This window comes from Lonchura striata, chromosome 6, assembly GCF_046129695.1.
Source record: "Lonchura striata isolate bLonStr1 chromosome 6, bLonStr1.mat, whole genome shotgun sequence".
Classification (NCBI taxonomy): Eukaryota; Metazoa; Chordata; class Aves; order Passeriformes; family Estrildidae; genus Lonchura; species Lonchura striata.
The window spans coordinates 40724725-40972507 of record NC_134608.1 but is presented as its reverse complement, the minus strand read 5'-3'; the positions used below and the strand labels follow the sequence as shown (position 1 = coordinate 40972507).

Genomic DNA, 247783 nt, shown 5'->3' with positions numbered 1-247783 from the left:
TTATTTTTACTCTTGATTTGCTGAATGTACCCAAGTGTGCCAGTATTTATTCAAACAAAACAATTTGGATCTGTGAACACAGGCTTATGAAGCTTTCCTATCAATTTGTGGTTCTCTCACTGAAGTCCAGTGGCTGGTCATCTGTGAGAGATAACAGAAATTGTGCAAATGACTACCACTAAGAGACAGGCAATGAGTTTAAAGGCAATTTGTTTTCGCTACTTTTTAGGGAATCTGCAGAAGAGTGGTACAACCTATATTCCACACAAAGAAAGTTTAAAAAGTGACAATCTGAATTAAGGGAGAGGGTTGTACTTTAAGATTTTTTTCATTTTTAAGTGTTTTTAAGCTCAGGATTTATTAGGAGCAGTATTTTGATAAGGCTGACTGCTTAAAAAAGCATTCCCTCAAACTTTTTTAAGTAGCTGGTTTTTTTAAACTTTTAAATCTAATTATCTACTTCTGGATTCCAGAGCAAAAATAATAGTATTCAAATTCAGTAGTCCCAGAGAAGATGCAGTGACAGTGCCACAGAAGGAATGATTTTGAATACAGGTGAGCAGAAGTTAGCTTTGTAATGTTTATAATCTAGAGGTATTTTCTTAATGCAGGTGTTTTGATTTGTTGAGTTTTTTTTTTTTTCTTTAATCTCATTTCAGGCTTCTTCAATTTTCAGTCCTTCAGAACTGGGTTATTACTAGTTAGTGTATTTCTGTACATGTTTATTCGTGCCTATGGCAGGCCAGGTACTTCACAGAAGAGCCAGTCTCTGCTCTGACAGGTGTACAGCCCCAGACACTGGCCCACAGAAGAATTTCAGTGTTACTGATGCCTTAGTCAGGGATCAAACAGTTGTTGAGTCAATCTTCTGGCCACAGTCCCTCCATGGTGACACCACTGGTGGTTTTGAAATCCAACCCATCCCTATGTCTCTGAGACTAATACTCTGACAAATCAATGATCATCATTCTACTACAATTCAATGGAAAATCTTTGTCTGTTCTTCTTCTTGATCTAAATCAAATCATGTCCTCTCTCGCTAATAGTCTAATTCTACTGTTAGTTTGGTTTTTTCTTTTCCCAGAAGCTGCAGCTGTTACAGATTACAGTATGATAGCATGAGTTACCACTATGTCTTAGGAGTGCGTTTTGCTGTGCCCTGTCTTGTGATTCATATGCTGAGGAGCAAAGAATTGGTGTATAAACGTTGTTAAGGGACGCTAACTTGTCTAACTAACTAAATGGAGGGAGGAGCCAGTCTTTTCCTACTACTATGCTAGAAGCTAACCTAGAAAAATGTTTTCTCTGAAAACAAAAGAAACTAGGCTTTAGTGGTAAAACTCTTGAAGAAGAGAGGAAGCTCCAGGTAGAAGAAGCATCAGAGACTTTCTGGTGGCAGAACTAGAAAAGGTAAAAAGGACAAAGAAGTGGCCTAAGTGGATGGTTTCTTCTGGTTGTCTGGAGGCATCAGAAAACAAGGAGAAGGACATCTAAGAAGCCGTGAGTCAATGCTGCAAAGCCATTACAGACAGTGGGGCACCTGGCATAGGCGTGCATTACTGCACAGTCAGTAAGTCCGTGGTGTTTGGAGGGCCACATCTGCTCAGCCTCCCTGGCCAAGGGACAAGCCAAAGTGCAGAAATGTCCTGTGAGGACTGGAACGAAAGCTCCCATGGTCACCCACAGCTAGGAGTTCCAGAGGTCAGTTTCCAATGAAGATCCGTCTATTCTTTTTGAGCCTACTACTTTTGTGTTATTAAAAAATCATTAACAGCTTTTCTCCCTCACCTTTTCTGTGACACGCTTACCTAAGGCATGACTTCCTGACTAAACTGAGGCCTGAGCAGAGTCAGCTTAGCTTTTAGCCTACTGACTTCCTTGGGAGGGTGGAATACTTGCTTAAAAGCAATTTTAAGATTTTTTTTAGAATAAGACTGTACAGCATCCGTAATCTGCTTTTTTGCTGCCTTCTCAGCCTAGATTGAGGTTACCTCTAGAAAAGAAAGGTCAGGATGTGATTCCAGTAACTGAGGTGTTAACACTAGGGAAACCAGTCTACACCTCACACACAGAGAGCCATCTTCTGGCCCACTCACTTTTGCCCTCTTTCTTGGGGACCTGCAAATAGTGAGTTCTGTGTCTTGTGTGACACAGGACCTGTCTGCCTGTGGGCAGTTTTCTGTGCAAGCGGGTGGTATGATGGCAGGGTGTGTATGTCCCTAAGAATGATTGGATGCACACATTTGCACAACAAAAAGTACATGATGTACCCTACCTCAGTCACTGAACTAGTTCTATTAACTATTAAACTGCCATAATGAGAATTGGGTCTAAAATCTATTTAATCTGTGTGTTCTCTTAAATACAGTAGTGCCTTACAGTCTTTTTCAGTGATCTGAAAGAGGTGAATTGAATGATCTTTCAAACCCTATTTATTTAATTTCTGACTGTCATCATAGGGAAAATTTAATTATTTGCAGCAGCTTATTCAGCACGTGAGGTTGCAAGAGGATACTTGTCACTGTGGGTTTACATGGGCCTTCCTCTGAATATCTATAGCAACACCCCCTACACCTGCTTACAATAACCAGCCTTAGCTGGAGCATCACTAAATGTGTTAGAAAATGGAGTGGCTGCAACCCAAGTGGCAGCATTTCCTCAGGTGCAGATCAGATCAGTGCAGCACAGCTTCTGGTACCCTGACAAAGAACCCTCTGTCCCTTTTCATAAATAGGATATTTTGTGCCTTTAGATGCCTAGAGTGTTTTTTTATGAAACACTTTCTCCTAAAATGTTTCAAAGACATTTTGACCAGACTAACAAACAATTTGGTGTATTTTAGTGTAGGCAAAGCTTGCTTTCTTCAGTTGGAGGACCTGCAATAAACAAAAATAAGGAAAAAAACCCAAATGGGTGGAAGTTCCTTTAGAAACTCTTCAGAAGACAAGTCAAGACAAACCACTTCTTTTTGCCTATAGTTTCAACCTTCTTCAGCGCTAGGCAGAGGCGTAGAACCTGCCCATCCCATTACCTGTGTGAATCCAAGGATGGGGCTTTTATTTGCTTTCCATTTTTTATTTATTGGCTTAGCCCTGAGCTCTTTTTTTTTATCTTTTTGACTGTCTGCATGGCAGTTGTAGTTCTTTCAGTCTGGATAGCATGTCCTAGCATATCAGGTTACTGTGATTTCTTTGTTCAGCACACAACCCTTCAAGTGGGTGAAAAAGAAGAACAAGACCTTCTAGTATTGTCAGCATGACTCTAGGAAGTTTGAGAGGGGAATACAGAGTGTGAATGAATTCACAATATTCATTTAAAAGTTGGTATTACTAGAACGAACAGCAAGGTCACAGTAGATAAAATGGAAATCAATTCATCCCTGTGACTCTTTCACTTCAAAGTGTCACCAGCAACCCTTGATTACCATCTCAGAGCCTTGCTTGCACACTACTCACGAGATCTCCAGCAAAATGGATCCTTGCTTGGTTTTTGGGGGGAAAACCCATGAGCTTTACTTTTTTTTGTTTATATTTATCCTCCATTACCTGCAGCAAAGCGACTTCTTCCCAGGGCTTCAATAACCAGCTTTAGCTCCCAGGCACCCACATTTCTCTGTGCCCCACTTCATCCACATCATGCAGCTCGGCCACCTCTCTGAGTACTGCTGCCAGGTTGGAGCAAATGGAGGAGACAGTGAAGGTCGAAGGAAGATGGGGCTCTGGAAAGAAACCAGGCAGTGGCATCTGTCAGCTTGTAAGTGCTTCCCCTGTTCCTTACTGTCTCCTCCAGCCTCTTAGAGCTGCTGTGTGGGAGGAAAGAGCAGCACCAGCAGCTGGAGGAAAGTGGGAGGAGTGGGAGGAAGAAGAGGGAAGAGCACCTGGGGGCTGAGAGCCAGCCTCGCTGTCTGCTCCCTTTCGCAGCCCCCTCCAGCTGTGTTTCTGTTCCTCACCTAGAGGTAACGTCAGAGGGGCTGAGGAGCAGGTAGTGGTGTGAGCAGTGGCTGCAGGGCAGTGCCCACCACCTCCCTCCCCCTTGCCGTGCCTCTGTCTTTCTCCATGCCAGAAAAAGTGCTGTCGCTGATACTGAAGCACTCCAGCACTGTCACGCCTTCTTCGCTCTACCTCCAAGTTAATGAATGGGCACCTGAAGCAAAGATGAGAAGTGGCCAAGGACAAAATTAGTATTGCCTCCTCTCTGGACATATTTGGACTCGGATGGATAGTCTATCCTACTAGGAGCAGGTAAGATCCCAGTACACCTCTCCTATCCCATCCCACGGACTGTCCCAGCATCTTCCTGGGGGCAGTCACTGTGATGTGAGGGTTTTGCAACTCTTTGCCAGTCTGGGCACATCAGGTTTGCTGAGTTGTAGTCATGTTACTTGTTCTTCTCCTCTTCCACCACAGTCTTAGTCTCCACTGACAGAATTACTTTTGCAGGGCCCAGTTTTTGCTCTGCCTTTCTCTGTGTGCCAGCTTTAGCCCTGTGACTCCCTGGTAGCGCAGTTTTGTGCCTACACACCTGAAGCGCTGGAGCCTCCTAGGTACACCCACAGCCCCCTCCCTGCCTTCCAAAGGGTCCTCGTATCGAGCCCCTCACTGCCAGGCTTTGCCAGTGCGACAAGTGCTGGTGATGGAAACTGTGGAACGCGCCGGGGGCGACTCTGATTCCCCCAATACACCCAGCTTCGGGCTGAACTAACAGCCTGGTCGGGAGTTTTTCATGCTGGAAGGGGAAGGGGATGTCCGTGCCGCAGATATGCCGCTCTGTCCCCGTCCGAGGAGGGGGGATGCGGCCTCTGCCGCCGCTAGGGCCGCAAGCCGCTCCCGCCGCAGCTCGGCGGCCCCGGCGCGGCGGGGGGAGCGGGGGCGGCGGCGGCGCCTCGCCCCGCGCGGCCGGCAGGTGGCAGCCGCAGCCCGGCGTGAGGCGGCCGGGCCGGGCGGGGCCGCGCCGCCGCCGCCGCGGGACCGGGGCTCCCGTCGGGGCTCCCCCGCCGCGTTCTGCCCCCGCACTGAGCCGGCCCCAGCCCGCTGGGATCGCCCCCGCGGACACCCGGCTGCTCCCCGGCCCACAGCGCAGCCGAGAGGGCGCTGCCCTCGGAGAGCGGCGCCGCCCCGCTCCCCTTCGTGTCCGGGCTGCACCCGCGAGGTTCCCGCCTCGGCCCGGGCTCGCCCCTTGTGGGGCGGGTGGGAGGCAGGCGGCTGATGTGCTCTGCGTTTTTGGGGAGGGGAGTCCCGGTGGTAGCTCCGTGGGAGCGCCGGGTTTTGCGGAGGTGTTCCTGAGCCCCCCCGCTTGGGGCCGCCCGCACTTGGCCCCGCAGGCCGGCTGGAACCCCCGGGTCCGGGGCAGCCCCGGCTGCGGGGAAACCTCCGCCCCGCCTCCGCCCGGCGCACAGCCCCGGGGGAGGCCCGGCTTCCCCGCGGGCACCGCAGCGCCCCGGCGGCTGGGGGAGCCTCCCCTCCCGCCCACACGGTCTGCAGCCCGGGGGATGCGGTGCCGGGGCTGGAAAGGAGGAGGCGGCGCGGTGCTGCCGGCGATCCCCTCCGGGGCAGGTGGAGTCCAGCACTGCACTTCTGAGGGCTTTGCCCGCTTCGGCTCTAGATTCTGCGGGGGGAGGTTTTGCCCATGGAAGGTTTCTCCATGGGCGATCCTCCCAGCCCCCGGAATGCTCCTTTGTGCAGCCTCACGCCGATCCGCCCTTCGGGCTGCGGTATGTGATTCCCTCGCCTTTCACTGTGGGTTGTTGTTTTGGCCAAAACTTCAGTCACAGCTGGGTTAATCTTTATTTCACGAAGCTCACGATCGTTGCTTTCTTTCACGCAGATGACCCTCCCCAGGTTTTTTTACCAGCTCAGTACCTCACCTCTGCGTGCCCTCCAGCTTCTCACAGCAGTACTGTCTCCCCAGAGCCCAGGGGACAGCCCATTGGCAGGGAGTTCCCTGCTCACCTTTTCTGCCTCTGGAGCGGGCAGAGACATTATCCAGCACCGCATCTGCCCTCAAATGTCTGTAATTCAAAGCACCTCAGGCTCTGTCAGTTTCAAACCTTTCGGACTGGATGCATTCTCAGAGAATGACACCACTTTCTTCCAACCTGTTTTAAATACAGACAAAAACCAAACAGGAGAGTCATGCTTCGAGCTGGACATTACATGGAACCTGGCAGGAAAACATCGGGTCTTTCACCTGATGGTCACCAATCCTACTGGGACAGGTAACAGCTGCCTTTTGGAGACCTAGAGAGGCACAGCTGGAGAAGTGGTGCAAGTGTCCCCACCCCAAGTTGCACCACCGTTTGTTAGTCCTTGCTCTGCCCCCTGGCAGGTGATGAGAGATGAACTGGGAACTTGCCCACGCAGGGTGTGGCACAGGCACTAAAGGCTGAAGTGCAGAAGCCACAGCCATGGTGGGGACTTGTCCTGCCTGTGTCTATGATGTTCTTTAATATCTCAGGACACATAGGGGATTGCAATCTACAGGATTCTCAGACTGCCCCCCATTTTCCAGCTTGAAATGCTCTTTAAAATGTATTAGGAAAAGAAAAATCCAAACACTATTAAATGCAAAGAAATCATGAAAAACAACAAGGAACAAAAGCTCTCAATCCTAGCTGAGCACTGCACAGACAGGAACCTGCTCTGACGTACATGAGCACCCCATAGGGATTAACTCTCTCCTGCCCAACAAAGCCAGCCTTCCAGCTTCTACTTTGCAGCACATTTTGTGTGCTATAAATGTATTTAATCTAGCCAGATAGGGAGATTAAAATGTACAGGCTTAGTACATTTTACAGTACTATTTGCAGTTGTCCCCACCCAAAAAAAAACCCTCACAATCCTGGTCCAGGAGTTTTCTGCCTATATGACAGATAAAAAAAAAAAAATTCCCTGTGAAGCGGAAACAAGAATCAGGCAGCAGAAGTCTAAAGGAAAATGACAAGGAGAAGCTCTTAGAGTCATTTCCCCCTTCACTTTCTTGTAGTCAATATGCAGAAAGGCATATATTGCATGTTTACTATCAGCCAGTTAATGTTTTCTTACCCTCACTCCTTAACTGAAGTTCCTAAAGCCCTTTGCAGCCGCTGCTTCACTCAGTCTCAGGTACCCCCAGGAGACAGCCGGTGTCACTAACCTGCCTATAAAAAGAGGGGCAGTGAGCCACAATTGTCTGTGTAAAGTCACCTAACAGACAATCCCTGGAACACAAATTAGGAGGTGGGATTCTCAGTTCTGACTTTAACCTTCAAGGTAGGTTTCCTCCTTTTCCCAAACCTGCAGTGCCAAACCACTGCAGTATCAAACATGCAACAGTATCCTCCATCTTCTTGTCGTCTCTGGTACCACATCAGAGTGGAGAGACATGTAGGCTGCAAGCCTCCAGATCCTCACCTGTCTTTTGGGGAGACTGCCATTTAGGAAGCTGAACCAGAGGATTAATGCTTTTGGTTATTTGTGTTATCCTTACTTTCTATAGTGGAGCATCATTGCTGAGGAGGGAATTACACAGAAATCACTTGCTTTAGGTGCTGCATCTGTCCCAAGTTTAAGCACCATGAGAAAGTCTGATGTTTTTTCCAAGGTACCACATACTTTTATTCCAATGCTTTTTCCTCTGAATCTGTGGGCAATTCAAAATCTCACCATGAGACCACCTGTGCAGGGACACAGCCCACAGAAGGTCTCAGTTGTGGCTGCAGGAAGAACCAGCACAGACAGCCATGACAATTAAAGCATAGCATTGCCTAAATATGCTTGTCCTTCTCACAATGGTCCACAAAATTTAAGTTCTCTTGTTGTTTTACTTTCAGGTCTGACTGGACACAACTAGCACCTTGGGGTGCCTGTATGGGAGATGTGTAGAGATTGTCTCTCTCTCTCACTGACAACCCATTACTGTGGTACAGCACAGGACATGAGCAAGGAGTTCCATAGCCTCTGAGATGTCAGTGAAGATCCTGGGACAGAGGCAAGATCCTTGGAGACAGGTGCGCCATAGCAGGTACGGTGTTTTCTCTGAGAAAGCCAAGCCATGTAAAATATTTTCTAGCTTACACTCTACTGCACTTTAAGGAAATCTAAAAAAAAAAAATCTCCCTCAGGAGAAAGGGGGTTCTTGGGAAGAAGGGATTTACAGCAGGGAATTTCTCATGTCTGAACATCTGTTCTAGAAACAGAAAATGTTCATGAGCTCTATCCAATCACTTACTTGAAATCTTTTCCCAAAACACGACATTTACTTTTCTTAGTTCTGTGATGGTACCATTCTGAATCTATACTTTGAGTTCATCCTAAAATAAGACAAAACTATGCTGAGGATGCCTAGCTAGGATTGCAGGAGTGTGGTATAAGACATAACTTTTCATACATGACATGGAAATTATGGTGGACCAATACTGGACTCAAAAGCATGCCAGCAAGTTTCTGGATGATGTTGCTAATCAGTGTGTCCTTGTGTTTCATGTGTTTGTGCTCTCCACACATCAGTGCAGTGTAGAAGTCTTGGGGGTAGCACCATAGGTGCTAAACCAGACTCTTCCAAGCCTCTTGTCTTCCATTTGACTGTGCTGAGGGCCTTTGCTCTCTGCAAGAATCTGTCTAGGAACAAGTGTAAAGTTTAAGTGAGATATCTCTGAGGGTATTGTGACAGGAGATGGGTAAGAAAATCAGGAGAAAGCATTCACAGATAATCAGAATGTAAAAAAATTAATTTCAGTAATTTCAGGCTTGTGTTGCTCAAAAGCCAGCATTCATTGACATTTGAGAGGAAATGAGAACTTTTCAGTTAAGATCAAGCAGACATCAGTGTTGTTCAATGTTTCTTGAACACTACAGCAGGTGGCTTAAAATCCCTTTAGTGCTCCTATATCCTAGGAATTCCTCCTAACGTCTATCTCTAGAAAGTCCAACAAAGTCTGATTTTCATACTGGTTTAAGAGTCCTGAATCTTGGCTTGAAACATAAAACCTTCCTCACCCATGGCCCTCCTGTCAGTGATGAGACAACAGGATCACAGATCCTCTTAAGCATCTTAGGCTAAAATCCCTTTCTTCCAGTGTTGCTCTTCTTGTCTCCATTTGCTAATTGTGAACATGCGAACTTGATAGCCAGAGACCTCATGCTAGAGCCTTACAGATCTCCAGATTATATGGCCGTAATTAAATTGAGGAGAGCAGAGGGAAAGGAATTAAGGCATATCTTAAAAAAAAAAAAAAAAAAAAGGAAAGAAAGAACAACCTAACCCCCAAAAATCAAATCCATGACAATGACTTTAAATGTGTAGTATGTGGTCAGTTACATATGAGTCACTTGAGACTTACTTCATAAGAGTAATGAAACATGAATAAAACACCTAGCTGGCATGGTGCCACTGTCCCTGTAGCTATATCAGAGCATAACAGCAGCCTGCATTGTCAGCTAGAGGCTTATTGTCATCAAGGCCTGTAGAAATCCTAGTCTTGGGCTTCAGCTAAGAGTCATCTTATACCTCAGCCTCCTATTGTAAGTCTTCCTTGGAGCTGTTTTCTATAGCTATATTTCTTTTTATACCCCCATTTCATTTTAATGATTCCAAGAGTTTCCAAAAGAAGGAGTAGAAGGTATGATGTCTCTCCTCTTGTAGTTATATTGTTCACAAGACTCAGGGCTCTGCAGTGCAGGTTCAACCTACACTTGCTTAATATTTCTGGACTAACAAGCAGCTGGTTGTTGCCAGTCCACTTTATGTAATGTTACCATGGACTTTGGCCAGGTCCATCCAAGTTCTCCATTTGGAGGTATGAGTGTGGCCAGTATTGAACCATTGCACTTGCTGTCTGCAGCACAAGGAGGTCCTCTGTGAAAAGGAGATGTGTGTAAAGGATAATGGCAAAACGTTAAAAAGGTTGAACTGGCATCTGTCAGGAATGACACTGGTTGCAGCTGACTCTGCTCCAGCTAGATGGATAGATTAGATAAAGCAACTCAGGTGCCCTCCAGGTGCCACTGTGTGACAGCCTCCTGAGAGCAGTCTGTGCCACCATTAGCTGGATGAACCATCACAACCAAAACATGAAGAGAAGACAAGAGCCTATTTTGGTTTGGAAAGAGAGCTTGTAGTAAATTAGTGTACTTCCAAACCTGTGATAGTGTAGATACAACTGTAGCACAACTGCAGAAGTTGGTAACCTGCCATCATTTTAAACCAGCAACCATCTCATGCTCTGTTGCCAAGGAGCAGACTAGAGGGAGGTTGGGAGGTCAAGATGACTTTTCCAGAAGTTCTTGGTCTCCTATGCTATGTCACTCTTTACCAGCGTGCTGACATTGCAACTGTGTTGTGCTAAAAGGTCAAATCCATTCAGTTCCCATGTTGTGGCCCCCAGTTCCCAAGGGAGTCACACGACACACACAGTTCTCTATCTATGCTAGCTCACCCCCAGCCCCAGGTGAAGCAACTCTTTCTGCTGGATAGAAAACCTAGAAGAGGGAAGAGTTTCCATGAGGTGCAAGACAAATGGCTGGGAACACAAGCCCAGTGACATTGCTCAGCAGCAATCCTTAGCCCCTAAACCCCAAAAGAAGGGATTTCTTCTTACTGACTCTAAATGGCACCAACACGTGAATTCCCAAATGAGTGAGGACGTTACACAACCATGAGGCAACTGATCTCATGTTCGTATCACTGAGAAGGAGGGGAGCCCTCCCCCACATCTTAACAGAGCAGACAGTGAGCAGGCTTTCCTTAATGGGAATCCCTCCACTCCTTCTCCCCCAAATCCCAAGCTCATGTGTGTAGGGTGTGCTGCCTGTGCATCAGATGGGCGGAATGAGGCTGTCGAGTTACTTTTCATTCAAAGGTTTAGCTGAAGATAGATTTGAACTCCACACATATATTTCAAGGGACGTTTTTTCAGCAAGTGCAGTATGCTTAGGCTGATATGCCCACCTCTATCCACCCCTCTCCCTCTGGAGAAAGGAGGCAGCTCAGTTTGTTGCCTTTCACTCTGTTTGTAAGAAAGTTGTGAGAGACAAGCTCAAGTATGTGGGCTGAACACTCCAAGATAAAAAATAACAAAGCCAAATAACTACCATGATCCTCTTAAGCCATCTGACAATTTTAGGTTCACCCTGATGTTGGTGAAGACCACTTGAGGAAGGGCTTTGTCCTTTCCCAGCAGTGTGGTGTGTGTGTTTGTGTGTGTGTGTGTACAGAGCAGGTTAGAAAAGACTCTGGCTGAGAGCACTCCTACATTCCAAACGTTTTAGCATCTTCCATCACCTAACTTTCATTTTTTTCTGAGTTTAGAAACATTAACAAGTCACTGACTAATCTCACCCTGTGACTACCCCAGCTGCTCCTGCTCTATGCTGCTAGGTAAGGGAGTATGACTTACCCAGGTCAGGCCATGACCAAAGCAAGAGAAAGCTTGGGGAGCATCTGGTCCCAGTGCATTCCTACCTGTCAGGTAATATCTGTTCTCTCTGCATGTGAGTTTGGGGGAAAATTGGTGCATGAAAGAGTTTTTCCATGAGACTGGGAGTATATTTGCATGTGCAGATCTGATAAATTAGATAACTGCCATAGCTAGTGAAGACCAGCTCCATCCTAGGAGGCTACAGAGGAATACGACCTTCCCCATGTGGCATGGCTGGAGAGAGGGGCTGAGCCCTGACCAGGGGGTGGAGAGAGGAGACAGGTCATGGCCCTTCAGGAGTGGATTTCCCCAGTGTCACCAGGACAACCCTCGGAAAGAAGAGCTAAAGTTTCCTGCACTAGGTATCTTAAGAGCTGTGCTGGAGCTTCCTCTGACCTCTCCTCCCCAGGAGTGAGGAAGCTTTGGACTAGGGTTGACTCAGCTCAGCAGGGAACAGGTGCATGGACATCCCCCTGGATAGCCCCACCAGCAGGAGGGCCAGGTGGTAGCACTGTGACCACAGGCAGCTGCCACCCCAAGCCCCAGGCACCCACTCGCCACAGCCACTGCCAGACTGAGCACAGGAGTGACTGCAACATGGAAAGGCCTTGGAGGCTTCTGGGACTGCCTCCCCCCATGATGCTGGACACTAGATGGGGAGGGAAGCTGTGACTAGTATGTGCCCCTCCATGAGCAGAAATATCTAGGAGAAAAAAATGGAAGCATCTTCTTGGCCATATGAAGTGTGTTGCCCCAAGACAGAAAATCTGGCTTTGTGTCCCAGCAATGCCACAAACTATCTTCACAGCCTTGGCTAAGTCACTCAGCTTCTATTTACCCAGCTATAAAGTAAGTGCAAAGGGTTTTTTCCTTTTGTCTTAATAATTTTCTTTTTCTTTTCTTTCTCTTTTCACATACTGAGCTCCTTGGGCAGCCTCTTAATACCCAGCATGTCTAGCTCCTCACATGTTATGGTACAGATCTTATTTGGTTGTTTACTTCCTCCATAACATAAATGAAAATTCACTACTCAGATATCCTTGTAGGACTACTGAGACTGGGAGATGCTATTTTGAGAATGACAGGATGGAGGGGGAAAAAAAAAGGATTTTGTTAAAATGCAGTCATTGCCCTTTCTAAGCAAGGCTGAGTTAGCATCCTAGAATTGGGAAATAAATGCTACTTTTTTTCTGTGTCCATCCCTTCTTTCATCCATTCTGAGCTGAACCTTTCTGCTGCAGTGTATGTTCTGTCCTCAATTAAAAAAAAAAAAAAAAAAAAAAAAGGAATAAAGGGGAAAACCCACAAAATGAAATAAACCCCTGATAATATAATCCCTCTTCCACTTTCTGAGTCTCTGCACTAGGGAACTGTGAACAATCTCCCCATGCAAACAGCCCCCTGTGTAAAAATAGCAACACAACTGCAAACTTCAGAGTAATCACTGCTTGATTTCAAAATATTTGTTCTGCTCCTGCCCTGTCCTTTATCTCTCAGGCCTCTATATGTCACTAAAGCAACATTCGACAGCTCCTCACCAGGTCTGCCTCCTTAAATGTGCTCCATCATTATTAATGGAAACAATCTCCATCTCAGAGTATTTAAAAATATACCCTTTTCTAAATATAGGCAATCTGTGTGTGCTTAACTACTACAGGGCAGAATGAGAGGGACCAAAATATTGACATGCACTGGGTGTGTATAATTTGTTTTGATTCCTGCTACCCCCAACCCCCCAGTGCCAATCTGTATATTGCCTACACACCTTGGAGGAAAATCTGACATTATTTAGCATGAGGAATGTAGCTGCTGCTTGGAGCCTGGAGTTTCCTTTGTTTATTTTTCCATCCTCTGTCCAAACGGTGTCAGTAAGAGCGGAGCTTACAGAGCTATTTATAGCCTCTCGCCACACTAGGCTGCACCTTGCCAGCAGCAGCAGCAGCAACCCCTGGGGGGAACGGGACAGGGCATTCCACTGGGCAGGGCACAGGGCCCTGGGCAAGGAGAGGAGGGCAGGGGAAAGCCTGGAAGGCAACGAGGGGTAGGGAGCAAAGCAGAGGAGGTGTGCAGAGTCGGGGACATGGCATGCAAGGTGGAGAGGAGCTGGGGGGAGGTGGACAAGGAGAGCTGTCACCAATGCTTGACAGAGGACAGAAGCTGTTTTGGAAGAGATTTGTGGAGGGAGATGTTAGGTAGCTATTTCCTTCGAATGAAATCATCTTGAGGCAACCTTTGCCTGGGGGAGTATTTGGGAGCTAGTCAGAGTGAGACCTGCCTTTTTGGGGGGATGCAGAAACATCCCATCTCACCCAGTACAGAGGGAGAGTCTAAAAAAAGAGGAGTTTGTCCCAAGGGGAGGGGACAGCAAGTCCAGCAAGAATCATAAATGGGACTGGGAACGCTGGGCTTATGTGGCCTGTTGACTCAGGGGACTGGGTGCAGAGTGTGCTTGCTTCCCAACCCTTCCCTGGCATCATCCCTTTTTTGGGGTGCCAAGCTCTGACCTTGGCCGGAACAGACAGGCACAACCATGGCATATGCATGGCAACCCCCAAGAGGGTCTCAGTGCCTCCTCCCCAGCTCCCTCAGCTGTAACTGAGCCTTTGCTCCCCTCACCATGTTTGTCCCCTCTCCCCGGGGTTCCTGCCTGCTTCCTGTGCCCCACTGGGACATTTCTCTTCCTTCTTCATGGGTGGGTTTGATTCATGCCTGGCTTTATATGCAGACATGTGCTGGTGAGAGTCTCCTAAAAGGGGGTGAGGGCAATGTACCCACTGACAGAGGCAGTTCTGGGTCTCTGTTTTTGGCTGTGTTCTGTTGTTGTTAGCATTAATAAGCTTGCCCTTGGTGCAGTCTGCAGGGCTTGAGGTGCTGACTAAGGAGCAAAAATCCAGGGAAGGTGGAGAGCAGGAAGGAGAGCTTGATTTGGCAGTGTGTGTGTGTTCATGCTCTCCCCTGAGTACATGTCCAGAGCCTAGGGCCACCCTATTTTTCTAACGGGGTGCAGGGAAAAAGCTGCAGTTTCTGCTTGAGGTATTGCTTGAGCTGGCAGGGAGAGCTGGGCTGGCCAGATGGAGGGATGAGAGGGAGGCAGGGAGAGAGAGGCAGGCAGGGATGGGAGGAGGGAAAAGGGAGCTAGACACCTACGCAAACACAGAGTGAGAGGAGATCCTTGGATGCAAACACAGACACAGGCGTCCTCCTCCTCCTCACATGCCCCTGATTCATTTCCACATGCCATACACGTGACATGCTAATTCAGGGCTACTACAGAACTCCAGGGCGAGAGAGGAACAGGAGAGAGAAATAAAACCCAGTAAGGCACCGAACTGCATATTTTTAAAGGGGATTTAGCGCAGCTTAGGCGCACCCCCGCCCCGTGCTCCCTCTGGGGGAGAAGAGCCCGGGTGGCCTCGCTGGCAGCCCCCCCTACCCCCGCCTCCTCATGCCCCCAGGCACCCCCACACCACCACCTTGCGGGAGTGGCTCCACGTGAGCCCCGCACACAGACCAGCACGGAGCCGGCACGCATCCCAGCCCCGGCCGGGACACACGCGGTTACATCAGCGGCACGCTCCCCTCCGCGCCCCTGCGGCACCGCCGCGCTGGGGCAGCTCAGCCTCTGCCCTCCTTCGCGGCACGGAGGGCCTGCCGAGATCGACTCTATTTTTAGGCACAGGCACGTAAGCCCTGCATGCTGGGGGGCGAATAACTCCAAACAACCCCATTACAAACCCGGACATCCCTAAGGTAAATGTAGCTACCCGGCTGAGGGGCAGGATATGCTCCCTGCCGCAGCCCACTTCCCCACCACCGGCCCTGGTGCTTCGTGCCCCTGCCCACCTCCATTGCCGAGCCACTCCAGGCTGCCCGCCCTGCCTGACTCAAATGGTCACATCCCCACTGTGACAAGGAGCTGAAAAGGAGGGAAGGTAAAATACAAAACACAGCTGTGGCTGCAGTGGGCACAAGTAACTCTGGCTATATGACTGCTCTGACCCCACAGGGGTTTACACCAGGGTAATAGATAGGACCGTTTTATCCTTGTACATTTGCCTGGTTTATACAGTGCTTTCTTACCATCCACCCTTCCAATGCTGGGTCAAAAAGGAATGAACCCACCTGGATTCATAATTTCTATCATGCAGAAATAACGTCAGTACAAAGAGCTCCGCAGCCCATCACCAGGCATCTACCTCCCACTCCCTGTTTAAGGCTGCATCGATGCAAAGACCTGAAGACCCCACCCTCTCAGCACCACCAGGTATGCCAGAGACATAAGCAGTTTTCCTCTTCAGAGCCTCCCCAGCATGGGTAGGCAAGGAGTCTCATCTCAGCCACCCCAGATGAGCCAAGGAGGGATCAAAGTCCCTGGACCACACCAGAGCAAATGTGGTGAGCAAGAACAAGCACTCTCTGCAGTGTACTTGGGAGTGGTGGTGGCCACAGCAGCAGGACTGGATCTGTCCCCAGCAAACAAGCAGTGATGGTGGGAGCTCCCAGTGCCCTTTGCAGTTAGCCCTGATCGCCAGCAGTTCCCTTTCTATCAGGTCAGTTTGATGGGGGCTCACTGGGCATGACACAACCAACTTAGCAGAATTGATGTCTTTGTAGCAGGGACAACCAAAGATATTTTGGGCCATATTGTATTCTTAGTATGTCTTTGCTAACTGGAATAACCCTCCAGACGTTTCTAACAGGAGCTCCAAACCTAGTAAAACAAAAGCATCTTTGCACTCTCCTGGGTAGAATTTTGTGTGTTTTACCTTTGAAAAGCATAATGGAGAAATTTGGGATGTAGTCCTGGTAATTTGCTCCTGTGAACAGGTGGCGATGACAATTTTTTCACCAAGTGTTGAGTCCCCTTCTCATTTTGAGAACCAAAGGAGCTGACCCCTTGCCCCAAGAAAGACAAGTTAGCAAGCTTTCTTCTGCATTTCTGAGGAGGAACGAGAGATCTAATTTACTGGCTTAGCTCTCCCTACTTGTGAATGGGCTTTATTTGCTAGACTGAATATTTTGAATCAGGACCAAGGAAGGAGAATACACAGCAATTTCTAGTTTAGCTGCCACTGCTTATATTAGAGACACTCTGCTCACTCAGGAGAAGAAACTTGTGTTGCAAAGTATGAGAGAAGAAGGTGCAAAGCATTCCAGTGAAATATTCCACACAAGTATTTTAAACTGACGTCACATGAACTAAAACATCCCACAAGCTATATAAGACTGTGTAAGGCTTACTGAAAAACAAGGCTTTCTGTCTAAGGCAGAGGAAACAAAGGTCATTCATAACACCCACTACTGCTTGTATTTTTAACTTTTATTATGTCCATTATCAGAAACCCTAATCATGATTGAGGTCTTTCTGTGTACAGATATAAAGGTAAGATATCAACCCAAAAATATTTATAATGATGTAGGCAGACAGTTACACTGAAATGGTTTGCAAATATACACATTCACAAGTGTGTTTGTGTGGTTTATGTCTAGCATCCTGTCTCCTCACAATACCACCCATAGGCACCACAGTGCTAGATACTCACCCCAAAATAACAAGGAAATCCTTGACCAAAGAATGTGCAACTGCACGTAAGGATCAAACTGCCCTGAGTGCTTAGTTTGAGCCTAACGTGCTGCTGCACACATGCCAGCATTGCAGTCCAGGAGTCCTGCCTCTCCCTGTCTCCAGTAACCATGAGACAGCACTCCCTCCCTCATTTGCAGAAACAAAGATTTTATTTTTCATAATTACATTAATGCCTGCTCTTCCCTCATGCTAGGAATTTGGTTGATTTCTTGTTTATTGCTTTTCACCTTCTACCATCTATAATTCAGCCACATACCCTTCATTTTACAGAGACTTGCCTAGGAAAGGAGTGATATGAGAGGTAGAATTGGATCTCTGGTATTCCTAGTTCCTAACCCAAGACACAATCCCAGAGACAGCAATCCCACAACCCGTGATGCTAGGGCTCTTGGCTTTTGGAGGTTTGTTCTGCCTTCATCTCCTTGGGTTTTTCCATTAATAACAGATGCAGGATGTGACCCTGATTGTGAATGAGGTCCATGAGTGGGTTATGCACTGTCAGTCTTGCTTCTTCTCTGGTCTTTAATCCTGTATTTCCCAAATCAATGTTGTACCCGGATCCTCTCAGGAGTCCCTCTGTGGATTAGGTCATGGGATTCATTTCAGTTCTCAGTAAAACTGGCTCTTGTGACTTAACTGCTACCATAGTCGACCCCAGAAAATCCTGTGTTAGGGACTGGAAGGGGTGAGGAGAGAAAAGGCTGTGAAAATCAGCTCCGCTTACGCTCTTTAGCGAGTGTCTGAGCCATATAGGTCAGGCAGAAGCCATTTGCTGTGCTGTACCTGCTCCATGGAAGAGCAGGGGACTGCACTTTGCATATGTGTCAGTTGCTTTATTTTTCAGTTTGGTTCAATTAGATAAAATTCTTCTAAAAACCCTGTACAAATATATATCCCTCTTTTGCTCTAGCTACTGCCTTTTTTTTTTTCTTCTTTTTTTAGAATTCTTTTTCTTTTCTGTCTTTCTTTGCATGCTGTCGTTCCAGCTCATCCTTCAAACACCCCGACCATCTCTTCGGGTGCCGTGGGCTATTTTTAACCTCTGTGCAGGTTCGAGCGAAGCCTCCCCGTGCCTGAGTCCCCCCGCCTGGGTGCGGAGGGGGCTGGCGGTGTGGAGCAGGGAGCGAAGTCAAGCCACAAGGGGGCATGTGCTCTTCTAATTCATAAAATGTGCCTTCATTGACAAAAAAAAGCTGAACAATTGGTGAATGGTGTGTGCATAAGTTAATGCTGCTGGAGAACACGCAGGTAGTGACGGGGGACCTTTGGCCGGGGGGCTTGTGCCCAGGGAAACAGAGAGATGGGGAGAAGTGGTGGGGGCCTAAAGGGTAGCTGGGGTCTCTCTGTGCCTCTCTTCTGCTGAAGCAGGGAGCTCTGGTGAGGGGAGAGACAGAGAGCCTAATTCTGCTCCCAGATTCCATTGAAAGTAATGACAGCAGCAATTCTAAAGGCAGAAAGGTCTTAGGGATAGTCACAGGCTCGAGCTGGTTCTGGGAATGCCTTGATAGTTTTTTTAGGGTTTTGTTACAAATGCTCTCAGCTGCCAAACATTTTTAATTCCTTCACTAGGTGACAGTAGAGAAGACTAATGGCTAAGAAGAATATTTACAAGCAGAATATTTATTTTTAAGCAAACTTGACATCCACCTCCACCTCCTAGCCTGGTGTGGCTGAACCCATTCTCACCATTAAGTTCCCCACCTTTTGCAGTCTCTTCCTGCCTGTGTTGGGGCTTAGGTGGTTTCACCAAAGGGCAACCAGTGTAGAAGAAAGAGAGGGGGGCTGAGCAGTGAACAGGAAGCATGGACCCCTGAGGATGCTTCAGACCAGCCCTTCTATGGTCTCAGGTGTGCGTGAGTACTGTAATGAATTAAAGCACTAGGAACTAGACCACCATAAAATCTTGCTTTCAAACAAATTTCCCAATGAAATGGATAAAAGAAAATATGAGATGAATGGAAGCTTTTCTGTCTGAGGACCTCACAATAAGTATTTGGTTTATTGGCTTGTTAGAGTCCTATATTCTCAATCCGAAATGGAGACAGATGTGCAGGGAGTCAGTTTATAACTTTCCAGGATATGGAATTCAGCCAAGAATGAATTTTTACAAAAGCAAATTTATCAAGATGGTCCTAAGCGATATCAGGATCAGGGAGACAACCTTCATTCTGCCTGCCTTGTGAGCCCATGGCCTTTTCCTGCAACCCTTCCCTTCCAAATTCTGGGCAATGCTGTCACAAGCTGGCACAATCAAGGGCTCACCAGTCATTACAGGCCACACTGAAACAAGGGGCAGGGTTGCAGACAGTGAGTCTTCCCCTGCTCCCTGGATTATTTCCCACTTCCCATTCCTTTCTTGAAGGGGGAGGAGGAAGGGGAAAGCCAGGCAGTAAGGAGAAGTACCAGTGCTGTCCCTACAGCATGCAGAGGGGAGATAATGGATTACTCCATAGTGACCAACTAGTGTTTCACAAGGAACACCTCCACAAGTAACAAGGCATGGGAGGACCAGGTCTACAGCCACCATTGTTTAACTTCAGTAATTCAGTCTTCAAGCCCCTTCATCTCATTTTAAACAGGCAGGGAATGCCCTTATCATGCAGGTCAGAAGGTAACATTTCCCTCTGTGTCCATCTCTGCCTCTGCACAGGAACAAGCAAGACATAGGTACTGCAAGGTTTTATACAAAAAAAAAAGACAGGGGAAGCAGGCTGGATTTACTTCTAGTCTGAAACAGATTCATGTCTTGAATGAGTTTCCCAGAATAGCATGTCTAAAAATTTTGAGTACAATGCACCAGAGGTAGAAATAAAACTGCAAAGGGCTTTCTGTCATGTAAGATGCTCTGACAAAACAGTGGCCTTTGTGTTTGATAATATTTGTTAGAGAAATCGGCAGAAACGAACTGAGCCTGAAGTATGCTAAAGCCTGGGACTTCATATCTAAGGCTGCTGCGTAAGAGTCTCCTTTCAGAAGCTAATTCATGATGTTGACAGCAACACCACACCATTCAACATTCTCTGTGTGGCATGGGCAAAGCTTTGGGAAGCCTAGCTTGCTCTTGGGACATGTTTAGTTAGGTGAGATGTAGGACAGTCACCTCTCACCATGTTACCAGTTTGTCAGGCCTTTGATAGTACTTTTTGCTTTTGCTAAATTCCAGATAAATCCTCCATCTGACTCCTTGCACTTTGTGCAGACCAGAAATTTTCCTTTGGCCATCAAGTTCCAAGGGTAATCCTCCTACACATGGGAAAAAGACATCTTCCTTTGACTTGAGGCTAGACACAGCCACTTGCTCATGTGTTCCCTGTAGCCTGTGGCCTCTAATACCCCTAAAGCCATGTGCCACAAAGCTTATCCAGACTGAAAATCTCCTGGTTCTTCTTCCAGGACTGAAGCTCCTGCAGTAATTACTAATAGTCTTTAAATACAAGATGCTGATTTGATTTAAAAGCTGAAAATAGTAAGATGTATCTGTCCCACCCACAGTGAAATTTGATAACTTACTTTGTCCATCCTTCTTCCTCTCTTCTAATTGTTCTTTGTACAGTTCCTCATTTAGACTGCAATCTCCTTGTGCACAGCACACCCTCTTATACTGAACCATATAGCACTGTGTGCTCTGAACTGCCTCCTTTCACTATTATTTAGTGTTTACAACATTTGCTGCTGCACAGGTGGTATGGTAACTCCCTGCTCTTCTAGAAAATTCCAATTGTCATAGGACTGCAATGCCTAAGAAATCAGCAATGAAATGCTAAAAGAAATATCCCTTCCCAACACAATCTTAACTGTGAGCTGCTAGCATTACCTCCTGGAACGGCATGGCAAAAACTGAGGAGTCTAATAAATAGACACTCTCTTTGGGTATACTATTATTAGAACCACAGACAACAAATTGGAAATCCAGCATTTATCTGCATTTATTCTGAGTGTATTAACTGTGTTGTCTGTGGCTGTATCGATTGTCTGTCAGAGTAGCTTGGGAAAGCTGATATCGTGATACACTGCAAGGTCTATGTTGAGAGATGGTGTGTGGGTTGTTTGGTTCATCAGCAGAGGTTTGGCCAATGTCTCTGCAGGAATTATCTGCAGCCTAGTGGTGTGATCTCCTGGTGACTGGGAGAGGTCAGCTAGGCCATTACACAGAAGGAATCTGTATAGAAAGGGAAAAGTGATATATGTAGGCTCAGCACTCGAACAGAGGTCAAGCCTAGCTCGTACTTGTTTGCCTGTGTGACCTTACCTTCTGTTTTGCCACAGCAAGGGAGACATTAGACTCTGTCCAGGAGTCCTCCATACTCATTTCCAGTGTGCATGCAATGGCAGGTGAGGGCCCTGCCGTGTCACAGCACACAGAGGGCAGAGTTGAGGTTGTATTGCAAAAAGCAATGTGTGCAACACAATTCTGGGTCTTCAGTTTCCTTACTTGCTTTCACCCACTCTCTGCTTCTCTACTTCCAGAAGGGAGATTAAAGATATTTAATTCCCTCTAAGTTTTGGGGATACCAAGTCATACTGAGTCTTCTTCAGTTCACACAAACATACTTATCTCTAGAAAAATCTAACCCTTTCCACACTGAGAGCCCAGGTTCCCACACTGGATTTCATTCACTGTCTTGCACACTACTTTCCTCTTTATGTTCCTGTATTTGCAGATACCAGCAAGAAGCTCCAAAGAGGAGTTAGGGAAGGACTGCAGAGTACCCTGGGCCACTGACTATGCTTTGAAAGGTGGAGAGGATAAACGTGAAGGAAGCACACATGACAAGCAGGAGACCTGAAACAAAGTGTCCCAAAACCCTGTGAGGTATGGGTGCTGGTTCTAAAGTTGATCAGCTTCTCCCATTATTTTTCACTGCTTTCATCTACCATATTCCTTTGGGCTCTTTTTACTTCCTACAGTGCTTCAGGTCCTCTGAAATCTCTTTCATTGCACCCACACTTTGTACCTCCATACCTTCTGACACCTTCCCCTTCTTTTCCACACAGCTCTGTTTGCAGCACTCCTCCCTTGTTTCCTCCCACATGTCCCTCCCAGCTTTTACCCTTCTGCTTCCCACATCAAACTTGGAGGTTATTTGATATATCTGTGGGCAAGTTAGAGCATAGCAGTGCTCTGAGGTGTGAGTGTACCATGCACAGAGTGACAGCGCAGGGGACAAGAGCCAAGGGCCAGCCCTAGGCTGCTCCTGGTGTATTGGGAAGGAGGTTTACAGCTCTGGAAATTCGGAAACTCATTCTTGGTCAAGCAGAAGTGCCACATGAAGGAAAACAACATCTGCACAACACAAGGTGGCTCTGGCCAGAGACAAGCTTGATGCCCAGCAGAATTCCCCTCTACTACACTCACACAGAGGGGAATGGGAGGTGTTTCTAATTTGTCCTCTTAATTGCCTAGCTGGCCTTCATTCTGCACCAGGCTTTTCACCATACTTCTGAGCTAGGGCCCCAGCTCTGCTCCCTTGCTTTTTTTCCTGTTGTCTTCTAACCCCTTTGCTCTAATTGATTTGCACCTCCAAAATCCTATCCTCTCCTTCCTGTGCTGTCTTCCACACCCTTCTTCCTTCTGCATCCAGCCAACCCATCCTGCCCCTCTTCAGCCAGTGCACATGGCTTCCCTCTGTCCACTACCGCCCAAATGTAAAAAATTTAGAAACTTCAGAATAGTTTGTGCTAAAGGGATTTTTTGTCACTGACTTATTGGAGTACATGACCAAATTTCTTGTTTTTCTTCAATTGCATTCACTTTCCTTGCTCCAGGTAACCTAATCCTGTTGTTTTTAACAGTCTTCTATCTTCCCTCAGTAAGTCATTACTGATTTTTCCTGACTACTTATGTTTCTAAAACAACATTGGACTGTTTATTTTAGAGAACTCACAAATGTTGGTTTAAACCAGAGATAGTGGGGTGTGGACAAAAGGAGCTCTTGTAAAAGATGAGAAGCACGTATGCCACTCTGTTCCCAAAAGCTGTCAGGAGAAGTCACCTGCACAGTGCATGGGTGCTGCTTAGGTTTACCCAACAGACCATGGCACCCCGTGATCCACGTGGATCACTTAGTTATTTTCCCAGCAAGCTGCCTGGAAACCTTCTTGCCTCAGCATGTCTTTTTTCTCACATGCAACTCACTTTCTTTGACTGGATAGTTTGCCACAAACTCGTGTGGGGACCTAAGGTCAAAGGTTAATCACTTTTGCAGTAGAGTGTCATCACTGGTGCTGAGCACCAGCAGAAATGAATATCAAGGAACAGACCAATCTGAACACAGTCAAAGCATCTTTTGCAAAACAATGATGAGGATGGTGATGATGACAATAATAATAGTAGTAGTAGTAATAATAATTATCAGCAGTAATACAAAGATGAATGAATGCATGAATGAATGATTCATACAATGGCCATGCTTTCAGTCTTTCTCTATTTCTCCCTTGGAACTAAGAGTGGAGCCTCTGCACACAAATGACATGTCAGATGTCCATCTCAGGCAGGCTGCGCATCTGCAACTTCTTGCACAGATGACTCCAAATTTGCCCCAAGTGGTTTTAGCCAGGGCCTCTGGGAGGTTCATCAGTATTGCAAAAATCAGATTGTGCATATGAATATTGGGGTATGTTGCACACCTCCTCATACAGCAGAATATGATGCTCATTCCTTGCTACAGCAGAGCAATGCACACTCTCCAGGATGGATCTGGGTGTATATAGTGCTGAAGTATTGTAAGTAATAAATGGTGTACCCAAAAGTGCCTAGCTGCAATGGCGATTAATCATTTAGGCCCTGATCCTGCAAACATGCATGAGTTTAATGTTACTACTATGAGTAATCCCCTTGATCTCAAATTAGATTAGTCACAGTCTTAACACTTGGCACGTGAATAAATATTTGCAGGGCTAGAGCCCTATTTATGGCCTGATCTTGCAAATTATTACTGTCTAGCACTGTGCTTCTGTTTCTGAATATTTTCACCAATGCAAAAAAAAAACCCCAAAATCCTCACTCTCCTGAACTGTGAATGTTGCAGGATTAGATCTGCAATTTGGTATGTATGTACAGCTCTGCGTGGTGTAGGTCATGGATAGATACAGCTGTATCTGAGCATGGGTGTGTGCCTTCATGCAAAGCACTCAAAAGCTGATTGCCATCAATGTTCTTTACTGTCCTTTACCACTGGTTCTAAGATTTAGGTCTACCATCTACAGTGTAAATGGAATTTTTCTCCTATTCCTTTTTATTTAAATTTTTTTAAAAAAAAGGAAGAGACAGAGATATTAAATCAGTTTTGCTAACTTAGGATGAGGACAATAAGGAACCCAATAAGCAGCTTGCAAATTTAAGTCACCAGTCTAATCAAATTCCTCTGGGCTGCGGTGTCCTTTCTGTGAAATCAACCTGCATTAAAGCGACTGGGTTGCTGTTTGTGAATGTACCATCTCTGCAAATTACCGCTGCTCCGTTGCATTGTGTTTGTATGAATGGGGGTGACATGTGCTTGCCCACAGGTCCACGTGAGAGAGGTGGGGTGAGGAAGGAAAGATATTTTTAAAATGAATCTAGAGGGAGAAAGTGGAAGCTGCAGCTTCATAGAATGTGAATGGTATCCTAAAATAACCCCTGTCATCTGCCCACCCACCCACTGCCAAAATCAAGGTGCAGCTCTTTCACTTAAAATTAATTCTTGGCCCCGGAGGGTATCAATAGATCAATATCTTGTGCTTCTGATCTCTTGCGGGCCACCCTTCAATGGCTCATGCAAGGGCTAAAAACAGAAAGATGCAACACAAAAGATACCGCAGTCAGCTCAAGCAAGGGGGATATTTTTAGATCAGAAAAGGGAAAGGAGGGGAGAGGGAGAGAGAAAGGAAAGAGAGGGAGAGAGGCTGGTCTAGGGTTTGCAATCTAATTTGGTCTCTCTCTTCCCCCCTCCTTTTTTTTTTTCTTTCTCTTTTTTTATTCCATCGGTGGTATTTTCCATACAATCTGATTTCTGCCCGCTTGGCTGGGGGGGTGGGGGGGGCGGTGGGGGGAGGGGGGTGGGCTGGCACAGCAAAGCCAGGCTGAAGATTCTGGAGTTTTATGGCTCATTCCAGCTAGTGGCTTCTCTCTGCCAGTTGAATTAATTTGATACTATTTTTGAAAGTCAGTGTTTCTAAGGGAGACCTAATGACGCAATGACGTCAATGCAGGTCAATAGCACACACTGGAGGAACTGACTGTGCTACCGGGAGCCAAGGGCTGGGAGCCCGCTCCAACACCCCGACTCCCGCACACGTACCCCCGCCGCCTCCCTGGCCACCCCCGCCCCCACGCACCTCGGGGGCTGTTTGCAGTCACCTCCCACTCCCCACAAAAAAAAAAAAAAAAAAAAAAAAAAAAAAAAAAAAAAAAAAAAAAATCTGCGGTGAGAGGCAGAGCGGTGAAAAAGAAGCCCACCCTCACTACCTGGGAAAGGCAGCGTTATTGTGGCGGTGCACGCACACGAGGGGAGGGAGGCAGGCAGGGACACGCGTGTGCCCGGCGGCCGGCCCGCGGGCTATAAATAGCGGCGGGTGCGGGGCGGCGGGGCCGAGCGCTCCCGTCCCGCGCCCGCTCAGGAGGGGCCGCGCTCGGCGCGGCGGTGCGGGGGTGGTGCGTGGGCGGCGGGGCGGGGGGGCGGCGGGGGAGGGGAGGAGGGGGCTGCTGCTTCTCCCTGTCTCCAAGTCAGGCTCTGAACACGAACTGGCTTTTTTTTTTTTTTTTCCTGCCTCTTTTTTTTTTTTTTTTTTTTGCCTTTCTCCTGGAAGAGTGCAGGCACACATTACGCGAAACCCACAGCCTTTCGCGATACACAGCTCGAAACGCTCTAGTTTATTTATATAGCCCCTCCACCTCGGGTCTTCCCACCCGTCCCCAAATTCCCTAGAAATCCAGCTAAGGCGTGGGGAAGAGGAGAAAGCAGTTTTGGAAGGGAGGGAGTTATTTATTTTTGTTTTGTTTGGGGATTGTTTTGCTTTGTTGACTTTTTTTCTTTGCATACAAAAATAAGTGGAGAAGATTTTGCAAGGTAGGTTTCTCTGTGCGTGTGTGTGTGTGTGTGTGTGTGCAGGTGTTTTCCTTTTGCTTTTTGTAAAGTTTTCTGATCTCAGTTGTTAGATGCTTTTACAAGAAGTAGACTTTTCTGATTTTTTCGGCTGCCTGCCTTGAAAAAGACTGGACAGCGTTGCATTCCCCCTCCTTGTGAAGAGTTCTCTAGGCTGTCGTGTCGTGTGTCCTGTGCATTTGATGTTCCTGCAGAAGAGCATGCTAGTTTGCAAGCTCAAACTGCAGGCAGGGAGCTATGCATTTAAGACCCACACACACTTTTTGTAGAGGCTGCAACTTTCATTTTGTCACATTTTGGGGTGGGGGGAGAAGAAAGCCGTCAAGTCACTCGGGAAACGAACTTGCAAATGAAATTTTAATTGCAGAAAGAGTCAAAGTCAGCAGCGTTGAAGCTTAAGGAGGATGGGAGGGAGTTGACATTTCTTGCATAGAGAATTTGCTACCACTGGGAATAGAATGTAAGTCCATAGTGGAGGGGGGGAAATAAGTAAAATAGTAACAAAGTAAATGATGAGGCAATATTCTAATTAGAGTGATGTAGGAAAGTGAGAGGCTGTTACAAGCTCTAACCACCTGTAGAGGGAAATCTTTATACATAGTAATTTCTGATAGCTGATCTATAGAGAAACTAAAGGGAATTACATGTTCCAAACTTTGCTGCTCTGCAATGTTCAAGCCAAGATGCCAAAATTCTTGGTTAATTCCTGGTGGCTTGCAAATTGCAGATACTGTTAGCTCGAGAGACATGGGAGTTTATCAGCTATTGATTCTTAGTCCCCACCTTGGTTGCAGCCATCTGTGGTGCACATCCTGGTTTTCTTTACTGCTGCTGCACTCGACGTGGTTATCAAGAGATATTTTGTCTGAGAAGAGCAGGTTTGATTTATTACTAATTTCAAGCAAGTTTTTTAATTGGAAAAAGTTGGATGGTCTTCACTGTCTGAGGGGAAGGTTTCCAAAATAGCTGTAGGGACCAACTGGTCTAACCAATTGACAACATTTTTCCCTTCAGAGGATCCTGCTCAAGTTCTGTATAAACAGAAGAGTAATACCTTGTGACGACTGACACAGGGCACAATGTGAGTAATATGTCACACCTTGGGCAGTGCCTTTTCTTCTGAGGAATCTCAGGGCACTCAGTGGAACAATGAAGCAGCCTGACCTCAGAGGGGACACAAGATGCAACTGCAGGGTGATGACCAAGTGCCTCAGAAGGGTGAGATGGCAGTGGAAGTCAAAGCTGTGGCAGGTTGTGGAGAAAGTCAAAAGTGAGGTGGTTAGGAGGCAGCATTTTCCCTTCACATTTGCTCATACACTATTTTCACACCTTGTCATGAAGGAGAGATCTGTCAAGAATGGGCTGCTGGTCATTTCTTAATCACAGAGTCATAGAATAGTTTGGGTTGGAAGGGACCTTAAAGATCATCTAGTTCCAACCCCCCACTGTCCACCTTACCATGTTGTTCAAGGCTCTATCCAACCTGGACTTGAACACATCCAACACATAATTCTTCTGATGCCTGCTGCATCATTGGTCCACCTCCCTTACAGAAACCTGGAGATCTCAAGTTAACTTGGACTTGAATCACCTCTACTGACATCTGTTGACCCCTCATATCTCATTTGCCTGTCCAGCTGAGGAAACATGGAAATGCTGTGTTTTATTCCTGTGAATCTTGATGCATTTGTTATTGGGGTCATCTGAGTAGTGTGACTGCAGAAGGTGAAACACCACAGGACAATACCACTCTCTTGTTTCCTCCATATAACATTATAGCAGCTGGAGTGCATCACCTCGGGGTATTGGGTCCAACATGTGCCCTCATAATCCACATTAACCTCTGATTTTTGGTTCAGCGATCTCTATCATATTCTACCAAAACCTCAAGTTGTTTCCAACCCTTGTTTACTGAGGTTTGTGCTTTATCTTTTCTTTTCTCTGCTTCTTGTCCCACCCCCCAAATCTTTGACTGGTCTGGATATGTGAATGTTTTGAAATGCCACCAGGTTTAAACAGCTTCAGGAATTCCTCCCTTGACACTTCAAGAAAGCAGTCAGTGGCAGGATGACTCTTGGTAATGGGTTTTCATTAACTCCTTTCACTTCCTCCTCTCAGGGAACTTCTGAGGTCCTACACATGGTCTTCTCCATACAAACTCTCTTTAACCCAGATATTCTCACATCCACTTCACCTATGAGTCACTGCACTTTCTAGCCTACAATTACATTTGCATAGCTTGTGCAATAGAGGGAATTCTCCAGCTTGCACACTGCTCATCTACCCTCCTGCAGCTTTCCAGATGCTATATCTTTTCATGTCAGGTTTAGAAGTATTCTCTGTGTTGAAAGAGCTAACCACCACCTCTTTTTCTGCTCTGTCCTTTCTCTCTACTACCATCTCCTCCTAGTCCAACAGTGAACAGGACTGCATCAACACAGGATCCTACCCTGAAAATGCTTATGGTTTAGATGCTTGTGCAGAAGGATATTCCTTATTAAGACTCCTCCCAGTCTGTATGGTGGTCTGCTACTCCTGTTTTTCTCACGTTAAACTATGTCCTATGATTCAACTTATCTCAAGGAGGCTGCATAAGCTAATTCTAAAGTGAAGTTTTCATATAAGAAGGTAGTTGTTTATGTCACCATACAGCATAGTAAGTGTCAGGTGGACAGCCATATAGATGAAAATCCTGTATTTCTTCTCACAGTACTTCTCTGAATGGTCTTACCAAGAGTTGCATAGTACCGCTGGAGATCTAGATAGTCTTCTTCATAGTAAACAGACAATGTAAGTACCACTTTCTTGTGAAAGGACTCCAGAGAGGCAATCCCACACTACCTTATAGACTCTGGACACAAGAAGTAAAACTCTTTCTTCTACTAAACTATGCATTCTGTAGATGGACTGGACAAAAGGTCAGTGCTGGTGAGGTAGAGCAAAATAGTTTATTGCTTGGATTCCCTTTTAGTTTATAGAAATATGAGCAAGAGGACACAAGTCCACAAACTGTCTGGCAGAAGAACTGCCCTTTCTCCTCTCTCAATTTCACTGCAGACTTCTCTATCATTCCAAAATTCAGCAACACCTATGTGCAGTCCCACTGCCCAGTTAGTTCACCTCTGCTTTCTCAGTTGAAAACCTAGTATCAAGACAACTGGCTCCACTCATCCTCATACTCATTGGAGTATTTTTGATATTTTTGAAATTTTTCCCCTTGAAACACCTGGATCACAAATAGGATTCAAAGATTGTCTCAGCCCTCATATTTGCTCTACTGCAACACATTCTTGCAGATTATTGTGTAGAAGCTTCAGTTACTCTTGATTTTCAAGCTTAGCCAGCTTCCCATTGACTCCCACTGTGACTATTAGGCCATGGGTCTTGCTCTTACCACTTGCTTACTTTCCACTTCTCTTTGTACTACCCAAGATCTCCTGCCTATGAGTTTGTCTGTCACTTATTGTAATCCTATCAAAATTACCTGCACAATAGAAATATTATTATTTATATTATAAATTATATGTTAACTCCATAATATCATTTATAATGTAACAATAATATTTCTGCAAAATATAACTATTCCAAAATACAAAACCATGCTTGGACACAAGTAATTTTCCTCTGTTTTTCACTGGACTCTGTTTTGTGCCCTTCCATTCGAACTGTAACCTCATGGGGCAGATACTGAGTCTTGTTCATTCTTTTGTCTAGTACCTGACACATCACAGGTGGGTAGGTAACAATGACATAAGCTTTCATTACATTTACTTCTTGTCCCTCCTGAATAAGCATCCAGCTTTATTTTAATGATCCACCCTGTTGTGGATCAAGTGTTGGCTCCCAGCTAGAATGTTCCACATTCTTACTTTTTGATTCTGGGTTTGCACAGCATCCAGTAGAATGGGAGCTTAATCTGAGATCACCAGCATATGATAATGGAACTCATGTTTGAAAGTTTAACTTGTGACGTGATGCTAATGTAAGGAGCAATCAGCTGATACAATATTAACATTAACAAAAATTAACACATTTCTAAATTTAGCTAAATACTCATTCTCAGTCTTGAACAACAACTCAGAATAGTTTTTACATTAAAACCTTGAACTACTCAGAAAATCATTACCTGGAATGTAATTCAGGCTTTGTATCTCTGTTCATATAGCCCCATAATAATTGCAATTACTGCAAAAGCAGCACAAAACAGTGATCTGTGAGGCATTTGCATAAGTATATGGGTTTCATCCCCTGGCTCTGCAGCAGGCATTTATAGCAATATGATAATACCCTGCACTTCTCTGTTGCTCATCCATGCATCTCCAGATATTCTACTAATACTCAGTAAGTTATGTATGATACTTCTCCATCCAGTTCACATCATGAGCTGGGTAAGTATTAATATATGTCTCTTGTCATTAAAAGGATGTACATACAGCCAGAGCAGGGACCACATAGAGCTGCTGCCCATCCTGTGCTTTGGAGGGGACAAAATGGAGAGAACCACTGTAATTCCCCTACCTGCAGTTTGCCATATATTGGCTGGTGGTAGTGGTTTGATCAGGTGTGTGCAACGCAGTGGTGTTTCTGAGGACTTTCTAAAGGGCCTATAGTCTTCCAAGTAATGAAGTGTGTCCTTCTTCCTGTGAATTTCATGGCATATCTTGTCTTCTCAGTGATAGCTGTTAGTCCAGCAGCTGTCACAGTTTTCCCTAGGGGAGCTGAAGTATGTCTTAGCAGTAAAAACTATGATGTTTCCACTCCTATGCACAGTCACATGAATTACCTCCTCCCAGTTCATGACCAAATAACACCATGTACTAGTAGACATAGTCACTTATTTGGCAAAGTAAAAGAATTTGAATTCTACCATGTTTCTATTGAGAAGATTCAGCATCTGGGAAAGTAAAAGCCATTGGTGCTTGCCCAGCTGGTCCTCCTGGGACTTTCACAAGTTCTGTACACACTGATCGTTTGCCAGTCACAGTCAGGGGAACCAGTGGCTTAATTTGTAAACTGTGCATAGAAAACACAGCTTGGATCTTGGTGCCATTTATAGGGTTGAACTTGCTATTAGCACACAGTGCAAAAATGTTAACTGAGGATAAAAATAGATGTTCAGACAAAAAGTCATATGTGATCTAGATATTTTGATCCATTTGTATTTTAATTTTCATTCATGTTATTGGAAACTGCCAGGGCTCTCTGCTTTACTAAATTTGGATTTCTGTAATTTGAGGGTCTAGAGCAATAGGAATTCCAGGACTACTGAACAGTGTGAATTTGAGAGTTTTTGTTACCCCAAAAGGTAAGTAGAGGAGTGAATGATGAAATGACCATCCTGTCTTAATTTGAATATGTTACATTTTCTGTCTGAGTAGCAATTTTTTGTTGCAATTTTTGATAGCTGCATCAAACTACATTATAAGGAAGAATAAATCAGAAGCAACAAACAAGGAAAGAACAGTGTTGCAGGTGCACCATAGATCAGGATAAGAGTTCACAAGGCTGTGTCTTCCTAACCCTAGGCATCTCACCTCGTCTTTTATCTCACCATCTAAGAAATCAAGCTAAATTAATGTATTTTCTTTTTCCCACCTCACTGTCTTCTACCTTGAGAGAACTTGACTTTTTTTCTTTGATGGATCCTTTGGCTTCATGATTGATTTTCTCAGAAAATAAATACTTCCTAAATTTCTTCAATATCACCCTATCCACATCCCATTCTCTCACACTGACTGTAATACTGGATAGCTTGAGGTAAAGACTGACACAGATTTTTCGCATTTCTTCATCACAGCCTTCTCTTATTTTCTACCTGTTCAAGTTCCTGTATAATTTACCCAGAAGTGTTGTCTTAATATTTTTGGTCTTGTTTATAACTCTTTCTTTAAGGTGGTTGCCAGATATATGTGCACATTATATTAAAGGTCATGGGTCTTATTTTTGACAAATTCCATTTTAAAGGCTAATGAAAATTGAATCTTAGTGCAAAGGCTCATCAAATTTGTAGCAGGATTCCTCAAAGGTTATGCTCCTTGTATCTGAAGTATGATGCCTATTCACTGTATTTCTTCCATAGGTTTAACTTTTATTAAGAAGTGATATTAATTTCTTTTGGTATCATCCTCAATATTGAGACCTTAGTACTCTCTTCCACCTGCTTCATTATGCTAATGCTTTTCTTTTCATCCCTGTTATGCAGAAGTATGTCTCCAGGGCCCGATTTTGCAGCCATTGGATGAAAATCCAGTTTCTATTTCTTCTACATGTTATAGCAATGATATATATCTATAATGTAAACAGAAAAGATAATGATGACAAAGCAACCCATGTATACTGACATTTCAACCCCAAACTGTCCAAAGTGTTTATTATTAGAATCTGTGTGAGATGATACTTGCACAAGTTATCTATTTTACTGGTATCCTGGAATATGCATTTAGGTTCTCAAAATGATCCATAAATTGAAGTCTTAATAAGTCCTTGATCTTCTGACACAGGTGAGATTTTCTTTACTAATGTACTGCAGTTTCTCATTCTGATGTTGGAGGTAAAATGTTTCTTCCCTCCTTTTGCTTCCTTGCATGCTCTGATCTCTGATTATTTATAATATTGCTGTCTTCTTACTGATAACTTTTATTGATTATCTTAATGCTATAGATATCTTCAAGAACATCCTGTTTAGGTAAGTGAGTACTGTCTTATCTTCATTTCATGAGTAGATATGCCAAGCATAAAGTGATTGGCACTTCATCTAAAATTTGAGGAGGACCTCAAAATTATTCAAGGAAAAGGCCTTTCCATGAGAAATTTCAGATCAATACTTGTAGCAAATTTGTGATTGGAAGAGGAATATCTAGATTCTAATCCTCTGCTTTAACTAGCAATTACTCTTCTTCAGTCCTTTCACTAGCATATGCTCTACCATCTATAAAAACCAGCAAATTGTTGAATAGATGTTGCTCTATTTCCATTTCAATATGATTGCTTTTTCTTCTACATTCTACATTTTCCTGTAACAAGAGTTAACTAGCAGAAGTTATTGATTGACCCGACACAAGATGAATTTTATTCAAAAAGATGAGGTGAGTTTGTGAGATCCTAGTATATCCTGGTGGCACTTCATTCTGTTTCTGTTTGTCTTCTGTTCTTATGTTTGGGACATATCATGTGTCTTTCAGCCGCTTGGGTAAACTAGGCCAAGAACAGACTTGAAATGTTAGTGGGAGTAAGACTGGGTTAGGAGAATATTTTATAGCAATTATGTTATTGAATGGTTAAAGGTGAGCAGAACTCCAAGGCTCTGAGGAGGTAACTGTCAAACTACAGCAAAGCCAAATTGAGAAGGAGGTGATGCCTTGAATTTGCTGGATCAAACCCCAAAAAAGTTATTAATACCACTAAAATAGTTTTATTTTCAAAGTATACTACTTTTAAAGTGTCAGATCATAGTTGGTTTTGAGCAGCAATTTTGTGCACACTAATGTTTTACTATTAATAATAATAGTAGTATCCCAATATGGGGCATTATCCATCAGGGCAGAGTCTGAAAGGGAAATTTCCAAGGGTGAGGACAGTTTGATATGTAGAGCATATGTGTTAGAAACTGGGCTGCCCCTTTGGCATCTTCAGTAGCTATAGATGAAAGGCCATGTACCTGCAGCTGGTGGAGACTCTGCTGCTCCGGTCACTGTAAGGTATCACTTTACAGAGGAAGAAAGCATGCAGGATCCATTGCTTTCATTAAGACTTCATTGGCAGGGAGGCATAATTGTTCAAAAATGAGATGGCTAATAACTAAAATATCGAGATAGAAAATAGATTTTCTTTTTAGTGCTTCTAATGATCAGGAGAAATGAGAACTGCTGTTTGGTACATGGTCACCTGCCAAGCATTTTTTTTCATTTTGGATAGCTTCCATTTCTTTTTTTTTTTTTTTTCATGAGAGAGATTCTCTGGGCACTGGACGTCACTTCAACTAAGCCTTTAGCAGCAGTCAGGGAAGACAGGAGATGGCTCTGCTGAGGTGGAGATGATACATTGGGCTAGAGAAACAGGGGAGAGCAAAGAGGAAGGCAGGGTGGTTTTATGAAAACCTGAAAGGCTGAAAGATGGTACTACAACTTCAGTGAGAACATGTTAAGCCCGTTAGTAGGAAGATCCATTTCTTTCACTAAGACTAGAGAACTTAGGGGAAAAAAAACTCAAAAAAAAAAAAAAAAATCACAAAAAACTTGCACCCCCCCCCCCCCCATCCCCAACACAAAGAAAAAAACAACCAAAATTAAACCTAAATAACCCACACGTGTAACTGCAAGGAGCTGCTCAGGATGTGAAGCAGAGAGGGGATTCTAGGCATCTTTATGGCTGGAGAGGGCCTGAGGTCCAGGAGCTGCAAGACTTGCCAGTATGTCTACCCCTGACCTCCCTCAGAGATCATCCTTGGTACACAACCAGTTTGATACCCTTTTCTCCGTGACAGAGAAAAACTAAAGCTGAACAGCTTTCCTCCATTCATCCGCACAGAATTGAACACTATGGAGAGATGCAAAGTTATTTGGGGGGGGGGGGGGGGGGGGAGGGAATAGAGTAGATGATCATCCCTTCCTTCCACAGTAAGCCATGGGTTATCTGAAAGCTCTTGGGTCTGAGTGACTGAACATAGTTTGTGTGCACTCCTCCATCCTCAGACTCCTGTGTTCCCTAATGTTTTTATTAATCCAGGATGAGCTTTGTTGCAGCTCCTCAAAGAAAGTATGTTGTGTGTCTGACACTCTCTCCGGGCTCTTGAGGTGTCTTGATCTGTCCTTGGTATGAGGTTTTTCCCTACAGTGGTATTTCTCTGCATCTTCCTGGCTTCTGGGCTGCTACTACTATAAAGGCCAACTTCTCAGGTGTATATGGTGAAAACATGGTTTAGATTGGGTTTTTCTCCTAGGTCTGAAGCACAACATCTGTCTCAGTCCTGGGTAGATGAATTTGTGGCTGGCATGCCAGAGATGTGTGAATGAAAATGGATCTGCTCACTTCTACCTGGGAGTGTGTGTAGTCATTTTGAAATGCCTAATCTGTCCCCCCAAGCCTGACAGTGCCTATGATGTGATCTCATATAGGTGTGTGATGTCCCCCTCCCTGCTGCTTATATCACTATACACTACCATAGCTTGCAATGGCATTGTGTGGCTGAGACAGAGGAGGAGACAGCCTTACCTCATTGATTGCAGTTTATTGACATTAGGAAATTCATTGTCTGCAAAAGAAGTTGGTAATAATTAAGTGAGTTAATAAATAAGGAATGTATGTGTACAGATTAGACAGTAAATAACTTACTGGCTTCTTGATTGTCCCAGCATCTTGCTTCTCTCTTCACACAAGGTGTGAAAAGGGCTGATGGTGGGCAGGGTATGGTAGGATATTCTCACCTGGTGAAGAGATGGTCCCATAAACCTTGGCTTTCCCTGGGATGCTGGTGTATGTGCCTGAGCCTGTCCCCGGGGCAGGGAGGTTGTTTAATGCTTTTAGTGCCATTTTCCAACAAATGAGAGATGTGTTTAAAAATAGCAACAGCCCTTTGCGCTTGCCTTTTTTTAGGCATTTTAAGAAACAGCTGCATCCCTTTGACTGGGAGACAGGGAAGGCGATCTGCTCTTCAAGGTCCTCATTAGCTCCTCTGGGACTGTGGAAGGGCTACTGGTGCCCTCCCCTCGCCGGCTGCATTTGTTAATTGACCCCTCTTCACACACTTAGTGGCAAGAGAGGTCGTTTCAGAGATGTGTTTTGCTTAATGGGAGCAGGGAAAGGTGTGGTGCTTAAAGAAAATCCCTCTCTTGGCCAGATAAGCCCCGGATTTGTCAGCAAGACAATTCTCTTTTGTCTGGTTGCTATTGATGCCTGGGTTTGAGGCGGGGGGCTCGGGGGTGCGAGTGCGTGTCTGTGTGTGTACCACTGTGCTAGCTCAGGTTTAGCCATTTGCGTACAGACAATAGCAGCATTATAATTTTTAATTGCAATTTCATTTGATATTCTCTCCCTTTCCCCCACCCCTTTCTCTGTATAATCTGGATCATTGCTCTCTGTAGCTGATTCCGTGGGAGACCAAGCAGAGTGCGTGGGTGCAGAATATAGAAAGCCAGAGCCATAGAATCTGTTATTTGCGTCATTCTAGGAGACGGGGCTGTTTGCCTGACAAATATACAGAATTAATCCTGGTTTTATCAATATCTGTCTTTTGCTACAGTAGCCAAATACAAGTGTAAAGTGGTAGGGGGACTTGCTGCTGATGTTGTTGTTGATATGGGGAGGGGGGGCGCGCGGGGGGGTGACAGGGAAAGAGAAAAAGTGAGGATGCTAAAATATATTCAACAACCCCCATGCTGTTTGCCTTACAAATATTCAGAAAACAGGCTTATGTTTCCGAATTGCTTTTCGTTAAAATTGGTAACCACGAGAAGGGGGCTGGAGAGGCGGGGGGCCGAAGGCGGGGGGTAATGTTCTTGCAAGGTCTGGCTATGCAGATTCCTCTCCCTGCCTGTGCTTCTGCATGGGATATGCGTGTGGTTTTTAAGAAATATCTAAGAAATATCTCCCTGTCCCCAAACCATATCGCCCCCCCGACCCCCCCCTCCCCCCCGCCCCAGCCCCCTCAGGATTTTTGTGCAACTGTACAGAGAACCGCACTACACAAAATATGGGGCTTGCTAATTAACTCTTTTCCTCGAATTGAAATGCCTTACTGCAAGCACAAAGCTCCAAGCACAGACATCTTTTATGATGAACTAGAGCCTCTGAAGAGGAGAATCTGAACGTGACGTCAATAGCTGATAACTGACGCAGCCTTGCAAAGGAGTCTCAGGCTGGCTCCTTGCAGCCTGCAAGCTCTAATGATTCTATTTTTTTCCCCAGTCCCCCCTCGTAGTGAATTACTAGAACGCAAACACACACACCCCTTTTTTCATATATATATTTATAGATCCTTTATTCTTCAAAGAAAAGGGTTTTTTAAAGGGGGAAAAGGCAGTGGGTGTGGAGGGAAGCATTTTTTTAAAAAACAACCCTTCTTGGTGCTGGGTGCAGTTCAGTACATGAAACCATCTCTATGTCTTGGCAAAGCAAGCATCCCTGCCTGAAATCCACATTTGTGCATGATGGCAAACTGGTGCATGGTGGTTGTGTTTTTTGCAAAGCCCACTTTATAAAGACTCCGGAGGAAGACAGACACAGTAATGCTCGCAAGGCAACAGGCAGAGAGGCACAGAGACAGACTCAATACAACTGTGGATTAGGGGTTTGTGCAATAGGACAGCATGGAAGGCGGTCAGTTTGGGTCGTTTGGTGTGGGTTTTGTTTGTTTGTTTTTGTTGTGGCTTTTTTTTTTTTTTCTCTGCAATGATGCACCTAAAGCAAATGTAGATGGTGTTGCAGAAAGAAGCTGGGGTATGGGGGTGAGTGGTTGGGGGTTGTTGGGTTGTAGGGGGGCAGACTAAATGCACATTTAATGTTTTGGACGTAGCGTTCCAGCAAAAATGCCTTTGTGTGTGGATTTTTTTCCCCAGTACCTGCTAAAAATAGCATCAGGGTTTTGATCGCGTTCCAGAAATAGACAGAGGGTTGCACTTGTATAAAAAGCGAGCGCGGGTGGAAGAAAACCTGGACATCACCGCAGTATTTTTTTTTCCAACTCCTGTCTGGAAATTAATTGTTGGATTCTCCCCCCCCCCCCCGCCCCCCACGCCCCCCCTCTTTCCCCCTCCTCCCCCTCCCTCCCCTAACCGAGGAGTTCCCGTTTGGGTAAGTAGTGATCTTTCCTGTGCATGATACAGAGAGCGGCTGTGAGTCTTGTCTTTATTTTATGCATGCCTGGATTATTTTTTCCTTCCTTTCTACTTTTCCTCTAAAGCGAGAGGGATATACTCGTCTACATAATGAATTTGGTGCATGCCCGGAGCCCAGACAGAGGGAATTCTTGCAGAAAGGGGAATCACCCTGTCGGTAAATCTCTGAATCAATAGCGAGCTGCAACTCTCTCTCTCTCTCTGTCGGCGCTGTTGAGCCCCTCTCCCTGCCCGCCCCCCCCTCTATTTTCGCCCTCCGCGGGGGGAGAGGCAGAGCGGCGGCGGGGCCGGGGGCGCAGGCCGGCCGCTCCCCGCAGGGCGGCCGCCGGGAGCTGTCCGCGCCCCGGTGCTGAACCCGCCGCCGCCGCCGCCGCTCCCGCCACGGGTGGGAGTCGGTCCCGGCCCCGGTGCCCGCCGGGCGGGGGCCGCGCTGCGCCGCCCGCAGCGCCGCTCCCGCGGCGGCTTCCCCGCCGCCGCTCCTCCGCCCGGCGCCGCCTGCCCTTCCCGCCCGTGCGTTTGAAAGAGCCTGTACCTGATGATGGTGCTCCGCAAAATAAGAGGCTATAGGTTGCTTTATTTGGACTCACCCCTTCTCCTCCCACCTCATTTTTCCCCTCTAAGTGCTCACACTTTCTGCAGATCGCGTGTGTGCGAGCGTCTGTTTTTATTATTGCCCGTCCTTCGCGTCCTTAGTCATACCCTCAACAGCGGAGTTGGTGAAATGACTGAATTAGAGGCGAAGTAGTAGGGGATTGTTGTGGTGTATACGGAGCAGCTATGTAGGGTTACCTCGGTGCTGCAACCACCGGTCACCCCCTCACCGCTTCTGCGAGCCAGGGAAGTTCTCGCTAGGTTACGAGCATGCAGGTTCGCAGGCATTCCGGCTAGCAAAGGCATGTCATCAGATTGCATTAAAAGAGACGAGGAAACACCGTCTGGCACTCACATGCAACATCGCGTTATCCCGGACAATGGTATCCCCTCCGAAACCGCCGTGGAAGGGGGCTTAGCCGCAGACTGAGACCTGCAAAGGATGAAAAACGCACGAGGCAGACAATAACCAAGGAAGGAGCTTCTCCCGGAGCACGTTTAGCCATGGCCTCGCAGTAAAAGCAAGCTTAGAAAATGGTGCACCTACCACACAAAGCCCAGCAACAATTGCGGATCCTGCAGACAATGGCATGGTGCAGCCATGAACATCAGTATAGCACAGTACACTGGGCTGGGGTGAGAGCACCTCCTGGCCAAGACCGCATGCAATGGCTCTAATCTAGGCATACAAAAGACATAATTTCTTGCAATTAATCAAACACCAGCGCCTGAATTCACAGCACGGTACTCCACCCACGGCTCCTCTTAATGTCTAAACCGTCCCTTCCCCGAGCTTGCGTGGTCGTATTTACAAGCGGACCAGATATCTATTTTTTTTTTTTGGTTGCTTTTTTAAAGCAAGAAAAAAAAACCCCCTTACAACACGTGTAGCCAATCATTGCAACTCTTAATATACCTCTACAAAACAGGCATTAAAAACAAGAAATGCCCTCCTTCCTCGCCCCCTCCCTCGCCTTCCCAGCCCTCCCCTCCTAGATCGTTGCCTCACTTGACACAATGCATAAGATTACCCTTAACTGGATCCTATTAAATAATTCAATGGTGGCGGTGTAATTTTGGTTGGAAACTGCACGGATTTCCAAGTCGTGACTGTAAAAGTGAGTAATGTGCTCTGGCTGCGTCATGGCTCCAGTCACAGATGGTTCCAAACTGAGGAGAAATCGTGACTTCGACTTGAGACGTCCCCTCTCCATGAAAAGACCATCCAATCACAACGGCGTCGGGGGGCAGCCGGACTCCGCGGAGCTCGCTTTCTCCTTGCTCTCCCGTCCGTGTGTGTGTGTGTGTGCCCGTGTGCCCGTGCCTGCGCGCGTGTGTGTATAAAATCCTCAACAAGTTGCAGAAGGGGTAGGGAGAGGAGGGGTTAATCCTGGGGAATCTTCTGCACCTAGTGAGATCGTGACCCTCCCACACAGTACAGTAACTTATATACACACCTGAAGAAAGGGACGCTTTGCTTTTGGGCTTTCCAAAAAAAAACCAAAAACACCAAAAAACACCAAAACACTGTTGGTGATGGTTGCACCTCGCGCGGGACTCCCCGGAGCGGCCAGGGACGCGCTCGGCCAGGTAAGTGTCGGAGGTTTTCAAACTTCTGCTGCCTGCGCTGCCCCGGCCGCCCTGTCCGTCCTGCCTGCGCTCCGCTCCGCTCCGCTCCGCTCCGTCGCGCCGCTGCCGCTGGTCTCGCCGGGGGCTCGGGAGGCGCGGGGCGTCGTGCCGCCGGCGGGCAGCAGCGTCGGGAGGGAGCTGCGGCCATGCGGGAGGGACGCGCGCGGGGGCGTCACGCGTGGGTTTCCCGTGCCGCTCGCGCGGGACCCTTTGCCGCCGCGGGGCAGTGGTGGAACTGCAAGTTCTGGAGTTCGGGCCGGGATGCGAGTCCCCTCGGTCCCCCGCGGGTCACTGCCCCAGCTCGTTCGGGATCCCGGCGGGCGGGCGGGCCGCGAGGCGGACGTGTGTTTGTCTTGCTCCCGTTGCCGCCGGGCACTGGCGGGGCCTCTGGTTCCCCGCAGGCTTTCAGGAGAAGACCTCTGGAGTTCAGTGACACGTCCTGGAAACTTTTAGCAAGCGGGTGTCCTCGCCGGCGGCGGTGGCAGGTGGCTCAGCGCCCAGGACGGCGCTGAGGAGCGGAGGGGAGGGGACGACCCGCGTCCCCCGCCGACCCGGAAGGGTCGCCCCTCGGGTCTGGCTGGGTCCCCGCGCTGAGGCGGGAGGAATAGGGGAGAAGGCAGCGGCAGGTCCCCGTGTCCCCGGCTGCCCGCCGCGAGGTGGCGGGCGGCCTGGGGCGCCCCCGCCGGGGGGACCAGCGGCTCTGCGCCCGGGGTAGCCCGCGGCCGGGCTGGTCCTTAGCTTAACGGCGCCCCTTTGGCGGAGGATTCCCGGAGAGGGGCTCGGGGAGCCGCAGAAGCGAGAAGGGATCTGGGCTGGGCCAGCCGCACTCTTGGACGTGTTCTTGTCGAGGATTTGGTGACTAATTGAACATGGAGAGGGCCTTTTTTTCCTCTTTTTTTTTTTTTCTTCCCCCATCCTTCCTTCTATCCATCCATCCTTCCCTCTCGCTCTTCTCTCCTCTCCCCCTTTCGGGAAAAAAAAGGAAAGAAAAAAAAAAAAAAAAAAAAGGAGAGGAAAAAAAAAAAAAAAAAAAAAGCCGAGCGAGGCAGTGTGAGGCGCCCGCTGATTGGTGGGTGACGATTTTAGCCCGCACCAATGAGAGGCCCGCCTGCTCTCTATTTATTTAGCGCTCAGGGGGGAGAGTTTTCTCTTTACGCAGCGCCCGTGCCCAGCGCCGGAGCCTCCGCGCGGAGCGGGGCCGCGGACACGCCGCGCTCCGCCACGCTCCCGCGGCCCCGCGCCGCCGGCCCGCCGCGGGGGGGAGGGGGGTGGCAGGACACCCCCCTTCCCTCCCAGCGCCGCCTCGCCCCGGCGGGGTCCTGGGTTTCGGAACGGGACTTGGCGGACATGGGGGGTGGGGACCCGGCGTGGCGGGGGACGGCGGAGCCGATCGCCCGTGGGTCCTGTGGATATTATGGTGGCAGCCGGATGGATGGATGTAGGAAGCCGCGGGAGACTTTGTCCTTCGCGAATCTTTTTGCGGTCTGGGCTTGCTGTACATAACTACCTACCCGGGAAGCCCTTACCCCAAAAAGCATTCGCGGAGGGCGCATTCGCCGAAGGAGCAGCAGCTGCGATCGCCGAGCCTTGGACTTATCTAGACTCTGTGGGCTTCTATTATTAATTCCTGGCACCTTTCCCTTTCCCCCGTCCAACCCACCCTCCCCAACCCCACCTCCCGCTGTGAGTGTATATATGTGTCTCTAGATATATATGTAGTGAGAGAAATAAACACCCTTTCCCCCCTTTCCTTCTCCGCTTCGTCCCCCAGACGTCCAAATATTCCCCGTCGCCTAACTTTTTAATCGACTTTTGCCTAAAGGAGCAAATCACACGTTTATTCGGATAACTGTATGGTGTTTTTTTATTTCATTAATGGAAAAAATAAAAATAGAATAAAACTTCCTAAAAGTTCTCCTATCCTCACCGACCCCCATCCCCCCACCGACCCCCCCTCCTTCCAGGGCATAGCCGTGTTTGAAAATATGGGTGTCCTAGTTGATTGAGATTAATTCATAAAAAAAAATGTATTCGGAGCGATTCATTAAATGCTCTGTAATCGTGAGCCTCGGTTTATTTCGAGGTGGGGAGGGTGGGATTTACTGGGATCACCCTATAAATAATAGGGAGGGAGGAGGAGGAGGGGGAGGTGCACGGATCCGCCGCGGTTTGGGGGAGACCCCAGTTAGCAGGAGATGCACCATGGAAGCGCTTGCCAAAGGCGCCTCCCTCCCCCCTGCCCACTTCCAACCTGATTTTAAGCAACTTGCAGTCCGGTGATATCTCCACTCACTCTTTCCGCAAAAACTAGTGCCCCCCAAAAGGGTAAAAAAGGCAGAATCCGAGGGAAAACCCAGCCGAGGCGATGCTTTTGGACGAGGTGATTGCAAGCGAGCAAAGCAGCATCAGCACCAGCTCTGTGGTTCTGAAACTGCCTTGTGCATGAACACAGCACTGAGAGCATCTCAGGCAGGAGTTAGGGAAGCTGCATTTTCCCTCTCTTTGCAGTAATTACCAGCCCGGATTCCGTGGGCAAGAAATAAATAGCAAAGAGAAATCCTCCCTTGCCTGCCGCCCCCCAAAAGAAGGAACGATTAAGCGCAGATCTGTCCGTGCAGATCAGCCTCGTGAAAGAGACAAGATCTAAGCAGCAAGTTGGTAGCAGAGTGGCCGCTTGACGCAACACAGGGGCCTATGGTTCGCCCGGCTGTAAAATAAAAAGGAGGTGGGGGTGCGATCTAATGTCTCAGCTGTTAGAAAACACAAGGGCTCTCCCATCTGCCCCCCCTCGACAGCCGCACGGAGGGAGACCCGGCTGAGAAAGGGCTGATCTTGCATTTCAGGGAAGCCTGCATTGGAGAGATCGGGTGAGGACCACAATCTAAGAGTTACTATTTCTCGAGAAATAAAAGATATTTTGAAGACTTGCTCGCACTTTGGAAAAGAGTAAAAGGCTGGCTAAGGGACAAGTGAGAAAAGAAAGCAGAGCAAAAGCACGTCATTGCTCCCTTCCCTCCTTCTTGCTCAGGACACGTAGCTTGAGCACTAGCTAGCTTGATGAAAACAAAGGTGGAAGGGTCACAATACCTTTTAAGTAGACTCGCATTTTCATAATTATTTATCCTCTTCTATTTAGAGAAAAAAAAGACGTTTGTACTTTCCGGTGGCCAGCAAACATCTTTACGTGGGTTTTATTCATGTGAGCATATTCTAAAGGGAGAGACAAGGTAGAGGGAACTTGGGAAAAAAAGAAGAGATGTGATAAGAGGGATCAGCCAAGCTAAGGCTAAAAAAAATCCTCTCTGTTCCCTGCCTCCTGTCGTCCCTCAAGAGCATGGAGACCAGGAGTGATTTGGGGGGGCAGCTCAGGCGCGAAGGGAAACCCGAGCCACGCTGGTGCAGCTCCCCGTCTCTTTACCTTGCCAGCCAACTGTTGCTGCCATGCTCAGGGCTGCGGCTGCTGCGGGCGGAGCGGGAGCCGCTCCCTTCTGCTGGGGGCTGCCCCTGGCCGGGCTCCACAGGGCGCCTCTGGCCAGCCGCCCTGCCCCGCTCCCTGCCCCGCGCCCTCGCTCCTCGCAGGTTCCTGCCCGCTGCAGAGCCTCGCACACGTCGGGCGGCCCGGGCCGCTGCCGCACCCGGCCGGGCACCACCCGCGGCAGGGCCCCGGGGCAGCCCCGGCCCTCTCCTCCCGCCGCCCGGCTCTTGCCCGGCCCCGCCAAGCCGCGTCCCGGCCTGGCCTCGCCTCCCCCGACGTGCTGTGCCGGGTCTGGGCCTGAGGCAGCTGGAGGGGCTCCTCTCTGGTAGCCTGTATGTGTGCGTGTGTGTGTGTACATATGTACATCCCCAGGGGTGATAGGCACGTCCGGGTGGGGCCGTGAGCCAGGCTCCGCTCCCCTCGCCGCTTCGGGGCAGGCCGCAGCCAGGTGAGCCGGGGCGGAGCGGAGCGCCCTGCGGAGCCGCTCCGGCGCGATTAACCCGCCTCTCCCTCTGCCTTTCCCGCAGGTGCGGCCGCGCCGTCGAGGCCAGAGGTGCCGCGGGAGCAGCGAGGGCCGCGGGCAGGTGAGAGAAGCGACGGGCTTTCCCCGCACCCCGGGATTCCTCACTCCCGACAGCCAGGGAATCGTCCGAGTTCCCGGCTGCTGCTCCCTCGGACCCCGGCGCTGGTTACAGCCGGGCTTGGCCTCACACAGCGCTGGGACACAGCCGCCCCCGACCCCAGCACCGACAGGGCTCCAGGCAGCCCCTGCTGCCCCCAGGCACAGCCGACAGCCTCATCCCACGTGGGAGAAAGCTCAGGATGGCAGAAGGGAGGTCAAGGCATTGAAACAGAGGGGCAAATCCAGGTAAAGTTGATACAAATTACATATGAACAGGCCGTCGTGTTGATTTCTAGTGAAACCTGTCGTCTTAAGACAGTGGGGAAGGAAAAGAGTTAGTGAGCATTGCCTAAAATCTCCTTACTTCCCTCATCTTTCCTTTTTCATTCACTAGTTAACACTCTTCCACTTCACAGTTAAATGTATTGTCCAGCATTTGCAGTTCTCGTAGTTTTTGTCTGGTAGATTTCTTTCTTGTTTCTTCTTTTTTTTTTAATCCACCATCCTTGAGACAGCTAGTACTAATTACTGCCTACCACTATAGTCATGAGGTAGAAAATTGTGAGGCAAATTAATTGATAGCACATGTTTTAAAAGCAAAAGGACCCTCTCCCAGTAAAACAACCAAACATATCCTTGTTTCAGTCGGGTTTACCCATTGTCCCTTGCTCTGTTTTCAGACGTGGCAATTTTAGAGAAAGGCAAAGTATGTTCCAGTTACAAAATGAAAAGTTTACAGATAATTAACTACAGAAAGGTCTTTTTATATTTTGAATTTTAAATTCATTTTTCATATTTTAAATTCAATTTATGAGTAAATGAAATACATAGGAAGGATTTTTGTAAGAAGTCCATTTTTGTCTTTTTTATTTTGGCATCTAATTTCTTGATGGACGTTATCTGCCCACAAATTGCAGTGGACAAGTTGCTGAAAAACAACAAAAGTATCTTCCTTCAGAAAGCTGCCACTATGGGCAGATGTCTTCAGAGGTTAGGGGCTCCTAACCTGCCACCTGTCTTACATCAAACACTCTGTTAGGACCCATAAAGCTTAGCTGTGCTTTACTGGTATCAGCTTGTTTGCAACCAAAGTAGACAAACTCTGCTTACTTAAAGATATGAAAGAAAAGCAGCTTCTCATAGCCAAAGGTGTGTAAGGCCTGCTAGAGCCTCGAGTACATGCAACTCCTAGACCAGCATTTAATCTCCCCCGAAAGAGGATGTATCGAATACTAAACTAGTACTGCTCTTGAGGTTTCTTAAAAGGTCAAGACATACATTGCTAGGACTGGGGGGTCAGTGCCTGTTAATTTATGTCTGTTACTGCACTTAATACAATTATATAAAGGCTGAGGGCCTATGTATAGAATTGCTGCTTAAGACCTCAGAGCCTCCTGTATTCCTGTCAGTAAAGGGCTGAGAAATACCTCCAACCATCTGTAAAAAATTGCTTTGTGAATATGGGCCTCATGAAATAATGATTTAACACTCTTACCCCATCCTCCTTCTCTCCTCCTTCTCCCCAGTTTTTATTAGTATTTGAGTCTTTTACAGATCATCTGCACATCAGTTCTCATTCCTTCTCTTTAAGATGTGTTACCACAAATATATTTAGCTATAATATTTGGATTAGCTGTAGTATGCTGCCATCTCATTTCTGGATATAGAGATTGCTCTTATAAAGGACTCATGTAAATTACCTTTTATTTGTAATGTTATATTTTCAGACAAGTTGTGTAGTGGTTGTTTTTCATGTAACTTTCACTAACTATCAGGCCTAACACTAGATGTTTTAACATATATGTCTAAAGGGGCTTTTCCTATAAATTAAAATAAGTATCTTTCAGCTTTTCTACTACAGGGCATGTTAATTTGGTTAGTGTCATGTTGCTGGCTCTCCATCCCCCCTCCCCCCCAGAAAGAACAAAAACTTCTTATATCTCTTTCTGAAATATTTTATGGGAACTAATTATGGAATACTAAATAGGGTTTGTTGACTCACTGGCAGTGTCCACAGAAGCGTGTTTTGTCAAACTGTTCCCAGTGTTGTCATCCCTGGTTTAGCATGGCCAGTGGAAGTGCCCTGATAACAGTTATGCAGGTAGTAGTGCTTGCAGCATGCTTAGTTGACACACTGTGTTTGTCTAACATAGGGAGTACAAGAGTGAAACCCGAGTGAAGCCTAATTAGCAGTAGCAATGGTAGAAAAGGTTGGCAGATTTATGGTACTGCAGACGTGATATATAGTCTGGGGGAAAATACAGCATGCAGACTTACCAAAGTTCAGAGAGGAGCACTGCAGCAGCCAAACTTAGTCTGAAATGACACAATGCTGTTTCTGTTTGTAAATATAATCCATTTCCATTTGTAAATATAACCAGAAAAGAGTAACATTACCCATGGCCTTTGTTTGGAGCAGAAAGAAGCTGCACCTTATTTAAATACATTCAATTTTCTGTGTAAGTGACCAAGTACTGTTCAGAGCAGCACACACAGGCACAGGGTTGGCTGCATGCATGCACAAAAAATACATATGCATGTGAATATAAAATGGATTTTTTTTCTAGCACTTTGTTTTAATTCTGGATAGTCAAGCTTCTTAACTTGTAGAAGAGAGTTACAAAAGTAGTCCCTGAGAAATTCAATCTTTCCACTTAAATTACAAAGTGCTACCTATGTTTTATAGCATATTTGATGCTGTTGTTCAGATAGGTTTGGAAGGATGATAGAAGATGCTTTATTAATTTTTCTATGTGCAGATGGAGAAATGCATCATGGTAGTAGCATGATATGAGTCTCATTTCTAATACGTCTTTAGTCTCTGCAAAACCTCTCTGGGGTTAGGAGACACCATCTACTCCACGTAGCCACAGTCCAAACTCCAGCACAGCTCAAGTGCTTCCCGTGACCCATGTTCCTGTCCGTGTGCAAGTAGTCACAGGCTGTGGTGACATAAGTGTGGTGACAAGGACACGCATTCGGGCACTGATGGTACTTATGCTAGTCACCAGGATGCAGCATTAACTTCTGCAGGAGAAAAGAGATGATTCCCTCGAGTCGAGCCAGAGAAGAAATGTGACCCGTGTGTCTGTCAATGAGTTGTGGTGTTTTCGGTGCTAATGTCTAGGCACCACGTTGTTCTCTTCCAGGCAGGCATAGATGGGAGACATGTGAGAGGAAAAGGGAGGTGAATTTAATTTTCTGTTTATTTTATTAGAGGATTCCCTCACCCCCAAAGCCCATTCTCTGAATTTGACAAATCCATGCTCTCCCATTGCAGCAGCTCTCTCTCCCGGGAGGTGGCCAGGTTGTCTTCTGAAGTCGCCCCCTTTGCTCGGCAGTGGAAGGATTGAAGGGATTATTGTCACCTTCTCCCCACAGTTGAAAGTTGGCAAGTAGTTTTTTAAAAAGGGCTCAGAGAATTGTGAGTTTCTAGGCCAAGAACATAGTAAACAATTTACTAAGAATTAATTCAGGGTGTGCCCTGGAAAAGGTGTTCCATCATCCCTTATTTTCAGCAAGCTATAAGTAAACAGCATGGAATAATGCCATACTAAATAATGTAAAGCTATCATGGGCTTCTTCCCAGGTGGACAAGGTTCATTTGCCTGGGAAACCTGAAAATTCTCAGTTTGTGTGCAAACCTCTCTGAAAAGGGGAGTTGCAAAAAAAAAAAAAAAATTCTTCTGAGCATTTGATTGTTTTAAATGATGCCTTTTCAAAATGATTGCATGGTTGAAGGAAAAAATGGAAAGCAGTGGGACACTGCCATGGAGAAATTACATACTTTTTAAAGAATGTGATTCTTCCAATTTTATTCTCTTCAAATTATCTGCCCTCATGTGAATGTTTTTACCAGAGAGATGTGGGAGGCAGAAAGCATTGCCAAATCAAGGCCCACCACACCCTTGAGTTTATAGCTTTACTGAAGGAAATAAGGTTATTTTCCAACAGAGGAACTGGGACAAGCACTGGGAAAACATGTGCTGTTGTTCAGCTCATCACAGCACAGTCCCAGCTGTACAGATGTAAGTCAACCCATGCAGGTGTCCACCCTCACTCCAAACATGAGGGAAAGAAGGAAGTGGTGTACAAGAGAGTGCAATTGATCTTGCACTGAGTGGATGGCACATGGTGTCCTACTCTGGAAAGAGAGGAGTAAAGACAAAAAAAGGCCAGTTAATTAAGAGAAGGGCTGGGGACAAGTCACCAGCAGCCATGACATGATCAGTTATTTAACCTCAATACATAGAATACTTAGTCAATAGTGTTAATTTAACAGAAGTACTGTGAGCTGCAAACACCCAAAGAAAGGCATAAAAGCCATCACAGAAACATCTCAATGCCTTTGTCTTTCCTTTTCTGGAAAGTCTGGTGACTCAATAAAATTCTGCATGTCTGGTGTAGCTGCCCTTTTCCTTAGTGACAAGCTGATGCCAGGTCTCAATCACTTTCTGGTTTCCTTTCTAAATCTCTTTAATTATATTGCTATATTTTAGATATTTTTCAGCATGTGTTCATATGCTCTGTTTTATAACATTAAAAATGGCCAGTGATTCAAGAGAAGGCCTATTTGTCTGCTAAGAGGATGTGAAAAATCTTGACATACCTGTTAGAAGTTCTTGACTGTGCCAATACATTTGCTAGTTTTGATGTGAACATATACTCACTGCTAATTTGTTGTTTGTTGATCCATCTCCAGTGCAAGGATGGTGCAGTGAGGAGTTCCCTGCCTGGGCACAGTTCTCAGCCTTTGTCATAGATCTGCTCCTGTGGCCTCTCACTCCTCAGAGAGTCTCCTGCCCATGTGTCCCAAGTGTAAGGCACAATTTCTGGTTGGAAATTGGGATTTCTTCTCAAAGTGGTAGAAAGAGAGGGACAGATGACATAATTTTGGGGGGTGCTGTTTTCTGACAATATATTTAGTAACTCTCTTTTCCTTTCAAATCAGGATTTGTGAAGCCAAAAACGAAACAAATTAGCAGAATGACAGGTAGGCTTTTAAAAAAGATTTATCCACTGTTGGTTCCCAGACTCATCCTCGTCAAAGCAACGCCTCTCAGTCACTCTCCTTACCCTCACAGGAACATCTGCTGGGGAAGCATGATATGGCACAGGTAGAGAAATGGCTAAATGCAGCTCATGATGGAAACATGGCAAGAGGTTACCCATTTTTCTCTTTCAATCCTCCCTCATTTTTTTTTTTTTTATTTTTTTTATTTCCTGGGTTTCCCTTATTTTTATTTCATTTTTTCTTCTTCTCTGTCCCAACTCAGACACATGCACACCGTCTCTCTGTTTTCCTTCCATTGTGTCTCCCAGATTTTCACCTACCTCCATGGCACCTGTTCCTGGAAAAGGCCCTCAGCTGATTCCCGTGCTACACTGCTCATCCCACCTTATTCCCTACAATGCACACAAGATGAGTACTCCTGATGAACACAGGAGGTGAAAATTTGGAGTCAGGGTGGAAGGTAGAGGAGTGAGCCTGAGCAGCCAGTTTAACAGACATCAGTAGGTCAGTAGCTGGCTTGGCCACTGTTTTTGGGCACTTGAACATTTACGATGTTCATCACGGATGCAGAGCGCACAGACATCAGGGCCTGTCAATGTAAGTGTGAGAAATCTTCCCCTCACCTACTGAGTTTAGTGTGAGGCTTCCTCACCTTAATTGCTCTGTAGGTAAATTAGAGAGGTGTGTGCTGCTGTGCCTGTTGCACAGGGCTGATGTGGACTTTGCAGGCAGTTTAGAAATGGGTTATCCATCTGCAGTATGTTGCAGATGAGGATGGAAGTTACAAGGCATAGAGGGGAACACATGCTCCTTGCTTTATGACCAGCTGAGGCCAGAAATAATGGGAAGGAAGAATCCATTACACAAAAATAAGATTCATTGGCATGTATTACACATTTTTATATAGAGTTCTGTAATTAACTGTGTGTATGTTCACGTGCATATGTTTTTATCATGCAGTTGTAGCAAAAGGCCATCCTAACTGAACCAAATTAAGAAAAACAGAAGGAATAGAAAAACCCCAACTTTACAATACTGATTTCTACTCTGAACTGTTTGAGTCCATATACTGGCAGGCCTCCCACACCTTCATCTCTAGGCTTTATTAAGAGGTTGAAGAACTCGTGTATAGCGTGACTTAAAAAACCAGGATGCCAAGTCATGCAGCTGAAACATTTGGGAGCTCTGGTCATCAGGCTTGCAGTATAAGGGACATTCTGTTGGAGACTGACCCTCAGAGTAATCTTGAAGGACCTATGGCAATGACTTTTTAAAGTCCCGTGTTTTTATAAAAAAAAAAATTTAGAAGCATGTTTGTGAAAAGGAAAAGAAAAAACCTCCAACTATCTTTTGTGTTTCAATTAAATTAAAACACTTTATAGTTAATGTTAAAAACCAAAAGCAGCTGATTTTTATTAGTACATGACAGCAAGGAACCTATATGTCTAGGATAGAAAGATAAACAATTGCTTTTTTAGGTTGTTGGGTTTTTTTTTTACTGGCCAAACTAAATGAAATGCAACAATAAAGAGCCTATAAAAGGGGAAATCAGGATTTCCCCTTGTTTGTTTGCTTTTTTTTTAGTTTCTCCAAGTGTTTTCTTGTTTTGCTCTTTAAAAAAAATATTATCAGAAATTATGACTTTTTGCATAATAATTTAAAATTTATACAATAGTTTTAACTTATTATAACAATTATACAAGGTGCTTTTTTTACTTATTTAGTTTTTCTTACCCAGTAGTTGTGAATGTGCTTAGTTTCTATGTGCTTAGATAGATGTGTGTGTGCACCTATGGACATATCATCAAAAACAGGTACATGCAAATCCATAGTAGAAGTAATAAAGGCAAAATGTGAAACCTTTCTTGATAGTTAAAAGTTTTGCAAAAATTTGAAGATGGTTTACTGGTCCAGAGGTTTTAATGTACACTAAGAAAATTATAGTTCATTTCATAAATATTTACTAACTTTTTAATGGCCTATTCGGTATTAATTATGCTGAAGTACAGGGCAGACTATTTTATTATATCACAGTTTGTGGAGTCAAGGACATTTTAAAAAATAATGTTTATTGACCAGTGACTGCCTACATTTCTGCAACTTTCATTCAGGTGTTTTTTTAACACTAATTTTAACTATTTAGTCAAGAAAATATTTTTTGGCTCTTTGCATTTAGCAGCAGTCTGTTGCAATTCAAAGCTTCCAAACCCAGCAGCTGCTTCTGGAGAAAAGTAACTGTATCCTAGTCCAGCAAGGGCTTTCCTCCTTCAAGCAGGTTTCTAACAGGACTTAGCCTGACCACAACAGGGCCCCTCAGAGCAGTAAATCCTGCAAAGAGATATAGATGCTTGCAGGGAAAGGCCTTTTGTTTTGCACTGCTGCATCTGAGATTTTTTTTTTTCCTCTTCCTTTTCACAATGGGTAAAAATACCTGGCTTGTGTTGAAAATCAAGCTCTCTTTAATTCTGCTTTACTTTTAATTGTCCAGTTACAGAAGTAGGACAAAGACCTTACAGCCCCCCTCAAAGGAGCCTTGTCCCTGTGAAAGTCTATTTTTTGTCAGTTTGAACAATTTACATAGGATGCACTTCTGGCATTGTGTGATTTGTTATCTATTCCCCTGCTTGGTAAACCTATTAGCAATAGATATTCTGGCTTTATTAATTCACTGCTCCATGCTACATCTACTTCAGAGCAGAGGGACTATTCAAAGCCTGAGAGGAATATTTGGGTTTCTATGTCCTTTCTGATTAAGTTGTCAAAATAAAAGAGTAGTGGTATTTTCTTTTATTTTTTATTTTTTAATTTTTTTTTTTTTTTAAATAATCACTAACAATTATTGCCTGGCAACTGAACAGAGACCTTCCAAACTTGTATCACACAAACTATTTCTACCTTTCTTGTTTCCTTCTCTGATTATTCATAGTCATACTAAGCCTTTCTCAATGTAATGGGCTTTAAAAATGTATGTATAATGCAGCTCCTAAATTGAGAATGGAGATCCTGGAGTTTAGCATTCAGTAAACAAAATGCTACCAGGTACTGTCATGCCAATAGGTTTAAAGATTCCCAAATGAACATGAATGCAGAAACCCTTGTAACCTGCTATACTATATCTTTTTGCATAATACCTTCATTTACTTTCCCATATGGTTTCTGAGATTATGGAACCAGTTCTGCTCCTACAGTGAGACCATTAGTAAAACTCCTTTAGACGTGTATACAAAAAGTACTTGTTCAAGAGTGATAAAATTTCTTATTCTGAAGTTGACTTCTTTTTTTTTTGAGGTATATTCATTCATTTCATTTTTTTTTCAGTTGATATTTATTTCTGTACAATAGAAACTCATGGTTGAGGTATTTTAATTCTGCCCAAATTTAAGCAGATATAACATGCAAGAAAAGCAATCTGGAAAAAAAATCAGAAAATTCTGATGAGGTTGAAATGGAAGAAAACATTGTTCTGCATAAAGTAACATTGCATTTCATCTTTATTTTTTATTTTCAGATTAATTTGGGTGTTCTGATGTATAAAAGTCCACGGTCTGTCTGCTCCCTGCCCATACATTGCCTAAGTCATTGGTACCACATAAGCTTGTCCCCCTGTACCCCCCATGCTCCAGAGGTGAAATTTTAGCTAACATTTTCTCAGTTAAATAATGGTCATTGCTTTTCACTCTTATTAAGTAAATCAGTCTCTTGGTTCATTCCTTTTAGAGGAATTCCTTGTATAGATTTAACCTGGTAGAGAAGAACTCTGTATGTGGAGGATGAGGTTTATGTGCATATATGTAGGCATATGTGCATTAAAAATACAGGAAACACATAGCAACTTAGAATTACAAACTGAATCAAATTAATCTGTCCTTAAGTAATTTGTTTTTAAGACATTTGGTTAGAATCATAGAATTTTAATTTGTTCATGAAAATGCAATATATTTATCCTATACAGTGAAACAGCTATGCTGGAGAGGAATTTCACAAAGAGTTGCTTTAAAAATATGTTTGATCATACCTGTCTATAGAGTGCATATCTAGTCCTTATGAGATTTTACCAAATCTGATCCAAATCCCACTGAAATTAAGGGCTGTTTTTTAACTGAATAGGAATTGCATCAGTCCCTTCAGTAGCCTTGTTTATTTGAGGGTAACAGCTGTCAGGATTTCTCTCTCTGTGTGTGTGTGTGTGTGTGTGTGTGCATGTGTAACTGTGTACATTTTATTCATTATCATCATATAGAAGAAAACCATGTTTTGTGTAGTTTTACTGTGGCTTTGTGCATCTGTTAGGTAGGCACATGTCCACAAGGTAATACATGGGAGGAGTTGTGTTGCAGAGGTCTCCTCTTTATGCTCAAGTATATATAGATTTTTTTTTTTTAATATCTAGGGGATAGCCATCATCTAACCCTCAATGGGAAAAAATGGCAGATTAATTTTGCTGTTTTTTTCTATTTTCATTTGTCCTTGAAGGTCAAAATTATTTTGGTGATCACTTCATGTCACGATTTTTATTTGGAGTCAGACTGTAATGTCCCTGGCACAGGGACTGAGAAGTTAAGAACACATATCTGAAGTGTCTAACCATCAGAAGAGATTTTTTTTTTTGCCCCATTCTGTAGTGGTAAAGCAAATGTGGGCCAATACCTGCTAACCTCATTATCCACATTTTCTTAACCACTTGGTTAATTACCCTTAAATCCACTTGCTTAATTACAGAGCTAAAAATAGTGTTTTCTTTCATAGGTGGCTGTAGTATCTGTGTGTATATTATAGTAAATAATTATTTGATTTACAATGTTTTTTTGTATTGGCTTGCCTTTCCTGCTGCCTAGTTTAGGAGCCTAACCACAGACAAGCAAGTTTGACATTTTAGGCAATTGTTTTCTAACCTTGTAGATGGTCCCCAAACTATACAGCACTTATTTATTTATCAGCCTTAAGAATAAATGAGGTACTGCTTCCTGGTATCCAAAAGGTAACCTCAGTTAGATCTAATGGAGTTTTGGGAAAAGGTGTCAGGAAGGAAACAAGTCAGTTTATTTCTCTGTCATTTCTAGCAGCCCTCAACAGTATGGAATTTGAGTAACAGAAAGTCAGTGAGTGAATAGAAGATTTTGGATCTAAGGGCATTCTGAACAATGTAAATTGTTCTAATAGAGCATGATGAAATTGAGTATTTGGTCATCAGCCCAGGGTGAAACCCATATGTCCAGTCAGTCCCCCACTCCCTTAGTCCAGCAGACACGTGAGGCTGTGGCAGCATGTCAGACAGTGAGTGGGCAGGAGAAGGGACATGCACCATCCTTCTGGGGCCACCTGTGGCTCTGCCACCAGACAGAGTTCTGCTGGTCTACCCACTGCCTGCCACAACAGTAGCTCAGCCTGTTAGAAAATCTGGGTCAAAAGAAAAATGGAATATATTTGGGCCTGGTCTTTTGTCCTGAATAGTTTCTAACTTTAGAGGGTTTTAGTCTTGTAAACAGGCAGGTGTAATGTGTGAAGTCAGTCCCTTGGAGCTGTGGTGGCCAGTACTGGTCAGCTGAACCAGCAGCCAGCCTCAGTGCCTGGTGTGTCAAGGATTGAGCTCATCTGTCTAGTGAGGATGAACAAAAATGAAGCAACTATTTGCTGAAACGTTAAACATCCAAAAGATAGCAAAGTACCTGAGGGCTCTTTTTGAATGCATGATAAATGCAGGCTTGACTTCCTATTTGAAGAAATATTTTAACAGCTTTGTTTTATTTGTTCTAAGGTTAGGTAGTGTTGTAATGGAGACTTTGAAGATGTTTTTAAGTAGTTGTTTTAGAAGCATATTTGCCTAGTATAAGTAAACTGTAATGAAAGTTTTACTTTGTGTTTGCTTATTTAAGGGTCCAACATGGAAGCTCAAGAAAGTTTTGGAAGGGGGTAAAAAATAAGTGTGTCTGTTAGGCATGATACAGTTTCCAAGCCCTTGTGTGTCAAGGCCAAATGTAACTTACTTTTTATACATTTACCAGAGTCTTGTTTCCAGTAAATGAAAGGATTTATCGGAGTGGCCAGAGCAGAAACTTCCATTAAAAATTAGCGTTGAGTATTATTCCTCTATTCCTTTGCATCTAGCAGTATTATTCCTTTACATTCTTTTGAAAAAACCAAAATTATTCAAATTTATAATGAAGCTGAGAATTAAAAAAAAATAAATTAAACCTTTATTATTCTTTCTACAGCTAGTCAGGGGGCTATTGATATATAAAGAGCTTAAGTAAAACAAAAACTAATTGCATGTTTAGGTAACAATCAAATCCATATTGCCCTGTCCCATGAATCTGCTGCTATGAGTTGTTAGCAGGACCTAGCCCATTGGCTTCAAATGGACAACTCAGATACAGAAAGGAAGCAGGTTTTGGCTCAGTTGTATGTAAACAGAAGTTCCTCTGCACATCTACAAGTAAAAAAAGCAGGTTTAGGATGATTTTTTAATATGAATGTAAGCCCAAATAGGAAGGAAAAGAATTCCATTGCAGTAGTAGTGGAAACTAAATGTTAAACAAGCATGGATCAGAAAAAAAAATTGTCAGAAGAGCATACTGTCATTTTATCACTCTTAGCTGTTAATATACATGTTATTAAGTAAATATGGGTATTAAAAGTAAGTGTTAATCCTATTTTGGTTTTTATTCCATGGTAACAGTAATTTTTTCTCTTGAATTTTGAAATTTAAAATGTAAAACCATTTTCCTCTAGAGAACAAAGGCTGCTTTTTTTTCCCCCCCTCCATTTAAATTACTGTTCACTAGTGCTAATTTATTTACTGGTCACTTATTGCTGACCATCCCAATTATTGCTTTTTATATTATATTTTACTTGCTGTTTTTTTCTGGACAGTATATGAAATAGGTTTTCATTTCTGTAGGATTCTAATCCTCTATTTCTACATATAGTACTAATATTTTCCTTAGAAATATCTTGCCTTTCAAATGAGAATTTCCCCTCTGTAACTTTACCTTCATTACTCAAAACACTAAATACTCTATACTGAAGTTGTCTTGTTTTCAGCAGTCAGTATTTGGGTTAGTCTTTCTTGCAAGCTTGAGGGTTCAGGTCTGAGGCTATAAACACTTCTGTACGTATGAGTAAGTCTAATTTTGTGAGAAGTCTAAGCCAGCAGGGCTCCTCAAACAACTACGTGTTTGCAGGCTTGGGACCTGCAGATATTTGGATGGAGGAGATGACAGGGAAGGGCTACAGATACCAAGTTTAATTTTTAATTACACATGCCTTCTAGGATCATCAAGCCATATGAAAGTATATATCATGAAATGGATTGTTTGGGACACATAACACAAATGAAGCTGTTTGCCTGGTTTGATACCATAAGATAAAGTTAGCCTAAATACCTCGTATCTTAATAAAATCTAACCATTGTGATTGTTGAAACTTTTGGTCCTGATTTAGTTACATTTTAGATAACATTCAAACATTTAAAAATCTTCCCATCTTATGATATCTAATTGACAAATTTGCAAAAACAGGAATCAGTTTCTAAAATTTGTGGGGATCAAAAGGCTTTTTAAAGATGTTATCAAATTAACAGTCTTTTGGGTTTTATATATAAGTTGTTATGAGTACTGTGTTTTTTAACTAAGAAATTTGTTTTGATTAGTTAGGCCATTTCCCCCCTTCACCATACCCCTTCTAAACTGCAGCCACATATTAAAAACTACCTAAGAAAAAGCTATGTGCTTAGTTCTTAACACTGCTCATACTTAATTTAATGGGATTAGTATCAGTTTTAGAAGTGAGGGGTAAGGTGTAAAAGCAGAAGGACAGAGGTACATAAAGAGAGTATTTCACAACTTGGAGAATATTTATAATGTAATCAGAAGCCTGTGCAATGAGAGAAAAGGGATCTGAGGATATAGTCAAATAAGGAAACAAGAAAAATCAATGTTTTATAAGCCATGTTTGCAAATATGACGAATATATCTACCTGGCAAATGGTAATTAAGTTAAAAAAAATTACTGTTTTTACAGTAGTGAAATTAAGAAAAACTATGAGAGTCAAATTCTGCCCTTAGATATACTCATATATTGCCTGATGGCATCGGGAGGGAAGATTTTAATATCTCACATCTGACTTGGAACCAAACCAAAAAGACTATTTTCAGATGAATCTGGAGTGACTTCCAGATCAGAGGATCCCAAATTGATCTGCCAATGTATAGAGAGATGATTTCATCAGGCATAGAGAGCAGTCTCTTTGGAGTTAAACACGATAGCTATTGAATAGTACATAGCAATGACAAATGGCAATTTTGGCTTTTACAGAGAAGAGAGAATTTACTCACATGTAGAACTTCATAGTACAGAAAAGACTGGCTGCTAAAATGGGTGACAGGAATACTGGCCATCATTCCCTCTTCAAAATGCTATGTAATGGCTTTGCTCCTCTGTCCTGTAAATACGAATAATGCAAATGAACTGCTAGGTTCTGGGATTCAAATAGAGTGTTCGTAAGCAGGATGTTCAGGAACTCCTCCAGGGTCTCCCAGCTTTCCAGTATAAACCTGGACAGGCATCTCTTTTTCAAATGGTATGTAGTATTTACATGAAACATGTTTCAGCAAAATAATGGCTTCAATAATCAGGCACAGTTTTGGGTAGACTGATCCTAGGTGGCTGGTTGCCCATTTGGGGAGATTGGTATACATACTTTTATTATCCTTCACTTTTTTTATGAGTGTAGCCTGGTGATGCCATTTGAATATCTTGGTTTCTGATAGTTTCTGAAGGGTCCTGTCTGGAATAGTGATTTGGTCACTCTCCATTTTTTTTAAATTCTTGAAAAGAAGAAAGAAGGCAGCCTGTTGTGTTAGAAGGCTGTGTACAAAGGTAAGTGGAAAGGCTCTGGTGGGTCTTCTGAAAATCACAATGACCAGAAATTAACTGTCATTTATGTAGCAGACACTTAATACCAACAAGAGTCAACACTTGGTTTTTTCTCAGAAGTCTTTAGAGGACCCAGCTGAGCTGCCTATGATGTTTCTTGGCCCTTTGTTTTAGAAGGCAGTCGTCAAATCTTTGATTCTTCCTTGTCCTGCACAATATTTTATTTATGAGGCTATTGACATTCAACAGTCTAAAAAAAAAAATCCAGTTTTAAAGTTCTTGTCTCCTTGTTGTTAATCAGGCTCTTGAAGACCAGCAATGGGGGTGTCCCTGTACCTTTCACCAGGGAAGACAGGAAAAGGAATGTTGTCTGAATGTCTTATGTACAGGAGCACTAGACCTGAAAAAGCTGATTTCCTGGCACTGTTTCATCCTTGCTGTAAATTTTGATGGATGCTTTTCATGCAGTTGGGCCATTCATAGCTGCCCTCTCTTGTGTGGATTCTCCTGTGCCTAATAAGGCAGTCACAGTGCAGCCTTTTTGTCCAACCTGGAACATTTACATGTCTCTGTAAGTCTTGCTGGCTACTTGTTTCCACAAAACTTGCAGGAACTCAGTTACCATTGAGACCTGTATGGAAGCCAGGACTGACTGCAAACTGCCAGTGCATTCAGCAGTTATTGACCACCCTTATGGTCACTTTCTGTCTGTCTTGTCCATGCACAAATACACACACATGCACACACCCAGCATGATCACAAACCTTGTTGCCATAGGAAACCAAGCTAAAAACAAGCAAGGTCAGAAGGCATGAGCTCATTGTTTTTCTTTTCCTGTTCCTTCTTAAAAACTCCTAGCACAATCTTTTGTTATTCATTAGGTTAGACGTGGGTTTGGATGCTAGGTAATGGAAGTCATACTTGCTGGCTGGTAGTTTTATACTGCATGACATGGTGGTGTCCATCATGGAGTTTGTGTGGCTGCCATCTTTGTCAGGCCTTACCTCACTCCCTAGTCAGTCTCTACAAGGTTTGGCAGTGGTACTTGCTGCTTTGGCTTGCAGTTTCCTTCCTGGTCCCCTGCTTGTTGTTGAGAATGTCTCCCACAATCACTTTGATCTCAATGCCCACCTTGAAAAAAGTAGCATCATCACAGGAACAAAATGTACTCCAAAAACCCAAAGCAGGGTCATCAGTGGGTAAATATTACAAAAATTGTTAGTCTGGTTAGAACTAACTGAGCCACTGCCACCTTTGCTTTAGAATAAATATTTATAGTGTGTTATGACTAAACCTTTATAATACAGATGTACTTACCTGGGCAGGGCATCTGATGCATACCATGTCTCTCCATAAAGGGACATGAAATCCATACTTTTGGTAACTGTTCATGGATAACTTTTCTTTCTTTGTTCCCCCTAGAAGAGCAGCAAAGTGCCACATTTTTTACCTACATGGTTACTTGCAGAGACTTTTTTGTCTTTTCAAAATGAATTGTTGCATTCTCTTCCATCTTCTTCTATCTAATACACTTTCAGAGTACAAGCCATAAGGAACAGGAAGCCATCTGTATAATATATGTGTAAAACATATTAGCTAATAATAAAGCACACTATGCATTTTTTTATCTCATATAAACATTCAAATTAGGTGCCTATGAAATGGGAACAGTTATTTGTACATGTTTTATCACAAATAAATCAGAATAAATCAAGCTTCAAGCTTTCCATATACTGTTTTAGAAATTCAGAAACTGGACACTTACTTGGTTATGGTGGCCTGTCCCCATGGCCAGGGAAGGCTTGTGCCTTGCTTGTGATTTTCTATGCTTTCACATGTACTTGCTCTTATAGAAGTTCTATTCTTGGGTAAAATCAGAGAAATTTCAGCCTTAGAAAGTATTTCCTCTTGTCCTGTCTGGATGTGTTTTTGCTCCAGTGGATGGAAATTATATCTTAAATTTATATATTGTTTATTAATTATTCCTTTGCAATGACAGTCAGTAAATCCCAGTGGTACGTAGCTCACCCTGATCCTATTTCTGCATCTTCTTTCCCTGGCTTTGTCAGTGATGCAGAAACAGAGTACCCAAAGTCACTCAGCAATGTCCTTTAGGCACCTCAGTTTTGTTAGGCCTTCTAGGAACAAAAGCTCTACTCAGCATCAAGAGTTTATTGAGGAGGAGGAGGAAGCAGCCTGCTAGAGTAATGGAGGGAAATTGTAAAATTTGGAGCACTTCTGGCCACCAAGGGCACAGGAAACACATTTTCTGAAACTCTTTTACCACCCCATCCCCAGCTTCCCTAGAACTCTATCACTGTCTTTACCAGTTGTATACACAGGGTTTTGGCTGCTCATGGTGCCAAGCCATGAAACATTTGCTGGGAGCTGTGCTGATGTTACCAGGTCAGCAGAGAAAGGAACTACTAGAATACAGTTATTTTCAAAAGCCATCTAGGAGATTAAAGTTGCCACAGTGTGTACACCTACATTCTTTCAAATCCTAGACATATAGCTTTAAAATCCTTAAAGAAGAGGAAATTGGCAGCTCACTGAGAAGAGACACCTCAGACCTGGCATCATGTATGTTGAAGGCTCACATCACTGCCTGTGTCTGTGCTAGTGAAAGATATGCATCCTGGACCATTCTCTGGCATTGAGGTCAACTGGAACAAAACATCCAGTATCCATACTACTAAGCTGTCTTGATCTCCCAAGACAGGACAGCCATATGCAAAATGTTTCTTGAACATTTTGCCTCTAGCTCATGGTAGCTTTCAGAGCTCACCCAGGAGCTGTTTTGGACAGTGCTGTTTGGTCCTCTCCTCAGCCATGCCAGGGTTCTTCAAGAAACTAGAGAAGAGATGCCAACAGTAGTGTCCCTGGCACCATATAATGCTTCAGAGAAGGTGTAGCCAGCAGACTTGCAGGTGAATTGTGGGTGCCTTTGCCGCAGCAACAAGATGGAAGGGTTGATCCTTTTTACAATGGTTGCAATTCCTTCTCTTTGTCAATCTCTTTGTCTTCTCACTCAAACCTGAGCTTTTATTCTGATGAATGCTGGAATAGCTTACTATTTTCAGCTGTTTAATAGTTTGCTGTTGTGATTGTATTTGATTGTGTTTGAGTTTGTATTTCCCCAAGGATAGGGAAAGGGATTCTATAAATATTATTTGTTTTAATTAATAAATGTCAGTTTATTTTGTAATGTAGTAGGGCAGCAAGGATGTGCACTGGGAGAGTGACCAGTAAGGTCAGAAAGGCATTGCTGTTTTTATTCCTGTGCCACATTCGCTGTAGTCCCTGTGCATCTGTTGCCAGAAACTCTAATGCCACCACAAAGGACATTATCTATTATAAAACCCTTGCTAAAGCCCCAGGTATTGAAGGCAGACAATAAATTGCTGAATACCTTCTCAGATGTTTTTTATGACTCGTAGTTTGTTGCCATGATCCACAGAGACCCTGTAATGCAGGTCTTACTGAAAGGATGCACTTGGTCAAAAGTTTTTGATTTGAGAATTCAGACTATTTTGATCCCTTGTAGGCTCTTCAGAAAACCACCAGAATTATTTCATGTCAGTATAATCTTTAAAGGTACATCTTCATTCTGGAACATCCTCTGATGCAAGCTCTGGTTGAATTTGGCTAGGCATGCTAACCAGGCTTCTGCTCACTGAGTCAGACCATTTGTTGGCTGTGGTCTAGGAGGCACACTGTTAGCCAAGGAGAAGAGGTTTCATTCTGGCAATTGTTTTGTTAACTGAGAAAACTTTAATTTTCTTGTTACAAAGCTACAGGTCAAAATCTGAAATAAAAGACAATATTTTAATTAAATGATGATATATCCTGAGCAAAGCAGTGATGATACAGGGACGTGAAAATTCATTGTCATCTATTAAGGTTGTGTCTACATTCTGAAAGAAGTGTATCTATTCCTAGAGCTGTGTTGGATAAGTGAACAAAATATCTTGGGTATTTTTGCTATTCTGAGGCTTTCTGTTAGACTGATATTTGAGTGAAATATTCTGTGGGACAAATACTGTTTGCTTAACTCATGGAAGCTAGCCTGCTTATTTCAATGAGTTAGCAAAGTGAACAGGAATTTGTTGTTTGGAAACTATTCAGAAAGCTGTGCTATATTTTTATGGAGGAGCCTCCACTAGTGTGGATGTCACTATATGATTAAATCAATGGGAAACCTGTGGTGGTGTTCAAAGATATGGCATTGGGTTTGCAATGTTTTAAGATTAACAAACACACCCTTGAAGGGGGGCATGAACAAGGCAGATGGACCCAAATTCCAATACACTTTAAATGGTATTAAGTAATATTCATGGTTATTTATTATGTTGTATATTTAGGGTTTCTGTGGATATACAGCACTGGAATTATTATGTTCTAAACTAAGAATTTTAGAGTAGTTTTAACAAATGTTCTATTCATCTGTAAAATCTGGAAATGTATTCTGTCAATGGAGGTTAGTACATAAAGACTGATGACTGTTGAAAAAAAAGTGAACTTTTGTTTGAATATAACTATTTGTTTTGATGGTAATTGAGGCAATTCCTTCACTTTCCACAAACATTCATTAGATGACATTCTGTAGGAAAACTGTTACATGCAATGATGCATTTCTGTATCCATATGAATGCCTGAACTGGAAGTCTGTGTGCAGTTTTTAGGGAAGCCTTTGATAGGTTGTAAGTTTACCAACCAAGGGTAAAAAAAAGATGTCAGGCAATTGGGGATGACCAACAACCCGCTATAAATACTAATTTATGAGTGGTGAATTCCCAAAATACACAAAACAGTCATTTTAGTGAGTAGCTTGTGAGCAATCTCACGGGCAGAAGTATGTTGGCAATTAGTCATTCAATAATTTGTGAAAAATATATCTGCTCATTGACATTTAAAAAAAAAAAAAAAAGAAAAATCTCCTAAATGCATAGCGGGGAAATATGTTGCCAGCTAACAACCCAAAACACACAACTCCCCTTACAAATATTAAGCCACCTTCTGATGGATATTTCTGAACTTCTGATATTTCTTATTGGAAGAGGTCTGTCTAGATGTACAGACTCTCCAGTTCCCCAAACAGCAGAAATGTAACCCCAGAGTTGTGACACAATTTGAATAAACCCCCAAATCTATATGAGTGGCTTGGTCCTGGTCTGAAATTTGCAGATAGATGGCTTTTTTTTCAACAAAATCCCAAGTCTTTTTTTTTTTTTTTTTTTACTTGGGTATATTAAAAAAAATGGATTGCAATTTGAACTTTGAACCAAAATTCACTTCTGAAGGCTAATGCATGAGCATTAGGGATACACATTTGAAAATGCAGCTATTGGCAGTCATTAGTTTAAACTCCTCTGCAGACCACAGGTAGATCCAGAACAGCTTATAGCTCATGATTTATGACCTGCTGCAGTTACAAGATTTACGAGGGCCCATTCCTGCATCCTTCCCTTCTCATTGGCCCTGAGAATCGGTTCTCCCATGCTGCTCCTCTGTGCCATGCCTTGGAGGTTCAAAGGAGGTTTGTTTCCTGTGTCTCCTTCTTCCTTTGATGTCTTTGCTGAAACTCCCAAGAAGAAAGGTCATTTTTAAGGGAATATTTTTATCATGTAGACATGGGACATGAATTGAGACTGACAGATTCATTTCATTCAGGATATATGGATAGTGTTTGCAACTTGTGGTCCATATGTGCATGGACTGATATTGGTAGCTTAGCTGGCATTCAAATGTCTTACTTACAACGTTATTTGTGCAATTGCAGCCTCATTTCAGTAGTGGCTGGACAACAGATCCCATTATGTATAGGCACGGAGCTCTTAATGTATTCCTTTTCTGGCTTGGGGGGGTAATATAATTTAATGACACAATTGTTTATTTTTTACAATTTTTCAATTAAGACTGAGCTCCTAAAACACTGTATTACTAAAATGGTTTCTTACTTTCCTAAAATTTCTTATGGTTCTCAAGTATACAATGACTACCTTAGCATAGTCAAAATGGTACCCTCCATTACAATCTGATGGCTTAAGATTTTCTTTAGAAATAAAACAACTGAAGTAGAGATATTTCATTTAACTTCTTCCTGAAATGTACAATGATTTTGTTTATATTTTTAGATTTCAGCTTTCCTCTGAATGATTTTTTATCTAAAACAAAATCAGGTCTTTTCTAGTATACAGTAATTAAAAAGATGAGAACTAACAAGTACTAGAAAATGAGTTTTGTTCATTGTAGATTGGTGACCTGGACTGCAATGCTGAATGCCGATAATGACCTGAAAGTCAGAGAGATTGAAAAGACTGACAAAACTTATTACAAAATTATTACTGAAATTGTTAAGAAATGTGTGCTTTGAGGCAGTCATGTGTCTTTAAGCTTGTCACGATTCACAATTCAGTTTCTTTTTAAAGGTGTTCAGTGATGAGACTGAATCCAGCATTCCCAGCTACTCTGGTAGTGTCAGTGCTGCTAGCCTAAAATATTCCACCTTTTGTCATAGCCCTTCTTCCCACGTGGCACGTGTTAGTACACCTTGCCCTGTTACCAAGTGTCCCCCTTCTTCTGCCCCACTCTTCTTTCAGCCAAAAGGAATTGCAGTATAGGTTTTTGTGAGAACAGGCATTGGTCCACTTTCTCAGGATCTCTTTCCTCAAGAAACAATAACTGTGCACAATGCCTGATTGGTTTGGGGGAATTGTTTATGGTAACTACTGGAGTTCAACAGAGTTTTTGTGTTTTCTTTTATTGTTGCTAATTTGAATTTGTTTTTAAAAGAGGAATTAAATTACCTAGACGGGAAGATATTGATGTAAATTTCCTTACTGATAAATTAATAGGATTGAAATTAGGAGCATGTACATATTTTCGAGAAGCATAAAAATATATAACTACAACTTAGGGACCTTAGAAAGACTTCAGTTTTAACAGAAATGTAATTCCTTGACTTGCTTAGCTCATCTGTTTTTTAAATGCCATGACCAAGACTGAAAACCTCTTTGGATCTTCAGTGGTTCCTCAGGATTGTGTTGAGCCCTTCCTGAGAACAACATCCTGCATATCTCTCTCCTAGTTTCCTTCAGGGTTTTTCAAAGACTCCTCAACCAAGCACTATAACAATTATGCTTTACAATACGTTCCACAGTATATCTTCTTTATAATTTTATCTGGAAATTTTGTGAGGGAGTTCCAACAGCAAACCTAAAATATGGAAGTGTTGTAACACGTACTACCATACATAGGTACGTGCAATTATTTTACAGCTCAAAGTCTATCTCTGAAATTAGTACTTTTTAGCCAATCAAATATTACAGAAATATAACCCTTCTATTATTAATTTCTCCTTTGGTGTACAGCTATCACTGCACATTCAACCCAAAGGATCTTGTGGTTCTTTGCAAATGACATATGTACAGGAATTCCTTCAACAATTAAATGCCCAGGCTTAGAGAGTGGGCTGCAGCCAAGAAAATAATTAGCTTATAGCACACTGCATAACGTTTGTGGATTGCATGTGTTAAGGATAATTCTGATCCAGAGCATGCCAGATAGTACATCTCACCAGTGTATCCTGCTGGAAATGTCTAATATTTAAAAGCACTGTTAAAATTTTTAAAACTATCAACTATCTTATTCATTACAATCAGTATGATCCACTAAAGTTTTCTTTTCATTTGCACATGTACATGTATTTTAATACCCATACATACAATTAAAATTTTGATTTATCATTGACATCCCTAAAACTTCTCTGTTTTAACAAGTATTTTCCTTTCAGCATCAGGTTTTAATAATTGATGATAAAGGGAGTTAGAAGAAACTTGGCTTATACATCTGAGAGAACATACATCTATATTGACTAAGATAGGGCAGTATATGTCTGTATTGACTACTGATACTGACTGACAGCTCTTAGTACCAGCCCTTACATGGACTTTTTGGTATAAAATGTGAGCTAGACTGTGAATTGTGTGGGGGCATTTATCTTTTTAAATACTACAGCACCTGCTGCCTTTTTCTTGTTACTTATGTAGTGCTGCTAGCTTGGAGATCCCCAAACATTTTACCAAGGTTAATTGAGGAATAATCCAATTTAAATGGGAAATAAAAGTAATAAAAAAGCTCCAACAAAAGCCTAGAACTTTTTTCCTGTTTAACAAATAAGAAACCACCAAAGAGTTCTATGATGTAGCTTTGCCAATAACACATGGTGGGCCCTGAGTTAATACTTATTGTCAATACTGAGTGCCATAACTACACCTGTCAAGCTCTTTCTCTGACTGGGTTTATCCTTCCCTTTGCTTTTGGAGTAGAGGCAGCCAGTTGTTGTGGGACTGTACAGCCCCACGACAGTGAGACTAACTGTGGTTTTCCAAAAGCATCCACAACAATTGTAGTGTTGGCAAGTAGTTATAAGAAGGACAGCAATGCTTATAACCTCCCCAGTGATACCAGTCTTCTATTACAAAGTCTTTTCATAGGAGACCTTCAGTAAGTGCTCCAGTGTCTTGCAGAGAAAAATATGTTGATGTGATCTCTATACCAGCACGAGAAGAAGACTGTTAACCTCAGTCTTTACCATAAGTTTTACTTTCTAAAGAATTTAACTTAGCTTGTCTAACTTGTTTTCCTTGCTTTGTCCTCTCCTTTCATTCTCATCTCTGCACTGACTCCTAGGATGCCTCTATTCTCAAAATTATTACACCAACTCTCAGTTAATGTTACTATTCAGGTACTGTCTTTTTTGGCAGATTCCTCAGGACAAATTTCTTCTGCAAGTCCTTTCAGAGGAGACATACCAGTGAAATGCCCACAATAACACATTGAAAAGGAGATGATGAAATAAAATGGCAAGGACTATGTGGAACCAAACAGCAACTACTGGCGTCTTCTTGTAGAAAACCCTTACACTGCTCAAGCATCTCTACTCTATTCCTCCCTTTGCTTCATGCCCCACAAGGTATGTTTGAGATTAGTCTAATTTAGAATATTAGCTTATCAGGAATCAATGTTTTAAAATATTTTATCTGTATTGAGATATGTACATGTATGGCACTGTATCAGTAAGAAGAGGAAAGGCATAAGCACAGTTCCTTTAACTCAAATTTATGTGTACTAACCAAAGGATTCATTATTTCTGCTCTTCCATGCTTAGATTTCCAAGTCAGATCTTTCATGACAAGGCTGCAGATGGAAAGCCATACTTTGAAATAAAACTTTAAGAAGTAAAGTGGGAATAAATGATCTTTATAAAAGTAATCCAAGAGGTTATTATTTAATAGCTGATATTTTTGCTTCTCCCTTCCCACTTACTGCTGAACACCAGCAGCTTATAAAGAGAGCCTGACAAGGGAAAATAGCTGATTTTTTTTTTCTGGAAAATAGGGATTTCTCTCTGGAATTTGTGTAAGTTCTGGTATGCACACACTAAAGTGTGAGTGCATTTATTGGAATCAGTAGCTTTGAAACTATATATGTATGTATGTATATATGTCCCTCTATGAAAAAAAAAAAGAAAGAAAAGAGGATGTTTCAAGCTCAAATAAATTTCCTGATCTGGTCAGACAAACAGTAATGTGGGGATATGTAGCCAAGATGCAAATGCCTACATAATGTATATGCTCTCTAACTGACTGTGTTTGTCCTCTCCATGTCTGTCTGTGTGTCAATGAAATATTCTGTATTTATTTTTCTGTGTGTCTGTCTGGACATGCATCCAATCCATTTTGCCAGTTCCTCCAAGGTGGTGGAATCATAACAATACTCCCTTAGCTGTGTTTGTCAATGCACATATTTGAGTTCATTTGAGTTCTGCGTGTTCCAGTCAGGACTCGTGCTTGTCTGTAATATATGTATGCATGCATTCATGTAGATATGGTTAACCTGCTTTGGTCTGATCTGGAGAGGTGAATAACTCTGTACAGAAGAGTATATAAAAGGGAGGTTTACTTTTACTAGTTTGCAGACATTTAGCATATTCTTAGTGTACAGAATGCTGACCACTAAGTGCTTGTGACAACATCAAGGTTAGTAATGATTGCCAACATCAAAGATATTTTAATTTATCAAGATAATAATGTCCATATTCTTGCACAAAATTGATTGTATTTTCTCTCATTCACACATATACACACACACAAAAATCAAAAATACAACACTGAGAAAGCTGTCTTTTTTTCTTAGGGGAAAGTAGAATATGGCCAAGACTGGTTTTAGGAGGTTTTTTTTGTTTGCTTTTGCCTTATGCTTAGAAATACAAACCTTTAGATTTCTGATGCCAAGTTTGGAAATTGCATCCCTACTAAATGTTTTACAGGCACTTTGAGCTGTCTGGTGAGCCAAAGTGAAAGATTATATTCATCAGTTGTTCTGTCTACTTAATTTGTTAAGTGAAGTAGCCTTCCTGAAGTGGGAGAATTTAACACAGTTTTCCAAAGAACCAGGATTTTTTTTTAATAATAGCAACAGAAATAATGGTATTTCCAGCACCTTGAATAAAAATAAATACTTCATTTTTTTATTGCTTAATGTAATAATTTAGGCCCATGCAAAGTGAACACAAAAGATTATTATTTTGCACTATTTTCTTACCTGAGTCTGGAAATGTGATTCCCTAATATGATACAGAATACCAGCATGGTGAAACAGGTGCTGATACAGAGCTGAGTATACAAGGGGCAGGACAGCAGAAAATTAGGGCATAGGGGCCTATCCCAATTCCCCCAAAGGAAATGGGAACTGGATTAAGCCTAAACCTCTAATTACATAGGGGTAATAGTCTATCGGAACTCCACAGCAAAAGGGAGTTGGATCAAGCCCAAGACTCTAATTGCTTTTTTTCCTTGCCATTTTTGTTCATATATTTTGTTTACTCTGGCTCATCATTACATTATTTTGTAATTATTATGATAGGATTACTGGCCATTAAATATCTGATTTCTGAATGGTATGGCTTGTTCCTTGTCACTGATGTCCCTGATCTATGTCAGAAGGGTTTGTATATTCTGGTTGGTATATCAAGAGATAGATACATTTATCTAGTTGACTGAAATGGATCAAGGCTTATACATTTCCTAGCAGCACCTCAAAGGCCATACCACTTTTCTATGTACAGAAAACAATGCAGTGCAAGGCCACACCAATGCTTTTTTCTTCCCATTTTTAAATCCTGGTGTTCATACCAATGCCTTTGAACTTCTGTAGTGAGGCCTGGATATGTTGAAGGAATTTTGTAAGAAAAAAGTGTTACTGACTATGTGGTAGCTAGCCACTTGGAGAAAGTTACAGTGCTATCAGTCATTTTGGAGCACCCCAATACATTTTTTTCAGTTAGTTCAATACCAGATTTCCTCCTGCTCTTCTAAGATTAACTCTGCAGTGGTATCAGCATCTCATCTACAGTGCAGATGTTTGGAGATTTATCCCCTCTGAATCCCATCCCCAAGTATCCAAGCTCTAGAGTCAGAAGAGAGTTGTGGCACATGCCAGGCAGGAAGGAGTGTGCCCATGCTTCCAGTGGCACCGTGACTGTGCCATACAGACAGTGTCAGATCTACAGGGCTGTACAGAGGCCCTGATACACAATGGGAATTCTCACTGGTGACAGTAGAAACTGCATGCGTCAGTCTAGGCAGGACTCCAGGTAGATGACGTCAGTGTGGCTTGGAAAACATCAAAGTAGGAAATAAATGCTGGAGCAAGGGGCATTTCTGCAGTCAGTCCTCACAACATAATTTTACTTAGTTGCCCATTAATAACATCCTGAGACAGAAGGGTACAGCTTTATTTTTGAGATTTTATTGATTTTTCCTAATTTGTACTTTCAATTTGTGACCCTAATATGTAAGCTCAAAATGAGGGGAGAGCTTTATCCAAGACAGGTGTAGGCTTCTAGAAAAGTTTTCTCACAGGAGTGGTAGAAACAGGCAAGCAAACTAGCTATGGATTTTGATAAATTAATGAAAGGGTTTAGATAACAAGGTTGTCCAAAATAGGAAGGTTTTACTTGTCAGAACAGGAGATCCCATCCAGTGTATTTATTTGGGGAGCTGGGAAGGAGATAATTATCAATACTCATTGGAAGGATATGGTGAATCATTGATACAGCTATTCATTGCTTTCTGGGACAGAAGGACTTCGACCAATTTGGAGGTGTTTTGTTCCCAATTAATATATTTTTGGCTACAGCAGAGGTTTGTTTTTTTTTTTTTAACCAAATAGTAGAAGACGTGTCTGTCAATTAAACTGTCTAGGAGATGTATTGGTAAGTGACCTTCAGTTACAGAGATACAAAGACTAAGTAACCTCAGTCACTTCACTGGAATCATTCAAGACTTAAACTGACAGAAGAGAGGAAGGAACTTCTTTCTCTTTGATATCCTTTTATTGCTTTTAGAATAACACAGCCTTACCGTGTATCTCCTACCTGCAGCAGGAAATATGTTTCTCTGTCAGTATTTTGGTGTGTAGCTCACCTGACATAGTCTCTGTCAAAGAAAGCCATTTTTGCTTTTTGAACTTGCAAACCTGGTTTGCAGTGTTTCCAATGTGTGCATTAAAATCTGTAGGACCACATCTCACTGTAGGCTTAGCATTTGTTAATATTTGGAAGGGATGTTTGTTAAGAACAAGCAAGGTGAAATAGATCACGATAAACAACAAAGTGTTTTAAAATAGATCCAAATATCTTGATTAAAACAGATTAATTTATAAATTTGCAATGAAGATTAGTTAGAATTGTTACAATGATTTGTAAAAAGTAGTATCAGAAGGCCATTTTAGTGACTTGGAGTTTGCTGCCCTGGGCTATGTGGAGCCTGGGAACTCAGGGAGGCAGAGAAGTAAGCTGGCCAGTCCTGCTGCAGTGTTCAACATGACCAAAGTACACCAGCACTCAGATACCTCAAGCTGTGAGATGGAAGTGAACTTGTAAAAGCTGCTTCCTTCAACAGTTCTGTGTGCTAGTGGTAACAAAGGATAAGGAAACTATTTAAAACATATACTTTCACCAAAATATTTACCATAGCATTCCTTTTTGGAAAAAGCAATGTAAAAATACCTGTCAGATCCATTTAAAAAGAGAGGCTCTCTTTTACCAGAAGAGAAAACCACGTTTCATTAGTGGGGACTACCATTGAGGTAAGCGGGTCTTCTCTTTATAGGTTTAATGACAAGACATTGTCATGCTTCACCCCCACCTCCTAAACAACAGATGCAAAGTGTGGCACACCTGCAACCAGTGAATTTGTTGGAGTTTTGAGGGGGTTCAGAGGGATTTGCTTTGGCAGAATTCTGCTAGAAAGGGGGAAAGTGCAAGTTTTGTGATACAGCTTTTCTAAATAATAACTAAATAACTAATATAAAAAAGTGGAGAAAATATATTTTACATGCAAAATGGTTTTTTGCCTTTTTTGAAGGAGTGTGTATGAAGAAAACTATTTGAGATAAGTTTAAGAAAAAGAAGTTTGAATGCAATAATGTTAAAAAAAAACCTTTACAAGATTTTGCATACATCTGTAGTTCATTGTAACCAGGGGAAAACTGATTCTTCTGCAGAATGCAGACAGACAACATACCACTGGCTTGGACTGGGGCTCTGTGTAGTCGGTGTGTTGGCCCTTGGCAGAGAGTGACTTCACCATGTTAGGCTGATAACATTTTAAACAGTTATTTAAAGTAAAATTTAAACATCTTAAGCCCACATTTCAGCCCCCCAAAATCTGAAAATAAAGGTCCATTTTACTGCCTCTCATAGTGCTTATTGCAGATCTCTGTGCTCCAGTGCTAAGAGGTCATGATGCTTTCTCAGGCAGACTGAGGTCCCACTCTGTGTAACTCATACAGGTAGTTTCCCAGCATTTCACTGATAAAAGTACATGCAGAGGATCTGAATTCTTACTGGCATACATGACAGAAATTGCTAAAATCATTGCAGCTGCAGATGTTCATATGAGTGATTTTGGCTTTAATTTTGTCAGTAAAATGTGGAGATCTTTCCTCTCAAAATGTTTGGAAGTTTTCTGTCATGGGTCAGTGCTATATACCACCTAACTCCAGTTTCACAGAGTACATTTATGTGTAGGGAACTGAATGCCTGTCCCAGGAATGGGAAATGTTTTGCAGTCACTTCTCTGTAAGACGTGTGCCATAAACCTGCTGCAAAGAGTTAACACCACTGGGGGCTATTCACAGAACACTTGCTGACCTCAGGGAATTTCATCAGACCATGCCCCAAGTGGCTTTCAGACCCAATGAAGACGTTGCACAAGTCATGTGTGTGTTGAGGGTTCAGTTGTTGGTTTTTGAAAACTGGTCAATGGCTGTTGTCTTTAGTGAAAAAAGTGTAATAAAAATGTTATTTTCTGCTTTATGCAAAATGTTTGAACTTCTCAGAAGATAGCTCTTTGTTTACCAATCTGGCCCCTCAGGCTGGTCACTTTAATGGCTGATTGTGCAGCTGAAGGTGCAAGAGCACAGCAAAGATGATATACCTGAGACTGCAGTCAGTGGGAGAGCTACACAAAAGAGCCCTGCCACTGGCAACAGAGCAAACTATGACCATTAGATTCCAATTCAGTTATAGACATCTTAAAACACAAATTCTGGGATTAAGGTGTTTGATTAACCCTTTGGAAGTGAGTACCTGTAAAAGGGGTGGGGAGGAACGTTTTCTAGGAAAGCACAGAAATATCATGATCTGTTGTGAAAGGGCTAATAAAAGGTAAAATCAGCAACTCTATGGCTCATAATACCTGTGGAGCATGTACTTTTTTAAAGTGGACTAACTCTTTTCATACCTTGTAATAGTTACCTTACCTGTATAAAAGTACATTTTCTAGCTTAAGTAATTGTCTTTATTCATGATTAATGGGTTCTGAACTTGAACTTGCCTTATTTACAATTAAGGAAATATTCAAAATCACCTGAATAGCCCTAATTTGTATTTATCAGCAAGGCATTTTAAAATTCTTTTTAGAAGTTTAAAATAGGACAACTTACAAATTACATTTTAAATAGTCTCACATCTCACTTAAATAAAAGTTTGTTACACATCTAGACTAAAATTTTAGATGTTCTGTTTTAATTTAGTGAGACAGTTTTTGGCTCAAAAAAAGAGTAATTCTGAATGGAAAAGTTATCAAAGCTTTATTTTTGGCAACAGCTTTTCAAAATGACACAAGGTGTAGTCTGTTGTGTCTTGTGTCATTTCAAGCTCTTGCTCTGCTTAAAGTGCTCACGATTTTGTTCAATCAGGCCCATAACTATCTTTGTCACCACAAATAGAACCATCAGTGTCACTCTATTCCAAAAAAAGATGTTAACCCTTTCATGTCCAGCACCTTCTGAAAGACTTGCTTCAACTCCAGCAATTCAAAGAACTAGCAATGGAGAGCTTTGCTAGTTGATTTGGTAACTCTTTAACAGACCATACTGACTTAACTCCTGGTTTTGCATAATATAAAGCAGTTTTCACCAATTGTCCCTCTCTGCTCCTGGTTCACACTTTGTGTATTTGCTGGGAAAATTTCTTGCCAGCTTGCTTCTTTGTGGGGGAAGAGGTGAAGCCTATGTCTTAACAGCAAATAGACTAGAGGCATCAAGGTCACAGGTAAAATAGGTAGAACAGCTAATTTTTCCAGCTGTATACTAGCAAAAGCATGCAGCACAAAGGTGTGATCTTGACCAGCCTCCCATGCTTTTCCCTATCTGACACCTGCAGCTTTGTGGGTTGGAAGGCAGCTTTCATCCCGGCTGTTACTGCTGCGGGGTGCTGAGCGGGCAGGAGCTGTGCGGGGACCGCACCTGCCGGAGGGCTCGCAAGCCCTGCTCCGTCTGCACCACTCTCTGCTGGGCTTCTTACATGGCACTAAGCTGCACTGCTTACTGAAGGGCTCTGGAAATCCTGGCGGCTAGATTGAAACAATTCGTTCCAAAAGAGTTTTGTCATGTAAAATAGCTTTGATGAACATCGGGACTAAAGATGCTTTCTGTTCCTTACTGAAAAAAGTAAGGAATTTCTGCTGGCTATTTGGAGGCTAAATCCTACAACCTCTAGTGAATATTCATGCCTATTCATGAAAATAGTATCAAGAAACTCAATAGGAACATTTCTGTGGATCAGAATAATTCCTAGGAGTGAAGGTTAACATAATATGGCCTCAGCAAAATCTCCATTTGATAATGCTGCGATGCTTCCTCTTTTGGTACCTGGCTTTTAGAGCTAAGTTTTGAAAGCAGTAAATCAAAAGTAAAAGTTAAAACTGTTAATTTCATGTATCCAAGTGCATTATACATCAGACAACATGAAGTATTCCAAATGAATTAAAAACAAGTAAAAAAAGCCTTTAGCTGTAGTTTTATTTGAGTTTCTTTTCTTGGATGTTTGGGATCTGCTATAATAAGTTCTACAAAAATTAAAATCTCCAGGACAAGCAGCTTGAATCTTTAACTAAATAAGTAAAATTTTGCACAGTACTAGAGTCTTTAAAGTAAAGAAATTTGTGATTTGATTTGTAACAATAAATTGCAAATTTAACTTTGGAACCAGCTTTTTCTTCCAGATGAGGGAGGACCAGAAGTAGCCAGAACATTCAGAGAAGGTAACTATATAAGCTTTCAAAGCTGCTTTGGTAACATACTATCTACCACAAACATTATTTTCACAGAATCATAAATCTATACTTTCATATGAAGAGAAATTTCATACAAGTCTCTTGACCTCCACAGTTAATTTAGGCAAAATATCTACTGCCTTTATATGTATTGTCTGAAAATACTTCTTTTGGGGGAAAAAAAATTGTCTTGAGCTTTATATAGATTTTATTTGAATATATTACATATTGTGAAATATTGACATACAGAGACAGGTCCTCTTAATTGTCAAGAATTTGGACTTGAAGGAAATTAAAAATTAGAAAAGACTAAAAGTTAGGGAAAACATTTTAGAACTGCAGGCACCAGCCAGATAATTTCAGTGGGTAGCTTTTTAAAAAAGTGAATATTTATACTAAATGGCATCCAGTTCAGAAACAATTTTAAGGGAAGATATTTTCTTATATTCTGGGAAGTTAGACTCATAATAGCCAAAGTACTATGTAGCATGCAGCTAAATATAAAATAAAATAAGCTCAGTTATCTAATATAGATATAAATTCAAGTATTTTTGAAATCTATTTAGAGCTGTATTTTATATCTTAATATACAGACAAAAATCTGAAGTGGGAATATTGTATACTTTATCTAAAATGCCAGCTAATTTTTTTTTTTTCCTTTTGCTGGACTTATTTCCTAACAGTAAAAAAAGAAAAGAAAAAAAAATATTTAAATTATTTAGAATATCCAGAGAATAAACATATCTATTACTGAATTCATATGGTAAAAGTTAGGAGACAATTGGATTTTATATTCTTCTGGACTGATGCTACTCTCCTGAAAAGAGTGGCTAAATTCCATTTGCCTTCAAAAGGAGCTGAATTTCATGTCAGCTTTTTAAATAGAATTTATTAACTCTTCAGTATTCTGCTAAATAATAAAACTTCACTGTTTGTTTAAAATCAAAGTAACAAAAATTAGAGATTAAAATCTAAGCAAACACGGACTAGCAAATACTGTTAAAAAAAGCTTTTGGGAGACAGCTATTGGTAACCTATTGGCTGAAAATTTAATAAAAAGTATTCAGCTTTATTTATCTACTGTTTTTAAATTGTTTATAGGACTTAGATGTTTTAGATTCTTTATTAATATATACAGGATACAAAAGAAATACAGCCCTACCCTTGTAGAATAAAGGTAGAAATATGTTTTGACAATTAAAACAATTAAAAATAGCTGCTGAATCTAAAATTTAGTTACCTAAGAACTGACATTTTAATGTTAACATTATAAAATAAAATAGAGATATTTTTGCATCAAAAAAGAACTTATTTTAACAAAATATACAAATTTGGTCTTTCAGGCATTAAAAAAATTATTTGTGTTTGTGAGTTTAAATTTGTAGTTTAATAAATACATTGTTTAAATAGTAGGCAGAGACAACCTTTGAAAAAGGACAATTGGTAGGATTAAAACTTAAAGTTTGTACAAAAAGAAAATACTTTGATAAAGGCAAACAGGAAACATAAGTCAGTTTGGGGTTCATCACTATCCCATTAATTCCTTTATATCATACTAATTCATATGACTTTAAGACAAAATTGTTAGAATTGTTACTCATCCTTACTGAATATGTTTCTATTTATAAGTTACGTTTTTTCCTCTTTCAAAAATTGTTATTGATTTTTCTATAGAGAAGCAGAAGAAAAAAGTAAATTCTATCATAATTCACAAATACTCCTATTGAAGCAGACTTTTTACTCTGAAATTACTAATTGGAAATTATCTGAGCATTTTTTTAAAAGTTAATTTATATAAGAAGCTTTTTGAAAGTTATAATATTATCTTATAACTGACTGCAGTTAGAATACAGCCTTTTTTCAAATTGAATAATGTACATAACAATTAACAAAACATGTGGATGGAGATACAGTTAGAATTATTAGGAACATTAATTTGTATTGTTGAGTCTTAGTGGGGAGTTTGTTTTTTCTTAAGACTCTCAAGTAGTTAGCAATTAAAACAAATCGAGATTAAAAGAATCTGCTGCAAATCTTTCTTAAAAACCTGAAAAATGTTTCTAAACCTTTAAATGTCGTTTGATATATTTTTGCCTATAATGTATAGGCTATTTATAAATACTTTTTGGGATAAAATATTTTTATTTGTGGATAGTTCATATCGCATTAAACTGACTGAGCAGACAGGGCTACATCATATTTGTTTGTAAGTTTAACAGAGACTTTTTTAATAGAAAAATGAGCTAGATAAATATCCTACATGAAGTTTTATCCAAATGATACCACTTGTAATAATTATTGTATGTTAGAAGTCTCATATTGATTGTGTATCTGGAAGCTCTCTGTTCAGTTTCTACTTAATATTCTTGAAGTTTTTTCCATTTATGGTTTTCAGAATAATAAACACAATATCCCTGTTGTTTTTGAAATTGATAATAAAGAATAAATATTTATTTTGTTTTGACATAAAGAGAAATTACTGACAGAAGGAAATATACAGCAATTTTGCACAAGTAACTTTATGATGTTTTAAAGTCTTTGCAGGGAAAGAGTTAAAAGAACAAAAACAAACGACCCCCCACCCTCCCATATTTGTATAAAAATATTTCTAAATGTATGCTGCAATTTTTTTAAGAGGGAAAACACCTTTTTTGCTTTGGCACTGTATTAAAATTCAAATAAAAACATTAAAATTCATGGTGAGAGTTCTACCACAGAACTTAACATTTCAAAGGTCTGAAAAGCTCCTTAAATTTAATTGAAACTACATTAAAAATTATGTTTTCATGTACTAAGTAAAACTCATTGTTTACCTTGGAGAAGAATAACTATATATATCTGATCAATGGAGAGAGAAGCACCAGAAAAGTGATTTTTTCAAAGAAAAATAATTATTTCCATACAAAATTTAAATCAATGGGCATTTGTTTCTGGCCATGTTAGTGCTATAATCAGTACAATAAGGTAGATTTTACCAACTAAACGGAAGGTAGGTACAGCATGATCTGATGTGGGAGGAAGCTCAGAGTTGCCTCAGTGTAGTGGCAGCACATAAATGTCAGGAGCAAAGTTCAACTTCTTTGACTACAGTTTCCACTGAGATACCACCTTAAATTTGAGTTTGCAAATTGTATATGCTTCAATGAAATCATGGGCTTTAAAAACATTTATTAACAAACTTAAACATGATTATGTTATTAACTATTTCATTAATTAGAAAGAAAGCTCTGTAAGTCATAATGTAAGCAAAAAATGGAAAACAGAACCGTTGTGTTAATAATATGCTTCATTCTTTATTTTTAAAAGAACAATTTTAGAGGTGAATAGTAAATTCTCTAGAAAAAAATCACAAATGTAAATACCTTTATTACTTTTTGGAAATGTTTTGTTCTCCTGTCGTTCATTATTACATTAATTATGTCATCTTTTTGCTCTCCAGAAATTATGTCAAAGTTGCTGAAAGAGTGAAAATATAACCAGTTGAAGTCCCCCAAAAAGTTTTCAAATATTTCTGTATTTCACAATGCAATAAGGCATATATGAAAGATGATTCAACGTAATTCATTAATTTAAAAATTTCCAATGATGAAGTTTCAACTATAAATTATTATTCCAGTAAACTCTTATTTTATAATACTTTTTTTCTTTAGGATACCATAAATATAAGACAAAGTCCTACATTCAAAACTCCAGCTGATAATAGAATAAGAATAGGCAAAGCAGAATTTGGAATGCAGTTTCCTGATTTCTGTCTGTAATTTTATAACCATAGGAATATCTATATTAGAGGTTCCAAACGGAATACTTTTATTATGGTATAGTTATCTAGATTTCTATTCTATTTACTAAGACTAATATTTTTGCCAGAGTTTTCATTGTTAAGGTATTTCAAATAAGAAGACCCAATTGCTTGGTCTCTGGTCTCTAAAAATCCACCCTGTCAGGATGAGAATTAATTAATACAGCTTTAATTAACTTTAACTTTTTCCCTTTTTCTCCCTGGTTAATTCAGTGGAGGGCAAAAATAGAACTCAGATCCGTGCAATTTCATCTGCCATGGCAGGGGGTTTGGAATTAGCTGATCTTTAAGGTCCCTTCCAACTCAAACTATTCTGTGTTTCTGTAATTTCCTAACTCATATCAAATCCTCTGCTTCTGTAGGACAAATTCTTGGGGTAATAATGACGTGCTGCTACTATCATGAATTTGTTAACCTAAAATCTACCATTCATTAAATTTAATTCACTCAAAAAAATCCTGTTAATTTGCCTCAATATTTATCAGAGTTGCAAATTGGGATTTTAGTTATTAAATCTTAGTTTTAATGGTCATTATACTTATCATATAGAATGCTATTTAAACAATCAGGCCCCATGCTTTTTAGATTTAAAGCAACCATTCAAGTCATGTTCACCACTGTTCTGCTATAATAATGCAGGAAATCTGTTTCATGTCATAGAGATTTAAGATGAGATGGTACTATGTGCACAAGGGCATCTAATTGGAACAAAAAGGAAAGTAGTCAGAATATGAGGATATCTGGATTTAAGTGGGTTAGCACCAAACTTCTTTGTAAATTGCTTAATTGAAAATATGAAGTTTCAATTCATATAGAAACGTAAGTGTGAAGATGTGAAATTATACAGACCATGTGATGTGTATAAATCCAGCCAAGAGCTTGTCAGTGATCATCGGGCTCTTGTGATGGCAGTGACTTGTTGTACTGCAGCCTAACTTCATCCTGAAATGTAGTCCAGAGTTGAGATGTGGCTGAGCTGGGGGTACAGGCTCAGCTTTGCAGCTGGAATACAAGCCTGCCCACACTCAGAGCAGCCCAACTCTTGGATGGGGACCATTCCATGTCTGTGATACCCAAGTCTTCTAGAAATTTAGGGTCAGACTTGTTTTAGTAAAAACTATTTGGCTACATTCTAGTGCACAGTGCAGTTGGTTTCAATTTGGTTGTATTTATCAGAATTTTTGTGTGATTTATGGCTTGGACATAGTGATTATTTTAACTGCTTGCTTAAAAGAAATTGAAACTTTAAGAATAGAGAGGAATTAATTTTTTTTTACCAAAGAAAATATTGTATATAGAACAGACTCTGTATAACACACCTAGCTGCTGGTGTATTTATTCCGTATGCATATAAGGTGAGAGGTAACATGAAGCGAGAAGGCATTAAATGGCTGCCTTAAACTAACAACTGGTAAAAATCAAGTGGATGCTGACAGAATCACTTACCATTTGTGGGAGTTTCACATGTGTCTCATTTTCCAAATTGAATTAAAATTCAGGAGTTTTCCTGTCTACATTTTCTGAAATTTCAGAGTTCACTGGTCACACAAAGATGTGCAACAGTAGTGAAGTATGGGTCATATTCTTCAACTGCATGGCATACAAGCTCTGAAGGTTCAAAAGGAGGAAAATGTCTCAGCTAGGTTGTGCCAATTAAAAGTGTTCTTTCCACACTTAGTTTATTTGAGAAGTTCAACTGAGTGAAGTTTGAATTAATCTGTCCAACCTTCTCTTTTTCTTGAGTTTATACTCTGGCAGACAGAAAACTTGAGCAGAAATACCTGACCTTAACCTATGTGAAGTGTCCACTTCATCCTGCTTTGATCAGGAATATGTAGTTGGGCCCACAGCCACTGTTTACACATAGGTCTGTAATCTATTATCATGTGGATAACTATCAGGCCAAATTTTTCTTCTTCTCTCCCTGTTTCTCATTTCTGATTATTTTAATTATGGTTGGGTAGGCACAGAAGAATATTTTACTATTAGCTGTGACCAGAAGTCCTACAGTATTTAGACAAATACTGTAAAACACCATTAATATTGAGGTGCTGCAAAATCATATAGGACAGTAAGAAATGTCCATGGAAGAGACTGACAGGGCTTAATTTTTTATAAAAATCTGTAGGATCATTGATGCAATTTTTATACAGCACTTCAATTTTTTTTAAATAGGAAAAGATTGAAGTCATACCTGTGATATTTCTGAAACCAGAGCACTGCATTTCCTTTTTATGGAAGTCAACTGAATTTTGTTTAATCCCATTTAAATTGTTACATCATGCTCATAACTGCACTGTTGAAAAGCCACTTGTTTAGTGCTAATGAGTGTATTTTGATACTTGAGAATGACTTGACTTGGTTCCCAGGAAAGGGATGTACCATATATCCAAGATTAGCTGGACATAGCTTGATTTAAAACCCATGAAGATGCATTCTTGAGGACTAGACAGTACGGTTTTGGATGGTCTTCCTGAGGATAAAAATGGATGTTCTGTTAGTCTCCTTTTAGTAGATGGTTTCTGATCTTCATTATGCTACAAATTTCTAGCCAAACTTTTGTTGTCCAGAGGGTATTATTTTTTACACTAGGTATTAAGAGGGTGGGAGAAATAAGGGGTCTTTTATCTTTTACAAGTTTAATATTAACTGACTTGAACGCTATTTGCCTAGGTGTCCTGGAATGTCAACTAAGATGTAGAAATATATTTCTATGTAGAATATATGTATGAACATGTAGTATATGAAGTAAAATAAATTATTTAATGTTTGCTGTGCAAGAAATCACACACTAGCTTTTCCCAGAAACAGTTGGGAAAGGACTTGGGAGTGTACAAAGCTGGTCTAAGAACAAGAAAACATAAGGACTGTTTGGCAAGAAGTTATTTTTACAGTTGAAGCTCTTCAGAATGGTAGAGAAATCAAGCAAGCTCATCAGCTGTCTGCATACAACCCAAAAGGTACCAAGTTCATAATACATTTTGAGGCAGGTGAAATCCACAGGATTTTTACACACGCTAAGCATTTCCTCCAGCTAAAATGCGTCGTGTGTAATTTCTTCCCATTCATCCCCTAATATCTCATTCGGAAGGACAAATGCTTTCAGACTGTGAGGATCATGCCCTACTTTTTAATTGTAGGATACTGAATATATGGCAAAAAGGTAGTTGCTAAATGATGTGCTGTTAATTGATCAAGTCTGATGAATCTGCTACCAGTCAGCCAATCATCAGGGAAAGTTTTACGTATCTTTTTTTTTAATCTCATAGGGAGGTAAACTGTGGTGCAATTCCTTTTCCTGTTAGCAGGCAGCATATGCACTTCCTTATTTTGCAATCTAATGTATGCAATGTCATTATGTCCTTTAGTACAGTGCTTATTGAACTTTCTGAATCTGCAATTTCCTTTTGATTCACCTCTCTCCCTGTCACTGTCTTGAATTCTTCCCTTTTTTGATGATAGATTTTTGTAATTGCTGCCTGAAAAATAACTTTTTCAGGGAGACTGGACTCACTGAAAGCAAGCCAAGGTAATTAGGAGATCAGTGGCTACTCTAGATACTTGCAGGAGCTTCTCAGTCTCCAGCTGTCAAAACTGAGATACTCCGGACAAACTTTGTTTTGTTTGTGGATAGAGTGTTAAAAACTCTATCATTGTCCTTTGGCAACCTATGGTTTGAGAACAATTGTTTAGCAGAGGCAAAGTTCCCATTGAGTGATGCATTCCCCAACAGCACGGTTTTGAAAGTGTCAGAAAGCAGGTTTGTTTAACCTAGATTCAGAGAAGGTCTGCTGATAGTGGCAGAGGGTCTGCGTAATTCCAGAACAGTGCAAAGTCTCTGTGATAACCTGAGTTACAGCTTCCTTCTCTCATGTTATTCTACAAACAAAATTATTCTTGGTAAGGGATATGGGACATAGAAGAGGTTTTGATGTTGGTATATTTACTTTAATTTAAGGAAAGAATGAAAGTATTTATTTTCCCCCTATGCTGTGTGTCTATTGTTTTAGATCCTTGATCAGACAGTCTTTACTTAGAACTTGCAAAAGACTATTGGAAATCTATGAGGTTGTGTTACCTTGGTTGTTTAAAACAGGGCCAAATAGCATTTATAATCCATGTGTTGTAATAGTCACTGTATCTCTGAGATAAGCCTGTTGTGCAAACAGGAAGATGGTGTTCTATCACAAGCCAGAGGAGGGGTTCCAACACTACTGGGGTTCTCTGAATGGATCTTCATCCCCTGAGATGGGGATACTGTGCTCATCTTGGTCTCTCCTGTGTGAATGCCCCATTGAGTTAGGATCAGGGTACTGCTTAAAGATCAGGAAAAGGTAAAGACAGCTAAGGTCTGGTGTATTTGAGTCTGAACTAGAGTGAAAGAGAGGCAAAAAGTCAGTGATCCTAGCTCATCTGTCACAGACACTGTTTGACCTGTTCACATCTCTGTTCCTCTGTTTAACATACCTGTCATGACACTTATTCTCCACTTGCAAAGATTATGAATAATGTGACTATTAAATAGCACCAGGTGTTATGCCTGGTGCCTTCCAAGACAACTACACAAGCAAGTATTTGTTAATAGTTGCTCTGCTCCTTGTTTCCAGAAGGAAAAAGGAGAGAGGAGCAGACTGTCCTTGTGATAACCTCTTGTACTGCAGCAGAACCTGTCAGAAGAGGGCTGCAAACCATTAGGAACCCCAAGGAAAGACTGCAGATCCCTTCAAAACTGCTGGTATGGCTAGGTCAGGCACCTCATGAAGAGTTCCCTTCTTTGCATTTCAGGAATTAGTATAACATTAAGTATCTTTGAAGTAACACCAACCCTCTTTCCATCTTCTTTCCCGTGTAACTGTCTTTGGCCTCTCTACCACTCTCACAGTATTTCAAAGAGTTCATTGAAATACTTTCTGTGAGACCTTAATATCTTTATTATTGGAAGGCAAAAGATAAATGGCAATCACCGTGCTAAAATTATCTGTTTTTTCTAGTTTTAGAAACACAAAAATGTACAGCAAATATTTATATAAAATTCAGGTAAAATACAGGCCAGAATGCTCCAGAAGGAAATAATTTCTATGAGTGCACCAAGAACAGCATTTAAGAACAAGGCTAAGTTATGAAGCACATCCTGTAAAGGAACCATTTTGAAACAGGCCATTGTATTTCCTCTAATTGTTTGATTCCACCAGTATTAATTGATAGCTATTTACTGATATATGAGTGCTCACTTAAGTTTCATCTATATTAAAGAAATTGATACAACTCAGTGTTGTTGCCTGAAAAGCTAATACAAGGAAAGCTAGCAGTAGCAAAGTCTTTCTTCCAGAACATTATTACTGGGGCAGATGCAGCTGTGGGTGAAAGCCTGATGTAAAATCTGTGTAATAGCTAACTCTCACCGAAACAGTCTATCAACAGTGTGGTTGGACGTTAGGAAATTAGGGACAAACAAGTCTTAGATAGGAGGGAGTGAATTTTGGCACTTAGGAGGAATATGGATGGATACCCTGGGACGCAAATGTAGCATGTTAAGAATATGTGAAAGTCAGTGCTGTGATGGTGCTTTCCATCAAACTAGGTTTTCTGTGACCCGGGTCATGGTGGTCTGTTTTTGTATGGCACCGAGGCACCTTAAAGTGTTGTTTACCTAAATGAGTGGATAACCCCACTGAACATGGGATATGTTTGTACACTTAAAGTTTAGTGTAAGTATCACGTTAAACTTGCCTTAGAAACAAAAAGGATGACTTCTGGGGAAAGCAGAGGAAATGTTGTGGTTGAGAAGGAAGGCAAAGATAAATTCTTTGACAGAGCAGTTACTCCTCTTCCGTGTAGTAATATCCAGGAAAAGAGAAAGCAGGAACGTGTTCTACATTGTGCTGTGGAAGCTGCTCGTGTCTAGACGTGTAATGTGACAATATAAGTCAAATAGAAAAGTGTGTGAATGTGAAGTAGATGGGTACATAATCACAATGAAATTCCATGTTTTTATTCACATTTCATATGGTGAAATAAACAGTAATGTAAATAAAACTGTGATATAAGTATTCTCACAGGAGTTGCATATGTGAGCTTTCGGTATTTGACTTTTGGCATGTAAACATGACAATAATTTCTGTAAGCAGCTAGTGACAATGTCTATGTGTGCTTCTGGGACAATATTTCTATGAAGGAAGTTGAAAAGCAATTTTTGCAAGGCTCCTATAAACCCCTAGGTCCTTCCATTAAGTCTCAGTGTCTCAGAAGCCCTTATGTCTACAAAGGCAGAAACTGCAGTGCTTTGGTAGCTAGAGGAAGGTTCCATTGTATGTTTATGTGCTTGCCTCCATGTGTGTGAGGTAATATAAAAGGCAATATACAGGTTTGGAAAATACAAATGCAAGCCTGTTCTTGTGCTGCCGTTGACTGTTTAGTTGTTTAGAGCATTGTGGTTTATCCTGAAAAAATGAGGGTTACAAAAGTGTATGCTTTGGAAACTTTACTTAGACAAGGTCCAGGTGCAAGACAATAAAGGTTCAATCTGGGCTGGAGTGGTTTTTTTTTAATGGATTGCACTTGGCACGAGGAAGAGAAAGAGTTACCGCAGTTGGTAGCAGGGAGACGCAGTGTTTCCTTCCCCATACAAACCAAAGTGAACACATATCCTCTAATTTCATATGGCCTATGTCAAGAAGAGTATTCATTGCTAATTGAAAAGCATACAGAAAGGTAAATGCAGGGACTATTTTCTTCCCAAGAGTTTGCACAGGAAAATAATTAGAGGCAAACATTGCATGTTATATATTGGTCTGCATATGGCATTCTTTTGTTGCAGATTACAGACCCAGTGGTCTGATCCTGCTATCACTGAAGTGAATGGCACATTTCCTATTGATTTCAGGGAAAGAAAGAGCAGACTATAACCCAACAGGAGTTGTAAGTGAAAGCTACTGCTTTAGAAGTATGCCACCCATTATATTTAGGCTCACAAATTACTTTTTCTTAGTGTCCTGGGAAGTAGATGGACACAAATTGTCCATACTAAAAGTATAATGAGGATTGTTTAAAGATGTAAATGTTGTCTTAAACATTGCTGAACCAAAAACATAGAAGATTCTGCCAGTGTGTGAAAGTGAAACTAGCTGAGAATAAAAGTGAAACCAACAGGCAACTCTCCCTTTCCCAGGCTGAGTGAAATGCAGAAATCCTAAAGTGCTGATGCTTAACTGAATTTGAATTTTAAAATTTCCTTAACTTTTATTAGTGTGAAAAAAGTGTTACTAGTGATGTAGATGAACATTTCCCCCAAGATAGGTGTTTCCTCATGATGGTATCTCTTTAAAAAGTCAGAACCAATTTAAAATGTCAATTTTTTTCTTTATAATATTTAGGGACATTTCTATACATTACCCTCTTTTTCTTACACATTTTCCTTTTGTAGGCATTGCATCACAGACTTGTAAGTCATGTACCCATAAGATTATGACAGAAGCATGTGCTGGAGCAGGACAGAATTGACTTTGCTTTACAAATGTATTGGTGACTGTAATGAAAAAGTTTCTAGAGAAGAAAAAGAAAAAGTATCTTTAAAAATATATGAAAATGATGGTCAGATGAATTTAATTGATAAAAAAACCAAAAAATAACAGTGCAGCAATGCGGAGAGACAGACATTCAGTTCTTCCTGCCCAGTCTAGTAGGGTCAGAAGCAGACAAATGTACAGGAAAGTGGGGAAATACCAAACAAAACAACAGGGTAAAAAAAAACATTGGATGCCATGGACAAAAAGAGAGAATGGAGGAAATAAGTGGTTTAGATAAATTAACTTTGTGCAAAATTCTTCCTTTTTTCACATTTGTCAGTGTCTAGGAAATTGTGTGTAAAAATACATGTGTGGCAACAGTCTGCTATAGATCTAAGCAGTATGAGGAAGGTAAATACATGGAAGAAAAAGGGTATGAAATGACAGATTTTTTTTAAGGAAGTTTAGTCATGAATACTACGCCCTACAGTGTTGAGGCTTTCTGACCATGATTTATGTTGATAATGCTTTTTAAATGACAAACTGAAGAAAGATGTTTTTGTTTTTTTTTAATTTAGCACACTGAATTTGTATTCATTATCTTAAACATTTTTTTCCCTCTCACATGTGTTTGGAAAAGTTTAAAGGGAAAAGTGGTAGGGCTAGGATGATGTATAGACAGTGATTTTAGCTGGTATCAACCTCACAGGTGGAGAGAGGAGATATAAGTTTCAAAACTACAGGCCTATGTAAATTCTGCAGCATCAGAAGTAAGTACAAAATAATAGAAATCACAGAAAAATGGGTAAAGCAAATACCATATTTATCTGGGAAGGTATTCAACTTCTAAAGCAGAGGAGGGAAAAATTGCTGTGGGAAGAAATACTTCAGGATTTTGTCCCTCATGTAAATGGCTTTTAAAAAATTTTCAGTGTATGTAAAAAAAAAAAAAAAATATATATATATATTTAAATATAAGATCATGCCACTTGCAGATTAAATATTGCTAATGAGACTGAGGATGCAGTGATATAGAGGCATCTAAGAACCGAAAAACAGGCCTGGGGAATCTGGTACTTCAACTGACAATGTATGGAGCTAATTTTTGACATGTGTACCTGACTTATCAAAACAAATTTTGAGGACTCAGACTCGAATGTAATAAGAGTTTTTAAAATGCTTTTCAGACGAAAAGATATAAAGCTTTTTGAGGGTCAGATAATTTGAATGAGCAAAAATATGCCTGGGCATACAACAATTTTAATCTATTCTTTCTTACGTTACAGTGTGGCACAGCCCCTGTTCTGGGACAGAAGGACAGACGTCCAAGGGACATGGGCATTTCTTCTCAGGTAACCTGCTCTTACTGATGGCTTGAGAGAGAGACAAAAAATAACTTCTCTGTTCAGATTAAATAATACCTGACCTTTTGGCCCTTTAGATTTTGGTGTTTATTGACATTTCAGACAAACATAGATAGTTTTGTTTTATTTTGAGAGAGGTGAGGAGGCAAAGTATTGTGAGGGAAGGAAGTTAATGCCAAGTCTTTCTGATGTCCGATCGGTTGCAGGAGAACAGCAGTGCTGACAGTGGTATACAGGATTTTCCCATTAAAAGATGCAAATGATAGGATATTATAGAAAGATCAATGTATTTGTGAACTGTGCTGTGTGTTTCAGTTTGCTTCATATTAGAACAGCTAATAAATTGAAAGTAGATGCTACAATCTCTGGTTGGTCAAAGACAGGGCTAGAAAAAATAGTTCTTTCTAATTGCATGTGGTTTTATTGTGTTGATAAATATATTTGATGTGGCAGCAATTAAAAGTAGTCTGGTCTGATTAAGCTGAAGGGCCGAGACTTGGTTTTAAAGCATGCTGGTAAGCAAGAGTCAGTAAATGGCATAAAGCTCTAGGTAGGATGGTTTTTGAGAAAAATGCAGTTGCTTGAGGTCAATTAGTGAATAGTAAAATTTTCTGATCAGGAAAGAGTCTGTATTTTTGAGATATTTTATACTTTGTGTAAGCTTTTTGTACACCAATACATAGAGGAGCTGTGTTAAAGTGTTGGAGTTGCTATTGTGTTATGGTACGTCACTTGTTCTTCCTGGTTTGAATTGTTGATTCAACTCTGATAATTAGAACAAGAGAAAAATATAAATTCCATTTACCAAATAGGATGTTTGTAGCATTGAAAAAAGTGAGAGATTAAAGATGATTAGAAGACTCTAAAATCTAAAATGTTGTTCTATAGCCTTTGAAAAGGCATAAATCTAAATAATAATATTTTTACAGGCAAAATAATATACATTATCTAAAATAAAGTATAAACTGCTGTTAGAAGAGTTTTGAAATAAATAGTACGTGCAGATAGGTAGCTAGGATTTTAAGTATTTTTCTTCCCCTATTCTCTCTTCTCAAGAAAAATAGAAGGATTTCTTTTAAATATAAAAGGAATAAATAAATACAATTGGAATGAAACATTATGCTAGATATTTGGTGAAATTTGTTTTCTTATAAGTATTTTGATTTTAAATATAATTGCCGTGAAATAGTTCAGATCTCAAAGTTTGTGGGGAGAAAATGTTTCAGCATCTTTGTTCATACCTGAGGAATCCATTTCAGAAGTCTATTTTCCCTGTTTGCAAAATACATTTTTATTAGATCTATGTATTTGGGTTAAGACTTACTTAAAATTACTTAATTAGGTTATACTAAAATTCTAAGTGATTTAAAAAGAAGGATTATGGTAATATGACAAAACATAACACAATTTTCATTGAAATTCTTAAATAAAGCCCTTTTAACATGCCAATTTTAAAAATCTATAAATTTAGGGTGTTAAAATAGTACAAAATATAAAAAGACTGATCTTATAATGGAATGTATAATCCTGTACCAGCAAGCAGGGATTTTGTAGGTACGTCTGGAACATGGCAGGAGGTCATTTACACCTTCAGTTTGGTTTTGAGCATTTTTCTCATGGTATTCTTGTTCTTCTTACTTTATTATGTATATGTAAACACTTATAAAATATTAATGGTTGATTTGTGAATCAAAATATAGAGAAAGAGGTAACAGTGTAGGTGCGCTAAGCTAGATGGGGACTGACTGTGTTTTCCCAGGAAATTCTGAAAAATATACCAAAGTAAAATTTACCACAGTAAAGAATAAATTCTAAGTAATTGTATTTGTGCTGTTTGGATTAGTGTGACTGTGAATTATTTTTAAAAACCTCCTGTAAGTTTCCAAAAACTGTGTAACATAAAAAGGTTTTCCAATTGTGTTTTCTCTAGATAAATCAATGGGCTTGTAGGCTGATTTCAGGGGCAGGGTATTAAAAAATGAACTTTAAAAAAAAAGGAGCTATGTGTGGGCTTTTCTCATAGATAAGTTTACTTTTTTCTTTTCTAAAAAGGAAAACGTATATGTGTTTCTTTCCTCTCTGGTTATAGTTTGAAATAAATAATAAGTTTGTAGTGATTTAATTTTTTAAAAGATGTATTTGTATGAAAAATCTGGCAATAAGTTTGTTTTACTTGTAATTTAATATTGGAGAAATAGGAGAACGTTTCTGGATATTTGCATTTGTTTCAGAGGTTGGAGCCTAAGCTAGATTTCTGTGTAGTCTGTCAGGCAGTTACACGTCTGAGCATGTTACAGTCTGTAGCATTACAAATTGGAGCTATTTGACTTTTATTTGCTGCATGATGCTTTCATTAAAAAAAATTGTAAATAAAATAGAAGAGTAGAGGATGAGGTCTGCATGTGTGCAGGGGCTGTTTCGGGGTGCGATGCCAAGCTGTGGAGGGGGGCTGGGTGAGACTCAAGGGTTTTACTCTGAGGTGCTGCTTTTGCCTGGACTTCTGCTATCTGCCCCTGTCCCTCACTGACTTCAGAAACTGAGTCTGACTCTCCGGGATCTTTTTTAATTCCCTGCAGGGTAGTTGCATGCGCATTGTTTGCTACTTATTTTAAGAGAGGAGATGTAAAAGTACTGTATGTGTTAGTCACACGTATACTGAGCACCTGTATAAAGAGTGTATGGGAAGGAGGGCAGAACACGAGTATGTGACTGACTTTTACATTAGTTTCACTGCAGAATAGCCTGGCATTTCCTAGGAACTTTGTCACGAAGTTTTCTGGGGGTTGTAAAGCTATTTTGGAGTTAATTTGCTTATTACAATTTGCCTCCTCAAACATAAATAAGGAATTTTTTTTAAAGCCCCACCAGCTAGATGAAGGTATTTCACCTGCTTTTTACTATTTCGCAGGGAGCGGGCAGCTGATGCCAGTAACAAACAGCTGTGGCTGGGAGCAGACAGCAATCACTGCGGAGCACACAAACGCCGCACAATGCCCGCGGCCCGCCGCCGGGCCGGGCCGGGCCGCTCGCAGCGAGCTCCGCCGGCGAGCCGGGGCGGCGCGGCTCCTCCGGGGGGGCTCGGGGGCGCCGGGCCGGGGTCCCGGGAAGGAGCCGCGGGCAGCGGCTCGGGGGCCGGGCGGGCCGGCGGCGGCGGCTCGGCGCCGCAGAGGGTTAAGGCGGCGGGCGCGGGGGCCGGCGGGAGCTGTAGGCGCCGCGGCATGCCGGGAGCCGCCGGCAGCGGCCGCGATTCGCCGGCAGCGGCCGTGACGGCGCCCGCCCGCTCTGCGGCGGCGGGGCCGCGGCCGCCGCGTCGGGCGGCAGCTCCGGCCCGGCCCGCCCGCGCCCCGCCGCCGCGCTGGGCCGGCCCGCGCCCGGCCGGGTGTCTCTGCGAGCGCCGGCGCTGTCCCCGCGCCCTGAGCAGCGGCCTCGGGCAGGTCAGTGGCGGCTTTGTCCCGGAGCCGGGGGTGCTGGGGTGCCCGGCCAGGCCTGCCCGGCCCCGGTATTGGCGGAGCCGAGGCGCGGCCCGGCGCCGAGGCCTCCCGGCGCCCCTCGGTGCCGGCGGCTCCGCGCCCGGGCCGGGCCGTGGGGCAGCAGCCCGGGCCGGCGGGGCTCGGCCGGAGCCGCCTCCTCCCCAGAGGGATTGGCTTCGCTTGCAGCAGGCGGGCGGCTCGGCCGCGCTGGCTCCGGGGCTGCCGCAGCCCCGCCGCACCGGCGGCCGCTCGGGGCCCGGAGAGGCTCCGGCCGCCGGGCACTGCGGGGCGGGCTCGGCTTCCACTCGCGCGGAGCTCCGCACCCAGCCCAGGGCACACGGGTGCTTTGCGCGGACAGCAACGGCTGGCACGCGGCAGGAAGGGATCGGATGCTTTCATCTGCAGGCTGGGGTTTTTTCGTTTTGAGTTTTTTAAATGTGAAGTGTAAGAATGGCCGTGCATGGAGGTGCTGAAGTTCGTTGAAGTTACGGGACAAACCCAAGAAGCAAACAGGATTTGGTAGTTTACCTGATAAAGGGGTATTTTCTCTCGAGACAAAGCGGGGAGGGAAGAAAAAGGAGGCAATTAACACTACGCGTTAATTTAATTTATGCCAATAGTGCGAAGTCAGTGTTTGTTAAACCTTCTGATATTTTAAAGTAACTTGTTAATTAACTGGGGATAAGTTACTCTATGTATCAAAGGAATCACAAATAATAAATCAGTCTAAGTGGATTTAGTAAATTTTGTTTGTGTATTTTTGTTTTACTCCTTACTTTGGAAGCAGATTTTGAAAGACAGTGGTCTCATACATCCACAGCTGAACTTGGGGCTGAATATACTTAAACTTCTCTTGGGAATAGAAATATTCTTGTGAGGTTATTTTCCTTGCTAATAGTAATCCTGAGATTTAGAAGACTAATTTATTTTTTAACTAATAAATAAAGTGCAGAGAAAATTACACTCTTGAGGTCAGACAACAACATAAAAAGGAGTTTTTTCTATTGCTTAGTTTCTGCAAGAGGTATGTGAGGAGCTCTACAAACATTTTTGAGTCAGAAAGCATGTCAGATTTAGCCAATGAATATCACCTGAAATACAATTCTTAAAGTATACATAGATGGTTCTCAGAAGAAAGAAAACAAAGAAATTAAATGTATGGGTTTTTTCAAGGGAAGATATTGTTCAAATGGAGGAATCACTGCAATCACTGTGTTGTTTTGCTTATGAAAGAAATTGTTGAGTAGTCACAGAAAAGGGATAAGTGCCGTCAGTGCCAGCGTTATAAACTCTCATGGTTTGGACTTTCAGAGTGAAGCTAGTGAAGATGGCTTGAGATGCAAAATCAGCAAGTCCAGAACAAAAGAAAGCAGAAAAGATGCAGGCAAGAGAAATATGATTAATGTATTGTAAGGTGTTCTAAACTTGTTAGTGTATGGCCTACTCTGTTCCCATTCTAACCATTGCTTTTCTAGTTTTACAATAGTAGGTTTTCCTAGATTCTGCTTTTTTATTTCAGTGGCAATGCATTAGCACTGCATTTGTGCTTTAGTACAATAAATACAGTATATTCCCTTGCCAAAAATTTATAATCTATCTGCAAACACTGTACTATTAGTAGTGGAAGCTACACATAAAGGGGGTCAAATAGTTGAGGGTACCCAAAGGGAAGGACAAGGTTAGTAATAGAGATGATCTCATCGGGCAGCCATGGTGCACTTAGCTGTAGGACAATTTTTGAAGGGCAAAATAAGATCACAGAGAAATTAAAGGTGAGATGAGATGCAGCAGTTTTAGCAAAACAAGACTGCCAGACTACCTATGTTTCATTGTGAGGAACTTTGATACTGTACCATGTGAGGAAATCATGTAAAACAAAAAAATTGGATTAATTGTATTGTAAGGTGACTTTGGAATGAACTGACAGATAATATGTGGAAAGAGACTATACTGATGGAAAGAAGGCAGCAAAGTGGAGGTTTTGAGGACTATTGGAATTCTCTCCTTAGTGACACTAGTGAAAAAATACAACAATGATAAAATCTTACGACACACAACTGGTGGACTGTATTGATAGGAGGATTGGAATATCCATGTGCTGACATGATGAATCAAAATTGAGATTAATAGAATTAGATGAGATTTAGTGATGCAAAGAGAAACTGCTCACGATTTATTCTGTCACTTCAGTGACAGGTTGGTAGTTGGTGTAACAAGCAGCAGAATGATAGCATGTGACATGGCTGAGAAAATAATAATAAAAGAAGATGGTGTCCTAGGAAGTGTTAAGGGATGTATTTCCTCTATGTACAGAAAATATTGCTGTCAAAGTGTATGGCATTAGTAAGACCTTATGTGGAGCCCAACTATCACCCACATTCAGATAAATGGGTTCAAACAGATGGATGGAACAGATGCAGAAAAGGACCCACATGGATGTTAAGAGGAATAGAGAGGCTTAACAGAAAGACGCAGAAGTGACAATTACACTGTTATGTAAGGAAGGAAAATAATTATATGAACTCAAGATTAGAATAAAGCAAAACAAACGTGTGTAAAAGAGATAATTGTTAGACTTTGCTGGAAATTGAAGGAAGAGCTCTAACAAACAGACTGACGATATTCTGGAATGGTTTCAAATGAGAAACAAGTTCAAATTTATTTTAGAAGGAAGTTGGATATATCCAGGAAAGAACATCAGTGTTGGGTCCGGTACAGTGGTGAGGAATTTGACTTGGAAATCCTGGATATCACCTCCCATAATACTGCATTCTTGATTCTTGTGTATCAATGGATGCTGAGATGGATATGTTGGTTGTTTTTGCTCTGAACTCTGTTTGGTTTGGACACTATGGCTGAATTAATGCAGTGCTACCTGACTTCTTGTGCCTAGATGGGCTACTTTATAGGAGTCTTAATGGAACAATTTTTAGGTGAGTTTTTAGGCATCTAGGCCAAGACAATGTTGCATTCTAAAATGTATGTATAATCAGCTGCCTTGGGATGCTACCTAAGACCTTGTGTCTTTTTTTTTTCCTGACTTTTGCATAGTATATATTTTACATACAGCACTTAGTGCAGTACTGAAGAATTAACTGAAGAACCTAACGATTAAAGAACATTGCTTTTCAGCAAAGCTGCTGTCCTCTAGGTAGACAGTTTAGATTTTTACTTGGCATTTTGGATTTTGGGAAATCTCCACAGGGCAGGGAGTTAAGCAATCATTGCTCAGTCATCCATTTTAATTTTATTTTTCAGTCCACAGTTGTAACAGATTATTCAAATAGAAATAATAAGTTTTAAGGAGGTAACTTCCTGTTCAGTGGTCAATAGAAAATTAAGTGATAGAATCAATCCAATCATCAATTTATGCATTAAGTGCTACCACTGGCACTTTCAGTAGTTGCTGAAGCAAAGAGTGAATTGATTATAAGAATTAAACTTCCTTCATATGCCTAGAGGTGAACAAGTCATGAAAATGGCTCATTTGGTATGAGACAGTATGAATGACTAAGAAGAAAGAAAGAAAAAAGAAGTAGTATTTCTAACTGGTTTCTTGTACTTTTTTCCTGTAAAGTGGGATTTGAACTATAGATATTTATCTTGAAACTTACAGGGCAGAAGTGTGACCACAGAGTGATGGTGTGAGTGTGGAATGAAACATGCTTGGTTGTTATTTAAGCCAGATTCCTGAAAGTTAGTTTCTTCTTCTATTATGAATATGATTATTTAAAGAAAATAATTCCTATTCATTGCAGATTCTTTTTTAACCTTTTTGAATTGGAAGAAGTTGTGGACTTCCCATTGAAATGGTAGGAATTCTGTGTTAGGCCTTCAGCAGAGAAGCATTTTCTGACCTGTTTAGCCCATGTCATCCTACAAGGCTTTCTGCCACTAGAAGAGGTACTTCCACTGGCATCACTTGTTTCTAGTCCTCCTGTGCTGTATTATGGCTATGGAAATAACACTGATTGGGGGAGCAAAGTCATGGAAGTGAGCAGCATTCACATGATAAGGCTGATAATGACATTTGCGTGACTCAATGACAAAAGCAGAACAGCACATATTTTAGTATTAAACAAATAAGGTGTTACTGCTGTCACTAAGAGCAGGCCAAATCCATTCTTTTGGTGGTTTTATGTAACCACATCTGGAGGGAACATGTACACGTGCCTGCTCACGCAGATGCATGTATAAACATATATCTGTTTTGCTGCAGGTGCTGGCTTGATGAGTAGAAGTAACAGAATCAATATATAGGAATACTGGGAACCCACACACTGAACAGAATCAGAGTATGGCAGGGCTTGGTTTGGTGTCAGTAGACTCAGAAAGGGAGGGCTCACTGCAGCCTGCAGCAGTACTCTTTGGGTTGTTTTTTTAATTGCTAATTGTTTGGCTTTAATTATTTTTTGTAGGAATACTTTGGAGCCAGGCCATTGCTTCTGTAAATCTTCAGATTTCCACTGAAGTTGCCAGAGGGGGATAGCATTTTACACACCTTAAATAGATAGCCTTCTATGTGAAAACATTATTTTGGTGTCTTTGGTCCTACATTGTTTTTCAAAAATGGTGGTCTTGAAATGTCAATTTCAATGGTTAACTCTGCAATGGTAAAAGTCTTAAGGATGTCTGGAATCTAAACATTTTAAAGAAATAAAGAGAATTGGATGAATAATATGCAGATGCATAATTGGGATTTAAAGATAGATAGCAATCTGAGATACTTTTTTTGCTCGCAGTTGCTGTCCCCAGTAGGGACTTAGTTGAACTTTCTGCCCTCACATTTCCCCTAGGAATGATACATTTTGTTTAACAGGCATTCAAAGTGGAATTCATGTTTGTGAAATACTGGGAGTAGCCAAGACAAAGTCTTCTACAAGTACTGGGTTTTGGCAGGGGCACCAGAACTGTCTGGCATGTGGACCTTTATGGCAACACTTGAGGACTACAGATTTTTTTAAAAGGATAAGAAGACAGAGATTTAGTACCAAGTATAGTCCTCCATCTGGGTCGGAAAGTGCATGTATCATGCAAGATGACAGTGTTTGCAGTGGTGCGAGTGCCATGCATTCCTGAACTTTGTTCATTTGATGTGGACAAGTGTCTGTAACACTTATCTACAGTTACAAAACTAGGTAGAAGAGACATCAAGGATTAAACAATGAGCAAACAACATTTCATTTCTAGAGATGATATTTTCAGCTCAAATCAATATATTTCAGTGGGTTGTAGGATTGAAAAAGAGTAATCTGTTGTCATGGCCATATTATGTCTCTAGTAAATACTTGGATTTGCAGCATGCACGACTACTAGAATTTTTTTTTTAATAGTACTTGATTTCCAGTATTGCTGGTGATTATAAAACCCAATCCCCACTTTATATGCATGTCCTACTAAGCCTTTCCTTGGTTTGCATAGTAAGAGGATCTGGAGCCCCCCATTGCAATCTATTCTGAGAACTCTAAACAGGGAATAGCATCAAAAAGCACAATTTTGAGTTTTAACAGGAGACACACTTGTCAATCCATAGTAGATAAAAGTGAAAAATCCCTGTATCCAGTACTAGAAGTTTGTAGTACCATTTGTATTGTTTCCCGTTTGAAAGGTAAACTGAACAGACCTTCTTATAAAGAGCAGTGTACATCTGCATGGCACATTGGATTTGCAATCTGTAGACTCAACTAGTTAATATGCCAGCTACTGTTTGGCTTTAGGTTCTGTTTGTCTTCCATTGCTACACTTGCCTGGAGTGTTTTGTTGTTGAGAAATTTGGGACTTTATTCCCTGAAGCAGGCTAGATTGCTGATGCCCAAGGTTTATTTGAGAAGCAAGGAATGTATAGCTGTAGCACAGTGTGGTAACCTAAAATGCCTGGCTGGCTCAGTTTCAAAGCTAAGACTTGAGCTTCGCAGCTGCCTTGTGCTTGCAGGTTTCTGCCCTTCTCATAGAAGCTATACCCAAAAGTGTGCAATTGCAGATGAGTGACACATCAATCAAAATTTGTGCTTAGTTGGTTATTTATTATGGCACTTAATATTACCAATTCCCTCCCTTTCTCTCAACCTGCTGTTCTCTGGCTCCCTTGTTTCCTGCAAGCTCTGCAGAACAGGGCTGATCAGCTCAAGGTGCCTTATGTTAGGCCCACAGGAGTCCTGTACTGTAGGAGCTGACAGCGAGAGCCAGCTGGCAAAGCCCAAGTCTGAACCATGGAACCCCCAGCACCTGCGTCATGTGTAGCATGCCAGGAAGGAGGAGAGCTATATAAATACCTGCTTCTGTAGTTGCCCACATGCACCACTTTAACATATGCTGAAGATGTATGCACAGGATGGGGCTGAGAATGTCTGCTCCAGCCCCTCCAGTCCCACTGAGTTTCCCTCCCATCATTACAGCTGAAAGAAAAACAGTTACCTTGCCACTGAGGGTGGCAAGGCACTGGAATAGGTTGCCCAGAGAAGTTGTAGATGATCTATCACTGTGAATGTCCAAGACCATCTTGGATGGGGCTCTGAGAACCCTGGCCTTGTGAAAGGCATCCTTGCCCATGGCAAGAGAGTTGAAAGTACAGGATCTTTAAGGTCCCTTCCAAACCAGGCAATTCTGGTTCTATGATGTGATGATTCTGTGTGCTGTGAAACAGCTTCAACCAAAATCACCTCACCCGGCACACCTGCCATGCTGTTAAAGCAATTTCTGCCCTTTCAGGCAGAGGAGGGAAACCTGAACTCCTGAGTGAATGCTAAATAGTGCATGGAATTGGAGAGGTACCATGACCCTTGCAAGGAGATGGAGTAGGTGCCTAAGGAAAAGCTGAAGATCTGGAATTCCACACAAGGTACCTTGCCTCACCCCATCATTACAATGAACTCAGCAGTTGATGAGGTGTATTGAGAGATTTGTTGGCATGTCTGAATGGTTCTTGTAGACACCTTAACAGAATGGACAATGAAGATTACATTCTTAGGTATTCTAATTTTTGCCTTTAGTGTGCATGGGGCAGGGTGTCTTAATTTGGGGCTATGGACTTAGGCAAAGACACACTGCAGTGCTCAGCACTGCAGCAGCCAGGTCCTTTATTGAATCTGGCCTCACTGCGATAAGTGTGAGTAATGGTAAGAGAGACATGAGAGCAGAATGACTGTACAGGGGGGAGAGCTGCTCTTGAGTTGCTAGAGTGAAAAACATATTTGTAAAGGGATAAAATTAGTGCTGGGTACAAGAATGCCATTTAATGAAACAAATGACTACACTGTTCGGTGGCAGGAAAAAACATGACACATCACAGATAACCAGCAGTCCCCCTTTCCTGTCTCAGGGTTGCTGCAGAGCAGACGGCATTTCTGGCAGCACTGGGCAGGCTGGGATGAGAAGTGGATCCCAGTGCTGAGGCTTCCTGAGTGCTGACCAGTGCTGAGCACAGGTCTCGCTGTGGGGACAGTGAGGGACTGTCTTGGGTCCTCACGTGTGGACTTGTAGTGAGACGTGTTTTCCTCATGTGCTGAGAGAGCGGGGCAGGAGGGAGACATGGGAATGTCACTGAGAAGTGTATCGCTTCTGAGGTACTTGTGGCAGCAACATCACAGAAAAACTTCATAATAAAAATAGAATGTTTCTTCTTATTGGGTGCTCTTTTATCCTCTATTCATTGTGTTTTATTGCTCCTGTGCTGTATTTTTTGTTTTTTTTGTCTCCTTTTGATGTTGTAATCTATGTAGTTCTATGTCCCTATCTTTTGTTCCTTATTGTTGCATTTTTAGTCATGCATGTCACTACTGCTTTAGCTTTCCTATACACTTCTCTCTCATCTCTGTTGTGATCTGCTGTACAGCTTAGCCATGATCCATATGATGGGGCGATGTAGCCGAGCTGTGGGCTGACCGAGGTTTGCATCACTGCCCTGACCCAGATTGCATCTGCAGTCATCTGGAACTGACTACATGCCTGAACTGATAAAAGAGGCTGTGGAAATAAGGATCTCTGGGGCCTTGGCAAGGTATCCTTATATGTGAATGCATGTTGATGTGTGAGTACACTCAAAATGCCTGTCTGTTCCATCAGCTCAGCCGACTGGGTGCTCCTTTGGGATTTGCAGCAGGTTGTAGCAAATGGGAACAGACCTGCAAAGCTCATGAGAATACTAGGATTAACCCTAGAAAGGGGGATATGCCTGTTGCTCAGGAATCTGTGATACCCATAAGCAAGAGATGCAAACCCCCTCATTTGACCTTTGTATAATTCTTTCCCTTCCAGTGAATCCCTTTCCCTGCCTGTGACTCATCTTCTTCTAAATGTAGACTATAAGTCTCTCAGAGGACTGCCTTTCTCTCCAAGCAGGGTAGCATAAAAAATAGCAACACTTTTGAATAACCAGCATGATTTTTTTAACACAAAAAAATGGAGGGCTGCTTTGCTTTGTCTGTGCTTCTCTGTCAAGGGGTTTATTGGCCCCCCTGAGAGAACAGTGGGGCAGGTTCTGTCCTGACCTGCAGCAAGAAGGTTGTTCAGACAGGAGGTCTCAGAAGCAGGACAACTGCAGTGCAGTGGACAGGAGATGTTATAATAAAAGATGGGTAGACTCTGACAGAGACCAACAACTCCTTCGTAGCACCCACATACTTCCTTCCCTTTTTCTGACCCATTTGTAATTGGAAGCATTCCCTTGGTAACTGCAGTGCAGCTTACATGAATGTCCAGTAGGAAGTTGCCTGCTCCCTTCAGCAGATTGCCCAGGGCTCATAGCCTTTCCACCAGCCTCTACATGCACTGTCCAGCTGCCCAGTCCACTTTTGTTCTAAACACTTGGTGAGTCTGGTGACCATTGTTACCTTCCATCCTTTGCTTCAGTTTTCTACCTTTTCTCTTTCCAGGTGCTTGTGCCATATCCACCTGTCCTCTGGAAGACAAAAGAGTGAAGATCAGCAGTGTGTCATTTATTCTGCAAAAACTGAACAGATGAGAACTGCTGTGACAGCCAATAGAAGAAATTAAAAATTAAGAAAAGGCTGGTATGGAACAAGAGGAAAATTATCCCAGCATTTTGCACTTTTTTGTAATCAAAGTCCTGTCTTTGGAGGGTGTTATATCAACTACACACTTGGTGAGGCCTGTAGGGATTTTCCTTGTGTAACGCCTGCAGGATTTAGCCTTAGCATGTCACACTATTATAAGAGTGATGTCCAGTAAGCAATAGGTGGACTCTCTTGGGAAAAACACAGGAAGAAAACTTGGTGAGAGCTGGATCCTCTGCAGTGTCACCTCTCATGAAGGATTGACAAAAGGAAAAAAAAAAAAAGGAGTGAACTAATATTAGAAGGATGGATTGGATGCTTCCTGTTGTAGAACAGGATAAAATCCTGTGACATGTTCCTTCCTATTAGGTGGGATACTACTGCTTATGATAAAGATTGATTTCTAAAAATCCATTGTAAAGATATAGGTCAGCAAATAAGACAGTGACTTGACTAATTTTTCATTTCAAAATGTATGATAGTTTCATGCCTTTAATTGACATCAGTGCAGTGTGTTGTTGAATCCAATGAAATTTGAATCCCACTATGAATTTGTTTTCCACAGATTATGAACAGAAGCCTTTGATTTCTATTAATTATGTATTTTTGAGTGAAAAGCTATTTTGTGTATATATATTTAATAGCAGGAAATGTAGCAAATGTTTATTTTTATTAAACTAATAAAAAGGATAAAATCTATCACGGCAAATTTTCATTTAATTTCTTTGGTCTTTTTTCCTTTAGCATAGTCAGAAGATCATAAAGTGCAGCCTCAGGTATCTCAGGATTTACAGTTCTTTGCATCAGGTAGTTGATGTCATACTAGTGTGTCTTGTTTCTAAATGAGAGATATGAAGTGGCAGTAGTGCTTGTAACTGCATTCACGTGGCACCATGGTCAGGTTGTGGCCTCAAGGTGCAACATGCAGGATACTGCTTACCTGGAACAATTAAGATGGCACCTTACATGAGCTCTTTCCAGACTCTGAAGTGAGAAAAGGTTAGGAAATGTAGAATGAGATGAGGAAAGAGAAATTGTAGAGCACTTGTAAATCCATCAAGTTTACAATGAGTGGTCTGCAGGAATGGAGCAGCAAGGAGAAGCCAGGCCTGAGGTGTGCCAGGATTTGGCAGATAAGGCTCCTGGAGGCTTCCTCTGCCATCGGCGTGGCATGTGCCAAGTAAGACAAAGGAGTGGATGAGGGGAACATGGCTGCAGCCTGGCAGCTGGTACAGCTTGGAGATCTCCAGCAGTAGTTGGCTGGATTTGGGTATGACCTATTTGCCAGTCCAGGAGAGAAAGTAAAGGCAACATTAAGATTACCCCCTGTGCTATTTCTTGTTAATAATTCAGATGGATGCCAATCTCCAAAAACCTTAATCCAGAGAAGGTTTCTTACTGCCTAAGGTCATTGTCAGATAAGTGGTATAAAAGGCTTGTTTTCTAGAAAAAAAAAAGTTGGCACTGGAAGTTGCAAGGGGCTCCCTTTAAAAACAGCAGTCCCCTATACCTGAACCGTTCTTCTCTGACATTTTAATTGAGCCACACCTTACATGAAATTGCCACTAAGTGTCCATGTTTGTCAGCCACTCCTGCCGTTTCAGCCTCTTGAGGCAATACAGCTCAACCATGAGCGATTTCAGGGTTTCAGCCTCCTCCAGCCTACATTGTCCCATCTTCTCTCCGCGCCAGGCTCCGCCTGGGAGGGAGGCAAAACCCGGGTCTGTAAGTGAGGTAGGGTAGCACGGCCCTAGCTACCCTCCTGGCTGGACGTGGGACAGAAGGCAGCAGAGCTTTGTGCCTTTCACCACCATGGAAGGAGCCACCGACGCAGTGTGTGTGTCATTTCAGAGGCGTCTCCTACACTCCTCCCAAGTCTAGGTGTTCCTAACCCCATCGTGTGTGGGGCTTTGGGGAGAGGTCGTGTCAAGCGGGCAGGTGAAAGGCGACGGGGCAGGGCAAGACAAGGCATGGCACTACAAGTGGCGAGCTCAGGGGAAATATTTCAGGAAGTCTCCGTTGACCCTGGATCTTGTCGAGGAAGACAGATAGAGGCCGGCCAGACGGGACAGCGCTGCCAGCCCCGCGGTGCGTGGGGTGCAGTGGCAGCTGGGCTGTGGTGCTCAGCCCCATTTTCCCGGGACGGACTTTCCCCGGTGCGGGTTCCCTCTGCCCAGGGGTCCCTGCGGACCTATGCCGTGCCGTGCCGTGCCGTGGCGATCGCGGCGCGCCTCCGTGGGCGAGCGCAGTGCGGGGCTGGGGGAGGGGAACCCAGGGACACATTCGAGTGCGAGGCGGAGCCTGAGCATTTTATGAATGGGCTCATATGACGTCAGCAGGGCGGGAGCGGAGGCCCCGTGTTCCACCAATCCTGTGGGGCTCCTGGGCACAGGGACCAATGAAAGTGCGGCGGCGGGGTGACGGCCATGCCCGCTGGCCAATGGCGGCGGGAGAGCGGTGCCGACCACGTGGGGCGCAGGCCGCAAGTAGTACGGGGGCGTGTGGCCGCTCGCGGCCTGCCCCCCCCTTCCCGGCGCGGCGGGGCCGGGCGGCCCCAGGCGGGCGCGCCCGGCCGCGTTGCCGGGTTACCCGCTGGCTGAGAGGCCTCTCCGCCAATCGCGGCGGGGCGGGGGCGGGCGCCGTGACGGCTGCGGGGCGGCGGTGGCCGGGAGGGCTCAGTCCGGCCGCGGCAGCCTCCGCAGCATGGTGGCTCCAGCCGCGCTCCCGGCCGCCGGCCTCTTCTACTGGGTGGGCGCGCTGGGCGCTCTCTACGCGGCGGCGCTGGCCTCGTACCGTCTGCTGGCCGGGCTCCGCGTCTGGGTGCTGGGGAGCAGCTCCGTGGGGCCGGCGCTGGGCGCCTGGGCAGGTGAGTGCGCGTCCCGGCCGCCCCCGCCGCGGCTCTTTCTCCGGCGCCGCCCGGGCCGGGGCAGGGATCTCGTGGGGGAGAGGCCTCGGCATGGCGGGGAGAGGGACGCGGGCGGCGGGGACCGGCCCTCGGGGGCACCGGGGCAGTCTGGCGGAGCGCCCGTGGGGCAGCAGCGGGGTCCCGGGCGGGCCGGTCTGGGGCACAGGCTGAGGGGCTGGCGGGTGCTACTGCTCTGCCGAGCGGGCCCCCGGCGAGCCGTGAGCCGCTCTGGAACTCCCCACGAAACGTGCCGGGCCAGAGCACGGCGGTCGGGTCGGTCCTGAGAGAAGCGCCGCTGGTTGGGACTCGCGGGATGGCGGGCGGGCACGGCGGGTTTGAGCTCGGTGTCCCCGGGGCGGCCGGGCGCGCGGCGCGGCGCCGGGGCCGCTCCGCAGTTCCCGGCGCGGCCGGTCGGTGCGCGCCGCCCCCCCGCGCCGCGCTCGCGCCTCATCGCTGACGTCAGGCCCGCCCCGTCCCCGCCGCCCCCGGAGGAGCGCGGCCGCCCCTGCCCGCCCCTGCCCGGCGCCGGGAGCGGCGGCGCTGTCCCGGCGCGGACGGCGGCACCCGCGGGCAGCCCGGGAGAAGAGCTGTGCTGGAGGGCGAGGCGAGAGCCCCGCCGACAGCGGCGGGAGAGCTGCGGAGCGGCGCCAAAGTTGTGCCGACCCTGCCTGCTCCTGCAGCTCGGCCCCTGCCCGCTCCCGCCGCGCTCGCGAAGGGGCTGAAGCACGAGTGGCCCTCCCTGTCGAGGGGGGGACAGTAGCGGTGGCCCCGAGGGGGTGGCGGCAGCATGTAGCTGGCACCCCCGAAATACAGGAGCGCTGTGGAAGTACAGCAGAGGCTATTACCCGGGTATTTTTAGTGCTGCGCTGCTCTAACTTTTCTTAGTACTTCGATTCTTGGTCATAGGAGCCACGCAGGGCAAAGAGAGTTTCTTCCATCTGAGTCTGCCGCTGCCACTCTGGCCTTTAAGTAGTGATGAGACGATGGAAAGGGCTTCTTTGCTGGTGTAACAGATCAGCCAAGGGGATTTTCAAATCCATTCTTGTAAAATTATAGGAAAGGGCAAGTTCTGTGCCTGATTGGGCGTTGATAAGGGGCCACAAAAATAATAGTAGTGTGTAAGAGGTGTGAGTTTAAGATGAAATGACAGTTTAAAGGCTGCAAAAGGCACTTCCTTTCCTCAAGGGGAGTAGGAGGACATCAAGTGCTCAGCTGCTGCAGCTGCTTCCAGGTGTCAGACCTGTAGGCAGAGCAGCTCTGCAACAAGCAGGTTGATTGCTGGGCTCATGACTGTGCTCCCCCATAACCTCTGCTGCAGCCAACATGGAACTGGTATGTGAGCACATGCCTGGGCAGTTGAATGTCTGCTTGTGTGAGACACCAGTAAAGCAGCACTGCATAGATAATGCCAGAACATGTAATGAATCCTGTGTGCACAGGCTTGAAGTGCAGCAGCCATGACTTGGATAAGTAACAGCTTTACATACAAATAACTAAGGCCCAGGTCTTCCTTTTAGCTGGAGAAATGTTATGCCTGTTAAAGATATGGCTGGCACAGGACACCCAAAGCTTCTTTGACTTTCTAATATTGGTTTTGGATATATTACTGCATTATCAGTTGCTTGCTGACTTGTGGCGCATCACAGAAGTCTTGGTGGCCACTAGAACTTGTTTTGCATTGTTTTAAACATGGAAGTTTGCAGTGCTTGAGCCAAATGCCAGCTTATCATCCAGAGCTACAAACTGTAAGCAGCAGATCTTCCCACAGTCACATCCTCAAACATCCAGAGAACTGCAGTGCAAATGTCCTCTGTCACTGTTTTGTACAAGTGCAGGCAGCAGTGGGCCACTGTATGTGGCCAATGGCTTTCTCTGCCAAGATTGTGATGTTCAAGGGAGGGAGGAAGAGGAGCACTGGCAGCACAGCTGAACTCCGTGTTTATTGCTGTGCTCTAAAATGGGAGCATTGCTGCAGTGTCACGGAGAATGGAGAAATGGGGTGACAGTGCCTGCTGCCACTGTAGGAAGACGTGGCCATTATGAGTTAGCTGTTGTGTGTTCTCTGTGTGCACCTGATGCAGGTGAGATACTGCTTTACTGGGACAGCTGCTGTAGTCTCCAGCTGAAATGAAGGGAGGTTGTCTTAGTTTGAATAAGCACTGGGATGGTTTGCCCTGAAGTATGTTGAGGCTGGGCAGCTCTCTGCTTTCTCTCATGTAAAGGAAGATGGAGGCACAGCTGCAGATATGTTGGGTCACCTTGATTAGCAAATTAATAATGCGTGCTGTAGGAAGAAATGCATTTCCTTTTTTTCTGATTTTTAAAAAACAGTTGTTTTGATGCTAATTGGCCACTGTAGTTACTGTGTCAATGTATTCTTTCTAGTGCACTAAGAGGAACTTTATAAAAAACACAAAACACAAGTCCTTTCGGAAGGACTTCTTACTGCCCTTTAACTCTTTCTGTTTGAAATTGGGTTGCAAATTTTTTCCTAGTTTTTTAGAGGTTTTTTTGGATGCATATATGCAGTTGCTTCTGCCTGTGCTTGGTCTAATTTCTGGTATTTAAAAAGAGGGGGTGTGAGGAGGAGGAACCACTATGTGAACTGGTAATGTACTCTGGGAAAACTAGGTTTGTACTACTTGAAATAGCACCTCTTTTGACAAAAAGTTAGTTTTTCTACAGTCACAATTATGTGTGAAGGTCTGTATGCAGCTTTTCTGGTTTTCTCTCAGTATAACTTGCATCTGGCTTGGTTTTTGGCTACTGTACAGTGAAGTACAGTAAGGAAGTTGGGTTAGATGTCTCAATGTGAGATTTCCGAGTGCATCTTGAGAGACTATACAGTGAAAATTCCTGGGTTGAATGTTCTACCATTAATGCGCTTCACAAATTGGTAAAAGAATGTAAGAATAACAGTTCCTGCGATTGAAAAACAATGTAGCTAAATAAACCACAGACTCAACAGGACCAGAGTGCCAAGAAGTCATTCTGAACTCACCAAGAATACAGCAAAGATGTGGCTGTTCCTCTGCCTTCCTCTAGGCAGACAGAGCTGTTTGTAGTGCTGATTGTGATCCATAGTGGTGTTTCCTTAGGCTGGATGAGAATCCTGTTCTTCTTCCATTGATGGTAGTGGCAGGCAGCCACCTTGCTTCTCTGCCATTGAAAATTGGGTGTATTCTGGAGTACAGAGTGTCTGGAGCAGGGAACTGTCTGCTGCTGTTATAGCTTCCATTTGGAGAGTTGCCGTGTCTCCTATTTTAGGAAGCCGCCTCTTTTGCAGGAAAACATGAAATCATTCTTCTTCTCCTTCCCTTCAGTAACTTGGTGAAATGATTTCAAAATCCTCTGGTAATTTAGGCTGGGAGGGACCTCAGGAGGCCTGTAGTCCAACCTCATGTTTGGAGTAGGGTCAGCTGTGAAATCGGACCAATTCAGTACATGCAGATAATCAACTTTGTATGTTCAAAACACACTGTCAGTGCAAGTTGGATTGACCTGGTGCTCTAAAGCATCTAATGTCTTGGTTGTGTGGGTACTTAAACTTCTTGTTTCTTTTTCACTTGTCTCAACATTGCAAATATTTTGATGATAAATGTGGGGTTTCTCCCCCCAGTTTTCTGTAGCTGAAGTAATGTGTTAACTGGAAACAAAGTTATTTTGATTATGTGATTTGCCATATGACACTTGAAGATAAGTCCTGCATTCTTTCAAGCCTCACAGTGTCTTAGAAAAGCATCCACTTCTTCCCCTCTCTCTTCAATGCCTTTGATAGAGTCATGGTTGAATAATCATACATTTAGTGGTTACAAGATGTCTGCTAGTGGTGATGCTTTCTCATGTGGTGAATACAGCTGTACAGTTGTATTTGGGCCAACAAAGGTTTGTGAACATGAGCTTGCCTTAGTTAAGCTTCTTGGAGTTTATTCACTAGCGTGCAAAATGAACTAAATGTGGGCAATTTGCTCCAGGTTTCTTAAAAAAGAATTTGTAAGAGGTTGCTAAGCTGGATGATGCTCTCAACTGCATCTAACTTTCTGTAATTTGATTTTATACAAAACCCCCTTATTCAGTCTTAAACCAGTCCTTCCCTGTGTAAATATTTAACAAAAACTTTGAGCAGCAGCAAAGCTGGGGGATCCTCTCTGCCTTCTTACTGGTTTCTTTTACTTAACAAGGGCTATGCATAGTCTATAATCTAAAAATAGCAACTTGTGCATCTAGGCCACTGAGGGAGGCATGAAAAATGTATGTAACTGGGTACATGAGCAGTGGAGTAGATACTTCTTTATGTCTGTACAGTCAGGTCTTTTGAAAACTAAGAACACAGGGGCAATTCCCAAACTATTGATGACTAGTAGTTGAGATAATGACAAGCTCTATACATCAGACCTTATCAGTATTATTACATTAATAAGATATGATGCTTATGTCAAGAGGAAGAAGTCTAAGAAGAGGACTAGCTGGATTTTGTGCTTTTAAATGGTTTGCATTAGATTCCATCTGTAAGGTTATGCTTTCTGCAGTCCCTAGAAATGAAGTCTTATTAAATAGACCCTGATCCTTATAAAGTTCTTGGGGCATCCTTAATGAAATAAAATCAAATGGTAAAATATTTTAGTTACAATTTAAGAACTCCATACAGAGGACATTGATTTCACTGCTAATCAGGTGCTAGCTTGTTGATGACTTTGAGCAACTTTCACAATCAGTGTCATTTTTCAAACTCATTAGCATCAAGTGAAATAAAGTTTCTTAGTTTTCTGCAAGCAAGTTTCAGTCCCAGTTGCACAAACAAGTGCAGTCTTGCTTTCCATGTGTTTCACAATGTGCAGTGATAAATAGTTGACAAGCCGTGTCACAAGTCTGTTGCAATCTGTTGCAGATTTAAACAGCCACCCTAGAGCAATGTGTGATGAGGCTGTAGTTGGTAGGGAGATGGAGCAGAAAGTTCATCCTCTCTGAGCCTTGCTCTCCCTACAGGATGTGAGGGGAGAGGCTCTGCCCAGCTCCCCATTTATCCTGCGCAGGAGTGCGTGGCTGGTGTGTGCAGAGCTTTGGGGGGAGCTTTTGGTTATCTGTAGTTCTTTAGCTGAATCACTTATTCAGGGATTTATCATCTTCAGCACTTCAGGTCCATGGTGAAGGTTTTCGGGCCTTGTTCTCAATTCTGGACACTACACTTGTATGAAATAAAGCGTGGCACTTGTTAACCTGTAAAGAAATGTTAAGAATGTGTGGAAATATGCCAGCTTGCTTGTAAACTAACTTGTGATCGTGACAGCTCAAGTGAAATATACAGACTGAACTCGGAGTATGTTTTATTTTTTGTATGGCTATTTGCAAACTGCTTCTGAAAGGTTCACTGCACTGAAGAGTGGCTCAGAGGACAGTCTGATGCAGGTGTCCTGATCCTGTCTGTACTTCTCAGGAGTACTGTGCTCCAGCCTGTATGGCTTTTTCTTTTCCTAGTTGCCATGTAATGTTTCCAAATATCCATCCTAAATTTTCTCTTGTAAAACTTTAACTGTCTGCCTGCAGTCATCAGGCTTACTCATAGCTTGTAATTTAGAAGACTTCTGTCAGTGTATCCCTTCGGCACTCCTTTGTTGGACTGAGCAAACTTCCAGAGCAGTCCAGAAGAAGTGGGATTTCTGACCCTGTTTCTCTAGACTTGGCACCTCATGCTGTGTGTTGTTTGAGGGGGCTGTAAATCCTTCAGAGACCTTGCAACTCTTGGTGAGTCAGGGAAGCTCTCTAGTATTTTTTACATAGGCTACTGCTATTAACATACCCTAAAATCAGCCCTGCTTCCTAGACAGTGTAAAGTAATGAACCATACTGTTCTCTGCTGTTTTCTACAATTTTTCTCTTTCTGGTGCTTGCTTACTTCTTTCAGGTATCTTCATTTGCACACGATGTTGCTGACTGTTTAAAACCTCTACTTAGTAGGACTGCTCAACACTTACTGCCTTACGTGCTCCTTTTTTGCACTCTCTGGTCAGAAGAGTAGAGGGAGAGCAACTGCTCAGAGCCCAGATGTCCAGAGTCCCAGTTCTGCTGTGTTCTTGCTGATGGACTTCAGCCCTTCCCTTCTGGATCATGCCAGCACACTAAATATGGCATGAGTGGGCATCATCAGCCTCAGCATCAACCAAGCTCATAATCTACAGCTCTGCAGTTTGATTCGGAATATCAAGACTTTGCCATGTTTATCTGCAGGAGCAGAGAAACGTATATGGAGGAGGGTTAAACGCTTTAATATGGTTTCTCCACCTGCAAAACAAAAACAAACAAAAAAAACACCAAAGTAAAAAACAGCTAATGGTGAGTGGAGGACAGGTGTTTGCATTAAGGTGAAAAGTATACCCATCTCTGATAAACAACCTGATAGGGAAATTCATGAATTTATTAGCCTGGAGATGAATAGCTGTGTTATTTTAAGCCAGCTCATTCTCCCAGTCTTCTGTGTGTTTTAAGGTAGGAATACTTGTAATGGAAACTGATTACTTAGAACTAGAGAACCTATACAAGTATGTAATATAGAGTAATATCTTGTTCCAGTTTCTTTGGTTTGCTCTTTTGGCCAGTGTAAGCTGGCAGGAGGCCCTGAGGGTCTGAGGGCAGAGCTGAGTGTCCTTTGGGAAAACTGCAGTAGTTCTCCACCTGGGAATTGGTTTTTGGTAGGTGGGTGAAATACATGCTTCTTGGTCTTGTGAATATATTAATTCCTAATCCATAGGGTGAGACTGACCGTCTCTGCTATGGAAGGGATAACAGTAAGAAAATATCTTTTCTGATTATTCTAACAGATATGCCAAATGTGATTATTTAGGCCTGTATGTGAACAAAAATATGGGATAAACTCTGTCACTAGTAGGCAAAACACCCATGTGTTGGGTTTGCTGCTTCTTGCTTCAGATGACTTCTGGTGCTCACTTATAAGTTTTGGAAAACACACATTCTTAGAGGAAAGCAAAAGATTTTTCAGATTGAGTACATTAATATCTGAAAATGCTAGAATTAGGACAATTCAAGTTCCCTCCTCTGTAGTACATTTAATTGCACAAAAGAATTCTACCTTAAATCTGCTATTTTTTGACTCCTGATTTAACCTTAAAATATTATTTTTGAAATCTGTGAAAGTTCCCAGATTCCTGGAATTAATGTCTAAAGCAGTGCACCTTCACCCACTGTGTGAGTCATTAGCAGTGCTGAAATCCTGTTCCACACTATAAGCATCTCCAGCTAACATGGGAAGAGAACTACATGCAGAATTTCCTACTGAGCTTCTAATTCACTCCATTGTCCTCAGCAGCAGACAGTGACACCTAAAAGCCTGAGGTTTGGTTGTAGGTTTTGAAAGAAACCTCTTGTTTAGCAGTTCTTGAAACTGGAGTTGAGATGTCCAGAAGCTGAGCCTCAGGGAAAATAATGCCTGTTCCATTGTTTCTTCTACTTCTTTTCCCATTTTTGTTACCCTCCCTGCTTCTTTCTCTCCTGAGGGTTCTCTCGTGTTTCTCTCATGATTCTGTTGCTTGTCAGTTGTGGGAGACAGCTGGGTGGCTCAGCTTCAGGCATGGTGTATGTATATGCAGAACTTACTGTCTGGTTGACTGTACAGATTTGGTTTTGGTTGAATGTTTGGTTTTTTTCTGTTTTTTACACCTCCCTTCTATTTTGTCCTCTTAAGCAATTGTGAGCCACATGTTCCAGAGGGGTGTATTCCATCAGTCATACCAGACAGCTGTGTTTCCACTTCTTGAGGAGCTCTGTACTTACTAGACAAAGAACAGCAGACTTGAGGAGCTCAGCTCTAGGGCTGTTAATCACAACAATTTTTCTACAGGATTTTCATGTGTGTTAGAAGGCTACCACAGAAGCACAAAGGGAGAAAAAGCTGTAGTGAGAGAAGGGGAATGGGAGGTGGTAAGCTTAATGGGACAAAGGTTTTTTGTTGCTGATGGGAGGATACTGTTGTGCAGTGACTAAAGAGTCTGGTCTCCTTACGAGGTGTCTGGTCCCTGCCTTTAGATGGAGAGGTTTGCAGATGTGAGTGAGGATACATATAGATATGGAAAGTAGAAGGCAGAGAACTACTTCTATTTCTGCAGCTGCTGCTACCCAACCAATACTTGCTTATGCTTGTATGCTGCTCTTCCCCACACTCTACTTCATCACTGGATCCTTGTTCCAACAAGTCCTGCTTTCGTATTCCTCATCTGTGACTGGCTGATCTGTTTCTCCAAAACTGTTCCATTGTTTTGAAGTCTCTGGAAGACCTGTTTCCCATAGGCTTCTGCCCCTTTGCTCCCTTCCACAGGATTATCCTGCCAGCAAAGGTGCTTAATCTATAAACTTGTTGTTCTCTATTATTTTGCATAAATACTTTTTCTTGGTAGAGGTGTATATGCCCAGTATTCCTGCTGTCTCAGTCCTATCTGCCAAAAAGCTCTCCATCCCCAGAGTGTGGATTCAGTATGGCTCACGAGTCAGCTCTCTAACAGGAGGGAGCAGCATCAAGGATAGGGCAGTAAAGGATCACTGCACTGCTGGAAGCAGCTGCTACCCTGTGTGGAGTTGAACAAGGGATTAGAGTTAGGATTTCTTGCAGTTTGTTCCTGCCCTCAGTTGTCCTGCGTGTCCAACCCAGTGTTTGTATGTCATGACAGAAAGGGATGTGTACTCCTGTCAACCCACAGGTGTGCTTAAAGGCAAGTTACCTGACCTGATACAAACTCTTTACCTCAGTCTTTTTGACCAGGTATACCCAGATCTATGGCAAAACTTTTGGGGCTCCACAGCTTTGTGTTTATTCCTAGATTTTGATCTAGAACCCTCCATTTGGTGGACTGGTTCTTCACCCTGGGTGTTCACTCTAACTTCCAGAGCCTTGTTCATGTTCCTTTGCACTGGAATCAGTTTGCTGACACTCTCACATGATATCAGCTTGTAATTGAGATGCCTTTATTCACAAAAGTGAGTGTGTGTTCTTACATCATGGCTTTCTGATGTAAAAGTTTGGTGTGGAGAGAGAAAGTGGATGGAGACCTCTTATCTTTGCTTTTTTCTTCCTTATGCTGGCACTGAGGTTGGTCTATTTGTGTGGTGATCTTGTTAAGGAGTGTGCCCTGCAGGAAATTAGTCCCTTGGGGCTATTTATGCTCCGTAGTCTGCTTGGTCGTATGAATTCCAGTGCTGGTGCAACAGAAAGAAACTTGGTAGTATTATGGAACTGTATGTTGAAAGTACAGTTGAGCCCAGTGGTCACCTTGAGTTTCTCCAAGACCAGGCTGCTGCCAAAAGAATTGTGCTGCTCTGGTCGCTGGCTGGGAGCTCTTGCTGCTTCCCGTAAATTCCCTAAGTCGATGTGTGGCGGTGCTGTTGGTGAGGTCTGCTTGCGTGGCTGGCCTCTAACTCTGCAGTCAGCTGGGTCAGCTTCCTGAGCTGCCTGAAAAGCAGTTGGCAGTCAGATACTGAGGAAGCAGGTAGGCATGGTTTTTGGGTGATGCCCTGCAGGTAAGCTGGCTGAAACTGAGCCTAAAACTGCAGGAGCCTGTTGTCAGGTCTGTTGCTTGGTCCCATCTTGATGGGCCGCTCCAAAGTCTTGTTTTACTTGGTTCTTTGTGCGTCAAGGTGGGTGGCACATACCTCTTGTGTGTTTGAGAGGATTGCTTATGAGTTGCAGATAATGATTTTGGAAGTCCCTGCTAACAGATTTTAACTAGCTTCTTTCCTTTTCAAAGACTAGGATAAAAGTGTTGTATTGGTTTGATAGCTAGGATTATTGATTTTGAGAAATAAACCTCTTTGTCATTTCTTCTACAATACTTTATAGTATTGTTCTTCCTGTGACCTTATCCTTGGGGACACACTGGTTGTGTTTGGCTGTATTTCAAACTCTTCCTCTGGTAACCAAATTCTTGATGCTTTAGAGTGTTTGAAGAAGGTGGGGTGGGAATCTGTTAATTTGAAAGTCTTTGTAATCCAAGAAATTTTAGTAAAATGTAAAAGGTGGATTTTCAATCTGCCAGCTAGGCAGAATTTTGGTAGCATATCATCCCAGCTGGATTTGTCACTTAGTTGCTGTTGCTGGTTGTGGTTAAATCAAAACGTAAAATTTCTGATGTAAAATATTGCCTTGGCAACATACGAAAATAATGCATTTGTTCAGAAAAATTTGTTCAGCATAGACTAGCTTGTTTCAGTCACCGTTTGTAAGCTTTGAATTGAAACTGCATTTCTTGTGCACTAACCTAGAATTACTCTCCTCAAACTGACTTTCAGCACAAGTTCTTTACCAAATGAGGAAGCAGATTTGAGTAACAATATATCTTTTTAAAAAAATAAATGCATATTTGTTTAAAGTAGCCTTTACTGTAGAATATTTTCATTTTAATTTTTTTCATTTACTTTGGAGGGAATTAGTTCTATGGGATGCAGATAAGTAAAGGATGCTGATTAAAACTTTTAATGCCCAGTAAGGTACTATATGCACATATTCTTACTAGCTGTGGATTTTCTGCAGTCTGCAGTTTGCTATTATTCCTATATCTTGGAGCAGTGATCCTGTTTTTTAAAAATTTTATTTTCCCCTCTCCTCTTCCTTAGGGTGTCTTAGTTCCTTAGATGCAAACTACTTTCTCTAGCCACAGTGGCCATTTTCAGGAGGAATGATGCACCATAATTCACTGCTGTGACAGTTTGCATGTGCAGTGGGCTGCTCGGCCTCTGAGAAAGCTGTGCTCTGCCCCAGCTGGCCTGTGTTTGTCCTGTGCATGTGTCCTGGTGCCTGTGGGATACATGTGTTGTTCTGGTGAGGTGTCACTGGCTGTCAGAATGTGTGGTAAGAAAGGTTTACAGACCTGAAGGAGAGCAGCAGAAATGCTGGAACAGGTCCCATTGGTGGGGAGGGAAGCTTTGTTCAGTTTTGAGGGGTCTTTTGAGAGAGGGGTAGAAGACCTGTAGATAATAAAGCTGTTTTGTCAGTCTGGTTCTGATCAGTGGACTAAAGCCGTCAAGATCACCCTATGCAGACATGGTGAGAACAACCTCCATTGCTCTTTCTGTTGTCGGACTTCTAAAGGAGGGTTTTCTCTTGGACCTGAGAGAGAAGTTCAGTTCCACTCGGGAGCTGGGGAAGCAGTAGTGAAAACCTTTTCTGCTGTGGAACCTATAAAGTTGTCTAAATCAAAGAGTCCTTGAGAAGTTGGAATGGGAGGGCAGCAAGAATGGCATGTCAGAAAAGGAAGGAAAGCAGGAAGTTAGAGGAGAGATGGGGCAGGAGATACCTGAAGTCAAACAGGGAGCCAGAGGAGCACAACCTATTGAGCATGCTGCTTTCCAGAGCATCCTGGCAATTGGTGGAGGCTATTCTCCCTTAATAGCATTGCATCTGTGGATAGGGGATGTTGCTGAAAATTCCTCTGCTACTTTTTTTTTTTCCGAGCCATAGCTGCCGGTGTGCTTGCTTGGGACAAGCACTTGATTTCACCACTTGCTTGAGTGGACTCTGTAAATGAAAAGGGCATTGGGGAGATTACAGTGAAGACCTTGGAAGGAGCTTGTGGTGGACCTTGACAGGGAAGTGCTGCATTTTTGGTTTAACTCTGTAGAAGTCTCCACTTTGTCAGGGACAAGTGAATAGTGTTGTGCTTGTGCCAGTGGTCCCTGATGGAGCGGGGGCTCAGTGGGACCTGAAATCCATGCTGGTGTGGGCTGGCCCAGACGTCCTTCCCTCTGCCAGGCGTATGCCCTGATGCTTTGTTTGGGCCAGGAGCACGCAGGGCTGCTGGCCACGAGCTGAGGGCGAGTTCTTTGCTGCGGGTGGCTCCGTGGGGCAGGCGGCAGCGGGGGCTGCAGGGAATGCTCTCGGCTGGGCCTCAGCTCAGCTTGGCTCGGGCCGGCCGCGCTGGTGGCTCCGCGCTGGTCCTGCTGGAAGCCAGGCGCTCGGGCAGTGCCGGCTGCCGGCCGGGAGCGAGGATGCCGCACCCCGAGATCAGGGGCTGCGCCGTGCCGGGGCCGTGCCGGGATCGGTGTCCGGGAATAGGACGCGGTCCCGGCACGCCGGGCCGGCCTCACGCGTGGGCGCGGAGCGGCGGCGGCAGGGCGCCGGCGCCCCCGGGCCGTCCGCCCGCCCCCGCCCGCCCGCCGCGGCGCAGCAGCGCCCTCTGCCGGCCGCGCGGCGCGCCGGAGTGCGGGCGCTCGGGGCCGCCCCGCCGCCCTCCCGGCGGGACCGGCCCCGCTGCCTCCGGTGGGCGGCGGGGAAACCCGGCCCGCTCTCGGGGGAACCGCTGCCTGCGGGGGAAGGCCGGCCTCGACAAGGGTTAATGCCGCCTCACCTCAGCCGCCCCGGCCGCGGCGGGAGGGGGCGGAGGAGGAGGGGGAGCGGTGCCGTCACTGCGGCGGCTCCCGCGCCGTTACCTAACCGGTGACATAACGCGCTACCTCCGCTCCGCTTGAGCAGCGCCTGGGGCCATCACGGGGGCCGGCTCGCAGACCCTGCGGGGCCGCGGCGGGGCCGGCCAGTGTGAGCCCTGCCGGGAGCGCATGCCTTTGTCCGCCCGCATTGCCGCTCCTCCCGGGGTGCCCTGGCTTCCCGCCCCGAGGGGCAGCGGGCTGCCCCGTCCGAGAGCCGGGCGGCGGCGGGTCGCGCTCCCCGTTTTCCCCTCCCGAAGTTTCCCGGGCGGGCAGGTGATCGGCGGAGCCGCCGTTCACCGCCGCCCCGTGGGAGCCGCCCTCCCGGGGCCGGGGATGCGCGGGCGCCTCGCGTGACAGGGATGCTGCCGGGGACACTGGCTAGTCCACGTGCGGCCGGGGGGGCCGGGGCAGCCTGCGACAGCCCATGCGGTGCCCGCGGGCGCTTCCTCTGCCTCCCTGCTCTGCCAGGGAGAAGAAAGTGCACCGAATCAATCGTAGCTGAAACATTTAAGGAGGCTTGAAGGGAGCTTCATTTCCATTGGAAAATCTGGGGAGTTTTCCACGGATGGGAATACTGCAAGTTTTCAAGGGCTTGCGGTGAAATACAGAAGGCATCGGTGGGCGTTTCTTTATTCAGAAACGGATAAGCAAAGGCAGTGTTTCCCGAGTTCTTCCTTAAATCTTTAAGGCAAACACCTATTGCAAAACAGTGCCGATACAAATAAAACAGTCAAGGATTTCTAGAGCGCTTTAACGTAAGAGTCTCCCTAATGCTTTATGGTAATTTATCGAGGGCATTTCTCATGAGACAACTGTTGCTTTCTAAGTTGATTAACTTGGGCGTGTTAACATTATTCATCTCCTTCCCTTCCTCCCCCCGGCGGATGGATAGAAATACTTAATTAAAGCGAACATAATTAAGAGCGTGGGATGGAAGGGACCTCTGTGGAGCAATAATTACCAAATATACTAATTTTAGATAAAGCTGTATATATATTTTAGGGTCAAAAACTGCAGAGTGGTGTTCGGATTCGCTGGGTTTCCAGCACGGCAGAGTCGCCTTTCAGTGCTGCGGGACCCCTTTTTATGAATGGTGGGGCTGTGCCCGATTGAGCAGGCGGCTGCGCTCGCCGCGGCGGGCAGGGGGCGCTGCTGGGAGCGCTCGGGGCGGACCGCGCGTCCCGCTCGGCTCGGGGCGGCTCGGGCCGCGGGGCACCAAAGCGACGGTGGGGTCGCCTCCAGTGGGAACAGAGCTGCCCCTCTGTGTCCCCTTGCAGTGCAAAGGCTGCAGTGCAAAACGTGGGCTTGAGAAACAACATGCTGCGGAGTACCTCACACTTGTTGGTAGGCAGGGTATCCTTGGAAGATAAGTTTAATGGCTTTTCAACAGCCTTAATTTCTGGGGGTTGTTGTTGTTTGTATGAACCATCTATTCGAGTAGATTGAAAATTACCTAATTATGATGAGAAACAAAGACAGTAGAAATTCAAATTCTTCTAGTGGTACTTCTCTACATTTGTAAGGCTTACCTTTATAGGATCTTGGTAGAATAAATAATAAAGGCTTAACAGCTATGGCATCTTTTATCTATGCTGGTCTTTGCATTTTTTTAACAAAACAGTACCTACTAAATATGATCCTGAAGCCATTTTTATCTCTAACAAGCCATGAGAAACTATTTCCAGTACATAGAGGGCTCCACTTTTTAACAGCAATAAAGGTGTTATTTAGAGTTAGGGATTATAAAAGGTTTAGAGTCATTCCTAACGTAGCATAAACATGCTTACAGGCTTGTTGTGGATCTTGGTGCATGTGCAGTTGCGCTTGAACTTGCAAAAGGGGACATCCTGAGGGGTGTTTTCCTTTCTCCCCAAAAGAGCTACTTTAGCAGTTGGTTCAAGTAGGATTGCACAGATTCTTCATTCCAAAGTAGCAAGGAAGAAGAAAGGAAGGGTTGTATTTGATGATAGCTTGTGTTTGGGATAGCAACAGGCAGCTTAAATGGTCCAGTCCATCCTTTTTTTTTGTCCTTGGGAACTGATGGTTTTGGGTGACCTGAAATTTTGGATGTTTCCAGTCATGAGAACAGAAGCATAAGATTCTACTAGAAGATCCAATATTGTCTTTAAACAATATTATTTTGGTTCTTGCTTAATGTGAACTGCTTTGCTAATTAGCTCAGGTGGCTTCTTGTTCTACTTCTGTGTCTAATGTGGCATGAATTATGTGGCTGCTGTGCTCTTACTTAGTCCCAGTAAAATCGTGAGGAACTGGCTATGGAAACTGGTCTGTTCTTCTGACTTGTCATTGCTCCTGCTGTACTGGAGCGAAGCTGAGGTACATTTGTACACTTGTTTTCTACTGTATATACATTGAAGGGCTTGAACTTGCATTCTGCAGTTGTTATCCTCCTGATACCTTCACAAGACCCTGTAAAATTCCCAGTGTGATGCTTCCCATCCTGCTGTTTATCGGACATCAGTGGAAGTCTCTGTGCTTCAACTTCCTTACTTTTGAGTAGATTACACATTTGGGTATGAGTTTTGTTTCCACTTCAGCTGTTCTGCAGAATCCTTATTTTCATACCTCTGTGTCCCTGGAGCTAATGCTACCTTCTCAGCATACAGCTTGTTTTAATGTTGCTTCCAGACAAAATGAATAAAATATCACTGGCTGTCTTCCTGCTCAATTTCTGTTCTACTTCTGAGCAGTCAGGATCTCTGAGACAGAGAGAACTTCTGAATGAAATCTCTCCAAGTCTCACCTCTTTGCATTTGGATTCCTTTTTCTCAGGTAGCCTGGAGATCTTACAGATTCTGCTGACATTGGCTTCCCCATGCTTGTGTTGGTGGGGGAGGAAGTGCATCCATTGTGTGGGTGGTGGGGAGGCAGACCTTTACTGCTTCAAACAAGAAGTTTTGTCAAGCTTTCCTACTTCTGTCTTTCTTGCATGGTACATGACACGATGACAACTCAGGAAGAGGGAAGAGCTTGGAGCTATCCTTACACAAAGCAAATGCTTTTGCTGTGCCCAGAGCCATCTTTATACCTGCTCTCCCACAGTCTGTTAGTGCACTATGGGAGCTGAGGTGTAAAACTTGGGAACATGGTACACATACAGGAATTTCTTCTGAGCCCTAAATGCTGGACATGACCAATAAATGAATGGTATGAAGTAGGAGAGAAGAGCTCTTCTATGTCCCCTGCCTGTGTTAATAAGCAAAGGACTCAAACTCTGCAGGGTGGCAAGTTGGGCTCATGGATTTATATAACTCACAAATATATTTGTGACCACACATTCAAAACATAAAGGCTTTTTTAGAACTGTTGGATGGTGTCCCTTCCCATGGGCTCCTGGATGTAGGAAGTTAAACAAAAGTAGTTTCTTGAGTAGTTCTGATTTTGGGATTAACTCTGGGGGTTTTGGGAGGGAGCAGATGGAATTAGAATTTAAAAGGGGTCAGTGCAAAACTTATTGGTAAGCTTGACTCTGTTACATGGTGGTCCACATGGCTATTGCAGAACATAAAGGATCCACAGATCCAAAGGGCTGGAAAATCCCTATTCTATTTTTAAAACAATTTTTAAAAGCCCTAGCATTTCAGGAACTCTTCTTTTTTAGAATTTTTAGCTGTTAAAACAGTCACTTAGCAGAAATGTATCTTAACAGTTGTCTGTTAGACACAAGGACTTCTAAAAAGATCTCTAAGAATGGAAACAGCTTGGGGAAGGATTAGATGTATTAGCACTGTGGGCTTTTCAAAGTCTTCACACAAATTCAGCAAGGAAGCCAAGCTGCTTTGTATTTCAATGGAAAACCAAGAGGTCAGAAAATCTCTGTAGAGTGTTGTGTAACTTTCTTGTCATATACACTGCAGGGCAGGTGTGTTTGCTGACGAGTGTATAGATACAGATTTTCTCTTCACATGCAGAATCTGTCTCTTTCTTCGAAGATGACACTTTAAAAGGAATGACTTGTGTGGGTAGTAAGTTGGTGCAGAGAATGGGAAGGTGACAGTGCAGGGATATTAGGTCTCTTGAAACACGTTTTAGTATGGCTTGGGCTCATAAATTAAAGGTTCTGGGAGAGCCCTTGCAGCTATTGCATCACTTGCTAAAAATAGCATCTTATACTGCATAAGGCAGCCTGTCTGCAGTGTGGATAGTCTTGAGAATTTAGTGCTTCTTGTGAATGATGTTCAGTCATTTTTCCTTCTCAGCTGAGCACGTTTTTTATCTGAACTGTGATAGAGAATGAAGCAAAAGGTTTTATTTTCTGTCTGTGAAGGTGGGGTGAGTTTCAAAATAGCATTGTCCACAGTTCTGTCTGCAGCATGATTCTAAAAATACATTTTTAAGCTTACTGCAATTACAGTTTAAAGACACTGATAGATATATTCTTGTATTGTAATTGTCAGGGGAGGGGAAGAAAAAATAGCTTTGTGCAGCATGAGGTATTCCGCTCTTCTCATCAATCACTTAAAATTTAGCAGTTTTTTTTTATTGGCAGTTACACAATGCAAGTAAAATACAATGCTAATCTGAATTTTTACTAAAAAACCACCTCACAAACCCCAAATCCCTTCTCTTGAAAATAGACTATATATTGTACAGTGCTTTTTTCCCTTCTGTTATTTTGAAATCTTAGTCAAGAATCACCAGCAAAGGAGTGTGTTTGTATTCCAGTGGTGTTGCTGAACCAGACAGGTCTGCAGCACAGCATTTTATTTTTAGACTCTAGGTTGCCATTTTTATCCTGTAAAAAATATTCATCAGCGTCTGGGTGACAGGCCATCAATTTTTTTAAACGTGTCAGACCACGTTTTCCCACCTCTCTCTATTTCTCCTTTTATGTCCTGCTATATACATTTCTTTTTTGGGGGGAAAGGGAGAGGGGGAACAAGGGTATGGATTTTAATTCATGCATTAGATTTTTCAATTCACAGATCTTTAGCACCACACAGTTCATTCATCTTCTGTGCTCGGCTGCTTACACAGCTTTGCTTATTGTCTGCAGAGGGTGAACTGCTCTGGTGCAAGCAGCAAAGGTATGGGATGGGCAAAACCAGCCTCCTGCTGGACTGGTCACCTCAGCTGCCCTCTCTGCTTGCCCCAAAATACCCCCTTGTGGCAGTGCTGTGGAGAAATAGCTTCATGTATGGTTTTGGGGTGCTAGTTAGGTATAAAATTGCTTCCTGGAGAAGCTATTCAAGGTCTCTTTGCAATAAATGGATATGGGCCAGCTGACTTCTAACAATAGAAAATGGGAGATCTCTTCTGGTGTGGAATACTTAGAAATGTTTAGTGCCTGGCAGGAGGGGCTCAAAGCCACACAGTTTTTGGGTGGTGAGGCAGTAACTCACTAAGTGTTGAATCTGCAGCACAGATTCCATGGCAGGAATGCCACATTGCAGTTGCTTTCTCTCTCATGTAGAATCTCCATCATGCAGCGGTCTTGTTTATGTGTAGAAAACTTAAGGCTTTCTTACAGAATTGCTCTTTGTGTCCTTGAAGGACCTCTAGGTTGGCAGGGAGCTTTGTCATCAGAGCAATTGGTACAGCTGATGTCCCCTCCCTCTTCCCCCGAACTCAAACATGGGAATCTTTCTGTAGCAGTGATGGGAGCTTGTTTCTGAGTGGCTCTTCACTGCTTTTGGTGGTGTTGGAGAAGAGTTGTTGGTTGTGGGAGGTGGAAGCCAGGAGCAACTTGCTGCTGGAGTGGAGTTAGCTTGTAACCCAGGGAGGCCTCACCTGTGAGGGTGATGGTTTCATAGGGTCTGGCTGCTTACTTTTCCTGAATTGTGATCTCAAATGTTTGAAAGGAACTGAGAGAAAAAAGAGTGAATATACTATACTAGTAGCTGAAGATCTAAGTCAACTCTATCCTGATTAGTTTTATTTATAATTTTAAAAGCTTTTGAACTCTTTGGAGCACTGGTACCCAAGATGGCTTGTTGTGGCAGGGCCAAGCTTATGATAAGTAACAGGAGGTATCCTCAAATGTAAGAGCAATAAAATTTTAAGAATGGTTGGTTACTGATACTCTTGGAGTTAGAAGTGGACATTTAGTATGCCTAAACTATATATCCACACATTCTAAGTCTGCTTTAAGGGGGAGAAAATGGATAGGATTTTGATCATATTTGTAGAGACATTATAGGTTGAAATCTTCTTAAAAAAGGTTCTTGGGGACAATTGTGTGCATTTGTTTATGGGAAGTTAATATACTGAGCTTGTGGTGTGACTTGTAAACTCTTTAAATGTCTGTAATTAAAAAGTTGCTTATCAAAGATAGACTTTATCAGCCATATCAAAGATACACCTAATCATATTTCTGCTGTGTGAGATAATACAACACTTTCTCAGGGTTAAAACTTGGTTTTGCTTCTGCGCAGCTAAGTAGCTGTCCTGATTTGTATCATCCCTTCCTAAATATGGAACATTTTAATTTTTGCATATCGGAATTTGGAAACCCTGAGGAAGTAGCTTTGTGGAAGAAAGTAAAGTGGTATTCCAGAAAAAAGTAAGTAGCCCATGTGTTTGATTTCCTACATGTATTTTGACTATGATGGGATTGAAACCACATTGTAAATAATTGGTTAAGGATAGGAGACTAGACCTATAAATATCATAAAGATGTTCTAATATCTTATAATATAAAGATATACTATAATATCATATCTAGTTGGAAGGAGTATTGCAGGAAGAAGAGGTGAGGCAGCAGCTCTCTGCTTTCCTTCTCAGGGGCTTACAAGGAGGTTTGTTGGGTGAGAGCAGGGCTGGATGAATGTATTACTCCAAGGCATTCTTTAGCTTTTCAGGAGTTTGGAAGGCTCCATATGGAGGCACCCGGTGGTTCTGGGTGAGCTGCTTAGGTCTGGATGGGCTTCTCAGCTGAAAGCTGGCAGGCTGTATTTTGAGAATATATTCCTGAGACTCTCCATAGTCTTTCTGTGCTTCCCAGATTGTTTATTTTTGGTATATTCTTGATGCAATGAAATTCTACTCTATAACTTGTATTTGAAATGAAGATTTTAATTCTGTGAGTAGGGAAGGAATATGGTTTTTCTAATATGTGGAATATTAGTTTGGTATTTTAAATATACTTAATTTTTTAAAATTAAATTTGCAATCTGCAAACCTGTAGTCCAAGGTGATTCTGATAGAAGCTCCTATCAAAGGGTTTCCTAAATATCTAATCTTAAAAATTTTGTTGTATCTGTTAGATTTACCTGTTTAGTAATATACAAAATAACTTGAAAATCCACAACATCAATTTAAAGGACAAAGAGAAAGTTAAGCAAAGTGACGAGTGTCATTGCTTGCCATGGTCAAGAGGTAGTGGAGAAAGCATCAATTCCCAAACTAACAGATGAGTTTCAGAAAGAACAGGAGGAGATGATACTGTCCAATGTAGGGTATAGTTCACCTGGGTGGCTTCTTGTTACAGTCTGTATTACATGCTAAAGGTTTACACAGATTAAAAAAAGAAGTTATTCTAAAATACCTTAATAACTTTGTCTCCCGTGGATTTGTCCAAAAACACCAGCTGTTGTTCACTAAATTGCAAAGCTGCAAAATGGAGAGAGGAAGAGCATCCTGGAGAGGTATCATTATACTTGACTTCTCAAAATCTCCCCTCAGTACCTCTTGCTACCAAGTCTTGGGTTGGCTGCATCTCTGTTGTGAGCTAGAAGATCAGTTCTTGGGATAAAGTGCAAGAAAGTTGGTCTACACTGTGTTGGATTTTTTCCCCCTTTGCTTCCAGTAAAAATGGTTGGATGTGTGCAAAGGCAAAGGAACAAGTGATAGCTAACATGGATTTTTTTTTCTTAATGACCCAATGCGTTGGATGTGCCAAGCTCATACAGAATGATGCATTATGCTTGAAATATACTCGAACCTTCATTTAGAAATTTCTTTAAGACTGTGTTTTGTATAACTGCAAATAGTTCAGGTCCTAGTCATGAAGCTGTAAAAGGTCAAACAGTGTTTCAAAGGTGCAGAGAAAAGGTTGTATTTAGCACTGCACCAATTTCATGCCCACAGTCTGATCTTTAAAAAGCCATTACAAGGTGCTGTTGGTTTTTTTTATGCCCCAGATGGAGGCTGGTGTCCTCGCTGTGAATAGGGAGGTGCTTGAGTAAGATGATTTGACTTACTGCCAGCAGGATAAGGGGTTCAAGAGGGAACCCCTTCCCAGTAGCAGTGCTTCATGGAATCAGTCTCTGCTCTGTTAGGACCATGGTGCGGTTTCTCATGAAGAGATGAACAGACACCCTCTAGAAGTCAAATTGTGTGTTGAGATGGTGGGGGAGGAAGGATAATCTCTGTGATACCCTCTGACAACCTGAGGGAGTGTAGAACCATGCAGTTGACAGAATGTATCAAAAACAAGAAACAAATTACAGTCAGGCTTGTTTTCTATTTTCTGTCTGATCCATTAAATGGATAGTAATGAACAGATTCTTGTTCCAAGTTTGTAGCTCTATTTCCAGAGTTAGCTCTGGCTTGACCCACATCTCAGATCTCTTCTGGCAGGTTAGGTTCCTTACTTTTATTCTGCTCTTCAGAGTCAGAGATAGGCTTTTTTTCCTTCTCTGAGATATAGTGATTTCCAGTTGGTCACAACCAACCAACTTATATTGTCTTCCCAATGTTAGCCTAAACTTCTCCTTTTCTGGTGATTACTCTACAGGAGCTTATGAAGAGCAAATAAAACCCTTTTAAACTCATCTCCCAGAACAGCTAACTCTAAATCATCTTAGCAGCCCTTTTTTAAAAATACTTTTTGGAGCTGTTCCCATTTAAATTACTTAATGTATTATTGTTTCCTATTACTATAGGAAACACCTCAGTGGTTATAGAAATTGTCTTTATAGCTGCATCAGAAGGACAATTTACAGACAATTTTGTATGCAGACACTGATACTTTAGATAGAAAGACCAGATACTTTTTTTTCCCCCTCCTTACAATGGTCACCTCGCCTCTAAGCAAAGTTAGTCTCGAGTGTGTATCTTGATATCTGGTGTTTCTATGTCACTGTGTAATATCTGGCAATATTGTGTTTTATTCCTGTGGTCTATAAACCCATGTAATTCTTTGCAGTGTGACATGTGATCCTTTTCCAGAGCTAGGTTGTCTGTGACGTTCACAAAGCATTTCCTTCTTTGTGTGGTGGTCACTAGTAACAGTGCTGAACAGGATTTGTGCTGAGATCAGTTTCTGAGGAGTGTAACTAGTTGTTGGCTTGTATCCTAATAGAATTCTGGTTTTGGTGTGAACCATTGTAGATGCCTCCCCAGGCAGCCCCTGATGATATTCTGAGATACTTATGTTTCATCATGTAAAATTATTTTCTTTTGCCTACTAGGTCTGGGGCATTATTCTTGTCTAAATGGATCATACCTTTTAAAATTTGACACAGTTTTCCTTTTGATTAAAAATGGATCTAGTGCTGCATTTTATACCAGTCTACACTTTTTCTATGCTCACAATTATTCTGACACCTTGCATAGCTTTGACTTTAAATAAAAATGCCCACAGCTTGCCAGGATCACTTGTTATCCTATTCTGCTTGCAAGTGTTGGTTCTTTGTTGCCACATCACTAATTGGAATTAATTTTTCTGCCTGCTACAAATACTTAGTGAAAGAGGGGAAAAAATCTCACATTTCTTTTAGTGACTTCTAACGTAGAGTCGTCTTTCAGCATTGCAGGCTTTAAACCTAGAGGCCCTTCTTCTGGCTGCTTAGTTTCTTCTCAGAAAAGTGACTTATCTATGCGTGTTTCCAGTGGCAAACACACTGAAAGCCTTCAGATGGTGCCAGTCCTGAGCTATCTGATCTCTAAAATGTTCGTGTTGTATTCACCCTCCTAGAGGCAGGAAGAACCAGAAATGGCAATTTGAATGACCTCTATGCATGTGTTTTTTTGGCCTGGTCGTGCTTGCCGTGACAGTCAGCATCTGTCACGTATTTCAGAGCGATGAACAAACGAGAGGTTGTTTTTGCTGAATATTAATGCTATGCGGTAACTCTTACTGTACTGCCTTACAGAGCACGAGGCAGCTGTAGCCTTTGCACATGCTTAACTCAACTTGAACTGGCTTGAGCAGATGATCTGAACAACTTACTTGCTATTGCAGAAAGTTTGATTCAAGGCAATCTTGGTTTCACCTGACATTTTCTGGATCAAAAGGCTTGAAAGCGGCAAAGGATGGGGTGGGGGCTTCTGAACAGGATGACGGAATTCCTCCTCTCCTCCCAGACTCCCATGCCCATAATGCAGCAGCCCTTGACTAACAGGGAAAAAAGAGTGGAGTTTGAGTGTATAAAAGACAATCAGCCTGGACTGGGAGAGCTCCCATAGAGGCAGCTGGAACTGGAATTGCTTAAGCCTTGAGTGTGACTTTAATGAATTCTTCAGTATACTTTTCTTGTAGAGATTTCTAGATTCCTTCTAGTTGTCAATGTAAAGAATCTTCAGAGTGCACTGCCCAAAACCCTTTCTTGCTGTACTTCTGGATGAAATGGGAACTTGTCAGTGCTGTGATATTTATAGAATATTTTTCTACCCACAATCCTAGCTCCTAGACACAAGCTGTTACCACGTAAGTGTTGGTTTTGGGAATTGAACCTTTTTCTGTAGCCTGTCTTTTCAAAACCTGACCATTAGGTGTTAGCTCCTCTGTGCAGAAAAAAAACCTTTATATGAAAAAAAAAGAATGTACACAACTTCTAGGATTCCAGTTTGGGTACAGATCTTTCTGATGAGGCTTCCTATTTCAGCAGCTAAATTGAGAATAGATGTGAAGTTTGTCATATTTTTTGCACAGAGTTTTCTGTTTTTATTTAATAAAAATGCGGGGAGTTGCTGCTGTCTTATTAACTTGCAGCCAGCATGCTTATCTTCTTTGTTCTTTGTTAAATATGAGCTGGCATGTGTTAGACTGCGTTAGCGTTCACTCTTTGGGACTTCAGTGGTTTCTAAATTTGGCATTGCTAAGCCGGTGCCCTGTTTGCTTGAATCAATTGGGGCTGCTATTTTTAGCAACAAAAGGGAATTGAAATAGCAATTTTCTTTCCATGTAATGGATCCCCAAGAGGAATACTGATGCAAGCTCTCTGTCATCCTGTATTCTCCCCCTCCCCAAAAGCACTCAGACGAAAGGCAGCTGTCATGGTTTGCGGCTGTATTAATCTTTAATCAATCGAGTGTTTTCTGCATTCAGGTGTTCAGGGAAAAAAAGGGTCACGACTAAGATCTGCCTAGAATAACTAAGCACTCATGCATGGTCTGTGCAGTCAGAATTTGTGGATAACGGCAGGGATAGATGGAGCAGCTAAAAATAGTATATGCTTCCAGTGTTTCTCCAGTCTATTTTTGATGCTTGATTTTGATAAGGTTGATTGGAGTCTTACTAAAAATAGCTGTTCCTAGCAAGCTGAGGACAAAAAGTAGAATATTTTTAACCAGCACAGACTAAAGTACTTTTTGTTGGCTGGAGATAATCTAGAAGCTTGGTATTGGTCAAATGCCAGTGATTTATATAAATCTGTAATAAATGAAGCACTGCTTGATGCCAAGCAGGGATAGTCTTTTCGCCCCTTGCCAGCTTTTGTTTTCCCCAGGAGCTGTCATATTCTTAATATAGCCTCTGTGTTTCGTAGCAGAAGAATCTCGAGTCTTCAGTTATTTATGGGCTGTACTTTAAACCCATGCTAAGGCTAGCTGTGCTGTGAAGTTTCTCTCAACTGTATTGCTTTAGCAATACACAGAGGGTCCTAGTTTATGTTGATATGTGCTGCAGCTGGGTACCGTGCACTTGTATCTGGATTCAGTCTTGCAGGACAGGGGTGGCTCTTCTGTGTGAATGGAGGATGTTGCAGACAGACTAGTTCTGCAGTTACCATTTTGACAGCAAATTTGAACACTTCTCAGGAGATCAGAGATGTAGCTAGGCTGCCCTCCTTGAAATCTGTTACTTAGCTTAGTTTTTTGACAGGAAGGGTGTATTCCCAAATTGCTGGACCCTCATCTGTCTATGGAGAATAACATTGCTGGTGGCTTGAGTTCTCCCTCTTAGGTAATGACATGCATGAGTGCATCTGCAGTACTCTGAAAGATTGCCTACAAACTCAGGCTTTTCTGAATGAAAACAGGAAAATGGCTGAACCAAAATGAATTTGTAGTTTGAAGAGACTAGTAGGGAACATGCCTAAGAGTTATTAGCTTCATTCTGCAAGTGGTCAAAGCACTGCAAGGAGTATGCCTGGTGCTGTTTGCCAGAGGCAATATGGATAAAAGTATTCTGTGCTTTATCTCCGTTAGGCATCTTAAAAGTTCATTTTGCTGTGGAAAACGTGTGTTTGTATCTGAAGGCAGGCTTGATCTCTTTAAGCCTTATTTTTCACTGTAGTCTAACCTTGAGTTGGGGAGTCACGAATCTATAATCTTGTTTCAGCGTGATTGCTCTGCAGAACTGCAGTAGAATTTTCTATGCTTGTTGTTGCTCCCTCTCCCTGTTTCAACACTGGTCCTTGCTCCTGTCGTGAGTTGAGATGATTTCTACATGCCTGCCTCATGCTTTACTGCACCACTCTTTGCTTTTGTTTTAAGATGTCCTGGCTGCATGAGAAGCAAGTAAAATTGTTCTCCTTGGGCCTTGAATACTCATTTCAGTCACAGAACAGACTGCCAGTGACTGCTGGGTTCTGCTTTTGCCGGGCTCTGGAATGGCAGTCCCTTTTTTATGAGTAAGGAATACAACTCTGTTATACCTCTTTGGAGGTGGTGGATGTTTTTTGGTTACCTCTTATTTGGCAACACATTGTCTGTTACTTGTTATAAGCAGAAAAAAACACGTGAGTTCCCCACACTGTTGGTGGCACTTTATCTATCTAGCCACGGGCTGTGGGATTTCTGAAGGATGCAGGTTCTATTGGAAACATTTGTGTATTTACCCCTGTGTAAGGCTTCTTGTCCGAATTTTTATCCCCTGAAGTATCACTGGTCATTTTAATCTTCTAGACTAAAGTCACCATCTGGTTGCATGCGTTCCACAGACTTGGTCTATGGCTTTTTTGATGACAGGAAAGCTGTTCCCTTTTAGTGCAACATGACATATCTCGCTGACTGGTGAGGTTTTCTAACTTTGTCAAGGGCTGCCCTGAGTTTGGTACTGGCCAGGACATGTTGCCAATGCTTATGAACTATGTCATACCTGTTGTATGTGACAAAAGCTGTGAAGTGTTCGTTAGGAGATAAGTTGACTCAGTGGTATTAAAGTATAGAGAATTAGTGATTTGTGTTTGTCAATAACTACTGTAGTAGTAGAGGCTGTGGTGGATGCCTGTGTAGGTGTATCTTAAGTTAAAGAGATCACCAGTGTAAGAGGTCAAAGATGTGTAGTTGAACTCCGAGTGGGAGTTGAAAAGTCTGTGGCGAGAGGTGTGAGTTGCTTTTTTCTTTCTTCTCTCCCCACAACCACATAGGAAGCAAAATTCTGGCACAGCCATTAGGGCAAAGATGCTATATACTGTCCTGAGGTGTAGATTTTGGAGGTTTAGGGAAAAGATTACATGACATATTAAGGATAATACTGTAATAAAAAAAATTAACTGCTGATTTGTGATCTTGTGCTGATGACTTGTATATATATAATGGTAGTTGAAATATCTATAGCCTACATATTGTGTAACCTCCTCCAGCAGTGTGGGCAGAGAATGCCCCATACTGCCCTCATTGTTTGGAGACCTTGATACTACACTAGCAGTTCCTTTCTGCACCCTATCACTGCATCCAAAGCATGGGTAGGTTCACAGTAATTTTTACTAAGGTGGTGTACCCTAGTGGCTAGCATGAATAGTGAGTTTAGTTTTATCAGCTTTCCAGTTTCTTGTCTACCACTCCAAACAGTGTAGGGTTTGGAATAGAAGACTATTGATGCAAAACTGAAATGAAAGCCAGAACTAGAGTATGATACCATACCTACCTCTACCACCGATTATAACAATTATTATGCCAGTCTTACCCAAAATGTCATTTCCTAGAAGAGCAAGAGATGTTCCTTTCAGTGTGTTGGACTCACTAGGACCAGGCTTTGTTAATTCTGACTTAGAACAGGAATCTTTAGACAGGCTTTTTTTAAGCATTAAAATTATGATGTATATGTCAGTTCCCTAGTTATGCATATACTAGTTTCAGAAAAGGTTCTTGAGATGGGAATCTGTTCCAGGTGAGGACTAATTGTTTTGTGAAATACTGTGTATCCAAAGCTGCTGATGACTGGCCAGTGGGGACTTCCTAGGGTAGAACATCTCCAGCCCAATCCTGTGCATGTATTCATTTATGAAAAGTGAGCTGTTCTCAGACTATGTCATGTTACTGGATACCGTCCCTTATTTTTTGTCCCCTGACTTTTAGGGCTGCAGGGGAAAAGGCAGAGATAGCTGTTGACTTTGTCTAAAAGTATCCAGTGCTGCAATACAAGCTTTCATTCAGGCAAACATTTACTTGGTGGGCTCACACGCAGGTTGCCTGGGCACTCTTCTTACTTCTCTCCTGGAGACAGCAGATGGCTGAAGTAGGAAGCTACTACAGTTAGTCTGACTACTGAGTAAATGTGTATAATCACACTTAGGTGCTGGTGCAACTTTCTTATATAGACAATAACTTATTTCTATCCTACTTTCTTTGCCTTCTTTAAGCTCTGCCAACTGCAGTCAGTTTGTAACTTTTGTTGGAAGGCAATCTGTAGAAGAAACAGAATTCAAAAGCTTAATCCACACTTGGAGTCAAACTAGCTTAAGCACTTCAAGTTGATAGTAGAAACTTAGTTAAACTGACATAGCTTTGGAATGGTTGAAACAGTAACATTTTTCTCCAGTATAGAAGCTTGAGATGAATGTAATCAATATAAAAATTTAAGTGACTTTCTAATGTACAAGCTTTAGGTAATCAAAAATGTGGAGGAAGATAAGGTGGCTGAATCTTGACTTGTGTGATGTTGGTCCTATCAGTTGCTGTTAACCACTTCTCCCTGCTTTTACAATGTAGGGTCTGAGTTTTGCTTTCTGCTCTGGCAGATTCCTGTCAGGACAGCCTTTCTGACCCTCCAGACTGCTCACTGGGATGCAGGAGATGAGCAGTAACCAGAGCTGGCTGAACTGGGTGCTACTGGGCAGCAGCAGGCCAGGTCTGTGTTAGTGCATGTTTCCCATCACAGTCCGTGGGTGCTGACCTCAAGGGCCCCTCCGTCAGTGCAGCTGTAGATGGGAAATCCATTTGCTTTGAATGGGAGGGAACTGAGCCAGGTGGCTCCTCTCAAAGAGCCTTAGGAAGAGAAGTGTCCTGAAAAAAAGGGGGTTTAGGTTAGATGTTGGAAAGCAGTCCTTGTACTGTTTTTTCTTCAAGATGGTGTGGGAGCATGGAGCAGAAGACAATTATCCTTCTCCACATGGAACCACTAATTAAATGATGGTCTCTGTGTCATCTTGTGAGGAGTTCCCTTACTGCTAAGAATAACTAGCTGCATACTTTATCCTGAGGCCTTTTCCTGCAGCAGAAGCAAAACAGGGATGTGTATTAACCAGCAGTCTGTTTCTGTAGGTGATGGCTTAAGCACTGCTTTTTTCCTGATGGAATTTTGTAATTTTTATGTACATCAGATTTATCTAAGTTTTTCACATTCTGTTCTGGAGGGTACTTTAACCTCTGGACTACAGGTTATTTTAATTTGAACTAGGACTTATAAAGGGGGAAAAACATCCTTTTTCTCACACTTCAGTTAGAAATCCCTGATCTTCAGCTTATGTCTCATGCTCCACCTGATTCCATTACCATTTACCTAAGCAATGGATTCAATAAATGAGTAAATATCCTTGACTGAAACTACTTGTACTTTACTAAGCCTTTAAAGGGCTACAGGTGCTTTATGGGAGTCCCTGCCTCATGGAGCATGCATTTTTGGCTGCAGCTGCTAGAAGTGAATAACTTGCAGTGTCAGAAAACAGTATTTTCAAATGCTGAGCTTGTTATCTGGGAATAAAACCATTAAGTCTGTAAATTCTGAGTTGGAAGGAGAAGAAACAATCTAAGTGTTACAGGGAATGGCTCTTCTTTAGGTGCCTCACTAACTATGGTGAAAGAAACAACCCCTTTCACCAAGTGACTGAAGTTGAATGTTTTCCACATTGGGTCAGCTTAGAACTTGTCTGGCTACTGTTGTGATCCTTATGGAGAGGGGTCCTGGTACTGTTTTCACTGTACTCCTGTTTGCTTCATTCTGTTGCTGAAGCAGTAATGGCTTGTGTGATAATACATCATGTGAATCCCAGGTCAGCAAGGCTGAAACTGAAGCTTGTTGGTCCTTGAACTATAGGGATCAGAACTGTGGTGTGTCTGGCTGAATCAGTAACAATATTGGTAAAAGTTTGGTTGAAGGAAATAGGCTCCTGGGAAAGCATTCTTGATTTCTTCCCTAAAGTCTGATTTTTATTGGTCATTTGGACCCTTGTTTCACCTTTCATTAAATGACTTTGTTTCTGTACCATAACTGTCACTCACACTTCCCTAATGGTGGCTGGATAGGAAGTGGCAAAGCAATGTGACACAGACACTTGGTTTTCTCAATAAAATTCCCTGGCACTGACAGTGCAGCAGCCAGAGCTCTGTTTAGTAGCTGGGGCATCCCATGTGTGCAGTGTGCATATCCTTATCATGCTGCAGTTATGTCATCTTGGAAATTAAACCCTGAGACTAGGGAGGGGATGAACATATATGCATGTACCTTCATCTGTGGTCGCCTGTGAATTTCACTTAAATAAGGGCTATGACTGGATCTTTCTTTCTAGCCTGTTACTGAATGGTTGCTCGACCATTCAAACTCAAATAGGACCTTTGCTGGCAGTTTCATCTTTTGTTATTATATCCACTTATTTATAGGTAGCAGGCACAGAGACTGAAAGGGTTATAGCATTACCTAGCTGTTATTACTCAAACAGAAATATTCTGGCTGCAGTTTGCATGCCAACTGTTAGAGGGGATCTGCAAGCAGTGACTAATCAAATCATCTGCAAACACATCTCCTTCCGGTGCTCCGGAAAAAAGGGAAAGCTATTGCTGAATCCCAATGCCAGACAACACTGTCTGCTATGACTTTCACTCAGGTAGAGGTTGACCTGAGAGTTAAACTAACACTCCCAGTTCACTGTTCTGAAACATTAAACAAGTCCAGTTATATGGCCATGGCTACATTCAGCAATAAGCAGTGGAAGCACAAACCAAACTCTTCTGATCTGATAAAAGGACAAACAGAAAAAATCCAGTAGGTTCTGTGGAGAGTGAGAGCAGAGACAGGTAAATGAGAGGTTCGACAGGAGAGCTAAAAATATAAGGATGCTGAGGTATAGGCATTGGGTTTGGTGAGAAGAAAAATCTGAGAGAGAAAAAAAAAATGATGCTGAATGTACTTGCATAAAAAGCAGTTGGAAAAGCAGTTTTCTGTATGGAGGAATTGCTATTTACTGGGATGATCAGCTACTAGTGTGGCGAGAGCCCTGGAATAATCTGTCAAACTAATGGCATGTTGAGTCACTCACAGCTTCTCAGCTTGTGGAAAAGAATCCTAGAAAGGCTTGAAGCTTGACACAGATCCAGTCACCCACAGGTGAGAAAGTTTAAGCTGTAGAAGCCCAGCTTGCAACTGATGCCTGGATCAGTCGCCCATACTAGTTGCTGGTGAGCACAGTGGTCGTGAGAATCTGAAATCTGCTGGAGGAACACTAACAGAGAGCTGTTGTCTGTGTCCTAAAATCTGTTTTCTTGGATGCTTACAGGATTTGAGATACCTTTTATTTTACTGTATACTTAAAACTAAGTTGACAGCTAGTTTAATAGTCATAAATAAGCTTTTTTTTTTAAGTTAAATGGCTTGGAAATCTTAGTCCACAAAGTTTCTGAAGAAGAGTATTAGGACAGAGACCTGGCTTTAAAAGGGGTGCTGAACCTGATTCTTGAAACATGTTAGGCTCCTAATTTCAAGTCTTTCTCTCCTTTCTTACCTATGGAAAGGTATTAGTGTGAGTTCTTAAAGTAATTTCATAGAAGTTGTACACCTGTTCCTGCGACTTTGATATATTTCTGTCTGGAATGAGTACTTTAATAGTATGCAAATAAACACAACCATTGCAGTTATTTCTGTGAAGCAACTAATGTAGATTTATCTCTTTTTACTGTTGCAGTGGTCACAGGAGCTACTGATGGGATTGGAAAAGCCTATGCAGAAGAGGTAAGAATTCTTACCACTTGGAAGTCTGCCTTCATTCTTGGCAATATGTCAAGCTGTCTCAACTCTCTGTCAAGATGCATTTGATATTTCCTCCCTTATCTTAACATAGGTATCTGTGGAGAAAGAGGTCTCCTACCTTGCTTTCTTCTAGTAAACAGCCAAAAGTTGTATCTCTTTTTGTTAGTTTCTTTTATTTGTGAACTATATTTTCAGCTCTTACCTTGTCCTTCAGTTTTTATTTTTAACTTCCTTAGTTTTTAAAAGAATTTTAACTTTCTCAGTCCTTGGTAATTCCTTTTGGTACTTCCAGGCACTGACTAAATGGCATTTACAGCTGCCAGCAGTATGTTCCAATTATTTTTTCTAGTTCATGAAGTCTCTGAAGCTGGGTTTTACCTTTATCTCTTTTACTGTACTTTTGCTCTTGATGGATATGTGGGCTCCAAATATATTTCATATACTGGAATGTATTGCTTAAGACAGAAAGTGCCTGTTAGTATAGGTAATTTAGCCTATAAACCCAGAGAACATAATGACAAATAGTGCTGGCTACAACAATTTATGGCAAAAATAACTTTAAACTCAGCATTACTATCAGAGTGAGCCTGTCTGTGCTCATTTTTGTGTTCTCTGAAACACCAGCATGATTTTGCGTGAGATCACCTGTAAGAGATTCCCTTTTCCTTGATTTTTTTTTGGGGTTTGTTTGTTTGTGTTTTTGTTGGTTTTTTATTTTGTTTTGTGGGTTTTTTGTTTGTTTGTTTTTGTTTTTGCAAAGCCCACTGGGAAAATAGCATTCCACTTCTTGGGCGGTCCTTATCCTTTGGATTTCCTGTCATCCTGATGTGCCTTGCCCTGCTACCTGCACCCCTAGCCCCCAAATTAATTTCTACTTTGCAGTGGTTGCTGTAAGCACAGAGCAAATGTACAGGTACTCATTCTTGGGCTATGGAATAAAACATACTGTTCATGAGTTGTATTTATTATTGTTACTTAAGCATTTATTTAGAATAAAACATAAATCCATCCTTTGACAGTTTAGGTGGATGAAGAATACTTGATAAAGTCAAGTGTGGATTTAGGGTAAAATGTGGAATACCTGAAAACATCTTAATCTTTAACGCTAGAGATATCTACAGAAGTCTGCCAGAAAAGGCTTGATTTTCTACTCAAAATTCCCTTCTGGCTACTGTAAATTCCACTGGCATATGGCTGCTTGGGCCTTGATGGCTGTGATTATAGTCATGCAGACAACTTCCTTTTCCTTGGAGGAATTTGTGTGAATTGCAACTGTATGTTGAGAAGTGCCTTTTTGCAAGTTTGATATGGCCTCACTGGAAAGTGAGGGAAGAGCTTTATGAGTGTGTGAAATCTTGGGTTATACTCCACTCTGTAGATTATTTTCCTTTTCCAAGCAAATAACTGTTTTTACATTTTCACTCTTGCAGTATTAAGACCTTTAATCTTAGCCCAGCACTGATATCCTTATCATTGCTAGATCAGCCTTTTGTGAAAGGTTTCATATTTTGAGGATATGGTCAGGAGTCAGTATTCATTGCCCCTCTATCATTATCTTTCATTTGTTTTTGAAAATCATCAGTATAAATTCAGCCTTAGCCATATTTGTGTGCTGGTGATAAACTAGAGGTTGCGTTGCATACTCTGCGGTACTTTACTATGCACATCTGTTTAGTTTATGATTTTTAGAATCTCTTGCTGTGTCTACTCTAACAAGAGCTTTAACCTTGCTTTGGTTGGCTGTTGATGGCATTGTTTTCCATCCTGGAGAGAAAGGGTTTATACAGCAGCTGTGTTTTGCTACCAAAGTGGAAAATGTGGTTGTCACTAACACGGCATTTAAGGAAATCAAACACCTCCATTCATCAGCTCCATTAGAATGGTGACCCTTGCTTGCATCAGTCCTTAGGCTGATAAGTTAGATTCCTAACTTATGCTGCTCTGGGTGTGTTTTTATGCTAAGTTTTAAGGTCTTGTCATTCAGCTGTTTCAGGACCCTAAGGATATTGGGACAAGTATAATAACAGGTTATCTACAAAGCACATGGGTCTTGCTGGATTCCTATATAAAAATGTATATAAAAACTGGGATCTTGGGGATCATTATCTCCCTTTGGATCATTGTGGTTCCTTTCAGCCAATTATGTTTCTACCAGTGAGGGCAGAGTGCTCATCAAGCACCTTAATTGAACTTGTTCTCAATACTGTATCTTCAAGTTTGATTACTTCTCTTAGTGGTATTTGTTCCTAGTTACTGGGTCTTTTGTTGGCTGTTTTATGTGCTCTTCACTTAGAACTCCACTTGCAAAAGAGTTTCCAATTTCAGATGTACTTAGAGTGCATCCCTTTGGTGTGAATTTAGCAGAGGTTTCTCTCAAGCTCACCCTTGTGGTGGAAACTTTCGAAATGTGATGAAGTTCCACTGACTGAATGTATTGGCATCACTTTACTTCCTTGGCTTTTGAGTACAGATGAATACTTTCCCATTAAGCCCAGGTACCTACTGAAGCAGTCTGAGAGCCCAAGGGTCATGGCTGCTGAAAGTGAGCAAACTCTCCTGTCAGCAGTCTGGAGCTTTGCATCCATGAGGAAGATCTCTGGAGCTTTTTGCCTCATGGGACAACATTATTAGTTTGGATTCTGAGTAGATTGCTGTCAAACTGTCCTAGCAGGTTAGGTAATCAAGGTCTTCAGTGCCTTGATCAGGTGGAATAAGAGTGCTATTCCCTTCTTCCTGGTGCCTTCCAAGACTACTGTGGGCTTCATGTAAAGTGTGTTCCAGTGAGCCAGGTGCTTATCTGCAGTTGGCTGGATGATGTGATCATCCCTTTTAGACACTAATTCTTGTAACACCACATCATTTCCTTGAGCAGAAGGCTTAAGTTGCCTGTAAGCCTGAACCTGGCAGCTGTTTCCTAGTGATTCCTATGGTGTCTTTGGTTTCACCACACCTCACACTATGCTCATGAGATCTAGTGTGAGATTTCTACTGCTTAGAGATCACACATGGAAGTAAAGTACAGAGTTAACTGATGAGCTCTGCCATACCTCTGTCCAACAGAATCACTACTGCTTTGCATGCTCCTGCTAGGAAAGTAGATAGCTTTAAGGCGCTTCAGGTTGTTGCTGTACTGTGCTGTAGTGTTTTGAGGTTTGAGGTCTGTGTGTTTTGTTGGTTGGGATTTTTTTTTTTTTGTTGTGGTTTTTAAAAATTCCATTGAAGTCCCATTCTCATCAGCTTCTGAAAGCAGTGAAGGAGTTTTACTGGAGCAGTGACAACATGTATGTTTTTTTTTGTGTAGGTCTTAAGTGTCTGAAAGGCAGAGTCACTTTAAACTGTGGGTAGATACATTGTTGCAACTTACAGTAGTCACAAACATAATTATCATTTCAGAGTAATTCACTTATGTAACTGTCTTCCTGCAGACACTTTTCAATTGAGATGTTAGATCTCATTTTAAACTTGCAATGGTAGGTCTGATTCAATGATCAGGGTATGCTCTGGCCCCCTCTCAATTTTCACAGATAGCTTCCCTAAAAGAATTTCAGAAGCAGATTAACCTTAATACCTGTGAGTAGTTCAAAGTAAGAGTGTAGCCTTACTAAAGGGAGGAAGTATTGAGTTGCAACACAGGCGTTCAAGTGACCATGGATATCTTAACTTGGCATGTTAAACTTCATTATGGCTAATAATATTTTTGCTCTGACATGCAGAGGTAGTGTAAAAGTTCTGTAAAATACCCACTGTTTGTTTTCTATGTTATAAATGTGCCTATCTATATTAGATGACTGAGAAGATGGTGTGGTGTGAAGGGAATTAAGTAAGAAATAATATGGAAGTATTTATCCTGGTTTTCCCTTTCGTGACTCTATTTAAAATTGTATTTTTTTCAGACTTGCTGGTCATATATTGTTGTGATGTTTGATGAATTTTGCAATTCCTTTGATAGGATACTTACTTGGAAGTGATTTATAACTAATTCTAATGTCTCCTGTTTTGTTTTCTTGCAGTTAGCAAGACGTGGAATGAAGGTGGTTCTAATCAGTAGGTCAAAAGAAAAACTGGACCAGGTTTCTACTGAAATAAGTGAGTTAAAACTTCTTCCCTAAACTTCATTGGCATGCTTATAAATAAATGCAATTGCACATGAGTTTCATACATGCTAATATATGCAGCTCTGATTTTGAAAAGAGTTTGCTCTTGTGCACTGTGCAAATGTTACAGATATAAGTGGTAAAGGCCTTGCAGTTCAATTTTACAGCTGTTCATATTTAACTTCTGAGAACAATAGGGCTTAATTCTGGAGTAAGTACTCCTAAAACTGTTAGTCTTCCATAAAAACAGCTTACCAGGCCAGACTGAAATACCACCTATTCACATAGTAGTAGTTGTCTAAAATCATAATAAGGCAAGAAACATTCAGTCATTTCTCCATCTGAATATTCCCTCAGTGTGAAGCAAGTTTGATTTCATGGGCTCCAGTGATAAGGGTGATTTCTTTGCAGCTAGAAGTTGCTGAAAGCATTTTCCTTATTTGTTGTCTTACCAAGTATACAGATTTATTGTGGGTAGCTTGCCCCGTCTCCCTCTTTTTTGTTTTGTTTGACTAAACTACTCAAAGATTAGATCAGAGACCTGTAAGCTCTTTTGAGGTGATGGGTGTTCATAGTCATAAGAATATATGGAATGAGTTAATGTGTTTAAAAACTTGTATTAGGGATTGTTTCATCAGTAAGTGTGTAGTAAATGGCTGTAATGGAAAAATAAGGGGCCAACTTTAGTGCTTCAATCACAAATGGGTATTTCTACAGGATCAGTTAGGAAAAAGCTTCCTCAAGTCTCATGTTGACAAATGATTTTCCAATCAGAGCAAAGTATAATCTAACCCACAAGAATTCCTCTTCTAATCTATATCTCTTTTATTAAGGCATATTTCACAAAAGATTATTAGTTTGTGCAGAGTATGTCAAGATAAAGTGAGAAATGTAACCATGTGAAAAGGTTTTGATAAGCAGGAGTAGAAGCTGCATACTGTAGAGCAGATTTCTCAGCATAATGATGTTGGGCAAAGAAACCTTTAATATGATGCTTCTGTACTATCCTCCCTTGTCTTGCTTAGGCTTTCTAAAATGGTTTGTGTACATAATGCAAATAATGGTAAGAACTATTCTCTTTCCAAGGTCATAAATTTATAATTTTGGCTTAAGTTTACTAAAATTATCTGTGAATTTGTTAGTGGCACTGTTTTACTGTAAAGCATAATCCCCTAAGTCAAGAGTCAACACACTGTCCTGTACTAAGTTGTAAGGGACTGCTGAGTGAAAGTAAGGATGACTGAAAAACTCCAGGAATTCAACTTACTAAACTGTAGCTGTTGTACTAAGTCTATAAAAGTCAGGGCACATGGTTCTATTGATATCAAACTGTTTTCTAGACCAAAAATTATTCTGTGTATATGTTTAAGTTGTAAAGAGCATTCCTTCTCAGAGCAAAGCTGTCATCAAGTTCTGTCTTCCACTGATTGGGAAATAATTGACATTGTTCATTAGTACCCTTCATTTAAGGCTGCCACTGCAGTGTGTGAACCAACCTGAGACACTGTGATCAATCCAGTGACAGTGTAAATGCAGCAGAGTAGATGTCACTGCTCAGACAACTTGTCTTAACTGCTGATGCTTGCTGCCAGTACATAAAGAAGCTACACCAATGTGGTGTTTTTTGGTGGTTCACTGCAGTAGCTGGATGTTAGTTTGCTGCATTTGTGTGGGCATGTGCAGTCACGTTTCTAGCAACGTTACATAAAGTTGTTTTGCTAAGTCAAACTATAACTGAAAGAAGTTTCTACAAATAATCTTGTTCTGGAATCAAACACCTATGCATGAAGTGACAAGCTTCTTGAAAGTGGTCCTAACCATTTCTGTAACAGTCTAGTTATCTCTTTCTCCCTGGGAATTAAGCATGATGCTGACAAGACAGATAAATCTGCTTTGAGCTTCAGCACTTACGTGATAGCTGCTGGGGGAGGTTTTCAGATTAAAAAAATAGGTTCGTTTCCCTACGTGAAGCAGCCTGTAATACATAATTATTGCTAGGCCTCACCCAAACATTTTCCTGCTTCCTTTCCTAAACCATTCTGAAATGAGATGACTCATGCTGGATTTTCAGAACACTTCTTTTGACAACACTGAGCTACTGAAAAGTATACGTTGTTCATCGTGGCATATACTGAAGGATTAGGATAGTCTGCATGATCAAGCAAGCCTGTGTTGCACTTTCAGATCCTGCTAGGTTTTAGCTGGACAGAATTGTCTTGTATTCAGTCTTATGTGGTATCTGCAGTCTGCTCAGATGTTGTCATATATAAGGTGGGTGACTTTTTTAATGCTAAGTCTGTAATTACTTAAATGGTTCCCTTGCAGGCTTCTAAGGTAACTTTTACTTCTTTATGGTGGTCCATTGTTCTTCAAAGTGGCACGAGATTGCTCCTCTTGAGTAATGACTGTTAATCACTTAAAGGAAGAATAGCTGTTTAACTAATTCCAGTTCTTTGAGTTGTGTGATTCGGTGCATTTTTCAGTTTCCTCCTCTTTTTCATTAATCAGTCTCATGCTTATCCTATTGAATGGATAGATGCACTCTGCCACAAATAATGACATGGGTTTCAAGGCTCAGGTGTGTTCATTCTATTTCAGAAGACTCGTCTGCTCATAGGGGAGACTTCTACTAGGAGTGACATCTATTTACAAAATACAAGTTGTATAACCACCATCATAAGGGAAATACTCATATGTCTTTCTGCATGTTAAATGCCAGCTGACCTGGAGCTGATTTTTTTTATGTGCATATGCACATTAAAGTGGCTGAACTGATGTTACAGGAACACCAGATGTTCTGTATGTGCAGCTCAGTTTGAGCAGCAAAAATTAGTGGGTTAATTATAAGTTGTTGAAGATTTTATAAGACTTTTCAATGTGTTTTCAAGCATGTTTTAAAGCTTTTTTTTTCAGAGTACTTAAGTGTTGTAGGATTTGCCATAAAAGAGACATTCTACGGTTTGTTCCGTAAGAAATAGAGTATCGGCCACTGACTGAAGAAAAAATTTAGAATTTCCTCTTCAGTCATCAGGGACAACCTTTATGAGGAATTATATAAGTTTTATGGAAGTATATTTGATCTTTTAATCAAGTTGTCATGCACAAGCACAGACTATTAAGGTCACTGTAAAAAATGCTTGTCTAGTTTAGTTCATGCTGTTTCACTGTTCCACCACTTTTTTGAAGTGTCTTTTGCATTGCATTGTTAAACACTTTCAAACATTCAGGGAGGATCAGGAAGAAAATTTCTCTGTGAATGGAGACAGTTGTTTGAGTGCCACATAATGAGTCTGTTCCTTGATTTTCTGTATCTAATAATGAAGATAGTCCAAGACATCTCAGGTGCTCTGTGCCAGCAGTTGGTTCTTGAACCATGGATTTGCAGGCAGAAGAGCTTCAGTGACTGCACTGGATAAGTTTGTTCTGAGCAGAATTGAGAACTACTTTGTTGTATAAACTCATTACCTAGGGCTGCAATATGAAGAATGTAGTGCAGACCAGATAAGCAAGGAAAAAACTTCAGTTTGTCTATAGGGAAATTGTCAAGAGAATTTGGTATTGGTGTCCATTGTTAGCTGGTACCTTCACAGGACACTTCATGAAGTTGAGCATGAGCTGCAAGAGCCAGGAAAAAACTCTTACTGCTTGTTGGTGTTTCTATTTACAAGTGTAAGTAGCTACTTACTTGTAGGTGAGTGCATATAAAAGCAACTGGCAGATTTTGAGTTTCTCATCAGTTACTATGTAATGGAAGGAAATTCCTATTTACTGCTTTAAAGTGGGTGGTTTAGGGTTACATACAACCAGGTGATAAAATTAAATTGTTTGAATTGGGAGAAATAAATTGTTTTTCCAACGTATTCTCAAAAATTAACATTTAATTGGAATACACTGTAAATCTTTCATACTGTTTGGGAACTAATGTCCAAAACTTGGATTCTGCTACATGTCTATAAGAAAATTCATTTTTTTCTATAAGGAAATAAAGATTTTTTTGCAATTAAAATCTGTGTAGCTATTTCTTTCCAATACATTTCCTCAGCCCAGTGTGTAGTCTATCTAAGTTGCTTGTTCATGGTAGTTTCATCTTGAACTACTCTCTAACCCTAAGATTTTGGATATTGTAAAGTGATAGCTGTCATGCTTATACGCAGGATCTGCTGTGTTCTTACTACTCTGGCATGGTTTTTGAGTACAAAAATGGGATGTGGTGCCAAAGCCAGAAATGTTTCTTCCCCATTTCCTAGGCAGGTGGGTTTTACAGTTTTCTTCTGCTTTCTTGGTAACCAGTTTGTAGGCAGCATCCTGAAGAGACCTGATGCTGACCCCTGTGCTTGAGCCCTGTCCCTTACCATGACCCACAGCAGCAAATGGGCCATGGCCCCATGACAAATGTGACCCCTGCAGATGCTCACCTGCACCTCCCTTGGAGCACTCGGCTCCTTCATCTCTGCCCTGGCACTCAGATTTCCTCCTGCTGCACCCCTGTAAGTCCTCCTCACATTTTAGAGTTGGCAAGCAAGCAAGAATATTTGTGTTTAATAGAAGAGGTTGAAATGTAGACAAGTTCTGAGAGGAAGGGGACATCTTTTTACTTTTCTTGCACAGAAATGACAAGATCTGCTTGCCTGAGCTTAACTTGAAGACTAAGTGAATCCGGCAGGTATTCTGACCTTTTGTCATGTATTTTAAGGTAAATGAATGTGTTTGCAGCCTTCTATCACCTGACCCAGGTTCAGGTTGACATACTTGAAATCCCTGTATATTTCTTGAACTTGACAAAATAGCTTCAAGTATTTTAGACTTGTTTTGATGCACTGAAGTCACCTTTCGAATAAGGTTGTAGTGTGAGGATCTTTGATTCTGAATGAGCTCTTAGATTTAATCTCTGAAGAAAGTTTCCTTTGGATGAAGTGAAGGAAGTTCTCTTGGTTTGCCTTGTGTGAGCCATTTACTAAAGGAGGAGTTGGCAGGCAGTGTAGACAGCAGACAGAGGATTCAAACGGAATTAATTTTTATTAATTTGTTAATGAATTAAGTAGATGAACCCTAATGTAAAAGAGAGAGCAGTTGGAAAGGGAGCTCATTTTTAATTTTTTTTTTCTTCTTTAAGAAGAATTTTGCTTCTGTGTTTTTGGCTGGATTCCCCCTGCACCCCTGCCTCTCTTTTATTGTCTTCTCTTGAATTTTTTCAGTGACATTTTGTCTGGATTCATTTAAAGAAATTGAGCAGAATACTTGGAGAGAAACACTTTACAGGCGTTTTGCAAACTACAGGATGCAGTCCTAGAACTACTTCACCTCTTAGGAGAGTTTTGAAGTAGCAGTCTGGTAGGACAAGCCACAAGTAAAATGTTCTGCAGATGACTAGTGCTATCCTTCCAGATCATCTGTCAGCATATGGAGTAACAGGCCACATATCACAGGTGGTTTTAAGGATGGAAACCAGGAAATTTATTGGTCAGTGTTAGTGGATCAACAAAGCAGTAGGTGAGCTGGCAAGCTCTAGGAGATGGTCCTTTTTCACACCTGGCAGGACTGAGTGAGCCTCTTCCAGAAAGAGGGTGCTTGCTGTGAACCTCACTGCCAGTGTGTTCCTATGCAATACTTATTAATAGTTTGTAATCTGACAAAGTCCAGGAAAAGGACTGTATGAAGATTATTTAAATGTGAATTCGTTATTTTGTGTTTCCTAGTCTTAATGTAAACACAGCAGAAGTAGCCTCTTCCTCTCCTCACATATTCTATATTGTGTCTGTACAATCAGGACTAACTCTGGGACTGAATGGTTTCTTGAGTCTTAAAGTTTTGCTTATTAGCTAATTGGATCAATGGGCAGCTAACTTCCTTGGTACTTTTGAAACCCAGACTTGAACAACCAGGAATTGTTTGGGGAATGTTTACAGCCTCACTGCTGCCTCTGCCTGGAAGTAATTGTGTGTGGGATACACTGCATTTTCTGTAATACTCAGAAATGTAATGCCTGTCTCTGCTAACAACCCATCTAACATAAGCCTTTAGGGATGCCAAAACAAGAGCCTCTGGGCCTTTAAGCACCTTTTGTTAACATGTAAGCTGCAATCTATTGCTTACCACTTTCAGTGTAAAATAAGCTGAACATCACATGAAAAGATAAGTATTGGATTGTTTTCACATTGGATTGGGTGAAAGTCTGTTTTGAAAATCTAGTTTAAGCCAACTGGTGGAAGCTCTATTGCCAAGAGACTTAAAATTAGGCCTTTTAAGTGTCTCTGCAGGGAATAGTCTCTCTTTGGCACAAGAAAGGACTGTGTGGTGCAAACAGTGCTGTCTTCCTTCTGCAACTTTATTCTATGAATGTGTATTTTTGTCTAATGTCACATTTTTAGCAGGTTAAGTTCCATTACATCAAGTCCTTTTTATCTGTCAAAGCTGTAAAAATCCCTGATAGACTTCTTTACTGAGGAAATGCTGATAATTGCTTCTATGTTTTTTCAGGAATATGTTGTGGTGAGTTAAAAAATGCTAGTTAGTAGCTCTTCATAGAGAAGGGAAACTCAGTTGATTTGTTCTGCGCAACAAATTCTTAAAAAAAATAATCCTTGAATATGAGAAATAAACAATTTCCAAGTATGTGTAGCTACTGGCTAAAAATATGCCTGCTGTAACTCCTTAGGCATGTGCCACTTCCACTGGAGAACCCTGAAAACTTGGAGAACCCTGAAAACTTATGTTTTTAAGTGCCTTACTTTTGGATACAGCAAATGTATTACTGTGGGTGCTGAATTGGAGGTATAAAAGATAATGTTGAATTACCCTAGAAACTTGTTTCCCTTTTGAAATTTGCTTTAATTCAAGTAGAGTGACTGACTTAAATGTCTTGAAATTGACTTGAGAGTAAGGATGCTTTTTTGGTTTTTTTTGTTAATCTATTGTACAACACCTTTCAGTCTCTATAAGTGACACTAAATTCTTCTTAGAGTGTATTTTTTCTGGTCTTTCTGAAATTCATTCTGTTGAGCCTAAATCTGAAAAAAAGGTGGGTTTTTTTTAATAATTGCTGTTCTAATAAGTATATGGCCAAAGAATTTGGGGTCCATTTTGCAAAAAATGATGCAAAATTCATGTTTACGTATATCCACATATCAGGTGTATGCATTGTCATATGTGATAATGGCATTAAGGGAAAGGAAATGTTACAGGAAGTATAGGAAATAGTCCATATGCCCTTCCTAAAGTGATTAAGTAAATTAAAAATTGCTTAGTAACAACAAATACATCAATGAATATAAAAAAATATCTTGGTGTGGGGGTTGAAAATAGTGTTGGGGGAAGAGGAGAGACAGAAGGGGAGTTTGAGGTGCTGCCTAGTACACAATAGCAACCTTCCCACCCTTCGCGTTGTGCTTCCCTGCTGGGGATCGCGCCCTGGCCGCTCCCAGCGCAGCCCCAGCAGGAGCGGAGATTTTGGGGCTGCGGTGCCGGGAGATGTTGGGGGATCACGGCTCCGGGGAGCCCCCCGCGCCCGGCACGGGGCGAGGGGAGCGTGGGGAGCAGCGCCGCGGCCTCTGCAAACACTGCCAGGCGGCTGTCAGCCTCTGCAGCTGCTCGGCACAGGCTGCTTGATTTTGTGTTTTTAGTTAGCTTGGTAATTAGAAGAAGCTTGATTTAGAAAAGCTTGCGATGCTGAGCATAATATTTGGGTGAATGGCCTTATTGATTGATCCTGCGTCGCTCAGAATGTGTTTCTGACTTGGTTAGTGTGTCTTAGAAATCGTAATGTATTTTGACGTAATGGAAGTTAGAGGAGAGCAAATGGAGGCAACTATTAATAAAGTGTGTTTTCCCTCTGTTTACCAGTACTGTATATACACATTAAAAACTTACACATCCCAATGGCTCAATAGTTTTTAGACTTTGGCTTGGAGAGCTGAAGTCATATGTGAAAGCTTAGAACTGAGGAACTGACTTTATATTAAAACTTAAAGTTAACAGAACATTTAAATTAATAAATTAATGTATGTCATTGTTTTACCTGCTCTACAGTTTTATGTGATTGGATTTTAAAAAATATTCACCCTCTTTAAGGAAGGTGTTTCTATGAGATTTCATGTGCAACTATTGCAGTATGTAAGGAATTCCCTGAAAGTCCTGCGTGTGTACTTGAATGAAAGGAATTGGAACCTATTCCTAGGGCCTTGACCAAGTGTTTATATGCATGTGCTTTCAAAAAAAATTATGGAAACAGCAAGTACTGTTAAATTGTAGGCAGGCATCTTAAGCTATGCAGTAATAGTATAGCCTTCCTTTGCAACAGGTGCAACAGAGCTTCCTTTTAGCAATTTCTTAGGTTATCAGTATTTGGCTTTAGGGTTTCGCACCCTTCAAAATGTTCAGGGAAAAATAGCTCTTGTTATACCCAGCTGACTTTAATGTGCTTCTATGTGGTGAATATATCACTGTGTAATAACAGTCTGCTGCCACCAGTCTGGAAGTACTTGGTACTTCTGGAAAACAGATTCCATCCATCCATGACACTGTGAGTTCTTTCTGCAAACTCTGGAAAGTCCCAAATTGGATACATTCCCAAAATGAATGGCTCTCCCTTAAAACCAACCAAATACTTTGTAGAGCTCTCAGCAGTCACTCTATAGTCTTAAGTTCTTCATCTCTGTCCTGCATAGAGTACTAAAAAGCATGGGGGTTTAATGTTTTGCTTTCATCTCTCAGCTTCTTACCCTCTATTGAAGGGTACAAACTGTTTCTGGAGACCGGGTGCTGGATTAGGATGAGTTTTTATCACTTTCCAGTGATACTGGAAAGATGGCATCTTTATTTGTGGATGTAGTTGATTCTCCTTACCTAAACAAATTTGTCCTCTCCTGTATGATGAAAAATGGAGAGCTATTTTTCTACTGCTTAGAATCTCTAACTGTCCTGAAGCCAAAGACCAAGTGAGAATTTTTGTTTCTGCAAGCAGTTGTGTTATACCATATCACTGTGATGACAATATTTATATGTGGCTTTGAATGTAAAGTGGTGAAATGTTTCAGTTCTAGCAAGAGTTCTTAATGTTCTTTCCCTGATCTTGGAAGAGCCATCTCCATTACCTGTTTACAGTGTGGGACTTGTATCTCGAACCTCTCTGTTGCAAAGTTGAGTGGATCTGCCTCAATGTTCTTGGTGCAAATTCAAGCTGTTCCAGCAAACTGCTTTGAAATAGGTGGTTCAGGAACTAATTCAACTGAACTAATGGTTCAGTTACTTAATTAGGGATTAAGTTCTTGTCATTTTCCTGTGTCCCAGCAAGACTTTGTGTGGCAGACACCCTCACACTGCTTCTCTTGGGTAAACTGAGCTGCTTCTCCTAACCACCAAACTGGTGTCTGTATGCTGTTGCATTGAAGTACACAGGCTTGCTCCTCTTGGGATACCTTCTTTCAAGTCCAGTTTATCTGTGTCTGAAAACTTCCTTAGCATTTTCTTAGCCAAGAACCAAGATTTCAGTTTAGGAGGGCTGCTGATTTGAATTATTTGCAAACTTAAAAATATTTAATAACGAATTAAAAAAAAATTGAAAATGCTTGCCTCCTAACCATTTTACAGTTTTTTGTTATTATTTAGAGCATAGCTCACTGTAGTTTCTACAGTGCTTTCTGCTTTTTTTTTTTAATTGCAGTGTGATCATTTTTTCCTGGTGTTCTAGGTAATGTGGTGTTATTTCGCAAATGAATCTTTTTACTAGACAAGGTGTACCCTATTGAGATTAGTGTTTTCCTTGCATAGCAAGACTGGATACGTTTCCTGTGAGTCGGACATATTTAGCCTCTAGAATTAATTAAGCTTTTGCTTCACGTACTGATGTTGTAACTGACAATCTTAGATGAGAAATCAGGCAAGTGTTGTCCTTTTGGCTGTTCCTCAGAATAGTTGTAAGGTTTTTTTATGCTTATTTTGAATAAGTAACACATTAGCCAAGGTTTCAGACACTATTTGGAGTCCTTTGCTGAGGATACTGAAGGTAGTGTGTCCTTCAAGGGCTTGTATGTGAAAGTGCTTGTACTTCTGATGGTGTGAAGAATGTAGTTAAATAGTGTATTTGTTTCCAGACTGTCTCATCCTGTATTGTGCAGAAATGCACAATGGGAACATGTCTCAGAGAGTCAATAGTTCTTTTACCACTGCAAATATAGGCATTTTTTCAGTTATGTTTCCCTTTCAGTGGGTATCTTATATACTGCTTTTGTTTGTATGACCACTGTATCAGACTGCACTGTGCCTCTGCCTCTGGAGTCTGTGTTCTTGGGTTGCTCTCTGGATCTTGGGAAGAATACATCCCAGTACCTTCTGCAAAAGTTCACTTCATCTTTTTGTCTTGTACAGTGTTTATACCAGCGTGCTCTATCACTATTGGGAGTGTTGGTTCATTCAGCCTTTCCACAGCTGTGAAAATTTGTTCATGGTCAACAGCTTCTTAAATGATGCTGTGATTGCAGAGGATCATGTCTGCTTTTATTGGTTTACCAAGATACTGTTGACCACAGTTGGTATCTTGCTAAATTATCAGATGTCTTGGCTAAGGTAATACTGACCCTGTAAATTAGCTGGATATATGAATGTTTAGGCTAAAAAAACTTATTTGTAGGGTCAATACTGGTCTCACCTGAATTTGTTAGTAAATGAGATTATTAGGGCACTAGTGTGTCAGAATTGAGAATTGTGAAGGAAATCTACTGAATTTCCTTTCCCATCCTATGGGTAGGTGATGACTGACTGCTGCACAACTATTGACAACATGGTGCTGTAATATTTAATCTCCTGCTAAGGAGCATTTGAAATACCAGTTCCAAAAACAAAACATCAGATCCACTTTTCAAAATACCATCAGGAATGTTGGACATGCTGGCAGGTAAATAGCTCTTTCAGGTCCTCTAGCTCTGGCTGCAAAAACTGGCTTATACCCTCCTTTCACTCCTTGTGGCTCTCAAGTATCTCGTGGTCCTCAAGCTGAAAGCTCCATTAAGGAGTTTCAGATTTCTCTTGGACAGCAGTAGCCTAGACATTCCTAGATACCCTGGATAAGGACAGACTATTTGTTTCTTTCTCTGACTCTACATCTCAGTGTCTTTTTGGCAGATAAAATAGGAATGTGCTCTACTCTCTGTTGTAGCCCATCTGTTTGAGAACATCTTAATCCTTAAGATCACGGAAATTCCCTTTTCCATTTTTTTCATGTGGAGCAGAGTACACCTGCTCTTCTCTGCACCTCGTGCTCTGACTACTAGACCAAGTTTGCACAGAAGTGACTTAATGCTATTTGCATTGTCCTTTGGTTTTTCAGGTGTGTCTCATAGTCTTTTCTCTGAGGTAGGGGATCCTCCCAGCTATTGCAGGTTCTGGGACAGAGCAGAGGGTATGCAAAAGTTACAGGATATCTGAAAGCTATTGTGAAATGGGGAGGGAAGGTTTGGTCAGCTGGAGGTGTCTGCTGGGGCAAGACAACCTTGCATGTTTGTATGAGCAACTGCACAAAGACCTTGTCCTCTGGCTATATTAGTGGGCAGCCTTCTACTTCTCACGTTTTTATACATTGTACTGGGCACTCTGCCCACAAAGGGTGCAGCAGCTTTTTATAGGAGTATTGCTTATCTACCCTAAGTGTAATGGCTTGTTGCTAATTTTCTAAAGGCTCAAAGAAGGGTCTTAAAAAATAGTAGTGTGAACACTTTATTTTTGCTTTCTATTTATAGTGTTATGTATAGTAATGTGTGTATTATTTATCGTACTCAGATTTGTCTTTACCTTGTCTTTTCAGTATCTCTGTAGTGATTTCAGGAAGCTTTGAAGATGGATTGGTAACAATCCTAATGAAGAGTGTTTAGTATAAAAAGGACAGTACCAATTGAGCTAGTTTGTGAGAATGGTGTTTGGGTCCTTTAAGCACCTTGCATTTCACAAAGCATCTGAGTGGCAGTGACAACAGCTGCAGATCCCACAAAACAGTTAAAAATGGCACGTGTGCAAAGTGTGTGACTTAGGCTTTGCCCATCCAGTCCATTTGCACATATGAGATGAGCCTCTAATGTTTCCCTTAATTCTGTGTCCTGTAAAAAACCAAATGTGTGTGCTAAACATTAGAACAACTGTGTTCAAAAATAGACTATTTCTATGCCCCCCCCTCCAGTGCTGAACTTGATTTTCTTCTGACGCGATCATAAGACTGCTGCTGCAGTAGGGGCTTAATGCTATTTACGTCGTCATTTGACATAGCAACATCTCTCAGGGGATTTTTAAACAATGCAGCTGTTCAGGAGAGATGAAGAGGTTGAGGATGGGAAAAGGAGCAGAAATAATTTCATCTGCCATTAGGGATATTGTGGGGGGGGGGAGGGGACACAGCCAGCAAACCAGTGAGTTCAGTAGATTCATGATTCTGCATGAATGGATGGCAGGATCATGGGAGTCACGGCTTTCCCTTGAATGGGAAGGAGCATCATGGGAATCTGGCTGCTTCTAATCTTTTTTGTGAATGATTCTTTTCCTTTAACATGGCACTGGTTTTTATGAATGGCTCTGGGGGCAAAATCCTTCTCAGTCTGTATACAGGTCCCTTAAGGAATGCTAGGGTGGGAGTCGGGTGCAGCAGTGCAGAGATGCTGCAATATTAAGCTACTGTTCTGTTCTTTTGAAGTCTGAGAGGACATTGTACTGCTTTTAATTCAATATAATTTAGCTTGATGAAAGCAGAGTTGCTTTTTATGTGAAGTGTTTTTACTACGTTCCTTCTGTTTTGCGAAATGTAGTTGCCTACATGTATTTTTCCTGTTCTAGTAAGGCTGGAGATGACAGCACATCAGAAGGGCTTTGGAATGATCAAATTTGAAGTTCTGCTCTTCTTGTTCACCCACACATTCCCTTTTTGGTACATGTTCAAAAAACTAAAGATTCAAAAAGTTTTATGAGACCAGAAGTAAGAATGAAAATGGAGGGCAATACAGAATTGTTTTGCTTGGTCTGAAGCAATTAATTTGCCATTTGGCTTAAGTTGAAAAAAAAAGTTCTTGTCAAGCTGTATGTGAAAACTGTTGTGTACATGTGCTTCCAGATTTCTCCATTTTTGCTGTTCTATGCAGAAGTGTATAATTTGCTGTCTTGCCACCTTTCTTGTCCCTTACAAATAAAATGTGCAGAATCATTTGAGAATTTGTGTTCTCATCAGAAGTGGCTTAATGTCATGAACTTATGTGCAGGTAACGTTAAAATTCAAGGATTCCTTTTGCAGAGGTGGAAATGTGTAATGCTAGCTACTTAAAATGTTTTGTGAAACCTAATAACTGGTACAGTCTTAATATCTGAATGGTAAGCTATTTTCAAAATTAAACTTTTCAAAACTGATTTTTTTTCTAGGGGAGAAGTACAAAGTGGAAACAAAAATCATTGTGGCAGACTTTGGAGACAGAGAAGATATTTATAATGGGATCAAAGCAGGATTGGAAGGCCTGGAGATTGGTGTTTTAGGTTTGTCTCTGATCTTTCTAAATCTTTCATTGTGGTGTTTTGTCTTGACATGCCTACTAACTTCTTCTCATACTGAAGTTTATTGAAACTAATTCACAAAAGCTATTATTTGTCTGACTAGGGCTATGTTGCTGCATGCTTGAGATATCTTCTAGCTTGCTGTAGATACACTACATGAGACGGTGCTTGCGTGTGTGTACTTTCTAGGAACTTATGATGGTTATTGAACATGTTCAGTGTGTTATTCTGTGATTGTTAGAGGCCTGTGACTGCACACACTGTGACGTGAACACTTGGGGGTGTTGAGCCTGGAGAAGGTCTCTCTGGGGAGACCTTGTTGTGGTTGTTCAGTACTTAAAGGAGGCTTGTAAGAAAGATGGGGACACTTTTTAATAAGGGCTTGTGTAATAGGCATGTTGCAAGGAGCAATGGCTTTAAGCTAAAAGAGTGTAGGTTTAGATTAGGTATAAAGAAGAAAAGATGTTGAAACATTGGAGCAGTTTGCCCAGAGAGGTGGAGGATGCCCCATTTCTGGGAACATTCAAGGCCAGGTTGGATGGGGCTCTGAGCAACCTGACCTCACTGAAGATGTCATGGGGATTGGACTAAATGACCTTTATATGTCCCTTTCAACCCAAACTATTCTATGATTCTATGACCTAATGCTGTCCTAGATCCTAAGCAAGCTTCACATACTTAGCTTAGGAGATATTCAATTTAGGAGTACAGCCCTGTGGGAGAACCATGAACTTTTAATTACAGAGCTATTGAAATTCAGTCATGACAATGGAACATCAAGTAACTGTCTCCTGCTTCAAAAGTCTTAAGCCTGTTCTGGCCATGTTGGTTAGCTGGGTTTCTTTTGCTGATAGGAGCACAATATGTGTGAGTATGGTTTGCTACATCACAGGAGTGTAGGTAGTGTGGGAGTCCTTGAAAAGACAAGGTGATCCCTCCAGTTACTTTGTCAAATGTAGAATTGATGTGATTTCATGTAGGTGTTTTATCACAAGCTAAGAAGAGTATCAACAAACCAGCAGTTTACCTGAATCTTTTGTAAACAGTAGGGTAAAGGCAATTGCTTGTTGGTTTTCTGTGTTTTTTCCCCTTGGAAACACATGTCTGTGCATATCCATATCCTATGGTTAGTCAGTATAGAGATGAGAACCTGTGATGGCTAAACACATGAAAAAATCATGTGGCTCAGACATCTACTAGTACCTGTCATCTGATAAAGTGCTCATCACTACAAAACTTGTTTTCCTAACCTGAAGTGCAGTAATTAGGGCTGCAACTGGTGGGGTGTTTTAGGTGTATTTCAAACAAATTTGTTATATACATGATAATATACTGTATGAACTTGGTTGCTAATAGATGAATCTTGTACAATGTTTGAGAAGAATGCTTAAGAAAATAGTGTATATAAAAATGCAATTAAAAACAACATTAAAGGGTAAATCCCAGAATGCTCCCTCTTACTTTTAGCAGACTTGAGTACATACAAGTCATGGCATCCAGTATTTAATTGCTATAAAAATTCAAAGCCATTGAAGTAACTTCAACTGCCAAGGATGTGTTTTGTGAAAAGAGTAGTTGTGACACAGCTGTGAATGCCTTATTTCTTGTTTCTGAAGGAAATAAGTTCCAAAGAAACTTTGAAGAGTAAAATTAATGTACATTCTAATCTGTCCTGTCAAAATCCACTCAGGGAGTGTAAGGCTTGCGAGCTGCCTGTCACGTAGCAATCGCTGCAGAATGGTAGATCGTTTAAATGCCTCAGAATACCAGCAAACCTGTGCAAGGTACATATCCACACTGGAAGGGTTTTTATTATTTCTTAGGCTGTGATTAGGTTATGGTGATTTACAAAATAATGAAAATCTGACTTTTTGTAGCCTTGCACAAACTGGGCACCAAAGCAGTGTGTGTGTGTGAAATTTTGTGTAAGCTCATTACAGGAAAACAAAGCATGTTCTTTAAACAAAGCCTGCTTCTTGCTTTTATTTGCTTTAGCACCTTGGCTAAAACATGGTAAAAATGGCAATTAAATGCTCTAGAGTTATGTATTCTCTAGCTGAGTTCCTCTGCTTTTTTTTTTTTCTTGCAGCCGTTGTCAGTGTAGACTTACAAACACCTCTTTTTAAATAGTCCCTTGCAGTTTTAGTAGATCTTGTTCCCCAGATCACCAGATTACATGATGCGTGGGTACTTTCTTTCCCCCAGATATAGCTGTATTAATAGCAACCATTTGCCAATGTAATTTTTCCACACAGATGATGGCTACTCCTGTAGGATTGTATTTTAATGCTTTTATGGTAATTAATCTCATGCTTTAGTGTCTTATATTTTAAATTCTGTAATATTTGTTTGAATCCAGAATGTAGCTTTGGAGCTGTGTTTTCCATGTTAGTGTGAGGGAAAACATGGATTTAAATGAGAACAGCCATAAGGGTTGAGTTCTCAGGTTCCAGCATATTTTCTTCTATCAGGTCTCATCTGGAACAGTAGGTATGAGAAGCATTGGTAGCACAGCACAGTTGCCAGTGATCAGTGCTGATTATTTTTTTAACCTTATACTTGGAGACATAGGAGTCTCCACACGTACTGCTCAAGAATGAGCTTCTAATTATGGAGTTGCACAGAGTCTAACTAAAGTACTTACAGATTGAAATCCTTGTAAACTTCTTATTTGGAAGCTTCTTCTCACCCACGTAGGAAGGCTAAAAGAGTTTGCATAATGTTTTGCTGTGTGTTCAAAACAGCGTCTGTCAGTGACTTCAAACATGTGCTAGCTACAGCAATATGTTAAACAAGTAGAGCTGGGAAATCTTCCTTTTGCCATTCTTAAATAGCTCTGATTCTTGAAAGGAGTTTATACTGGACAGTATCTTACCCTGTTGCTATCCATTTTTTTCTAGTTAAAATATGGTGGCACAACCCAAAACCTGATTTTTTTAATGGTCTGTTACAAACTTGCAGAAGAGATGATTGCAGAAAGTGGGACCCACTCTGCAGTAAGGGGTGTGAATTCTGTGTGACTGTCTCCATAGCATGAATCATATAAGCATTCTAAATTTGGACAGAATTACCAAGGTTAGTCCCATAACCCTGCCACAATTCATAGCCAAAATCTTTCCCAGAGAGATGGAACGAAAAATAGTTTATTTTTGGATTAAAAGAAGAAAAAAATTTGGTTCACTCTGTCAGTAGCCAGACTGGATCTGTTTCCTTTTAAAAACTTTTCACTCTTTCTAAGTATAGCAAATATCTGCTGGGAATTTGCCAACTCTCCGTTCCCCTCAATTCCTCACCTCAATTTTTAAAGGTTATCTAAAAGTTAAAAATTTGAAACACACAGCATGACTAATGAACTCCCATTTAAACACTAAGATCTGGACTAAAAGAGCTTGAGGGAATTCCGAATGAAGTTGGCACACTTTGCCAGAATCTCTTCCTCTTGTTTCTTGCACATCCTGCATCTCTCTTGATACTTAAATTATCTTTCAAGCTGGGTCTTAAAACGATAGCTTTTGGCACAGATGGAGGGGCTATTTTATTTTATTTTTTGAAAAAGGCATCAGTGCCTTTTGACGACGTTTCTTGTCCCTGTGCAGACTCCTGCCTGGAGGTGCACAGTGCTGCTGAGCATACATAGCACTTTGGGATTCTCTGGGGTGTAGGAGACTATATAAATGCAAAATGTTGCCACAGCAACCACATGTCACGCGATTCACTTGCGTAAGATGAACAACAGATACTTAGGAAGCGGAGATCCCTTTTGGTTGCTGCTTTTGTCTCCATATCAATGTACTCTGTGGAGTTCGAGGCTGCAGAGCAGCTCTGTTTTCAAACAGAATTAGAAGTTTTCTCCTGTTGGGGCAGAGATTTAGAGAATGGGTATTGGTTTCACGTCCGAGAACAAAACAGTGCCAGCGTAAAATATTGAAAAAACCCCCCAATCTAGGCGGTTCAAGTAATTGGATGCAGGTGTGCGGTGCCGGCGAGAAGAAGCGTTTCCCGCGGGGAATCTCCGCGCGGGGCGGGGGGCGCGGGACGCGGCCGCCGGCCTCTGCTGCCACCTGCCGGCCGCGCCGCGCACCGCCCCGCCGCGGGGAGCCGCCGGGCCGCCGCTGCGCTCGGGTGTGTGAGTTACGGGTCCCGCCGGGCTGCTGCTCCCGCAGACACCCCCTTGGTGACCCGCTTGTGAGCGATGGGGAATTAACGCTGCACATGGAAATGGCCTGTCCGTGTCCTCCCGCCTCCCGCCGGGGTACTTGCACTGAAGGAAACTTGGCCAAAGCAGTTAGAATGTCATAAATGTCATAAAATTTTAAGCATTTAATTGCTTGAAAATTGCCATTAATCAGTGGGCGTCCAAGTAATCTCATTCATACTTTTCTTTCAGTCAACAATGTGGGAATGTCCTATGCTTATCCTGAATATTTTATTGATATTCCAGAGCTGGAGAAGGTAAGTGCTTTTGTGGTACCTTCTAGTGTTCTACTGTGGTTAGCAGATATTACGGAAGTATTTAGGTTTGGTTAAGGAACCCACATAATGAGGTTTTCTGATTAGAATTAAGTGTTCAAAAGCTTGGAGATTTCCATGAGCAGCATAACACAATGCTGATGATGGCAGTCTCACTTTTTGGTAGTGTTCTTTACATACTTCCCTGCTGCTTCTGCTCCTGTCCCTGGTCTCATCTGGCTGTTATTTATGAGCTGCTTTAGCTTGTGCCGGGGCACTTCTTATGTGACTGAAGGGGGGAGGAAGCAATTTCATGGATGAAAGCTGCACAGTCCATAACACTTACAAAACATAATATGACCATTTTAGACAGTTCATAATGTAGGGACAATCTTGGTTGTACTGGATACATCTAAAACTCTGATTATGAACAATTTCACTGGTGCATGATTTTCTTTCTGAAACCCCTGTGTAGCTCACTGGGTCCACTGTGGTTTTGTGTTTTCTGCTTAAGTGTTGCTAAATATATCTGGTGTTTGGTTCACCTTCAAATAAGCTTCATGTTTAGCAAAAACAACAACAAAAAAATCATGGTTTTAACCTGCTGAATAAACTTAGTCACTAAAATAGTGAAGAGTAAAATATAGTTAATTTCAAAACATGTGTAAAGTTAAGAATTTAGTAAAGTTCGTAAGTATTGCAAATAGTGTTAGGAAATAGAATGTCAGTGTGATACACTTCTGTGGTTCTGTATTAATGCAAGTCCCTAATCAAAGATGAAACCTGACCAAGAGCAATTCACAGACTTTGCTTTGAAAGCCTAGCATCGTTCTTGATACTTAAACAGGTAGGCAAGGAGAAAAGGCAGAAAATTTATCCAGGCACTTAAACCCAGAGGATGTATAAATACTGTTCAAATACGTTAAAATGAGTAAACTCCAAAACTTTGTTTTCTTGCAGACAATTGACAAAATGGTTAACGTTAACATCATGTCTGTTTGTAAGGTAAGTTACCAACACTTCTTGATAATTCAAAGCCAGAAAACAAGATTCAGTTGCCTGAGGGAATTACTTTGACCTGTAACCTTTGACCAATTTCACTTTTTGTCTTGGAGAAACACAGTGGCTCTGATTGTCATAGCGGAAGGTTGATTGTTGTGTGAAATGTAATTTGTAGCAAAGATGCTGATTATCTATTTGAAAGGAGCAAGGTAAGTACATAAAACAGCATCGAATGCTTCTTGACAGTTGTTCTTCTAGTCCTTCTTGCAAATGCTTTGTTCTTCTTCCCCTGAATCGGTGTTTCTTGGGGTGGGCAACCCTTATCTCTGCTTGCCTAAGGTTTTTGTGCACTGTAGTAGAAAGCACTTAAACATTTTCTGCAAAATATATGAGCAAGAAGGAAAACCAAACTCACAGAAGCATGCATTAACTTTACTTCAGAAGTTACCTCCACTTTTTGATATTCAAGCTGAAGGTTTTATTGAGAAGAAATCAGCATGATTTTAGGCTAAAACATGGCTGTTCTCTTGTTGATTAACATGAGGCTCATTCAAAAATGAGGTTTTCATCCTAGTATATCAAAGCTTAAAAAGGACAGAGGAAATAGCTGCTAACACGTCACAGGGATGCTATTAGTGTATTACCAGTGTGTGCTGAGGAAACTCCTTGTGACTATTTGCTGCTAAACCTTCTTATGCATAACAGTGTATCTCTGTTAGCTGAGGGTTAGCCTTCTGTCTCAAAGCTAAAATATTAGACGTTTCAAAGATGGCTCAAGATATTTGACTGTTTTGCAGCTCTTCTGATTAGGTCTAGTACAGTTCTTTTGGGTAGTCTAAACTCTGGTTTCTATGTGAAGAGGCACAGCACCTCTTAAAACAGTGCTTTAATGAGATTCTCACTTTATTAAAAAACACAGACAAACTATGAAAATGCAGCTGTTGCATAACTGAATGGGAGTTGGTAATGTCACTTTACTGCTGCAAGCTCTTATGTCTGTGTGTGTTTTATTTGACATCTCAGAACTACTTGTTGGAAAGAAATGCTATGACAGTGAGTCTTCAGAAGCTTTTCACCTGGAAAATGACTGTGAGCCTGACAAATACAGATTTTCTAGTTGACCAAGAAGGACAACCCATGGTGTCTTGTTGTCCCCCTGCAAAATTTAATCAGAGAAGTCAGTTATTAATGAGTTCTCTCTTAAGGAAAGTTTCTTTTAAGGAAGTCATTTAAGTTAACAAAACTGCATCAGGTGTACATCTGAAAAAGTGTCATGCACAGACCTGCTGTGCTGAGGTGTCAGGTCTGTTCTGTGCCAGCAGAGGGAGTGCACTATTCAGTGATAAAAGAATTTGGGGTGTCAGTCTTCCTGGCATTTTGTTAGAGTACAAAAGTTAGAGATTAACTACTTCAATATGCAGTTCTCAAGATGGCACTCTGTACTCAATAACTCAGTAATAGTTTAACTCACCTGAAGTTCCAGAGATGCAGCTAGACTGTGTTGTTTTCCAAAGTAAATGAATGCTTTAGTTGTAGTGTCAATATTCATCAACAATATAACAGAATTGTCATACAGCTTCTTGTAAAATTTGCATCCTCTCAGCCTCTTCAGATTTCTAAAATGGCTATTTTTGCACATGTAGAAACTTACTGAAGATCTACTTGCTGTGTGTTAATAGTGTTTTTGCTTCTGTTTGAAAACTTTTTCCTTGACTGTGAACAACTCCTGCTACTGCATTTAATCAGAGTTTGAGCATAAGATTCCATGCTTGGAAGTATTTTCTCCTGCACGAGCATGTTGTGTAATTAAACAGTAGGCATGCCAGATGCTTAGTGTTTTGGGGAGAGGAACACATTAGAGATGTGTGCCATCTGTAAGACACTTTTTCAGGAGAATCCATAGAACTAGAGAATCATGGTATGAAAAAAAAAAATTATGAGAAGTCTGTGTATCTTTTCACATAGACTTTCAGGATGCAATTGTGTGAATATTTAGTTCTGTTTTTGAGGTTGATACCATCTCTCATGTATGTCTGTGTGCGTATGCTTTTTAAAAACAGTAATAAGAATATTCTCTCTTCTTATCTGACTAAAAACATCAAGTTTGTGATAGAAGAGAGCACGAAGTTCTTAGGCAAGAAGCTGTAGGTGTGCTGAAATGTAAAAGTGCAGGAGAGGCAGAGCTACTACCTGTTCATGCTCTACCCACAGTATCTCCAGATCATGTCAGAGGTGTCATGTAACCTGTACTGTTATGTTCTAGAGCATTGGCATCCACTTCCTTACCTTTTGGACCAACCTTTCTCACAGCCTAAAAGATGATGATATCCCCTGTCCTCTCAGTGACCTGCACTACACGACATGAGCAGCACCTTTTGGACAGCACAACTCTTCTGGTGTGCATGTCAAGTAACTCCAGTTGTGGCTAAAGCACCTCTTGGACTTGAAGTGGGAAAGTTGGGATAATTAGAACAGATAGATTCTGCAGAAATGTTGAAATCTTTTTTATTTCAGTAAGTTTTGGCAGTTTTGAAGCATAATGGTCATCCCCTAACTTTTTGATCCATCTTTTTTTTCATTAGTCAGCTCATTGGCTTCCCTAGAGGATATGCAGTGTGTAAGAAAGGGTACACTGAGAGAGGAGACAATGTTTTCACCTCACAGGACAAATTTTCAGCCTAGTTGGTCCCCCTGTTTAGTATTTTTCCCAGCTGCGAGGTATCTAATATTCCATGGAGTTTTGGCAGGTGTTTTGAGAACTTTTCTCCCATCAGACTTTTTAAAACCCAGTGTCTTTCCCAAATCATATTCCATGATGCCCTGCCTGCCCTCATCATGTCCTTAGAGCACTGTTGGATTGGCTCACCCATGAACCACGCAGTCATGCAATTTTGGGGTTCACTCAGTCTGGCATGAAGTGTTGGTTACAGTGATGTGCCTTTAAAGCATCCTGTACATCACTGAAGATAAGCCATGTAGAACTGCTTAAAGCATGCTGGAAACCTCATGTCTTTTAAAATACTTGTTAAAAAAATGGCAAAATTTTTTTTGTCCCCCAACCAAAGTAGATGCTTTTTAAGCAGTCTGGGCAATATCACATTTTTATGGCCATGTGCAGTGCAGGAGTTACTCTGGTCTTCATATAATATCCAAAAAAGTTTTATGGGTCTTGATGCCATAAATAGAATAAAGATTATTTGATTTTGGTATTTTCTCAGGATAGCTTAAGACTTAATACAGTCATATACAAGTTGACAAATAAATGGGGAAGAAGCTGAGGTCACATATGTAGTTTCATGGTGCTTGTCATAATCTCATCTCAAGCTTCTGGAGGTATGTAAGTAGCAGAACTTTAATGATTGTTGGTGGCAGTTCAGGTAATGTGGGTTTGCATTATAACTTTTAGGTGTCTTGTTGCATTTCGAGACATAAATATTAGTGGCATTGAGTGAAGTAGGTCAAAATCCCTGGGTTTTTTCATTAACCAGCAAGTGTTGAGAAATCAAAATTAGAGTTGTTCTCTATAGTTTTAATCATATTTCCTTGGTAATAATTTTCGTCTTCTTGAGTGGATTCATCTTTGTATTCTACAGCCTTTAGTTTCACTTGGGAAAACAAACTTGGTTTGGCTATTGAGTTAATGTCCTGAAAGCCAGGGGTGGTAGAAGTGCTGTCCAGTGGAAAAAGTGTGTAGGTAATGAACACAGAGAATAGCTTCAAATGCTTCCGGGTGCCCTGTTTCTCTTTTGAAAGCTGCAGGAGTTACTTATGTATGGAAGGAACTGCAAATTTGTTATTTCTTTTACAGCATCACAGTATGGTAATTGCATTGGGAGTGAGGCATAAACTTATGTTCTCCTGAAAAATAAGCAGGACTAAATAGTTGAGGGAGTGCTGGCTTAGTGGTTGATTAAGCAAGGAGCTGAATTGGTTTGCAGGCTATTATATTGTGGGGGGATGCAAATTTTAGGCTTACAGGCCAGGCTTTGCTTGGAAATTGGCATTAACAGACAAAGCAGTAGAGTAAATTATGTACACATACATCCCTTGTGTCTGTGGTAGTCGTCACATTGATGACTACTCATATTTTATACTGAGTGTCAATACAAAAGGCTAATAGGCCTTACAACATCAAGGATTTTTGTTGTCATATTTGAGATGCTTTTAATTTTCTCAAGACTTCAGAATACATAAATACTTCATGTTGAACTGAGAGATCTGGTGTCAGCTGCCCCTGTAATGGAGGAGTAAGAGGTGAATTCCACCAGGTTGTGAATTCCAGGCAGGACGTGGGAATGACTGCTACAAAATCTGAAACTGTGAGTTTAAGAAAGGAAGCAACAACAGACTCCACAACCAATATAAAATTGAAAGGAGGAGTAGAAGTTATTGTATTGGAGAAAGAGGGGAAATATTCTTATGTAGACCTGTATGCAGAAAGAAGAAAAGCCTGGGGAGTAGCAATCCTGAAAAGACAGTAGGAAACGACATCTCTCTCTGATGTGTGTTCAGATGGGCTAGTGCAGCCTAATACTGCATCTCTAAAGGTACCTTACCAGTGGTAGTTGCTAAAGGTACCTTACCAGAAATCAGGTGGTAGTTGCTTGTCCACTGCAAGAACCCTATGTGAATTTTTTGTATTTGCTGTGGAAAGGGTTGCAGTAAGTGGAACATAATTCCGAGGACAGTGGCAACGCTGATTTGGAATACACATATACACACAGAGTGATCTCTTCTTAGAGATCACTCTGTGTGTGTGTGTGTATTCCAGTCTAGTCAAGAGATTTTTTTTTTTTTACATTTCTATTCAAAGTCATAATCAAAGAGTGGGTTGATGATTTAACCAAATACATAATACAAGTTTAAAACAGAGAGGGACAGTTGCCAGGGCTTGGAAAAGGAATAAGTATCCTGTTGAAGATGGTCATGCATATCATTCAGATGGTCCAGAGGGAGAAATTCAATGCTGTGGTTTCCCACCTTGCTGATTTTGAACCTGAGAGTGTGATACACAGAAACCTGGATCAAGAGAAATGAAGCTGCAATAAATATTTTTAAGCAATTGTCAGAGAAACACTGGAGATTTTTGTTCGAAGTACAACTAACTTGGGGAAATTAAGGAAATCCTATAGTTCTGCAGCTTTCTGTAAATCTGGGGTTGACACAAACACATATTTTGCCTCTTGTAAAGAGAAGAAAGGTCAGCCTTACTATTTGAGCAGTCTTTGTCCTGTGTAAAGGGCAAGAGGAGAAATATGCTTATTTTGACAGCTTTCAGTTTTTAACTTGACTCCAAAAGTTTGTGACCCTAAATAGGGACAACTTTTTCTTCTAAAATTGTTGCTCTGAGGAAAGTCACTGAAAATGAACACGGCTTGTTACTTTCATGGTTCCCTTTTCATGTCTGGTGCCCCTGACATGGCCACATTGATTACTGTGTGAGTTGAGCTGACCTCAGGTTTACTTGCTAGTTTTTACAAATATAAATTAATCTTGTTTGGCTTGGGGTTTGAGCTGCATTAAGAAGTTACTGTTTCAAGAGAGACACATTATAAAACTTTGTAGGTGCTGAGAACAGGCCACACAATCAATTTAACTGCCAGTGCATGAGAACAGTTCCTTAGATTTTCAGTGCACTGTCTGCGGGCAAGGGTGCCAGTTAACTTTGTTAACAGCTGTTGCATTTGTGAGCTTGTGTGAATCCTCTGCCCAGCCACTCTGGAGGTATCTCATGGTAACAGTGATGTACAAACATGAGTGGGTGCACCACAGAGAATTTCTGATCTTTAAAAAGTTACATTGCTCTGTGTTGTTTAAATTTCACCCCAGGTTTGTGAATGAGGGAAGCCATAAGTACTCTGTGCATTCTTGTATTTGCAAGTAGGAAACTTTGCTTTGTTAGGGTAAAGGTGGTGTTAGTTTTTCCAGAACGAGAAGGTAGAGGACAGGTTTGGTGAGGAAGAGTGGCAACCAGTGCTTGCCAGGAATATAATAAATGCAGTTGCAAATAAAAGGACATAAAGAAATGATAGCTGCCTATAAAATGTTATTGAACTGGTCTGTAACCAATCTTTACCTTAAATTAGTCATTTGCCCGGAGCATCCTGGAACTTGAGTTCTGGATGGTTAGGTATGAAAGAAGTTGACTTAAAAACAAAGCAACCCTCCAAACCAAAGGAACTATGCCCCAAACTCTATGGAAGCATTATGTGTGTATGTGAAATAATTGGAAAAGACACACAAAAAATAGAGTGCACCAACCACACTTCATGGTTGTGTGCTAAACATAACTTTTAGCCAGACTCTGTAAAATATCAAAGATTAACAACTTCTGATGCTGAGTAGTCTGTCCTGAACAAATTTGTCAGATGCACATGCTCACTCTGTTCTAATGCAAATTTTCAGAAAGAAAAACCACTGTTTTGGATGAGCAGTTTTCATGTACCCTAACTACTTGTCTGGAATTACCTGAGTCTTCATTTGTATTTTCAACTGTAGCACTCATATTTCTGTGGAAAGTAGTATTCCTTCAGAAAAAAAAACTATGTGAAGGAAGCCTAACCCTGTTCAGTAATCACCAGCTGAAGGCACTCTTTTTAGGGTAGCTTCCAACCTCCTCTTTAGTCTTCCTGACACTTCTTTGTGCCTGTATTAAATTGCCTTCAAAGAAACAAACACTACTGTAAAGTTCTCTGACATCCTACATGCAAATTCCTATAGATTGATTTGCAAGGCTTTGCCATTTATGAACAACACACCCTTACAGAACTGACTATCTCTAAACAAGATCTAGCTGCAATTTAGATTCTTTATCTGGGAGATATTTATTCAGTTCTAGATGTTTTTGTTTTGAACTGCCATATTTCATAATGGCATGTCTGATATTACAGCTATTGAAGATGAATATTAACCAGTTTGGCTGTTTTGGATAAGGATCAGACAATGCAAGCAGGGGTCGACACCACCATTATTAGTGATAAAACTACATTTCTGCTATTAATTGTTTTATTTGAATTAATGCTGAAAATATTTTACATGTGTGTACAGTGTATAAAATTGTCAGACCTGGGTATGGCTGCAGAATACCCTACTTTTATAGGGTATTCTGCAGCATTTTTCCAATGGTGCTCTTTGAGTGTGCAGTTGGCTGGGTCAGGTGAGTCTGACTCAGAGTGCTGTCTTCTGTTATATTTCTGTTTAAAAATAACAGTATTTTTACATCAAGATACTGAATATTCATAAATAAATTTTTCACATATCACAAGGTGTAACGATACTGATAGTAATGTTTCTCTGTTTCACAGAATTTTGAAATGCCTTCAAAATAGGAACTTTAGTAATACAAATGGAAGTGATGTTGAGTATGAAATCCAGTTCTGCTGTCAATGTTTTTCTGTGGAGGGGAAAAAATTGCCTCTTCATCTGAACTTCAGAAACAAACCATTTAATGCAGCTGGTAGTGAGAGACTTCTTGATTTCTCCTCAAATTGTGTACCTATTGCTGTATATCAGCTGTCAGTGGCTTCACAGTTTATTTTATATAAGTCCACCAATTATTGTACCATATTTTAGTAGCCAGCAGTTTGTGATAAACTGTTAGAACTGCTTGGTGAGTTGCAATTTGGATTTAGACCACGAATGCATTTGTGTGGATTTATGACAAAGTTTCAAATGTGGGGTCTCCTCTACACTACAGTGGGAAATTGTGTACTGGTTTTCCAGATCATTTATGGGTTGCCTAAGGTAAGGCAGTTCCAGTCCACATCCATGTCCCAATCTGTGGAGATGATATGCAGCATTACACTGCCCTGGGAGGCAAGAAACAGTATGCTGCATTTTGTCAAGGGATCTGTGGAAGAGATCATAAAACTTGGATCAGACAAAAGCTCTTCCGATCCTGAACTAGTCTTAAAATCAGCCCAAATCATTCTTTATCCTTGAAGATTAAAATAAATAGTTGTTTCTACATCTCTTTTGAAGCATTAGTGTATGACAAAGCTCATGTATGCTTAAACTTAATACTAGAGGGTTTTTTGAAGCTGCATCAGATCTCTTTAGCTTGTTGATGCTTATCAGCTCTGAATACTTAGTTTGACTTCTGGGGCAGTGCTGACAGCACTGTGTGTCAACAGCTGACTTCATGAAAGGCAGGCCTGTTCAACTCCTGCCTGTACAGCCCCTTATCAAAACTGTCATGCAGTGTGGCTGATGGCAGAATCTATTCTAAGGGAGAAATGCCAATAAAATGGAAAGCACAGCCCTTCTCTAGCATTTTCTTTGTGTGTCAGCTGTAATCAACTGACATTGTTTTCTTTGTGGTTCTTTTTCTCCTTTATTCCTGAAAGGGTATGTTTTATAATTAAAAATAAAAACAAACAAACAATAAAACCTCAAACCCAGATTGAGTCATATGTGAGGGCTAATGCAGTGGTGATAATAAAATGAGTAGCTTCCTACAATAAAATTTCTTTCTTTGTAATCAAAGTGCTTACAGGTGTTTTGTGTGCCTGTACATGCTGATTCCTTTTGTGTGTGTTTTTCTTCCCATACTATTCAAATATTCAATGTTTTATTTTAAGCTATCAAAGTAATTTGGGATCAGTGGGAGTATCATTATGTTTTAGTGTGTGCTGGTTTTAGCATTTTATTACCCACCTCCTATGTTCTCAAAAACTTTATTGGAACACCTTTTAGATGTCAAAAGTGGTCGTAGTTTATTTTTCTTGTGTGGTCTGTCTTTGGTATCAGTGATAGTTATTCATAGGGTTACTTGGGGCAGGGCTGAATTTGACACAATGAGAGTTTTGATACTGTTTCAGAAGGCAGAAGTTTTGGATTTAAGTTGTGTTTTAGGATGGTAGTAATTAGTAGGAAAGCTAACTATTTTACACTAATTAAAATTTTGTTCAAGTTTGGATCAATGCTTAATTTGTTTTCCTTGTCAGAGATGCTCTGTCTGCAACTGGGAATCTCGTTTTAGGATTACTGCTCTGGAGAGTCCTTCAGCCAGCATATAAATGGATTGCTCAAAGTCATAATAAAGGCAGGAGTTTCCCAAGCAGTGAGGAGGTTTGCCAGGCAAACTTTCCTCTTGGGGGTGCAGTTTTTCCAGTGTGAAAACATTTGTGTAATCAGCAAAAAATATTTTGGAGTCTTAAGTATTTTCTGTAGGTAATAATATAGGGAACTTACATTCACTAGTTCCGTCAGTGCTCTTGCTGCTCCGTAATTTATTTTTGTCTTAAACTCAGCAGTTCATAAGCCTAGCTAAAATGTATTGGATAATGTTTTGAATCTTGGCATAGGTGGTAGATTTAATCAGTCTGGAGGAAGACAGGTGTTTTTTGCATGGAGAGAAAGATAGTACATGTACTGTAGTACTCTGGTGTTTTAATGTTCTTTAGAGGCCATGGATGCTGCAGAGTGGTGAAGACATTTGTTTTATTTACTCTTGTGCTACTAGCTAGATGGGTTCACCAGATTCAGTGCACACACTACTTGACAGAGCCAAGTTATTCAGGTAGAATAAAAATAAACTGCCTACGCAAAGTATGGTCCCTGCTTCCCTGAGCCGTGCTTGGGGTGGAGGGGGTGGCAGGTGCTCCTGGGAGGAAGGGAGGCTTCCCTTGGTCTCTGCCTGTCTGGTGTCTGCATTCTCAGCCATCACGAATGTTTTCCTTTTGCAGATGACACGATTGGTGCTGCCCGGCATGCTGGAAAGGTGAGTCACACTAACACTATCCAGACAAAGTCATCATTATTTATAGGGGAGAATCCTTTCTTGAAAAATTCATTACTGTGACTAATCAGCCTAGTCTCCATGTTTTAATGGCAGAGTAATGCTGGGTGAGTCACACTGATGGTGCATGAATCATCAGACGGTGGAAGCCTTTTCCACTCGATTCCCTTTTTATTTTTCCTCTCCCTTCTCCACTGTTGTGGTGATTCCTTTTAGAACAGAATTAAAAAGCCCGTCTGACTCATCAGCACTAACTCAACAACCTGCTATTCTGAGGGGGTGGTTACAGTTCCTGGGAATAACCTTCTTAAGGCTATTTCTCCAAGTCATTGTAAGTAAAATGGATGCAAAGAATATGTTCTCATTATACAGTAGGAGGTATATTGAGGAGAGGCTGTGATCATTTGGAAAAATAAAATTGGAGACCAGCTCTTTAGAATAACACACCACTGTCAACAGGGAAGACATGTACTGACTTCCCAGCTAGCTCCCAGGTGAAACCAAAAGGTTCACGATTTCCATTTAGTCTCCCTCAGGCTATTTTGCAGCTGATGTTGGCTCTGCTGGCTGTTTGCCATCTCTCTTGGGGTGCTAACCCTGCTTTGCTGGGGACTGCCCTGGATCAGGCTCGAGCCCTGTTCTCTGTACTGGGGAAAACTCTGTAGAACCATGCAAACGAATATGGCAGGAGGAGTCTGTATATGGGGCAAGCCTCCAAATCTAGTAAAGATGATGAAAAAAAAATAAAGTTTATTTTGTGTCATCCCACTATCTTAAATTCATTGCAGACCAGAATTCAGTTATTCAAGTGTTGCACAGATGTTTCGCTTTTAAAACAAAGCTTCTTCCTGGGTGCAGTCAGAGCTAGTGGTCAGTATGGGAGTCAGTGCACATCAGGATGATGGTGAGCTAAGAATTTTACTTAGCCAATCAGGAGATATGAATAAGTTTATTTCATGTCAAGAGATTTGAATTAGAAATAAAGACCCAAGACTGAGCTCTGGGCAGGAGTGTAATATTTCCCAATGAAGCCAGAGTAGAGGGTGAGGGTTATTATAGTATAGGGGGCTCCGAGGTCAGAAGCTACTCCTTGTCCTTGTACTATTATTGATGGATAAAGGGACTTGTTTTTTGTGAAACCACTGTCCTCTGAAGGTGGCAACATGATCAAAACCTTTATACTTTTGAGGGGATTTAATGTTGTTTCATTATTAGGTGTTGGAACTTAAAAACTCTTAAGTTTCTTGCCTCAGTTTCTTATTTGTTTAAAGAAATATTTTAGCTATCCATTTTGCAGAGTTCTCTCTTCAGCTTCTCAGGACAGAATGATGTATATTCTACTTATAGAATATCCTATATACATCTTTCTGTTACTCCATGCAGGTAAGATGATTTAGCAGACCAGGATCCTGCTGACTTCTGGTTCTGACTGCCCTTGAGCACACATCATCTTTCCTCTTACTTTTCTAACTGCATGACTACCTCAGGGATTGTGAGGATAAATGTTCAAGAAGCCTGGAAAGAAAAGGTTAATAGTGGGTAAAAAGAATTAAGTATGCATCTTTGAACTTCTTCCTGAATATAAGGAACCACTTTAAAAGACTGCTCCATTTTGATGACAGCCTTGGTTTCCATCTCAGGGAAAAATATTTGAAAAAGCTTCCATTTTCTGTTTGATTTTTGTGAAGTTGGTTGGGTTTGCAGTGCACAGAAGCAATGCCTGCAGCTGCCATTTTCTGCACAGTCATAGCTCACAGGCCATTAACAGCGCCAGGAATCTGTAACCACAGGAGGACATGGATGTCCAAGGCAAATCCACCAAATCCAAGGGCATGAATGAATCTGAGCTGGATTCAGCTGCTCTTCAGGTCAGCCATATATTTCTCACATGGGGACCACAGGATAGAAAAAAGGCTCTGGGCTCTAGGAATAAGGCTAGACTAAGAATCTCATTGTCATTCCTCACTTGTTCAAGGAGGAGAGCATGTTGAGTAGATAGATGTGACGTAGCGTGTTAGGGCATCTTGCAGCTTTCTCTAGTGCGTATTTGAATGTTGGTTTTATGACAGTATATTGCAAGATAAATACAAAAATAGAGCATACTTTGCATGCATTGCATCTGGGTCTGATAAGAATAAACAAAGCTACATCTTGGTGTGCCTTTTACTTTTTTATTTATAATAAACACAGCAGCATTAGATGAATATCACTTCTGGTAATGGCGTTTAGATTCTCTGCTTTGACTTCTCCCCTGTGCTCTGAGCACTTAAAGTGACAATTTATTATCTGAAGCTTCTTATTTTACTTAAATGAGCAGTTCCTGTATAAATACTCAGGCTACTGTCTGAGATGAGAAACTCATAGAACTGAAAATCAAGGCTTGATGTCTTTGGAAACAACAACAACAAAAAAAAAGCCACCACCACCAAAGATCAGTTGGCTGTTGCTAGACAAATACCAAACTATGGTATTTATTGCCAGGAAAGTAGCAAGTGCATAATTACATTACAGAAGAAGCTTGCTCTTTCCACTTGGCATGCAGCTGGAGCAGGCGCTGGTTGCCACAGCAACAGGGAGATAGCTAAATATAGCCTCCCTGGTGCTGGACCACTTAAGGTAGAATGACTGGGAGGTGTGAGGGTGTGGGCCTGGCTCTCTTCATCTTTACCAACTTTTTTTGTTTGGTTTTGTTTTGGGGTTTTTTTCCCCATTATGGCACAGTCAAATTAGATGGAGCCAAAATTTCTTTTTACCACTGATGCTTGAGTAATTCTTCAGGTCCCTCCCTAAAAAACATTTATTCTGCAATTCCTCTAAGAAGCAGAATTGTAATTGGAGTAATTGAAAATGTTCCCCCTACTCACATGCGTCTCAATTTCATTTTATCTGGACGTTTTAAGTTATGAGTTTTTAAGGCTGGGACTATTTTCTTCAAAATGTAAAAATACAAACCACAAAGCCCCCAGTGGCACTGACTGCTTCAAAGAGACCAATACACAGCTTCTGCAAGGGGCTGCTATTAATGTTTTGTGGCGCCAAGAGGGTTTCTTCACTGGGTCAGACTATGAATTCACTCCATCGGGTGGTGGTCACGACTCCTGCTAGAAAGTTGCCGTGTAGCCAGGCGCTGCGAGACCTGTGCTGGCAGCCTGCATGTCAGCCTTTCTTCTAAAGCTTCAGTTTGTTTAAAAGGTGTGAGGCTCGTGGTTATCCATATCAATGCTTATCCTTCTTTGAATCCCGTTAAGCTTTTGTCTTCTGTTAAGTTTTGTGGCAAGTACTCCCTGGTCTGAATATGAGAAGAGCACTTTCTTTTTTTGGATCTAAATTTCGGTCTTTCATTTAAATAAACAGCATCTTTCTTTTGTTTTCTGAGAGGCTGAATCAAGATCTTGATCTTTTTCATTTGTTAGTATGTGTACTCTTATCGAGGCTGCTGTTAATAGTCTCTTAACTAAACTGATGTATCGGGGTGGATTTTTTTTTCTTCTCTTCCCCTTTCTTAAATAATCCGTTTCTTAATATTTCTGTTCAGTATTTGAAGGGATAAAGATAGTTTGTAGACAGTAATACAAGATTTTGGTGGTGGTGGAGGATCTGTCCCTGCCATTCCCAGCATCCTGTTGTTTGGCTGGTTTTGGTGGCTGCTGCACAAAACAGAACTCCTTGTTCAGGTTTTTCATGGAGGAGACAGTTGGTTTAGAGTCCTGCAAGGTTTGTGATTAATTCACGTTTTTTTCTTTAGTATGCATTATTTTGGTTATTGATAATAGATTACTGATGCACTCTTAACATTTATTTTTCATCTGCCATTCTGTAGTCTGTTCACATAGCAGCATGAGCTTTTTAAAAAGTTCCTTATAGTGTTCTCCAATCTGATAACCTCTTAAAATGCATAAATACTCATTTCATTGCTAATCTCCATTTGAGCTCATGAATAAATATTACTGTCACCACCTGTCTTGATACAAAAAACTTCTACCATCCACTGTTAACCTTTTGCAATCTTGAAAATTCCTGATTAATTTGTTATCTTATGCTTTCCATGCAATGTACCTGGATCAATGTTACTACCTTATTTCACCAACCAAGCCTTGCAGGGAAGTCCTGAAAAACAAATTGAACTTTGGCAGAGCTTGAAATCCTGGATGACTGAAATTGTCTGTCACATTTGCCATCTCATTCCTTGTGACAGATCAGTCACAGATGTAATTTACACTTGTATCATCGCACAAGCCATGCTGGTTTGAATCTATTGTAATGATTTCCAAAGCATTTATATTGTTTTAATTTTTAATGGTGACTTAAATTACTGTTTGTTTTTAAGATGGCTACTTAACTGAATGTGGCAGCGGTGGTGCAGGGTGTACCTGGTTGAACAAATATGATGGAAACTCATGTGAATCTGCAGGAGTTGAGCTGTGCGATTGTCCTACCTGCATGAGTGTTCTCACTGCACTGAGCATGGCATAATTATGCTATGTTCAGGTAAACCAGCTTTAATCTCCAACAGGGTAGAAAGAAGTAGAGATTTATCTTTCACTATATTGGACTGTCTTGCAGGATCTTCTAACAGAGTAATTGCCCTAATTTGCATAAAGCTTTTAAAATTAATTCTACCTAGCACTAAATATGCTTGGTTTTGTAGGTAAAACTAGTCTCAGAAATAGATATGGCTCAAATCAGTCTATATTGGGAATTCAGGAGCCTTCCTGTCCTACATGTATGTGCTTTAGAACAGCTTGACAGAGCAGGTGGTCACTAATTTTGGGTATCTTTACCAAAATACTGTTGATTAATACCTTCAGTGTTACTGTAATACAGCTGTAAGATAACTTTCATTTTGTGTTCATCCAATGAATATCTTTCATATTTATTAAATTCTGTATTTGAGCAGTAGATTCAGATGCTTGCTATCTTGAAGATCCATTATGAAGTAGTATTTAGAAGATGAAAGGAATTATCAAAGTGTAAATCATACAGTGAAACTGTGTTGCCATTTCTGCCATCTTATCGGAAGATGTAGAAGCTCCTCTTGAACTTGTGCCAGCTTGACTCAATAGTTTTGCATAGTTTAGCTCATTGTGTGTGTATGTATATGTGTATATAAATACAGCCTTGATTCTCTTGCTGTACTGACCTTGGAGTTGTTCCTGATTTATACCAGCTGCTTGGATACTTCTAACTGTGCATAAAGTGAAATTCAATTCAGGATTTGGTTGGGGTTTTTAAACAGATCTTAATTTTAGTTTCATTCTAAAGGATCTTTTTAGGCTTGTTGTGATTTTTGGAAACATGAAAGATGTTTCCTTTATCTAGTGATAATATCTTTGCTTCCTTTCAGATCAAAAGGGATAATCCTGAATATTGCATCAGCTTCAGGGATGTGTCCATCTCCACTGCTGACTCTTTACTCCGCAACCAAGGTAAGTGTTCCTTTCCACACTGAAATCAAGTGTCAAACATAAGGCAACACTTACAGGAATAAGTGTTTTGGTGTCCATCTAGTGGTGTTTTCATGAACTAAAAGTACAGAGTTTCTGTGTTGAGTTTTTCCAATCATGGGAGCTGGAAGGTTGAGAGAAAACTGACTGCAAGGGTTTACTAGCAGGGAAATGCTATTTTATGTATTTCCTCATGTATTCAATTTTTAAATGGAAAGGGATAGTAGTGTACCAGGCAAGCTTAGTGTAAAGCTGAGAAAGAACATTGATTAAGTTTAACACACTTCCTTATTTTGGTTCTGAAACTTCTTTCCCCTAAATTTTGTGGTGATTCTGTGATCTACATTTATCTTAAGTTCATCTGCTCTGATTTCACTTTGTGTCACTGGGACGGTTTCATGTTTTTGCAGCTGGTCTTATGCTTTTTCTCCCAAAGAAACCATCATGGGATTGTAAAATGTTGCCCTAAAATATCTCCAGTGAATGCCATAAAGACAGAATGTGGGTACCCAGCATGGAACTGAGGCATGTGTGATAAAACAGAATGTAAGAGACATTTACACTGGTATTAAAGCAGTATGGCACTACAGCTTTTTCAGGCATACCTGGTAATTACCTTGAATATTTCAAGCATCTCCGAGTCTAAGCAGAACCTTGACAGGATGAAGAACCCTTCAGTAGTGTCATTCATGTCAGAACAGACTCACATTTCCTCTAGACTCTCAGTAACATCTTCATATTCCCAGAAGGGAGCTGATGCACACTATTTTATTCATACTGAAAGAGGGCATATTTAAGTTTAGAAGCCTGAAGTAGCTTTAGGTGATAAAAATTCCCCTTGAAGTAGCTATTTCCTGAGAGGACAGTTTTTTGTTAATACAAATGGTCACTTTGTTGTGGCAGTGCTTTCAGGTTTATGGAATCAATTGAGCTTCTGATTTTAGTGATAATATATCTTACACTGCTTTGGTTAGTCTTTTTTTTTTTTTCCAACAGGAATCTGAAATATTTTTTCCCCTCCCCTTAAAAAACTAAGTTACAAGTCGAATAATCTGCCTATTCTCAGCACTGCTCATCTTCTCCTACAGCAAGATTAGTAAGCATGAAAGTGACTCCCCTAATATAGCTATAGAAAGACTGTATCTGCAGTTTCTAGGGTTTTTTTCCCCTCATCCATATAAAGGGAATTTAAAGCATAGTACCCTTCAGGTGTAAGTCAATGGCTTAGACTAATTATCAGGAACAAATGTGGTCTTTAACCTTCCTGTGGAGAATTCCCTAGTTTACACTGGAATGAGACTCTTTTAAAGGAATCATAGTGCTATATTTTGACAGGTTTGTCTACCTGCGTTAACGCTAATGAGAAGTGAAATATGGTTATATCATTTCCCACCTCACCCCCGTGCCTTTACTGTTTGGATCTGTTATTAGCTGTTTGGATATCCAAGGACAAGAAATTTTCTATCGTGCAATGCTTACCTGCTTATTCGGGAATGTTTACTTAGAGAGCATTCTGAAGACTTCAGGTTCAAGATTGTTGGGGGACTTGAGCTTGTGAAGGTAGAAAATCCAACTTGTCTTGAAATAAATTTTTCAGGAAGAAAAACTCCAAAGCTTATTTGTATGCTGGAAATTGTTTTTTCTTCTCATGCAAAATGAACATTTTCTTTATAGCAAGCTCTTTGCAACAAAGAGAGAAGACAGTCTTTTGTACTTCTCTGTGTCTGGAACAGTAGCTAACATCAGGACTTCTGTCATGAAGGAATAGTTAGAAATCTGAATGATCAAAACACTTTCATTAACATAATATAGTTATTTTAAATAGATTATCAGTATACTCTGTGCAGTTATTACATATGCACCCGACTGCTGTGTTCAGAAACTGCACCAAACTATTTGGCAATGTCCATGTAGGTACCTTACTGTTGCAAGAGGATGGTCAAGAGGATTCATTTCAATAGCTGCTGCTAGGCCAGACTTTCAGTCTTGTTCATGTTGAGTACTGAATTTTGTTACAAACCTATACTCAGGGGAGAGGGAGAAAGAGCAGCTGAACAGCATATAAGCCTTTCATGGTTTAAGGAGCCTTTTGCTGGCTTATACATGCAACTTGAAGAAGAGTAAAAGGACCGACCTGCTATACAGCAAAATCCAGTTTTATTTCAGATCTTCCAAATATGCTCAGAGGAGTGTCTATAGAAAATAGCCCAGTAGTGTGGGAGTGTTTGTATTGCTTCTTGTATAGGCTGAATTCAGTGGGATGGCCTGTATAGGAAAAACACAGGCACTGCCAGATTTCAGCTAGGACTCATGTTAAACCACTGAGGACATGGTGACCAAAAGAAGACTGTAAAGGAAGTGCAGAGCTTTGCTGCTTGATTTGAATCTGGTGTGAAGCAACTGCTTCTTAAATACTTGAACTAATTTATTCAGTATTTATTCTATCTTCAAGCATGGATGGGATGGTTTAGTTCATTCAGTTTAAGGTACTCCATTCATCCTACTTAGCTGTATAACTTCTCTAAAACAAGAAACCATAGCAGAACCTGGTATTTTGTCTCATTGGACAACAGAGTAAGGTGGAAATGTGTTTTAGAAGGATTTGGGAAGTGGGAATCTGTGCTGGTTTGAACTGCTGAGAAGCCATTGATTCTTAGAATAGTATTTCCTGGAAGGGTTAAGGAGGTGGCTGTATCAGCTTTGAGAGAATCTTGAAGGCAGGTCCTAACATCCACCTTTTAAGCTCTTTAACTTTTCTTTGAACTTTCAGTCTTGCAATTTCTAAAACTTCTAGAAGTTTGGAAGAGAATCTGTGGAGGTGGACTTGAGGATTAGGAAGTGTCACCATAGGGTGGCATTTTTTAGAAGTATACAGGCAGAGGACTGAGTGTTTAAACACTATCTTCTAAAAACCATGCACAAGAGGAACCCAATTAAATCACTCTTAAAGAATATCTAAGAAGATGATATAAGTAGTGAACAAAGTGAACATGAAGTTGTCTTTTCCTCTTTTTAACTAGGCTTTATTTAACAAATCTAGCTCCTTTTTATTTTAAATTAAAAAGGGGTTTATTTGTTTAGATTGAGCCTTGCTTCTGTAAAAATACTTCATAAGCATAGAGTTTCTATATGAATGGCATTGCTCTTGTATGCAAAGTTTCATTGAAAACCTAGGGTTTTCACTTTGAAAACAGGAACTCCAAATAGTAATTCAAATACTCTTCAACAAAATTGGTGAACTAGAGTTTCCATTGTAACTTGTAGCATGCTGCATGTTTCGCTTCTTCTCTCTCCAGGCTTTTGTGGATTACTTCTCCCGAGGCCTCAATGCAGAATACAAGAGCAAGGGCATCATTGTGCAGGTGAGTAGTTTGTTTCATGTAAGTATGGTTACCACAGCAACATTGGTGTCTTGGCAACAAAAAGGAATCAGCATATTCTCTTATTCATGAGTGTGTGACACAGATTGAGGATAAGGATTTCCTTTGATCCCATTAGCAGCTTTCTTAAATTACTCTGAAACCATGGGTCTTGAAGCAACAAAAGACACGGTTTGATTTTGTGTGGTTTTAGCTGATGGTGCTAATTGAACCTTTATGGGTAAAGTATTCCATAAAGCTGTGCACAGTGCTGTTGAATACATCTTTATGAAGCTTCATCTACTGGAATACACTTGTGAAATGTATTTGTACAGGCATTCCATAGGTAACAGCTTGAACAACAGGAATAGTAGAATCCCTGCAGTGTCAGTGAATCAACTGCTAATCTAAGCATAGTTGAAGAATGAACAAAAGCCTCAAAGAGCCTTCATGTGTAACTGACTGATTTAATTTTCTGTATTGCTAAGGAGTCTTGCTTCATACCTCTCCTTGCCCCCTCCCCATTTGCTTACCTTCCTTGATTTTAATTATTTTTGGTGTGACAAAAAGCAAACCAAGCCAGTTTCTCACAGCTTTATAGGATTTTGCTGTAATATCACTTCTCACATACCTTTAGTGTTTGCTTCCAAAGCTGGAATTTCCAGCTCTGATCACAGTGAACCTTCCATTGCTGATTAAACCTCTCCAGAGCAAGAATCAGTTTAATAAAGATGGTATGAGATCTTACCTGTATTGTGAAGACAGTGGTATCTCTTTCTGAGGTTCAGTTAGGGATCTTACAAACAGGGTTACCTATGTTCATGCCTCTCATTCCTCTGTTCTGTGTGGTGGTTCTCAAAGCCATTTGAACTTCAAAGGCTTTATGGAAGGTAAGGCACAAAGTTGCCTGCTTTAAATGTGTAATCATCTTACCAAAGAGCACAAGCCTTATTACTGACTGATACTGTAGGGAAGTTGTTAGCAGATTAAGGCCATGTTACTTCTTTTATGTGCTAGAATATTTTTTCTTTTAAGCATATTTAGCAAAACAGGAGCTTCTCACCAGAAAATGTCCTGTCATGGTTCCTCAACATGGATTGCATTAAGAAAATGACAGTTGTTGGGGAGCTATTGCCTTGTAGTCACCAACCCTTTAGTGGGAACTGCCTGTAAACCTAGATTTAAATTTGATATTAAAAATCTGAAGGCGTGCTGTATATTTTGGGATCTGTTGGCAGTGAAGAGGAAGGTGGACCTGAAAGCCTTCCAACTGCTTGACTTTAGTTTTACGCTGCTAACTTTATAATTTGGAATACAGCTTGACTTTCCCCTGGGTGCTTGATTCTGTGCCCTAGGACTCTGGGATGTACCTCTAAACCAGTGTGCAGCAGTGGAGGATGCATAAAAAGGTAGCATTCTGATCAGGTAGAAGTTCAGCATGGAGGGTCATTTTGTGTGCTCTCAGTTCTTGAAGTGGATTTAGCCAGAAGAACTTTCAGTGTTTCATTTCATCTTGTTACCTTCTCTTCTCACAGCTCCAAACTGTCCTGCAATGGGTCAATGTTTACCACATGGCAAGTTCCTTACAGCTTTCTCACCACTTCTGCCCTGCTTGATTACTTCTACCTCCTCAGTGTCTTTCAAATTGTATTACTAGCAGATTTGGCTCCACTATCAGACAGCTGTTGCAATGTAGCCCTCTCTCAGTCTGTCACATCACTGTCTCAAAATGAGACTCAAGGAACTGGTAGAGTATTGCCCTTTCCTACATCAATAATATCAAATCTTCTGGGTGGACTTCTTCCTGCTGAAGTCTATCTGCAAACTGAGCCATAGGCCCCTTCAACACACAGCTTCACTTACAAAGATGGTGTGAATTTCTGGGGGCCTGTGTTGTGGTACCAGATCTAACCTCTGTTTTCTGGTGTTTTCTTAGGCATAGCTGCTCATCAATTACTTTAGTGTGAGGGTCCTAAGGGACAGATGCTTGCAGGAGAAAAGTGTTACATCTTTGGAATGTGTTGTTTCTATGTGGAGCTTTCTCCTCCTCCCCAGATTTTGTCTAAATAGTACTCTTAGTAGTTTGAGAGGAGAATGAAGGAGGAGCAAGAACTGTTCATTGATGACTATGGAGTAGCTGTTGTACCTGTTGAGAGTGTAAAGGTAAATACCCCAGTAAGTCATGCTTGGCTAAAGGCATTAAGCACAGTATGAATGTACACAGTATAGGAAAGGTTTTCTAGCTTTTGGGTATAGAAAAGCTAGGAGAAGGGTTTTTGGTGCCTTACATTTTTAGGATTATAAACAAATGAAGAATTAAATCTAACTTTTATATCTACAGTTATGTTTTCCTGTATAAAGCTTCACGGGTTATGGTAAACTGGCTTTTTGTGACTCTGGTGTTGGCTTAGGATGCTGAATTCCTGACAGCACTGCTTTTTATCCCTTAAATGTAGACAGTGAATTGCCATTGAATTATGCGGGCCTAATTATCAATAGCTGTCACTGCTTCAATTTGTTATGCTAATTTTGTTGCAGGTCCATGTCCTTGTCCTCTTGTTTCAGCCTAAGTCACTATAAGCCACTAATGAAAATTACAAGTACCTTCCTGTGAAGACTAACTGACCTGTCTCCTTCAGTCCCTAAGGAAGATTGCATCCCTCTTAGATTTTTTGAAGTACATCTCTATAACCTTCAGAAGCATTACGCTTTTAATTCGACTTGCCCTTCCAGCTAGATTATTGTCATTGAAACCAGTTAACTTCTGCCATGCAATACCTGCAGAGTACCACTGTGTGAAAAGCAGAAACAAAGTGCTACTGGGATTTTATCAATTTCTTCATATCAGCCTCAAGTATGTGTCTTGCTCAAGTGGATTACCATCTGTGGAAGCTTAGTTTTGATAGTGCTTTTGTTGCAGTGTAGCCATCTTTGGATTAAAAATATACTCTTCTGGCTGATAGGTCTGCTTAATTTTTCAGAAGCAGCATACTAACAGCATAGGTTACAACTTTGTGTTTACGTGGGGAAAAGAGGCAAAAGAAAAAAAAACAGGGAAGAAGGTGACAATGCCTTTTCTCAAGACTTTTGGAAAGATCTCTCCTTGAAAGATTTCTGCAGACAAATGAAATTTTTGTTTCTTTAATATGTCTAGAAATATTGCTTGGTTCTTTGACCCTTTCTTTTATTCTCATTTTAAACTTCAGTTAGTTATTGGCATGGTCCCTCTGTAGTTCATTACTATGCATAGCAAAAGTATAGTGGTGAAACTTGCAATATCTGTTTTCTTTTATTGTATTCAAGACATAAAACACTAGATCACAAATTCATGAAAATGTTCATTTAAAAGGATTACCAGAAAGTTTTCTACCCTTACCTCCTGCTTTCCCAGCAGCTGGATTGCCTGGCAATCAGCAGTGCAATTGCTGCTGGCACTAGGTCATGGGCTAACTGTGGCTTTATCCAGCCAAATCTTGGAAACCTTCAAGGGCAGGGGTGCTGTGAGCTCTCTAGACAGTATGTTTGAATTGTTTGAATTTTATATTGCTCTCCTAGTGAAAAGACTTTCTCCCTAATGTCCAGTCTGACAGTCTACAGCCAAAATTGACAGTTGTCCTTCTTGTCATTTGATCAGGCATTACCAAGAGGAGTTTGGCTCTTATCTTCATAAATACCATTGAAATAATTTTAGGTAAGATGTCATCACCAGCTTCCTTTTCACAATACTGAACAGGCCCAGCTCTATCTCCAGGTATTCACAAAAGTGTGCTGTTACCAAAGTGATGTCTAATGGCATTACCTTCTTTCCTTCAGAAGCTTTTTAGCTTTGCTGTTTAGCTTTCTTCACAGATCAGTTTTGGTTGATGTAACTCTTCCGTTTCCCTTTTATGTTCCCCACTCTCCTTTTTCCCACATTGGAAAGGGAATGAAACTTATTTGCAACATTGGAGAGTTCAGGTCTTTTTACTTTTTTAAAAGTAAGGTAAAAAGGGTGATAAAATTGTGTAAACAAGCTGTTCTGATTTTGGAGGACTTATGACTTGACTATTCAGGTCTTGAGATCTGACTTCTAACATCTAATAATACTCAAGAACCCAGTTTTGAGTGTGAGCCAATTTTATTATACATCAGAGCTATAAGCAGTAGCAAATGTTTAAGTGAGCAAGACACGTTGTACTGACATAAGCTACTTTTAAGGCATATTTTGAAACTATAGTGCAGGCTAAGCTTTCCCTGAATAAGGAGAGTTATTTGCTCAGGTAATGCAGGTAGTGTGGGTTATATCTGTCTGAATGTAAAATGCTGAAAGGCTTTAAGGTGTGATTAGTTGGGGTTTTTTTGTTTGTTTGTTTGGTTTTTTTTTTAATCTGTTATGCCTGTTTTAGATACAGTTCATGAATCTCTGAATTCCTTGTGGGAAGAAAACTAAATAGGTTCAGCAGGTGTCTTGATATCTGTTAAAATAAGGTCCAGTTAATACAAAGGTGGTAAATCGAACATATCTGAAATGAAGTAGCTGTCTTTTTGTTTTCTGGAGTGTGTCTGGGTGAAGGAAAATGTTGGAGTGCAATCCTATCTTTCTATGTGCCTTGAAGTCTGTGGATGAATCCAGTAGTGCTACCATATGCATGCTTTTTCAAGTATTCTTATGCACAATTGTTTGCCCCTTCATGCTATCCAGTGGTGTAACTGGGTAATGCAGTTCACTTCTGAAGTCTGTTTTGAGTAGAGAAAGAGAATAGATCATATCTATTGTACCTTTCTTGGTGGGGATGTTGCAGATATAATTTGGTGTTAAATAAGAAGCTTAAAATTTTAGCTTTTTAAAACATCAAACTAGAGATTCAGCTTAGAAATGTAATCTGAAAAATAGATGCAGTGCACATTCTGGAGCTGAAATGAGGTACCTATGCTGCTATGGTAGCAGAATGAGTAGTTTTTCTATCCAAGCATTTATAGATTTTGCAGACTTCAAAGGCAATGATAGCTGCTTTCACTTCTGAAGTTTGGGTCTCCATGTTTTTCCTTCCCATTAGAAAGTGGACTCATGTAGTATGTTATTGAAAATCCTATTTATCTAGACAGAAGGGCACAGTTTTCATGTTCTCAGGTGAAGGAATGAACAGACATGTTTCCTGTTTGTGGTGGTAAAATTTCTGTTGAAATGTGCACAGCCATGGCATGGTTGCACACTCAATGAAAACCTACTGTGCTGCTGAGAGCAGCAGCAGATGTTTCTGAGGTCAGGTATGTATTGTTGTTCTTTAAGAGATTAACATGGGGAAGCAGGTTTACAAACTGCAGTTTGCCCAAATAGACTGTTTTTTGAGATGACATTCTCATTTGGAGATGAAGTAGTATAGCAGAAGTGGACACACACTTCTCAGGCACTTGCTGTTAAGGTACGGCAGTGGAAACACTCGCTAGTAGTGGATGGATGTATTGAATCACTGCTAGAGCCACTGACAGTGTCTTAGGAGGTCTTTGTCAGAGTGGTGGTGAAGTTCCAATCTCTCTAGGTGTGTTGAGTTATGGTATGTTTAATATTTGTTTCAGGGTTGTAGACCAGGATTTTTTGATTACTTTTTTAGAGGCAAAAATTGAGGGCAAGTTGAAAGCATTGCTGAAAACACGACCATGAGGAAAGAATATTGCTTCCTACTGTACAAGTACATGTGTATTTCCCTTTCCTTCTGCAGCAGCATGAGATTGGGATAGGTGGAATGAGGTTTTGGATCCTCCAGGTCTATCTTGCCCTACCATGGACATGCCATTGTGCTATCAGCATCCCTCCATCAACATATATCTGTGCTGCTTCCTCTTGTTTCTACAGACAGTTTTAAGACCCAGCATCGCTTTTCTGTTTTGCTTCCAAACATGGCTGTAAAAGCTCATTAACTGTGCTCTGCTTCTTGATCCTTCCTTCTGTCCTTCCACTCTGGTACTGGTGATCTCCTCTGAGCCCTCCTGTAGAGTTACAAGCTCTGTGTTTCAAGTCTCTGGACATTCGTTTTTCCTTCCTCCTCCTGTCTTTGTACAGGTGCCAAGCTGAGGAGCTTTTGCTATGGAATTCCTGTCTTGGGTTCTGCACCTCCTTTCCAAACAAATGTTGGGGTTTACTACAGAGAAGCAACAGTGCAGCATTTTCTATTAAGCAACTGGAATGAAGTTTTGTGCTTACACATGAAATTGTAAGAATGGCTTTTCAACCCTACACTTGCAAGAGTGTTTTTTCTAGGGCTCTAGCTGGTGATGTTGACAATCAGGAGACAACTGAACTATGTCCAAATATAACCCATGGGTTATCTGATTAAAAAGTTCTTGATTTTCTCTTGGGATCCCATTGTGATCTTAGAACTGAAAATAAGGCTGGCTTAATCTAGAATTTGGTGTACAGATTATCTGATTTCCTGTTACTTTAGATCCTTGATGGATCTGTAAGTTATCTTGAAAGCATTCCCTGCTTAACATGAGTTTTCCTGTGTGCAGAGTGTTCTACCATATTATGTGGCAACAAAAATGTCCAAAATCCGCAAGGCAACCCTCGATAAACCCAGTCCTGAAACGTATGTCAGAGCTGCCTTGGGCACAGTGGGCCTGCAGTCCCAGACCAATGGGTACCTACCTCATGCACTCATGGTAAGTCACCTTGGAAAATGTAAGGATCTGAAATTCCTTTGTGTTTATTATGGAAAAAAGAGTAATTAGTACAGGTTATAAAATGCTGAGACCTCACCCCCTCCTTTTATTTTAATTAGTTTTGTTTTCTTTTTTTTTCTTTTTTCCTTTTTTTTTTTTTTTTTTTAGGGATGGGTCATCTCTCTTCTACCTACATCTACTGCCATTAACTTAATCATGAAAACAAACAAACAAATACGGGCTCGTTATTTTAAAAAAATGAAGGAGAAGTAAGTGGGAAGAAGAAACCCAGTCTTTGGAACGTGAGACTCCTGCAAGTTCCACATCATGCTGCAACATCAAGTAGACCTAATGTTTTAAACATCTCCAATCGTAGGTGTGCTTTCTAACAAGAGAACAGTCTTGTTTTGAGGATGCAGATGAAACAAGACTGATGACTTCTAATATTGATTAGAAAATGCGCTTTATTTGTTTATAGATACTATGAGGGGGAAGTGCTTTGAACTAAAATCGCATTGACTTTACGAAATACTTCCATGGGCTTGATCAGACATCACGCTGTTGAGGAACATCTTGGTTATATAGTGTCCATCATATCTATTATTGTGCTCATGGGTGAAGGGCAGGAAAAAAGTAGTTCTCATATGTTCCCAGACAGGTGGGCAGGAGAGGAAAGGGAGCATAATTATTTAAAAAGGCAACCTAGTATTATTTCCAGAGTATTGACCTGAAGGTCAGGTTTTGGATACTTGCAAGGATTCTGTACTATCAGTCAGCTTATGAGCTCTTCCCTGCTTACATGGTCCAGTGTGATTTTTTTTGGTTAGGAACTTGAGGGAAATGGGCCAAAAAACAAAATAAGTGTAAAAGCTCATCTATAAATATATACATAATGTAACATTGCAAAAAGCATTTAAAATCTTGGGTCTTGAATATGGATTCTAACTTTTCAGTAATATGTAATCTTCATGATTTGTAATAACATTTTTAAAAGTTCAGTGCCTGCTCTTTGTAATAGGTGGTGATAACACAATGTAGATAAATGTCACAAGTTACATGTTACATGCTGGTTGCTATGTAAAAGATTATGGGTACTTTAAATGCAGAGCTTGAAACGACTTACTCTCCTGGTGGTGAAAATGTTTTTGAAATATTTATCAGTCTGGTGAGGTCCTTTGAAATGTGACTCTTGAATATTTAGATGGCTTTAAAAATGAGAACCAGGAAATGTCTTAAAGAGTAGAACAGTTTTAATTTAATTGCTTAAAATTAACTGATTTTTTTTCATGGTTCTGTTCTAAAATGGAATGCTCCTATGAGGCTCAAGTTACCTAACTGCTGGACACAGGAATCAGAGTACATGAGAAGTCTGCACTGCTGTTGTCTGTATTTACCTACACTTTATTAAAGATTTTGGTCTCTGGCATTCCTTTTTATAAATATAAAATGTATAAAACTTGCAAGGCAAATGAAATTGTAAGCAGCTACCACTGTTTTCTATGGTAACTTCCTATGGTTGAAGAGGGGAGGTTTTTTCTGTTCTTCAAAGAATAATTTCAAGCTCTGATTTTGAAGTAAGATGTGTTGGACTGAGACATGATTTGGGGCTAACATTTCTGTACATTGAAAAAACCTGAATACCGATGCAATGGTGCTGATCAAATCTGAGATGCAGATCCTATCCCATAGTTTTCTTAATTTTTTGGAACAGGGATGGTGAAGGTGGTGGTATTAGTTCTCTAAGAGCACATGATTTTGTTTGCTCTGGATCTGATGTGAAAGCATTGGACTAAAAAAACTGTATGTTCTTGACTTTGTAAAACAAATTAAATGGAAATTACTCTTGAGTCTTTAATGTGTTAGGTTTTTCTTGTAAAAATGTTTGCGGGTACATTCAAGTGTCTGATTGTCCTTTATTATAAGTAATAACAGTGAAAATCACTGTACTTTTGCATGTCAGAAACAATGCTTATATTAATCTGTTTTCCTGGCTGTCACCTACCCCCTATCTGGGGTGCTTTAGGCAGCATCTCTGACCACTTGAGGTAGGTGACTCTCCTGCTCTGCTCTGCTCTGGCGTGGCCTCACCTTGAATACTTTGTGTGCAGTTTTGAGTGCCACAATATAAGAAAGATACAAAGCTACTGAAGAGTGTCCAGAGAACAACTGTGAAGATGGTGAAGGGCCTGGAGGAGAAGCCTTATGAAGAGAAGTTGAGGTGACATGGTTTGTTCAGCCTGGGGGAGACGGACAGGAGACCTCGTGGTCTTCCTCACAAGGGGAGGTGGAGTGGCAGACACTGATCTCTGTGGTGACCAGTGACTGGAACCAAAGGAACAGCATGAAGCTGAGTCAGGGGAGGTTTGAGTTGGGTACTAGGAAAAAGTTCTGCACCCTGAGAATGTTTGGGCACTGGAACAAGCTCCCCAGGGAAGTAATCATGGCACCAAGCCTGACAGAGTTCAGGAAGTGTTTGGCCAACACTCTCAAAAAGTACATGGTGTGATTTTTGGGGCTGTCCTGTGCAAGGCCAGGAGTTGAACTTAAGATGATCTTTGTGGATCCTTTCCAATTCAGGATATTCTATGATTTTACAGTGTTGATACTTTAAACAAGCAGAACACAAATTTTATTAGAACTGTCAAGCTATTAACACATAATTTTTTCCAAGTAACTATTTTCTAGCTACTGAAGGTCTTCAGTAAGGTATGGCAGAGGGAATAGTATGCACTGTGCCCAGGTAAGGAGGTTCTCAGCACCCCTGGTCCCCCTTCAGGTGCTGTCAGGCTGCAGGCTGGGTTCCCCCTCTCATGCCCTAATGTCATCTATTTTCCACCCTGCAGCGGGGAATCACTAAACTAATTTTTTACCTAAATTTTACTTACACCTTAACCTGAATTACCTCGACTTTGATTTTGAATGTCTGTTCATCTCAGTGATAGGGGTGATGTCTTCTTAATAGCTGTCCACGCCCTTAGGACTACCCTGAACACGCCAGAAAACAGGAGGGGGTTTCTGGTGGCATCAGTCCCGTCCCTCGCTGTTCAATAATGTTTATCGTAGCGGCGCCAGGCAAACCCGGAGTGTTGGCATCCCTTGTGGGAGCGGCAGGACCGGGCGCCGCTGGCTGCCCGGCCCGGGCCCTTTAGCTGCGGCGCTGCGGGCGGGGCGGGGCCGGGCCGGGCATGGCGGAGCGGCGGCGGCGGGCCCGGGTGCAGGGCGGCTGGGCCGGCGGCCCGGCGGGGCTGCCCGCAGGTAAGGAGCGTCCTCAGCAGCCGCCCTTCCTTCCCTTCCCTGTCCTTCCTTCCCTGTCCTCCCGTCCCTCCCGGCGGCCGGGACTCCTCCGCTGCCGGGCTGGGCGCGGCGGGGCGAGCGGCAGGCAGGGCCCCGCTCTCCGGCTGCACTTTCCGACCGCCCCGAGGGCCGGCCCCTTTCCCCTTTTCCCGTCGCTAGCTGAGCTGCAGGTGTTCGAACACAGATTTTAAGTAAAATCGGCGCCTGTGCCCCAGGTGCGGCGATTTTGCGGCAGGAGGCGGGTACGGATGTGTTGCGGCGAGCGCGCCGAGGGCAGCTCGAGTGAGACCCGTAGTGCTCGGCGGAGCTGACTCTAAGAACAGCCAGCCACTTCTTGTCCTTAAAACGCGCTATGTACCAACGTTTAGCTTTTCACGGGGAAAACATTGTAAAATAAAGAGAAGTAGTGGGAAGGGATGGAGTTAGCCTCGCGGGTTTTCTAACAAACACTGAAACCAAAGAGTGCAGAGGCAGAGGAGCACTTAGGAGGTTTCCAGTCTGGCAGGAGGAACTGGTTTGTTTATGTGAACATGCTCAAAACAGGTTTCACTCACCTGATTGTAGTTTCCCTAAAGCTCCTATATCTCTGCGGTCTGAGCATCCTAGGCAAGCTGATATTTTTTTTAAATTATGAAAGAGAATAGCCAACTGTTTTGACTTCTGCATGTGGCCTCAAAATTTTCTGTCACGTGTGTTTCATTGCTTCTGTTCCCAACGGGATTAAAAAAAAAATCCCCATTGTTTAAATTATGCAGAGTGAAGACTTTGTCTGTGTTTCAGGCCCACTTTAAAGCCTGTGTAAATAAAACACCTGAAGTGTTGTTCCGAAGTTGCTCTTCCACTTTCTTGCTGGTTTAAAAATTCTGTTTTAATAGAAGGTTTTTTTCGAAGAAAAGGAATACAGAGGGAAGCAGCTTAGCTGCATGGAACAATTTCTGCTGGTATGTGATAGGTATTTATTGTAGAATTGAAAAGTTAAAGGATGTCATCCTTTCAGATAAAAGTATGTTTTCAGTTGTGTTTGTCCATGAATAACAAATACATATATTTCAGTTCCTGTGCAGTTTTAACTCTTAGGTTTGGCAATTTCCTGAAGTCTCTGCCAAGGAATGATTCCATAAGCTTTTCCTTACTATATTTTTAGTATGGTGATAATCAGTTCATGTGCTCTTTTCTTCCTTGTTTTAGCACCTAAGGCACCTGTAGCCAGCAGCCTCACCCTTGCAGGTGCAAGACCAGCATGGAGACAGAAAGAGCAGCCTCACACTCAAAAGCAATTTGTCTTTGAAAAGCCATCAGAGGTAAAAATTACAGAGTAACTAGCAGAATCTTATCTGTTACAAAACTTCAAATGATAGGTAAAAATTATTTGAGAATATAGTTCATTGTTTAAAATCAGAGCTGAGCCTTGAATTTTTGCTAATGGAGTTGGTAATTGCTTTGCATATATGGCAAACAGAAAGTCCTTCTGTTTAGCCTGTTCATAACTACTCTTTTTTTGAGAGCTAAAAGAATATGTTCAACTAAATATTCAGTCTGCAGTGTCCTAAGTGTGTTTGAGCTCTTCTTGTTTTCCTCAGGTGGGGTCTCTGTCTTAACTTGTTACAGGGGAAGAGCATGGGACTTGTTTTATAGACTTTGTCCCATCAGCTGATGAAGGATATTGTGCTCTATGCAGCATATGGGAACTTCCTTGCTTGGGATAAAAAACACTCATGAGCACTTCTTTCTAAGCTAGACCTTTTTGAAAGGCTGTCATCTGGGCTTGGAAGCATTGAAGATGGCCTGGGAAGATTCTCTTCCCCTGTGGCAGAGACCTGCTATCTGTGTAGTACTGTATTTTGATCCTCTTGGCTCAATGCAGTAACTCCTTGGAAATCAGAACTCCACTGAGCTCAGAGAAGGGAAGCATAAATCCCTTAGACAACCAGCATGATAGCCAATGCTGGATTAAACTACTCTGTCTCTTAACAAAATACAGCTATCTCAGCTGTGCAGACAGCTTTACAGTGTAAGCTCTTGCTATGTGTGATCTTTTGTGTTTTGCTCATTTGACTGAGGCCTGCAGTTTGTTCATGCTTCTTAGGGTGGCTTTGAATTTTTCCTTATATTAAGGTTATTTTTTAAATATGAAAATAAGAATTTTCTTGATTGCTGTTGATAAATAGCAAGTACTATAATAGTCTAAATAATTTAGAAATCAGTGTCCTTTAGGGGGCAGTTGATAGCTAAAAACCAGCCTGCACTGGTAGCTGCATTTGAGAGTTTCTGGGACAAGGAGGGAATGGTTGAGCTGTTACTGCTTCCCTCTTGCCCTGAGGTATGTTTTTCTCACTGGTTTATCAGTGTGTGGCTACACAGAGTCACTAGAGATGATGCTTGACTGGAGAGTGCCAGATACTTTAATATTCACTGTTTACTGTCTTGTTCCCTTTCAGGTGGAGCGCAGAGTTCCTGAGGCAGGTGTGATAGAGTGAGTACCCTGCTGATTTCTCTGTGCTTTTTCTGTCCTCGTGGTTGGTAAGAGTAGAAATTGTTTTTGTGACTTCTAACCTTTTTATCATGAGCTGAATGTGTTATTAGGAGAGCCCAAGTCTGTTAACTGGTTTTTATGCCTTTTGTATAGGTGGGAAGCCAGTAGCCGTGATCAGTTGAACATTCTGGTTCAGCACAATTGCCAGTATGTCTCCTTTGGTTAGCAGTGTACATTTCCCTGGGACAGTCCCAGTGTAAACTATGCTAGAAATTACTTACTCTGGAAAAAATATAGCTGGTATGGTAGCTTCTTTCAGGACTCAGAGAAGTAGCTAATAGTAAATTTCATAGTGAATCTGGGTATTTGTATGTCACTTACCCTTTGTATTGAAATAGGGAACTTGTCAGGATAACTTTGGCATGAAGCCTGAGAAAGTGTGGTGGTGCATGGTGGAGTCAGAGATACTGAAAATCTAGCTTGGTTGAGTTTGGCTGTCTTGGTAGAATTTTCTTTCTCAGAATTTTCTTTCTAGTGATCTGAGTGCAGTCCTGTATGGTTGTCTCCCTTAGGTTCCCTGTGACATCTCTTTTATTTTTTTCTAAGAGCCCTAAAATTGTATTGAGCCTTTGGTGAAGGGAGGGACTGGAAGTACATGCAAACTCATTTGCTTGCATGCCTTGCTGCTGTACTCTGACCTTTATGTCCAGGACATTATTTCTTCCCTTTTCTAACTTTCTTTTCTCTTTTAAAGAAAACCTTTCCCTAATCCAGGCCTACAGCAATTATAGTCTGTGCTGCTCAGTCTGAGCTAATTTATTGTTTGTCTTTCTGATGGCTCTTTCCTTTCTACATCCTCAGCAAGCCGGGTGTGTATGAGCTCAGCAAGGGACCAACTGGCATTTCTAGGTATGTGGATGAAATGCTAATTTGCTTTTGCAGAGTAATGTGGTAATGCTCACCTTTTTGAAGTCCAGTCTCTGCAGAGGGTTTTGACTTCTGCACATGGCACTTCCTGTGCATCGTCTGTTTAGAGTACTTCTGGAAATACTTTTGAGTGACACTTAGCAGGGACAGAGATGGTTCTGAGCAGCACTGAAGAGAAGAAAAAGAAACCTCTTGACATCTGGTGTGTATTCCATCCAGTGCTCTTTCCAGAATAAGGACAATTGGCCATTTGTGTCATGATTCACAGTAAGTTGCTGATGCAAATTTGGATCTGTATTCCTGTGTGATGTCTTTTGTACAGTTAAAAGCAGCCCAAAACTTTTAGCTGTAACTCGGAATTGTTTCAAATAAATTTAATGAAAGCATTTAACTTTAGGCAATTGTGGTAAGCTCATGTGCTTATATGCCATGCCTTAATTATTTCAGCTTCAGGACACTTCAAAACAAAACCTACTTGTTCTGTGATTCCTACAAACTAAAGTACATTTTACCTTGCTGACTTAGCTGCAATATCAGTATTAATCCTCTTCTTTTGAATTTGATAGGCTTTCATTAACAGTGAAAAAAATGCCAAAAACATACTATTTTTTTGTGCATTTAATTTCTTTTGATTATTGTATTATTCTATTTTTGTGTCTTCATCTCAGTTTCTTCTAAAGATGCAAATAAATCTTTAAGGCATTTTCAAAAATAAAAGCTTTGGCCAGCTGGAAAGAGACAAAATACACAATCGGCTGGGTTATCCTGCACTTTCTGGAGTTTGTTTTTATAATACTCTGATGGAATATATATTTTTCTGGAAAGTTAATTATCAGATTTGCATCTTTTTTTAACACCTTTACCATATACTCTTACTGTGACATCTTTGGGGCATGGAATGCTTGTGAGAGTAAACTGCTGTTAGCAGCATTCCTACTATGCAGCCCACCACAGTGACTGTAATTCTTGGGTGACTGTTGGTCCAATCAACATATTACAGGTACATATGGAAATGAAAAACAGGAGACGTTAAATACTGTCCTTATGCTAAATACTTTTCTTTATGCTTCGAAAAAGAGAACAGGAATGGCAGTAGGGATAAAGGGCTGTCCAATTCTAAGTGATGTGGAGATGGTGAATAAAGGGCAATTGTTTACTTAATGTTGATGGTATTGTAATAATCAGGTCTATCTGATTTATCAGATGTGAAATTAATAACAAGGGAGAAAGTTGCCATTTTTCACAGCATATGGCTGATCATGGAATTTATGCTATATTGTTGGTTTTCATGTGTTTTTATAAGTTTTAAAAAGAAATTCCTTACATTTGGTGAGGGTAAGACTCAACGGGAGCCCTTCTTCACGCCTGCTTTTGGCTGTCAGAAACGGGATACTGGGCTTTGACTTTTGATATGATGCATTATAGCCATTTTTAACTCCTTTGGGAATCCTCGAAATGATAATATTTTCCCAAAGCAGATACAGAAATGTATTTCCTTCCATTTTTCTTTTTCATCCTTAGGATTCATTTGATTCCTGGCTTTATTGACTCAGAACAAGCAGACTGGATGTTTGAGCAACTCCTCCAAGACATACCCTGGGGTCAGCGAACTCACATCAGACAGGGTAAGGAGTTTGTAGATCACCTTTTCAGGGCATTCACAGGTCAGTTCCATAACAGAATCTGTGTGCTGTTCAGAATTGGTTTTCATTTTCAGTGTTAGCACTTTTTCAAGTTTCTGTGCAGGTTTTCCATGCATATCTGAAGACTACCGCAGTTTACTTTTCAATCTCTAATACCATGTTACTATTGCCAACTAAATGAGATCTTTCCAAATTAAAGTTGCCTGTCTTAAAAATCTTGGAATTTTACCGTCTCTTCTGTCATCTCCAGTTTTTTTTCTTACTCATTTTTTAACATTAAGTCTGGCCACCATCCTACAATCTCCCAGCAATGCTGCAAAAACTGTATTCTTGGAGATTTCTTCATGAGGTATATTTTTTGCCTCTTTTACTGAAAATGCCAGCAGAGCTTGTTCGTTTTCCTTCGGTTTTAGTTATTAGTTCTAATATGTATCAGGAGAAGAGGCTGCTATTCTGGATTTGTTCACTAAGGGGCACCTGTTCTAGCTAAATTTCACTTTCAGTCAGGAGCTGATATAAGATAATGTGTCAGAGTAGTTACTAGATGGGGCTGGAAAATGTCTTCAACATGTGTGTTTCTTGGCTGGCAATAAAGGAACAGTGTAATGGAGAAGGCTACCTGTCAAGCATGAGAAATAGTTGCCAAGGTAGTATTTTCAAAAGCTGAGCATATTTTTTAACCTGATGTTTGTGTTATAGCACAGAGCACACACATATTTGACAAAATACTGTGTCCAGCCTTCCTACATTTTGTTTCTGTAATGTCCCAAGGATGCTACAGTCCTTTCTACTTCACCCTTTCCAGTGGTCCATCTGAATCTCGCAACTTACGCCAAGATACTGGGCACCAGAACCAAGTGAACATAAAACAAGATAAAATTTCAGTTTTGTTTGCTATCTTTAACTCATCCAGTCCCTGCTCTGTCTGGCATTTAGGGGTAAGAAAATTGATATGTTTCCATGATTTTGGCAAGGTAATTCCTCCTGCAGATGCACACCTGATTTTGAAGAATTTAATTTCTTCATTTGAGTTCATTATATAAAGCTGAGGATTTTAAGGGGCTGCTCTTTAGGTGAATGGACAGTCTCTTTTTGATTAAGTGTCTTGGTAGAATTACATCATATTTCCGTTTTCAAATCCTTTGATAAGGCAACTGAGTCTCTTTGTTTTTTTCAGAAATATCTTTTGAGGAACCACGGCTTACATCCTGGTATGGGGAACTTCCTTACACATACTCCAGGATAACAATGCAGCCAAATCCAAATGTATGTATGTATTTGTATGTGATTTATTATTGTCTACAGAGAAATCCTTTGCAGAGATCAAGAGACAAAAATTCCCTCTATTCTCGTTATCTAGAGAATCTGTTAGCATTTCATTTGTGATCAGCAGCAGATTATACTGGAAAGTGGTCAGTTTTATACAATACACTTTGAGTGAGATGACTGAGAGCAGCGTGATTTAGTTGCCAAATGTTACCAAAAGCAGGTTACTGCTCTGGAGTTTAAAATTTTGCTTTGGGTCACTGTAGCTCTGTGCAAAACTCTAAATTGCTCTGTGTTACTTAGTTCAAGCATTATTGTATTGCACACAGTCATACTGATTTTTTTTTGTTGTAAAGATACAGTAATGCCAGTTGCTTTCAGAAACACTTAGGTTCAATACTGCTGGAATGAAAGTTTAGGCATATTATAATCCCTGTGTGGATGCTATGAAATTCACACATGGAGCTCATCTGCTCAGCAGTTCCAGATTGTAGCATGTAATTTCCCACACTGTTTTGGAAGAGTTAAAAACCTTCTGAGTGACTCAGTGATGTTTTGTTCATGTTTTCTCTCCCTCCCCCTCTCTCAGCCTGTTGTCCCATCAGCCTGTCTCTTGGTATTGCTTTGTTTAAAATTTCCACGGCAGTAATTAGGTGTCACTGTTGAAAGCTGGATAGCATGAGAGAAAAGTGTCCCAAGTCCCAGAACTGCTGCCAAAGTGGGATGTTTGGGAAGAGTTGGAAAGGCGATATTTAACATGATGAGTTGTGAAGATTTTGTAGTCTCAAAAATACTGTAGTTAAAAATTCTATGGCCTACGGAACTTGTGGTGGAAAAACAAGCATTTCTTTGGTACTCATTTGTGAGATACTATTTTCAGTTGGCTTTTCTGAAAGCTGAATGGCTTTAGGGATTGGAAATGCCCTCACAAAATCATTCTGTTGTACACTAATGATTTAAATCCAGTTCAGAACTGCCTGGTGTGAAATCCATTGCTGTTCAGAGATTGAATGGAGCCCATATGCCCTGAATTCGAGGTTTCATTTCACTTTGCATCAAGTTCTGAGTGCTCATTGGGCCACTGGCTTGTTTCTCTCATCCAAAAGGTACAATGCCTAAATAAGTTACTCAGGCTGGTTCTGTCTTTTATTTCTGTTTTTTTACTGAGAGAAAGAAGCTCAAGCAAAAAGAGGGATGCACTGGAGAAGTTGCATAGCCCTTCCTTCCCTGGCTGGAATTTGTTCATAGGCAGATCTATGAGTACGCTGCACACAGACACTGGTATTTCACACAGCTTTGCAGGTGGGAGTACCTGCAGCTTAGAAAATAGGGGATGGTATAAAGATCACAGTCCCTGCCTTTAGAACAGGGTTTCTAGCACAAAACTGACCTGATTAAAATGTAATTTAGTGCCCAGCTTAGCCAAAACTGATTACTCCCTTAAACACTAGATCTGTAGGAGTAATTAGCTTTGTGCCCTCCTTTTTCATTTGGTAAGAATTGGTGTGATTGCAGCACTTCTAGATATAATCCAGTGTTTGTGCCTCAATGATTTTTGCTGTTAGAAAATGCTTCTCTGTAAGCAGTGATAGAGTTTTGTTAACAAAACTACTCTGCTGCAGGTTGTAGTGGACTTTCAACTACATTGTAAAATTCACTGTATGGTAACATTTGATTAATACATACTTCTGTGATGGGAATTGAAGAAATTTAGTCTTGATCACTGAAAAGGGCTCTCAATAATTCTTGTTGGACTCTTCTGCACATTCAGGCAGCCCAGTTGCGGAGCAAACTTTTTTTGGATGATATTACTGCTTTCCCAACATGTTCCATGACTGCAAGCTGTGTTTACCTAGAATTAATTACTCTCATGATGCTTAATGGTTGAAGGCATGACTTAGTTAGAAATACCCCATGAGAGAAAAATGGTATGCTGAGGCCCCTGCAGTGTAACCAATAAATTAAGTACCTGTTAAACTTGGGGAAGCTTGGAAAGAAGGTAATGCAGCCTTGTTTATTAGAGGTGGATACTAGAAAATATTTCCAGCTCTCTCTCAGTTGCTTCTTTTGCCAGTGGTACACTGGGAGATCTGGAATCAGTTTCTTGTCCTCTCTTGCTCTCTGTTTCTGCTTATATAATGGGTAAAAATTCTGGCCTACATTGCTTTGGCTTTTTTTTTTTTTTTTAATAATATATTTGTGAAGTTCTTGAAAGCACTCTGACAGATGAAAGTAATGATGTAACTCATAACATTAAATAACTGAACTGACTTGTAATGGAATGTACAGACCTTCCTTGGCCTGTGGGCTCAGCAAGATGTTAGCAAAGGAAAGAATGAAATCCAGGACCCAGTGACATTGGGTTTGTGACCCACTGAAGAGTTACAATGTCAAAGTCAAAACCCCAAGAGGTGATGAGTTGAGCTCAACAAGCTGTGCTAACAGAGTGGGGACAGAGGGCTGTGTTATGCCAACCGTTTCCTCTTGTTCTCTGTCAACAGCTGCAGGCAATTGAGAGCAGTGTCATTTAGTCACTGATTGCCTCCATTAGCATGAAAGGCTGCCTGGCTTCAGAGTTTTAAGAGATGATTTAGTATTGAGTGGTGGGTAACGTGTGCATATTTTGCAGAAAGCCCAGCCCATTCCTCTGCTCTACTAAAAATATCATCAGAATTACTGTAATTTGTTTGATTTTGAGTTTATTGTGATTAAACTGCAGCATATTTTGTTTCTTAGTGGTTTTTGCCTTCTGTCTTGCATTACCTGCCCCTAGCCTGTGTTCATGCATTTACATGTCCCTGTGTGCTGATTGCAGTGGCATCCTCTGCTGACCATGCTGAAGGAGCGCATTGAAGAGTTCACTGGCTACACCTTCAACTCTCTTCTCTGCAACCTCTACCGAAATGAGAAGGACAGTGTGGACTGGCACAGTGACAACGAGCCATCACTGGGGAAAAATCCTGTCATTGCCTCACTCAGCTTTGGTGCTACTCGGACCTTTGAGATGAGGAAAAAACCTTCCCCTGTGAGTGTTCATATCACACTGGGAGACGCATAGCTACTAATATGTTTATTGTTTTCCCTGTTTAAGACAACCTAATTACTAAAGCGTTTCAAAGTCAATGAAAGCACAGCTTGGAAAGTTCTGTGGAATAAGTGTAAGGATCAAGAAATCTCTCGCACAGGCCATGACATTCTGAGGATGGAGATGGGAGCACTCTAATAATGTGCAGCAGTGTAGTGTAGTGCTGCAGTGAATTGGAACTTGGGCAGCCTTCTGTCCAAATAAGGGCCCTTTCTGGTGCTTAAAATGAGATCAATGATACTGGAAGTGGACTTACACCGTGCAAATGAATCAAAGAGTTGCATTTTCTTAAACTCGGAACAGTGTTATGTAATGCAGAGTGTATGTGGGGTGAAGAGTAGTTCTGACTACTCTTGTAAGTAAAAATCCTCTTAACAGTGTTTGCATTTTGACGTGTGTGTATTCAGATTGAGGGGCAGTGAACAAAGGGAAAAAGCTAATATCTTTTCCATGAAATGCCTTGGAAGCTGTCACATCATACTGGAGGGCTAAACAGAGATCCTCTACTTTGATCAGGAGACCTGTGGAATATCCTTTTGGTAGTTAATTGGTGATTCTGTAGTGAAGACTTTCTAGATAAAGTGCTGTGCTTGAGAGTGCTTTGTTTATAAGCCAGCTTAAACTTTGCAGTTCCTATTTATCCAAATAAAGAATTCACATGTGTTGAGAATACAAGCCTTATTTTAGGGTGTCCTGTTTCAGATGAATTTTCTGCTTGTGCAGTCTTTGACAACTTTGGGAAGAAGTTTGCTAGCTGCTTGTGTTGCTATTTATTCTGAGTAGGTAGTACAGAAAGCAGAGGTGGTAATTACCAGCCTGCAGGAAAAATCTATGCTGACATACTGAGGTCTGCCCATCAAGAGTCACCTTGGGTCACCTAGTCTGAACAGCAAAGGTCGGAAATTCAGCCAGAAAACAAATAGTTTGTAATTTTCACCAGTTCTCCAATTTGTAAAGTCTTTGTTGCCTGAAGGGAATTTAATTTTGGTCCCTGAGCATGAGATCACATAACCAGTCTATTATGTCAGTGAGCATAGCATGAGTAAGTATCCCTGATGCTATGTTGATAATAAAATGTCAACTGGAAAGTTTATTCCTCTAGAAAACTGTAAATGGTGTTTAGATTCATTTTAGAAATGTCTGTGTTCCTCATCAATGAATCAGAATAAAATATGCTTAAGCTTCAGCATAAACTTTGCAGGTTCTGTCTTAAAAATCAAGCCTAGTTCTTGAGTAAGATGCCTTTTTTATAGATTTTCTGAAAAGATACCCACTATTAGCAAAGGGGAAATTCAGTCTATGCCTTCTGTACTTGACTGCCTCGTTTGAGCTGTACTGCATGATTTCTTCCCTTTTCTTCCAGAGATGGATATTTTTCTATAGATGTATCCCTCAAGGTCTCCTCTTTTGTTTTTTTTTTAGCATCTTTGACGTGATGTTTCTGACTAGCTGAGTCTTGCTAGCTATGAAGTGTATTCCTTTTGCAAGTGACATACCTTTTTTCTGAGGTAGAATCCCCATGTGCAGATCTTTGGAATAGTTGCTATTAAGTGTGTCCTGTGCCTAAGGGAATTCATACTTAATAATTACATGGCACATATTACGTATTCTTTGCACATTCCTCAGTTTCCTCAGAGCATCCTATGACAATAGATGCTTTGCCAAGTGGGAGTTACAAGAGGCTCTGATGGAAATTACAACCTTTCAGGCTGTACCAAAAAAGTAATTTTCATACTATATTGTACTGTAGCATTCCCTCTTTCATTAAGAGAAAGTTAAAACTGATTGTATGTATTTGAAGTTTGATCAGTCCTTTGTTAAAAAAGCAAGTTACAAGAAGAGGAATGTTATCTAGGGAAAAGGAATTCAGATTAACAGTCATCACAGGCATTCAGGCTCTCCCTGGTTTCAGTATCAGCCAGTATCAGTATGTTGGGTTTTCCAGAGTTAGTCTTCATTGAGGAGGGAAATAGAAAGTAAATCCTTTTCCTCCCAAAATTAAACCTCTTTGGAGGCCAGCACTGTGCTGTTTCAGATTCTAGGGTTTCAAAGGCCTTAGTTTCCCTCAGTTCTTGTAAGTGCTTTTAAGTATTTTGAGATAAAAGATATAATGAACATACAAGATGAGAAATACTATGGTAGAACATCACTGTGGATAAATGGTCCTAGGAAAAAAGGTGATTTCCTGTGTGGGACCATGTATTGAGTATAAAACCATATGTACCACAAGTGAGGTCACAGCTTGAAGGGCATTTGAAGAGTGCTAGATCAGAGCCTTCAGAGACTTCAGTCCATGTTGGTATCTCTACAAATACTTTCTAGATTATATCTTGAAATGTGGATGAACCTGATAGCTAATAAAATCCTGTTTCTCTAACTGAAAAGATGACCAGTAGTGTTGATGGGTTGCATTTTTTGTGCATGTTTATGTGAATTTTGACAATTGTCTGTTAGTAGTTTGGTAGTGTTTACGTAAGTCACTCTGAAACAATCACGCAATCTGAAATTTTTTTTCAGTTGGCAAAAATGAAAAAAAAAGTTACTTAGGTTTAACTGTTTTTTTTATTATCCTGAAAATTGTTCTAGGGTGAGGGTAGGGAAAAGTTCAGTCCTCTGTTTTTGTTTTTGGTGAGTACTGTACTGGATAAGTCTTCATCATATAATAGAGGGTAAAGGAGTGTAGAGACATGCATAGACTATTAGTATCTTCTTAAACAAGCATCCTTTTTCGAGAAGTAGAAATAATTCTTACCGGGATTTCAGCCCAGTGCATGTTAAAAAAGCTGCAAATACATTTCAGGTGTAAATTCCTCACTGGAATAAGGAGAATTCATGGGAATTAACATGACTCCAGAAGTAGTTTTATTTTGCCTGCTGGAATTTTTAAGCATTCTTTTTTCTAAATACAGCCTCTTCTGTTTATTTGGATCAATTATATTATAGCAGCTGGTATTTTTCCTTTGCTTTAAATGGTTTCTAGGGGTTTTTGGGTGCCTACTTCATAGTTAAAAGTCTACAGTGATGGGGTTTCTTCTGTTTCCTTCTTCCAGTAAATTACTTCTAGCTTGCTCCTGCTTTCTTGTTCCCCCTGCCCCCATCATTGTAGCTCCTGCCTACACTGAAATCAGGAGACAAATGCTTTGCTTTAGAGCTGTGATTCATATACCATTCACACAATTATTGGTTGAGTCAGTGAGTCCTCTTGTGCTTGCCTAGCCTGAGTGTCACCACTGTGGCACCGTGACCTCCTCCCATTCCCCACACAGCCTCAAGCCCCCAGGCCCACTTGGACATGACTTCATCCTCCCAATCAAGAGCAATTGGTTTCACTCCCATTTTTTACTATTGCTTGTTCACTGCTCAACTCTGAGACAGTGCCAGGTTATCTGATTTTGTCCTCCTGGAAGCTGAGTGCGGAATGTTACCTAGGGGGGAAGGGTGATACCTGATGCCCCATGTTCCACTGGGAGAGCAGGGGTGGGTGCCATAGGGACCAGCTGGGTGGTTGTCCAGCAAATGGCCATGTGAACTGTGGAAGGAGTTAGAAAGCCAGCTGTCAGCTTGCTCTTCTTCCATCTATGACCAAGGAAACTGCTGGGAAGGGAGGGAGCTTCACACCTGTTAGATAATGGCAGGGTGTTCCTGGTGTTCAGAGAATCAGCCTAGAGATGGGTCTGTCCTTCAAATGAATCCAAGAAGTACAGTCCTTTTTTTTAGCAGAAGGTAAAGATCTAGTACTTCTGGAAACAGCAGAAAAACAACCCTTTGTGTTATAACAGACCTAATTGAAGATGAATGTGGGAATATCTGGAGCATGGTAGAAGCAGAGATTGAGATCAAGATGAAGTGAGTTGAACTTTTAGATTGGCATCAGAGAGACTCACAGACAGTGGTGGCTGCAGAAGAGGATGAGGTATTGTCCACCAGTATTGGCACAGCTTGAGAAGCTGTAGACAAGCAGAGAGGAAGAAGGGACTGAGGGAGTCTAAAGGTAGGCCTGTGTAGGCGGGCCAGTGCATTATGTGAGGAAAAGGCTGTATAACTGATATTCATCATTACTGAATCTGTAAAGAACTGCAGTGATAGTTAATTTTGTCAGAGACAGTGAAAATAAACATGTTAAATGCAGAAGTATTGGTAGGTGAGACTACTTTGTTGTGGAGGAGGATGTTTACAAAGCTGGTGCTAGAGATGTAAACTGGAAAAGAGGGATACAATCAAGATGAAATCTGAAAAATACAAGATTTGAACTTTTGTAAGGATAATTCTCTTGATAATAGGAAAATAGGTGAAGCAGAAGATTAGAAGCTAGTATTCTCCATGAAAAATGCTGACTTTTGCAATTGAAAATGATTTTGCTCTTTTGCCTGTATAACTTCATCATTATGTACACATTCTTTTACAGGATGTTTCCATTTACTTTTCCATATAATAGAAGATTCCTCTACACTGTCCAGAAACCATTTCCTACCACTGTAGCAACAAACTTTCTTGAGACTTAAGAAACCAACTTGGGTGATTTGTATAGATTTATACTAGATCTTTACTCTCTTTGATTTAGATAGCATTTCAAGAAAACAACCTTGTCCAGGAATTTTTGCAGATTTTGTATTCACAGCTTCCCATCAACTCATGCTGAGCTTTCCTTACTTATTAACTGTAGTTACTGTAATTAAGGATTTTAAAAAAAAAGTTTAGCCAGTGTACTTGGATAGTGTAAAGCTTGGATTATATTGAATGTGTGACTCAAGTTTATGAAAATTCTAATATATTAAAAAGGAGGACAGTTTCTTTACCTGTTTTTGTAAGCAGATGGTTTTGTGGTACATATATAGAGTTACACAGTGAACATAAAGAAGTCACCTGATGCACTTTCTATGTTTATTACCAGTAAGTCTTTTCCACCTTTAATATCAAAAATAAATTTCCTTCATAAGCTTCTTAACCTCTGAAAGTCAAGTGAGTTTTCTGTATGTCTGACATCAACTCTAGGAATAAAAGTTCTGAAATGAGCTTTGGTCAACAGTAATGACCCATAAGAAAGTAAAAACTTGTTGTTTAACTCCACTGGCTTTTCAAAGCAAATTGACATAAAAATATATTTTTTCTAAGTAAAATACAGTTCAGAGGTCCCATTTAAACCAGAAAGTAATTGCAGTTTTTACATACTGACTTTTCTAAGCCAAAAGGATGTTTTCTCCTAAATCATTTATCTTAGCAGAATTCCTTTTTAATTAAGATGAGCAAGAGATAAAAATAAGCTCACTGTTATCCATCACAAAGTGAAATGATGTAATCCTCTGAAATAGAAAGTATGTGTGCAGTGATACTTCTCTGCTTTTCCTCAGCAGTCATGTTTATAATACTGATTTTTGAAATTCATCCCTTTTTCCACTGACGATAAGAAAATGTTTGTTGATACTGACTTGATACCAAGCGAGCTCTTTGCATTTCAGAAAGTTCAGTCCTCTATCTCCTCTTACATATAAACACACACACTACTAGTTGGTTTTCTGAAAATCAAACTCAGTTTAGGACATAATTTTCCCAGTGTTTGTTACTCTACCTCATTATTTTGAGTTTTTCAGCAAGCCATGAACTTTTATAAGGACAAACCTCCTTCAAGTTGGACTACTACACACTGAGCAGTGTATAAATCTGATTTAAAGTTGGAAAAGGTAGTGCAAAGCAATAGAATTGCTGCTCCCACTCAATGTGGCATGTGTGAGACCACTGCTGGGGTGTCTAGCTGTTGCATTTGAGTTTTAAAATGGTTGCACATTATCTGAAGGCTTACCAAAAGTTTGCAAATTGTTTGTCTTTTAGTCTAGCATTCTGTCTTGCTTAGTGGTGGTTAAGACAACTTGTTTTACCAGGTATTATAGGAAAAGGAGATTTTTTTTTTAAAAAATAAGAAAAATTCTTCTTCCAGCAGCTAGTGCCATAGCAGCATGTAATGTTGGAACAGGAGAAATTCAGACTAGCTGGAAGATGTTACTTTTGATGAAGTAGTTAACTTTATTTAACTACTATTAGCTATTGCAAAACATCTCCACACTGAACTGTTTAAGATTATTCCACAAGGTTTGCAGCCTTACTCCAGAATTTTGCACTAAATACAGGAACTGGTTGAACTTTACCTGTGGCATCCAGCCAGTGAGATACAGTGGCTTCTTTTCATCGTTAAAAAGCTTGGCTCCTGGACTTTATATGAAATGCTGTTACAGAGAGGTTTACTTAGACATCCTGATCTTGGAAGAGCCACCTCCCTCACAGGCTTTTTAAGCTCTGCTGTAAAGAACTGGTTTTCTACTAAATGCACATGCCTGCTTCTTCAGTGTCTGATGTTTCTCTTTAGGAAGAGGATGGAGACTATACTTATGTAGAAAGACTCAGAATCCCACTTGATCACGGGAGTCTGTTGGTGATGGAAGGAGCCACCCAGGAGGACTGGCAGGTGAGAACTCCTTGACATTGCTATATGCTTTACTTGCAATGCAGTTGTCCAGATAAGCTGAGGCACTCCCATGAACGTATGGGACATTCTGCTTCCAGTGGCACAATTGCTTTCCAAGGCATTAGTATTACTTTCTGACTCAGAATCTGAAAGCACCCACAGAAACAATGGATTTGTTTTCATGTGCCAAGGGATGCAGGAGGAATCAGTTCAGATGTTCCAGCATTAATGTTCGGCAGCGAAGGTTGCAGCCTGCAGTGAAAAGAACAAAATCAATTTAGAAATTTAGAACATCAACAAGTTGTAACTTAGTTTAAGAATTCTACAGTAATGTACAAAGACTTTTTGTTTGTAGTGGCCCTGAGCATTCAGAACCTGATTATTTTACCCTACTTAAGTGTTTAGAAATACGAATAAAACAGGCATCACAGGAAATGAAGGGTTTAGTCATTGTTTGATTACCTGTATTTTAAATGCACAACCTCATGCTTTTTTCTTTTTTCCTAATGTCACTTACAGCATCGAGTGCCTAAGGAGTATCATTCTAGAGATGAACGGATAAACTTGACATTTAGGATCATTTATCCAGAACCTGATGGAGTTTGGAAGTGAAGAGCCACTTTGGACATTGCTGGATATCTGGACCCACAGCAGATCTAGAGCCTTAGATTGCTACAGATTTAAAAGAGTTCCTTGAAGTCATGGGGAAAAAAGTTGATATTATGAAGATCTTTGGCAATCAGAAGCTGCCTGTGTTATGTGGACAGAAATTATATGTTATTAGATGATATTAAATCACAGGCTTTAAGTTTGTGAGCAGTGATTATTCTTAAAAGAGCACAAAGCACGTGAAAGATTTGAGAGGTCCCAACTGGAGCAGACAGAGTCAGTGTCTGCTGGATAGTTTGCACCTTTACTCACTCCCAAGTCGTGATCTCTGTTGGAAGTAATGGCAAGGTGGGATTCTGTCATCTAAAGCCATCTCTGTGTGTTTGTACAGAAAAGAGAAAGCTGCACTTGAGGATGATCACTGGGTATTACTCATTTCACCAAAGGGTGGTGCATTGCTTTTTATCTGTAGGTTGCAGAATTTTTTTCTAGTTAAGCAATCAGTTTCATAACTTAAATAACTACTTGAATTATACTGGTGTCTAGTGGAGCAGGGGTCCAGGCTCTCTTCTGCCATGCACTCTGTGGTCAGACTATATCCTAACTTTTTATCCACATAGACAGGACAAGGCAAAGGCAAGCAACAGAGACATCTGATGACCCTGCTTCTGGGTCAGTGCGTATTGCATTAAAGAATATCACTCACAGGGTTGTCTCTTGAGCCTTTGCTGCCACAGATCAGCAGTCAGCACCTCAGACCAGATTCCAGGGTAACTTGCTGGAATCCTTCAGGTTTGCCTGCTGCGCCTCACTTGCTGCTGGGAAGCAGCGGGCTCATGGCTGCAGTCTGGATGTTAAGTCAGCAGTGCTGCCTATGTGATTAAGTTCTTACTGCAGCTAAATATCATCACTGTACAGGTTCAAATCATAGGTTTGGTCCATCTTCACTGCCTGCCTGCAGTAGGATCTAAGCACAGGTAAATACTCTATGCCTTGTAACACATTAGCTTTGTTAAGCAAGCTAATCTTCACTGTAAGAATAAATTGGTGTTGAGAAAATATCTGTATTTGTTGTGGTTTAAGTTCCTAAACCACCATACATTATTCTTCTAAAATGAAAGAATGTTACTAGAAAACTTAACTCCATTATCTAATGATGTCTTCACTTTCATCTCAATTTGTACAGAAATGTTTTTGGACTATTTTTATTATTTCCTTGTGTTTGAATATTTTGTTTAGGCTTTATGAAATATTTAATGGGAAATGGAGTTGAAGGAGGCAGACACTTATTTTTATATTTACTTTCTTCGTGTCATTGGAGCTTTGTGCATATTCCTGTATGTGTGTCCAGGTTTGGCAGTTCTGACAGAGAGTGGGAGTGCTTAGCTGAGGGACAGTGCTAATTGGTTAAGGCATTCTGAGAAGACACTTTTGCCTGTATCAGTTCATATAAGCTCCATTTGTTTTCACTGTGTTAAGAACAGCCAGGCTGCAAGAAAGAGTAAGAGATGGGGATGAGTTGGAAACTTTTAAACCCCCAAACCTCAGTCTGTGGGAATTGCAAGTCATTTGAATTCAGTGAATCTATGGCCCATAACTAATGCAGGACCCTAGAGGCTGATACTGTTGTGGAAGAGGTGGAAGAGCAGTTTTTCACTTCTGTTTCTTGGTTTCAATATAGTAATGTTAGCAAATTTTGGTCTAGTTTCTTTACTTCCTTTGGGAAAAGACCAAGTTTTCCTCCCCAGAAATGAAATGATTTATAGGAGAAATGTTCTGTCCTCCAGCGCTCCTTTTGTTGCTGGAGACTGCTGCATTCTGCTTTCTCTCACGTGTCAGCTTCACTGTATCCAAATCTGTTTGACAGTGAGGAGAAGGTGTATGGCATCATTTCCCAGCCTGTACTGGCTGCAAGGGGAGCAGTTGGCCTAGGGGTCAAGTTTCTTTGTCAGCTGGGAGCTTGTAGGTCCTTCCTTCCTTCCCCCACCTCTTCGCCAGAAAAATCAGCTAGCCAGGAGCCAATTGCAGCCCCTGTCTGCCAAGACAGCAGGAAATGGCTTTGGGCAGAGGAGATTCCAGACCCAGAGCTCCTCAGGAGACTTTTCTGCAAGGACTTTCCTGTCATTAGAAACTTCTTCCCGAATGCTACAGGCACTTCTGCTGAGTTCTCAAAATGGGTGTGCAGAAAAGTGAGATTTGAGAGTTCTTGAGCTGATGCTGTTCCCATGGCACTTAAAGACTTTTCACTAGAGACCCGGGCAGCTTGCACATTTCTTGCACTGCTGTTGAGCTGTTTCTGCTGTTGCAGTCAGGTGCAAAGGGCAGCATGTTTAGAATGGTAAATAGGCAGTTAGGTTTCATTCTTTAACTTAAAGATAGGTGGAGGAACCTTTCCCCTAGTTACATGGATTTGAAAACAGTATTCCTAAAAATGTCATCCAAAATAATTACTTTCCAGTTAAAAAGCTTGCTTTCTTCCTTCTTCTTGTGATGACCAAGCCAAAAACTTTTTGAAAACTAATTTAAAATCAGAGTACACTGAAGTAAAGTAAAATATACTATTTATATGTTTGCAGAGGATTCGAGGGCAGGGGGCTGCCCTGAGAGTTTTGTTTTTGTGGTTGGCACCAGATTCTGTCCATCTGAGGGGCTGCAGCAGCTGCTGAGAGCTTCTTTGCTTACAGAACACCTCTGTGTCACTGTTTTTATGTGGAAGATAGAAACTGTTGGTTTACTTTTTTCCTTTTCTTTGAAATACAGAATGGTTTGGGTTGGAAGGGTCCTTGAAGATTTCAGCAGAGTATGTGTCTCTTCCAAAAAATGCTCAAAAACTGTGTTCTTCAAAACTGTTTGACTTTCAAATAGGTGGATTTGAAAGGTAAGATTCCCTTTTCCAAAACAGCCATCACCTTTTCCAAAATGTAATGGCCCTCAGATTTGATGATAAGGAGCAGATGAATGGAAACTGTCTTGGGTAAGGATGGACAGTAGCCTGCCTTCCTCAGGGAGCATTCAGGATGGAGCTGTTCTGAAAAAAAAAAAAACCCCACAACTGGGTCCATATGTAACCATTCATTTATTTAACAGCTATACAAGCAATAACATTATTAATTAACCACACTGGTGTCAGGTATCACTCTGTCCTAATGCTACTTGTAATCATTTTGTCACAGAATACTTGAATATTCAAGCACAAACTCTTGGTGAGGTTGGAGTGTATCTGATTCAGTATTGCACTTTTGGGCCACAGTGGGTTGATCTGAGCACACACCATTTGAAATCAATAGCAAAGTTCTGTCACTTCTCTGCTCTGGGTTTTTGGGATATTTTTTGTTTTGTTTTGTTTGTGTTTTGTTGGGTTTTGTTTTGTGGTGGTTTTGGTCTTTTTTTTTTTTTTTTTTTTGTGAAAAAGAACTCTTTGGGTTATTTAGTTTTGATTAGCTTTGAAGCCATGGATAATTTTACTTCGTCAGTATCAAATGAATTCTACTTGTGTCTTTTCTGTTTGTCATTACTTACAGGGTTAGTATAGTTACACATAGTAATTTATGGCTACAAATGGTAATTTATAGCTACAATAGCAATGGAGAAAGAGACAGGGTGCCAGGAAGGAGTTAAAATTTCAGAATTTTCATACTGTAGTGTTGGCAAAATACAGGGGACTGTTCTCCTGGGGTTGGGGATAAAAGATGCCTGTATGATGGGTGCTGTGAATCCATAATGCCTCCTCCTCAATTGCTGCTACTATTGCCTTAGCTCAAAAGCATTTAACGCCCACTTTGCCTATTCTGGTCATAAACCTTTTCAGAGTGGATAGGAAATCTGCTTCACTGTGGTTTGTTTTCAAAGTGCTTCTTTCCCAGCCTTGAGGTTTCCACAGCAACCTGGATAATTAGTTTAAATTGGAGCATCCTGGCCTGTCCTGTCTGCTCCTAAGTTCTGCTGAGATCTTGCAGGTATCATCTCCTCTCAGCACACTTGGGAGAGACTGATGATGGTTGGCCATGAGAGTGCTGGCCCTTCTCAAAGAGTCACCCACTCATCAGAGTGACAGATGTGTGCTTTCTCCTCTTGTCTATTTGATTTGCCTCCTCCTCCTGTGTAGTGTTCAGAACAGCTTTGTGGAGTTATTGCCAGCTCCCTTGAAGCTGGCAAGTGCTTGGTGGCTCATGCTGGGAAAACACCTCTCGAGGGAGCTGAGAGGCCTTGTTTCAAGTAAAGAAACTGGGGACAGTATTGAAGAATTTTAATCGGGATAAGGAGCAAGGAGGTCTGTTCCATGCCCCCCATTGTTTGTTTGATTCAGGTTTCCCAGCAGAAACAAAAATGTTGTTCTGTTCACACAGAAGGTATTGCTGGGTGAGCAAAACTTACAGCAAACTCTTCCCATGATGGGATCATCCTGACAGACAGTGCTCACTGGATCCAGAATGGTGCTCAGCTGAAAGTTGTTCCCATCTAAATTTGTGTGTGCAGCTGCTTTGCTGGTCACAGAAGGTTTTACTTGTTCTGTTGCTGTGCTCCCATTGTGGAGGCATCGCATAGATCCGTGCTGAAGAGTCTGTTGACATTACAGCTGATCTCTGAGATGCCAGTGCCAGCCCTCTGCCCCGGGCATGTGTTTACAGCAGCACCCTTGTGCCAAGGCAGGCTGCCATGCACATGGAAGAACATATGGACTAGAAAGAGCCTCAGGGTTGGATGGGATTTGTAGCTGTGACTTGTCACAGACTTATCATTGGGTCCTCATCATCATTAGGGAGGGCTGTGGGAAAGCTTCTTGTCCTGAAAGCTTCTGATGCAGAAAGCAAAAGATAAAGCAGGAGTGAGCAGAGACATGAGTTTCCAGAGGGTGTACTGGCCTAGATGTACACCCCACACTTCCTGGCTGGTTTGTCAGGGTGCAGAATCTACATGGTTCCCAGTTTCTGTTCCCCACTTCCTGCTCTTTGGGGGCAGATCTGTGTGAAGGAGGAGGCAGTCTGTCTGACTGACATGGCATGCCTTCGGCTTGAGATACCTGTGGGAGCTTGGAGAGGAGAGTGCAGGAAGGTGCAGACTCCCTGATATTTTTTGGGAGAAGCAAGGGCAAGTGGTGGGAGAGGGATTAAGAATTGCCTGGTGATGTTTTCTGTTGGGAAGCAGTAGGAGGGAAAGAGAGGGGAAGTGGTGGTCACATCAGTGAGACAGTGTCTGACACACTGTACATAATGCAAAATTTGCCAATACCTGCACTTTCAGAGCACTGGTGGAGCCATGACAGTTCATGCCAGAGAAGAGATTGTTACTCTGGAATAAGCTGACAAGCCAGCCTGAAGAAATCCTCCCAGGCCTTGGGGCAAGGAGATCAATTGAGTGAGCCAGGGCAGGGTAGACACAGGGACAGCACCTTGGTGGTGCAGCAGCCACAGGGAGAAAAACACGCCCTGAGCATTGGCTGCTTCTCTGTAACACCCCTGTATTTTGCACTGATCATCCTTTCGTGGTGACCTTGCCAGTTATCTCCTGGCTTTACTATCCTTGCAGAGACTAAAGTGGCTCTATTTTACCTTAGAAAAGATCTTTCCTCAGCTTTGGGCACTACAGGCTTTCATCTGACAGGAGTGGGGTTATGGTTTTTTTCTTTCTCCTTCTCCTCATTAGCACCGCTCTGGCTCTTTGCAAGGCAGGGCTTCAGTTACTGAACCATCACTCAGCAATTTACTACTTTGGTTGTTATAATTTTTGTCTCAAGTTCGCAGAAACATTTAGAGATTGAACAAAAATGTCTCAAGAATTCGGTTACTTAAAGCCTGATAGTTCAATTGTCAAGAAACTTCTGTTTTTAATCTCTAGACCACAGTTGATTTCTTTCTTGATTGCTTACAAATAGACTTATCAAGATAAGAAAAAATTAAATTCATTCTGCTTAAATAAGTGGATGTTCCACGGTGCTTTTAGCTGCAGAAGAAAATGGAAGATTAAATCCATCGGAAGTGTTAAAATCTGATTAGTGGCACCAATTTAAGATTTTTAATCTTGGCTCATACAGAAAAGATTTTCTTTTTGTCTGACCTTCAAAGCAGACAGAACGTTTGTGGCTATGCTCTCTGTTAGGTCTCTCACCTAACAAGGTCAGGCTTTCCTTGTTATATTTGATATGTGTGGTCAGTTCTGTCCAAATCTGAGAGAGGATGGGAGGTCTCAGAAATAATCCAATTCCACTCTTGCAAAGCTCAGCAGCTGGGTACAGAAGAGAAACCAAGACAAGTGCTCTGACAGCTCTGGGTTACTCTGGGCCTCCCTGGCAAGGAGCAGGAGAATCCTCACTGCCTTGCCAGTGGTGTTTCTGCTCTCCAGCTGACTCGTGTCCCAGGAGGCAGCACAGAATTCATGGTCATCAGCACTGGCCCAGCCACCAGCTCAGTGTGGAGATGTGGAGGGTTGGAAATTCCAAGGATACATCAGCAAAGTTCTTCCCTGCACACAGAAAGTCTTTTTTCTTCCTAGACCTTTTTAATAACTTTCAAAATCTTCCAGATTTTGAACCTGAGACAGAATGTCCTGAACTTGAAATCCTAATTTCTGCACTGCTTACTTGATAGGGTCACAGTAACAGCTGGACATGGTAATACATTGACAGTTTAAGCCATGGGAGGATAGAGGTTTTACTTCATGTGGCAGCAACTTGTACCAGGAGGAATATTCAAAGCAGAGTCAGTATCTTAATTAGCTTAAAGTAGAGTTTCATTCTTTAAAGAGCTGAGTTTTCTGCAATCACTGGTCTTCGGTCATTGGAACCCCACTTTTTCTTGTGTCCTCATATCACTGTTCCCTGATACATCAACAACAGTGCTGGGGAAAGCTGCCATCCCTTCTGATGCCTTTGAGGCCGCACAAGGGAAATGTAATGTAGCAGTTTTTTGTCAGGAAACACTTTGCAGCTCTCTTTCAAAACAAAGAGTTTTATTACTACATTTATTATTAGTGTGTGATGACAGCGAAATGCTGTTAACTTGTGAAGTGCAACTTTAAAGACTGGCTTTTCACTTCAGCTGTCACTTTACAATTTTAACAATTCTATGAAGATAATAAAATAATACATTTCTGTGAGAAGCATTCATACATTCAAACATTTTAATCTGTACTTTCTCCTAATGGCATGGGGCAGAAGCTTTGTGGGATTTATTGCAGCTCGTAAAAAGGCAGGCAGGACTAAAACTGAGATATTTGAGGGAAAAGGAGCTTTGAACAGACATATTTTGTATTAACTTTGTGGGATCCTGAACTTCCCACAAGTCCTGACAAGTGTTTGTCATGTCTGCCAGGATCATACCATGAAGCTCTCTGTAAAAAAGAAAAAGTTGGGAATCAATAACATGGCTAAATAGTCCACTTCTTACTTTAGGGAGACTTGGAAAGAAATTTTTTCAGTTAAAATAGCCAAGTTATATATAAAAATTAAATATACAAATGTGACAAACCTTTTTTCTTAAAATGTTATTTTATCTAAAACAACTTAAAACCTCAGTAAGTATCAAGGGGGCACCATTTCTGTGGCAGATTGACTGGTGAGATGTAAAAATCCATCTGTGCTCCTATAATCTCTACACTGGACATACCCAGTACCCAGTTTGAAACATCCTTCAGAGAACTTGCCCATCCTAGCAGATGCCTTGGGAAGAGCTTTCTGCTGGAAGTTTCCATGAGCTGCCTGCAAAGATCCCAGCAGCAGCCTGAGCCTCCTGCCACCACTCGCAGGTGCCTTGCTGCATGGCTGCCCTCCAGTACATGGCAAGTGCTGGCAGGGGATTTTCCTCATGCTTCTCCCTCATCTCACACAAATCATGGTGCTTGGGTGTGGAGGGGACCCCAGCCTGCAGGAGGCTGGGAGCAGAGTGTGCCTCAGCACAAGCCAAATCTTCTCTTGCCTCTGGGGATCTCCTGCAGCTAAGGCTCTGCCAACACCTCCTGCTGCAAAGGGGAGATGTGCTTATTCCTCACCTGTGCTGTTGGCTTCTCCGTGGCTGCCCCCAAATGATGCCCCTTGGCATGGCCCAGGGGAATGTGAGGGATTACCCTGAGGCAGTCAGCTGCTGGGCTGGCTTGGTTTCAATTTAATTATTTCAAAGGAAGAAAATGTTAAAAGGCTGCTGAAGCCAAAACAGTAGAAAGGAAGGTAAAGGATATCCAGCCAATACATAAGGAAAGGGAAATGAGAGCCCTGAGTGCATAACTCTTGCAAGTTGTTAGCCAGTTAATTCCCTGGTGTAAATGCATTCAGGTGTGTTGGAGAGAGGCCAGGCTGCCCAGGTAAGTTTTATTATGATAGCTAGAAAGAAACAACAGTTTATTTTTCTCCAGGCAGAAGCGTAACAGTGGGTTTCGGCTGGATCTTGTTGGGTTCCCCCATCAGAAAGGTACAACTTTGGAATTTAAATCAGATGTGCATGCAGAGAAAGAGACACGAAGACTTCTGCTTTCAGAGGTAGTTTGTATTTGCTGCTTGTTTACTGGTGTGTCATCTCCAGTTTGTAAGCAGTATCTGTTAGGTCACAGTTGGCTGAATGTTTTTATTGCTATTTTTAAAATGGTTGTTCCAAGGTACAAATTCTAGTGGCGAGAGAGCAGCAACTCCTTCCTCTTTCCTGACCAGGATGCTGAGTGGAGATGTACACAGTGAGGTACTGTGTGGTGGCTGGAAATGCCACCTGCCAGGGCAGCAAGAAGCAGCTTTTACTGTTGAGTATGTTTTGGGAGGATATTTGAAACGTACATGGGTTAAGGCATCTGTCTGGGAAGCAGCTTATCCTGCTGGCTCTCAAGGGACCCCATCAGCTCTGACAGGCAGCAAAGTAACTGCTCTGTTTTGGGACATGAACTGTGGTGGTCACTGTGAGTGCCCAGCTACAGGTGGTTTCTGTAAAAGCCCTGGCCCTTCAAAAATTGCTTATCCTACAGGAAGAGGTGAGTATCATCTGTTTTTATCCATCCCTGCATCCTCCTTTTAATTGTTCCTTTCGCTTCTATGGCATGAGATCTGAACGCCAGCAAATGCTGTATGTGTGTTTTCAATAATCACATTTTTAAATGAATAACCAGATGACAATTTCTATGTTTCAACAGCAATAATTGTCTCCTCCTATAAAACTGGTGATTTAACTACACAAGGCCCCAAATATGAACATAAAAAGTTCAAAGCTCTGGTAAAGGTTCCATACTGTGCCTGTGCAGTGTGCTGGCATACAATGTGACTTCATGAAAGGAAATGAAATCTTGAAATCAAGGAACAAAATGAGCAGAACAAAAAGGATATTAATTATGATGAAATGAAAAAACACTAGAAAATTCTGAAACTGAAAATATTTAAACGGAATGGGATGACAAGGTACAGTGAAAAGTTTTGAAGCTTGCCGAAATGACACAGATTGAAATCTCAAAATCAAGGAATGAAGTGAACCACAGAGTCAGAAAAAGAATTATGATGAAATTTGCTCAGGTGCACAGCACATGGGTGGTAGCAAGGAGCAAGGTGTGGGGAGCAGTGTTGGGGTATAGCTGTGGTCCACTTGGCATGCCTTTTGTAGCTGCAGTGGCCCTGGAGCTCTGGGCTTTGTTAGGGCTAGGGTTTTCTTAATCCTAACCCTGAGTGGAGCAGTCAAATCAGCGTTTTCTGAGGCTGAGGTGCCCAGCCCATGGGTGCTGCCAAGGAGAAAAGCATGGAGGGAGCAATGGTGGTACAGTGCATTGGGGTTTTTTGCAGTAAAATGGATTGGAACGTGCCAAAATGATGCTCACTGAACTCATGTAGTTCCATTTGAAGAATGAAAATTCTTCATTTCATGAAAGGAAATTAAATCTCCAAACCAGAGAAGGAAGGTAACCAAACACACAGGAGTGTGGAGGTATGATGAAATTAAAAACAATTGAAAGAAAACCTGAAAATTCTGAAATTGAGAACTTTTAAGAGGAATGGGCTTACATAAATTGCACTGTAAAGTTCCAAAGCTTTTCTAAATAATACCCGTTGAATTCTCCATATCAGGGAGCAAAGTGAGCTGAACATGCAGAAGAGGAATTACGATAAAATGAAATGCAATCCAAAAAAAAGAATACCTGAAATGAAATGAAAACAATTAAACTGAATGGGTTGACATGAAGTGCAGTGAAATGGACTGAAACTTGACGAAATGTTACTCATTGAAATCACAAGATTTCATTTCCTTTTATTAAATAATGCTGGGAGAAAGTGAAATTAAGGCCATTATTTAAACTACTTGAGTAAATATTTTTTCATGTTAGGGCCTTGGAGATCTGACTCTGGGGATTATGTCACAGGATATATTTTCTAAATTTTCTTAAATAATATCTTCAAGGTCTCTCAGTTATTACCATGGTGATCTTGCTCCAGCTCAGCATTGAAATTTCCGAGAGCATTTTATAATCATATTTGCGAGGGTATTCAATATATCTGAGTTTGCCTTCATACTGAACTTTCTGTAGGAAACCAGACAGGCAGTTTATACTGGGATGTGTGTTGAAGTTCAGATATCAAGTCAACCAACCTGTTTTTTGACAGAACCTTGGATACTTTTGGGCTAGAGCAGATTAAATTTACCTTGCTTTGAATAAATATGCAATGTTTTTCTGCACTGCCAGAACAAGGCTCCTGTGTTATCTTGTTTCTGAATGAGAGGCAAGCTCAGCCCCAGAAATCCTCCAAGTTCATAATCAGGCTTGTCTTAGACGGCTGTACTGAGGAAACAGAGTTTGGCCTTTGCTGTACTGCAGAATCAAGTTGTCAGGAATTTAAGTGGCTGTATGTAAATGGAGCTTTTGGAGAGAAGGTTGTTGCATTGCAGCAGGGATGTATGGGCTAAATTTAGCCACTAAAATAAACTGTAAAACACACAGTTTTCTGCAAGCTGGAATGATTCCATTTGACCGAACATAGAATTGTTCCCTTATTAAGCTGATAGTATCTCCCAACAAAAAGGTTTCAAGCTGACCCTGGCCCTAAAGCTGCCTTGGGGAGCCAAGTAGCCAAGAGATTGCAGCCAGGTGTTTCATAACGCCAATGCTTTTAATGTTGCTTTCACATTGGCAAGGAGCAAAACAGCCAGCCTTCTGGAAAGACACTAGCCAGTGCCTCTGGTCCCCACTCTCCTAAAATTGTGTTCTTGTTCTATTTTATCCCCTTTGAGACAGGGCTGTAATTAAAATGTTTTTTGGTTTTTTTTATTCCCCAGTGCAGGTCCTGAAACACTGCCACTGCTAAGGCAATTTGAAAGGAGGGGGGACCAGTCCTAAGAGTTACCCAAAGACAAGGTTGAGAGTTTCTGATGGTGAGCTCACAAAAACAAGGCCATTTCTGCATGCTGGACTATGGCACAGCATGTGTATTGCATATGTAAGCTCCTGGGGATTTTTTCCAGAGCATTTGTCCTCCTCTGCACAAAGAATGTGTTTTATGGCAAAACACAGTAAACTGGCACTGGTGCAGGTGCAGACCCAGAGCTGCAGGGGTAAGTGTAGATCCCACTGTGGGCTAATTGACAGTCTGTGTTGGCAGTGCCCCGGGTGCTCCGCACTGCGGTGCTGCGCTGCATGTGCACGCTGAGATGGGGCACTGCGTGACTGCCTGCTCGGCAAACCTCAGGCCCTGAGTGCATTTTCCTTGTCCCCTCAGCATCCCAGAGCAGAATTCCTGACACTCTTGCTAAGCCTCTGCTTCCTTCCTGGTTCCTAACCAAGCTTCAAAAATATCCTCGAGTGGGTGAAGCTATACTGGAGAGAGTCTTTATGGGAATCATCTAACATGAGCCCTGAAGAGGGGCCAGATTAACCATTTCAGGCTCTTCCTCCCTCATCCTTTTTTACTCCTCCTCCCTCTAGCTCCTTTTCTATTCCTATCATAAGTTTTTCTTACGCTGTTGGATTTTTCTGTCACTGAGAGTGCTTGGCACACACAGCTTTAAAGCATGGTCCCAGCTGTCACTAATTTGCAAGCTTTTGTTTCAGCTCAGTAATGCTCATATGCCATTTTCTGTCTGAGGATCTCAATCTGCATCATATCAAAGAAGCACCACAGAGCACAGGGGAATGGAAAATTTTAGAATCCCTACTAAATGCAAAAAAAATGGACTCACACTGAAGGAGGTATTTAAGCTTCGTTAGAGGTGGCAAACTTGGGAACAAGATCCCAGAGTGCTGTTTAAACCATGCTGTTGGTTCTTGACTAGGTCTATTACAGATGATCTCTGCAGCTTGTATCTGGGCCACTGTAACATTAGAGTTTTCAGATTTGGGCTTGTCTTGGAGCTTCCTTTAAGCGCGGGTTTGTTACTCTGATGGGTAGTGATCAGCTGAAAGCTGATGTGACAGGTGCGTCGGTACTCTTTCCTAGCCATAGAAATCAGGGTATTAGTAAAAAACGCAGCGCGGTGAAACGCAGAAAGCCGAAGTACCGCTGTGGCAGTCCGGGACCCGCCTGAAGCTCCACTGGGTGCCGCGGGGCAGGAGAGGGATGCCCTGGAGGTTTAGGGGAGGGGAGGCGGGAGAGGGAGACGGGATGGAGCGCGATGGCTCCGCCGCCCGGGGCTCTACCCGGCACCCCCGCTGCGAGGGGCCGCGGCGGGCGGGGGCGGCGGTGCGGGGACACGTCATGCGGGGGGGAGAGCCCGGCCGGCCGCGAGTGGGCTCCGCTGCGGCCGAGTGCGCTGCCTCTGAGCATGCTCCCGCGGGGCTCCGCCGCTATATAACGGGGCCGGGTGCCGGCGGCAGCGGCTCTGCTGAGGCAGCGGGGAGCTCCGCTCCGCTCCACACCGCGCTCCTCTCCTCGCCGTGCTGCGCCTCTCTGCACCACTCGGTGCACCGCTCGACTCGGTACCGCGCTCCGCTCCGCTCGGCACCGCACCGCTCGACTCGGTACCGCGCTCCGCTCCGCTCGGCACCGCACCGCTCGACTCGGTACCGCGCTCCGCTCGGTACCGCTCCGCTCAGCGCTCCGCTCGCACCGAGGTCTGTCCGGACAGCAGCGGTCCGCACTGCTCCGCACGGTACCGCAGCGCCCCGCGGGGCCCGTCGCTGCCCCGCTGCCCGCCGGAGCCTCGGCGCCCGGCACGGCCGAGGCAGCGCGCCCCGCTCCGCCGGCCCCGGCCCCCGCGGCGGGCTCTCCCGCGGGCGGCGGGATGGCCGCCAAGCCGGCCGAGCTGATGGGCATCTGCTCCAGCTACCAGGCGGTGATGCCGCACTTCGTCTGCGTGTCCGAGGAGTTCCCGCCGCCCGCCCGCCCCGCCAAGACCCCCAAGGGCAAGCTGCGGCGGCCGCGGCAGTCGCGCTTCAAGACGCAGCCGGTGACTTTCGACGAGATCCAGGAGGTGGAGGAGGAGGGGGTGTCCCCCATGGAGGAAGAGAAGGCCAAGAAGTCCTTCCTGCAGTCGCTGGAGTGCCTGCGGCGGAGCACGCAGAACCTCTGTCTGCAGCGGGACCGCCTGGGCAGCTGCCGCCTCCGCAACAGCCTCGACTCCAGCGACTCGGACTCGGCGCTCTGAGGCTCGGCGGGACCGGCCGGCGGCGGCACGGACTGAGCTGCGGGAGCCGCGCCGCGCCCGCACAGCGGCGCCCGGACGGGCAGCCGCCTCGGGATGTTTTCTAAGAAAGCGCTTGTACCTTCGTTTCTATTTGATTGTATGAAACTCACCATTTAAAAGACAAAAAGAAAAAAAAAAAAATCTTTTCTATTCGTTAGAAGAAATGAGCTGTTTTAGATGCATTGAGCTGCTGGACTTTATATTTATTTTTGCATTTAAACTGTTGACTGCATTAATTTAATATGTTTCTACCTGAATGTCTGTTATTATTTCCTTAAAAGAGTAATAAATCTGATATATTTGCACAGTACTTACTGGGCTGTCCTTATTTCAGGTGTTCAGCTGTCCTTGTTCAGCTTTTAGGAGTAAGGGGATTTAAAAGCCGTCGGTAGCCAGTGCAGAGACAGCAATGCTTTGCTTGCTGCTCAGAGAGGTTTTGCAGGCTGTAGTGTCAAGTATAAACTAATGAGACAAAAGTCGAGTTAGATTGATTTTAAACTACTTTATTTACTTCTTTGAGATATTTTTGTTAACCTGAATTGAGGTTTAAAGAGCGTTTATAACTGGTGCCCGAGAGCCTTGATGCAACTGGGCAAGTCTCTTGCATTCACAGAAATGCATATATAGTTTCTATTTTCATCCAAGTTGGTTTTGTCTCTTCTCCCCTTCCCCTTCTGACCCATAAGTTATTTACTGCTGCAGACGGTTTTGGTAATTGGTTAGAATGCAGTTTTATTCACTAGAGCAATTGATACTATGTGGACATTTTTTGCAGTTTAAAGTTAAGGGGATTCTGATGATGGTAAATTTATAGGAGTGAGGCTTCTGTTGAGTTGCTGCATGTGTGTGTGTGCAGGTACATGTAAGATTTTCTCTGTGGGATACATGCTGAAAAGCGTCTGAAGCCCTCTGCAGAATGGAAGCCAAATTCCTGGACTGGGAATATTCTGCCTGTATTTTCTCCATTTTCTTGAAACATTCCTGTTCTAACAGAGTAATCCTGTCGTAGAACCTTCCTTAAAGGCAAGCCTCTGGAAATTAAAACTTCTCAGTCAGAAGGTATTAGCTGATACTGGGCTGTAGCTAATATTTCTCTGGTATGATTTTCAGGAGATTTTCGGTGCTTCTAATGTCGTGGTTTGAGGTGCACTCATACTGATCAGCTGGAGAGGTAAGGGCTAGGGCAGAGGAAGAAGATGGACATGGTACCAGTGACACAGGACTGCAAACCACAGATCTCTACCCTCTGGGCACTGAGGTACAGCAGATGACCCAAGTGACTGGCTCCTGGTTACTGCAAAACTGAAGCTTATCTTTTTCTAGCTTAAAGCTAAGGAAAACACGGGGGACGTGGGGTGTGGCTTGTTTTTGGACAGGTCATTCACAACTCCCTTGCAGTACCAGCACCTCCAGCTGACCTCCAGCACCAGGGGAGGGTTGTGCAAGCAATTCAGCAGGTAAGGAAACAGGTCTGGACTCTGACCCAACCTGCTCATAAAAAAGCATTTAAATGACCCCATGTGAATCCCTGCATGCAGCCTGTGAAATATCTTTTCTCCCTTTGCAGTTAGACCCTTTTGGCTGCTGTCTCTGCATGGTACATAACATCTATGCACAAAGCAGAGCAACTTGACCTCCAGAACAACTTTCAGTCAGGCAGGCAAACTGAAATCAGTAAGACCTAAGCAGTTACCAACAGCTGGGCTAATTTTCCTCATCAGATTCCTAACAGTGCTTCAATTCTGGGAGTTCTGGGTTTGGGAAAGGGTTTGCAACGTCTGCAAGCCCTTTGCCAAACATCACGTGGGAACTCCGTAGCCATGTGTCTTATGTTGCATAATGTACACAGCTAATAAGATCCATAAGATTTCCAGAGATTGTATAGTGTCCTTCCAGTACTGCAGCTTTTAGGCTACTTTTCAGTTTCCCTTTGCTTTCAGGTCTGGTAGAAATCCCTGTGATACACAGAGTGTAGGGTAGCTTCAAGAGGCTGTGAGCACATGATCCTTGTCCTCACTCCTAATTTTTGTTTTGCAGCTGGGGCTGCTAGCAGGCCCTTTACCTTTGCTGTTGCCATCCCTCCTTCAGCGTGCAGCTGTGCTGCCAGCATGCAGGAGGCACAGGAGGCCGTGCTGCACCAGCCAGCAGCAGGGCATTGGATACTCACTTCCTCAAGGGTGAGAATAGCTGTGTTCTTTTCTGTTTCAAGAGACAGATGTAGACGTTAACACATCTACAAAGAGTATTTGAAAATCTGCTGTAGCATGTTTGAGGAAAATGTCATATTCCAGTGGTTAGGCCAAATAAATGAGTTTCTCTTCAACTGTTCTTTGTTGACATTTTTCTGTTCCATTTCAGAGTGAATAACATGGGAGATGCCAATGCTAAAGATAGGCTAGTGTTTATCTTCCAAACAGTTGCAATCAAGGCGAAAGGGTGAAAAGCCAGGGTGATTTAGCTATGTCCTGCAGAGGCCTTCCTGAATGCAGCTGGAAAAATAAACCTCCCTCCCAGTCTTCCTGTGCTGCTAATTTTGAAGGTTTCTTGTGCAGTACTTTTTAGCGTCATGACTATCGTGTCTATCTGTCCTGTAAGGATTGCAGGAAGACTTATTACATTCACTTTAGTGAGGGTAATGACTGTATCAAAGAGGTTTGAGTCTGTCATCTGCTCCCTAGGCTTGAGATGTGGGTTGTACATTTCCTTTCAGCAATTCACAGCTTAAAAGCATCCAACAGATGCCATTTACAGTGATGCATGACAGTGAGTAGGCATGAGCATTCCATGTCTGCACAGGAAGGAGCTGGAAGTCAAATGCTCATGGTGCAGCAGGATGTTTCTTAGGGCAGAGGTGAGACTGAGCACCCCAGGAGCGTCTTTAACACTATTTTTTTCCAAATTACAGGAAATTGCACAGGAGAATTTATCTTTAATGGGACTGGTTGTTATTCTCATATCACTTTATATATAAATCATTCTCTCCTTGTGTCAAGAGGTTCATCCAGTCAGTAAAAACTTGAACTTGAAAGCAAGTCTTTTATTCTCTTTCTGTTTTGTGCCCAGTCCCCTCCATGCCTGTCAGCATTTCTCCCAGGTGCTTGTTTTTAAATGCTGTGTTATTGCAAAGCTCATCATGCTGGTGTAGTGGGACTGTACCTCCATGCCTTACTTTGACCTGATCAGTGTAGAGGGGATCTGTGCACAGTGCAGTATCTTTGCTCTACCAGAATCAGGGGAAAAAAAATCTTCTCTGTTCATCCTATGAGAAAGCTTTTTCTGCTCTTTTTGCAATCATTTTAGCTAGGTTTTTTCAGTAATTAATGGAGGATTTCTGGGTGCAATTTAGTGTCCACCTCAAGAGGCTGAGGACAATCTCCTCTCCTAGCTGTGTATGCACCAGTTCTGCTCTTGCGTAACTTCTCTTACCCCTGGATTTCCAATGATTCCCTGGCAACACTTCAGAGTGGAGCTATTATCAGGAACAAATATGAAAAAGTGCTTGCAATTCCTGCAGGGTATTGCAGGAATTTTGTGCTGGGATCCTGAAAATGCATTTGCTTTAGGAGCTGGCTAATGATGCTGGGGATCTGACCCTGCAGGAGCACAGTGGACAGACAGGGGCACTGCTGTTGGTAAGAAGCACCACACTGCTGTTATCTAACCTCCAAAGTGCCAGCAGAGCCCTGGGACAAAACACAAACCAAGGCATCTAGTTAATTGTCAGGTTGACAGCAAACAAATTGCAGTGTAAGAGGGGCCAATGAAGTGAGCTCTAGCAAATCTGGTTGCTGTGGTTTCTCAAATGTCAGCAGTGCCAGCAGTTTGCTGGCTGCCTTCCATGAGGTTTGGCCCCCTGGTACTGTGCATGGACCTCAGCCTTCAAGGCTCCTGGTGCCAGGCTTTTGAGCCACCACCATAGAGACCAGCATGATTCTCCAGGCTGCACCAAGCCTTGTTTGAACCTCAGCTCCCATGGCATGGCTCAGCCTGGGCTGTCTTCTGTACACTGGGCTTGCATTTCTGTTGGGAAAACCTTGGGGAGGTGCAGATAACCCAAAATCCCTGAGCAGAACTCAGACTGTTTGTGCAGTGTTGGTGCCCTGGATTTGCAGTTTGACTCTTCACAGCCATCCTAAATAGAGTGTGCAAGCTGCAAGCAGTGCTTCAGCAAGGCTGGCTCCTACCTCTGGGGTATTTTTTAAGCTGTAAAGATGCAAGATTACATGCTGAGAGAAAATAATCAGGTATTCAGTAACAACACAGCAAGAGGGTCTCCATTCTCTTGAACCAGGGGGCCAGTGACAGGACAGGGAGGTCACCAGGTCAACCTTGAGGACTTTACCAAGTAGTAAGTGGACTTCTCCTTGAGTAGCCTGAAGTCAGGTGACTGAATTTGGAAGAATTCATTAATTGTGGGAATGAAATAATTCTCAAGCAGCATCTTGCCACATGTGTGTGTGTGTCCCTGTGCCTGGTCTATGTAGTCTGGAGTGAATGCTGCTAGTAGCAGAGCAGGCCAGCCTTTGACTGTGCAACAAAGCACTGCCAGGTATTTAATTGGCAGTGCAATTACTTAACTTGTCACAGGTGAGTAGGAAATTTTTCCTGCAAAACCGAGAGCTGTGAAATCAGTCATGTAAAGGTTTCTTGTGCCAGAGTATTAGCTTTAAGGCTATTAAATGTGTAAAGTTGATAATTATGCACTTGTGACTCCTGTGTTAGCAAATGTCATGGTATGTTACAAGCAGCTTAGGGACAGATGCTGACTTTGGCTGCACTGGTGTCAGATTGGCTTTGGCTCAGCTGTACTCAGGAGTCAATCTGGATTTGCTCCTTGTTGCATTCATATTATTTGCTGATGTTGCTGAGCATGTTTCTAAACTGGCTTGAAATGTCCAAGACACTTCTCCCCTGCTCCATCATGCTCAGGATACTCTGAGGTTTCACACAACCTTCCACAGCTTTAACCATCCTTGTGTTTTGGAAGCAGTGTGAGTGATGTATGTGCACTTGGCTGGGACATCTGTCCCCTTCACCCACACGGAGTAGGAGCCAACAGCAGCAATGGTGAAAAGCTGGGAAAACTGGAGCAAGAGGGAAAGGGGCTTTCCTTCATCTCCTCTGTCTGTCCATACTAATATGAGACTGCAGAAAAGTTATTTTGAAACCAAGGTGAGGTTCACCTGCATCTGATTTCAAATAAAATAAGATCTACCTCAGTGATTTACTACTCTGTCCTAAACAGAGGTTCTTTGTTTGGAAATGCTTGCATTAAAGAGGTTGAGGTTTTTTATTAGGAACTGGTGAAAGGGAAGTTTTCTTCTTGAGTGTGATTTAAAGCACTGCTGTTGTAGAAGTGGTTTTTTTTTTTTTTCCCTTTCTTGTGGAGAAAATTACCTTTCTTGGGCAAGAGGGAAGGGGATTGGTGAGAAGGGAGAGAGGCAGCACAGCTTGCTTGTGAAACAGATCTTGGCTAAATACAAAACCATGTGAAGGATGTTTATGTGCTTGTTACTTTTAATCTTGGATTCTTGCAAGTGAGAGTTTTCCCTTGGAGAAATATTTGGAGGTCCTGACTGTGATGGTTAGAGATAAATTTCAGTCTCTTTTCACAACAACATCTAATGTCTGAGGGAGTTTCAGACTGATGACTTGAATGTTTTAGGGGAAATTGAGCAAGGTAACATGGATTTTTCACTGTTCTGTATGTAAAAGCAAACAGAAGGAAAGCAGCATTGCACACATAGGTTCTCACATGTGCTTACTGTTAAACATTTGCTGTTAAGAGAAGTTGGATGTATTTCAACTGTAAGTGGCTGGCATTTGTTGGCTGGGATGTTCTGAGGTTCCCTGTGCTTTAGAGGCAGATTGGATGGCTGGGTTTTGAAGGGGCAGAAATATGAAGTAGCACAGAAACCTGGAAGGACACAGCTCTGTCATTTGAGGAAAAAGTGAAGACAAAAATACTCAAACTCAGAGCAAAATTGGATGTGGCCCGCCTGCCTAAGACAGCAAAGAGCCTATTTTTAATCAACTTCTGTCAGTTGTACCCCACAGTTTATGCACCCTTGGGATCCAATGAAATGAACTGAAGAATTAGTTTTGCCAGCTTTTACAAGTTCTGAAGCATATTGACATTTTCATGTGACATTTTTGGTTTTTTTTTCCTGAAATAAGCATGGGAGTTATAGAGTTATCTACCAATTACTCCTTTTCCCAGAAAAATCAAACCAAAATAGCTAATTCACTAGTTTTATGAGCTTAGTTATGAGTTTTGTGCCTGTGTCTATGCATGTGTTTACTCCCAGATATCATGTCCCTATGGATTTTTACCACAGAAATGAAGGAGGCAAAACAGGGAGGGTGGCAGGATTGCAGAGATTTCTGCTTAGCTTTGGATGCCAAGGTGCTCCAGGTCTCAGAGCAAGGGTGCTGACAGCTGGGCCTCTCAGGCCTTACTTCTTGTTCAGAGGCAGAAAATGGTCTCGTGCTTTCAGGGAGAGATGAAGGGAGATGGGTCAGGGAAGAGAGTGCTCTTCCTGATCTTGCTAGTGATGCACTGCCTGAGCCTGAGAAAAGTGTTTCTCTCTGAACCTCAGTTTCCATGTAGGAGAGCTGGGAATTTATGAGACTCGGCTCATTAATCCATGCAGATGGAGATCTTTGGGTTTGCAGCCATTGTTTGGTGGGCACATGGGAAGGATGTGGATTTATTCAGAGGACAACTGCCTAGCAATGTGATGTCGGGGTGTATAAAACCCCAGCTGTTTGGTGAGATCACCTGTGCCAAGGAAGCAGGCTTGGCCTTGCTGGAGAGCCTGGCACAGGGTGCAAGCCCCTCTGGGCCAGAGTCCTAGAGTCATGGAATGGCTTGGTTTGGAAGAGACTTTCAAGATCACTCAGTTCCAGCTGCCCTGCCTTGGCCAGGGACATCTTCCACCAGACTAAATTGCCCATTCAACCTGTCCCTCAACACTCTCAGGGATGGGGCATTCACAGCTCCTCTGGGCAACCAGTTCCAGGCTTCCACCACACTAACAGTAAATAATTTCTTTCTAATATCCAACCTAAACCTGAGCTTTTTTGTTTTAAAACCATTTCCCATGTCACCTGTCAGAGGCTGTGTGGCTGAAGGCACTTGCTCACTGGGGACACAAACATTCTTTTGGCCACTCAGAAGATGTTTATAGAAACTAGGGAGAAAAGAGTGTTCTGCCACCTCTGGTGAACTGGATTTCAGGCTGAGGAAGCTGATGAATGGTAGTTACACATTACTGGGATTGCATGTGGCCTTCTCATGTGTCCCTTGCTCAGGAACTCAAGACTGGTGCCTTTCCTCTTTCTGCTATGCAGGGGTCCCATGGTGTCTCTACATTAGGAAAGGGCCTGTTTTGTTGGCATGAATGTGAATCTGAATCAGGGAGGATGGAGGGCTTCCTGTAAATATCAGGGAAGAGAGCAGCATTGTGCATCGTGTGGTTGCTTCAGGGGCTTAATGGAAAGGAGCTGACCAGCTGGACATCCAAATGCATGGTGGCTGACCAGGTCAGCCAGTGAAGGAAAACCTGAGCTAAACAGTGCCAGCAAGTAACACAAGAGTCCTTGCAGGCAGAGATGTCCTGTCTCCACAGTATCTGTACATGGACAGGTTCCAGAGGGGATATTGCAGTGAATGAGCTATTCTGACAGAAAGACAGTGTGCAAAGGTAGCCAATAAAGCAGTAACAAGAGGTTTCACTTAACTTGACACGGACTGAGTTGATATTACAAAAGGGTGTGATAGTGATGCTGGTTTTGTACTGTTCTTTTAAGCAGTGCTTTCCAGAGCAAGAAGTCTGAGCATTCCAAAGCTGCAGTGAGCTCTTGATTTTGCTCAGTGAATGTACAAATGCAACGAAGAGGCACTTTACAATAGAGATAATCAAGCATGCAAATTTCTTAGCTCTGCAGGGTGAAACTTCCTTCCCCCATCCTCTACATTAAACTCTTAGCTTCAAGGATGAAATTCAAAAGAACCCAAAAGGGTAAAAAAAGCTTAAAGATATCTAGGCTCTGGATATTAGGAGTCCATGATAAATGGATAAACTACCAGAAAGCCTTTTCAAAAAGTTTAAAAATAGCTAGCATATTTAAATAGTAGATGAAAGAATATTATTAGAAGTAAAAAGATATCCTACAAAAAGAATAAGTCATGTCCAAAGGGGGAAAACAGAAAGGATCATAGGTACTCGGATGTTAAGTGCGAAATCATAAAGAGAAGTGCTTAAAAAAGATTTTGAAGAATTGCTTGTAAAAAGTCTAGAATTTTCTGCTATAAACTTTTGGAAACACATTGAAAGAGATGTCCTATGCTCACTAGAAAGTCTTTGGACCTCTACCTGAATGGAGACTAAAGTGAACACTCAAGAAGAATAAGACAATATCATAAAATCTAACTCTGTTCCCTGGAACACTGTAAATTAGGCATATTTGACAATATATTTGAGACAACGTAGTCTAAAAAAGCAATTATTGATGGGAAAATAAATTCTGGCATCATTGCAAGTAGTCTGAAGTCAGCTTGCTGCTCAGCAACTATTAAGTGATAAGAATGTTGACAATTACTAGGAAAGTGTGCTGGTTTTGGCTGCAGCAGGGGTAATTTTCTTCACAGTGACTGGTATGGGGCTGTGTTTTGGATTTGTGCTGAGCACAGGGTTGATAACACAGAGATGTTTTTGTTATTGCTGAGCAGGCTCACACAGAGCCAAGGCCTTTTCTGCTTTCCATGCTGCCATGGTGGTGAGGAAGCTGGGAGTACGTGGGAGCTTGGGAGGAGACACAGACAGGACAGATGACCCCAACTGACCAAAGGGTTATTCCAGACCATATGGCTAAGTGTATAAAGGGGGGAAGAAGGAGGAAGAGGAGGATGTTTGGAGTGATGGTGTTTGTCTTCCCAAGTAACAATTACACATGATAAGGCCCCACTCTCCTGGAGATGGCTGAACACCTGCTTGTCCACAGTGAATTAGTGAATTGTCCACAGGAAACAGTCAATTAAGTCCTTGCTTTGCTTGTGTGTGTGGCTTTTGCTCTCCCTATTAACTGTCTTTATCTCAACTCATGAGTTTTCCAGCTTTTACCCTTTCAGTTCCGCCCCCCCCCCCCCCCCCCCAAACCTGCTGGTGGGGAGTGAGTGAATGGCTGTATGTGGCTTGGTAGCTCTTTAGGGTTAAACCATGTCAGGAAGAAATCAAGAGCAAAGCAAAAATCCTAATCTGGCAACCATCTAAAATGACATTGGTGTGGTACCATGAATATTCTGTTCAGGCCTAGTAATTAAGAAAGAAAAAATCAAATAAAGATCTGTATTTCCTGCTGTTGAACAGAAATTAAACAATAGAACTTTTTTGTTTAGAGAAAAAGAAGCAAACATGAAGGAAGAAGGGTGATGCAGGAATAGTTTTTGAAGATCAGTGAGGATCTTCTTAATTATTTCTTACAATACAAAAGCTGGAGCAGTGTATAAGTTATAGGACAGCACTTTTAGGACAATCAAAAGGAAATATTTCTTTTGTGCAACGAATAGTGGGACAAACAAAAAGAAATACTTCTTTTGCACAATGAGTAACAGAATTCCAAAATTCCCTCTCAAAGATGCCAGAAGGACCAGCCCACTCAAAATGCAGTTAGGCAGATTTCTAGCAGACAGGTTTATGCAGAGCTAGTAGTGATCACATGGGGATGGGGAACAGAGGCCCTGGTGTCCAAAAGCCAGGTGGGTACTGCCGAGTGAGGCACTAGTGCTGCAGCCCCTGCACGTGGCCACACTTACAGCTGGGATGAGGGACTTTCATCCAAATGGCAGCAGCCTCTGGACACCCCTGAGCTGCTGCCCAGCTGTGCTGCCTGCCTGTGCTTCTCCAGGGGAAGCCCATCTGCCTGGCCCATCCTGTGTGGTACCCACAGCTGTCTGTCTGGGCAGAGCAAGGGCAGGTCAGGGGTGCTGATCGCCTGCCCATGCTCCCCCAGTGGCGGTGGAAAACTCGGCTGAGGGATTTTTCATGGCTGTGGTGAAGCAACAGCTCCTTGCCCACACAGCTCCAGGAACCCAGCAGGGAGCTAGTGGTGGCATGGTCCCTCCAAGAGCAGTGGAGGTACCTGCCATGGAAGGAAGTGTTCAAGTGTTTGCTGCACAGATTCCGTTACACCCAAAACTGAGGGAGAGTTTTGTTAGGAGCCAAGACTCCCCCAGGGCTGGTTGCACTGACACCCCAGCTGGCAGGGCACCACCACGGGTGTTCTGAAGCGAGATGCTGCCTGTCCCTGTGCTGCTCCTCTCTGCCCGCGCGGCGATGCCGTGCCCAGTGCGTGCGTTTGTGTGTGCTTGTGTTGACAGGTGTGCCTGTTTTCAAGTGACTGGAAATTCAGATTTATGAGAGGAAAGCCAAGATTTCTGTTCTTGTTCTGCCATGTCTGTGTCCCTGTGGACATGAGCTTTATCTCCTGTCCTGTGTTTAATTCCTGTGTAGGCACTTGGAGACTGATCTTCAAGTGCGCATCAGCACCACCTCCAGAACATATCTAAATAAAGCAGAATTTGAGTGCTAGCATATGGTTCTTTTCCAAATGCCATGTTGGTCCTGCTAGAGAAAATGGTTATTTTCATAAGCTTCAGGGTTAACATTTCAGAGGCAAGATTAAAAAAAATACAATAGATGTCCAAGTATAATAACTGGGCCATATTTTGCAATGACTAAGTAACTCCACTCAGTAAATGGAATGATACTGAGTGAGGAATAAATCATCCCAGATTCTGGCTCAGGGTTCACTGCTGGAGCCCAGAAAATAATAACAGGTAGACTGGGACTGTACGTGAAAAGCCAGGATTATGCTTTTCCCTGCTGTTGCCAAATGTGCAGTGCCTATTTTTATCAAGCACTTTCTTAGCTCATGTACTATGGGCTGAAGGCCCTTATCACTGTGTGATGCCCCTGCTTCCTACACAAACAAACTCACACACATGTGAAGGTCTTGGCTGATCTCTGCAGCTTGGCTTGACGTATTTCCTGCTTCTTATCTGCTGGGCTTGACCAGGCTAGTGAAAATCTGGAGAAGGTCCTTGTGTTGCTGAACCTATTGGACCCTTTTACTCAGAGCTTTGCAAGTCCCTTCTTTGCTCAGCTTCCCCAGGAGACCTGTGCCTGTGGTTTCCTTGCACTTTAGAACTGATTTACAGTCTCAGAAGGTCAGGGCCATCTGAGTGGGAGGCAGGCTGAAGAGGAAGGCTGCTGCTGTTTCCAGTTTTCTCTGGTGAACCATGGGCAGGAGCAGAATTCCCTATGGAAACCCCTGGAGCTGGGAGGTCTTGTTGGCTTCCTGCAGGAACTGTTTGCACTTCTCTGACAGAGCCTTTAGGCTTTTTTTTTTTTTTTTTTTTTTTTTTTTTTTAATACTGTTCAGGTTTTAAACACACCAGATGCTGTTAAAGCAAGGGAGTGTCCAGAGCTGCCTTGCCCACCCACAGGCTCTTGGGAGTCCTCTGGATCCTGCCCATCCTTAAGGCTTATAGAATCATAGAATATGCTGATTTGGAAGGGACACACCAAGATCATCAAATCCAACTCAGGCTTCTGTGATCTGAAGCCTTCAACATGCTGCCTTGTCCTCTGTGAACCTCTTAAGACAATGCTGGACCCGAGGTTGGTGAGGAAAACCCACCAGGCCAGACTGCAGCGAGCTGGCTCCTCTGGGTTTCACTGGGCTCACTGCAGACTGGGATCTGTCAGCCAAACTCCTCCGGGGCTGTCCCAGTTCATTCCCTGCACGTTGGCAGGGCTGTGCGGAAAGGAGGACAAGACTCATGATCTCTGGGGACTATTTTCTCACACCTTCTGCCTTTGTGTCCCTGTGAAACACCAGTTTGAGGCTGTTAAAGGAGTATATGCTGTCCAGCCCACAGAAAGCTCTTTCAGCTGTGTGTTCCTCAAAATACAAATACGATTGACACAATTCTTAGCACAGTTTTTCCCAAGTACATTTTGTTTTGTAAAGCTCTGGTTTGTTAATGTTCCTAGCTGAATATAACCTGCCCTGGGGATGCAGTGCTGAGACTGGAGAGCTGAGCACCTCTTCCCACAGCCATGTGCCCCATCCATTGCACAATGTTCTGCTCTTTTTTGCCATCATCTCAAAATTAACAAACTTCACGGAGATCTGTAACTCTGCTTAGTGCTTGTACTGCCTGCCTGCTTCTCTCCCATTTTCCCTGTGCTCTCAGCCCTGATTTACAGCCCAGAGACTGCTTGTCTCTGTACCCCAGCAGATTCACTTTTTCCATTTTGCTGTCTCTCTCAGCCTGATGCTTGCTCAAGTGGGACAGCACATCAGGCTCAGCCTCCTTCTTAGCAGCTTGTAAGTACATCACAGTTCTTCAAGTAGGGGTTATTTTTACCACTTCTCTCTGCTTGTTGGTGGCACTGATCTGAAAGCAGCTCTCACAGCAGTGTCCTGGCCAAGAGATGCTTTGGCCAGCAGCTTCCATCTAATGAGATGGGAGCATCACATCCCTGAGGCTGCTCAGGAATGGCTGTGCCCTGGAGAGGGATGAGGTTTCTCCCCTCATCCCCAGCCTCATTTCATAGTTCCCATGATGCAGCCTCAGCCAGAATCAGGTCTTTACCTTGTGTGTGCCTGAAAAAACCTCTATGTCACACTTGATGCATTATGGAGATCTCTCATCCTATCTCTGACTGCCACAACACACAGAATTAAATCAAAATATTAATAAGTTAGTATTTCCTATCAAAATTTTGTGGAGTTTATTTCTTTTTCTTTGGCCAAGAAATTGCTTGTATATTTTTTTCTGCTGTCTTGATTTTTTTTTTTTTACCCAGTTAAATGCCTGCTTTTGATTAAAGCTGGAAAAATCTAATTGTGCCTGTACTGCAGCGGAGTCTCCTGGGAGGCATGGCTCCGTGGCCTGACACTGGCCTTCTCTTGGCTGCAGTGGATGAGGGCATCCCATTCCCCACCGTGGCACAGTGCAAGCCTCCTGAGGCAGTGCTGCCAAGAAGGTTGCTGGCACAGGGGGAAGTGGGTGGACCATTTCAGGGGAGTCACCTGGGAAAAAGGGCAGCTGGAGAAATGACAGAAAAAGTCAAATGACAGAAAAAGTCAAATTCTCAAAATGTTCTGCTTTTGTTTGTTTCACTTGAGAGAGAGCAATTTTCAGGGGGGACTTGCTCTTGCCTCTAACCCTTCAAGCCAGTGCTGATTTCAGGTCTGGCAAGGAGAGCCTGGTGTGATGGCAGAGGCTGGAAGGAAGCGCTGCTGCCGCACACCAGCAGACACGGTGGACTGAGGTGACCTTTGCAATGACTCCTGCAAAACTCTTCTAGTGTCTCTGTCAGAACCTTCAGACTTTAAAAAAAAACATTGTTGAGATTTTTTTATTTAATGCTGCTATACTAGGAAAGCTTTAGGGCTCCCCTGCTGTAGCAAAAGGCGGGAGGACCTGGCTGTGTGCGAACATGGGAGAAGCCCATGCACGGACACGCTGCTGTCCTGGGGCTGCAGGCTACTCTCTCTTGAGCCATGGGGCCACAGGTCTGGTTAAAGCCTTCCCATGCAGACACCTGCACTCAGCATGCCTCAGCCCTGCCTGCCTTTGTGGATGCTTTAACCTGCTGAAAGCTCAGGAAAAGCTCTGACCCCTTATGTTGCTTTCCCAGCATCATTCATACAGTGCCAGTCCCAGCTGCTCTCACTGCTCCTTGGAGATCCTTCAGCCTCCTGCAAACACACCTAAATACCCACACAAGCCCACACCTCGTAAAACATGCCTTACAACCTACCACAAGGCCTTCTTGTTTTATCCATTTACAGATACTGGAACACAAACCCAGCACATCCCATGCACTCTTCCTTGAGTGCACAAACACAAACCCACAGCTTTGTTTACCCTGGTGCTACATGTGTATGCTGAATGCAAAATGTGTCCCCCTGGCATAGGGTTTGTCTTCCAAAGAGTACAAAGGGTACCCTAATGTGGCTTTTGTGTGCAGCAGAAGATGAGGTGCACAAGCAGCTCCATGAGAGAAGCAGCCTCAGCCCAGTTTTGCTGTGAGGTGGCTGTGCTGCTGGAGATATTAATCTGTTCCCTGCCAAAGCCAGAGCTGCCAGATGAAGACAAAGACTCCTTGCAGTCTGGGGCTGCTGTGGCCAGATTGAGCTGCAGAGAAAACTGTTGCATCAATACCTACCCAACCCACACACTCAGCTCTGTGTGCCATCCAGAAACATGCACTTAGTGCATGCCCTGTGCACACATTTCCATGTGCTTCCACATGGAAATCCATAAGATCAGAGGTGCCCTATGGAGCACACAGAAAGCCATGTGCAAACTCAGCACACATTGCACATCCAAGTGCCAGCACTATTCATGGCAATGAAAACCTATCTTTGTGGAGGAACCTGCATTCTCTGGCACTGCCCATGGTGCAGGAGTGGCCATGGCTCTTAGGGATGGCCAGTGTATTCAGCTGGCCTCAAACTGAAATGCCACTGGGATTTTAGAGGTGGGATACCTTCTGCTTTCCTGGTGTCTGAATACTCTGTATGTATCCTCTTGTTAGGAACAAGGACATTAGGAAGAAGTTTTTCAAAGGAGGGGTGATTGGGCATTGGAATGGGATGCCCAGGGATGTGGTGGAGTCATTGTACCTGGAGGTGTTTAAGAAAAGACAGGATGCGGCACTTAATGCCATGATTTAGTTGACAAGGTGATGTTAGGTCGTAAGTTGCATTTGATGACCTCAAAGGTCTTTTCCAACCTAGCTCATTCTGTGATTATGTAATTAGCACTGCATATTAGCTGGCTAGTGGTGAAGGGATAACCAGAGAGGAAAGGGGTTGCTGTTAGTGGTGGTGGCAAAAGGAGGTACTTCTGACAAGTCAAAATCAGCCCTTGGCTTGCTGAGAAGGGATTTATCCCTTGATCCTTGAAACTGAAAACCATAAAAAGAGCACAAATAGCCCTCCAGACATGGCTGTTTGCCCGTGGATCATGCTCATTGTATTTTAGCAGCAATTTCACAAGGACTTAATCTAAGGCTTTGATTTCATACCTCTTTGGGCTGGGGGTCTTCTCTTGCCCCAGGAGTTTGAAGTAAACTGAGTTTACCGTGAGTAAACTGAGGGGTTCAGGAGGGTTTTGCTAAGGCACAGAGTGGGCTGGGCTCCTGCTGGCTCAGCTCCATCATGGGATATATCTGTCAGCCCACTGAGGCTGAGGCAGGAGGTTAGGGCTCTTGTCTTGCACAGCTGCTGTCACAGCGTGCCTCTGAGCCAAGGTTTCACCCCACGTTTCTCATACTTCATGTATATGCTGAAGCAGAGACACAACTAGCAAAACAAAGACAAGACTGTGCAGGGTGCTGTTAATAGGAGCTAATTTCCTTGGAGGAAAATTGAAGGCATGAGTTGCATTTAAGGCTTTTGAGATGGAAAATAAAGAACAGAAACCTCAAATATATTGCCCTTACCATAATCACTCATGTGCCACTCCACCTCTCTCCTGCAAAACAAAATCAGAACAGCATTACCTTATGGTAATTTGGGGTTCTGACCATTGGTGCTCAAATATTTAAGGTTGGAATGGTCAGGTGAGGTAAGTGCTATTTGTTCCAAAATCTTCAGCATTTTGGGAAGGATTCTTGCTGGAAGCAATATGAAGGTGTCAGAACTGTCTGTTCCATTCTGTCTTCAGGAAGGCTAAATGGTGCAGGAAAACAGTGTAAGCTTGGAAGAAAACAGAGGTGAATGATACAAAGGTTTGGACACTGGGGGCATCTTTGTTGACACTTGATGCACAGCAATGCCGAATCTGTGAGAAGATGTGGAAACAGATACTGCTCTGTATCCTAGGAAAACCACAGGTGACACTGTGAGAGAAGATGATGTCTGATAGCACCAGGCTGTGGAAGAACTTGGAAGGGCAGGGCTCTGGGAGGCTTGCTGAGCAGATGGGCAGCATGGTAGTGCACATCCAAAAGTGCCCTCTATGATCTGTTTTGCCCTTGGTTACACCACTGAGCCTGCTTTGAGCCCCACTTTGTGCTCTCCACGCTTTCTGCAGGCTATATCTGAGCTGAGGTCAGGTTTCTTTTGCTGGGACAAGAAGACAACAAATAAAATCCAAGAGATAAACAGTTCCTGTTAATCCTTTCTGTGTGTTCCAGTGAATTGGATTTGTTGTTTAACAACCAGCAGATCTCCCTCTGTGCAATGTTCCCTGGAGACAAAATACTCGGCTCCTTCAGTATCAATTTTCAGCAAACAGGGATCCAAAAAGGCTTTTAGAAGAGGGGTTTCTGCTCAGTCGTGGGTTATTGATCAGTGGAAAGAACAAAATGCTCCTCATGCAGTGAGAACCACATATCCTTGTATCTTTAGCAATAAAATCAAATACTGGCTTTTGAAATACAGCCAGGACATTGCATGGCAGACCTAAGACTGCTGCTTCTCACTGGGGCCTTGCTTGTGACTTCTGCTTCTAACAAGGGGTCAGCAGAGAGGATTTTGTGATGAGGTGAGGAATGTGGTTAGCGTTTTATTTGTGATTCTTCCAAAGTCTCTACATGAGTGGGAAGCACAACTCCCTCTCCTTAGCTGCCTGCTTCTCCTCCCAAGAGCCTGCCATAGCTATGAGGCAATTTAGGCACATCAGCATCCTGTCTGCAGGCCATGAACCAGGGGAAGCAGGTGGGGCCTGGATGTAATTCACATGTCTGACCAGCATTTATCTCCTGGGGAGGAAACAACTCCCAGGAGGTGCTGATACTTCGAAAGGAAGCGATGTGGACTGAAGCATATTGCACTCTGCAGGGGAGACTTGCTTGCAGCAGAAGAGTTTGGGCTGGACAGGACATCTGAACCCAGACAGAATGGATCTATCCATGAACCAGTACCCAGCTATGAACCTGTCTATCCATGAACCTTCAGGTAAGAAAGCCATCTGTCTGTACTGGGGGGCCCTGGCTCTATGACCCACAAAGGGTAATTGTATTGTGTGTTAGGGATGCTCTCTGTGTTATCCAGACAAGCTCCCCTACACATACCATGTGGTACCTGAGGCTGCAGCAGTTGTGTGTGCAGCTGTGCAGTGGCAGAAGCTTTTACTGTGGCTTTGGGGCTGCCACATACTTCATGGGGCTACAGCTGTCAAAGAAAGAGTGCCTCTGCCCTGGACTGGGTGGCAGGGCTGTGCTGGAGTCATGCTCCAAGTGTGAGAGCTCCAGTGTGCTCAGCTCTGGGCAGGATTGTTATTTAGGGCATAGCCTCAGAAAGTAGGATCCCAGAACCAGATTACTCCAGAGCTGTTATTTATTAATTTAATTCATTATTTTTTATCAATCTCTATTAATATTGTTTATATATTTCTTCTTTAATATATTTTCCTTTTTGTTTCATTAATGCATTTCCCATTCGGTTATATGCTTAGTGCAGGCATTGGTGTTAGTCATGTCAACACCAGATATTGAAATGTTGTCCTGCCAGATCTAGAGAGCAAAACTAAGGCTGAACATCCACCCTGAAGTCAGCACCTGCTAGTCCTGAGGGACTAAATCCAAATGGGATCCACTGTGTCTTTGGGATTCTATGCCTGATATTGAAGTGTCAAAATCTTGTGACAACCCAACCATGTGGGAAGCTGCTGGTGGTGAGGCAGCACAGTGCACAGCTAGTTAAGCCCTTCATGGCTGCTCAAAGAATCACAGAGGAAGAAGATGATTTCAAAACCATCTCCTGATTCTGGAGCTCACAGACATCTTAGGAACTGCTAACAAAAACAAGGCTGGTCTCAGGTGACGGAGGTCTACAAGGTCCATATCTTATGGGCAATGTGGTATTGAGGAAGAGTATAGGGCTTGGAAATGGTCTTTGATATTTTTAGTCCTGTTGGGTTTTAAAAGCAATTCTTCTGGTGTGTTTAATACCATGGGCACAAGGAGGACTCAAGAGGCCTAAGGCAAGAGAGAGGATTACTCTTTACATGCAGGCTCAGCAGAGCGATGTCCTGATGTAACAGGATCAGACACCTGGTTTTCTTCTGCAGAGAGGACTCAGGCAATCAGCCCCATTTGCCCCTGCCTGCTCAGCCATGGCTTCTGGCTGTGAAAAATAGGAATTATGTGCTGAAAAAATTTTGAGACTCAACAAAGTATTACTTTTGTTTCTTTTCCTTGTTTTCAACTACAGTTCAAGAGACTCAAACAATTTTCTAAAGGAGGACCAGAAATGTGGTGTTATTTTCTAAGCAGAAACTGAGAATCTTGTGCAAAGACAAAGACTGGGATTTAAAGATAGTAATGAACCTGTCTTCAGCTATCATGATAAAAGCCCAAGGCACACAGGTCTGGATGAAGTGCCAGACTGGAGTGTGAGTGTTTGGGCGCAGTGGGGTGAAAGGAAAGGATTTGCTCTTCTGCAGCCCAGACGTTAGCCACAAGCCAGAAGTTGAAGTTTGTACCCCTGTTTCAAGGTCTACACCTTCCACAGCACTGTGCCTTCTTTCTCACTCTGCAGCTTCTCTCAAGGTGCCTGCAAGGAGGCCACACAAGTCCTGTGCAGCAGGGTGCTGCAGAACCCTCCAGCTGCTGTCCTGAGCTGGTGGTGTTCCCCCTCATTGTGGATTTGTCCCATCTGATGTCCTGGAGAAGAAGGTATTTTCAGGGCTGTTTCACACCAGGAGCTACCACCTCTGCCCATGGGGCAGCCACACTTGCTGCCCCTCTGCCCTTGGGAGACTGTTTTGGAACCACCTAAGAGCTGCACCCAACAGTTTTGCTCCTTCAGCAGAACTGGGGGGTGCATTGCAGAGATGTCTATGCCCCTACACTGACTTACTGCCAGCAAGAGCACATATAGATCTTGCTATATATAAACAAGCAGGGTCAGAGCTCTATTTTTAGCCCAGCTCAAAATATATCCCTTGCAGTGCATTTCTTGTCACTAATTTCTAGTCCTGTCTTCTTGCCACAAAAAGCCCTCTGAGGTCAATGAGATCTGTCATCCCTGGGATCAAAGTGGGGGAACAGGGCAGAAAACTTTTTTATGGGACATTCCCCAGTATTGTGCCCTGCTGTGAGCAAAAAGTGAGGTGGGCACTTGTACTAAAACATCCCTTTAACATTTCAGGTGAGAATGTCTCCAGGACAATTTTTAGCATTCAGGGTCAACCACTCTGTAAAATGGAAGCCCAGCAGCTCAACTGTGGGCACAGGGGGAGTATCAAGAAGAATTGGATACTGCAGGACCCTTGTAAGTGTCTGTAAATCTCTTCTGCTGTACCAGGTACACACAGTTGTAGCTGGTAGGATCAAGGAGTACAGGGCAAGAGCATCCCATTTATCTTGTGCCAGTACGTGATACCATTGGTGCTGCAGTGTGATGGTTCCTGTCATGCTTCAAACATTTCCTGGAGCCATCATGGCAGTAATGAATGAAGTGCTGCTTCTGGCCTGCAGACCAGGGTGATTTTTGAAGATTCTGCATTGGCTTTCCATCTTCCTAAAGCAGACATCTTTAGAGGTGTTTGGAGTACAGCTGATATCACTGCTGCTACTTAACCTGGCTACATGGGGACAGGAGGTGGCTAACCTAAGGCTGGACAGGCAATATTTTCATAAAGGGAAACCTGCAGCCTGCTTGGCTGCAGGTATGGGAAAGTGTAGGAGGTGACATGTGAGAGGTCAAAGGGGCCAAAGACTGGGGGCAGTGCCTCCTCTTGCAGTGACAGCCCTTGGCCCTGGCTGCACATTCTGCCTGCTGCCCTTTCCTCTGGCTCCCAGGGCACCTGTTGGAGGAGTGCACACTGAGCCTGCTCTGGGAAGGTGCAGCAGAGTGTCCTGTGGTCATCTCTCCTGCTTCTATTGTGTGCTCGGGTCCCCTGTGACAAAGACATCCCTAAGGGACAGTTTGCTTTGCAGGGCTCTGGGTTCTGAAGGGCTCCCACGCTCCCTGGCTTTGCCATGCCACTGCAAGTCCCAGTGCAGCTGCTGAGCTGGGGCAGCTGTCTGAGTGTACGTGCTGCAGCCCAGGATGAGCAGATCAGCTTACTGGCTTTCATCACAGGCTAAGCTGAAATTCATTTGCTTTGCAAAGTTCTGGCTCGTCCTGTGTGCGTGGCTGGTTACTCATGGTAACTCATGTCACCCTAACCCAGCTCTGAGTCCCAGCTCTGGCAATTTGACTGTAAATCTTATGCTAGTTCAGGATTTTTTTCTCACTGTCTTGGCTCCTGGAAGCCTCTGGTCTGGCAAATATCTCTCCTTTTCTTTCTGTAACACTTTCCACACTTCCTGTTATGGAAAGCAAGAGCATTAAAATGGGATTCCAGTATTCTCGGTAGGCTGGGAAGAGAGAGGGAAAATACATCAACTATTAAAAAAATAATCATGACTTTCCAGCAGTTTCATATCAGAGGGAAACAAAGAGGTTTTGAGATAACCTATTCTGTTTATTCCTTTTATGGACCATGGCTCTTTGTAAATTTATTCCTGTTAACTAAAAGGCAACAAAAAACTAATGGCATTTTATCTTTCTTAGTCTTTATAGAGGGGATAATGTGGGATTTCTAAGAAGGAAGACTGGAAGAATTCTAGTAGATCAGTCAGTGGAGCAGAGTATTGTGAACTCCAGTGCAAAGACCCACAAGCTGCAAATCTGTACCAAAAGGAAGACTTGCACAGAATCATGTCAGCAAATATGTGGAGGAGGAAGGTAAGGATTATGAAGATGTGTGAAACAGACAGTCAAGTTCTTACAAGTTCCTTACAGTTACCCATGATGCTTTTAAGGTAAAATATGTTATTTTATGATTGATTATACACACAGGATTAATTTTCTAATTTCTTATTTGTAATTAACTAATAAATAGGTAAAGCACAAGTATCTAAATGCCAAAATATATTCACACAGAGGCAGGAAGCTATTGCTATTAAGCAGTAGTAAGCTTGCCACCTTGGGTTGAATATCAGTATCAGCTATAATTGAATTTTTCATTTATGGCTGGATGATTACCAGAATATCAACTATATCAGAATATCCTATATCAAAATATAGAAGGTGAAAAGGCTGGTAATGTAGGCTTACTACAGACTCCTGTAACTTAGGAAGAGTCTGGAGCCTGTGGAAAACAGGGAAAGACAGCATAACTGTTGAGTCACAGTGTACCTTAAAGAAGAATTGCCATTGAGTGGGGTACCCTGATGTCTGGAAGGGCATAACCAGAATTTCCTGCCTGACTCCTGCATCCCTCCCACCCCCGATCACTGAGCACTCCCTGCACACAGTGCATTCATTGCAAACCAACATCAGACCTACGGCACAGAGGACAACACCCGCAATGGCTTTGAGGTGCTGCAGGAACAGGATGTGAATGATTAAGAGCAAACCTGGTGTCCTAGATCCTGGCTGCAGTAGGGGTACAAAACTCTGGGATTATTCTGAGGCAGACTGTATCACACCTCACCATGAAGACAAAACATTTTGCTCTGCCTGTGACCTGTGATGTCTGATGGGGTACACTGTCCCCCAGGAGGCTGGGAAGAAGAAACAAGCAGTTTGTTGAGACTGAAATGGGCATCTGGTCTGCTGGCCAGGGGGGCTTCAAGGTGCTGAGGAGGCGGGCATGCACACCAATCAGCTAATCAGATGGAGACAGGATTCCCATATTTCTCTATTTAGTCGTGTCTGGGATTTGGTGGGGTTGTCCTTTCTGAGAAGGATTAATTTGGAGAGCTGAGCTGCAACAGCTAACTCTGGAGACAATAAAAGCTCCTGAATTTGGTGGATATTGGGCCAAGAGACTCCTCTGCTCCCAGTGTAGTGCATGGCAAAGCTCCCACCACTGTTGTCAGCTACTGTCTTACAGCAGTGGGATGAGTTTTTGGAAATCCTGACCTACCAGCTTGTCTTCTAAGACCAAAGGCTCCATTTCATTTTTCACTGTGCACCAATCTTCTCACAGCATCAGCTCATCTCTTCCTCCCAGTTCAACCATTTAATTTTATATGGCTATTTATGGATTAAAAATGTAATGGGAAGCTGGAATTTTCCTTCTGTCAATCCTTAAAACTTCTCCCTTCAAACTTCTGCTCTTCCCTCACTTCCAGATAACTATTTGGATATCCACAAGACTAAGAGCAGGATCAGGCAGGTAAGATGGCTAATGCATAATTCCTGATATATCACCATTTTGTGGTAGATGGAGAATCCATGCTGTCTGGTGGACACAGTGGCCAAAGCTCAGATACCCTGGATCCACATCATGGGGAGAGGAATGGATGAAGAAGCAGAGGAGACTAGAGTTTGAATTTTGGCCATGGTCTGTTTGCTTCTCTCATCGACAGTGCCCCAAGTGCTAATTATAATTTTCTTATTCCTTGTATTTGGCCAGGGCAAATGACAAAGTGGGGTGAAAGCCAAAAATAAACAGCCCTCAGAATAGCCCTCTCCACATCTTCCTGCTAATGGCATCTCTGAAGATGACTGCTTGTTCCCCTTCAGACAAGCTTTCAGAGGCTATTTTAATCTGTTTTTAGTTGCAAATAGCATTTATCAGAATAAGTGTGGGCTGGTTGCCAGCTCCTTCAGATCTTTGACAGCCTGGAGGGGCAAGTCTCTGAAAAATAGACTGAATGTGCTTCTACTGCATATTCCCCTGCCCAGGGGATTTTGGGAACATAATAAGGAAACATTCCTCTGACGGAGCAGAGCCCAGGAACCAGTGCTTTACTAAACCAGCGATTCCTCTGTCATCAACACTTGTTCCCAGGAATCAGAGCTCTTGTTCCTGTCATCAGTGGGGCTGCTTCAGATGCAATTTAGCAATCATTAGGAGGCAAAGAAGCAAGGTTGGCAAAAAGGTTAGAGAGTCACTCATTTCTGAATCACTGCTTAGAACATGACCCTAGCTAATAGTGTTCAAAAATCCTTGCTGACAGTCATCTCATGGCCACTCCGTGGTCTCCAGTGAGTTCACCATCTTTGCCAAATTTATAAACTGTTCAAAGTTACATTTTAGAAAATGCCATATTGAACATTAATTGGCATTCCCAGGGAAGGAAACCTGGAGCAGGCTGAAGCTTGAGTGCTTAATTATTTAAAAGATTAAATGCCCCCTTTCCCTGGAGAGATTTTGATACCAGGCAGTACCTGGGCAGCTTGCCTTAGTGCTCTGTCCTGGACTCTGGGGCTGTCATCTTTCATCAATTCTAAATCAGTTTTAACATGTCTTAGGAATTATATGTATGGTGACCTACTGTCTGACTTCCCTGGGAAAGGAGAAAGCCCTGACAGGCGGCTGGGGGTAACATGAGAGATCTTGGGGTCTGATAGAGGTTGCCACAGGAGAAAATTAGGAAAATATTGCTACATTCATGGTGCATTGCTGTCCTCCAGCATTTGTCATAGTGACTTTGAAGACCATTTGATCTGGCCTTATATCTCATGTATTCAAAACCAGGCATCTGAAGTGCAGATCAGAAGGGCTCCATGAACAGTACTATGCAGAAAGCCTGTTGAGTTTGTGATACCTGAGACAGTTTGGGATGCATGATCCTGACCCTGTGTCAGCATAATAATGATAAATTATTTGCTGTGATGGGGGGAACTGTTGCATTTAGTCAAGAATACAATGGTACCAATCCATTTTTTTCTCTCTCTCCTGACCCGAGACTCAGTTATATGTTTTACAATGTGCAAAATATGTGTTGGTATGTTTTGACAGTCACAACAAACATTTCAGGATGATATGGGAATTTTCACAATGTTGCTAGGTTCTTGTTTCTTTATTATTTAAGAGGGTAAATCCTGGTAGCAACAGAACCCATCAGACATGTTAATGTGCAGATGCAAACAAGCCTTCAAGGAATATTAGCCATTTTCTCCCTCTTTTATTTCACTGTTTGTGAGAGGAAAGAAGACTTGGCCGGAGGTGAGCAGGCAGATCATATTTCTGATTACATCAAGTTTGAAGGCTGACTAGACAATCCTTGTGGCTACTGTTGACCTCTATCCATGCACTGTTAGGGTCTCATGACCTGTCATTTGTTGCCTGGAAAATGCCAGTAAACCTGACTTACCAGTTATGTGTCATCCTCTCAACACCAGAAGGGCAATTAAAATTTTCCTGTTAAATATTACTCCTTTAACTTGATTGTATAAGGGCTGTACAAGAACCAAATGGCAGCCCTTACCTACCAGCTCGTGCCAATTCTGTTTCACTCTGTTTCCACAGATGCATTTGGCTGTTGGGCAGGGCAGTCTTTAAACAGTGGAAAGAGTAGGGGATGACTCACTGCTGCAGCAAGCTGAGGATGCTTCTGCTCACTGCCTCCAGACTAATTAATTTATCATGAAAGTGGAGGAGTTTTGCTGAATATCATCATGCTTGTTTTCCCTGCCTGGGCTTCCCCCATTATTTCGAGGTGGATCTTTAATGGAAAAATTGGGTTTGCCATCTGTAAGTGCACCCATCTCTCTGATGATGCTGCAGGCCTAAAATGGGAAACCCCAGCAGCATTTTTGCTTGCATGACTGCAGGTCCTGCACCGTGACATTGTGCCCAGGACACGTCAGAGACCACTCTGCTGAGAGGGGGGATAGCACCTGAAGTCCCATGGAGAAGGCAGCTGCTCCTGGCTCACTGCCCACGTTCTTGGCTGCCTCCTGCCTTGGTGCCTTACTTGTTGTGCCAGCTGGAGCCTTGGGGGAGCTGCTGCTGATTTCATCGCTCAGTAAATTCCCCTGTGCAAATACAGATGAAAGCATCCCCCTCTCAGGGAAGGCTGGTGCCAGGAGTGTCAGACAGCAGTCTAAATAGTTGCATGGAAAGCTGGAAAGGACATTTTATGATCTTATCAATAGGCTTGAGTCACAGATGTCCTTCCACTCATGCACTCCTGAATTCAGAGCCTGAAGTGTCAACTGCCTTGTCACAGCTATTCCTACTCATGACAAAGATGGATTTACCTTGATGCAGATTTTTCATGGAAGTCAGCTTTGATATACGTGTTATGTAGTAAAGCTTGGGCATCCTTGTGACTGCTAAAAGTTCTACAATGCTTTCAAATGGGAAATAAACCCATATTTTTCAGCTTGGCTCAGCTGAATTCTCTCCCCTGCATTTTCAGGGATAGGTGCTGCTCCTCACCTAGTGAGGGGCCATTCAAGAGGGCACCGAATTTAAGTAGAGGGTTTAGCATTTAGAATTAAATGGAAGATGAGATCTCTGAGCATCTAAAAGTGGTAGCTAATGAAATAAAACTGAATACTGTGGGGAAATCTTTATAGGCCAAATAAGAAGGGATGAGCTCTGACAATCCATATTTGACTACACCACCTGTACAAGGTCACAGGCTCTGTTTTGTGTTGAGGAAATGCTGAGGGTAGACTGTGAGAAGGAAGGAGGAAGCAAGAAGAGGATTAAGGAATAAAAGGGGAGGAAACCAGGAATGACACTTGAAGGCAGGAGACTGGTGGAGAATGTCAACTCCTTACACTCACAGTGTTGCAGAAACAAAGGGGGGATCATACCTGAGCAATAAGGGGAGTAAGGTCTGTACATCTGGGGGTTGTATTTGTTTAGGTTTTTTGAAAATGCCCTTAATGTTTGGTTTTGGTTTTGGATAATTATATAAACACAGGGGTAGAACATCATAAAAGGCTTGCATTGCAGTCTGATAAGCAAAGATTCCTCCTCCTTTCCCATAGTTCCCCTGAAGTCAGCTCCCAGGGCAGAGGCAGTACACAGTGTGCTCATATTCTGGGGGTGGCAATGCAGAAATGAGTAAGCAAAGGGCTGCCTCTTGCTTTGAGTTCAGAGCACTCGGACAGGCTGTCCTGGTGGCAGGCACACACCAGAGTCAGGGGACAAAGTTTGCTCTTTTCCCGACAGGCCAGAGCTCTCTTTAGCATCTCAGTTCCCACCCTGTCCTCCACCGCCCTGTTGTAAAGGGCACTTGGACAGAACACTGTTTTGGATGGGCTTCCAGAGACCTTTTAAGGCTGTGGGGTTATTCCTTTGTAGCCACAATTTACTGGTAAAACTTTTCTGAATTATGCAGGCTTTTTACGGTGAAATGGATTCAAGAACCTCTATTTTTAGTCCAGCTCTAAACAAGTGCAAGAATTACTGCCTGCTAGTCTTGTGCTCCTCTGTGGCCCTTTCCCTCACCAGGGCTGTCAGCTTTCTGTACCAGGTAGCTGGAAGGTGGCAGGAACAGTCAGAGAAACTGGACTATTTAGTCTGAAAGAAATCGTAAGCTGCTTTTCCAGGACTGCAGAAAGCAAATCAATCCTCTTGATTTGTCCCAACAGGCTGATGTGACATTAACTAGCAAGTCCAGGTTGTTCCCCAAACCTGAAAAGTGTTCTGGCTTTTGGAAGATTGTTGATCAGGAGAGAGATGAGGTAAATGTAGGCCCGTGGTACTGGAGTAGTGAGCGTGCACGTGCACTGTTGACACAGTGATGTGCCTGTGTGCAGTATGTTACAGATACTCACCACGCACATCCCTTGACGGGAAGAGCTGTACTTGAAAAGCCATTTGCAATCATAACAAGGACTCGGGTTGACCTGTGGAAATGTTAACTGTGGCAGAGTTCCTTCCTCCAATATCCGTTTATATAAAGCATGTATGTGCTGTCCCTTTGTTTTATATACAAATTGACATGGAGTCCATCCCAGGAAGTTTATGATCTAGGCTTAGCACTAAAGGATGCTGACTGTGGCACGGATGGGAATGGCTGGAAAACACACAGGACCCCACCCTCAGAAGAGACAGTGATTGCCATGAACCTACTGTGCTAATCCCCACCCATATTGTTTCTCATTTGAGCCCAGCTCCAGCAGGTTATCAACCAGCCTGGCAGCACACCAACAACCAGCTGCCCCAGGAAGAGCCCTGGGGAGCAGGAATGGTGGGCTAGACCGTTCTGAGGCTGCCTCTGCAGCACACACATATGTGTCTTGTCCCAACATCAACCCAACCTGTTGCCTCCTCCTCAAGGCTCAGCTTGAACTAATCCACCAGTAATTCCTTATATACATCTCCTTGGAGAGAGGATTTTCTAGGCTCTGTAAAAGCCATGAAAGTAGCTCCAGCCTCCTGCTCCCCTTCTCGGTACAAGGGTGGTCCTTGGAAGTGCAGGAAGCAAGAAACTTTGCAGGCACCTTGCAAAGCCAATTCCCTACCCACTGGACCTCCACTGCTGACTTTACAGCTGAAGCTGCCCCGGCTGCTGCTGCTCTGCCAGGTAGGTCCCTATGGCTGAGGATGGGATGGTGGTGTGAGAGATGGTAAGCCCCAGGTGGGGGGCTGGACTTTGGATGGCTGGACTGTGTCACACAGGCTGTGTCCCAGGCTCCTGTGTGTGTGTCACTTGATGCAAGTTGAACCCTTGTGGTCAAATAGTTTTGCAGACCAAGCAGAAAGGCTCTCAGGGCCTGTGTGGAGCTGGTTTCAAGGGGCTTTCTCACACAGAGTAAGGTGCACTTGGAGGGAGGTGACATGCTTCTTAAAAGGCTGTGGCCCTCAGCTCTTCTCTCTTGGGTCTAAGTAGTGAAAAACCATGGGGACTTCAGTAGGTAAAACCTGTAACTGGCACATCATCTTTGCTTTCTGTTGCCAAAAGACCACTGAGAGCTCAGCGCAGGCTCTTGTCCTCCCTCCTGGGGACACCTGTGAAAGTCTTGTCTTGTCTGTCCCAGCTCTCTTCTTGTGTCTCCCTCTACATTTCCCCAGCTCATGAGCAGTTCTGAGGATGTGAAAGGAAAGACAGACTTTATCCCAGCTCCCAGAGCACAGCCATGCCTTGTGATGCCCCAGAGGGATGCACCTAGGGCATGCAGTAGGCATTGGCAGGGTGCAGCTCTCAGGCTGTGGGCCAGCTTGGCATGGCACAGCCTCCTGGGCTGTAAATTCCAGGGGTGAGATCCATGTGCATAATTGCCTCTCTGCTTCCTGCAGAGCAGCACCAAGGCATCTGTTGCTGCCTTTCTGCTTGAAATCTATTCATCTGCAGACTGAAATGAGAACCAGCTGGTGGTTGTTGGGATTTATTTTAGGAAAAAACGTCTTCTGTGAAGCATTATTCTGGTTTTTGTTCCTGTTTGCTTTCCCATCTGCCCAAGGAGCAGGGTTTGTAGGTCTCCCACTGTCTGCATGTCCTTACTCAAGGCATGGCTCGTGTGTACTGGGTCCCAGTGTGGCTCCAGTGGGAAAGGCCAGGGTTACAGACTGTGCACAGGGGAGCTTGTGCAAACTCTGTTTGTTAGTTGGGTATGTTTTCATCTGCTTATGGTTTCCCTCCTCCCGAGTTTCCTGGATTTGAGCAAACCCAGAAATCTCAAAGCAAAACACCACCGAAACACCATCTGGTTTCACATCAAAACAGCACTTCCCAGGCAATCCTCTGCCAGAGCTTCAGTCTCCCTTGCAGCCTGCAACTGCACATTGTCACTGGCACCAGCACAAAGTGGCTGGTTTGGTGGTATTCTGCACCCACAAATCCTCTGCAAATATACAAAAACACAAGGCACAAGGCCAGCTTTCAAAACCTGGGCAAACTCAACAACATTGAGCAATCTCTGGACTGTAACTTTTACACCTTCCTTTGTTTTCAGTGTTTGATTTTATGAGACTATAAAACTGCCTTATTTGTTTAAAATGATAGGCCAGGAGCTGCTCTCAGTTGCACCACAATTAATCTACATTTACACTCAGGTTTTGCAGAAAAGGAATTCTTCTGTTACCTCTTTTTTGTTTTTTACAGATGTCCTTATTTTCTTCAGTTGTTGGCAGCTATGTGAAGGATTTCCTTACTGGATTTTTAATATTTATTAAAGAAATTGTGGCTTTCAAAAAGATTTCATGTTCTTTGGCAACTTCTAATAGTAATTAAAATCTCTTTCATAACACAGCACAATTTGTTCAGATGTATTTCAGTGCTTTCTGAGGTCCTTTATGTTCTTCCTGGGCACTTTTCATGTTTTTAAGACCAGAGGGACCTTTACAATTATCTGTTCTGACAATAAATCTCACCCAATAATTTCTGCTCCAACATTTCTTGAGATGCATTGTATCTTTGGAAAAAGGCTGTTTTGTCTTCAGTTCAAGGTCTCAAGCCATGGAAGCTTATCCCATTCCTACATAAATGGTTCTAATAGTTAATGGCTTTTGTTAAACAGTGCTCCCTATAGTTCCTCTGAATTTGCTTGGCTTCTAACCACTGCATCAAATTATATTCCTGGGTTTTATTATTTACCTAATTAAAAAAACCCTATTTATTATAATTTCTTCTGCTGCTGGTAATTACAAATAATCTTTTGACCTTCTGTTGAGTAAACTTGGGTTGACCTTCTTAAGATTCTTGCTAGAAGTATGTTTTCCAGATGCTCCATCTTTCTTGAAGCTCTTCCCTGAACTCTTGACAATTTCTGTGTTGTTTTTAAGCTGTGAACACTGACATAAAACTGGACATTGTCTTTTGATGCAGAGGAGTAGTTTCTGCTGCTGTTTCAACAGCAATGTATACTAAGATAATGCCACATTTCTGCTATTGCAGGATAATTTTGTGCTTTTATGTCAAAGAATCATGTTTGCTTTAGCAATAGGATCATGTTTTACTGTGTACCATGACCCTTGGGTAGAGTCAGATTTTAACCATCCGATATGGAAATGCTATTTTGTGAGGGACTGTCTTTCACTGTATCCATGTAACCCTCACCATCCTTTACTACCATATGAATGATCCAAATTTGGATGCATTAACTACCATGATGTACAATTTAATTTGTCATGTTGGGCAGACTTTTAGGCCTATACATCTGAACATGCTCCTTGTCTTTCCAAGCTTGCCATTTTTGTATCACAGTTAATGCTACCTGCTTTCCATGAGCAATACTAAAGTTTTGGATTGCGGTTTTCATATGGCAATGTCAAGTGAGGCTGTAAAATGATTCCTGGCATAAATGTACTGATAGAGTTATCTACATGAAAAAAAAACTAGTGATGTCTCCAAATACAGGACTGTGTTTTAATAAGAACTGATACCATAAAAGGATAAACACCTTTCCTAGAGAGAAAGTGGAATTTTTGACTCTGCAGATACTAAAACTGAACCAGACAAGTCCCTGAACAACCTCACCACCTAATCACACCTGTTCATGCAGAAGTTTGGATGAGGTGACTTCCAGAAGTCCCTCCCAACTCCAATTTTTCTGTAATTATATAATTGTGACTAATTAGGTCACTACTTTTAATAACTGTCACTGTTCTCTACAGTCACCTTTCTGCATTTCACCCTGTTGCTAAGACAGGTTAACTGGAATAGGCCCTTCAGATTTAAATATCTTTTGTATCAAATCTACTTAAAGAACTGTGTTTATGGATGAAATAGAGAGCGCTTCATTATCAGGTAATCTTGCTCATGCCAAATACAAAACAGAGGTGCTTTCCAAAGATGTGTTTCTCTGCAGGCTGACAATGCTATGATGCCTCTGCAGGCACCCCAGTGTCAGCCCCCACGACATACTGTAAGTGTGTCTTGGGGGCTGACACTGGGGTGCCTCCAGAGATTTGTCAGGGGCCTCTGTCTTGCACTCTGGCCAAAGAAAGGCAACCACAGCCTGTGGCTGGGCTCCTGTCGTCCCTGGAGCAGGGCTACTGGGCTGGCAGTCTCCAGGAGAGGTCACTCCTGACTGCCAGAACCTGTGGACACTGCCTCTCCCTAGGGCGGATCCGTGCTCTCACCTCTGCAGTATGCAGAGCACAGTGTGCAGCAAAGACATCTCTAGGAGGTGGAGAAGATTGCTTCTCTTTTTCTCCTCAGTCTGGCTTTCCTATTCTGGAAGCATCCTGTAATATCAGGAATGTCAGGCATATATGACTGGCCTGTGATTTCAATAAAACCTATTTGATCAAGTTCATTTTAATAACAGAATATTTCCAAATAGTTCTGCATTTGATTTGTCCCCCTGATCACAGTTCTCTTCCTAAGTACTGTGAAATAGCCATTCTCAAGCTCCTGTTTTAGTCCAATTCTTAATGGTAGCTTTTGATCAAACTCCATTGTTTTAATTTGGACTGGAAGAGATCTCTGAGGATCACCTGGTCCTTCCATCCACTCAGAGCAAGATCAACTGCAAAGCCATTCAGGGGCACATTTGACTGATTGCTGAATATCTTCAGTAATGGTGAATTCACCAGCTTCATCAGTGTTTGTTTTGTGACTTAATACCCAAGGAAAATTCCCTCACTCTGTCCTTTGCAGAGTCTATGTAATCCTATTGTTGTGCTCTTTATTGAGATCTTCTGAAGTATTCCCATATCAGCTTTCCATCCCATTTCCGTCTTGCTGCCCTTCCTGAAGTGTCTGCACTAACAGAGGCCAAGTATGTACTTACTGTACTCAGGGAAGTCTGGGGCACTCTCCAAGTGTGTTTCATATTGAAAAATAAGCTCTGGTGCTGGAGGAGCATGCTAGAGCAAGAGGCAGCTGGAACCCCTGGCAGCTCTGGAGGGGCCTCTGGGGTGACATGGGGGACCACATGCCCAGGGCTGTGTTTATGCATCCATTTACCCACCCCTGTGATACAGCTGCTGCTGCCTGAGCCAGGCACTGTGCTCTGACTGCCTTCCCTGTTTGTTTTCTTCCTTGTGGGTTCAGTTGTTTTGCATCTGTAAGACTGAGTGGGTGGTATGTAGTTTCTGTACACTCTGTTCTTTTAGTGGGTTTGGTTTAGTTTGTGTTTTTAAATGCAGGTAGTGTTTCTCAGAAGGAACATTACTGTCAATGAATGGCATCATCCATCTAAATACCTGGTTTTGATTTTACACCAGAAAATCTGATGAGATACAAGCTGACATCTTTTCTTCATCTGGTTAGAGGAAGTCACGATGTTTTTTCAGGGAAATCTTTATTCAAAGATCTCAAAATATATAAACAAGCAGATACTTCCTCTGCTTTCCTTTGTAGGCTCTCAGAATTTTCCCAGGCCACACTGCTTTGTGTTTTTCACTTGTTATTCCTTCTTTTGGATGACAACAGAGAAATGAGTTGACAGGCAGTGGTATCTGTCATCTGTGAGGCAGAGACTTGTTCTGGGAAGACAAGCACTCAGATTTAAAGAAAACTTTGCTGTACTTTTGGCTAAGGCTGGATCAGTGACCCCATCACAGAGCAATGATGATTTTTGTCCAAGGGTATTCATATTGCTAAAATATACAAAATGCCTGAAAGAGCTGTTCCCTGGGACTGTCCCTTGTGGGTGGGAAGGTGTGCACAGCTTTTTTCCAAGGGATATAGGCTAGGCTCAAACCTGAAAACATAAGCATGGGCTGACTTACTTATAAAGCCAATCTTCTGCCAACAATACAATAGACTCCTGAGTGTAGGTCCTTACCTTTATTCTGCTCTCACACTTTTATTTCAGCAATATAAAGTGTTGAACCAGTAAAAGGGAAGGCTCAAGCCATAGGATTCTCATTTGTTCGGTTTGTTTACACCCAATTAGGAGTTTGAAGGCTGAGTGCAGGGACAACTGAGGTCTCTCTGGTCTTTTGCTTTCAGGATCAGACCTTAGCAAATCACAGCATCTTGTTAGATGGTAGCAGGAAGGTATGCCTCAAACTTGCATGGTTCTATTGGGTTGG

General features: G+C 42.3%; 4 protein-coding genes and 1 long non-coding RNA gene across 9 annotated transcripts; 4 read left to right on the top strand and 1 right to left on the bottom strand.

Annotated features, from left to right (window-relative positions):
- Window positions 1-38447: 38447 nt before the first annotated feature.
- Window positions 38448-39764, bottom strand: LOC144246488 (uncharacterized). Its single transcript, XR_013340182.1, has 3 exons — window positions 39516-39764; window positions 39032-39163; window positions 38448-38917 (listed from the first exon to the last, which is right to left on the bottom strand). It is a non-coding gene; the product is annotated as an uncharacterized LOC144246488 (long non-coding RNA).
- A 218-nt stretch (window positions 39765-39982) lies between these two features.
- Window positions 39983-100584, top strand: LOC110472033 (uncharacterized). Of its 5 annotated transcripts, XM_077784222.1 has the most exons (7): window positions 39983-40074; window positions 44116-44456; window positions 66867-67075; window positions 87317-87382; window positions 97573-97702; window positions 98696-98860; window positions 99735-100584. In XM_077784222.1, the coding sequence occupies exons 1-3, from the start codon at window positions 40021-40023 to the stop codon at window positions 66940-66942; spliced, it is 471 nt and encodes a 156-aa protein (XP_077640348.1). In that variant the 5' UTR covers window positions 39983-40020; the 3' UTR covers window positions 66943-67075; window positions 87317-87382; window positions 97573-97702; window positions 98696-98860; window positions 99735-100584. The 5 variants fall into 5 exon arrangements, 2 of the variants coding, with proteins under 2 accessions (XP_077640348.1, XP_077640349.1); XM_077784223.1 differs by lacking the exon at window positions 97573-97702; XR_013340181.1 differs by lacking the exons at window positions 39983-40074; window positions 44116-44456; window positions 66867-67075; window positions 87317-87382 and adding an exon at window positions 90744-90828.
- A 1731-nt stretch (window positions 100585-102315) lies between these two features.
- Window positions 102316-183601, top strand: HSD17B12 (hydroxysteroid 17-beta dehydrogenase 12). The gene is given in 12 exon segments (XM_021533222.2): window positions 102316-102571; window positions 102574-102741; window positions 133449-133495; window positions 137524-137599; window positions 150994-151104; window positions 155510-155574; window positions 156532-156576; window positions 166260-166294; window positions 171657-171738; window positions 175053-175118; window positions 181605-181754; window positions 181923-183601. Coding segments are annotated over 12 exon segments (1206 nt in total). The 3' UTR covers window positions 182028-183601.
- A 1335-nt stretch (window positions 183602-184936) lies between these two features.
- Window positions 184937-201598, top strand: ALKBH3 (alkB homolog 3, alpha-ketoglutarate dependent dioxygenase). The gene is made up of 9 exons (XM_021533223.2): window positions 184937-185009; window positions 186237-186349; window positions 187487-187521; window positions 188383-188430; window positions 189970-190073; window positions 191269-191357; window positions 194173-194382; window positions 200801-200899; window positions 201419-201598. Exons 1-9 carry the CDS (start codon window positions 184940-184942, stop codon window positions 201509-201511), a joined length of 861 nt encoding a protein of 286 aa, XP_021388898.2. The 5' UTR covers window positions 184937-184939; the 3' UTR covers window positions 201512-201598.
- A 13046-nt stretch (window positions 201599-214644) lies between these two features.
- Window positions 214645-215389, top strand: C6H11orf96 (chromosome 6 C11orf96 homolog). The gene has a single exon (XM_021533619.3). The coding sequence runs from the start codon at window positions 214678-214680 to the stop codon at window positions 215038-215040; it is 363 nt and encodes a 120-aa protein (XP_021389294.1). The 5' UTR covers window positions 214645-214677; the 3' UTR covers window positions 215041-215389.
- The last annotated feature ends 32394 nt before the right edge of the window (window positions 215390-247783 follow it).

What these genes read in the sequence shown, in the direction of transcription:
- C6H11orf96 (XM_021533619.3), top strand. Translation starts at nt 214,678, where the DNA reads ATGGCCGCCAAGCCGGCCGAGCTGATGGGCATCTGCTCCAGCTACCAG.
- ALKBH3 (XM_021533223.2), top strand. Translation starts at nt 184,940, where the DNA reads ATGGCGGAGCGGCGGCGGCGGGCCCGGGTGCAGGGCGGCTGGGCCGGC. An exon ending in CCCGGCGGGGCTGCCCGCAG is followed by an intron (nt 185,010 to 186,236) that starts GTAAGGAGCGTC and finishes TCCTTGTTTTAG; the next exon opens with CACCTAAGGCACCTGTAGCC. An exon ending in GCGAACTCACATCAGACAGG is followed by an intron (nt 190,074 to 191,268) that starts GTAAGGAGTTTG and finishes TGTTTTTTTCAG; the next exon opens with AAATATCTTTTGAGGAACCA.
- LOC110472033 (XM_077784223.1), top strand. Translation starts at nt 40,021, where the DNA reads ATGGTTGCACCTCGCGCGGGACTCCCCGGAGCGGCCAGGGACGCGCTC. An exon ending in CCAGGGACGCGCTCGGCCAG is followed by an intron (nt 40,075 to 44,115) that starts GTAAGTGTCGGA and finishes CCTTTCCCGCAG; the next exon opens with GTGCGGCCGCGCCGTCGAGG. An exon ending in AAACAGAGGGGCAAATCCAG is followed by an intron (nt 44,457 to 66,866) that starts GTAAAGTTGATA and finishes CTTTTTTGGCAG; the next exon opens with ATTCCTCAGGACAAATTTCT.